The sequence below is a fragment of the Oryctolagus cuniculus genome, chromosome 12, assembly GCF_051225735.1.
Source record: "Oryctolagus cuniculus isolate XC-2025 breed Fujian yellow rabbit chromosome 12, ASM5122573v1, whole genome shotgun sequence".
Classification (NCBI taxonomy): domain Eukaryota; kingdom Metazoa; phylum Chordata; class Mammalia; order Lagomorpha; family Leporidae; genus Oryctolagus; species Oryctolagus cuniculus.
The window spans coordinates 40,801,804-41,063,000 of record NC_142878.1 but is presented as its reverse complement, the minus strand read 5'-3'; the positions used below and the strand labels follow the sequence as shown (position 1 = coordinate 41,063,000).

The 261,197-nt window shown below is 47.6% G+C and overlaps 4 protein-coding genes, 1 long non-coding RNA gene, 8 other non-coding genes and 1 pseudogene across 36 annotated transcripts; 4 read left to right on the top strand and 10 right to left on the bottom strand.

Moving 5' to 3' along the window:
• Nucleotides 1-55,684: 55,684 nt before the first annotated feature.
• EAPP (E2F associated phosphoprotein) lies at nt 55,685-82,780 on the bottom strand. Of its 2 annotated transcripts, XM_089309792.1 has the most exons (6): nt 82,616-82,780; nt 71,560-71,741; nt 69,749-69,844; nt 65,304-65,421; nt 62,808-62,921; nt 55,685-56,250 (listed from the first exon to the last, which is right to left on the bottom strand). In XM_089309792.1, exons 1-6 carry the CDS (start codon nt 82,687-82,689, stop codon nt 55,974-55,976), a joined length of 861 nt encoding a protein of 286 aa, XP_089165918.1. In that variant the 5' UTR covers nt 82,690-82,780; the 3' UTR covers nt 55,685-55,973. The 2 variants fall into 2 exon arrangements, with proteins under 2 accessions (XP_089165918.1, XP_089165919.1); XM_089309793.1 differs by lacking the exon at nt 65,304-65,421.
• Nucleotides 82,781-87,777: 4,997 nt separating this feature from the next.
• Nucleotides 87,778-87,941, top strand: LOC149123011 (U1 spliceosomal RNA). Its single transcript, XR_016218772.1, has one exon. It is a non-coding gene; the product is annotated as a U1 spliceosomal RNA (small nuclear RNA).
• An 8,890-nt stretch (nt 87,942-96,831) lies between these two features.
• On the top strand, nt 96,832-96,995 carry LOC138844633 (U1 spliceosomal RNA). Its single transcript, XR_016218767.1, has one exon. It is a non-coding gene; the product is annotated as a U1 spliceosomal RNA (small nuclear RNA).
• Nucleotides 96,996-99,589: 2,594 nt separating this feature from the next.
• Nucleotides 99,590-99,753, bottom strand: LOC149123010 (U1 spliceosomal RNA). The gene has a single exon (XR_016218766.1). It is a non-coding gene; the product is annotated as a U1 spliceosomal RNA (small nuclear RNA).
• Nucleotides 99,754-108,241: 8,488 nt separating this feature from the next.
• Nucleotides 108,242-108,348, bottom strand: LOC127483871 (U6 spliceosomal RNA). Its single transcript, XR_007910665.1, has one exon. It is a non-coding gene; the product is annotated as a U6 spliceosomal RNA (small nuclear RNA).
• Nucleotides 108,349-111,639: 3,291 nt separating this feature from the next.
• On the top strand, nt 111,640-111,803 carry LOC127483947 (U1 spliceosomal RNA). Its single transcript, XR_007910738.1, has one exon. It is a non-coding gene; the product is annotated as a U1 spliceosomal RNA (small nuclear RNA).
• Nucleotides 111,804-114,393: 2,590 nt separating this feature from the next.
• On the bottom strand, nt 114,394-114,557 carry LOC127483936 (U1 spliceosomal RNA). The gene has a single exon (XR_007910727.1). It is a non-coding gene; the product is annotated as a U1 spliceosomal RNA (small nuclear RNA).
• Nucleotides 114,558-123,441: 8,884 nt separating this feature from the next.
• Nucleotides 123,442-123,605, bottom strand: LOC127483980 (U1 spliceosomal RNA). The gene has a single exon (XR_007910769.1). It is a non-coding gene; the product is annotated as a U1 spliceosomal RNA (small nuclear RNA).
• A 6,706-nt stretch (nt 123,606-130,311) lies between these two features.
• SNX6 (sorting nexin 6) lies at nt 130,312-191,568 on the bottom strand. 18 transcript variants are annotated; one of them, XR_016217893.1, is made up of 16 exons: nt 191,531-191,568; nt 191,327-191,377; nt 183,246-183,350; nt 181,119-181,229; nt 176,914-177,035; nt 175,397-175,530; nt 174,628-174,751; nt 160,557-160,652; nt 157,306-157,411; nt 150,946-151,021; nt 147,889-147,928; nt 142,605-142,691; nt 139,850-140,009; nt 139,681-139,766; nt 131,841-132,069; nt 130,312-130,783 (listed from the first exon to the last, which is right to left on the bottom strand). XR_016217893.1 is itself a non-coding variant. In XM_089309787.1 (15 exons), exons 6-15 carry the CDS (start codon nt 175,450-175,452, stop codon nt 132,016-132,018), a joined length of 885 nt encoding a protein of 294 aa, XP_089165913.1. In that variant the 5' UTR covers nt 175,453-175,530; nt 176,914-177,035; nt 181,119-181,229; nt 183,246-183,350; nt 191,327-191,377; nt 191,531-191,568; the 3' UTR covers nt 130,312-132,015. The 18 variants fall into 18 exon arrangements, 11 of the variants coding, with proteins under 11 accessions (XP_089165913.1, XP_089165914.1, XP_089165912.1 ...); XR_016217894.1 differs by having other exon boundaries at nt 191,327-191,374; XR_016217889.1 differs by lacking the exon at nt 175,397-175,530 and having other exon boundaries at nt 181,119-181,244.
• Nucleotides 191,569-196,448: 4,880 nt separating this feature from the next.
• LOC138844632 (uncharacterized) lies at nt 196,449-217,264 on the bottom strand. 5 transcript variants are annotated; one of them, XR_011380763.2, is made up of 5 exons: nt 217,121-217,240; nt 216,772-216,843; nt 216,443-216,499; nt 214,248-214,298; nt 196,449-196,740 (listed from the first exon to the last, which is right to left on the bottom strand). It is a non-coding gene; the product is annotated as an uncharacterized LOC138844632 (long non-coding RNA). The 5 variants fall into 5 exon arrangements; XR_011380764.2 differs by lacking the exon at nt 216,772-216,843 and having other exon boundaries at nt 217,121-217,255; XR_016217888.1 differs by lacking the exon at nt 216,772-216,843 and having other exon boundaries at nt 196,552-196,740; nt 214,248-214,445; nt 217,121-217,255.
• On the bottom strand, nt 205,525-206,009 carry LOC108178358 (peptidyl-prolyl cis-trans isomerase FKBP1A-like; annotated as a pseudogene).
• LOC100354714 (large ribosomal subunit protein eL34) lies at nt 209,680-210,094 on the top strand. Its single transcript, XM_002718133.6, has one exon. The coding sequence runs from the start codon at nt 209,692-209,694 to the stop codon at nt 210,043-210,045; it is 354 nt and encodes a 117-aa protein (XP_002718179.3). The 5' UTR covers nt 209,680-209,691; the 3' UTR covers nt 210,046-210,094.
• A 7,899-nt stretch (nt 217,265-225,163) lies between the features above and the next one.
• On the bottom strand, nt 225,164-225,319 carry LOC127484035 (U1 spliceosomal RNA). Its single transcript, XR_007910816.1, has one exon. It is a non-coding gene; the product is annotated as a U1 spliceosomal RNA (small nuclear RNA).
• Nucleotides 225,320-245,901: 20,582 nt separating this feature from the next.
• Nucleotides 245,902-248,543, bottom strand: CFL2 (cofilin 2). Of its 2 annotated transcripts, none has more exons than XM_051822159.3 (4): nt 248,385-248,543; nt 247,173-247,480; nt 246,987-247,063; nt 245,902-246,896 (listed from the first exon to the last, which is right to left on the bottom strand). In XM_051822159.3, exons 2-4 carry the CDS (start codon nt 247,430-247,432, stop codon nt 246,784-246,786), a joined length of 450 nt encoding a protein of 149 aa, XP_051678119.1. In that variant the 5' UTR covers nt 247,433-247,480; nt 248,385-248,543; the 3' UTR covers nt 245,902-246,783. The 2 variants fall into 2 exon arrangements, with proteins under 2 accessions (XP_051678119.1, XP_051678118.1); XM_051822158.3 differs by having other exon boundaries at nt 248,488-248,543.
• Between the last annotated feature and the right edge of the window lie 12,654 nt (nt 248,544-261,197).

The window sequence follows — 261,197 nt, the reverse complement described above, 5'->3', positions numbered from 1 at the left end:
AGAAATGTTTGCGGAACACCTGCTGTGCCTCGAGAATTCCTCTGGGCAGGGGGGTTGCAGGATTGGAAGAGAACGCCTTGGGAACACCTGCTGTGCCTCGGGCATTCCTCTGGGCAGGGGAGTTGCAGGATTGGAAGAGAACGCCTTGGGTCCCTCCGGCCGGGGACGCGCGTCAGCTACATGAATGCATGTATAGCCGGGACTAGTGCACGGAGGAGATTAGGGGGCTGCAAGAGGGTGGGGAGGCGAACGCCACAAAGTCAAGTCTAGAACGGCCTCCTTCCTTTCCCTCCCCAAAAACACGTCCAAACACACCAACACACCCCGCGCACCCCTTAACCTAAAGACAAGACGGTTCACCGCAGCTGTCTATCTGCCCACCTCTTAACGGTTACGGGTACCTGTGGACCATCAGAGTCAAGGCCAGGAGAACCACAGTGAGCTGTGTTCTACAGATGACAGCTTGAGATGGGTAAACTGGCTGATGATGCCTCGTGGAGATGCACTCGTGAACGTCAGGATTTCTCTACTGGCAGATGGACCAGCAACACTGGGCTTTCCCATAAGGAACTCCGTGCAGGGTTTGCAGGTGAAATAACACAGTCAAATCGCCTTCTGTTTAAGGGTTAAAAGCTTTCTAGGTTAGGGCCAGCATTGTGGCGCAGAGTCGGGGGAGGGTTAATCATCTGCTTGCCACACCTGCATCCCATATGGGCACCCATGCGAGGCCCAGCTGCTCCACTTCCAATCCAGCTCCTTGCTAATGCACCTGGGAAAGCAGTGGAAGATGGCCCAAGTGGCCCCTGCCACCCATGTGGAGAGCTGGGTGAAGCTCCTGGCTTCCAGGCCCCCAGGGTCATGGCCATTTGGTAAGTGAACCGCTGGATGCAAGATCTCTGTAACTTAAATGAAAAGCTTTCTAGGTCAAATAGCAGCCTACTGCTTCAGCTTTAAATTTTTCATGGTTAAGAACTCTACTCATTTACAGACAATCAAATGTTGTTTATGAGCTGGTTATTAGGGACTTGACAGACTGAGAGCTACCTTCATAAAGAAGCCAATCTGTTCGGGAAGAGAGGCAAACCAACATTACTATGAAGTGCAGTGAAGGGCATTTTTACTGGATGTGCAAAACAGCCCAGAAGAAGAGTCAGATTTGGGGATTATGCAAAACCTCTGGAAGATGGTGCCTGAGCTGAGTGTTGAAGGACAAATGGAAACAGAAGTGAATGGAGGTGAGGGGGCATAGGAGCACAGCATGCCTCTCTGGAGTACTGACGCTTCTATCGGGCTAGACGAATTTCCATGTGGCTGAAGATGGTAGCAAGGGATGCGCCTACATAACAAACAGGGACCACGTCCTGAAAGACCTTGTCTGAAGAGCTAAGGAAGAAGCCATGACTTTTTGGCTTTTTGGACAAGATGTGGGTATGAGCAGGTTGGGAAGACAGTGCAGAGGAAGAATCTGTGAGTGGGACCTGAAGAACCCATGGTCACTTGGGGTCATCTTACCATTCAGAGATTCAAGTGCACTTGCCCTCTCACATCTTACCATGGTGCTTTCTTTCTCTCTGCCCCTGTTCCTCTCTGAGCTGTATCTTTTCAAATCTGTTGGGGCACAGGCAAATTTTGTTCCTTTTTCCTCCAGAATTCCAATTATCCTCAGCATTTGGTGGTACTCAGTAACCTTACCCAAGACTAAAAGCATCAACCCATAGCTACCCTTCCTGCACTGGGTCCCCTCCCGGGCACCATTCCTGCCATGTCTTCCTCCCCACTCTTCAATGCCCCATCACATCCTTCTGGGTGCTAGTGGAAAAAATCATCCCATCTTGCTAGAGCTCACAACTGACCAAAAATGGGAAACAGACTTGGGTCCTAGATGACACAATTCACAAAGAATCTAGGGGGAGGTAGCTGAAAAGATACCGATTTTGTTAGACTAAGGCTGAGTCTGAGGTGCCTGGGTGGGGCATTTAAGTGGAGATGTCCAGTGCACAATTGTGCATGTGGCTTAGGACTCAGAAGAGAGGCCTGAATAGAGCTAGAGGTGTGTGAATTTGTGAGATGCCTGTAGTTACTGACACCACAAGAGCTGTTGAGGTCACTCAGGGACGGCACCCCAAGCAGGAAGAGCAGAGCACACAATAAACCCAGGATCCTGGCATTGGGGGAAGCAGAGCCCAAAGGAAGCCAATAAGGGGAACTCAGAAGAGGTACCTGAGGTTTGATGGCAAAGAGGAGGAACGTAGGGAAGAAGCTGCAGGCGGAAGGGAGGCCCAGCAGGATCAAACGACTCATGGAGGAGGAAGGGCCAGTTTGTTTTGTCCACGTAAGGCTCAACTGACTCACCAGTTCCTTGTGGACAATCTGACAGCAGCCAGATTAAAGAGCATTGGGAGGTAGTGAAGAGAGTTAATTCAGGTTTATCTTTGTAGGAAGTTGAAGGAGATAGGGTAGTAACAAGGCTTTTTTGTTTGGTTCGATTTTCGTATGGGAAAGATGTAAGCAAGTTTTTGGGCTTACAGCCGCAGACATAGGGGGCTGGATCCCAAGCCTTAATAAACAAGAGCTAGGCGTTCTTTCCCTAAGAGCTTTTTAGGATGAGGATGGCAAGATGAGAGTGAGATGGACATGAACATGGAAGGTAAGTTAAGGAACTCCCTATCATACAGCCTCAGTTTTCTTAGTGAGCAAAGTTAGGCCTCTATTGGGAATGAGCAAGATGTTGAGGTGTAGAAAGTATGGGAAAGAAAGGGGGTAGGGGTGGGAAGTCTAGGGACTGTCAGAAAAACTAATTTTCATGAGCAAATCACAAGCACCAATTCATAGACCTAGAGAAGTGTATTAGGAGACAGGGTTTTGCTGGGTGAGTATAAGGGAGAAGCAAGGAAGCAAGAGGATTGATGGGAAGACAACAATTGAAATAAGAACCGTGAGAATTCAGCGAGAGATAATACAAAGAAAAGAGCATGAAGTATTCCAGAGCTGTGTGAGGCTAGAAACTGTAGGAGCAGGTGCAGAGGAGAGCATGCACACTGGGGGATGATTGCCACAGAGGCTTAGGAGTACAGAAATGAGCCATTTCTAGACCAGGACAGATTGTGGCATGAATGAGCAGCCTAAGTGCAGTGGAGGGGAGGGGAGAGGAGAGGAGGGGAGGGGAGGAGAAGGGAGGTAAAGACCATCAGTGCTGAGGCTGGTGTTCTGGTGCAACGAGTTCAGCTGCTGCCTTCAACATTGGCATCCCATATGATGGGGAGGAGTTCCAGGCTCCTGAGTTTGACCTGGCCCAGCCCCAACCATTGCAGCCATCTGGGGAGTGAACCAACAGATGGAAGATCTCTCTATTTCCCTCCCCTGACTCCACACCTGTAACTCTGCCTTTCAAGTAAATTTTATACAGTATCAGTGCTGATGGCATCAGCAGAGCTTACCACATGATTGTTCAAGTTGTCCAGGATGATGGCAGGACACATCAAGGTACCTGGATTATAGCCCTGGCTCGGGCTTCTGACTCCAGTTTCCTGTTAATTCAGACTCTGCAAGTCATTAGATGATGGCTCAAGTACTTACCACCCACATGCATCTTTACCACCCACATGGAGATCTGAATTGCATTCCCAGATCTCTCTCTCTCCCTCTTTTTTTTTTTTTTTTTTTTTTTTTTTTTTTTTTTTTTTTTTTTTTGGACAGGCAGAGTTAGAGAGAGGGAGAGAGACAGAGAGAAAGGTCTTCCTTCCACTATGGCCAGCACACTGTGCCAATCTGAAGCCAGGAGCCAGGTGCTTCCTCCTGGTCTCTCATGCGGGTGCAGGGCCCAAGCACTTGGGCCATCCTCCACTGCACTCCCGGGCCACAGCAGAGAGCTAGACTGGAAGAGGAGCAACCAGGACAGAATCCAGTGCCCTGACCAGGACTAGAACCTAGGGTGCCGGCACCGCAGGCGGAGGATTAGCCTACTGAGCTGCAGCGCCAGCCAACATTCCCAGATCTTGGCTGCACCTGAACCCAACCTGAGCTGTTGTAGGCATCTGGAGAGTAAACCAGCAGATAGGAGCTCCCTCTTGCCTCTCTACCTCAAAAAAAATTTTTTTAAGATTTATTTTGTTTATTTGAAAGAGTTGGAGAGAGAGATTTTCCATCCACTGATTCACTCCCCAACTGACCCTAACGGCTGGAGCTGCAACGATCCAAAGCCAGGAGCCAGGAGCTTCTTCCAGGTCTCCCAGGCAGGTTCAGGGGCCCAAGCACTTGAGCCATCTTCTACTGCTTTCCCAGGCTATACCAGAAAGCTGGATCAAAAGAGGTGAAGGCGGGACTAGAACTGGTGCCCATATGGGATGCCAGCACTTCAGGCCAGGGCTTTAACCCACTGCACCACAGCACTGGCCCCTCAAAATTTTCTTAAAAACAGGTCTTCAGTGAACATGAAGAAAGGTTCAAGAGGCAGTGGAATGAAGAGGGGGAAAGCCAGGTGGAATAAGCTTAGCTTAGATGTAGTAATGGGGAGTTAAGAAAGCCAATCCTGCCCCAGCCCCAAGCCCATGGTAGGAGGAGCTAGGTCATAGCCTTAGCAGAGGAGGAGGAGGTAGAGCTTTCATGAAAGGCTGACAGAGATTTGGGTGATGTAGAAAGGACCAGGAGGGAAGGTTCAATCACAGAGACATGCCTGGAAGAAGGGAACACCAGAGCAGAAGGGGGAGATAAGACATTGGTGTTCTAGCAAGGCAGTGCTGATGGCAAAGTGGGCCAGGCTGACCTCCAGGACTGGCTTATAGAAGCATCAGGCCAGCCACCAGCAGATCCCAAGTAATATCCAGGGCTAAGGTGCAACCACTGATTGCAATCCAATCAGCAAGTCAGGACCTTCATCCATTTTGAGCTCATCTTTCAACTACATGCTAGAAGTAATTTGTGCCTCAGCAAAGCTCAGTCCTGGGCTAATAGGTGATGCACATGTTAGAAGCAACCAGCAGTCTACGTAGACCCCCCAACCTGTCCTCCGCCGGAGAGGGAATCCTAGGAAAGCTTGCCCTGGGTGAAAGCTAGAGGCACAAGTAGGTCTAAGTGTAGAAAAACACAGAATGCAAAATGCAGCACCTATAAAAGACACACACAGCTGTATTCATAAATACATCTAATAAATATAACAATTCATCCAGCATTTATTAAGGATCTGGTTACTATTTTCAGGTTTGTCCAGAGTTCAGGAATTAGTACTTTGTAGTTGGGTATAACAGATGAACATTTGTATTGGTCAGTTTTGGAGTGCACCTCTGTTCAATATCTACATGGGTGATCCTGTACCTGGCTGGGACACTGCCCATGCAGGGGGTTCTGACTGCTGGCAGGTGGCAGGAGCCCCAGGCACATTTCCCCCACCCTACCAATCAGACAGACTGCTCCTGGGTGTGGCCCAGGCCCATCAGGAAGGCTGTGGTAGCCTACGTGACCTTCAGCTGATTGGAGAAGCATAGCGGTGCCAATGTCAGCTCTATCCTATAGAATTAGCGTTGCCCTGAATTAGCTACGCCTCTTCTGCCTGCCCTCTGCCCCCTCTGCCTGTCCTTTAAAAGGAGTGCTTGGTCGTTAATAAAGCTTCTGCTGGCTCAAATCCCTTCCCAAATAGGAATAGAAAAAAAAAAAAGGCCACCAAGCTATCTTCCTTTGGCTTTTAAGCTCTTAAAACTGGTGACACCTACAGCCCTGCCCTCTCTTCAGGTACCCTAACACCTAGTCCCCACCTCCCCTCCAAAATATGCAAAGTCTGGTTTCTGGCTCTATTTCCTACAGAAAGCATACACTCAACTTTACCCAAACTGTCCTTCAAGCCAGAATCAGTGAAGTGTAATCATGGCTCTTCCCACCCAATCTCTTTGTAGCATTTGACGCCACTAAACATTTCTGGCTTCTGAAAATTGTCAGCAGTCTAGGCTTCCACCCAGACTTGCACTACCCAGCCTTCCCTTGGAGCTGTCACTGTCCTTTGATAAAACCCACTTTTCATCCCTATCCCTAAAGACCAGGTGGTCCCTTGGCCCCTCTCCATTTATGCCTGCTCTGTCAGCTGGCTCAGCCCTCCCTTTGGATCCCAAATCTCACTGCAGATCTTCGTTCTAACTGCTGGCATGATGCAAGTGTATTTAAATGTAATTAAAATAATGAGAATGGTTATTACATTACAACTATCTAATCCTTCCCAGTTTACCAAGTGCTTGAATCATCTCATTTCCTCAGAAAGCAAGCACAGCTTGTAAGGCTACCACAAAACACACCAAACACTGGAGTTAAGGGAAAGAGTTTATTGAGGGAGAAGTCCAATAAGCTGGAGGGAAGTGGACAAGAAGAAAGAAAGAGGGAGGGCCGGCGCCGCGGCTCACTAGGCTAATCCTCCGCCTTGCAGCGCCGGCACACTGGGTTCTAGTCGCGGTCAGGGCGCCAGATTCTGTCCCGTTTGCCCCTCTTCCAGGCCAGCTCTCTGCTGTGGCCAGGGAGTGCAGTGGAGGATGGCCCAAGTACTTGGGCCCTGCACCCCATGGGAGACTAGGAGAAGTACCTGGCTCCTGCCATCGGATCAGCGCGGTGCGTGGCTGCGGTGGCCATTGGAGAGTGAACCAACGGCAAAAGGAAGACCTTTCTCTCTGTCTCTCTCTCTCACTGTCCACTCTGCCTGTCCAAAAAAAAAAAGAAAGAAAGAAAGAAAGAGGGGGGTTGAGAGAGAGAGAGAGTATGCATATATGCAGGAAGTAAGTCCTGTTATATCTTTGCAGGGGGTAGGACAATGGGAGCAACGAATCCCATGGGGTGGCAGTAGAACTGACCCCTGTGGTTGGGCCATTTGGTCACTTGACTTCTAGCACTGGCGGTGGGGGATGGAGCTGAGGACATGAGGATCATGTTCAGGGTGTAGATTGCATAAGATTGCACCATTTTACTAACACAGCTCATATTTAATAATGATAGACGGATGGACGTTGTGGCTTGCTGTAGGCTAAAGCACTTGGGGATGCCCATATCTCATAGTGGTGTGCCAGTTCAAGTCCTAGATGCTCCACTTCTGATCCAGCTTCCTGTTAATGCATCCTGGAAGGCAGCAGATGATGGCCCAAGTACTTAGATCCCTGAAACCAATGTGGGAGACCCAGATGGAGTTCATGGCTCCTGGCTTTGGCCTGGCCCAGCGCTGTCTGTTGCAAGCATTTGGGGAGTGAACCAGCAGAAGGAAGAGATTCTCTCTGTCACTCTGCCTTTCAAGTGGATGGCAATAAACTTTTTATTATTATTTTGAAAAGTGATTGTGATTGCTAAGTTCAGAGACAGTGAAGTCCACACTAATGCTACAAACTAAAATTTCTTTTCACTGTTTTTTCTGTGAATGGCAGAAAGTACTTTGATTTCCAGGCCAGAAACTTTATGCCAATTTTAATTTGCTTCTTTTCTCCCCACTCCTTTTCTTTTAAAGATTTATTTATTTATTTGAAAGTCAGAGAGAGAGAGAAATCTTCCACCTGCTGGTTCACTCCCCAAATGCCACAATAGCTGGTGTTGGACCAGTCTGAAGCCAGGAGCCAGGAACTTCTTCCAGGTCTCCCAGGTGGGTGTAGGGACCCAAGAACTTGGGCCATCCTCCACTGCTTTCCCAGGCACATTAGCAGGGAGCTGGATGGGACAGGCCCCAGCCCCACTCAAATATCAAAACATTTTTCCAAGTATTCAGGGTTTGCTTTCTTTGCAAGAATCTACCACTTTTATAAGTCTCATACGTACAGTCTATTTATTGTCAAGTTAATAAGTTGGCTATTATCACCAAATTTGGCTTCTCTGCTACCATTGGCTATTCATGAGTCATCTCAAACGTTCGCACTGAAAACACTTTCTGCCTAGGAGAAAAGGATGATGGGTTTTCAAGAAACTATCCGATGTTGTTTGTCTCCAAGAAGATTTCACTGAAGTTGTCCTTTTCAGTAGAATGACCCAGCAATCTCATCAACCTCTTCATCTCCATGCACCCACAATATGGCAGCTGTGACAGGTGCTGAGCTGCAGAAAGACCAATGTGCCATGACCTCCGCCCTCAGAAGTGTGTCTGTATGCTCTATGGAAAGGGTAGAATCATGAAACTTAAAACAGTCTCAAGTGTTTACATTTGCCAGGGGCTATGGGAGTGGCAAGGTTGGTCACACAGAGCCAGCCCTTAAGGAGCTCCTGGCCTAGTACAACAGACATGAACACGTATCAGAGCAACAAAACAAAACAGTATCAGCTCCAACAAAAAACCAGCCTGCTAGGTTTTCATGATATAGTGGCAGCCAGAGCCACCTCTGTGTTCTAGGCCTGCCCCCTTCTGCAGAAGAGGGAGCCCTGCCAGCTGACTGCTTCAGAAGCAGAGGGGACAGAAAGAAAAGGAGAAGGCAACAAGCAGAGGGGCCCTGGGACCTGCAATGGGACAGCAGGAAGTGGTTCCCAGGGCAGAAGACATGCTGACCTAGTGGCTCGGTATAGAGGAGAAGGTGATTAGGCAAACGAACATAAACTGAGTATAAACTAAGTAAAATTGAGAATAAAATACTGTACAAGTTCTCAAAATACAGTAAATGCTTGGGAAAATGTGCAAATTATAATGAATAACTGAAGGTACAAAAACAGAATAAATATTCATAATAGAATAACTATCAATATTTCTTCCACATACATTTTACTCAAATAGAATATGTGGAATAAGAACAGAGTACAGGAGCCAGTGCTGTGGCATAGCCAGTACAGCCTCCACCTGCAGTGCCGGCATCCTATATGGGTGCCGGTTCAAGAGCTGGGTGCTCCATTTCTGACCCTGCTCTCTGCTAAGGCCTGAGAAAGCAGTAGGAGATGGCCCCAAGTCCTTGGGTCTCTGCACCCATGTGGGAGACCTGGAAGAAGCTTCTGGCTTCAGATCAGGCCAGCCCCAGCAATTTTGGCCATTAGGGGAGTGAACCAGCAGATGGAAGACCTCTCTCTCTTTTTGCCTCTGCCTCTCTATAACTCTGCCTTTAAAATAAATAAATAGATCTTTTAAAAAAATAACAGTTAAACAAATAAATGAGGTACAAATTTGGAGATTCCCTCAACAATGTAAGATGTAAATATAAATATGCTGAACTGGGGCCAGGGCTGTGGTGTAGCAGGTAAAGCAGCTGCCTGCAGTGCTGGCATCCCATATGCGTGCCAGTTTTGAGACCTGGCTGCTCCACTTCCCATCCAGCTCTCTGCTATGGCCTGGGAAAGCAGTAGAAGATGGCCCAACTCGAATGTGGTGCTATTAAGAAATCACCTTTGTGATGTGATGAATTTATATTTTTTCAATTCAGTGGTGGGAGAGAACTGTGAAAGAGGTTGAAATTGTCTGATGATATGAGAAGTAGGTGGCAAAATGATTCACTTTATTGTTTAAACCAAGGTCTGTTTTGAGTTTTTATTATTTAAATAGACTAGAAAGCTAAGTTTGTACAGGGATTGTTTTGAAATAAATAAAAGAGAAATGCTGACCCACAGATGAGCTTTATTGATAGTACCCCTTTATTTTATATAAAGTCTAATATTTGAAAAGTAATCATTGTTATACTATCAGCTTCTATCTTCTATTCTAATATTATAAATTTCAGAATTTTTTTAAGATTTTATTTATTTGTCTGAGAGGTAGTGTTATAGACAGTGAGAGGGAGAGCCAGAGAGAAAGGTCTTCCATCCACTGGTTCATTCCTCAATTGGCCGCAACAGTTGGAGCTGGGCTGATCCAAAGCCAGGAGCCAGGAGCTTCCTCTGGGTCTTCCATGTAGGTACAGGGGCCCAAGGACTTGGGCCATCTTCTACTGCTTTCCCAGGCCATAGCAGAGAGCTGGATTGGAAGAGGAGCAGCCGGGACATGAACTGGCGCCCATGTGGGATGCTGGCACTGCAGGCAGAGGATTAACCTACACAGCACCGGCCCCTTGGGCTTCTATTTGAAAACAAGTATAGCCGGCGCCGCGGCTCACTAGGCTAATCCTCCGCCTAGCGGCGCCGGCACACCGGGTTCTAGTCCCGGTCGGGGCGCCGGATTCTGTCCCGGTTGCCCCTCTTCCAGGCCAGCTCTCTGCTATGGCCAGGGAGTGCAGTGGAGGATGGCCCAGCTGCTTGGGCCCTGCACCCCATGGGAGACCAGGAAAAGCACCTGGCTCCTGGCTCCTGCCATCGGATCAGCGCTGTGCGCTGGCCGCAGCGCACCGACCGCGGCGGCCATTGGAGGGTGAACCAACGGCAAAGGAAGACCTTTCTCTCTGTCTCTCTCTCTCACTGTCCACTCTGCCTGTCAAAAAAAAAAAAAAAAGTGAAAACAAGTATAAAAGATGATACTATAAGAGAATCCTATAGATACTGTTTTTGCTTGACCAACTTATATAATCACTGTATTTCATGATAACTGCTTTTGGAATAATACAAAGTTTTATGAAATGCTGGCCTTGTATATATCTTAAAACACCCATATCCCATAATGAGTACAGTTTTAAGTTCCAGTTGCTCCACTTCTGATCCAGCTCCCTGCTAACAGCCTGGGAAAGCAGCAGAAGGTAGCCCTTGGGACCCCTGCACTCACATAGGAGACCTCGATGGAGTTCCAGGCTCCTAGCTTCATCCTGGCCCAGCCCTGGCTGTTGCAGCCATTTGGGGAATGAACCAGCAGAGGGAATATCTCTCTCTCTCTCTCTCTCTCTCTCTCTCTCTCTCTCTGCAACACTGCCTTTCAAATAAAGAAATAAATATTTAAAAAGGCAAACAAACTGGTTCCCCTTGAAAAAGGCATGCTCCTCACATGCAGGTTCACAGACCTATAGAGCAAGAAGGGCAACAGAATCTCACCCTTCTCCCACCGGAAGTAAATGAACAAGATTTACATACTCCCACCAACCAAGGCAGGGAGTGGGGCAGGTACAGAGGCCACAGATCCAGGCTGGGACAGCCCATAAGAAGTGAGGAGGTTGTAGCTTGAGAAACCATAACCTGAGGATGCAGAGCTGCAAAGAGGCTGAGACGCTAAGGATGCCCAAATGGCTGCGGAGGCTGGGAGGACAGGGGCATGGAAAGGCAGGGGAGGCTGAGGGGGTCTGGGGGCCAAGGGTGCTGCAAGAAGAGGACGATGGTGGAGCCCTGTCTGTGGGAGGGTGGGGTCCTGCAGTTGGCAGGGAGGCAGATCCAAGAGCAAGGGCCCAATGCGCCCTTTCAGAAGCCATCAGCTTCAAATGACATGGATGTAAACAAAGAGCCCCACTGAAACAAGCTTCACATAACCATTCCTGCTTCCTCTGACTCATTCTCATTTCCAAGAACAAATACAGTAGCAATTCCATGTTTTGCTTCCTTTATGTTGCAAATAAATAGCAGGCCATACTTACTCTGTCATTCTTTGTAGCCTTTTTGACAATCTTGGTGTACAAACATAGAATATAGAATAATTCACCTTAAAACCTTAAAGTAAAAGTGAATCATTTGGCCAGGTGATTGACAGCTTTAGCATGGTGAGTTAAAGTGTAAAATAGATATGCAAAGGCAGGTATTGTGGGGTGGTGGGCTAAACCACAGCTTGGGATGCCTGTATCCTGTATCAGAGGACTCAAGTCCCACCTCTGCTTCTGACCCAGCTTCCTGCTCAAGTGCCTGGGTGGCAGCAGTACTTGGGATCCTGTCGTTCATGTGGGAGACCCAGGTGGAGTTCCTGGCTCCTGGCTTCAGCCCAGCCCAGCCCAGCGCAGCCCAGGCTGTTGTGGGTATTTAGGGAGTAAACCAGGGGATGGTGAAAGATTTCTTTCTCCCTCTCTCTTTCTCCTTCTCTCTCTCTCTCTCTCTCTCTCTCTCTCTCTCTCCTGACCCTTCAAGTAAGATGAAAATCAATAAACATTTAAAAAATACATAAATCATATGCAAGGGATTTAGCTATTTTAGGAAAACAATTAAACTGATAGGCAGTTCACCTACAAGACAGAATTCTTCAAAATAATCACTTGGTAAGGTAAAATAATTTCCCTTTGTGCTGTGTTTTGAGTAGGATATGGCTCCTGAACGTATGGTGAACTTTAAATTCCACAGTCAGGGCAGATATTTGGTGTAGCAGTTAATATACTACTTGGGATGTGTGCATCGCATACTGAAATACCCGCGTTTGAGTCCTGGCCTTATTTCCAATTCCAGCTTCCTGCTAATATGTACTCTCTCAGAAGCAACAGCTGATGGCTCAAGTACTTAGGTCCCTGCCACCCACGTGGGAGACCCAGATTGGGTTCCAGGCTCCCAGCTCTGACCTGGCCCAGTCCCAGCTGTTGCTGTTGCTGGCATTTGGGAACTGAACCAGCAGTGAATAGAAGTTTTCTCTCTCTCTCTCTCTCTTTCAAATAAATGAAAATTTATTAATTTTAAACCCCAAAGTCATAAGTTGATGGTACTAGCATGCAGAAACTTAAAGTATGGTGCTTACTAGGGGGGCTTTATGGGAGATCCTTAAGTCTTTGGAAGGTAGTTCTCACGAGAGGGTTGATCATGAGAGGCAAATTGCTTCCTGGTTCATCCTGCGTTCATTCCTCTACACTTGTTCCACCATTGTCAAGCTCCACCCTTACCATATGGCCGCACTCAGAGGCCTGCTGATCTTAGACTGTGAACTTCTAATACTGTGAGCCAAAACAAACCTCCTGCCTTCACAAGTATCTTCTCAAGGTATTTTGTTACAGGGATGAAAATCTGACTAACATACCTCCATGACGACAGAACTTATATCAAATAGTTTTGGGACTGTGATTTTTTTTTTTAATCTGGACATAATTAAATCAATTTAAGGTCCTAGAAGAGCCTATGCAAAATGTAAGGTGGGGCAGTTTCCAAATATTTGCTCAAATGCACATCTGCTCATTAAAGTACATTAGTATTTTCTGTCATTGACACTGGAATGCTGAGCATCCTACTGCTAAGTTTCAGTGCCATCTGGAATATATATTACACAGTCCAGGGACTTGGGAGCAGCTGTTCCATATCATTATATCACACTGTATATTATCTCATTATAATTTGATAAATTATGTGTACAATAAAAGCTAGATTACCAGTCATTGCCCCAACAAGTTCTAGGAACTGTTGCCTGACACTCCCAGAATAACTCTTTATGCTAGTTGGCAACTAATGTTGAAATTCAACCAGTGTCAACATAATTTTGAAGATGTCAGAGTCATTTCAGAGTCTTTATGTAAACAGAATAAACCAAGAAAAGAATAAATTCTTCTCCCCAAATTCAGAGACTCAGGACAAATCCTTTTAAAAATAAATTTGATTTAAGAAAGAGGATATTACATTTTATGCAGAGGATATGTTCCTAAAGACTTTATGTGATTTAAAATATTAATTCAAATCAGAATCTAACAAAGGCTTTATTTTTGCTTATATGTGAAAGACAAAATGGCATGTAGTAATATTCAAATGCAGTTTATAATTTGCTAAACCAACCATTTTCATAATATCTGACTCTGTTGAGGTAGCTAGGTAAATATTTAGTCTATGTGTATACAAGGGGCCAAAGAAAAGTGGGAATTTCTGTACCAGTAATAAGGAATAAATGTAGTAACAAAACAATGTTTACAAGTCAAAAGTTTTGCCATTGTTCAATAACCTGGCTGCAGGAGGGGTCCCAGCTCTCTCCCTAGGGGCAGCTTAGGGGAAATCTCATCTGCTCTTCACCAAGGGTACCCTTAGGAAGTTCTGGGAGGAATTCCACACCCAAAAAGCCCTCCACCCAGCAACATCCCAGAAAGGGTGTAGGGGAGGAGATACGGAGGGCATATACCCATATCCTTAAAATCTCCAGTCTGACTGCAGGCGACGCTCAGTTCTTTACCAAGATGTCTGCTTGGTCTGTCAGGTGCACTCTCTTCACTATTTCTTTTCATTAAACCTAGCTAGCATGTTTTTGCTCCTCTTTGTCTCAGTCTGAATATTTTTTAAAAGATTTATTTATTTATTTGAAAGTCAGAGTTACACAGAGAGGAGAGGCAGAGAGAGAGAGAGGTCTTCCATCCAATGGTTAACTTCCCAGTTGGCTGCAACCACTGGAGCTGCGCCAATCCGAAGCCAGGAGACAGGAGCTTCTTTCAGGTTTCCCACATGGGTGCAGGGGCCCAAGGACTTGGACCATCTTCTACTGCTTTCCCAGGCCATAGCAGAGAGCTGGATCGGAAGTGGAGTAGCCGGGACTCAAACCAGTGCCCAAATGGGATGTCAGCACTTTAGGCCAGGGCATTAACCCACTGCGCCACAGCGCCAGCCCAAGTCTGAAGATTTTTTTGAAGATTTTATTTATTTGAAAGACAGAGTTATGGGGATGGGAAGGAGAGAGAGAGGTCTTCCATCTACTGGTTCACTCCCCAAATGGCTGTAATGGCCAGAGCTGAGCCAATCTGAAGTCAGGAGCCAGGAGCTTCTTCCAGGTCTCCCACACAGGTGCAGGGACCCAAACACCACTGCCAGCACTGACCCCTCAAGTCTGAATTTTTTGCACAAAGACAAGAACCCCTGGGCAGCTGATCTCTGGTAACAATTCTTTTTTTTTTTTTTTTAATTATTTTATTTATTTGAAAGACAGAGTGACAGAGGGAGAAAGACAACAGAGAAGGAGAGAGAGATCTATCCACTGGCTCACTCCTCAGATGGTTGCAATGTCCAAGGCTGGGCCAGACAGAAGCCAGGAGCCAAGAACTCCAGCTGGGTCTCCTACACAGGTGCAGAGAGCCATGCACTTGAGCCATCTTCCACTGCCTTCCCAGGCACATTATCAGGAAACTGGACTGGATTGGAGCAGCTGGGACTCAAACCAGCACCCATATGGGATGCCGGCGTTGCAGGCAGTGGCTTAACCCACTGTACCTCAACACTGGCCCTGAAGTAGACAGGCATACAGGTTAAAATTGATCAGGTTTGTGAGCTGGAAAACCACACCTTTACCATGCCCCTGTGTGACCTCATGCCCCTACCTGGCCACACCTGAGCACACACTGGCCAATCAGGTTAATTAACCACTCCCCTTTGAAAGTGGATTAAAAGCCTGAGACACGGTGTGTCCGGCCTCTTCCCTTTTCCTTTCCCTGGCCTCTTTCCAGTACGGGGCTGGCTGCAACCCTGCACCTTCAGGGTGTGTGGCTTTCGGGCCAACTGCCCCATGCTTCCTGGCTTAGATGCTCCTCCTCGTGGCTGGTTCCTGGTACTCAGTATGAACCCAGATTTACCCCCTCTCCTTTAGACAGGGCCCTCACTCTCCTATGCATCTTTCACACTGAATAAAAGCTTAAAATGTACCATGCTGCCTCGTTCATTTATGCCGGTATTCAAAATTCTCTGAATAGTAGGCAAGAACCCACATGGGCTTATTAATATTGGGAACTTATTAATAAGCATATGGTGATATCACATGGCACCCCAGATGGGACTTTTGGGGAACTTTAAGGGGACCACATTTCATATCATATATTAGGGGGTCAATTCCGACATCAGCGCCTGTGGTAACAATTCTTTTTTTTTTTTTTTTTTTTTTGGTAGGAATTTCATTCTTTTAAATTTCTTGTATAGAAAGTATGACTTAAGGGACCAGCGTTGCAGAGGGTTAAGCCACTGCCTGTGATGCTGGCATCTCAGAAGTGGCTGTTCCACTTCTGATCAAGCTCCCTGATAATGTGCCTGGGAAAGCAGCAGAGAATGGCCCAAGTGCTTGAGCCCCTGCACCTGGTGGGAGACCTGGAAAAATCTCCTGGCTCCTGGCTTCAGCCTGGCCCAGCCCTGGCCATTGCAGTCATTTAGGGAAGTGAATCAGTGGATGGAAGATTCTCTCTCTCTCTCTCTCTCTCTCTCTCTCTCTGTCTTTCTCTCTCTCTCTCTCTTTCTCTCTCTCTCTCTCTGTTGTGGGTTTCTCCCTGTCATCTGCCTTTCAAATAAATATGATAAATCTCAAAAAGAGACAGAGAGAAACTGGGGGCCAGCACCTTGGTGCTGCTTACAATGCCACCATCCCATATTTGAGTGCTGATTCTGGTATTTTCTGCTCCAATTCCCATCCAGCTCCCTGCTAATGCTCCTGGAAAACAATGGAGGATGACTCCAAATACTTGGGCCCCTGCCACCCACATGGGAAACTCAGGCCTGACTCAGTCTTGTCCATTGCAAAGCCATTTAGGTGTGATCCAGCAGATGAAAGATCTCTGTCTCTCTCCCTCTTTCTCTCCCTCTCTCTCTCTCTCTCTCTCTCTGTCCCACTGCCTTTCAAATAAATAAAAATAAGGCCGGCACCACGGCTCACTAGGCTAATCCTCCGCCTTGCGGCGCCGGCACACCAGGTTCTAGTGCCGGTCGGGAAACCAGATTCTGTCCCGGTTGCTCCTCTTCCAGGCCAGCTCTCTGCTATGGCCCGGGAGTGCAGTGGAGGATGGCCCAAGTGCTTGGGCCCTGCACCCCATGGGAGACCAGGAGAAGCACCTGGCCCCTGCCTTGGGATCAGCGCAGTACGCCGGCCGCAGTGCACCAGCCAGGGCGGTCACTTGTGGGGTGAACCAACGGCAAAAGGAGGACCTTTCTGTCTCTCTCTCTCACACTGTCACTCTTCCTGTCAAAATAAATAAATCTTTAAAACAAGATAAACTATATTTTTAGGTAGACAAATATTTCACAAAAGAAATAACACCTATACAGGCCGGCACCGCGGCTCACTAGGCTAATCCTCCGCCTTGCGGCGCCGGCACACCGGGTTCTAGTCCTGGTCGGGGCGCCGGATTCTGTCCTGGTTGCCCCTCTTCCAGGCCAGCTCTCTGCTGTGGCCAGGGAGTGCAGTGGAGGATGGCCCAAGTGCTTGGGCCCTGCACCCCATGGGAGACCATGATAAATACCTGGCTCCTGCCATCAGATCAGCGCGGTGCGCCGGCCGCAGTGCACCGGCCGCGGCGGCCATTGGAGGGTGAACCAACGGCAAAGGAAGACCTTTCTCTCTGTCTCTCTCTCTCTCTCACTGTCCACTCTGCCTGTCAAAAAAAATAAATAAATAAATAAATAAAAAACACCTTTACAAAAGGAAGGATGGTTGACAACATAATTAAACAAACTCAAAGCACTGATGAGATGTCATTTCACCCTATCAGATTGGTGAAGGTAAAACAAAAAAGATAAATAATCATTATTAACACTGGTGAGGGAATCTTTAATCACTATAAATTATCACAAATCTCCAACAAAAGAGAATGACTTTGCAACTCACAGGAGAACCTGAAATGTCACTTCTGGGAATTTGCCCTAAGGGACTGAAGCGCAACAGCATCGTTTACAAGACCCAGCTCATAGCTGCGGGCTGACGAAAGTCTCACCCTGCACCAGCCTTGACCGTCAGTGGATTCTACCGAGAATCCAGTACAGCGAGGACACAGGGATTTTTCCTGGGGTGGGCAGGGATACAGACAAGATGTCCCATCAGCAGCATTTTCACTAGAAAATCCTCCAGAGATCTGCCTCTTCACTTGGGGCTCCAGCTCTCCTCTGACAACCTGAGGCTCCTCCTCACTCCCTTATTATTCAGGAAATCTGGTGATCAGTCTTGAAACGTGCCCCCCAAAGACTGCCATCACCCTACAGGCAGCAGTTGCCACACCATCGCTGCCTAGGATGCAAGAGTTCTCACAGGAACCACTAAGGTTAGGCCACTGTGTACAATGTAACAGTTAAGGGAAATCAGTTCTAGTGTTCCATCACAGTCAGCAACAGTGCACTGCATTTTTCAAAATAGCTAGAAGAGGGGTGGGGCTTTGGCGCTGCAGTTAAGTCGCCTCTTGGGGCACCCACATCCCACATCGGAGTGCCTAGTTCAGATCACTGCTCTGTGTCCAGTCCGGCTTCCCGCTATTGCACGCCATGGGGAGCAGCAGGTACCTGGCTCAAGTACTTGAGCCCCTGACAGCTCCATGGGAAACCCAGACTAGTTTCAGGCTCCTGGCTAAGGCCTGGCCCAGTCCTAGTTGCTGCAAACATTTGGTAAATGAACAAAGGGAGATTCATTCTCTCTCTCTCTCTCTCTCTCTCTCTCACACACACACACACACACACACGTGCTTTCAAATAAATTTCTAAACCAAATTTTTAAGTCTGAGGCTGGTATTATGGCACAGCAGGTTAGGCTACCACCTGGGATGATGGCATGTCATATGGGCACCAGTTCAAGCCTTGACTGCTCCACTTCTGATCCAGTTCCCTGCTAATGTGGCTGGAAAAGCAGCAGAAGATGGCCCAGCTGCTTGGGCCCTGCCACCCATATGGGAAACCTGGATGAAGTTCAGGCTTCTGGCTAGGTCTTGGAAGATCTCTATCTCTTCCTCTCTCTGTGTATGTAACTCTGCCTTTCAAATAAATAAAATAAAATAAATGTTTAAAAAAGATTTATTTGAAAGGCAGATTTACACAAAGAGAGAAAGAGAGAGAGGAAAAGAGATCTTTCATCTGCTGGTTCACTCCTCAAATGGTTACAACGGCTGGGGCTGGGTCAGGTCAAAGCCAGGAGTCAGGAGCTTCTTCCAGGACTGCCACTTGGGTACAGAGGTCCAAGCACTTGGGCCATCTTCTGCTACCCTTACAGGTACATTAGCAGGGAGCTGGATTGGAAGTGGAGCAGCTGGGACTCAAACCAGAGTCCATATGGAATGCCAACAATTCAGGCAGTGGCTGTACCTGCTACACCACAATGCTGGCCCCAAAATAATTTTTTTAATTTAAACTTTAATAAAAATAGCTAGAAGGGGCTGGCATCATGGCAAAAAAGTTGGATTGCTGCCTGCAGTGCTGGCATACAATATAGGTACCGGTTGGAATCCCAGCTGCTCTACTTCCAATCTAACTCCCTGCTAATGCGCCTGGGGAAGCAGTGAAAGACGGCTTAAGTGCTTGGGCCCCTGCCACCCAAGTGGGAGACCCGGAAGAAGCTCCTAGTTCCTGGCTTTAGCATGGCCCAGCCCTGGCTGTTGTGGCCACTTGGGGAGTGAACCAGCAGATGAAAGATATCTCTCTGTCTCTCTCCTTCTCTGTGTGTGCATCTGTCTTTCAAATAATTAAATAAATCCTAGTGCCAGCATCCCATTTGGGTGCCAGTTTGAGTCACAGCTGCTCTGCTTCCAACCAGCTCTCTGCAATGGCCTAGGAAAGCAGTGGAAGATGGCTCAAGTCCTTGAGCCCTTGCACCCACATGAGAGACCTGGAAGAAGCTCCTGGCTCCTGGCTTTGGATCAGCCCAGCTCCAACCATTGCAGCCATTTAGGGAGTGAACCAGCAGATGGAAGATTCCTTTCTCTCTGCCTCTCTCTGTAACTCTGCCTGTCAAATATACAAGCAAATCTTAAAAAAAAAAAAAAAAAAAAAAAGCTAAAAGACTTTGAAGAAATAAAAATAATACCTTGATTTGATCATTAAACAATGTGAATACATAGCAAAATATCACATTATATACCATAAATATGCACTATTATGTGCAAATCAATAATTTTTAAAAGGGAAAAATGTGCCCCTATCATTCTACTAACAAAAAAACACAGTCCACAAGAATAACTGCACAGTACAGGGAATTAAATACATTAATATACATTCATTTAATGGGCTAGCTACAAAAAATAACGAGTTGCATCCATCTTGGACTAAAATGGAATGATGTCTAAGGGGTTCTACTAACGGGGAAAGACTTGTAGAATATTATACATGTCATGGTCACATTATCAGTTTTTTTTTGTTCTTTTCCTTTTTTGACAGGCAGAGTGGACAGTAAGAGATAGAGACAGAGAGAAAGGTCTTCCTTTGCTGCTGGTTCACCCTCCAATGGCCGCTGCGGCCGGCGCGCTGCCTGTGCACAGTGCTGATCCGAAGGCAGGAGCCAGGTACTTCTCCTGGTCTCCCATGGGGTGCAGGGCCCAAGCACTTGGGCCATCCTCCACTGCACTCCCTGGCCACAGCAGAGAGCTGGCCTGGAAGAGGGGCAACCGGGACAGAATCCGGCACCCCGACCAGGACTAGAACCCGGTGTGCCGGCACCACAAGGCAGAGGATTAGCCTAGTGAGCCACGGCGCCAGCCAGTTGTTTGTTTCTAATGTGAAGCGAAACACCAGTGTCATCCTCCTTTTCATTTTATTTCAGAGGCAGAGAAACAGAGTTCCCGTCTTCTAGTTTTCTCTTTTTTAAAAATTTTTTTAACAGTTCCAATACCCAAATACACCAACACCCCAAAGATCAGGGCCACCTTCAGAACACAGGTGCAACCTGTTTCTTTAAAAAAAAAGTTTATTTATTTTATTTGAAAGAGAGATAGAGGGAGAGACAGAGCAAGTGAGAGAGAGAGAGATCTTCCATCTGCTGGTTCATTCTCCCAATGGCCACAACAGCTGGGGCTGGGCCAGGCTGAAGCCAGGAGTTTCTTCTGGTTCTCCTATGTGGGTGCAGGGGCCCAGGGACATAGGGTCATCTTCCACTGCTTTCCCAGGCACATTAGCAGAGAACTGGATCTGAAGTGGAGCAGCCCAACACAAACCAGTGCCCATACGGGATGCTGGAGTCACAGGTGGCAGCTTAACCCACTACAACCAGAATGTTGGCTCCTCCTACACACTGGTCCAATCACCAAATACCCGCAATGGCCAGAACTGGGTGAGGGCCAAAGCTGGAAGCTGGAAACTCAATCCTGGTCTCCCACAAAGGAGAATATACACAACTACTGGAGCCCCATTAGCAGGAAGCTGGAGTCAGGAACTGGAGCTAGCAACTGAACTCAGGCACTCCAATGTAGGACATGGGGGTCCTAACTCCCAGACTAAACTCCCAGCCCCACGATGTCAGTTCTGAGCACTGAGGTATCCCAACTAGAACAAAGGAAGTATTCAAGCATTTGTAAAGAGAAAGATCTAGGAGGCTACAACCTTGTCCACTATGTTCTCTAGAGTCTCCCAGCAGCTGGGAAATGATCTGGTAGCCTATAGTGTGTCCTTTTTTTGTTTTGTTTTTTTAAAGATTTATTTATTTATTTGAAAGTCAGAGTTACACAGAGAGAGAAGGAGAGGCAGAGAGAGAGAGAGGGAGAGAGAGAGCTTTCATCCAATGATTCACTCCCCAGTTGGCCACAACAGCCAGAACTGCACTGAACTGAAGCCAGGAGCCAGGAGCTTCTTCTGGGTCTCCCACGCAGGTGCAGGGGCCCAAGGACTTGGGCCATCTTCTACTGCTATCCCAGGCCATAGCAGAGAGCTGGACCAGAAGTGGAGCAACCAGGACTCAAACCAGCACCCACATGGGATGCCGGTGCTGCAGGCGGAGGTATTATCTGCTACAACACAGCACCAGCCCCACAGTGTGTCCTTTAAAAAACACATAATTAGAGACCAGCGTGATGGCCTAGTGGGTTAAGCTGCTGCCTGCAAAGGTGGCATCCCATCTGAGCTCCAATTCTAGTCCTGGCTGCTCCATTCCCATCTAGCTCCCTGCTAATGCACCTGGGAAAGCAGTGAAAGATGTCCAGAGTGCCTGGTCCTGCCACCAACTTGAGAGACCCAGAGGAGTTCCAGGCTCCTGGCTTCAGCCTGGCCCAGCCCCAGCCATTTTAACCATTTGGGAAGTAAATCAGAGGACAGAAGATCTCTGTCTGTCTGTCTGTCTGTCTCTCTCTCTCTCTCTGTCACTCTGCCTTTCAAACAAATAAATCTTTTTAAAAAGTTAAAAATGTATAATTATCAGTAAATAATCTCAAGGACACATTTTTACTTTACATAATTCTGTATTACTTCTCTTTTCTTATGAGCATATGAACTGCTACTAGCAAAAGGGAGCAGAAAGCTTGAAGATACTAGGAGAACATGAGTAAGCAAGCAAGGACATGTCACAGTCTGCTGTGCCTCAGTCGACTGGAACCACTTCACCCTCGCCACTTTGCTCTAAGCAATCCAAGAAAAACTTACAACTAGCACCTGACTGCTCCACTGGGCCTGTTTACATTAATAATCCTTTCATATCTATTTCTAGGTCCACAAGCATAAGTCTTAGGCAACAAGAATTTCTGATTACCCAAATAAACCTCCATTTTGCCAACACATAAAATAGCCAAAGCTTCTAATACAGCATAAATTAACCTGTAGGTATTGCTCTAGAGTCTGAAACATCGCTATGAGTCATATCCAAAGTTGAGGGTGTCCTGTTTTTCCTGTAAGCAGAGTGCTGACCCAATAGCTGTGAAAGTTGACACAAGATAGAAGAAGTCTGCCTGGCTCCTCTGCCCTAGTCAGTGCCAGCCCCTGACCTGCAGCTGCTATGGCAAGGCTTCTGACTCCCTAACATCCCCATCATCCCACGGAGGATGTCTCTAGGGTCCTCTCACCACTGCCACTGAGGTACTCCAAGACACAGAGGTGGGAGCCTTCCTTGAGGGTATAACAACAAGTTGCAACAAGTTCATGAAAAACGGAATTTTTTAAAAACTTTATTTCAGTGCAAATAATTATAGAAATCCATGCCTACAATGGGTCTTCAAAAGTTCATAGAAAATTCATCTTGTGGGGAAAAAAAACTATGCATGGATTCCAACATTTTTTTGAACCAAAATAAATTTCTCTCTTTAATTTTTTTATTTGAAAGGCAAAGAGACAGACAGAAACAGAGAGCTCGCATCACTCCTCAAATACTCACGACAGCTGGGCTGTGTAGGGCCAAAGCTGGGAGCTGGGAATTCAGTCCAGGTCTCCCATGCGGGTGGCTTCCCACCCACATCACTACTGCTTAGCAGATTGCACAGTAGCACGAAGTTGGAATCAGGACATGACTCAAAACTGAGTACTCTGATGTGGGACAAAGGCATCTTTTTTTTTTTTTAACTGCAAGTTTAGATTTTTAATTAGTTTATTTTCCTTTTTTTTTTCTTTTTTTAAAAAAATTTTTTTTTGACAGGCAGAGTGGACAGTGAGAGAGAGAGAGAGAGAGAAAGGTCTTCCTTTTACTGTTGGTTCACCCTCCAATGGCCACTGCGGCCAGCGCACCACGGCTGGTACACCATGCTGATCCAAAGCCAGGAGCCAGGTGCTTCTCCTGGTCTCCCATGTGGGTGCAGGGCCCAAGCACTTGGGCCATCCTCCACTGCACTCCCTGGCCACAGCAGAGAGCTGGCCTGGAAGAGGGGCAACCGGGACAGAATCCGGCGCCCCAACCGGGACTAGAACTCGGTGTGCCGGCGCCACAGGCGGAGATTTGCCTATTGAGCCATGGCGCCAGCCTCTTTAAAAAAAAAAAAAAAAAAAAAAAGACAGAATTACAGAGAGAGGTAGAGACAGAGAGAGGTCTTCCATCCACTGGTTCACTCCCCAGATGGACACAATGGCCGGAGCTGCGCCAATCAGGAGCCAGGAGCCAGGAGCTTCTTCTGGGTCTCCCACACAGGTGCAAGGGCCCAAGGACTTGGGCCATCTTCTACTGCTTTCCCAGGCCACAGCAGAGAGCTGGATCAGAAGTGGAGTAGCTGGGACTCAAACCAGTGCCCACATGGGATGCTGGCACTGCAGGCAATCGCTTCACCCACTACACCACATCTCCAGCCCCAACAAGGGCATCTTAACTGGCATCTTCACTAGGCCAATGTCCACCCCAAATTTACCTTTTAATTCAATTTTCCATGGATTTTCTGAAGTACTCTCATATAAATATATAGATAATTTTTTCATATATAAATATTTTCTTCCCAATTCTCCCAAGTGAATCTAACATTACAAGATGGAAATTATGCATCTGGTAAGTTCAAGTACCCCTAGCACACACACTGACCGAGGCTCCAGTCTGCAAAACTTTCCTACCTCAACTTCAGCTCAGACCAGGTGATCAAAGTCACTGCCTGTGGTGCCAGCATCCCATATGGGTGCTGGTTTGAGTCCCAGCTGCTCCACTTGCAATCCAGCTCTCTGCTATGGCCTTAGAAAGTAGTAGAAGATGGCCCAAGTACTTGAGCCCCTGCACCCACATGAGAGACCTGGAAGAAGCTCCTGACTCCTGGCTTCAGATCAGTCCAGTTCTGGCCAGTGCAGCCATATGGGGAGTGAACCAGCAGATGGAAGACCTCTCCCTCTCTGCCTCTGCCTCTCTGTAACTCTGCCTTTCAAATAAACAAATATATCTTAAAAAAAAAAAAAAAAAAAAGTATCCTGGCAATTCCAAGATCCAGGATCTGCAAGCTTCAGTCAACCATACACATCATCTCCATAAAGCATGGCTGTCCTTGTCATTCTTCTGCTCTAAGAGCAAGGGGCCCTGACTGCCTTGTGCATTTGGTGTGGACTCCTTTGTTATGCTTCTGAGGCTTTCTGCAGCCAGACTGTGCCCGCCTGGTTACTGCAGTCCCCACACCTGCTGGTGACCTCATGCTCACAAAATGTCGCTTCATCCATAAACATTACTTGCTTGCTCTGACCTTCATGTCTGGAATTCTTCCCTGTTTGCCTCTGAATGTTCCAATTGTGTTCTTTCAGACCCAGGATATGTTTTCCTTCTTCAATGTAAAGCATTTTTTAAAGACTTTATTTATCTATTTAGTTGAAAGGCAGAGCTACAGACAGAGAGAGGCAGAGACAGAGAAAGGTCTTCCATCTGCTGGTTCACTCCCCAAGTGGCTATGATGGCCAGAGCTAGGCTGATTGGAAGCCAGGAGCCAGGAGCTTCTTCTTGGCCTCCCACACAGGAGCAGGGCCCAAGCATTTGAGCCATCTTCTGCTGCTTTCCCAGGCCATAAGCAGAGAGCTGGATTGGAAGAAGAGCCCCAGTTTAATGGAATTTAATGATTGATTCCCTGCTTTCCCAAAATGTAGAGACTGCAGCCGTCTGCAGCAACAATTTGTTCATCACTTGATTTTTTTTTCCCTCACATTGTTAGGGGGTGGGAAGGAAATCTCTCTTGTCACTAAGCCCCTCTTCAAACACCTCATATACTTTTTCCTACCTCTACTCCCCCAACTCCATGACAATTCCCTTCCCTGGTCTAGATCTCCATCTACCTTGTCCCTCTAGGCTTTCCTGGACCCGAACTTCAACCCAATCTGCTTCTCTATTGCTGATGGAGAGAGGCTCTGCCCCTGGGATGGACACCTTTCAGCAGCCCCCTGATACTGAGCCCTGGATTCCAAACTTCTCAGGCCTATGGAATACTTGTTGCTACTATTTTGAACCCTCTACAACTCAGCCAAATGAATCAAACTTCTGCTGTATCCCAAAGGTGGGAATGATGGCAGCTCAAAGATGGGCATGTGGGGACTGCGTTAAAACAATGCACGATCTGCAGAGGAAACGGCCCAGAAGAAGCAGTGAGAGCATGGGAGAAGGCCTGACAGAAGAAGGGACATTTGCTTGGGACTTTTTTTTCTTAAAGCTTTTACTTAATGAATACAAATTTCATAGGTGTGGGGAGCAACTCGGACTAGACTAAGTTACTGGAATTAAGACTTATTCTATGCATCTGCTCTCCCACAATATGGCGCTGGGAGAGGAGGAAACAGCTTCTACACAGCTGCCTCCAGTTCAACCAATAAACTGTAGGACCTGCTCCTGATTGGAGGAGAGCAGCGTACTCAGCGTGTGGGTAGCAGAGTTGGGATTGGTGGAAGAGGACTATAAAGGAGGAGAGAGACAACATGCACCAGGAACATCTATCTGAAGGAACACCTGTGCAGCCCCCGAGATAGCCGGCCGGCTGTGTGCCGCTCCCCCGCGGAAGTGGGGAAAGTGGCAGGGGGAACCGCCCCTCCACAGAGGTGGAAGGGACGGTAGCCAACCCGGGAAAAACCAGCAGCAAACCCGGGGAGGGCCAAGCAGACAAAGGAACAGCGCAGGGTCCTGTGTCGTTCCTCCACAAAGACGGGGAGCGACATAATGGTGCCGTGATTCGGATAGGAAGCCTAGGCAGGGTTTAGTGTCATTCCTCCATGAAGAGGGGGAGCGACACATAGGTACAACTTTAAGAATATAGCGGTTTTTTCCTCCATACCCACCCTCCCACTCCCACTCTCACTCTCATCCCACCTCCTACTTCCTCTCCTATCCCATTCACTTTAAGATTCATTTTTAATATACAGAAGACCAACTCTATACTAAGTAAAGATTTCAATAGTTTGCACCCACACAGACACACAAAGTAAAAAGTACTGTTTGAGAACAAGTTTTGCAGTTAATTCTCATAGTACAATTCATTAAAGACAGAGGTCCTACATCGGGAGTAAGTGCACAGTGACTCCTGTTGTTGATTTAACAATTGGCATTCTTATTTATGACGTCAGTGATCACCTGAGGCTCTTTCCATGAGCTGCCAAGGCTATAGAAGCCTTTTGTGATCACAAACTCTGTCAGTATTTAGACAAGGCCATAAGCAAAGTGGAAGTTCTCTCCTCCCTTCAGAGAAAAGTGTATCCTTCTTTGATGGCCCCTTCTTTCCACTTGGGTCTCACTCACAGAGATCTTTCACATAGGATATTTTTTTGGCTTGCATCTTGAAAGGGGTGTATGACTCCCCAGTTGAAATCAGAAACGAGGAGGACGGGACCAGACAGATGCTTCCCCAGCAGAGGAAACGGCCTGAGCCAGAGGCACCAAGGGCTTGAAAGGTGTCATCCTCTTCGAATCAGCAAGCACACTGGCTCAGGCACACTGGACTTTCACTAAATTTTTCCATATTTGAAATGTTTTCCCAGGTCCATATTTAAAAAAATAATTTAAGGCCTAGGACGGGGCTTGCAAATCTTTGGAAGATAAATTCCTTTTTATGGGCCCCTTAGTGGACATCTGATGATTTCTATAGATGAGCAAACTAGTTGATGCTCTGTAGAATGAGTAAAAATGGTGACAAAGCAATGAAGCTGATATTTGGGGGCCAAAAAGGGATTCTGGCAATGTCAAAAGTTAGTGATCAAGCTGGAAATAAAGGAACTTTTCTAAATCCCTCCTGTGTCCATGACCTCACTTTAAATCATGGACCAAGATCTCTCATCATTTTCCTCACTACTGAATGACTCCATTGTCCCAGTCTGCATATGAGGTTCTCACCTGGATAAACTACAGATACAACGTGACTAACATATTTATTTTTATTATTATTACTTTTTTAATTTGAGAAAGACAGGGAAAGAAATAGAGAGATAAATGTAGAGAGAGATCCACTCACTGATTCACTCCCCAGATGCTTGCAGTGGCCAAGGCCAGGCCAAAGCCAGAAGCCAGGAACTCAATCCAGGTCTCCCACATGGGTGGTAGGGACCCAGGGCCATCACCACAGCCTCTCAGGGCCTGCATTAACTGGAAGCTGGAATCAGGAAGTGAAGAAGGATGTTGAACTCAGATACTCCACTGTAGGACACAGGTGTCTTTAAAAATATATATTTATTTATTTATTTATATATTTATTTGAAAGTCAGAGTTACACAGAGAGAGAAGGAGAGACAGAGACAGAAAGAGGTCTCCTTTCCACTGGTTTACTCCCCAGATGGCCGCAACAGCTGGAGCTGTCTCCCACATGGGTACAGGGGCCTAAGGACTTGGGCCATCTTCTACTGCTTTCCCAGGCCATAGCAGAGAGCTGGATCAGAAGTGGAGCAGCTGGAACTCGAACTGGTGCCCATATGGAATGCCAGCACTGCAGGCGGCGGCTTTACACACTATGCCACAGTGCCTGCCTTGACACAGGTGTCTTAACCAGCAGATTAAGCCCTAGCCCCAATGTCCACCCCTAATACGAGTTTTGATTGGGTGGAAGGTAGGGGACACTAAGTTGAGACTTTCAATCTTGATGAAAAACGTTGAATGGTTTTGCTCTGGCAGAGCACACAGAACCGTGGCTATGTTTCATCACATTTAGCTGATTCTATCATGTTTCTGAGAGTCATCAAACTTATTCAACTCCCTAGAGAGATGTAGAGGGTGGGAGTGGTCCTCTTCACTTTGGGCACCACTCATGTGCCTGCAACCCATGTTGTGTAAAAGAACTACATTAGCCTCCTGCCTCCTCTTCTTGTCTTTTCCCCTCACCCAATCCTTCCTCACTGGTGCCAGTGTGGATCTTACAGGACTTCTCCCATGATTTTTCATGATCTCAGCAGGACAGGCAAGGTTCTTCAGTCTTCTGCTCAGGCCTGTATTCCCCACACACACTAAACTATTACTGCTCTCTGCAGAATGCTCTCTCTCCCTGCCCTGTGCCATCATAAAAGAATTGTAATTTCTTCTTCCAGGAAGCCCTGGAGGCCCCACTCCTGCTCCTCCTGGGCAATTCCAGGGGACAGTTATGAGTCACAAATATAATGATGTCTTCAACATCATTAAAATGTCTATACTACCTAAAACAATTTACAGATTCAATGCAATCCCTATCAAAATACCATGACATTCCTTACAAAATTAGGGGGAAAAAAATCCTAAAATTTACATGGAATCACAAAAGACCCAGAACAGCCAAAGCAATCCTGAGGGGAAAAAAAATCAAGCTGGAGGCATCACAGTACCTTACTTCAAAGCATACTACAAGGCAATAGTAATTGGGGCTGGCGCCGTGGTGCAGTAAAATAATCCTCCGCCTGTGGCACCAGGATCCCATATGGGCACCGTTCTAGTCCTGGCTACTCCTCTTCCAATCCAGCTCCCTGCTGTGGCCTGGGAAAGCAGTAGAAGATGGCCCAAGTCCTTGGGCCCCTGCACCCATGTGGGAAACTGGGAAGAAGCTCCTGGCTCCTGACTTCAGATTGGCACAGCTCTGGCCATTGCGGCCATTTGAGGAGTGAACCAATGGATGGAAGACCTCTCTCTCTCTGTCTTTCCCTCTCACTGTCTGTAACTCTACCTCTCAAATATATTAATAAAATATTTTAAAAAACAATAGTAATTAACACATCAGGGTATTGGCATAAAAATCAACACATGGATCAATGGAATAGAATAGGAAGCCCAGAAATTAATCCACATGTGTATAGCCAACTGATTTTTGACGGAACTGTTCAGACCATACATTGGAGTAAAGATAGTCTCTTCAATAAATGGTGCTGGGGCCAGCATTGTGGCACAGCAGGTTAAGCCATGGCCTGCAATGCCAGCATCCCATATGGGCACCAATTTGAGACCCAGCTGCTTCACTTCCAATCTAGCTCCATGCTAAGGCACCTGAGAAGGCAGTGGAAGATGGCCCAAGTTCTTGTGCTCTGCCACCCATGTGGAAGACCCGGAAGAAGCTCCAGGATCCTGACTTCAATCTGGCCTAGCCCTGGCCATTGTGGACATCTGGCAGTGAACCAGCAGACGGAAGACCTCTTTCTCTGTCTCTCTCCCTCCCTCCCTCTCTCTCTCTCTCTCTCTGCAACTCTGCCTTTCAAAAAAAATAAACAAACAAATATTTTTTTAAAAAATGGTGCTGGCAAAACTGGATATATACATATATAGAGGAATGAAATTAGACCCATACCTCTCACCATATACAAAAATCAACTAAAGGTGGAGCAAAGACCTAAATTTAAGTTCTGAGACTATGAAGTTGCTGGAAGAAAATGTAGAGGAAACTTTCCAAGACATTGGTATAGGCGATGACTTCTTGGATAAGACCCCTAAAGCACAAGCAACAAAACAAAACTAAACAAATAGGACCATATCAAACTCAGAAGCTTCTGCACAGCACAGGAAATGATGAACAGAATGAAGAGACATCCAATAGAACGGGAAAAAAATATTTGCAAACTACCAAAGAATTACTATCTAGAATATATCAGCCACGCAAAAAACAACAGCAGGGGCCACCTGTCCTGAAGCGCCGGCATCCCATATGGATGCTGGTTCTAGTCCCAGCTGCTCCTCTTTTGACCCAGCTCTCTGCTATGGCCTGGGAAAGCAGTAGAAGATGGCCCAAGTCCTTGGGCCCCTGCACCCACATGGGAGACCCAGAAGAGGCTCCTGGTTCCTGGCTTCAAATTGGTGCAGCTCCAGCCATTACAGCCATCTGGGGAGTGAACCAGAGTCTGGAAGACCTCTCTCTCTGTCTCTACCTCTCTCTGTAACTCTGTCTTTCAAATAAATAAAATAAATCTTAAAAAAAAAAAAAAAAAAAAAGCTCAGCAACAAAGAAACAATCAATCAAGTTAAGACAGGGGCAAAGGAACCCTATAGACAGTTCTCAAAAGAAAAAAATCCCGGGGAGGTGCCGCAGCTCAATAAGCTAATCCTCCGCCTTGCGGCGCTGGCACACCGGGTTCTAGTCCTGGTCGGGGTGCCAGATTCTGTCCCGGTTGCCCCTCTTCCAGTCCAGCTCTCTGCTATGGCCCGGGAAGGCAGTGGAGGATGGCCCAAGTCCTTGGGCCCTGCACCCCATGGGAGACCAGGAGAAGCACCTGGCTCCTGCCTTCGGATCAGTGTGGTGCACCGGCCTCAGCGCGCCAGCCACAGCGGCCATTGGAGGGTGAACCAGCGGAAAAGGAAGACCTTTCTCTCTGTCTCTCTCTCACTGTCCACTCTGCCTGTAAAAGAAAAAGAAAAGCAAAAATCCCAATAACCAACAAATTTATGAAAAGATGCTCAACGTCACTAGCTGTGATGTTGAAATGTAAACCAAACCACAGTGAGATATCACCTCACCCCCATCAGAATGCCTATTATCCAAAAGACAGAGTAATGACTGCTGGTTAAGAGGATGTAGGGAAAGGGGAACACTCATACACTGTTGGTGGGAATGTAAATCAGTGCAGCCTGAGTGGAAAACAGTGTGGAAATGTCTTTAAAAATTAGAAACAGACTTGTCATAAAATTCAGTAATACCACCACTGGGCATATACCCAAAAGACATGAACACGTTATATCAAAGAGATACCTGCACCATCGTGTTTATAGCAGCACAGTTCACAAGAGCCAAAATATAGAATCAACCAAGGTGTCCATCACCACAAGAATGGATAAAGAAAACATGCACACATATACACACATATAATGGGATATTATTCAGCTATAAAAAAAGAATGAATTCATCATGTTGAGTGAAATAAGGTGGACACAAAAAGACAAACACCACATGTTCTCCCTTATATGTGGGAGCTAGAATTAAAAAAGAAAAATATGAAACAATGCCTACATGTGTCAGTGTTGTTGCAAATACATTTTTGTCAAATTTTGTTTTATGTTTTTTGTCAAACCAATGGTTAAAAATACTGTACTACTATAATTTCAATGACCTATGATTATTTTAAAACTTGCTGCTTATAGGTGAAATGGTCATCTTTTCATTGATTACTGTTTATACCCCTTGCCTATATTACCACTGAACTAGGGTTGTTTCTCTTTGTGCTTGTTGATCTCTTTATTTAGGGGAGCGTTAAGCCCTTGTCTGTAATGTTAACTGAAAATATGTTATCTCAAAACTAAAAAAAGAAACCAGGAAAGAAAGAAAGGAAGAGGGAGGGAGGGTCAGAGGGAGGAAAGGAATACCATTATATACTTAGAATTGTGTCTATGAACTACATTGAATCCTATTTGTATGAATATTATATTAACATGAAAAAAGTATCAGAAGAAATGAATTATGAAGTTGAAGAAAATAAATTTTAAAAATAAAATAAAAACAAATATATACATATATATAAAGATTTCAGCTATATCATCCACTGATTTTTTTAAAAGATTTATTTATTTATTTGAAAGGTTGTACTACAGAGAGGCAGAGGCAGAAATAGAGGTCGGTCTTCCATCTGCTGGTTCACTCCCCAGATGGCCACAATGGCCAGAGCTGAGCTGATGCAAAGCCAGGAGCCAGGAGCCAGGAGCTTCTTTCAGGTCTCCTACGAGGGTGCAGGGGCCCAAGAACGTGGGCCGTCTTCTACTGCTTTCAGAAGCCATAGCAGAGAGCTGGATTGGAAGTGGAGCAGCTGGGACTCAAACCAGCACCCATATGAGATGCCAGCACTGCCAGCAGTGGCTTTACCTGCTACACCACAGTACCAGCCCTCATCCACTGATTTTTAAAAGATTAAAATTGGGGGCTGGCACTATGGTGCAGTTGGTTAAGCTTCTGCCTGCAATACCAATATCCCACATGGGCACCAGTTCAAGTCCCAGCTACCCCACTTCTATTACAGCTCCCTGCTAATGTGCCTAGGAAAGTAGAAGAAAATGGTCCAAGTGCTTGGGCCCCTGCCACCCATATGGGAGATCCCAGTGGAGCTCCTGGCTCCATTTGTGGAATGAACCAGCGGATGAAAGATGTCTCTCCCTTTTTCTGTCTCTCTGTCTTTCTTTAACTCTGTCTTTCAGATAAATAAAAGACCTTTAAAAAATTAAAAATGAATCATACTTAGATAATAGTCATGATTAATTTAGCCAGAAATTATTTATCACCTTCATCTTCAACTTCTAGCCTAGGGTAAAGATAGAAATCAGAAGGTATGAAAATCAAACAAACAAATTAAAAAAATCAAACAACTAGCAAGGACTTGTCTTTTAAAAAAATAAGGAAATATGCCTGATTTACTGGTATCATTCTAAATATTTCATAGGATATCCAGGAAACCCACAAATCAAGATTCTAAACTTCCCTTATTTAGTGAACTGTGTTAATGTGCTGGGCAGGTTCTAGGCTGGGTAAGACTCATCCAGCCCTGAAGAGGCTCCATGTAGGAGATGCTTCCTGGAAATGAACAACTCCAAATAAGGGTCATTTTGGGGACCACGAAAGCACAGATGGAGGCAGGCAACCCAGAGACAATCACCACCCACTATTCCCCAAGGAGCTATTTTGTCACTTCATTTCTTCAATAGACTGCCCTTGACTTCCTTGCTTAGCACCTCCACCAAACTTTCACTCTTGCAATATGAACTAATGCCCCCAACAATCACTGACAGCAGAATGCAGCACTCTTCCCCGGCCCCATCAACTGTATGTCCTGGTCCACACTTTCCGTTCCCGTCAGGGAATCTTGCCATCTTCTAGTCACGATTTGCTCCTTGCCAATCCTGTGGCTCCACACATTCCATCCCCCAGAAATCTGCCTCGAGCAATCCAGTTGAGTCTCCTTCTTTAAATCCGAAGCTCTCATCCAGGGGTGAGTCTGCTACCCAGGAAACAATTGGCAACATCTAGAGGCACTATTGTTTGCCAGAACTGGCAGTTCTGCTGCTAGCATTTAGTTAATAGAGGCCAGGACTGTGCTAAACTGCCTGTAGCACACAAGAGCTCTCACACAAAGGATCTGGCCCCAAAATGTCAACAGTGCACAGGTTAGAAAACTCTGCCTTGAAATGAGCTTAGGTTTCTCTATTTGGATCAGGATATATTCCCAAAGAAACCATATACAACTCTGCTGAGCACGCCTTGGCTTTGCAGTATTTCAGAATGTACTCTAATTTGTAAGAGGAATTTTAAAAGTTTATGAAAAAATGGAAATAAAAGATAATGTGCCTAGAGCAGGTATTTAGCCTAGCAGTTAGGATGCTGGTTAATATACCCATGTTGGGGCTAGCACTGTGGCTTAGAGGGTTAATGCTTTACTAGCCACACAGGCAATGGCTCAAGACCCAGCTGCTCTACTTCCAATCCAGCTCCCTTCTCATGTGCCTGCAAAGGCAGCAGAAGATGGCCCAAGTGACTGGGTCCCTGCCACCCACAAGGGACATCTGGGTGAAGTTCTGAGCCCCCAACCCAGATCCAGATGTTGCAGCCCTTTGAGGAGTGAAAGAGCAGATGGAAGAAATTTCTCTCTCTCCCTCTCTCTCTCTCTCCATCCCTCCCTCTCTTTGTCTCTCCCTCTTACTCTTTTTTAAAAACTAATTTATTTGAAAAACAAAGATAACCACACCCCAAAAAGATACCCACATCCAATATCAGAGTGCTTGGATTCAATATCTGGCTCTGGCTCTGGCTCTGGCTCTTGACTCCAGCTTCCTGCTAATACAGACCCTGGGAGGGAGCAGATGATGGCTCAAGTACTTGGGTCCCTGCTACCCATATGGGAGACTTGGAGCGGGTTCCCAGCTCCTGGCTTTGGATCCATCTCAGCCCCAACTGATACATATATTTGGGGAGGAACCAGCAGATGGGTGCCCTCTCTCTTTCCCTCTCAAATAAAAAAAATTAAAGATAATGTACATTTGCTATGAATTTTTGAAGACCCCTTACATAGGAGTATAATATCACAGTGTCTCAGGATCAGACAGGACTTTAAAAGTCTAACCACTTCCATGTCAGCATTGCTTTGAAACAATGTTGCATGTGAAAACAACTGGCTTTCCTTGACTAGATTATAAGCGATACCATTAAATATTTTTTACATTCATGTATCCCACAAACATTTTGTTAAAAATGTTTTTATTTATTTATTTAAAAGGCAGAGTTACAGAGAGGAAGAGGCAGAGAGAGAGAGAGGGAGGGAGGGAAAGAGAGAGCGAGAGAGAGATCGATCTTCCAACTGCAGGTTCACTCCCCAAGTGACCAAAATGGCCAGGCTGGGCCAGACTGAAACTAGAAGGCAGGAGCTTCATCCAGGTCTCCCACACAGGTGCAGGGGCACAAGCACTTGGCCCATCCTCCACTGCTTTTCTAGGCCATTAGATGGAGCTGGATTGGAAATGAAGCAGCCAAGGCTCGAACCCACCCATATGGGATTCCAGTGTTGCAGGCAGTGGCTTAACTTGCTACACCTCGAGGCTGGCCCCTACAAGCATTTATTGAGTACCTACTTCATACTAAGGAAGCATTATCCCTGCTCCTGTGGATCTTAAGTCTGATAGGCTGCGCATATATTCAAAAACACCTCATTGCTGTTGTGATAAAGGTTCTAACAGGTTCTAACATTACCTGATAATGGGGTATCTAACCTAGTCTGAGACATGAGACAAGGCTTCCCTGAGGATAATACACACTGTTTAAGCTTTCAGTCCACAGTTGTTGATTAAATAAAGGGGAAGCCTAAGGCTAAACAGAAGCCATGCATGTGAAGTGTGCAGAAGCAGGGACAGTGGGAAGCTGGTGACTGCGGTGTCTAAGCCCCACAGACATGTCTGGAACCCAAAGAGGGAGCTTAGGACCAAACCGCAGGAACTCCAGGGCCAACATGTACATCATGAGGAGAGGGAATAGCCAATGAGAGACTAACCAGGAGAAGCCAGACAACCACAGAAAACCAGGGAAGGATGTGTGTGCCCCAAGAAAAAGGCTCTGCAAGAAGCCCGCCCTCTCCCCTCCCATCTCTCCGCCAATGGGAGTGGGAATGGGAAGCCCGCCCTCTCCCCTCCCGTCTCTCTGCTGAGTGGGGTGAGCAGCCCTGAGCTGGTGTAGTCATCCAATAGTGTGAACAAACTGCCATCTTTACATTTTGAGAGGACATAAAATCTTTATTCCTGATGAATGTTCTGCTTCAAAGTGAACCACAATGATGTATCAACCAGAGTTAGATTTTGCAGGTGTTTAAATTTAATGACACTCAAATGTCTCATGCTCATTTTAAAAGATAAATTTAGATTCCTTTCAGCCCTCAGTGTCACAATGTTCTACCAGTTCTGTGCATCAGTGAGAGAGTTTGGAGCTAGCATCTCGGTGGCTGAATTAACAAAAACTGCATCTGGCAGTGTGCAATTTGGTCTTGGTTATTTGTGCCAGTGAGAAGGCAGGAGTAGTATGAATCGAATCAGCAAAACCTGAAACCCCAAGCTCAACCTTTTTTCTAAGTACATCGCTCTTTTAAGTTATTAAATAGTGGGGCCAGCACCATGGCACAGTAGGTTAATCCTCCCCCTGCAGCGCCAGCATCCCTTATGGGTGCCAGTTCTAGTCCCAGTTGCTCCTCTTCCAATCCTGGCTACTCCTGTTCCAATCCAGCTCTCTGCTGTGGCCTAGGAAAGCAGTGGAGGATGCCCAAGTCCTTGGGCCCTGCACCCGCATGGGAGACCAGGAAGAAGCACCTGGCTCCTGGCTTCAGATCAGCGCAACGCGCCGGCCGTAGCAGCCATTTAGGGGGTGAACCAACAGAGAAAGGAAGACCTTTCTCTTTCTCTCTCTCTCCCTCACTGTCTGTAACTCTATCTCTCAAATAAATAAATAAATAAAATCTTAAAAAAATTTTTTAAAAATATAGGCCAGCGCCACGGCTCACTAGGCTAATCCTCAGCCTGCGGCGCCAGCACCCCAGGTTCTAGTCCTGGCTGGGGCATCGGATTCTGTCCCAGTTGCTCCTCTTCCAGTCCAGCTCTCTGCTATGGCCCGGGAAGGCAATGGAGGATGGCCCAAGTGCTTGGGCCCTGCACCCTCATGGGAGACCAGGAGAAGCACCTGGCTCCTGACTTCAGATCAGTGCAGCGTGCCAGCCACAACACACTGGCCGTAGTGGCCACTTGGGGGTGAGCCAATGGAAAAGGAAGACCTTTCTCTCTGTCTCTCTCTCTCTCTCTCACTGTCTAACTCTGCCTGTCAAAAATTTTTTTAAAAAATTACTAAATAGTAACAAAGCTTATGGTAACTCATCCTTGGCTTCTTTTCTCCCTGGTTGAAAGGAATGAAGCCACTGAAAACTATCTGAAGGTAGAAAAATAATAAGGCACCCACTCAATTGAGAAATGGCTAAATCAGCTCCTCAGTCATGTTACCCATAGCTATCTCTTACTATTTCAGATCAAAATCCAAAGAGAACTCTAATTTCTCACTCTTTTAGAAGGAACTTTTGTTGAGCATTTATCCACCTCAAGACACGAGCTAGAATTATGAGATGGGACAGACACTGTCTCATCCTCAGGGACTTAGCTAACAGGAGACAAAAAGTAAGGTTGAACGCCCTAAGTCTGAGTCACAAACAATGGTGGGAATGAGTCACTCCAACTTCTGTGGCAGCTGTGGAAGTGAATGGGGAAGACTTCATGGAGGATGAAGCCATGGCAAGGGCATTCTGGGTAAAGTAAGAGCAGGAGCAGGACCTTGCAGTTACATGCTGAGCTTCAGACAGGACTCTCATTAAGGAGGCCACACCATGCAGGTGCATGAGGCAAATGTTGGTGTGGGGAGCAACTCGGACTAGACTGTTACTGGAATTAAGACTTATTCTATGCATCTGCTCTCCCACAATATGGCGCTGAGAAGGGAGTAACAACTTCTACGCAGCTGCCTCTCGCCAACTTGAGTGATGACCTGCAGGAGCTGATCCTGCTCCTGATTGGAGGAGAGCAGCGTACTCGGCGTGTGGGTAGCGGAGTTGGGATTGGTGGAAGAGGACTATAAAGGAGGAGAGAGATGGCATGCACCAGGAATACCTGAGGAACATCTATCTGAAGGAACACCTGTGCAGCCCCCAAGAGAGCTGGCCGGCGGTGTGCCGCTCCCCCGCGGAAGTGGGGAAAGTGGCAGGGGGAACCGCCCTTCCACAGAGGTGGAAGGGTCGGTAGCCAACCCGGGAAGAACCAGCAGCAAACCCGGGAAGGGCCGAGCAGACAAAAGAACAGCACAGGGTCCTGTGTCGTTCCTCCGCGAAGAGGGGGAGCGACATAATGGTGCCGTGACTCGGATAGGAAACCTAGCCAGGGTTTAGTGTCGTTCCTCCGTGAAGAGGGGGAGCGACATGTTGGAAGAATGGGTAGGAAAATCTTTTGAGCTCAAAACATGCACAGTCTTTGAGACCCAGGATATGGGTTGTATTTTCCTTTTCCTTTTTTTTTTTTTTTAAGATTCATTTTATTTATTTGAAAGGCATAGTTACAGAGCGGGGGGGGAGGGGGAGACACAGGGAGAGGTTATTCATCTGCTGGTTCACTCCTCAAATGAGCACAACAGCTGAGGTTGGGCCAGACTGAAGCTAGGAGCCAGGAACCCATCTAGGTCTCCCATAAGGATATCAGAGGCCTAAGTACTTGGGTCATCTTCTGCTGTTCTTCCAGGCACATTAGCAGGGAGCTGGTTCACTCCCCAAATGGCCACAATGGCCAGAGCTGGACCAGACTGAGGCCAAGAGCCAGGAGCTTCTTCTGGGTCTTCCACCTGAGTACAGGGGCCCAGGCACTTGGGCCATCCTCCATTGCTTTCCCAGGCACATAAGCAGATAGCTAGATGGTAAACTGAGCAGCCTGGACTTGAACTGGTGCCCATATGGGATGCCAGCACTGCAGGTGGTGTCTTTACCCACTATGCCACAATGTCGGTCCCTGGATTGCATTTTTAATGCAAACGGGAAGCTTCATGAGAACTAAAGTACCAAGATAGGCTCTGTCAGAAATAAAAGCAATATAAATCATGGGATTGGAATAAGAGACTGAAACAGAAAAAAAAAAATTGGAAGTTATCAAAATGATCCACTTAGGAATGCCCAATGTTTGCCAAGGAGCACTGCAAATCCTCAAAAGAAAAGCAAATGGCCAGGAGGCTTCTTGGAGAGTTAAAATGCACTTTTGCAGGCTAGCTTGCTCTTGAAGCCCTACAGCAAAAATGTACCTTTGCGTGACCCCATGTGGCCTGAACTTTTTCTACCACAGCATCTTTGCTGCTGGTGCACAACACATAGAATAGCACCCACAACACTAAGATTAAATGGGGCATAAATTGTGCAATGAGATTCAGATAATAGATTGTGTGAATCTGAACTAGGACACAAGAAAACAGCAATCAAGCCTGTATTTGGTATTTAAAATACTAGGCTATTTCCAATTTAGTGATTCCCTCAGTTCAGTGACTTCTCTTTGTAGTCCATACACAGGAAAAGCCAGAGTGGAAATACTATTGCATGGATAAGGGAGTGAGAAGAAAGGAAGGCTGAGAACAAGAGGTCTCATTGAAAGGTTGTCTAAGAAAGCCATGGTGCACCAAAAAGTCAAGTAACTTTCCCTTTCCCCCAGCTCTGCAGGAAACAGTTCAATCTCTGGAGTTAGTGACCCAGAGAGAACCCAGGCTTGGGAAACTAGGCACAGCACAGAGTGGAATGTTGCTGAAAACAAAGGACTCAAAGAAACTTCTGACCATGAATAGAAGCCCTCAAGGCCCTCAACAATGGCCAAATTCACCAATTAACAAGCCCTCTCATGGGGCTGGCCACCGTCTGCAGAACCAGCATCCCATATGAGCACCATTTTGAATCTAAGTGCTGGTTTGAGTCAAGGCTGCCCAATTTTTGATCCAGCTTCCTGCTAATGCACCTGGGAAAGCAGTGGAAGACAGCCCAGATGCTTGGGCCCCTGCCACCTTTATCCACATGAGAAACCCAGATGGAGTTCCAGGCTCCTTGCCTTGGGGAGTAAGCCAGCAGATGGAAGACATCTCTCTCTCCCTCTCTCTCTCTCTCTCTCTCTCTCTCTCTCCTTCTCTCTCTCTCTCTCTCCCTGTGTATGTGTGTGTGTGTCTCCCTCTCTCTCTAACTCTGCCTTTCAAATAAATGAAAATTTAAAAAAAAGAAACACACAAGTCCTAAGACACATAGAACTTCCAATTCATTTATTACTCATGAGCAAAGATCAATAGACATACTATGCATAGATTTCAAAGGGGTTTTTTGCACCAAAATAACCTTATCTTTTCTAACTTTTAGTAATTGAGAAGCAAAGAGAAACCAGCAAAGAGGGTTCCCATTCACTGCTCATCCCCCAGATGCAACAGCCAGGACTGTGCTAGTCCAAAGCCAGGAACCATCAACTCAATCCTGCAGGGGTGGGACCCAAATATACGGGCCATCATTGCTGTCTCCCAAGGTCTACATTAGCAGGAGTTTGGAATTTGGAGGCAGAGCAGGTACTTTTGATGAGGGCCACAGGCATCACACGCAGCAGCTTAACAATAAGGCCAAACACCAACCCCCAACTCACCTTTTAATTCCATTTTCCACAAACTTTTTGAAGTGTCCTCATATGTGGAAAATGTCTTACATGAAACACAGGGTCACAGCAGACAAATAAAGAAGGAACTTAAAGCAGAGGAAGAGGGGCCAGTGCTGTGGAGCAGTGAGTTAAGCCTCCGTCCGCAGTGCTGACATCCCATATGGGATCAAGCTCCCTGCTAATGTGCCTGGGAAAGCAGCAGAGGATGGCTCAAGCACTTGGGCCCCTGAACACACATGGGAGACCCTGCTGAAGCTCCTGGCTCCTGGCTTCAGCCTAGCCTGGCCCAGCCCCGGTCACTGCAGCCATTTGGGGAGTGAACCAACAGATGGAAGATCTCTCTCTCTCTCTCTCTCTTTCTCTCTCTCCCTCTCTAACTCTGCCTTTCAAGTAAATTAAAAATAAATCTTTTTTAAAAAAAGAAAATGAACATTATTTTCTAAAGGGGCAGGTGTTTGGCACAGCAGTGAAGACACTGCTTGGAGCCCAGCTATCGCATATCTAAGTGGCTCAGTGTGAACTGTCATTCCTCTGCTTCCCAGTCAGCTTCCTGATAATTCACAACCCGGGAGACAGCAGATGATGATTCAAGTACTTGCACCCCTGCCACCCATGTGGGAGACCCACGACTGAGTTCCCAGCTCCTGGCTTCAGTCTGGCCCAGCCCGGGCTGTTGTGGGCATTAGGAGAATGAATCAGCAGGGGGACGAAAGCACCACCTTTCAAATAAATGAAAATAAATTTAAAAACTTATTAAATAAAGTTGATGGATCAACAATCTATAGTTTAGGGGCCAGTGCTATGGCACAGTAGGCTAAGTCTCCACCTGCAGCACCGGCATCCCATATGGCATCCGGTTCAAGTCCCAGCTGCTTCACTTCCAATCCAGTTCCCTGCTAATGTGCCTGGGAAAGCAGTAGAAGATGGCACACGTCCTTGGGCCCTGCACCCACACGGGAGACCCAGAAGAAGCTTCTGGCTCCTGGCTTCGGATCAACTCAGCTCTGGCCCTTGTGGCCATTTGGGGAGTGAACCAGCGGATGGAAGATCTCTCTCTCTCTTTCTCTCTCTCTCTCTCTCTCTCTCTCTCTCTCTCGTGTGTGTGTGTAATTCTACCTTGCAAATAAATAAATAAATCTTTTAAAAAATTACTTTATAAAGCAGCTTGACCACTCTGTGCGCGTGTGCAGGAATCCTGGGCCATGTGAAAACGCAGGAACAAGTAAGAGACCAAAGAAAAGTGACCCAGCCTATGACTTTTCCGTGACTCATGTAGGCCTCTCCAACATCCACACAAGCGGATTACTCACCCGTGAATGTAATCTAACTTCCTGAGAATTCATTCAAACAGGAGTCTGTTTCTTCTAGACTCTGTGAAGGACAAAGCTGAGCAATCCAGGCCTATCGCTTCCGTTTGCATTTTACTTGGGGATGCTCCAGGCCAGCATAGTCATTCTTTTCTGTGGCAGCTCGCACAGAGGGAGCGTTGGGGCCACGCCTTCACTGCTAGGGGCAGGCTTTGCTTTGAATGGCCGGGACCTGCAGCTCTGCAAGAAACTCGGAGTCCTGTTTAACGCTCCGCTGCAGGCAGTCATCTGTGCACCCGAACTTCCCCGCCGCTCTGAGCAGGTTAGGAGTCAAAAGCGCGTTCACAGCCCTGGTGATGGGGCGTGGGAGAGTTCTAAGCACGAAGCGCCAGGTGGCGCTCGTCACCCCCATCCCGAGTCTGTGGGTGCAAACTTCAGGGTGAGTTCTCTCGACCCCTTGTGCCAGGAACTGGCAGGACAGAGGCCCAGCTCTCCAGCAGCAGGGGACGCGGTGCCAGTCCATGGCCTCGCCCACTCTGGCGGCCCAGAGGCCCGCCAGATTGACTAAGCGACCCCGACACGGTCAGATAGCGCTGCCTTTTGTATGCAGAGCTTGCTGTATGGTAACGCGCACGTTGCTCCAAATAATGTGTAGCCCTGAGAAAGTTAAAGATCTGCTCAGCCATTGGCCAGGCCCGAGGAACCGACGGCAGCAAAGGCGGTGCAAAATCCACAAGAAAATGACGCTCGCAGGAACACCTGGCGGCTGTGACGTTTCAACACAATCCACTTCTCCGAGCGACCAGTGCTTTCCTACTGGCTGAAAACCTTGGTCCCCTGAAACTGCAGGTTTTCAGAAACTTTGCCGTCTGCGAGACAGTGAGAGACACACATCCATGCCCCTCTTGGCTGAGGAAGCCGGGTCATTTCAACACAGAGGAGCAGCCCGAATGCACAACCTAGACGCGAAGCTTCCCAACAGGACTTTGTGGGCCCAGCATTCCACATCCCAGCTTAGTAGTTCCCAAGGAAATGGCACCTGAGGCCACAGGACACTGGGCCCTTTCACACCAACCCGAATCTCCGCTCTTCCCCCAAATCCCGTGTAAATTCCTTCCTTTGCCCTGTCCTGTTATGCAAGCACCCTCGTCCTAATGGATTAACAAACATGAGTTTATCAGATTACAAATCTGTCCCTGGATAGGCTAGGAAGCACCCTTCCCCACCCCACCCCCAGAAACCTTTTATTTAAGGAATACAAACTTCACACATTTCATAATTACAACTTTAGAAACAGTGATTCTTCCCACCTTACCTGCCCTCTCACCCACACTCCCACCCCTCCTCCTCCTCCCTCTCCTATTCCCATTCTTATTTTTTACTAGGATCTATTTTCTTTTTTTTTCTTTTTCTTTTTTTTTATCTTTTATTTAATGAATATAAATTTCCAAAGTACGACTCATGGGTTACAATGGCTTCCCCCCCCATACTGTCCCTCCCACCCACAACCCTCCCCTTTCCCACTCCCTCTCCCCTTCCATTCACATCAAGATTCATTTTCGATTATCTTAATATACAGAAGATCAGCTTAGTATACCTTAAGTAAGGATTTCAACAGTTTGCTCCCACACAGAAACATAATGTGAAAAATAATAGATGATCTATTTTCAATTAACTTTATGCACAGAAGATTATACTAAGTAAAGAGTTCAACAAATAGTATTAAAAAAAAAAAAAAACAACTGTTCTCAACATCAAGACAAGGGCTTAGGACAACTTCACAATCTGTGAGAAGCCTATTGATTCCCAAAATGCTATTGCAACAGTCTTTCCTGCACTGGGGGTACAACTATGCCTCACTGGCAGGGGAAATCATTCAGCAAACTGATACGTGAGATTCTGAGGAAATGCAATCATTTGTTAGCTTGAAATGTGATTCCGTGCTTGAATTACAATGATTGAAGCGTGAAGGATGCATTTTAGGAGCCTTAAGTCTGCTATGAAAAAGAAGATACATGGAAAATTTGCATTTAGAGAAAATAAATCCTCAAAGCAGACTTTGGCAAAAGACAGTTTACGCCCTGCCCGATTCATATTAATCCTGGAAGCCTCAGCTCCAACACTGCCTCTGGTTCGGAGTTATCCCAAGTCCTTCCTCTTCTGTACTCCGGTGGCACCTGCTGTCTCACTTGTGCTATCGCAATACTGTGATTGCTGGTTTACCTGTTTCCCCACTCAGCTCACTCAGAGCAGAGCTCTACCGATCTGTAAAATCCTAGCACCTGACACATAGAAGGAGCTCAGTTAATATGGAAAAGATGAAAGAGTTGATAGAAAGGAGATTGGGAATAAGAAAACTCCCCGGCAAGCAACCATAATGGCCCACCAGGATAAAAATTACCTGGCTTATTTGAGATGAGGCGGCGAAGCGTTGCCGAGCAACACTCTGAACTGGCTGGAGGTGTTGCCGTGGAACCCCAAAACTGTGTCCACTGGCAGGAAAGCCGATCTCTGACAATAGGATGGGGGAAGAGAGTGTGTGTTTGTTGCAAAGCGCAGAGCAAGGAGCCAGGCAGCTATCGCTTAATTCCCAAGCTCCTCTAGGAGTTAGGTAGGGCTGAAGATTCTTACAGATTGAAACTGCAGCTGAGAGCGTGTGATCAGCTTGTGACCTTCCTTGATTGGTCGGAGATGCTGTGCTCTTTAGGGAATTTGATAGCCGCGTGTGCTCTAGTTGGTCTAGGGGTTCCATGAAGGTGGCAGTTACATTCTGCCCAGACCTGAATTCCCCCAGATGAACCCCTCCAGACAATATTGGCCCTCAAGGTTCTCACCTACTGGAAAAACAGATGCCTCCCTGAGCCCCGCGATTAGAATCCTGCAGGGTCAGATGCGCCTCTCCCTCAATTTGGTGAATTTCTTTTTAAAGAACTGACAAGTACACCTGGGGCTGAGGGAGCCAGACGTGAGGCTGGGCCGTGCTTTTACAGCAGGGAACTCAGTTTCTAAAAGTGGGTAAATACGAGACCTATGGAAGGAAGAACCTATAACTGGGTGGACGTAGGAAACAATATGGTGTCAAAGAAAAATTGTAAATTTTAAGCTGACATAACTGCAAAGTGGACAAAAAGGAATCCTGGAGTAGCCAGTTTGTTCAGTTTTAGATAAATTTTGAAAAGTCCCAGAAAAATCCAATACTCTTTTGGACATTAAGAATTAGACTGAAAGAGCCAAACAGATTTGGAAGTCACTGGCTTTGAGGCTGAACTTTAAAAAAAAAAAAAAAAGTTACAGCAGCAGAGGGAGAGGGAGAGGGAGCTTCTTTCGAGCCTCCCACGAATGTTAGCAAGGAGCTGGATCGGAAGTAGGGCAAATGGGGTCTCGACCTGGTGCCCTTATGGGCAACGCTGGCATTGCAACTGGTGGTTTACCCACTATGCCACAATGCCAGCCTCTCTTTTTTTATTTTTAAGATTTTCTTATTTATTTGAAAGGCAGAGTTACAGAGATGGAGGAACAGAAAGACAGATCTTCCATCCACCAATTCACTTCCCAGGTGGCTGCAATGGGCTGGGTCTAAGCCAGGAGCCAGGAGCTTCTTCCAGGTCTCCCACGTGGATGACAGGAGCCTACATGTTTGGTTCATCTGCTGCTGCTTTGCCAAGCAGGGAGCTGGATCAAAAGTGGAATTGGAATTGAAAGTGGAAGCTCAGGGCTTCAGACCTAAGCTTATATGGGATGCTGGTATTGCAGGCTGAGGCTAAACCTGCTGTGTCGCCACATTTTCTAACAGGTTTTAGTTGAAGAAAAGTCACTGTTGTCAATGATCCCAGTACTTTGTAACTCACCACCTCACTGGACTTTGAGCTCTACTCGTTTTTCGGGTGATTCTCGTGCTTTTGCATTGGTGTCTGGATGTGGTGTGGCCCTGTTTCTCCGTGAGCACAGCTGTCCCTGTGCCTTTTCTCTCCTTTTTCCCTCTGGACCTTTGCATTGCCCAGGTTCCAGTCCTTCAGTTTTGTGCTCAGCACAGATTTTTCCTCAGAGTTCATGCACTTTTAAAAAAAAAGTTTCAGCCTCCTGATCCAGCTCCCTGCTGTGGCCTGGGAAAGCAGTGGAAGATGGCTCAAATGCTTGGGCCCCTGCACCCACATGAGAGACTTGGAAGAAGCTCCTAGCTTTGGCCTGGCCCAGCCGTGGTCCAGCCCTGGCCACTGTGGCCATCTGGGGAGTGAACCCACAAATGGAAGATCTCTCTCTATCTCTATCTCTTCCTCTCTAACTCTGACTTAAGAAAGAAAGAAAGAAAGAAAGAAAGAAAGAAAGAAAGAAAGAAAGAAAGAAAGAAAGAAAGAAAGAAAGAAAGAAAGAAAGAAAGAAAGAAAGAAAGAAAGAAAGAAAGAAAGAAAGAAAGAAAGAAAGAAAGAAAGAAAGAAAGAAAGAAAGAAAGAAAGAAAGGAAGGAAGAAAGGAAGGAAGGAAGGAAGAAAGGAAGGAAGGAAGGAAGGAAGGAAGGAAGGAAGGAAGGAAGGAAGGAAGGAAGGAAGGAAGGAAGGAAGGAAAGAAAATGTAATGAAAAGAGTCCACTTGTAACAGCAAAAAAAGAAGATAAGCTTTTAAAATATATAATACTTTTGAAAATACAATTTAAAAATCCTATTTGCAATAGTAAAAAGAGAAAGAAAATATCAGGTATCTGGGAATAAACCTTGAAGAAATGTGTGCCACTTTTATGCAGTAACCACAAAAGCCCCGACATAGAAGAGATGAATAATAATAGTACATAGCAGATGGAAAACATGATATTATAAAGATGTTAGGGCTCTTCACACTTATACATTTAACACAACTTCAAATAAATTCCAAGTGGACCAAGGAAATAAAAGAACTATTAAAAAAAAGTAGAAGAGGCCGGCGCCGCGGCTCACTAGGCTAATCCTCCGCCTTGCGGCGCCGGCACACCATGTTCTAGTCCCGGTTGGGGTGCCGGATTCTGTCCCGGTTGCCCCTCTTCCAGGCCAGCTCTCTGCTGTGGCCAGGGAGTGCAGTGGAGGATGGCCCAAGTACTTGGGCCCTGCACCCCATGGGAGACCAGGAGAAGTACCTGGCTCCTGCCATCGGATCAGCGCGGTGCGCCAGCCGCAGCGCACCAGCCGCGGCAGCCATTGGAGGGTGAACCAATGGCAAAGGAAGACCTTTCTCTCTCTGTCTCTCTCTCTCACTGTCTACTCTGCCTGTCAAAAAAAAAAAAAAAAAAGTAGAAGATTTTCTGACATAATCCCAAAAGTAGGACCATAGAGAAAATGCTTGATGGATAAGATTCTGAAGAAATCTGATTCCTAGAGCCCAATCTTCCCAGTACAGATCTTTATAATGTCTTTTGGGAGTGGGCATTTAGCCTACAGTTATGATGCCTGCATTCCACGTTGTAGTACCTGGCCTCAGTACCCTGGCTCTGCCTCCTCACTCTTGCTTCCTGGGAGCAGAGCCTGGGAGGCAGCTGTAATGGGTCAAGTAATTGGGTTCCTGCCACTCTTGGGAGAGATCTAGTTTGTGTTCCCAGCTCCCAGCTCAACCCCAGCTGTTGTAGGCATTTGAGGAGTGAACCAGCAGATGGAAGCATTCTCTCTCTCTCTTTTTCTCTCTCTCTCTCATTAAATTTCTTCTTTAAAATAAAATGTCCTGGGGCCAGCATTGTGGTATAGCAGATAAAGCCACTGTCAGTTTTGCCAGCATCCCGTATGGGCACCGGTTTGGGTCCTAACAGCCACATTTCTAATCCAGCTCCTTGGTAATGGCCTGGGAAAAGCAGCAGAAGATACGCCAAGTCCTTCAGCCCCTGCATCCATGTAAGAGACCCAGACAAAGTTTCATACTCCTAGCTTTGACCTGGCCCAGCCCTGGCCTTTGCAGCCATTTGGAAAGTGAACCAGTAGGTGAAAAATCTGTGTGTGTGTGTGTGTCTAACTCTGCCTCTCAAATAAATAAACCTTTAAAAAATAAAACTAAATAAAAAGTCCTGGGGCCAGTGTTGTGGAGCAGTTTAAACTGCCACCTGTGATGCCAGCATCCCATATAGGCATGGGTTCACATCCCAGCAGCTCCACTTCTGATCCAGCTGCTTGCTAATGTGCCTGAGAAAGCAGAAGATGACCCCTACCACCTACATGGGAGACCAGGATGGAGTTCCCAGCTCCTGGCTTTAGCCTGGCCCAGCCCCAGCCATTGCAGCCATGGAGGGAGTAAAGCAGCAGATGAAAGAGATTCTCTCTCTCTCTCTCCTCTCTCTCTCTCTGTAACGCTGCCTTCCAAATAAATAAATAAATCTTTTTAAAAAAAAATGAATGTGGGAATGCTCTCTGGCTCTCTGGCTTTGTTTTTTCTTGGCGTGCTACTGCTTCTTTTTTTTTTTTTTTTTTTTTTTTAACAAAACACTTTTACGATGATTTTCCAAACTTCAGCATGCATGGGAATCACCTGAGTGGCTCGCAGGGTTTCTGAATCAATTGGATGGAAGGAGACCAGAAGTTCTGCCTTTCTAGTAAGTCCCAGGTGATGCTGAGGGTGCTAGCTTGGGGGCCACATTTTAAGAACCCCTGCTCTGCAGTGTTGTGAGATGAGGAATGAACCTCAGAAAAAGGTAAAATGAAAGTTTTGGACATCGATTCCTCTTGACAAAGGAGCAATTGGAGACAGACTATGCAGAGGGCCCGGCAGGGCTGTGCAAAAGAATCCCTTTCTTTAAATATCACACCCTAAATCTTAAGAAAGTCACTCAATTCAGAAAATGCTTAGGTTTTGTTTTGGGGTTTAGTTTTGGTATTTATTATTTGAAAGGCAGAGTTACAGAGAGGCAGAGACTGGTTCACTCCCCAAATGGCCGCAAAAGCCAGAGCTGCACCAATCTGAAACCAGGAGCTTCGTCTGGGTCTCCCACGCAGGTGCAGGAGCCCAAGGACTTGGGCCATCTTCTACTGCTTTCCCAGGCCATAGTGGAGAGCTAGATTGTTAGAGGAGCAACAGGGACACAAACTAGCACCGATATGTGATGCCGGCACCACAGGTAGAGGCTTAGCCACAGCACCGACCCCAGAAGTTAGACGTCTTGAAAGCAGAACCACCAGCCCGTCAAACCTTCAAATAGCTATAGCTTCAGCCGACACCTTAACAGCAACCTCCCGAGGGACCTCAAACTAGAACTGCCCAACCAAGCCGCTCCCCAAATTCATGATCCACAGAAACCACAAGATAGTATATAATCTTAGTCTCCTAAGTTCTGGGGAAATTTGTTATGTGGAAATATATGCAAAGAATCACACAAAGGCAAGGGTATGAAATGTTCATTAACAGTATGGTTTCGGGTTCTGCTTTGCACCAACCTGAAACCAACACTGTTAGAGGAATTTCAGAGTTGATGCTCTGCCTCAGTGATGAAGAATTATGACGCACACAGGGAGAAGAGGTGAGCAAAGCAAGTGAAAGTAGATTTTATTGAGAAACAGACTCCTGCTTGCTGGGAGGCGTCCCCAAGGGAGGGGTCTGCCAAGGTCTGGGTATTGGGAGCCTATATAAAGATTGCTTATCAATTGATCAGTTCTCTGTGGTTTTTGATACATCTGTTTTTTCGTATGTCTCTTGTATAGCGGTCATAGTTCCTGACCAGTTAACAAACGTTACCATATCGACCACCTGGGAGAGGTGTCAGTTGAGAAATATTGTTCATCTGACCAATAAAGGCAGGGCTCATCTACCTGATCAGTTGCTAAGCATCTGAGACCTGCTGCTCTGTGTGATGCCAGAGCCTAGTTTCTCATACGGTTTCCTGTGGATATAGGGCCCATTGGGTTCCCTATCAATCTTTTCATTTTCTTGGGGCAGTGTCTTTTGTCCAATCAATGGATGGCATGTTTCATACAAACACCCAGTTCCTTATCCACACAGAGGCCTTTCCTAACTGTCTATTAACCCATCTAACTCCTCACAATACTTGTCACACTGCCTAAAAAGCTATTAAAATATTCCTTTACAGGAATTGTGATACAGGAATATTAAAATATTCCTTTACAGAGCCAGCATTGTGATACAGCAGGTTAAGCCACCACCTGTGTAGCCAGCACCCATATAGATGCCAGTTCATGTCCTGGCTGCTCCATTTCAGATCCAGCTCCCTGCTAATAGCCTGAGAAAAGCAGCAGGCCATCTGCACAAGTGTTTGGGCCCCTGCCACTCACATGGGAAACCCTGATGAAGCTCCTGGCAGCTGGCTTCAGCCTGGCCTGGCACTGGCCATTGCAGCCATCTGGGGAGTAAACAAGAAGATGGAAAATCTGTGTGTGTGTGTGTGTGTGTGTGTGTGTCTTTCAAAACAAATAAATCTTTAAACAAATAAAATACTGTTTTACAGCGCTGTGCTGCAGTTAAAGCCCAGGCCTGCAGCACTGGCATCCTATGTGGGCACCGTTCGAGACCTGTCTGCTCCACTTCTGATCCAGCTCTCTGCCGTGGCCTGGGAAAGCAGTAGAAGATGGCCCAAGTCCTTGGGTCCCTGCACCCAACTGGGAGACCCAGAAGAAGCTCCTGGCTCCTGGCTTCAGTTAAGCCCAGCTCTGGCCATTGTTCCCATTTGGGGAATGAACCAGCAAATGGAAGACCTCTCTCTCTCTCTCTCTCTCTCTCTCTCTCTCTCTCATATAACTCTCTTATATAACTCTCTTTCAAATAAATAAAATAAATCTTTAAAAAGTACTGTTTTACAACTACAGATATTCCTTAACTTAGGGATAGGGTTGTTATCTAAACAAACTCATTGTGAATTGAAAATACTGTTAAAGTTGAAAATGCATTTTTAAATTTTATGTGCTTATTTTTTATTTGAAAAGCAGAAAAAGATTTGTCTGGTCCACTCCCCAAATATCTGCAATAGCCAGGGCTCAGCCAGGCTGAAGTCAGCAGCCCAGAACTCCAACTGGGTCTTCCACATAGGTGGCAGGGACTCAACTAGTAAGTCACCACCTTCAAGATTTATTTACTTATTTCAAAGGCAGAGTTACAGAGAGAGAGCTCTTCCATCCACTGGTTCACTCCCCAGATGCTACAATGGCCAGGGCTGGGCCAGGCCAAAGCCAGGAGCCAGGAGTTTCTTCCGGGTCTCCCATGTGGCTGGCAGGTGCCCAAGCACTTGGGCCATCCTCTGCTGCTTTTCCCAGGCCATCAGCAGGGAATGGATTGGAGGAGTAGTCCATCCGGGATGCTGGTGTTGCAGGCAGTGGTTTAACCCACTATGCCACAACACTGGCCCCTAAATAAATTAATCTTTTTTTAAAAAGCCACTAGGTTGCCTGCTACAAGTCCCAATTCCTCCACTTTTTATCTAGATCCTGCTAATGGGGACATCTGAGGAATGAAACAGCTGATGGAAGAGATATCTCTCTCTCTCTTTCTCTCTCTGCCTTTCAAATAACGTGGAGGTGGAGCCGGTGCTTTGACGCCCGCAGTGCTGGCATCCCATATGGGTGCCAGTTCAAGTCCCAGCTGCTCCACCTCTGATCTAGCTCCCTGCTATGGACTGGGAAAGTAGTAGAAGATGGCCAAGTGCTTGGGCCCCTGCACCCGCATGGGAGACCTGGAAGAAGCTCCTGGCTCCTAGCTTTGGATCAGCTCAGCTCCAGCCATTGTGGCCATCTGGGAGTAAACTAGTGGATGGAAGACCTCTCTCTCTCTTTTCCTCTGCCTCTCTGTGACTCTGCCTTGCAAATAAATAAATATTTTTTAAAGTGGGGAAATAAAATAATAAATATATACCAGCTATACAGCCTACTTATCAAGGAGAAATAAAGTTTTGTGCCCAAACATTAACTTGTATGTGAGTATTTAAGCACTTTTATTTGTAATAGCTAATAATTAGAAACAATTCAAATGCTCATCAACAATAAACAGACTGTAATATACCCATACAATGTTCATACAATAAATACTAATCAGCAATAAAATGCAACTATTTACCTGTGCAACAACATGGATAAATCTCAAAATAAACAGATTAAGTGAAAAAGTCACTTAATCACTTAATGATTCTATATCTAATCCTAAAGTGTCAGATCAGGGGTTGTCTGAGGTGAGAGGATGCAGAGATAGATGGAATACCAAGGAGCAGGAGGTAACTAATAGGACTGATGAGAGTAATGGATGTTCAATATCTTGATTGTGGTTTAATACAAAATTATAAGTTTGGGGGCCAGCAATGCCAGCATCCCTCATTGGAGCACAGGTTCGAGTCCCAGCTACTCCACTTACGATCCACATTCTTGCTAATGCACCTGGGAAAGTAGCAGAAGATGGCCCCAATGCATGGGCCCCTACCACTCATATAGGAGACCCAGATAGAGTTTCAGGTTCCTTGCTTCTACCTGTCCCAGAACCAGCTGTTGTGGCCATTTGGGGGATGAACCAGTGGATAGATCTCTGTGTCATTCTGCCATTCAAATAAATCTGCATTTTAAAAAAATTTTAAACTTTAATCTCACTTTATTGTACATCAAAAAGGATGCAAACCAAATCCAGTAATATATAGAAACCATAATCATGTAAGGGGTTCCCAAGATTCCCTCTAGTTTATTTTTTAAAAAAAGATTTACTTATTTATCTGAAAGGCAGAGTTACAGAGAGGCAGAGGCAGAGAGAGAGAGGTCTTCCATCTGCTTGTTCACTCCTCAAATGGCCACAATGGTTGGAGCTGAGCCAATCTGAAGCCAGAAGCCAAGAACTTCCTTCGGGTCTCCCACGTGGGTGCAAGGGCCCAAGGACTTGGGCCACCTTCTACTGCTCTCCCAGGTCACAGCAGGGAATTGGATCAGAGGTGGAGCAGCCAGGACTTGAACCAGTGCCCATATAGGATGCGAGACCGCAGGCAGTGGCTTTACCTGCTACACCACAGCACTGGTGCCCCCTCTATTTTCTGTAACTCAATAGTGTTATCCCCTTCAAGGAGAGCACCATTATGTGGGGAGGGACCCCAAAATTGGGTACATTGTCATTCAATATCACAAAGACAATAATGAAACTGAATCTGAGCGTCAAAAACCTAAGATTTACTCAGCAGCCAAAGAATGGAAAAGAACCTAACTCACCGAGACAGAATCCTGGGTTCAAGTTCAGACTACTCTACTTCCCATCCAACTCCCTGCTAATGTGCCTAGGAAAGCAGCAGAAGATGGCCCAAGTGCTTGAGCCCCTGCCACCCTTGTGGGAGACCTGGATGAGGCTCCTGACTCCTGGCTTTGGCATGGCCTCGCCCTGGCCTTTGCGGACATCTAGGGAGTAAATCAGCAGGTAAAGTACTTGTCTGTGTGTGTGTGTGTGTGTGTGTGTGTAAAACTATGATTTTCAAATAAATAAGTCTTTTTTAAAAAATCTAGGGGTCAGCACTGTGGTGTAGTGGGTAAAGCTGCTGCCTGCAGTGCTGGCATCCCATATGGGCACCAGTTCGAATCCTGGCTGCTGTACCTCTGATCCAGCTCCTTGCTGTGGCCTGGGAGAGCAGTAAAAGATGGCCCAAGTCCTTGGGCCCCCACACCCATGTGGGAGACTCGGAAGAAGCTCCTGGCTCCTGGCTTCGGAGCAGTGCAGCTCTGGCCATTGTGGCCAGTTGGGGAGTGAACCAGCGGATGGAAGACTTCTCTCTCTCTGCCTCTCCTTCTTTCTCTGTGTAACTCTTTCAAATAAAATAAATAAATCTTTCTTAAAAATCTAGCTCGCAAATCAACATCTCAATCAGCTGGGGGCTCATGAGTCATACAGAGCCAACAGGAATGAGGTGGACAAATATGCTAATAAGTGGGAAGAATATTCATAATTTTCTGAGAAAGGGTTATTGTAATTCTCAGAAGCCAGGAGCCAATTTCTTTTTGTCCTTTTTTGGTCAAGAACAATTAGGAATTGCGCTGGTACTCATGGGAGTGTCTTTTAGCACAGAAATGAGATTATTATGAGGCTTGAGGTCACACTGGCAGCCATCTTAGATCTCACCAATCTAAACCAGTTAGCCTGAGGAGGAGCTTCGCTTGGTAAAGCCATTCTGTCCTCAAAGAGAAACAATGTTAGGGTAGAGGTAGAAACCCAGGCACTGCCCTAGATAACAGGGGTTCACAGGAGTCAGCGCACAGTCACGCTCATGGTCATGATTTATTACAGCGAAAGGATGCAAAGATCAGCCAAGGAAAAACGCAAATGGAATGAAGTTCACAGGAAAACCAAGCATCAGTATCCAAGAGATTTCTCCCAGTGGAGTCACAATTCCCCAGGAAGAAGCTGGTCTTTTGTTTTTGTTGTTGTTGTTTTAAGGTTTATTCACTTATTTGAAAGACCATCCTCTGCTTCAGTCCCCAAATGGCTGCACCAGCTAGGACACCTGGAACACCACTCCATGGGTAGCAGGGGCCCCTTCTGCGGCTGTCTTCCCAAGAGTATTAGCAGGGAACTGGATTTAAAGTGGTGCAAGGCTGGCGCCGCGGCTCACTAGGCTAATCCTCCACCTTGCGGCGCCGGCACACCAGGTTCTAGTCCCGGTCGGGGCACCGGATTCTGTCCCGGTTGCCCCTCTTCCAGGCCAGCTCTCTGCTGTGGCCTGAGAGTGCAGTGGAGGATGGCCCAAGTGCTTGGGCCCTGCACCCCATGGGAGACCAGGAGAAGCACCTGGCTCTTGCCTTCGGATCAGCGTGGTGCGCCAGCCGCAGTGGCCATTGGAGGGTGAACTCACGGAAAAAGGAAGACCTTTCTCTCTGTCTCTCTCTCTCTGTCCACTCTGCCTGTCAAAAAAAAAGAAGAAGCAAAAAAAGAAAGTGGTGCAGCCAGCACAGCTCCAGCCGTTGCAACCAACTGGGGAGTGAACCAGCAGATAAAAGCTCTCTCTCTCTCTCTCTCTGCCTCTCCTTCTCTCTGTGTAACTCTTTCAAATAAATAAATATTAAAAAAAAAAAAAGACACTGGAGGTTCCTTTGAAACTAATTTTTATCATTATTTTCTGCTTCCACCCCATTCATACAAATACCACACCATCACTGTTTCCAGCTCTCTTTAAGTGCAGATTGTAGAAATCACAGAAGGTGGGCTGGGTGTTCGACACAGCAGTTAAAGACACTGTTTGGGACACCACATCCTATATTGGAAGTGCCTGGCTTCAAATCCCAGCTTCCTGCTAATGTATACCCTGGGAAGCAGCAAGTGATGGCTCAAGTACTTAGTTGGGTCCCTGACACTTATATGGGAGACATGGATTGAGTTCCAGCTTCTTAGTTTTGTTTTGGCCTAGCCCCAGACACATTTGGGGAATGAATCAGCAAGTGGAAGATCAATGTCTCTGTGCCTTTCAAATAAATAAAAATAAATTTTAAAAATTCAAGTTTCTTCTTTAGTGAGAAAAAAAGAGAGAAGCAAGCCCAGAAGGCAAGATGATAAGGTCATTTTCCCTTAAGAACATACAGAGGTTCCTCTCAAGTTTTGTTAAACCCTGACCTCCGCAAGCAATCACCACTCTAGTCCAGTAGTTTTACTGAACAGATAGAAAACTGGACATCAAAGAAACAGACTTGGAGCAGGCATTTGGCCTAGCAGTTAAGACACCCAGGTCCCATATCACCCAACCCCAGTTTGAGTCTTTTTCTGCCAATGCATACCCAGGGCGGTATTCAGGTGGTGGCTCAAGTAACTGGGTTTCTGCTACTCTCATGGGAGACCTGGATTGAGATCCCAGCCCCTGGCTTCAGCCCTGATCCAGTCCCAGACACTGCAGGCATTTGTGGAGTAAATCAGCATATGAGAGATCTTTCTGTCACTCTGCCTCTCAAATTTTTAAAAAGGGAGTTTTGGCCCGCGCCACGGCTCACGAGGCTAATCCTCTGCCTGTGGCGCCAGCACCCCGGGTTCTAGTCCCAGTCGGGGTGCCGGATTCTGTTCCGGTTTCCCCACTTCCAGGCCAGCTCTCTGCTGTGGCCAGGGAGTACAGTGGAGGATGGCCCAAGTGCTTGGGCCCTGCACCCCATGGGAGACCAGGAGGAGGCACCTGGCTCCTGGTTTCGGATTGGCACGGTGCACCGGCCACAGCATGCCACCAGGGCAGCCATTGGGGGGGGGGGGGTGAACCAACAGAAAAAGGAAGACCTTTCTCTCTCTCTCTCTCTCTTTGTCCACTCTGCCTGTAAAAAAAAAAAAAAAAAGGGGGGGGGAGTTTGGAGGTGGGCATTTGGCATGAGACACTTGTACCCCATATCAGAGTGTCTGGGTTCAATACCTGGCTCTTCTCCTGACTCCAACTTCCTGCTAATGAGAACCCTGGGAGGAAGCAGCAACAGCTCAAATAATTGAGATCCTGCCTCCCACATAGGAGACCTGGATTGCATTCCCAACTAGCCTTTGCAACCATGTGGAGAATGAACCATAGAACCATAGAGAGGGGGCTCTGTGTCTCTTCAAATTTAAAAATAATAACAAAACTCAAAAACAAAGATTACTCCAACTCCAGAACATTTTAATTCTAAAGAGCTTTAATAAGTAAAAAGCCCTGCAGTTTCCAAATGTTCATCAGAAAAGGAAAGAATAATCAGTCCCATCAGTACTGGGAGGAAATTAAAGGACAATAAAGGAAAGGGAAGAGAGATGAAGGTTGGTAACTACCCTCACCCAAAAAGATAAAAACACTGCTTCCTCTAGTAACAACTCAATGTTACCATTACAATAAGGAATAGGCCAGAGGAAAAGAACTGTCCCCATTTGCCTTACATACAGAATCAGGGAGTTAAATGCCAGTTGCACTATTTAGGAATGGCTTGCTAAAACGTTGAAAAAATGAAAGACTTCGTCCTTGTCGTAGACTGCCACCTCAGTGGAACATTCGGTGCACATGACTGGGTGATAGATTTCTTCCACTCCTGCCTCCGCTTGCTCTGCAGCATCTTCATGGGTAGACCTCATCTTCTTATGGCCCCGCCTTTTCTTCCTGTTCTCTGGAGCTTTGTATCTTAGAACCTCCTCTTTGTTGACTGAACAATTCATCACAAACATTGCTCTATATTGAGTTTTGTAAGATTCATGCCTAAGAATAAAATGGAGAAATTAGTATTCATGAATTAGAAATGGAGAATTAGTATTTATGTTCTATTTTAATAGTTATCCACTTAGATAAAACATTTGGAAACACCAAAACTTAATGAAATATCTACCAAAGACAAGACAGGAACAAAACAGCAACCTATCAAAAGTTACAGGATAAGCAAAAGCAGTGTTAAAAGGCAAGTTTACACAGGCCAGTGCTGTGGTGTAGCAGGTAAAGCCTCTGCCTGAAGTACCAACATCCCATATGGACTCTGGTTCATATCCCAGTTCCTCCGCTTCTGATCCAGCTCTCTACTATGGCCTTAGGAAAGCAATGGAAGATGGCCCAAGTTCTTGGGCCCATGCACCCATGTGGGAGACCCAGAAGCAGCTCCTGGCTCCTGGTTTCGGATCGATGCAGCTCTAGCCATTGCAGCCAATTGGGAAGTGAACCAGCATATGGAAGACCTCTCTCTCTCTCTCTCTCTCTCTCGCTCTCGCTCTCTCTGCCTCTCCTCTAACTCTGACTTTCAAATAAATAAATAAATCTTTAAAAAAAAGTTATTTACATCAATTGATATCTACATCAAGAAATTGGAAAAGCACCAAATAAATGAGCTATCGATATATCTCAAGGACCTAGAAAAACAACAGCAAACCAAACCCAAAACCAGTAGGAAAAAAGAAATAATTAAAATTAGAGAAGAGGGGCTGGCACTGTGGCATAGCGGGTAAAGCCACAGCCTGCAGTGCCAGAATCTTATATGGGCGCCAATTCAAGTCCCAGCTGCTCTACTTCCAATCCAGCTCTCTGATATGGCCTGGGAAAGCAGTGGAAGATGGCCCAAATCCTTGGGCCCCTGTACCCACATGGGAGACCTGGAAGAAGCTCTTGGCTCCTGGCTTCAGATCAGTGTAGCTCTGGACGTTGCGACCATTTGGGGAGTAAACCAACGGATAGAAGACCTCTCTCTCTCTCTCTCTGCCTCTCCCTCTCTCTGTGTAACTCTTTCAAATAAATAAATATATTTTTTAAAAAATTAGAAGAAATCAACAAAATTGAAACAAAAAAATACAAAAGATCAGCAAAATGAAGAGCTGGTTTTTTGAAAAAATAAACAAAACTGACCACACCAAAAAAAGTGAGAGAGAACAAGCCAAAAAAAAAAAAAAAGGAGGAGACCCAAGCCAATAAAATTAGAGATGAAAAAGGAAATATAGCAACAGACACCACAGAAATAAAAAGAATTATCAGAAATTACTATAAAGAGCTATATGCCAACAAACTGGGGAACCTAGACACATACAACCCACCTAAACAGAGCCATGAAGACATAGAAAACCAACAGACCCATAACCAAGATGGAAATTGAATCAGTAATAAAGACCCTCCCAACAAAGAAAAGCCCAGGAACAGATGGCTTCACTGCTAAATTCTAACAGCCATTTAAAGACCACTACTCCGACTCTTCTCAAGCTATTCAAAACAACTGAAAGGGAGGGAATCCTCCCAAACTCTATGAAGCCAGCATCACTTTAATTCCTAAACCAGAAAAAGATGCAGCTGAGAAAGAGAATTACAGACCAATTTCCCTGATGAACACAGATGCAAAAATCCTCAACTAAATTCTAGCCAATCAAATCCAACAACACATCAGAAAGATAATCCAACCCAGACCAAGTGGGATTTATCCCTGTTATGCAGGGATGGTTCAACATTTGCAAATCAATCAGTGTGATACATCACATTAACAAACAAAAGAACAAAAACCATATGATTATCTCAATAGATGCAGAGAAAGCATTTGATAAAATACAACTTTTTTCATAATGAAAACTCTAAGCAAACTGGGTATAGAAGGAACATTCCTCAACACAATCAAAGCAATCTATGACAAATCCATGGCAAGTGTCCTATTGAATGGGGAAAAGTTGGAAGCACGCCCACTGAGATCTGGAACCAGACAGGGATGCCCACTGTCACCATTGCTATCAGTGAGGTCCTGGAAAGTTTTGGCCAGAGCCATTAGGCAAGAAAAAGAAATCAAAGAGATGCAAATTGGGAAGGAGGAAGTCAAATGATCCCTATTTGCAGACGACATGATTTTATCTATATATAGGGGATCCAAAAGATTCCACTAAGAAACTATTGGAACTCACAGAAGAGTTTGGTAAAGTGGCAGGATATAAAATCAATACACAAAAATCAATAAACTTTGTATACACAGACAATGCCACAGCTGAGAAAGAACTTCTAAAACAAAGCCCATTCACAAAAGCTACCAAAAAAAAAAAAAAAATCAAATCCCTTGGAATAAATTTAACCAAGGATGTCAAAAACCTCCATGATGAGAATCACAAAACATTAAAAGAAATAGAAGATACAAAAAAAGGGGGGGGGGGGGAATCTTCCATGTTCATGGATTGGAAGAATTGATATAATAAAAATGTCAACACTTCCAAAAGCAATTTACAGATTCAGTGCAATACCAATCAAAATACCAAGAACATTCTTCTCAGATATAGAAAAAATGGGGGCCGGCGCTGTGGCACAGTGGGTTAACACCCTGGCCTGAAGCACCGGCATCCCATATGGGCGCCAGTTTGAATCCTGGCTGTTTCTCTTCCGATCCAGCTCTCTGCTATGGCCTGGGAAAGCAGTAGAAGATGGCCCAAGTGCTTGGGCCCCTGCACACCCGTGGGAGACCTGGAAGAAGCTCCTGTCTCCGGGCTTTGGATTGGCGCAGCTCCAGCCGTTGCGGCCATCTGGGGAGTGAACCATCGCATGGAAGACCTCTCTCTCTGTCTCTACCTCTCTCTGTAACGCTGTCTTTCAAATAAATAAAATAAAACTTTTAAAAAAAAAAGAAAAGAAAAAATGATGTTGAAATTCATATGGAAACACAGGAAACCTCGAATAGCAAAAGCAATCTTATACAACAAAAACAAAGCTGGTAGCATTGCAATACAATTGCAATACAGATTGCAAGACATACTACAGAGCAGTTATAATCAAACCAGCCTGGTACTGGTACAAAAACAGATGGACAGACCAATGGAACAGAATAGAAACGCCAGAAATCAATCCAAGTATCTACAGCTAACTTGTATTTGACAAAGGAGCTAAAACCAATCCCTGGAGCAAGGACAGTCTCTTCAACAAATGGTACTGGGAAAGCTGGAGTTCCAAACGCAGAAGGATGAAACAAGACCCCTACCTTTCACCTTACACAAAAATCCACTCAAAACGGATTAAAGGGGGCCAGCTCCGTGGCACAGTAGGTTAATCCTCCGCCTACGGCACCAGCATCCCATATGGGCACCGGTACTAGTCCTGGCTGCCCCTCTTCCAATCCAGCTCTCTGCTATGACCTGGGAAAGCAGTAGAGAATGGCCCAAGTGCTTGGGTCCCTGCACCTACATGGGAGACTGGGAGGAAACACCTGGCTCCTTGCTTCAGATCGGTGCAGCTCCAGCCGTTGCGGCCATCTGGGGAGTGAACCAACGGAAGGAATACCTTTCTCTCTGTCTTTAGCTCTGTCTGTAACTCTACCTCTCAAATAAATAAATAAAATCTTTAAAAAAATGGATTAAAGACCTAAATCTATGACTGACACCATCAAATTATTAGAGAATGTTGAGGAAACCATGCAAGACATTGGCACAGGCAAAGAGTTCTTGGAAAAGACCCCAGAAGCACAAGCCATTCAAAGCCAAAATTGACAAATGAGATTACATCAAATTGAGAAGCTTTTGTACTGCAAAAGAAACACTCAGGAAAGTGAAGGGGCAATCAACAGAATGGGAGGAATTATTTGCAAACTATTCAACTTATAAAGGATTAATAACCAGAATCTACAAAGAGATCAAGAAACTCTACATCAACAAAACAAACAGCCCAGTGAAGAAATGGGCAAAGGACTTAAGCAGACATTTTTCAAAAAAGGAAATCCAAATGGCCAGCAGACTCATGAAAAAATGCTCAGGATCCCTAGCAGTCAGGGATCAGGAGTTTCACCTCACCCTGGTTAGACTAGTTTTCATACAGAAATCAACAAACAACAAATGCTGGCGAGGATGTGGGGAGAAAGGTACATTAATCCACAGTTGGTAGGAATGTAAACTGCTAAAGCCACTAAGGAAGACAATATGGAGATACTTCATAAATCTGAACACAGACCTGCCATATGACCCAGCCATCCCACTCCTGGGAATATACCCAAGAGAAATGAAATCAGTATATGAAAGAGTTCATCTGCACCCCCATGTTTACTGCACCCCAATTCATAATAGCTAAGACATGTAATCAACTCAAATGTCCGTCAACTGAAGACTCGACAAAGAAATTATGGGATATGTACACTATGGAATACTACAAAGTGGTAAAAAAAAATAATGAAATCTGGTTATTTACAACAAAATGGATGAATCCAGAAAACATCATATTTAGTGAAATAAGCCAGTCCAAAAGGGACAAATACCACGTTTTCCCTGACCTGTGATAACTAACAGAGCACCTAAAAGGCAATCTGTAGACATAAAATTGACACTTTGAGAAGCATTGACTTGAACAGCCTTTGTCTTGACTGTTGAGGAACATTTTTTTAATACTATTTTTTGAACTCTACTTAACATAGAGTTAAAATTTGTATAAAGTCAATTGAAAATAGATCTCAGTAAAAAATAAGAGTGGGAATAAGAGAAGGAAAAGGAAGAGGGGTTGGGAGTAGGTGTAGGAAGGTGGGCATGGTGGGGAAGAATCACCATGTTCCTAAAGTTGTAATTATGAAGTGAATGAAGTTTATAACTGTAAAGCTGTATAGTTCTGCATACATTCCTACAGACCTACTTCTAACGGTACAGTTTAAAAACTTGCCATGGAATCCCAAATCCCCTTAAACTGGGTGGTAAAAATACCATCTTAGGCCGGCGCCGCGGCTCACTAGGCTAATCCTCCGCCTAGCAGCGCCGGCACACCGGGTTCTAGTCCCGGTTGGGGTACCGGATTCTGTCCCGGTTGCCCCTCTTCCAGGCCAGCTCTCTGCTGTGGCCAGGGAGTGCAGTGGAGGATGGCCCAGCTGCTTGGGCCCTGCACCCCATGGGAGACCAGGAAAAGCACCTGGCTCCTGGCTCCTGCCATCGGATCAGCATGGTGCGCCGGCCGCAGCGTGCCGGCCGCGGCAGCCATTGGAGGGTGATCCAATGGAAAAGGAAGACCTTTCTCTCTGTCTCTCTCTCTCACTGTCCACTCTGCCTGTCAAAAAAAAAAAAAAAAAAAAAAAAATACCATCTTAAGTGTTAAATGATTATATGGATAGGATTAAGTATTTGGTAATAATAACAGATAGAATTAAAAAAGAGTGAATGCTCCAACATAGGAAGCAGTCCTCTCTCTGCCTCTCCTTTCTGTGTAACTCTTTCAAGTAAATAAATAATTCTTTAAAAAAAAAAAAACAAAAAAAAAAATACTTTTGGGTCCATTGCTGTGGCATAGTAGGAAAGTTTCTGCCTGTGATGCCAGCATCCCACATGGCCACCAGTTCAAGCCTCAGCTGCTCCACTTCTGATCCAGCTCCCTGTTAATGTGCCTGGGAAAGCAGCAGAAGACAGCCAAGGTCTGTGGGTCCCCACATCTACATGGGAACATGCAAGAAGCCCCTGGTTCCTGGCTTCAGTCTGCCCCAACCCTGACCATTGTGGCCATTTGAGGAGTGAACCAGTGGACAGAAGACCTCTTTCTCTGGGGATGGCGCTGTGGCATAATAGGCAAAGCCGCTGCCTGTGGTGCCCGCATCCTATATGAGCACCAGTTCGACCACTCAGGGAGTGAACCAGAGGATGGAAGACCTCTCTCTCTGCCTCTCCTTCTCTCTGTGTAACTCTGACTTTCAAATAAATAACTAAATCTTTAAAAAAAAAAAAAAAAAAAAAAGAACTCTTTCTCTCTGTCTCTCCCTTTCAAATAAATAAAATAAACCTTAAAACAAAAAAGTTTTTAATACAACTATATATCAAAAATTCTTTGTATAGATATTGATCATGTAGCACCAAGGATATGAGTACAGAACCTTATTAGAGGCTGGCGCCGTGGCTCACTAGGCTAATCCTCCGCCTTGCGGCGCCGGCACACCGGGTTCTAGTCCCAGTCGGGGCGCCGGATTCTGTCCCAGTTGCTCCTCTTCCAGGCCAGCTCTCTGCTATGGCCAGGGAGTGCAGTGGAGGATGGCCCAAGTGCTTGGGCCCTGCACCCCATGGGAGACCAGGAGAGGAGAAGCACCTGGCTCCTGGCTGCGGATCAGCGCGATGCGCCGGCCGCAGCATGCCGGCGCGGCGGCCATTGGAGGGTGAACCAACGGCAAAAGGAAGACCTTTCTCTCCTGTCTCTCTCTCTCTCTCACTGTCCACTCTGCCTGTCAAAAATAAAAAATTAAAATTAAAATTAAAAAAATTAAAAAAAAAGAACCTTATTAGAATTCCTGAGCACCTTAAAAGTCTACTTCTGACTTACAGGATCACCAAGCTACTTTTTAACCTGTTTTTGTGTACCCTTCACATTACCTCTGGCAATCAAGGCACAGGGTGGTCATGCAGGCAGGGCAATTCAAAACAGCATCACTATTTGGAACTGGCTGTTGTTGCTGGCGTGGTCTCTGTAGTCCAAAACCGTGATAACTAGAACAAAAAAAGAAAATGTACAAGGAGAAGGACATACTAAAACCAGATCTTGATTTGTAGTGCCACCCTCCAAAAAGCGGAACCAGTACTCCTTGGAGAAATGGTTGAGTCAAGGAAAGGTTATGTCTCCCTGCTAATGTGCCTGGGAAAGCAGTGGAGGACAGCCCAAGTGCTAGGGCCCATGCACCCACATGGGACACCCTGGAAGAAGCTCTTGGCTCCTGGTTTGGACTGGCCCAGCTCACCTGTTGCAGCCATATAGGGAGTGAACCATCAGATAGAGGACCTCTGTCTCTCCCTGTTACTCTGCCTCTCAAATAAATTAATTAAGCTTAAAAAAAAAAAAATGCAGAGTTACAGAGAGAGAAGGAGGGAGAAAGAGAGAGAACGACAAAGAGAGAGACAGAGAGAGAGACCACCCACCCAATGGCTGTCAAGGTTTCAGTTGGCACCTGTTCCCCTCTGACACAGTCTTATTGTCGTATTTGAGTTTCCAGCACTTCCTTACTCTCTGGCACTATAAGAACTCTATGAGTCTCCCATGTGGGTAGCAGGAATTCCAGTACTTGAGCCACCATCTGCTGCCTCCCAGGAGATTGGATCAGAAGCTGAGCCAGGACTTAGACTTAGCCACTTTGACATGGGATGTAGTTAATCCCAAGTGCATCTTAATCTCCTACACCACAATACTCTCCCTTGTACTACATCACAGCCCTGACCCTGTAACTCAGAATTTCAAATAAATAAATAAATCTTTTTTAAAAAATGCAAAGTAACTTCAAACAGTTATTGAAGGGGCCAGCGCTGCCTGCAGTGTCACATCCCATATGGGCGCCAGTTCAATTCCTGGCTGCTTTGATTCCAATCCAGCTCCCTGCTAATGTGCCTAGAAAAGCAGCAGAGGATGGCCCAAGTGCTTGAGCCTCTGTACCCTTGTGGGAGAAGAAGAAGAGGCTACTGGAATCTGGCTTCAGTATGGCCCAGCACCAGCCATTGTGGCCATTTGAGGAATAAATCAGTGGATGAAAGATCTCTCTGTCTCTCTCCCTCTCTCTCTCTACCTTTGAGAAATTAAATAAATAAGATTAAAAAAAAAGTTTGTGGAAAATGTAATTAAAAAAATTAAGGGGCAGACAAAGGACACAGGCTTTCCATGTTGGAGTGCCTGGGATTAAGTCCCATTTTTGCTTCCAATCCAGCTTCCTGCCAAGGTGCCTACTGGGTAGCAAAGATGGTCCAATTACTAGGGTTCCTGTCACCAATGCGGGAGCTCCAGATAGTTTCTGGCTGTTGTGGGCATTTGGGCAGTGAGCCAGAGGATAGGATATCTCTCCCTTTGACTGTCTGTCTTTCCCTCTTTGTCACTCCACCTTTCAAATAAGCACATAAAACTATTTTTAAAAAAAGATTCATAGGGGCCGGCGCTATGGCGCAGCAGGTTAAAGCCCCTGCCTGAAGCGCCAGCATCCCATATGGGTGCCAGTTCTAGTCTCAGCTGCTCATCTTCTGATCCAGCTCTCTGCTATGGCCTGGGAAAGCAGTAGAAGATGGCCCAAGTCCTTGGGTCCCTGCACCATGTGGGATACCCCAGAAAAAGCTCCTGGCTCCTGGCTTCAGATCAGCGCAGCTCCAGCAATTGCAGCCTTCAGGGGAGTGAACCAGCAGATGGAAGACCTCTCTCTCTGTCTCTACCTCTCCCTGTAACTCTTTCAAATAAATAAAATAAATCTTAACAAAAAAGATTCACACAAAAAGCAAAAAACAAAAACAAAAAAAGATTCATGTTTGGGGCTAGCATTTGGTACAGTGGTTAAAACACTGACATCCCACATCAGAGTGCCAGTAATGACTCCACCTCCAACTCTAGCCTACTGTTAACGTACATCCTGGGAGGCAGCAGGTAATGGCTCAACTATTTGGGTCTCTGCCATCCAACGTGGGCAGGAGACCTAGACTGAGTTCTGGGCTTTGGCCAAAAGATGAAATATCTATCTGCCTTTCAAATATATAAAAATTTTTTAAGATTTACATTTGTGGCTGTGGCGCAGGTTAAGCATCCACCTGAGGTACCAGCATCCCATACGAGAATGCAAAAGCAGAACACTGGGAGGCTCAGGTGGTGATGGCTCTGCCACCTAAGAGACCTGAACTGAGTTCCTAACTGTCTCAGCTCCAGCCCAGCCCCAGGCCTTGTGGGCATCTGGAGAGTGAACCACTCTCTCTCACTCTCTCAATTAAATACACAATTTTTTTAAATACATGCAGCTTTTTCCTAGTACAAATTTTCCATGAACTTTCTGAAGACCCCCGATACATTAAAATATAAATGTAGTAAAGTTATTTTTCTAAAGATTCTAAATATTAAGTTTAAACTCTTACCCCCTTCTTTGTGCATCAACCCAGGCCTGGTCTCTGTTATCTTTTTCAGGATCATACAGTAATTCATCATTTGTTGGAATCCTGTGTTGTTTCTTCTTTTTCTTCTTGGTCACCTGTGCTAATTTAGAAAAAGTTAAGGGTTCACACTTCTTATGCAGAAATGAAGAATTCCATCTCCCAAGCTACACTTTATTCTATTTTTCTAAAAAAAAAAAAAAAAAAGTTTAAAAGCTATTCCTTTAAATAAAGTTCTTGTCCAATTAGCAAGCCATTAAAATAAAGATGACAGAGAAAGCAAACTATTTCTTCATCAAAACCTAGTATCTCAAGGACCAAGTATAAATAATGAGAATTCAGAGTCTCAAACAGATGACTGAGGGCAGTGCTGTGGCACAGTGGGTTAAGGCCCCAGCCTGTAGCACCGGCATCCCATATGGGTGCTGGTTCAAGTCCCGGCTGCTCCACTTCTGATCCAGCTCCCTGCTAATGTGCCTGGGAAAGCAGTAGAAGATGGCCCAAGTCCTTGAGCTCCTGTACCTATGTGGAAGACCTGGAAGAAGCTCCTGGCTCCTGGCTTCTGATCAGCTCAGCTCTGGCCCTTGTGGCCATTTGGGGAGTGAACCAACAGATGGAAGACCTCTCCCTCTCTACCTTACTCTACCTCTCTCTGTAACTCTTTCGAGTAAATAAAATAAATCTTAAAAAAAAAAAAAAAGTCACTGAATGGGGCCAGTGCTGTGGCGCAGTGGGTTAACGCCCTGGCCTGAAGTGCTGGCATCCCATATGGATGCCGGTTCAAGTCCCAGCTGCTCCACTTCCCATCCACTTCCCATCCAGCTCTTTGCTATGGCCTGGGAAAGCAGTAGAAGATGGCCCAAGTCCTTGGGTCCCTGCACTCGTGTGGGAGACCCGGAAGAAGTTCCTGGCTCCTGGCTTCGGATCGGCGCAGCTCTAGCCATTGCAGCCAACTGGGGAGTGAACCATTGGAAGAAAGACCTCTCTCTCTCTCTCTCTCTCTCTCTCTCTCTAACTCTAACTCTAACTCTGCCTCTCCTCTCTCTGTGTAACTCTGACCTTAAAATAAATGAATACATCTTTAAAAAAACATAGTTGATCAGGGAATATAAACTGGGACTGTTAGCATTAAAAAAAAAATCACTGAAAACAAACCAAGAACAGAAACTATTTTTGATGTATAAATTCTCCACAAGTTCCCATATAAAAAGTGCAACTGAGGAGCAGGCATTGAGCCTCGCCTGAAGATACCCAGGCTCAATTCCCAGCTCCAGTTTCCTGTTAATATGCACCCTAGCAGGCAGTGATGACAGTTCAAGTAATTGGCTTCTGCCATCTAGCTTGGAGACCAAGACTGAGTTACTGGCTCCCAGATTTGACCCCAGACCTGCCCCAGCCATCGCAGGTATTTGAGGAGTTGATGAGCAGAGGGGAGCACTTTCTCTCTGTTATATGTACCTCTGCTTCTCTAAAATAAAATAAATCTGATGCTACTAAAATCAGAATAAAAATATTTCAAAATGAGTCAGGAGAACTCATAGCTATCCAGATATACTACACTTTTAAAATGTACTCTAGCAAATCAATAGTTAAGTACTAATATTTTTTTTTTTTTTTTTTTTTTTTTTTTTTTTTTTTTGACAGGCAGAGTGGACAGTGAGAGAGAGAGACAGAGAGAGAAAGGTCTTCCTTTGCCGTTGGTTCACCCTCCAATGGCCGCCGCTGCAGCCGGCGCACCGCGCTGATCCTGGCAGGAGCCAGGAGCCAGGTGCTTTTCCTGGTCTCCCATGGGGTGCAGGGCCCAAGCACCTGGGCCATCCTCCACTGCACTCCCTGGCCATAGCAGAGAGCTGGCCTGGAAGAGGGGCAACCGGGACAGAATCCGGCGCCCCAACCGGGACTAGAACCCGGTGTGCCGGCGCCGCAAGGTGGAGGATTAGCCTATTGAGCCACGGCGCCGGCTAAATATTTAAAAATATAAAATTGGGGCCAGAATTGTGGCACAGTGGACTAAGTCGCTGTTTATAACACTGGCACCCCCTGCGGGAGTGTTAGTTGAAGCCCTGGCTACTCTGCTTCTGACAGTTCCCAGGTTATACACCTAGGAAAGATGGCCCAAGTATTTGGGCCCCTGCAACCCAGTGGGAGACCTACATGAAGTTCCTAGCTCCTGGCTTCCGTCTGGCCCAGACCAGCCCACTCCTGTCTGTTGAGGCCATATGGGGAATGAACCAGCAGACTGAAGATTCTCTTCCCCATGGGGCTGGCACTGTGGCGTAACACGTATAGCCGCTACCTGCAGTGCCAGTATCCTATATGGGCACTGACTTGAGTCCCAGCTGCTCCACTTCTAATCCAGCTCTCTGCTATGGCCTGGGAAAGCAGTAGAAGATGGCCCACGTCCTTGGGTCCCTACACCAGCGTGGGAGACCTGGAAGAAGCTCCAGGCTCCTGGCTTTGGATCAGAACAGCTCCGGCTGTTGCGGCCATCTGAGAAATGAGCCAGTAGATGGAAGACCCTTCTCTGTCTTGTCTTGTCTTCTCTCTCTCTCTCTCTCTCTCTCTCTGCCTCTGCCTTTCAAATAAATAAATAAACCTTAAAAAAAAAAAAAAAAGATAAACTCTCTTCCCCCAACTTCAACCCTTAACTCTGCCTTTCAAATAAATAAATCTTAAAATTACATATATAGGAGCTGGTATTGGAACCCAGAAGGTGAACCACTGCTTGCAAAGCCAGAATCCCATGTCAGAGTACCAAGTTTGTGTCCCAGCTGTTCTGTTTCTGATCTAGTTCCCTGCTAATGCACCCTAGAAAGCAGCAGAGGGTCCAAGTACTTGGGCTCTTGCCACACACCTGGGAGAACCAGAGTTCTAGGTTCTTGTCTTCACCCTGGCCCAGCCCTATTTCCTGCAAGTATTTAAGGAGTGAACCAGTGGATAGAAGATGTCTCTCTATTCATCTCTGTGTCTCTAGCTTTATTTCTTTTATATAAATTTTTTTAAGATTTTTTTTTTTACTTGAAAGTCAGAGTTACACAGAGAGAGAAGGAGAGGCAGAAAGAGAGAGGTCTTCCATCCGCTGATTCACTCCTCAATTGGCCGCAATGGCTGGAGCTGTGCCGATCCCAAGCCAGGAGCTTCTTCCGGGTCTTCCAGGCGGGTACAGGGACCCAAGGACTTAGGCTGTCTTCTACTGCTTTCCCAGGCCACAGCAGAGAGCTGGATCAGAAGTGGAGCAGCCAGGTTTCAAACCAGTGTCCATATGGGATGCCGGAACTGCAGGTAGCAGCCTTACCTGCTATGCCACAGCGTCGGCCCCTCTAGCTTTATTTCAAATAAATTTTTAAAAATACAAATAAATGGGGCTGACGCTGTGGCGTAGCAGGTAAAGCTGCCACCTGCAGTGCAGGTATCCCATATGAGTGCTGGATCGCGTCCCAGCTGCTCCACTTCCAATCCAGCTCTCTGCTATGGCTTGGGAAGGCAGTAGAAGATGGCCCAAGTCCTTGGGCCCCTGTAACTGCATGGAAGACCCAGAAGAAGCCCCTGGTTCCTGATTTGGATCAGTGCTGCTCTGGCCGTTGCGGCAATTGGGGAATGAACCAGTGGATGGAAGACCTCTCTCTCTCTCTGCCTCTCCTTCTCTCTGTGTAACTCTGACTTTCAAATAAATAAATAAATATTAAAAATAAAGTAAAATAAAAATAGAAAAGTAAAAGGGCTGGCGCTGTGGCACAGTGGGTTAAGCAGCTGCCTGTGACATCAACATTCTATATTCTATATGAGAGACGGTTGAAGTCCCAGCTGCTCCACTTCCAATCTGCCTTCCTGCTAATGCACCTGAGAAAGCAGTGGAAGATGGCCCAAATGCTTGGGCCCTTGAGCCCCTGCCACCCTCACGGGAGACCTGGATGGAGTTCTGGATTTCTGTTTTTGACATGGCCCAGCTCTAGCCACTGCAGCCATATGGGGAGTGAACCAATAAATGGAAGCCCTTGCTCTTGCTCTCTCTCTCTCTCTCTCTCTCTCTCTGTCTTGCCTCCCTCTCTGTAACTCTTTCATATAAATAAATAAATCTTTTAAAAATAAAAATAAATAAGCAAATAAATAATAAGGAAAATCATTTGGAGATGTGAAAACAAATGCTGCTACTCCAAGGAAACTAAAGAGTTAGGGGAGTCAAGAGCCCTGAACAGAAGAGGTAGTGAATCAGGACAACTCTACCCTTGCAGCACCACTGCTGGTGCTGTGTCCTCACATGTCTCTATCCTCAACTTTTCTTAATTCTGCTTTTGCCTTCATATCAATGGCCCGCAGTTTCTTAAAAGATAAAACTCAGAGGAAAGTCTTAATATGAAATAATTTGTCAGGTAAACCTTTTTTCCTAAAATATAACTGCTAAACCCAGTAAATACCAGTGTAAAACTTACCTGCTTTGTCTTCATCCTCAGAATCAGAATCAAAATATATGTCATCATAATACTTTGTCAGAACCGTTCCAACTTTCCCATTTTCCGAGGAAGACCCTATTCAAACCAGAAATGAAATTTAGAGTAAACTATATGTAATTCACAAGAGAAAAACTCCATATATTCTTCCATTACCTTAAGGGACTACCAACTCATTCACAATCCCATTTGGAGGTGGAAATATTTTCACATCAATGATTTACTCAATTTCTTTGGCCTCTGCCTTTACAAATTAAGAGTTCCAAATCATGAGAAAAGTATTCTCCCTCCTTTCCCACACTATCCTTAAATGAAAAAGCCACTTCAGGTTGCCAGCAAATCTCTACCTTTCAGTCATGCAGTATATTGTGCAGAACAGGATATTAATGTCTTAGCTGACTTTAGGGGAAAGAGGGTAAGAACCCTACAGGAAGGCAGAGGAATGAGTCAAGGACATCCTCTTCTTCTCTTGGTTGTACCCAGTACCATGACATTTCCTCTATTTATCTCATAATTCTTCCTCTTAATATCTGCTTTAGCTTTTACCTTTATCATCATTGCTATTATATGCTTTCACTTCTTAACTGTTTAATAATGAGTCCTACTTTCCTTTCACACACCAGATTCTAGGTCAGGAATATTATACATAAAGACCAAGCACAATAATGAGGCATATTTCATTATTTATTACAATGAAACAAGAATTCGGGGCTGGCGCTGTGGCACAGGTTAATCCTCCGCCTGCAGCACCTGCATCCCATATGGGCACCGGTTCTAGTCCCAGCTGCTCCTCTTCCCATTCAGCTCTCTGCTGTGGCCTGGGAAAGCAGTAGAGGATGGCCCGAGTCCTTGGGCCCCCGCACCCGTGTGGGAGACCAGGAGGAGGCTCCTGGCTCCTGGCTTCGGATCGGCACAGCTCCTGCCGTTGCAGCCACTGGGGAGTGAACCCACGGAAGGAAGATCTTTCTCTCTGTCTCACCTCTCTCTGTTTGTAACTCTACCTCTCAAATAAATAAAATCTTTAAAAAAAAAAAAGAAAAGAAACAAGAATTCGTAATGACACCTATTTAAAGTGCTAGATCAGCACCATCTAACCCTAAAAATACTTCCACAGGCTTATATCTTTCTTTTTTGATCCTGAAGTAATACTATAAAAGGAAATGCAGGCCAGTGCCGTGGCTCAATAGGCTAATCCTCCGCCTGCAGCGCTGGCACACCAGGTTCTAGTCCCAGTCAGGGTGCCGGACTCTGTCCCGGTTGCCCCTCTTCCAGGAGGCCAACCCTCTGCTATGGCCCAGGAGTGCAGTGGAGGATGGCCCAAGTGCTTGGGCCCTGCACCCACATGGGAGACCAGGAGAAGCACCTGGCTCCTGGCTTCAGATCAGCACGGTGCGCCGGCCGCAGCACGCCAGCCATGGCAGCCATTGGAGGGTGAACCAATGGCAAAGGAAGCTCTTTCTCTCTGTCTCTCTCTCTCTCACTGTCCACTCTGCCTGTCAAAAAATAAAAAAAAATTTCAAAAAAAAATCAATGCTTCCTAGTGCAATATCTTCTTAACACCCACTGAGAGCTCTTATTTAAAAAAAAAAAAAGGAAATGCAAATAAACAGCACTAAAGTCTCTTTTTTAACAACACAGAACATTTCTCCACAGTCATCAAAGAAAACTCTGGCTCAACCAACTGAACACATTTATTCCCTTACTCAGTAAATATTGTCTGAGCACCTACTGAAAGTGCAAGCCTTTATGGAGCTCATGAAACTATACCTATGAAAACTGAACCCAAAGTTCACCTGTTCCCAGAGAGGACAACTTGTCCTCCATTGTTTGTATGGTAGAATTTAATTCAGCTTCCATTTCTTTTTCAAATTCATCTTCACTAGATGATTCACTTTCACCAGTAAGACATTCTCTGATGAGTTTTCGTTTTTGGTCTGGAGTTCCATGTAAAAGCACATCCACTTCATCTTCAGAACTAGTAAACGTTCATTCAAATGAGAAGAAAATACAAAAATATTTAACAAGTGAAAAACAAGTCTTCCATCATCACACTATCTACCATGTTTTAGATTTTTGTTTTTGTTTTTGTTTTTTGAGGCAGAGAGAGCACTCTCACCCACTGGTTCTCTCCCCAAATGTTCACATGGCTTGGGCTGGGCCAGGCTGAAGCCAAGAGCCTACAACACAATGCAGGTGTCCTGCTTGGGTGGCAGGAACCCACCACTTGAATCATCATATACAGCCTCCCAGAGTCTGTACTAACAGGAAGAAAGAGGACACAGAGCTGGGACTTGAAGACAGGCACATGATCTGGGACTTCAACTGGGGACTCAGGTGTTTTAAATCAGCCAAACACCTACTTTCTAAAAATAATTATAAGTTTTACAAGATCACATTTGATACATCTATCACATATTATATACAGCTAGTCTCACTTAATAGATTAACCAGTTTTGTGTATTTCTTTTTAATGAGTACATAACAGGGCCAGCATTATGGTGTAGTGGGTTAAGTCTCTTGCCTGTGACATTAGCATCCCATATGGCCACCAGTTCAAGTTCCAGCTGCTCCATTTACAATCCAGTTCCCTACTAATGCACCTGGGAAAGCAGTGAAAGATGGCCCCAACTCCTTGGGACCCTGCACCCATGTGGGAGAACCAAAAGAAGCTCCTGGCTTTGGCCTCACCCAGACTCAGCTGTTGCAGCCATTTGAGAAGTCAACCAACCAGCAGATAGAAGACCTCGCTGTCTCTCCAACTCTGCCTTTCAAAATAAATAAATTTTTTTTTTTTTTTTTTTTTTGCACAGGCAGAGTGGACAGTGAGAGAGAGACAGAGACAGAGAGAAAGGTCTTCCTTTGCCGTTGGTTCACCCTCCAATGGCCGCCGTAGCTGGCGCGCTGCGGCCGGCGCACCGCTCTGATCCGATGGCAGGAGCCAGGTACTTCTCCTGGTCTCCCATGGGGTGCAGGGCCCATGCACTTGGGCCATCCTCCACTGCACTCCCTGGCCACAGCAGAGAGCTGGCCTGGAAGAGGGGCAACCGGGACAGAATCCGGCGCCCCGACCAGAACTAGAACACGGTGTGCCGGCGCCACAAGGCGGAGGATTAGCCTAGTGAGCCGCGGCACCGGCCAATAAATCTTTAAAAAACAAAATGTATACATAACATTTCCTCAGGGCCAGCACTGTGGAACAGTGGGTAAAGCTGCTGTCTGCAGCACCAGCATTCCATATGGGTGCTGGTTCGAGTTTCAGATACTCCACTTCCCATCCAGCTCCCAGCTGGTGGTCTGGGAAAAACAGCAGAAGATGGTCCAAGTGCTTGGGGCTCTGCTACCCATATGGGAGACTCACATAAAGTTCTTAAATCCTGGCTTCAGCCTGGCCCAGCCCAGCTGTTGTGGACATCTAGGGAGTGACCCAGCGGATTGGAAGATCTCTGTCTCTCCCTCTCTCTCTGTAACTCTTTCAAAAAATAAATAAATCTTAACAACAAAAACACTACAATGGACATCTTTGTATATGTACTTTGTATATATCTTTCTGACCTCTTATACTATTATACTGCTTTCCAAGAACACCAATTCGTAATTCTATCCACAATGAAAAGTTTACTTCGCCAGACTGAAAATACATGATTAATACATAGCTAACATATCCACATATATAGCTAATATATACACAAAACATTAACAGATAGTCATTAAACATTACAAATCAAAAGGCACAGTGGTACAAAGAGCTGTAAAAGAAGACAAGCAGCTGTGGCTCTGCTACACACACGGGTGGTGTTCTCGGGTAGGAACATCTAGGAAGTAAATCAGCGGATCGGAGAATGCTTGTGCTTGTGTATGCTTTCTCTGCATCTCAAATGTTTAAAAATTTAAAGAGAAAGATATTCCAAATTCTGAGCAACTTTTTTAAAGATTTATTTTTATTTTATTTGAAAGGTAGAGTTAGAGAGAGGAAGAGACATAGAGAGAAATCTTCCATCCACTGTTTCACTCCCCAAGTGGCTGCAATAGTCAGGGCGGGGCCAGACTGAAGCCAGGAATCAGAAGCTTCTTCTGGGTCTCCCACATGAGTGGCGGGGCCCAAGCACTTGGGCCATCCTCCGCTGCTTTTCCAGGCATATTAGCAGAGAGCTGGACTGGAAGTGAAGCATCCAGGACATGAACTGGTGCTCATATGAGATGCTGGCACTGCAGACAGTGGCTTAACCCTGTGCCATAACACCAGCCCCTGCTGAGCAATTTCTGCAAATTCACTTTATCATCTGTGCCTGGGTTTCCTCATCCATTGAGAAGTAAACTAGGGAGGCCGGCACCATGACACAGTAGGTTAATCCTCCATCTGCAGTACTAGAATTCCATATGGGTTCCGGTTCTAGACCTGGTTGCTCCTATTCCAATCCAGCTTTCTGCTGTGGCCTGGGAAAGCAGCAGCAGATGGCTCAAGCGCTTGGGCCCCTGCACCTGCCTGAGAGACCAGCAGGAAGAAGCACCTGGCTTCTGGCTTCTGGCTTCTGGCTTCAGATCAGCACAGCTCCAGCCATTTCGGCCATTTGGGGAGTGAACCAAAAGAAGGAAGACTTTTCTCTCTGTTTCTCCCTCTCACTGTCTGTAAACTCTACCTCTCAAATAAATAAATAAAATCTTAAAAAAAAAAGTAAACTAGGCATCAGGAAGAATGTAATACAATCACAATAAGGAAAACTTCTTAAACATCTCTAATAGAATCAGTTGAACATAAAATATGTTCAATTATTCATGGACTGATGAAAACAGATTATTCTCACTGCTCTATTTTCGTTTTTTTAAATAACTTATTTTTTTAAGATTTATTTACTCTATTTGAAAGTCCAAATCACAAAGAGAAAGAGGGCCGGCGCCGCGGCTCACTTGGCTAATCCTCCGCCTTGCGGCGCCGGCATACCGAGTTCTAGTCCCGGTCGGGGCACCGGATTCTGTCCCGGTTGCCCCCCTTCCAGGCCAGCTCTCTGCTGTGGCCAGGGAGTGCAGTGGAGGATGGCCCAAGTGCTTGGGCCCTGCACCAGCATGGGAGACCAGGAGAAGCACCTGGCTCCTGGCTTCGGATCAGCGCGGTGTGCCGGCTGCGGCGGCCATTGGAGGGTGATCCAACGGAAAAGGAAGACCTTTCTCTCTGTCTCTCTCTCTCACTGTCCACTCTGCCTGTCAAAAAAAAAAAAAAAAAAAAAAAAGAGAGAGAGAGAGAAAGAGGCAAAGGCAGAAAGAGAGAAGTCTTCCATCCACTGGTTCACTCCCCAAACAGCTGCAATGGCCTGGGCTGGGTCAGGCTAAAGCCAGGAACCAGGAGCTTCATTGGGTCTCCCATGTGGGTACAAGGGCCCAAGCACCTGGGCCATCCTCTGCTGCATTTCCAGGCACATTAGCAGGGAGAAGGATGGAAAGTGGAGCAGCCGCAACTCAAACTGTTCCCCATATGGGATGCTGGCACTGTAGGTGGCAGCTTTACCCATTATGTCACAGCACCAGCCCCCTCTATTTTCTCTTATAGAACAATGCTATTGAGGCTCCAGCAGCAAGTAAATCAGAAAAATGTAATTCACAATCATCAGCTTTGTTAGTAACAGAGGCCTTAGCCAAACTTTACTACTGAGAGAATCTCCCATCTGACATTTCTCATTCTGACCACCACACTCCCTTTCTCCAATACCTCCACTTTCACTCAGATCCTCCTAACTGCGTCACTATAGCCTAAGAAGCTCCAGGCCTCCAACCTCTATTCTGTTTCACTCCATCCTAATCTTCCTTCCCAAACGTGATTCCTGGAGCTGGGGTGGCACAGAGTTTTAAGCCTCCACTTTCCAGACAGGCATCCCGTATCAGCTGATTCAAGTCCTGTGACTTCACTTCTTTTTTTTTTTTTTTTTAATTTTCAATTATCTTTATATACAGAAGATCAATTTAGCGTATGTTAAGTAGACTTCACTTCTGATCCAGCTTTCTGCTAACATGAGTCACAGGAACTCAAACACCTGCGCCACAATCTGCAGCCTCCCAGGCACATTAACCTGGATTGGAAGCACCCAGGACTTGAACCAGGCACTCAGATATGTAAAGCAGGCATCCCAAGTGGCAAAGCTTATCCTTCTGTGCCACACTGCCTATTCTTAACTTTTTAAAACAGCCTTCACGATCTGGCTCCGTGTATTTTTCCAAACTTAACTCCCACTATCACCCTCCATCTACCCAGTGGTCCCTAATTAAGGGCAGTTTTGTCCCCACAGAACATTTGGCATGCCTAGAGACATTTTCATTTGTCACAATTCAGGGAAGGGGCAAGAGCTAGTGCAGTTAGCAGGTAGACACTAGGAGTGTTGTCAAACATCCTAAAATGCACAACCCTTTTTTTTTTTTTTAAGATTTTATTTATTTTAGAGGTAGACTTACAGAGACAGGGAAAGACAGAAAGAAAGGTCTTCCATCCACTGGTTCACTCTCCAAATGGCTGCAATGGCCAGAGCTGGGCCGATCAAAAGCCAGGTGCCAGAAGTTTCTTCTGAGTCCCCCTTCGTGGGTGCAGGAATCCAAGCACTTGGGCCATCTTGCACTACTTTCCCAGGCCATAAGCAGAGAGCTGGATCAGAAGAACAGCCACGACACAAACAGGTGCCCATATGGGATGCCAGAGCCGCAGGTAGACGCTTAGCCTACTACACTACAGCATGGGCCCCACAAGCCAGTTCTCTGAACAAAGAATTCTGATCCAAAATGCTAGTGCTGCCAAGATCGAAAAACTCTTCCCTATCCTATATTCCAGTGTTTCCAAAGTGTGAGGATTATTTATGCAGTAGCAGGACAGATTACCCCCTAAGTAACACTGAATCCGTTGCTGGTAGGAAAATAGTTTGGCAGTTCCTTGTAAAACTAAATATACAACTACCACACAACCAATCAACTGTACTCCTGGGCATTACCCAGAGAAATGAAAACTTAAGTTCACACAAAAACCTTATAGTAGCTTTATTCACAAGAGTCAAAACTGAAAACTACCCAGATGTCCTTCAATGAGTGAATGGCTAAACTACGAACTATTCAGCAATTTAAAAAAAAAAAAAAAAAAAAAAAAGCAATGCATCTAACAATCCAGATGAATTCTTGCTGGGTCAGAAAATTCCCAAAGGTTATATGCTTCATGATTCCCTTTTAATATTGCTGGAATTACAAAATTAGAGAAATGGATACCAGATTAACCAGATTAGTGGTAGCTGAGTTCAGTAGGGTGTGGGAAGGATGTGAGCATGTTCATGACAGAGCGACAGAAGGCGTGGGATGTTCTCTATCTTGACTGCATTAACGTCAATATTCTGGATGTGATACTCCACTATAGTTTTGTGAATATGTTAATACTGTGGGAAGCTGGGTGAAGGGTTCAAAGAATCCCTTTTTTTTTTTTTTTTTTTTTTTTGACAGGCAGAGTGGACAGTGAGAGAGAGACAGAGACAGAGAGAAAGGTCTTCCTTTTCCGTTGGATCACCCTCCAATGGCCGCTGCGGCCGGCACACCGCGCTGATCCGAAGCCAGGAGCCAGGTGCTTCTCCTGGTCTCCCATGCTGGTGCAGAGCCCAAGCACTTGGGCCATCCTCCACTGCACTCCCTGGCCACAGCAGAGAGCTGGCCTGGAAGGGGGGCAACCGGGACAGAATCCGGTGCCCCGACCGGGACTAGAACTCGGTATGCCGGCGCCGCAAGGCAGAGGATTAGCCTATTGAGCCACAGAGCCGGCCAAGAATCCATTATTTTTTACAACTGTATATGAATCTATAAATTCAAAATAAAAAGTCTAATTTAAAAAACTGAATCACAAGGCAAGAAAATTGTTCGTTTTACAAATTTTCTTCAATCTCTCTAACAATTTCAAGTCTCAGTCTTTAGGACTGCCAGGAGAGGCAAACATGAGCCACAACTGGCATAATGGCAAAGAGTTAGTCCCACCTGCAACACTGGCATCCCATATCAGAGTGGGATATGGGATAGAGTCTCCACTACTCTGCTTCTCATCTAGTTCCCTGCTAATGCACCTGGGAAGACAATGGAGGATGCACCAAGTGCTTGGACCCCTGCCACCCATGTGAGCAACCTGGATGGAGTTCCTGACTCCTGGTTTCAGCCTGGCCCAGCCCGGGCTAATGTGGCCATTTTGGGAATGAACCAGCAGATAAAAATTCTCTCTTTCTACCACCTCTATCACTCTGCCTTTCAAATAAATATACCTTTTATTTTTTTAAATCTATTTTTAAAGATTTACTTATTTATTTGAAAGGCAGAGTGAGAGAAATAGAGAGACAGAGAAATCTTCCATTCACTGGTTCACTAGTCAAATGGCCACAATGGCCGAGATGGGCCAGGCAGAAGCCAGGACCCAGGAGCTGCATCCAGGTCTCCCAAGTGGGTGCAGGGGCCCAAGGACTTGGGTCCTCTTCCACTGCTTTTCCCAGGTGCCATTAGCAGGGAGCTGGATCAGAAGTGGAGCAGCCGGAACTCAAACCAGTGCCCATAGGAGATGCTGGCATTGCAGGTGGTGGTTTAACCCTTTATGCCACAATGCCAGCCCCAGTCCTCACAATCTTGATGAGTATGCCAAGTTACAAAGTTCTGAGCACTCTCCACTTAGGCCATGTCTAAGGGTTATATTTGCAGCAAGCAACCTTGAAGAATGAGATAATGCCGCCTCCTAGGACTTATTTATTTACTTATTGGCTATTAAAGAGGTGGATTCCAATCTCAAGTGTTCTTCAGCTTCAATGCCAATCCACTAAATGTGCAGCACACAACTAGGCCCCTCAGTGTTGAGAAGCAAGAAAAACCACACAAACACCACACTCAAGCTGCTTACTCTGCAATATACAGCCTTTTATCTCTATGAAAAAGTAGCAGGCTCCAATGAATTAGCTTATGAGTAGTATAAAATCAAACCTTTTTTCTTAAAGTTTTTATTTAATAAATATAAATTTCATAGGTACAACTTTTGGAATACAGCAGTTCTTCCCCCCCCCCATACCCCCTCCCACCCCTAAACCATCCTGGAACTTCCTACTTGCTTTCCCATCTCATTCTTCATTAAGATTCATTTTTAATTATCTTTATATACAGAAGATTAACTCTATACTAAGTAAAGATTTCAACAGTTTGCACCCACACACACACAAAGTATAAAGTACCGTTTGAAGACAAGTTAAAATCAAACCTTAGGGGCCAGCGCCACGGCTCACTTGGCTAATCCACCTGCAGCACCGGCACCCCAGGTTCTAGTCCCAGTTGGGGAGCCAGATTCTGTCCGGTTGCTCCTCTTCCAGTCCAGCTCTCTGCTGTGGCCCAGGAGTGCAGTGGAGGATGGCCCAAGTGCTTGGGCCCTGCACCCACATGGGAGACCAGGAGAAGCACCTGGCTCCTGGCTTTGGATCGGCACAGCGCGCTGGCCACAGCGGCCATTTAGGGGGTGAACCAACAGAAAAGGAAGACCTTTCTCTCTGTCTCTCTATAACTCTGCCTGTCAAAAAATAAAAAATAAATAAATAAAATAAAATAAAACCTTAGGGCCGGCACTGTGGCGCAGCGGGTTAATGCCCTGGCCTGAAGCACTGGCATCCCACGTGGGTACTGGTTCTGTCCCAGCTGCTCCTCTTCTGATCCAGCTCTCTGCTATGGCCTGGGAAAGCAGTAGAAGATGGCCCAAGTCCTTGGACCCCTGCACTCATGTGGGAGACCCGAAAGAAGCTCCTGGCTCCTGGCTTCGGATTGGCACAGCTCTGGCCATTGTGGCCAATGGGGAGTAAACCATCGGATGGAAGACCTCTTTCTCTGCCTCTCCTCTATGTGTAACTCTGACTTTCAAATAAATAATCTTTTTTTTTTTTTTTTTTGACAGGCAGAGTGGACAGTGAGATCGAGAGAGACAGAGAGAAAGGTCTTCCTTTTGCCGTTGGTTCACCCTCCAACGGCTGCCGCAGCCGGCGCGCTGCGGCCGGCGCACCGCGCTGATCCGATGGTAGGAGCCAGGAGCCAGGTGCTTTTCCTGGTCTCCCATGGGGTGCAGGGCCCAAGCACCTGGGCCATCCTCCACTGCACTCCCTGGCCACAGCAGAGAGCTGGCCTGGAAGAGGGGCAACCGGGACAGAATCCGGCGCTCCGACAGGGACTAGAACCCGGTGTGCCGGCGCCGCAAGGCGGAGGATTAGCCTAGTGAGCCGCGGCACCGGCCCAAATAAATAAGTAAATCTTTTAAAATAAATAAATAAAATCAAACATTAATAAGACACTTCTCAAACACCTAGTGCTGGGGCCAGCACTGTGGCACAGCAGGTTAAGCCACATCCTGCAGCACTAGCATCCCATATTGATGCCAGTTCAAGTCCCAGCCACTCCACTTCCAATCCAGTTCCCTGCTAATGCGCCTGGGAGATAGTGAAAGATGACTCAAGTGCTTGGGCCCCTGTACCCACATGGGAGACCCAGATGCACCTCCTGGCTCCTGGATTCAGCCTGGCCCAGCCCCGGCCATTGCAGCAATTCGGGAAGTGAACCAGTGGATAAAGATCTCTCTCGGGACCAGCACCATGGCTCACTTGGCTTAATCCTCCGCCTGCAGCGCTGGCATCCCATATGGGCGCCAGGTTCTAGTCCCGGCTGCTCCTCTTCCAGTCCAGCTCTCTGCTGTGGCCCGGGAGTGCAGTGGAGGATGGCCCAAGTGTTTGGGCCCTGCACCCCCATGGGAGACCAGAGAGGGGCACCTGGCTCTTGGCTTCGGATCGGCGTAGCTCTGGCCGTAGTGGCCATTTTGGGGGTGAACCAATGGAAGGAAGACCTTTCTCTCTGTCTCTCTCACTGTCTAACTCTATCTGTCAAATAAATTTTAAAAAATTTTAAAAAAGACCTCTAACTGCCTTTCAAATAAATAAAATAAATCTTAAATAATAATAATACCCACTGGGCATAGTTTTCAGCAAACAATATCTAATAATACTGCTGAGGCTTCACAGTATCTATTTACTTATTTATTTTTAATTGAGAGGAAGAGAGATACCACACTCCCATCAGCTGGTTCACTCCCCACATTCCCACAATGGCCTGGCCAGGACTGGAACTCCATTCAGGTCTCCCATGTAGGTTACAAGAAGCTAATTACTGGAGCCATTACCACTGCTTCTGAGAGTCCACATGAGCAGGAAGCCGGAATCAGCAGCTGGAAAAGAACCCAGGTGTTCCCATGCGGAATGTGAGCACAGGACGCAAGCATTTTAACCATTCAGTAGGCTAAACGTTTGCTCCCTGAAACTCCCCTTCACAGGGAATCCTGGTGCCCATCCTCACTCCCCACAACAGAAATTGTCCTGATTGAAGAAAGTACAACTCCACCAGAAACTTCCTCAGAAACAACTAATGTTTTAAGGTTTATGAATGGAGAGCAGGTGTTGTGGTACACTGGCTTCCCCTATCTGGAGTCCTGGTTCTAGCCCCAGCCACTCCGTACTTCCAACCCAGCGTCCTTCCAATGTGCCTGAGACGCAGCAAATGATGGCCCAAGTACTTGGGCTCCTGCCACACACAAGGGACCTGGATGCAGTTCCTGTCTCCTTGTATCAGCCTGGCCTCCGCTCTGCTGTTGCAGGCATTTGGAGAGTAAACCAGCAGATGGAATCTCAATCTTTCTCTGTCTCTCCCCACTTCTGTCACTCTGCCTTTCAAATAAGTAAATTTTTTAAAATAAAAGGGGGGGGGTATCAATAGGAGAGCTCTCTCCTCCCACCCCTGTAACTCTTCCATAAATAAATAAATCTTAAAAAAAAAAAAAAAAAAAGGAAAGAAAAAGCTAAATTGGCCTGGAAAACTCTTAACAACGTAACTCCAATTTCCCCCGGGGGAGGATAAATCCCATGCTTCCAGAAATCTCCACAGAATTTCATCTGTGTCCATCTCAGTCATCACTTCCTACAACGCTCTTCCAACATGTATACTTTATCTTCTTTTGCTATTTCACTGTGAGCCTGTGGAAGACAAGAATCTTATGTAGTGGTGCCGGGCTGGGTGCTGCGGCATAGCAGGTCAGGTGGCCGCCTGCAGTGTCCGCATCCCATATGGGCGCCAGATCAAGTCCCGGCTACTCCACTTCTGATCCAGCTCTCTGCTATGGCCTGGGAAAGCAGTGGAAGATGGCCCAAGTCCTTGGGACCCTGCACTCACGTGGGAGACTCGAAAGAAGCTCCTGGCTCCGGATCAGTGCAGCTGCGGCCGTTGCAGCCAATTGGGGAGTGAACCAGTGGATGGAAGACCTCCCCCCTCCCCCCGTAACTCTGACTTTCAAATAAATAAATAAATCTTAAAAAAAAAAGTCTTATGTAGCCTCTGAATTCCACAGCAAACATATATGCATTTTCAAGTCTGTTCAGGACTCCCTTATTTCCGTTAATGGCAGTTTAGTTTTCAAGAAGGGCACGGAACGTGTCCGTCTCACAAGCAACTTCTAAGAGTTACTGTAGTCCCTTCTTGCAGAGGAGACACCGAGGGTAAGTGAGGTGCCTTCCTTCACACTGCTAGTGAGCCGAGAAATGGGATTCGATTCACCGCTTCCCAAGATTAACACTGGGACTGCGGAATCTCCCTCTTCCCCGCGGCGGCGACGGCCACGACTCCCCGCAAGTGCGTGACCCCATCAGGAACCCCCGACACCACAGTGGGGCGCGGACAGGTACCCGAACCGCGGGGCCGAGGGTCCTCCCAGCTCGGCAGGCGCAGCCGCCGAAGGCCGCCAAGACCCAGTCTCGGCCTGAAGGCCCGGTGACCGGGGTAAGACATGGGGCCCACCTGCTCAGAGCTGGGTCCTCGTCGCTAGGCTCCTCAACCGCATAAGGGTCGTAGTCATCCGACAGCCGGTTCATGGCGGCCGGGGGAAGGGGCCACACAGGCCACACACACCACACTAAGCACCCTCTCTGTTTACTCCGCCGCTGCCTTCCGGGTGACGTCTGCACGCCACTTCCGGGCCGCACTTCCGAGTCCTCGTTGCGCGCTTGCGCAGATCGCGCGCCCCGGGGCGGGGCCGGAAGCGGGGAGCAAGGGGCGAGGGGCGGGGAGCGGGGTACAGGGGGTAGGTGTCAATTTCACCATTGCATTGTGCGGCCGCTCCTTAAGGGAAAACAGCAGCTACCTTGCAGCGCTTTTGGTAATAATCAGCACTCTCGAAAATGGGGCTCTCCGAGATGAATACTTCGTGGACACTATCTGAAGTCACCTGAGTTACTAACACTCAGTTCCTGAGGGATACAGCAGTCAGAAATCCAAAAGGGAGCTTTCACAGAATCGCTCTGTTCCACTCTTTGCTCCACCTCCTACAGTTCCTTGAGCAGAGGAGGCGGGTGAACCCCCCCAAAGTGAGACGGTTTCCCCCCGGGTTGCCCCAGCCTTGTGACAGGGTGGCTTGAAGTTTAACATCTTCTCACAGGAAGACACAGCATGCCCGGGTGTTTATAGGTTATCTGGCTTGGTTGCTTCAGCGCAGGGACTGTTCCTCAGAGAAACAAGTTATAGACACCCATAGGTCTGCTCATCTGGCTATGACCAGCGTATTTCTGGCTTGTGTATTTCTGCTTGCTTGATAATGGCCAAGGCCACAAAAATGTGGTTTCTACCTTTAAAAAAACGCCCCACAACTGCAATAAGGGGCTATCTTCTCCAGACTTGTTTGGTAGTAGGCTGGCTAATAGAGACTCCTAATTTAACTTCATCACTCTGGTGGTCTTTTGCTCGATGCGCCCCACAACAGCCTGAACCCCACCATATGGGTGCCGGTTTGTGTCCCAGCTGCCCCTTTTCCCATCCAGCTCTCTGCTATGGCCTGGGAAAGCAGTGGAAGATGGCCCAAGTGTTTGGGCCCCTGCCCCCACGTGGGAGACCCGGAAGAAGCTCCTGGCTTCTGGCTCCTGGCTTTGGCTCAGCGCAGCTCTGGGCCATTGCAGCCATTTGGGGGAGTGAACCAGCCGATGGAAGACCTTTCTCCCTCTGTGACTGCCTCTCATAAATCTTTTAAACACACACACACACACACACACACATATATATATATATATATTTAAGCAAATACTCAGGCCATCTCCTGCCTTCCTGGCGCATTAGCAAGGAGCTGAATTGCAAGCAGAGCAGCCAGGACTCCCAACAAGCGCTCCAGTACAGGATGCTGGCATTGCAACAGCCGGGGCTGAGCCAGGCCGAAGCTGGGATTCATGCGCCTTTCACGTAGCTGGCAGGAGCAACTGCATGAACCATCAACGTTGCCTGCCACAGCCTCAGCCTGGGTGAAAGCAGCAGCTACCTCGTGCCAAATGTAATAACAGTACTCCCGCCCCCCATCAGTGAGACACGGGCAGTGTCTCAGATTAGCTACAAAACAGAGCTCTGGTTGCTAAGGGAGACAGTGGTCGGAACTCCACAAGGGGCCTTTTCTCCGTGTCGCCCCTGTCCCAGCCCTTGCTCCGGCCTCCTGCAGCTGCAGGGGATGCGCGAGCAGAGGAGACGGATGGCCCCGTCGGGCGTGAGACTGTTTCCTCCCGTTGTGCTCAGCCTGAACCCCACTCGGGAGCCATCCGACGCCCGCCCGCCCGCCCGCCCGCGTCAGCCTCTGCCCTGCACGCCGCCCGTGACACTGCCCATCACCCGCCGGAGCCCTCCAGCTGCCGTACCACCGGCAACCCAAACTCGGTGCGGCCCAAACCCAACCCAAGATCGCGGCTGCACCTCAGCCACGACCTGCTTGGACTCCTGGTTTCTGCTCCTGCCATCGCCTCCATCCTTGGGCCTGCAGGAGGCTGGACGTCGGGGAACCGCGACTCCTCTCTCTGTCCCCGCAGGAGCGCTCGGCTCCGGGTCCCGCAGGAGGCCTCCGCCGCCGCCCGCCTTCCCGCCTCTCGGCTTGGACCGCCGGCGACAGGCTCCTGAAAGTCTTGCTGTTTTTCCTCTCCTGCAGAAAGCGCTTTAGCCGCGGGCTGTCTCACCGGAGCTCTGAAGCTTTGTGAGATGGCCCCTAGACCGGGAACGCGGCTCCGCCCTTAGACCGCTTCCGGTGTGCTGTGCCATCGCGTGCCTCCTGCGTCTCTGGTTTTCAACTAGGGTTGCACCCAGCCGCCTGGCGAGGTGTCAGGGGGTCTTCAGAAACGGGCGCAGGAGCAGCAGGGATCACGGAGCAGGCAGAGCCGGCGCCTGGGACGCCCCCTCCCGGATCGCGGCGCCTGGACCCGGCGGGGCCGCTCCACAGTTCGTGCAGCCAGGCAGCGGGTGGGTGAGGGGTTCCTGCCAAGCGTAGGGGAGGCCCAGATGGAATTCCGGGCTCCTGGCTGCAGCAGGCGCTCGAGGAGCGAAGCAGCCCACGCAACAGAGGTCTCAGGGGTCTCAGAGCGTAGGCGTCTCCAGTTCCCCCACTGCCACCTCTCTGGCACTCCGCCTTTCAAATAAGTGTTTTAAAGGGGCGTTTATGTATTTGAAAGGCAGAGTTACCTAAGGAAAGAGAGGGATCTTGCAACCGGTGGTTCAACTCCCCCAGAAGGCCACGAAGGTTGGGGCCGAGCGAAGCCGAAGCCGGGACCCCGGGACCCCAGCCGAGTCTCCCCGAGGGTGGCAGGGGCCCAAGCTCTCGGGCGTCTTCCGCTGCTCTCGGGCCCAGCAGCAGGGAGCTGGATCTGAAGCGGAGCAGCCGGGGCGCCAGCCCGTGCCCCATGCGGGATGCTGGCGTCTCAGGCGGGGGCTGAACCCGCCGTGCCACCGTGCCGGCCCCTCAGATCAGATTGTTTTCCTGCTCCGTAGAAGCAGCGTATTACGGAAGAAACGAAGCACAGATTTCACGACTTTTCCCCAAAATAGAAGCCTCTGAGCAAAGCTGCTCTGACCACCCCACCCCCCACCCCCGTCCCCGTGTCTCCCGTTCCCCTCGCCCCACCGCTCGCTCGCGGCAAGACACAGAAACTGGGATTTCTCTCCCCAGGGGGCATCCTAGCACCTTTTCCCCAAAGCAAGACGCAAAGCCTAAAAGTGTAGCCCCAGTCTCCCCAGGCCTCTCGGTCTGCGAGCCGGCCAGGACGCCTGGGACCCGGGCGCAGGAAGAGGTCCGGCCGCACCGCACCGCCGCGCGGAGGGGCAGGGAGGAGCCCTGGCAGGCCTGGCTGGGTTTCCCCGCGCGGTTACCAGCCTCGGCTCGGCCCGGCCCCTGCGGGTGCAACCCTGCCTCCCCGTGCCCGCGCACGCGTTCCTGAAGCTGTCGGCTCAGCGTCGTCAGCCTCCGGTTCTCAGCCTGTGGGCCTGGCGCCGTGTAAAGGCGGGATCAGATGGGTGCGGCTTTTCTCGTGTCAACCGGGATTCTGGCACGCGGGTCTCAGCCGAGCCCTTACGGCGGGTAGGAAGGGGTCGCCCCTCTCCCACGGTCCACAGTGACGCGAAGGAGAGGGCTTTTGGGGCACTGAAGGAGGCAGGCATACAGGTTAAAATCTTCCCCGGGGAAGCGTGATCCCGCTCATGGATAGGCGACTACGTTCCTTTATTTACAAAACCGTATTTATAAGAAAGGCAGAGTGATGGAAAGAGAGAGAGGAGAGAGAGAGAGAGAGAACCAACTGCCAGTTCACTCCCTAAATGGCAACGACAGTGAGGGCCGGGCCAGGCCCAAGCCAGGAGCCGGCCGGGAACGCCGCAGCGCAGGCAGGTGTCCCCCGTTGAGTGGCAGGGACCCGCGCGTACTTGGGCTACCTTCACCTCCCAGGGACACCGGTAGGATCGGAAGTGGAGCGGCTGGGACGCAAACCGGCCGCTCAGAGCCAACCACACCCTCCGTTCCGAACGCGGATGGACAATGAAGAGGTAGACGGAGGCCGGCCCGCGACCCCGGCGTCCCGGCGCGGTCCCGGCTCCCTGCTAACCGGCTGGGAGAAGCAGCGGAAGACGGCCCAGGCGCTCGGGCCCGGCCACCCACGCGGGACGGCCGGGTGGAGCTCCTGGCTTCGGCCTTGCCCCAGCCCTGGCCGCTGCGGCTGCCTGGGAAGGGAAGCAGTGGCTGGGGGACCTCTGCCCGTCCCCCCTCTCTCTCTGGAACTCCTGCGTTTCCGAGATGGCCGCGGGCCTCCCCGCAGCGGGGCCGGCCTGGGAAGCCCCGGGCGCCCACGCACGCCCCCCGGGTGCTGCAAACGCGCTGTTGGCCGCTCGTGGACACGCAGCCACCCGCGCGCGCTCACAGGAAACCAGGCCGTCCCTCTCCCGCCTCCCTGTCTTCCGGGTCGGAGTGCGGAGGAGGAGGGGGATTTTACCCCAGTTTACGGGTTGCTGGGCGTGGGCGCTGTGCTTGCTGAAACGACACGGGCGGCCTGGCGTGGAGGTGCCGGGCACCACCGACTTCCCAGTGAGCGGGACGGAGAAGGCGCCTCGGTTGACTGAGGGCCGGAGGCGAGCTCCTGTGCGAACGGCGCCCCGCGAGGACGAGTTCTGTCGGGCAGCTCACAACCACACGGGCTGTGGTGTTCCTTTGTTTTCCAGGAGAGGAGGGGTCAGAGCGAAGCCGCGTCGTGACCTGTCCGTGGGGAGGGAGGGCCCGCCCAACACTGGGCGGCGAGGACCTCGCGGAGGTCCCCTCCAGGCGCCCCCAGGCGCGGCTGCGCGCGGTCCCGGGCCAGCCCCGCGCGCGCCAGAGCCGCCAGTCCCGAGCTCGGCTCCAGAGGACGGGCGCGGGCCCAGGGCAGGGACGCGAGCGGTGGGGACGTCACCGCCCGGGGCGTGGCGCATGCAGATGAGCAGGGCGCGCAGAGGCTGCCGGGCGCGTGGGATTCGGGCCTCCGAGTCCCGCGTGGGCACCAGGCCGGGGCCGATCGCTGGGTTTCGGAGCGGCGAGATGCCGGGAAGGGCCCGGGAGAGCGTGGATTCCGCGTGCGTGAAGTGACCGTGCGCTGAGAGTGGGGCGGTTGGCAGGGTGTGGGCTGGGCCGGGCCGAGCAACTCATACTTACCTGGCAGGGGAGATACCATGATCACGAAGGTGGTTTTCCCAGGGCGAGGCTTATCCATTGCACTCCGGATGTGCTGACCTCTGCGATTTCCCCAAATGCGGGAAACTCGACTGCATAATTTGTGGTAGTGGGGGACTGCGTTCGCGCTCTCCCCTGATTTCTTCGGTTCCAAAGTCAGACTCTCATGCTCTTTTCTTACTGCGTTTACGTTCTCTAGTTGTGGTTGCAGTAACATCGCATCTCAAGATAACTGAGGGCTGTTGGTTTTTTTTAGTTCTCACGTTGTTCTGCGGGGGGAGTTTTTCCGATGTGGGTGCTGCGCTGGCTGCCTCTCGAGCCACGTGACTCTCGAGCAGAAAGCTATATTGATTGCCGTTCTTGCTAGCACGCGGAAGCGGGATTAGAGCTGCGTTCCGGGGTGATTCCTTGCCGCTGGTCACTGATAGATCGGCCTTCCAAATAGGGGCTACTTGAACTCGGACCCTTGGGCCCCACCCTTGCGAGATTTCCTGGGACGGAGTGTCGACAGCCCCAGGGAGCGCCGTGACCCTTGAACCCACAGCGCCGGCCTCTCTACCTGTTTTCCAACGTCTCCCAGGGATTCTTGTTCGTTTCGTTGAGGGTCCCGCCCATAGTTATAACGTTGGCTAAAATGACACCTGGCTGTCCTAGGCGACCAAATGTGCATTACCGGACAAGGTTCCCAGCTGTGTAGCTCTGAGCCCACGCAAGAATCCCACTGTCTCACAGAGAAATTGCAGTTAGAAATACTCTTGTGAGGGCCTAGTAGGTTGGCGCCTCCGCCTGCCACACCGGCCTCCGGAGCATAGGGGCGTCGGGGAGGAGTCTCGGCTGCTAAACTTCAGTGCAGCTCCGCGCTGCAGTGGAAGTCATGGCCCGAGTGTCTGGGCCCCTGACCCGCGTGGGAGACCCAGAGGGAGCTCCTGGCTCCTGGCTTCGGGCCGGCCCAGCTCTGGCCATTTGGGGAGTGTGACCCAGGGGGATGGACAAAGGTCTTTCTCTCTGTGTCTCCCTCTCTCCATAGCTCTGCCGCTCAAATAAATAAAATAACCCTTGGAAAAGGAAGGGAGGGAGGAAACACACTGTCTGTGTGGGAGGGGACAGCAAGGACACCCCTGCGGCAGGGAGAGAGAGCTGCTGCAGTGACAGGCAGGGACCGAGCCTCCGACCCGTGGTCTGCTCGTCAGCGAGCCTGGAAGGCGATGGAGTTCCCCATGGCAGCCGCCGCGGCCTGGGAAGCACGGATGAGAAACTGAGGCAGACCTCTTCGCCGAGGTCGTCGGCCACCACTAGCAAGCAGATGCGTTTCCCGGGTCCCCTCAGCCAGCCGCCGCAGTGAGAACAAATGTTGCACCCGAAATGTCCGATTCCCACCAATTAACACCACCAGGAGCCGAGGCTGATGCAAGCTCAAGTTTTATTTCAAACTCGAGTTTGGTCCGATGTCCACACCAGGTGCAGCTGGGCTGGATCGGCAGCCCTACAGTAAGGTCGTTAGGGTTTTTATACAGTTGAACAAGCAAGTTTGGCTATACAGCACCTGGGTGGGGGCAAGAGGCGCGGAGGCACCACACAGACCCCAGGAGTTGGGTGAAAGCGGGCCAGAAGGGAGCAGCCGGCAGAGTCGCTTATTTCCCTTGGTACAGCAGCTTCAATAGCCAAGGCAGCCAATCCGGTCAAGGGGCGGTGTATGTCTAACCAATCACAGCCTGTTGCCGGGCAGGCTCCGTTGCCAGGTGGGTTTCGAAGCCATCCCCGAGTAACTGGCACTGGCTTGCCAGCGGCCATCTTGGCATGGCCTTCGCATTCCACCACATTTCCCCCTTTTCGTTTATTTTTGAGCAACGGGAGGCGTGATTCTTGGCCACACCATTGTTGACCCGTTTCCATGTGGTCTCTGTACGCGGCTGTGCCTGTCTTAGGTTGTCCCCCAGGGGTCTTACCTGTCGTTGACTAACCAGTGCTCAAAACGGGAGACCACAGGAGTGCTTGCTCAGATAGGGGTAGGAATGAGGAACAATGGTAATCAGGAACGGCATGACCGCACACAGGCTGTGGGCCGTTTGAGTAGCTGACCAGAGCTGGTGGGGTATAAGACTGTAGCGGATGTGGCTATGGGCAGTTCCTCAGGGTAGGATGATAGGGCAGGTGCGTCCCCTAACAATGCGGACTCCCAGTCTTGTTCAGCTGGTTCTGGTTGGCTGTCAGTTGCAGGCTTGATGTTTCTGGCTGGTACCCAAATGGGCTGTCCCGCATTCTCTGGAAAGACACAAGCATATCCTCGACCCTTGGTTAGCAGAGGGTGTGGTCCCTTCCACTCTCCTGTCAGGGGGTCTTTCCACCTAACCATAGGGGCAGGGGTCTGGGATGGAAAGGATCCCCAGTGTTTATAAGCTGGGCTGATCCCTTGGGAATCAAAAGTAAGAAAATTGATAGTGAAAAGGACCTCAGTCAAAGCAAGCTGTGGGTCTGGGGGCATAAGATTGTTTTTCTGTCTTTGTAAGAGATCTTTAATTGTCCCATGAGTTCTTTCAATGATTGCCTGTCCCTGTGGGTTGTGTGGGATACCTGTGGGTGGCAGACTGTATGTTCCAGGATTTCAGGAAGGAATTCAATTCCTGTGACGTGTGTGCCGGCCCGTTATCCGTCTTTATGGTCCAGGGGACACCAAGGACCAGCATGGCTGATTTAACCGCCTTTATCGCATTACTAGCCTTTTCTGGTAATTGGATAGGGCTGCTGCAAATACAGCCTTTGAGTAGCGTCTACCACCACGTGGACAAACTTAAGTTTACCAAAGGAGTTCATGTGGGTGACGTCCACGTGCCAGAGCTTATTAGAAGCAAGGCCTCGTGGGTTCCCTCCTGCTTGTTGCAGTGGGCCCAACGGGGCGAGGGGTGCACAATTCTTGCAAGAGTGCACTAGGTGTTTGCATTGGCTCATTGTTAGCTCCGGGAAAAGCAATTTTATGTTGCTTGCTAACATATGAAATTGTTGGTGTAGAATACGGGCTTGTTCTAGGTGTCCGTTGGAAGCCGTATCGCAGGAGATAAGACGACCAACCTTTCTGTCGCCTTGGAAAATAAAGCCAGGTAACCCAGTAGGTGATCTTACGTGTGAGATATACCATGGGTGTTTTCTATTCTCAGTTATCTCTTTAAGTGTTGAGAACATCTGGTCAGCTGGCTTATTGGTCAGGTTAAAGACTGCAAAAGGGATCGTCTTTGCTACCTGTACTGAGTATTTGCTGTCCGAAAAAATATATTTACCGGCCCATCCTGGCGAAGTAGTAGAACCTTGACTATTGCCCTTATTTCTCCCAACTGTACTGATCCCCCCGTGGGGCTCTACATGGATCTTATTTTTTTTCTGTTGACAATTTGATCACTATTCCAAACAGTGACTTGTTGGCGTCCATAAATGCACAACGTGCCATGGGTACAGGTCGATTAGCAGGGAAAGCATGTTTTGGATAGTCTATGTCTAAGGTTTGTAACGTCTGGAGTAGCCTGTCCGCTGGCAGGTGATCGTCAACCTGTCCTGGGAAATTTATCATTAACGTTTGAAAGAGCGTGCTATTCTGCATCGATGTGTGGACAGTTCTAATTGTGATAGGGGTAGGGCCACTATGGCTCCGTGCTAAATTTCTTATTGGCATAATATCTTAATTTAAGTCCCATCATAAGGATGGCATCTACTTTGGTATCTATTTTACGACACTCGCTCCAGGCTATGCTCGCCCAAAAAAGTGGTCCGTGTTGTTGCCAAATAACTCCTAAGGGGGCCTTGAGGGTAGATATGGCTATGGCAAACAGAGGCACCTGAGAGTCACATCTAAAGGTTTTCAATGACACCTGGGTGTCGATCTTTTCTATAGTGAATTTGGCTGCTGGTGTCAATGTGATTTTTGAAGAAGGGCTGTTCCCCTTAGCCAGTAAATCGAACAGCAGTCTAAGCTCTGCAGGTGTTAAGGGAAGGAAGGGCTTCAGTCAATCGATTTGGCCGCACAGCTGCTGAAGTTGATTGAGTATTTATGCTTGACTTTTAGGTTCGGGCCCACTGGAGCTATATGGGAGGAGATCTGATAACCCAAGAATTGAAAGGGAGGAAAATGTTGTACCTTTTCTGTGGCAATAGACAAATCCAGGAATTGTAAATTTCTTACTGTCTCACTTAGTAGCCTATATGTTCCCTGTTTCTTTGGTATCACAAGCAATGGGCGTGTTGTGAGGGCTAGTGGAGGGCTCTATGTGTCCCTTTTCCGATTGTTCCTGTACCAGTTCTCTAAGGACGCCAAGTTTGGGTTGTACTGTTGGCCACTGCTCTACCCAGATGTGTCCTGTTTTTTCCCATTCGATGGGGATTGGCAAATTGGCTTTTGTATGAGGTGAGCAGTGGCCCCTAGAATCGGGGGTGAATCTTACTTGTAGGCACTCCATTAAAGCTGCTGGCTCGTGGAGACTTGTGATCCGTAGTAAGGACCGCTTGCGTTTGTGAGAGCACATCTCTCCCCCATAAGGCCATGGAAACCTCAGCAATCAGCGGAAAGATAGTTCCCATATCTCCACTGTCCTCTCGCCACGTTACAGGCGTGATGACCTGATCAGCCAATTTTAATCCTCCAACACCAATGTTGCATTTTTCTTGCGTCCCTAGCTTTCAAAACAGTGGCATCTGCCCCCGTATCAATTAAACCCACAAAGGCAATGTCATCTAAGTATAGGGTCAATTTTGGCCTCAGATTGAAGATAGGCATCGGCCAGTTAATGGTGGTGGGACTCCCTCTTACTTGCTGGGCTGAGGGCCGCCCCGCTGGGAGGTTAAAGGCTCGGTCTTGTAATCTTTGGCCCAATGAAAACCTTTTTTACATCTGGGACACAGCGTTTTGGGCTGGCCTCGTCTGTCAGCGTTTGGGCAGTTTCGCCGTAGGTGCCCTATTTCCTGACATCCCCAGCAAACTGGAGGGTCATTGGACTTCCTTGTGTTCAGTTTGTCAATGGCTGCAGTTAGGGCCTGTGTGGGTGTATCGGCAGGGTTTCCCTCCTGTGTGGCTACCACCTATTTAGAAATGTCTTCATTACGGACTGGGGCGATTGCAGCTTTTGCCTCTTTGGTAGCACCTTCCCAAGCTAATTGTTCGACCAGATTGTCTTGATCGGGGCCAAGCGGTCATCTTTTCTCTACTGCCTCCGAGACTCTGGCAAGGAGATCGGGGAACCATTCGCCTGGGCCTTGAACTAGGTTTCTAAAGAGCTGGCTATAATTAGGAGGATTTATATTTTTTAAGGCTCTAAGTGCCTCTGACCTGATCAAAATAGACAGCTACCCCAATGCGGGCCTGTTCATGAGGATCTACGTAGGTGCCGCGGCCTGTAAGCATAGCAAAGGTGACTGCAATTCCATAGGCAGCATTAGTCCTCGCCACGGTTTCAGCCTCCTCCTCATCGGAGGCTCTCCACTGTAAACATTGCTTTGAGCAGTGTAACCCAGTCAAAATGAGTTTGAAGGTTCGCTGCCCGTTGTGTGAGCACCTGTTCAAAGTAGGGAGAGCCGGGGCCTGACTCTTGAGAAGCCTTTTTTAGCATAGCAGGGTCATTTACGGGCGTTGGAGTCCAGGGCCTGAATTCTGCCTCCGCTCCTACATTAACGGGAAACGTGCGGGTGGGACGGGGTCTAGCGGCTGCCCTGAGAGCCTGCGGTGCCCGGGGACTGCCACCAATGTGGGGATCCTCACTGGGTGTGGATGGGATGACCTCGCGTGGGTTACTGCCTCCAGGTCGGCTGACCAGGCATTGCTACATTGTTTGCTACATTGTCATTTTCACTGTCGGAGCTCTCTCTCCCTAAGTCATCAACTGTTGCCTGTGAAGCAGAGGCCTGGAGTGACAGGCTCTCATCACTCACAGGTTCACTATGTCTGGTAATCTGTGTGCGCTTCTGAGAGGGGGGGTATGTTTCCCATGTTTGAGCGCTTAAGAGCGGCGCGCCACGCCAACTCTAGCCAAAGGAAAGACACGCACAGCACTGCTGCCCTGACAAAGCAAATTCCTAGCACCTCAGCGGCTGATGGCTTCCTGCAGGGGGTTCCCTACGTTAGACTACAGCGGTGTATCAGATCGTACGTATGCCCTGTGCGTAGCGGGGGACTTCCTTGATTCGTTAGGCAAGGCCGTATGCCCACACGGTGTCTCCGGAGCATCACCTCTCTCGAGTGAGGGAAGGTGACTTGGTTCTGAATTCTGGGATGATCAGTCCCTTATGTGAATTCGCCGGGCGAACCGAAAGTAAAAGGAGGAGCCGAGAAGCGAGAGAAGCGACAAACACCGAGGGGCCCACTTACCTCGCCGACTCGACTCTCTCTCTCAGTCACGTTGGGGCGCCAGATGTTGCTGGAGGAGAGGAGGAGTGTGGTGAGGGCAAGAGGCGCGGAGTCACCACACAGACCCCGGGACTCGGGTGACAGTGGGCCCGAGGGGAGCAGCCCACAGACTCCTTTCTTTCAGTTGGTACAGCGGCTTAAATAGCCAAGGCAGCCAGTCCGGTCAAGGGGTGGCCTATGCCCTAGCCAATCACAGCCTGTTGCCAGGGGGGTTTCGAAGCCATTCCTGAGTAACTGAGCTTGCTTGCCAGCGGCCATCTTGGCATGGCCTTCTCATTTCACCACAGCCGCAATGGCCAGAGCTGCGCTGATCCGAAGCCGGGAGCCAGGAGCTCTTTCTGGGTCTCCCACGCGGGTGCAGGGGCCCAAGGACCTGAGCCATCTTCTGCCGCTTTCCCAGGCCATAGCGGAGAGCTGGATCAGAAGAGGAGCAGCCGGGACTGGAACCGGCGCCCATATGGGATGCCGGCCCCTGATAGGCTTATGCTTTAAATTTATATTTGCCCTTCTATGATTGGTTAAAGTATAGGGTCCGAGCCGCTAGGGTGTAGGAGCCACACTGCAGGGTTTCAGGATGTTATCAGTCACCTTCACTGCCTGATAAGACACCTGGAACTAACTTTGGGTATTGCCCTACTACCTGCTCATTGGCCGTTGCTAGCGGACTTTATCGCAAGGGGAGCTTATTATGTTGTTGGGGTTTTTGTTTGTTTGTTTGAACAGGCAGAGTGGACAGTGAGAGAGAGAAACGTCTTCCTTTGCCGTTGGTTCACCCTCCAATGGCCGCCAGGTACTTCTCCTGGTCTCCCATGGGGTGCAGGGCCCAAGCACTTGGGCCATCCTCCACTGCACTTCCCCGGCCACAGCAGAGAGCTGGCCTGGAAGAGGGGCAACCGGGACAGAATCCGGCGCCCCGACCGGGACTAGAACCCGGTGTGCCGGCGCCGCAAGGTGGAGGATTAGCCTAGTGAGCCGCAGCGCCGGCAAGCTTATTGTTCTTTTAGGCGCTTTTGGCTTAGGGTCCCGGGCCCGGTCAGGCCCAAGTTACGAGATGGAGGCCTGGTCTAAAACAGCGGCGCCTTGATGCAGGCTCAGGTCTCTCACAGAGAGGCAGGAATCCCCGAGAAGCTCCTTGAGCGTCCTTGAGCCTGTCCGAGCCAGCGCGTGAGTTGTCGAGGCGCTGGCCGAGGAGAGCGTGTCCCACCCACCTCCCGCCCCGCGCGCCCACGCCGGGACGGCCGAGCTGGGCCCCTACACACCGCCGCGTCCGCGTCCGCGGCGATTACTCTGAACACCATGGGCCTGAAGCCCCGCGTGCGCGCTCCCGCCGCAGTCCCCCACCCTCCGCCCTGGCCTCCCGCCCGGCTCCTGCTCTCCCCGTAGAGGAACCCGACCGTTTACAGGCGCCAGGAGAAGGCGAGACGAGGCGAGGACCCTGCTTTTCTCAGCCCGGCTCCTCTGCCTATTTCCGTCCTCAGCCTAGCTTCAACCCGCATCATGCTGCCCGGAAGCTGCAAGCCCCCTGACTGGCCTCCCTGCTTTCACCCTTGCAGCCAGGTGATGACGGGGGTGGCGGTGCGTGCTGGCGTGCTGGCGTCAAAACCCGGCTGACTCGGGTTTAGGGCCGTGCGATGGTCTACAAGACCCTGGGGATCGTCCCCCAACCCCACCGCCTCGCGGACTTGAGTTTCGTGCACCTGTCCTGGATGTCGAGGCCGGGGCAGGGTGGGGCTGTCTCACCTGGGCCTCCGCTGCAGCAGGCTTTGCTCTGAGCCGGGGGCGGGATGCCCCACGCAGGACCAAGCCCCTGGCCGCTGCAGGTCTCTCCCCACACGATTTTCTCACGGCGGCCCCCCGATGTAGCACCTCGGCCGGCCTTTTCGGGGACTCCCCAGCCCTCTCTCCCGCGCCCCGCCCCACTAGGAAGTGACCCCAAGAGGCCTTTTCGCCCCCAGACGCCCCAGCGCTGGGCACGGGGGACGTCGGCGCCCCCGAGCTCGGAACCGGCCGAAAGGGCGCGGGGCTCACCCCGGCGCGGCGCGGGCTGCGGTGTCCGGGGCTCTCCCTCTCCCCTTTCCAACTCGGGGTCCGCGCGCCTTCGGGCGTTCGTAGCGGCCGAGGAGGCCCCCGGTCCTGCGCCGCGGTGTCCCCGTCCCCGGCTCTCGCGGACGCGGCCCGGCCTGAACGTCCCCCGGGACCAGGCTTTCTCGGAGGGTTCGGGTCCTGGGAGCCGAGCCGGCACCGGCGAGCACAGAGCGCGGGCGCAGGTTTCCTTTCTGCCCCCTGCGTCCCCGTGCCCGCCCGGCGGCGGGGTCCCCGTCTTCGCGGGTCTGCGCTTCAGGCCCCAGATGCCGGGCCCAAGGGCTCCCCGCTAGCGCCTTAGCAGGTGGCCAGGCGGGTGGGCGGGGACGTCACCACACGGGGCGTGGCGCATGCAGATGAGAGGCGCGCGCAGAGGCTGCCGGTCGTGCGGGGTCCGGGCCTCCGAGCCCCGCGTGGGCAGCACGGCGGGGGCGTTCGTGGGGTTCCCGAGGGGCAGGGGGGCGGGCGGGGCCGGGAGGGGCCGAGGGCCGCGTGCGGAAAGTGACCGTGCGCTGAGAGTGGGGCGGGCGCGAGGGTGTGTGGCGGGTGGGGGGGCGGCAACTCATACTTACCTGGCAGGGGAGATACCATGATCACGAAGGTGGTTTTCCCAGGGCGAGGCTTATCCATTGCACTCCGGATGTGCTGACCCCTGCGATTTCCCCAAATGTGGGAAACTCGACTGCATAATTTGTGGTAGTGGGGGACTGCGTTCGCGCTCTCCCCTGGCAATTGTTGTTCCAAAAACAGGTTCTTTTCTTGGCTTCGCCGCGGTGTTTCAGTACGTCTGTGGACCTGGGCTGTGCGTGTACTGTTCGGCGGCCGTGTCTGCGTTCAAGGTGTCACGGCGTGGGGGTGGGTGTGGCGCGTGGGATTCCGCGTTCAGGGACATCTCCTTTGCAAACAGCGGTTCCGGAGAAGCCTCACTCACGTCGCAGGCGCAGTAGCACGGAACCTGCACAGGCGCTTTACCCGGCTGTCTCCGCGTTTGAAAGGCCACGCCTCCCGCGCTGTGTGAACTGTCCAGTGCACTGGACGCGCACAGTGGGACTGCTACACGGAGTCACCCGCGTAACAAGGTAGAGGGCAGGACAGCTCTGGATCGCTCTAAGGGGCGCCGGGGGTGTGCTGGTGTGGCACAGCGGGTTACACCTGTTGCCTGGGCTTCTGAAGTCAGCTGAACTGCGCCCTGAGACGGCACAAGTGGTCATAGGACACGCGGGAGGCCTGGATGGAGTCCCTGGATCCTGGCTCTGGCCTGGCACAACCCTGGCAGTTGCAGGTGTCTGGTCTAACGGGCCTCTCCCTCTCAGCCCACAGACCCCCCCCCTCCCCCCCCCCCCACACTGGTTTCACATGAGAGGCATAAATCCAACTTTTTTTTTTTTTCTTCCCCTTTCCTTTTTGTTGCCGTGATAACAAAATAAATCGGGGGAGAAGTTTAAGCCTTTGAAGGACCCAGGTACTTGTCGGGGCCCACGGCACCCATAACTGAGAAATATGCTATTTGGTCTGCAGCCTAATAGCAATTTTATCTATTTTAGTGACGGAGAGAGGTCTTCTATCCACTGGTTCGCTGCACATGTCCACAATGGCGGTGGGCCAAGCCAGGCCGAAGCCAGGAGCTTCTTCCCGGTCTCCCACGTGGGCTGCAGGAGCCCAAGAACTTGGGCCATCCTCCACTGCCTTTCCCAGGTGCGCCGGCAGGGGGCCGCATGGGAAGGGGAGCTGCCGGGACTTGAACTGTCGCCCATATGGGACGCAGGCTCTCCCCTCAACGCCACAACACCGGGCCCCTGATCGCAGCTTTCGAGGTAGACTTCCACTAGTGGCTCATTTAATTTTTATGATACTGATACAACAAGCAGAAAGATTTTTCCAATTTTGGAATCCCCACGGTGGAGGAAATGACGATAGCTGAGTGACTTGAAAAACTTACTCTTTAAGAGCTGGGGACCCAACCAGAGGATCTGCCCAGCCATCACCGTGCAGACTGTCTCCTCTCTGCAAAAGCTGGATCCCACTATCCAACACTACCCTCCCCCAAACCGTCGACCCTGATTTTGGATTTCCTCATTTCGGTTTTCTCGTTCTGTGCGGTAGGTAGACAAGTTCATCTGCAAAATCAAGGTGATGCCCACACTGTGCGCTTTGTAACACTTTTCCTGCAGCTGACACAGCAAGCCCTCCCTCAGCAGTTCACTCCAGTTTGGCAGTATTGCAGTTATGTCCCGGGAAGCCTTGAATCCCTGTGAAACCAGGCGGCGGCACATCGTGCTCTGGAGTTCAGAGGCTAGCAGCTAATCCTCTGTGTTTTGCATGATGATGGGCCCCTCTGGTTGGACTGAGTTCTCTTAACTTTTCCGCTACACGATAAGAAAACAGGAGAGTTCCCACACCCTTGGCCCCAAGTATGGAATTTTGCCACAAACGCTGGACATGAAGTGGAAACAAGAAGGAATTTGGATGCAGCCGCTAGAGGGACAGAAGAGCAAGCAGAACCGGAGAGCAGAGCTTTGCGAATTCAGTCGGGAACGTTTATGTACTTCCCTGTCATCCTCGTTATAAGTCTGTTTAGTGGTCAACTGTGTCTCGGATTCACATGGCTCCCAGAATGAGTACCCTTCTGAAAAACCACCTCCCGGGGTCGGCACTATGGTGTAGTGGGTTTAAGCTCTGCCTGCAGCGCCGGCATCCCATATGGGCGCCAGCTCGAGTCCCGGCTGCTCCACTTCCGAGCCTGGGAAAGTAGTAGAAGATGGCCCAAGTCCTCGGGCCCCCGCAGCGCACGGTGGGAGACCCGGAAGAAGCTCCTGGCTCCGGATCAGCCTAGCTCCGGCCCTGCGGCCATTTGGGGAGTGGACCGGTGGATGGAAGACCTCTAGCCCCCCTCGCCCCTCCTCGCTTCACTCTGCACTTAAAATAAGAAATTTAAAATACACACATCCTCCCTTATATTTATTTCAAAAAATTAGTAGCGGAAAATTTTCCTCGCTTCTGTAAGCATTTTTCCCGGGGGTGGTGAGCTCCGGGGAAGCAGGCCTGCGCACAAAAAAGATTTTAGTTAAGCATCGCTGGAGGGAAGCTGTGTCGTGAGATCGACCTCACACAATCCGTAGGCTGCGCCTCTTTCCTAGGAACACCATAAAAACTGCAGTCATGAACGACGTTGTTCCCACGAGAGTGCTGGTGCCACAACTCAGTTAATACCTACAACCGCAGCACTCGTCTTGACCCTCCGCGCATCCTGTAGAAGCAGGATGCTTTGGCGTCAACCCAATCATTTCCCAGCGCAGCACTATTTTTAGCAACCGCAGAAAACCAGGGGAGAGCGCGAACGCAGTCCCCCACTACCACAAATTATGCAGTCGAGTTTCCCACATTTGGGGAAATCGCAGGGGTCAGCACATCCGGAGTGCAATGGATAAGCCTCGCCCTGGGAAAACCACCTTCGTGATCATGGTATCTCCCCTGCCAGGTAAGTATGAGTTGCTCGGCCCGGCCCAGCCCACACCCTCGCGCCCGCCCCACTCTCAGCGCACGGTCACTTCACGCACGCGGCCCTCGGCCCCTCCCGGCCCCGCCCGCCCCCCTGCCCCTCGGGAACCCCACGAACGCCCCCGCCGTGCTGCCCACGCGGGGCTCGGAGGCCCGGACCCCGCACGACCGGCAGCCTCTGCGCGCGCCTCTCATCTGCATACGCCCCGCCTTCTCTCCGCGGCCCCGCCCCGCTCTCCCCAGCCGGAGGGGCGCGGGGCGGGCTGGAGCCCGCCGAGCGCGTCCCCTCTCGTCCCTCTCGTCCCTCTCGTCCCTCTCGTCCCTCTCGTCCCCCTCCTCCCCTCTCCTCCCCTCTCGGAGCCCGAGGCTCGAAAGTAGAAGCGGCTGGATTTCCTCGCCGGCTCCGTCCGACTTCGCCCCCGGGGAAGGAGCCGCAGCCCCGCGCGGCGGCCCTCCCGACGCTGCCCCGGGTGGCCTCTCCCTCGGCTGCCCTCTGGCCGGCGGAGCGCGGTCTGTCCGCGGAAACGAGGGTCGGACCGAGAGACCCGCGAGGCCGGGCGGGAGCAGGGTGCCGCGCCAGTGCCGGGCACCCACGGCTTCTCTGAGAAGCCGTGGGAGAAAGCAGATCCCAGCTAGCAGCGCTCGGTGTGTGCTCCTGTGTCTCTCTTGTCTGGTCTGCGTATGTTTTGGAGAGGCGGGGTGAAGGTGTCTTGTCTCCCTTAGGACAAGGCCCTTGCCTTCCATAATTCAGCCAAAAGTTTGCCATGTTCTGTACTTGCTGTTCCGAATATAACACCATGTGCCCTAGCAGCAAGCTGCATGGTAAGCATTGCAGCAGGGACTCGAACTGGCATCCGGATTTGGGATGCTGCGGTAACCCACTGCACCACAGGGGCCACCCACCTGCCAAACCCCTCCCCCCACTTCACAGTCTGGGCTCACCCTTTTGTTTTTAAATTTTTCATTTATTTGAAAGGCAGAGCATCAGAGTGACACACACACACAGATCTGCCATCTGCTGTTCACTGCCCAGTGGCTACCAACGGTAGGATGTGCCATGTCGAAGCCAGGCTCCTGAAACTCCATCTGGATCTCCTTTGTGGGAGCAGGAGCCCAAACACTACATCGTTTGCCGATGCCTCCCATGTGCGTTAGCCGACGTTTGATGGGCAGTGGAGCAGCCGGACTTTAACCAGCACTCAGGTGGGATGTGGGCATCTCAGGCAGCCACTTAAACCTGTTGTGCCACAATGCCAACCCCTAAATATTGCTTTTCTAATTCCCTCACTCATACATTTTGATTAGCCCTCTACTGTGTTACCAAAACCTTGGTCCCTTGGGGCCAGTGCTGTGGCAGCAGCAGGTTAACGCCCTGGCCTGAAGCGCCGGCATCCCATATGGGCGCAGGTTCGAGACCCGGCTGCTCTACTTCCGATCCAGCTCTCTGCTATAGCCTAGGAAAGCAGTGGAAGATGGCCCAAGTCCTTGGGCCCCTGCACCCGGGTGGGAGACCTGGAAGAAGTTCCTGGATCCTGGCCTCAGATCGGCACAAGGATCGGCACAAACCGAGTCTTCCAACTTTGAGGCTTCCAGGATCCCTGGAACTCTCAAAGGATGAGACTCTGAACTTGTTAAAATAACAGCTGTTTGAGTCAATTCAAATTATGTAAAGTGCATTACAATGTTGTAAATGATGTCAGACCTATGTTGTATTCATGTTTTTGCTTTCCAGCTAAAGTGGTCTTATAAAAATGAGAGTAAATTCTGTGTATACAAGCCTTTATGTTCTTAACTAAAGTAAGTCAATACAGATTGGTTCAGAAAATTGGGTTAATCCAAACGCCCTTCAGTTTGTTTGGGTCCCTTGCTCAGTTTTACGTGTCTTTTATATGCATTAAACTTGTTTCTTTTAAAGATGAAGATTTTTTCAAAGTTGTGAACATGCACTAGTGCACACGTTTGCTGTTCAGGAGGTGTCATCCTTATTAGTTACTTAAAAGCGTGGAAATGTAATTTTGATTTTTAATTCAGATAACAGTGTGCTATTTATTCATTAATATCTCAGTGTTTTAAGTCATCTAGACATTGGTGCTAAGTAAAACATGGGAAAATGAGACTGAGCTTGTTAGCATGCGTTCTCATAGGCTGTCCATACATGACAATTCAAGACTATGTAAAAGGAACTACGGGTGTAAGTTTCAGAAGGTGTGAGCAAATCACAAAAAGTTTTAAAAAGTTTACGATTTTAAAATATTGTTTACAGGGTTTTCTATAAGTTCAGTGTTAATACCAAAATTACACTGACCTAAAGTTGAAGTCTGATCTTCTGTTACAACAATGTTTTGTTTTGTTTTTAAGTGTACTAATGTTAGTAAATATCTGGAAATGGTCTCAATCGCAAATCTTAAAATCTGTTTTTGCAAAAACTGCAACGTCTCTTTTTGACAGTGTCTGCCCAATTGGTTACTCTGCCATTTCTAGAGTTAGGTCCTGTAAGCTCTTTTCGACTCTGTTAAATAGTTCTGAGTTATGTGATGATTTCGTGTGCTAATTCATATGTTCAAGGTTTTTATTTCTGGTTTATTCGAAAACAAGAGACATAGAATTCATGTTCTGCCAAAGTAATCTATTGTGTACTGTTTCTGTTAAGTTCAGATTGATGAAAAGCATTAAGTCTTAAAAAGTTGCGTTAAATATCGTTATGACTAGATCTGGTCTAAAAGTGTCAGCCGGTGCTGCGGCTCACTTGGCTAATCCTCCGCCTGCAGTGCCGGCACCCCAGGTTCTAGTCCCGGTTGGGACTCTGGATTCTGTCCCGGTTGCTCCTCTTCCAGGCCAGCTCTCTGCTGTGGCCAGGGAAGTGCAGTGGAGGATGGCCCAAGTGCTTGGGCCCTCACCCCATGGGAGACCAGGAGAGGCACCTGGCTCCTGGCTTCAGATCGGCACAGTGCACTGGCTGCAGCAGCCATTTGGGGGGTGAACCAACAGAAAAAGGAAGACCTTTCTCTCTGTCTGTCTCTCTCTCACCGTCTAACTCTGCCTGGTGAAAAAAAAAAAAAGAATAAAGGAAAAAGAAAGAAAGAAAAAAGAAAAAAATAGAAAGCCCCAGACCAAAAACAAAAAAGCAGACCTGCCTCAGTGAAAGGGACACTAGTCTTGAGATTCAGATGTCTGCTGCCTCCTCGTGTATTGATATATTAATAACTTTATTCTGTCCTTTTACCATCAAACTTTTTTATTTTTGACAGGCAGAGTGGACAGTGAGAGAGAGACAGAGAGAAGGGTCTTCCTTTGCCGTTGGATCACCCTCCAATGGCTGCCGCGGCTGGCGCACCGCGCTGATCAGATGGCAGGAGCAAGGTGCTTCTCCTGGTCTCCCATGGGGTGCAGGGCCCAAGCACTTGGCCATCCTCCACTGCACTCCCTGGCCACAGCAGAGAGTTGGCCTGGAAGAGGAGCAACCGGGACAAAAATCTGGCACCCCAACCAGGACTAGAACCCGGTGTGCCGGCGCCACATGTGGAGGATTAGCCTATTGAGCAGCAGCGCTGGCCACTATCAAACTTTGTTCTTTGATTTGGTACCAGGTGTAGGGACCAAGGTTTTGTTTTTGGTTTTGGTTTTTTTTGTTTGTTTTTTGTTTGTTTTTTTGTTTTTTAATATTTATTTATTTATTTGTAAGTCAGAGTTACACAGAGAGAGGAGAGGCAGAGAGAGAGAAAGAGAGAGGTCTTCCATCTGATGGTTCACTCCCCTGTTGACCACAACGCCGGAGCCGTGCTGATTGGAAGCCAAGAGCCAGGAGCTTCTTCCAGGTTTCCCACGTGGGTTCAGGGGCCCAAGTGTTACTGGAGAACTGCAGAGTTCTTGTCTTTGCACAAGAAAGAATTCAGGGCTGGCGCCACGGCTAACTAGGCTAATCCTCCGTCTTGCGGCACCGGTACACCGGGTTCTAGTCCCGGTCAGGGTGCCGGATTCTGTCCCAGTTGCCCCTCTTCCAGGCCAGCTCTCTGCTATGGCCAGGGAGTGCAGTGGAGGATGGCCCAAGTGCTTGGGCCCTGCACCCCATGGGATACCAGGATAAGTACCTGGCTCCTGCCATTGGATCAGCGCGGTGTGCCGGCCGCAGCGCACCAGCCGTGGCAGCCATTGGAGGGTGAACCAACAGCAAAGGAAGACCTTTCTCTCTCTCTCTCTCTCTCTCTCTCTCACTGTCCACTCTGCCTGTCAAAAAATAAAAATAAAAAAATAAAAAAATTTTTAAAAATTTAAAAAAAAAAAGAAAGAAAGAATTCAGGCATGAGACAGAGAGTAAGTGGAAAGGAAATAGCAAAGTTTATTAGGGCAGGAACATCCATAAGAACAGGTGGGCACCTCTCCAGACAGAACGTGAGAGAGAGTGCCCAGTCACTCAGACTGGGGGTGAGAGGGGTTACATGGTTGAGTGGAGAGAATACACCTGGGCAGGCCAGGCGGGCAGCTCAGCAGAAAGCAGAGGGCTGAGCACGCAGTCTGGTTGAGGCTGGGGTTTTTTAAGGGGATGGGTCTTGTCTTCCCACATCTTCTTCTCCTGGAACAAAGGACTTTTTGGATGTAAGTACTAAAAATTCCTTTCTGAGTTTTCCCCCTGAAGTTATCAGACAGGAGGAAGCCTGGCTGGCGTCTCCCTGGGTTAGGGGAAGGATGAGCAGGACCCCCTGGAAGATCAGGATCTGGGGCAGGATGTTTGAAGTGCAGATCCTGGGCTGCACCTGGAAGGTTATCAGGATAATTCTGAGATGCATATGCTGGACCTAGATGTCTCCTTATGCCTTTGTCACACACACATAAGCTCATATCTGACTTCCTACCTAACATTCCCCCCTCAAGAGGAATACCCAAAATTATTTTTGGGGTAATGGGTGGAGTTCTGTCTTCTGTAGCTTCTTCAAAGCTGACACGTGGGTGTTGAGAAGGAAATGGGTATTTCCTCTCGCTGTCTGTCCTATGGTTGCAACAGTGGCCTTGGAATGACTGTCCTGCTTGGTCCAGAGGGCTGCTCAGGTCATCCAATGGAATGGGCTAGAAGCCTTGTCTGACAACCATTTGGAGTTCAGCAGCTTTTATTCTGTTGGAGATAAAATGAACAAGGGCATTGAAAACACACAGTCCAAAGAGAAGCATCAAGATTACAGAAGTTAGAGGGCCAAGGAGAGGAAATAGCCAGGATTTCCATGACCAGATGTCAGGCCAGAAATCCCAGCCCTGCTTGGCCTGCTCCTGGAGCTCTTTGGCTTTGTCCAGGAAAGTACGAATTTGGGTTTGTACCTGTCCAGTCTGATTTACCCAGAAACAACATCTTCCTGGAACATGGCACAGATATCTCCCTGAGTGGCAGTTAGCATATCCAATATTTTTTATTTCATAACCTTTTGTGAGTTCCATACACCCTCTTCAACTTACCTGAAACATTCCATCATTTCCATTCCAGTCTAGAGTAAACTAGACGTCAGGATGAAGTCATTCCTACAAGCCATGTCCTTTCTTTATTCAAAAGAACTCTTTCCTTCTTAACCTTCCTTACCAAGAACACTCTTTCCTTCTTAACCTTTCTTACCAAGTGCACATTTCTGTACTTGTGTTGTTTTCCATAGAGTCTGGTTGGCTCTTTCTACCTTACCGGAAGACAGAGGTCTCCATGCAGAGTGAAGGTGCCCAGTTATTCCTAGGGCCTTACAAATCCCTTGTGTAATCTGAGAGATGAAGGAAGGCCCACTGTCACTTTGTAAAGATTTTGGGAGACCAAAGCGTGGAATAACTTCCTTCAGAAGTTCAGGAGAATTTTGGTCACTTCCTGAGCTCTTTCAGTTCGGTTGGGTGGCTTCTACCCATCCAGTAAAGGTGTCTATAAGTACAAACAGGTACCTATCTATTTGCCAGCCTTCCCCAGGTAAGATCCCTTTCACTGCATAGGGTTAATTAAAAGTGGAGGTTGAGACCCCTGGGAGTTATTTTCTCTTGTCCTTACCTAGTTCTAGAGCTCTAGTTAAGGCAATCAGTTCTGCTAACTGAGCAGAAATTCCTGGGGGCAGAGCAGAGCTTCAGTAGCGTGCCATGCTGTAACTATTGCATACCCTGAGAAGCCGGTCCCATCTGACAACGCTGCTTCCATCTGTGAACCAAACTCCATCTGCGTTAGTCAGGGGGCTGTCTTTTGGGTCCTTCTGCTGACATAGATCAAGTCTATAGCCTCAGTACAGGAGTGGAGGGGACTACTTTCCCCTGGAACTGGCATCAAGGTAGCTGGATTTAAAGTGGAGCAATGCATTATTTTTACCTGAGGGTTTTCTAGAAGGAGGACCTGATATTTTAATATTCTACTATCTGTGAGCCAGTGAGAGCCCTTTTTCTCTAATAGAGAATTTATTTGATGTGAGGTATAAAGGACGATATCTTGTCCCAATGTAATTTTACATGCCTCCTCTGTCAGCAAGGCAGCTGCTGCTATTATCCTTAGGCAGTAAGGCCATCCTTGTGCAACCATGTCTAAGGTTTTAGAAAAGTAGGCCATGGGTTGCTTAACAGGTCCCAGATCCTGAGTTAGCACTCCTAAGGTGACTCCCTGATTCCCAGTGATATACAGCTGGTAGGGTTTCTCTGGGTTTGGCAGTCCTGGGGGCTTTAGTCATAGCATCCGTTAGCTGAGCAGAGGCTGTGGTTTGCTCTTTCTTCCAAAGGAGGGGGCTCTGCTTTGGCTCCCTGTCGAGAACCTGGTTTAGGAACTGTGCTATCTGTTACATGTTAGGGAAAAGCTGGGACTGCCTGAAGTTTGCAGAAGTAGGAGTTTGCTGCATGGCCCATATCCTCTCTGGGGCAGGTTTTTTCTCCCCAGGGATGAGGATAAGGGTTAAATAATCAACACTCTAATGGACTGGCTATGCTCTTTTTTTTCCTTTGGATATCTAGTAGCTAGTTTTGCTAGGAAGTTAAGCCAATGTACAAGACTAGAGTCTCAGGCTGGGGAAGAAAACAGACTAGCAAATCATTTACATTTAATCATCTACATTTTAGATTATTGTGCACCCCCCTCAAGAGATAGGCCCATTAAGTGAGGAGCTGTCCAAATAGGTGCAGGACTATAAGTTAGCTGTTTTTTTTTGTTTGTTTTTGTTTTTGTTTTGTTTGTTTTTTTGTTTTTTAGTAACTGGCAGGAAGGGCTTTCTAAGCTTAATACTATTTGGATAGACTTTTAAGGCCTGGCTGGGTATGTGAGTCCCAGACCTATCCATCGGGTGCTGGAGGAGAATTTCAAGAGATGTGAATCTCCTTAAGGGAGGCACCCTGTTGACTTGCATTACATGGCTGGACTAGGAGGAGAGCTGAATAGGAGGCTGGTACAAATAGGCAACTTACGTTTCACTGACCCTCAGCCATCCCCTCAATAGCAGTGGCTAGAGTTGGAAGCTGGGCAGAGGCTGGGCAGAGCCAAAAGCTTTTTAGCTCAGGGCCACAGCGTCTGCGGTTCCGAACCAGGAGTTCTTCGACCCCCAGGGCAGTTCCGTGTCCAGTGGCCTTGCTCTTGGCAGAGCTGACAGAAGGCGGTTTCTGTCACGACAGCTGCTTGCCCAATGCCCCGGCTCCTCATATCAGCAACAGGTGCCGTTTGGGGTGCACTGGCCTTGAGGGTCTCCTTGATGGCAGATCACCGTGCAGAACAGCCATTGATTGGCCTGTTGCCTATCCCTACATCACTCCTGCTGCTAGCTTGCTCCATGTTCTGGTCTCTAATGAAGTAGACCATGGAGGCAGCCTCTATGAAGTCAGTCAAGGGGGTGCTGAACCCAACCTTGATTTTTTTTTTTTTTTGACAGGCAAAGTGGACAGTGAGAGAGAGAGAGAGATAGAGAGAAAGGTCTTCCTTTTTCTGTGAGTTCACACCCCAATGGCCGCTGTGGCCAGTGCAGTGCGCTGGTGTGGCCCCAACCTTGATTTTTGAAAATTTCTTTAATATCATCAGAGTGGCATAGAAAACTATGGTCATGGGGCCGGTGCCATGGCTCACTTGGCTAATCCTCCGCCTGCAGTGCCGGCACCCCAGGTTCTAGTCCCGGTTGGGACTCTGGATTCTGTCCCGGTTGCTCCTCTTCCAGGCCAGCTCTCTGCTGTGGCCAGGGAAGTGCAGTGGAGGATGGCCCAAGTGCTTGGGCCCTGCACCCCATGGGAGACCAGGATAAGTACCTGGCTCCTGCCATCAGATCAGCGCGGTGCCCCGGCTGAGTGCGCCAGCCACGGCGGCCATTGGAGGGTGAACCAACGGTAAAGGAAGACTTTTCTCTCTGTCTACTCTCTCTCACTGTCCACTCTGCCTGTCAAAAAAAAAAAAAAAAAGAAGAAGAAGAAGAAGAAGAAGAAGAAGAAGAAGAAAGAAAAGAAAAGAAAAGAAAACTATGGTCATGGGCAAATTCTGACACTTAGTAAAAGTTAAAAAAAATTTTTTTTTAATATGGAATGCTTCACGAATTTGCATGTCATCCTTGCGCAGGGGCCATGCTAATCTTCTCTGTATCGTTCCAATTTTAGTATATGTGCTGCCGAAGCGAGCACAAAGTTAAAAGTTAAAAAACCATGTTAAGACCATGTCGATGAGGAGAAAAATGACCTTTTAGGTAAGATCAACTGTGGTGACCTGTTTCCATACTTCGAGGTCATCAGTACAACTTCCTATCTTCCCCCGCAATTTGGTTTAAAAGGGGAGTTCTGCCCATTTACCATGTACACAGAAAAAATCAATCTAGCTGTAACACTATCTTATAGTTTTTTTGTTTGTTTTGTTTTTTGGACAGGCAGAGTTAGACGGTGAGAGAGAGACAGACAGAGAGAAAGGTCTTCCTTTTTCTGTTGGTTCACCCCCCAAATGGCTGCTGCAGCCAGTGCACTGTGCCGATCTGAAGCCAGGAGCCAGGTGCCTCTCCTGGTCTCCCATGGGGTGAGGGCCCAAGCACTTGGGCCATCCTCCACTGCACTTCCCTGGCCACAGCAGAGAGCTGGCCTGGAAGAGGAGCAACCGGGACAGAATCCAGAGTCCCAACCGGGACTAGAACCTGGGGTGCCGGCACTGCAGGCGGAGGATTAGCCAAGTGAGCCGCAGCACCGGCTGACACTTTTAGACCAGATCTAGTCATAACGATATTTAACGCAACTTTTTAAGACTTAATGCTTTTCATCAATCTGAACTTAACAGAAACAGTACACAATAGATTACTTTGGCAGAACATGAATTCTATGTCTCTTGTTTTCGAATAAACCAGAAATAAAAACCTTGAACATATGAATTAGCACACGAAATCATCACATAACTCAGAACTATTTAACAGAGTCGAAAAGAGCTTACAGGACCTAACTCTAGAAATGGCAGAGTAACCAATTGGGCAGACACTGTCAAAAAGAGACGTTGCAGTTTTTGCAAAAACAGATTTTAAGATTTGCGATTGAGACCATTTCCAGATATTTACTAACATTAGTACACTTAAAAACAAAACAAAACATTGTTGTAACAGAAGATCAGACTTCAACTTTAGGTCAGTGTAATTTTGGTATTAACACTGAACTTATAGAAAACCCTGTAAACAATATTTTAAAATCGTAAACTTTTTAAAACTTTTTGTGATTTGCTCACACCTTCTGAAACTTACACCCGTAGTTCCTTTTACATAGTCTTGAATTGTCATGTATGGACAGCCTATGAGAACGCATGCTAACAAGCTCAGTCTCATTTTCCCATGTTTTACTTAGCACCAATGTCTAGATGACTTAAAACACTGAGATATTAATGAATAAATAGCACACTGTTATCTGAATTAAAAATCAAAATTACATTTCCACGCTTTTAAGTAACTAATAAGGATGACACCTCCTGAACAGCAAACGTGTGCACTAGTGCATGTTCACAACTTTGAAAAAATCTTCATCTTTAAAAGAAACAAGTTTAATGCATATAAAAGACACGTAAAACTGAGCAAGGGACCCAAACAAACTGAAGGGCGTTTGGATTAACCCAATTTTCTGAACCAATCTGTATTGACTTACTTTAGTTAAGAACATAAAGGCTTGTATACACAGAATTTACTCTCATTTTTATAAGACCACTTTAGCTGGAAAGCAAAAACATGAATACAACATAGGTCTGACATCATTTACAACATTGTAATGCACTTTACATAATTTGAATTGACTCAAACAGCTGTTATTTTAACAAGTTCAGAGTCTCATCCTTTGAGAGTTCCAGGGATCCTGGAAGCCTCAAAGTTGGAAGACTCGGTTTGTGCCGATCCTTGTGCCGATCTGAGGCCAGGATCCAGGAACTTCTTCCAGGTCTCCCACCCGGGTGCAGGGGCCCAAGGACTTGGGCCATCTTCCACTGCTTTCCTAGGCTATAGCAGAGAGCTGGATCGGAAGTAGAGCAGCCGGGTCTCGAACCTGCGCCCATATGGGATGCCGGCGCTTCAGGCCAGGGCGTTAACCTGCTGCTGCCACAGCACTGGCCCCAAGGGACCAAGGTTTTGGTAACACAGTAGAGGGCTAATCAAAATGTATGAGTGAGGGAATTAGAAAAGCAATATTTAGGGGTTGGCATTGTGGCACAACAGGTTTAAGTGGCTGCCTGAGATGCCCACATCCCACCTGAGTGCTGGTTAAAGTCCGGCTGCTCCACTGCCCATCAAACGTCGGCTAACGCACATGGGAGGCATCGGCAAACGATGTAGTGTTTGGGCTCCTGCTCCCACAAAGGAGATCCAGATGGAGTTTCAGGAGCCTGGCTTCGACATGGCACATCCTACCGTTGGTAGCCACTGGGCAGTGAACAGCAGATGGCAGATCTGTGTGTGTGTGTCACTCTGATGCTCTGCCTTTCAAATAAATGAAAAATTTAAAAACAAAAGGGTGAGCCCAGACTGTGAAGTGGGGGGAGGGGTTTGGCAGGTGGGTGGCCCCTGTGGTGCAGTGGGTTACCGCAGCATCCCAAATCCGGATGCCAGTTCGAGTCCCTGCTGCAATGCTTACCATGCAGCTTGCTGCTAGGGCACATGGTGTTATATTCGGAACAGCAAGTACAGAACATGGCAAACTTTTGGCTGAATTATGGAAGGCAAGGGCCTTGTCCTAAGGGAGACAAGACACCTTCACCCCGCCTCTCCAAAACATACGCAGACCAGACAAGAGAGACACAGGAGCACACACCGAGCGCTGCTAGCTGGGATCTGCTTTCTCCCACGGCTTCTCAGAGAAGCCGTGGGTGCCCGGCACTGGCGCGGCACCCTGCTCCCGCCCGGCCTCGCGGGTCTCTCGGTCCGACCCTCGTTTCCGCGGACAGACCGCGCTCCGCCGGCCAGAGGGCAGCCGAGGGAGAGGCCACCCGGGGCAGCGTCGGGAGGGCCGCCGCGCGGGGCTGCGGCTCCTTCCCCGGGGGCGAAGTCGGACGGAGCCGGCGAGGAAATCCAGCCGCTTCTACTTTCGAGCCTCGGGCTCCGAGAGGGGAGGAGAGGGGAGGAGGGGGACGAGAGGGACGAGAGGGACGAGAGGGACGAGAGGGACGAGAGGGGACGCGCTCGGCGGGCTCCAGCCCGCCCCGCGCCCCTCCGGCTGGGGAGAGCGGGGCGGGGCCGCGGAGAGAAGGCGGGGCGTATGCAGATGAGAGGCGCGCGCAGAGGCTGCCGGTCGTGCGGGGTCCGGGCCTCCGAGCCCCGCGTGGGCAGCACGGCGGGGGCGTTCGTGGGGTTCCCGAGGGGCAGGGGGGCGGGCGGGGCCGGGAGGGGCCGAGGGCCGCGTGCGTGAAGTGACCGTGCGCTGAGAGTGGGGCGGGCGCGAGGGTGTGGGCTGGGCCGGGCCGAGCAACTCATACTTACCTGGCAGGGGAGATACCATGATCACGAAGGTGGTTTTCCCAGGGCGAGGCTTATCCATTGCACTCCGGATGTGCTGACCCCTGCGATTTCCCCAAATGTGGGAAACTCGACTGCATAATTTGTGGTAGTGGGGGACTGCGTTCGCGCTCTCCCCTGGTTTTCTGCGGTTGCTAAAAATAGTGCTGCGCTGGGAAATGATTGGGTTGACGCCAAAGCATCCTGCTTCTACAGGATGCGCGGAGGGTCAAGACGAGTGCTGCGGTTGTAGGTATTAACTGAGTTGTGGCACCAGCACTCTCGTGGGAACAACGTCGTTCATGACTGCAGTTTTTATGGTGTTCCTAGGAAAGAGGCGCAGCCTACGGATTGTGTGAGGTCGATCTCACGACACAGCTTCCCTCCAGCGATGCTTAACTAAAATCTTTTTTGTGCGCAGGCCTGCTTCCCCGGAGCTCACCACCCCCGGGAAAAATGCTTACAGAAGCGAGGAAAATTTTCCGCTACTAATTTTTTGAAATAAATATAAGGGAGGATGTGTGTATTTTAAATTTCTTATTTTAAGTGCAGAGTGAAGCGAGGAGGGGCGAGGGGGGCTAGAGGTCTTCCATCCACCGGTCCACTCCCCAAATGGCCGCAGGGCCGGAGCTAGGCTGATCCGGAGCCAGGAGCTTCTTCCGGGTCTCCCACCGTGCGCTGCGGGGGCCCGAGGACTTGGGCCATCTTCTACTACTTTCCCAGGCTCGGAAGTGGAGCAGCCGGGACTCGAGCTGGCGCCCATATGGGATGCCGGCGCTGCAGGCAGAGCTTAAACCCACTACACCATAGTGCCGACCCCGGGAGGTGGTTTTTCAGAAGGGTACTCATTCTGGGAGCCATGTGAATCCGAGACACAGTTGACCACTAAACAGACTTATAACGAGGATGACAGGGAAGTACATAAACGTTCCCGACTGAATTCGCAAAGCTCTGCTCTCCGGTTCTGCTTGCTCTTCTGTCCCTCTAGCGGCTGCATCCAAATTCCTTCTTGTTTCCACTTCATGTCCAGCGTTTGTGGCAAAATTCCATACTTGGGGCCAAGGGTGTGGGAACTCTCCTGTTTTCTTATCGTGTACCGGAAAAGTTAAGAGAACTCAGTCCAACCAGAGGGGCCCATCATCATGCAAAACACAGAGGATTAGTTGCTAGCCTCTGAACTCCAGAGCACGATGTGCCGCCGCCTGGTTTCACAGGGATTCAAGGCTTCCCGGGACATAACTGCAATACTGCCAAACTGGAGTGAACTGCTGAGGGAGGGCTTGCTGTGTCAGCTGCAGGAAAAGTGTTACAAAGCGCACAGTGTGGGCATCACCTTGATTTTGCAGATGAACTTGTCTACCTACCGCACAGAACGAGAAAACCGAAATGAGGAAATCCAAAATCAGGGTCGACGGTTTGGGGGAGGGTAGTGTTGGATAGTGGGATCCAGCTTTTGCAGAGAGGAGACAGTCTGCACGGTGATGGCTGGGCAGATCCTCTGGTTGGGTCCCCAGCTCTTAAAGAGTAAGTTTTTCAAGTCACTCAGCTATCGTCATTTCCTCCACCGTGGGGATTCCAAAATTGGAAAAATCTTTCTGCTTGTTGTATCAGTATCATAAAAATTAAATGAGCCACTAGTGGAAGTCTACCTCGAAAGCTGCGATCAGGGGCCCGGTGTTGTGGCGTTGAGGGGAGAGCCTGCGTCCCATATGGGCGACAGTTCAAGTCCCGGCAGCTCCCCTTCCCATGCGGCCCCCTGCCGGCGCACCTGGGAAAGGCAGTGGAGGATGACCCAAGTACTTGGGCTCCTGCAGCCCACGTGGGAGACCGGGAAGAAGCTCCTGGCTTCGGCCTGGCTTGGCCCACCGCCATTGTGGACATGTGCAGCGAACCAGTGGATAGAAGACCTCTCTCCGTCACTAAAATAGATAAAATTGCTATTAGGCTGCAGACCAAATAGCATATTTCTCAGTTATGGGTGCCGTGGGCCCCGACAAGTACCTGGGTCCTTCAAAGGCTTAAACTTCTCCCCCGATTTATTTTGTTATCACGGCAACAAAAAGGAAAGGGGAAGAAAGAAAAAAAAAAGTTGGATTTATGCCTCTCATGTGAAACCAGTGTGTGTGTGGGGGGGGGGGGGTCTGTGGGCTGAGAGGGAGAGGCCCGTTAGACCAGACACCTGCAACTGCCAGGGTTGTGCCAGGCCAGAGCCAGGATCCAGGGACTCCATCCAGGCCTCCCGCGTGTCCTATGACCACTTGTGCCGTCTCAGGGCGCAGTTCAGCTGACAGAAGCCCAGGCAACAGGTGTAACCCGCTGTGCCACACCAGCACACCCCCGGCGCCCCTTAGAGCGATCCAGAGCTGTCCTGCCCTCTACCTTGTTACGCGGGTGACTCCGTGTAGCAGTCCCACTGTGCGCGTCCAGTGCACTGGACAGTTCACACAGCGCGGGAGGCGTGGCCTTTCAAACGCGGAGACAGCCGGGTAAAGCGCCTGTGCAGGTTCCGTGCTACCGCGCCTGCGACGTGAGTGAGGCTTCTCCGGAACCGCTGTTTTTGCAAAGCAGATGTCCCTGAACGCGGAATTCCACGCGCCACACCCACCCCACGCCGCGACACGTTGAACGCAGACACGGCCGCCGAACAGTACACGCACAGCCCAGGTCCACAGAGGTGCTGAAACACCCCGGCGAAACCAAGAAAAGAACCTGTTTCTGGAACAACAATTGCCAGGGGAGAGCGCGAACGCAGTCCCCCACTACCACAAATTATGCAGTCGAGTTTCCCACATTTGGGGAAATCGCAGGGGTCAGCACATCCGGAGTGCAATGGATAAGCCTCGCCCTGGGAAAACCACCTTCGTGATCATGGTATCTCCCCTGCCAGGTAAGTATGAGTTGCCGCCCCCCCACCCGCCACACACCCTCGCGCCCGCCCCACTCTCAGCGCACGGTCACTTTCCGCACGCGGCCCTCGGCCCCTCCCGGCCCCGCCCGCCCCCCTGCCCCTCGGGAACCCCACGAACGCCCCCGCCGTGCTGCCCACGCGGGGCTCGGAGGCCCGGACCCCGCACGACCGGCAGCCTCTGCGCGCGCCTCTCATCTGCATGCGCCACGCCCCGTGTGGTGACGTCCCCGCCCACCCGCCTGGCCACCTGCTAAGGCGCTAGCGGGGAGCCCTTGGGCCCGGCATCTGGGGCCTGAAGCGCAGACCCGCGAAGACGGGGACCCCGCCGCCGGGCGGGCACGGGGACGCAGGGGGTAGAAAGGAAACCTGCGCCCGCGCTCTGTGCTCGCCGGTGCCGGCTCGGCTCCCAGGACCCGAACCCTCCGAGAAAGCCTGGTCCCGGGGGACGTTCAGGCCGGGCCGCGTCCGCGAGAGCCGGGGACGGGGACACCGCGGCGCAGGACCGGGGGCCTCCTCGGCCGCTACGAACGCCCGAAGGCGCGCGGACCCCGAGTTGGAAAGGGGAGAGGGAGAGCCCCGGACACCGCAGCCCGCGCCGCGCCGGGGTGAGCCCCGCGCCCTTTCGGCCGGTTCCGAGCTCGGGGGCGCCGACGTCCCCCGTGCCCAGCGCTGGGGCGTCTGGGGGCGAAAAGGCCTCTTGGGGTCACTTCCTAGTGGGGCGGGGCGCGGGAGAGGGGGCTGGGGAGTCCCCGAAAAGGCCGGCCGAGGTGCTACATCGGGGGGCCGCCGTGAGAAAATCGTGTGGGGAGAGACCTGCAGCGGCCAGGGGCTTGGTCCTGCGTGGGGCATCCCGCCCCCGGCTCAGAGCAAAGCCTGCTGCAGCGGAGGCCCAGGTGAGACAGCCCCACCCTGCCCCGGCCTCGACATCCAGGACAGGTGCACGAAACTCAAGTCCGCGAGGCGGTGGGGTTGGGGGACGATCCCCAGGGTCTTGTAGACCATCGCACGGCCCTAAACCCGAGTCAGCCGGGTTTTGACGACAGCACGCCAGCACGCACCGCCACCCCCGTCATCACCTGGCTGCAAGGGTGAAAGCAGGGAGGCCAGTCAGGGGGCTTGCAGCTTCCGGGCAGCATGATGCGGGTTGAAGCTAGGCTGAGGACGGAAATAGGCAGAGGAGCCGGGCTGAGAAAAGCAGGGTCCTCGCCTCGTCTCGCCTTCTCCTGGCGCCTGTAAACGGTCGGGTTCCTCTACGGGGAGAGCAGGAGCCGGGCGGGAGGCCAGGGCGGAGGGTGGGGGACTGCGGCGGGAGCGCGCACGCGGGGCTTCAGGCCCATGGTGTTCAGAGTAATCGCCGCGGACGCGGACGCGGCGGTGTGTAGGAGCCCAGCTCGGCCGTCCCGGCGTGGGCGCGCGGGGCGGGAGGTGGGTGGGACACGCTCTCCTCCGCCAGCGCCTCGACAACTCACGCGCTGGCTCGGACAGGCTCAAGGACGCTCAAGGAGCTTCTCGGGGATTCCTGCCTCTCTGTGAGAGACCTGAGCCTGCATCAAGGCGCCGCTGTTTTAGACCAGGCCTCCATCTCGTAACTTGGGCCTGACCGGGCCCGGAACCCTAAGCCAAAAGCGCCTAAAAGAACAATAAGCTTGCCGGCGCCGCGGCTCACTAGGCTAATCCTCCACCTTGCGGCGCCGGCACACCGGGTTCTAGTCCCGGTCGGGGCGCCGGATTCTGTCCCGGTTGCCCCTCTTCCAGGCCAGCTCTCTGCTGTGGCCGGGGAAGTGCAGTGGAGGATGGCCCAAGTGCTTGGGCCCTGCACCCCATGGGAGACCAGGAGAAGTACCTGGCGGCCATTGGAGGGTGAACCAACGGCAAAGGAAGACGTTTCTCTCTCTCACTGTCCACTCTGCCTGTTCAAACAAACAAACAAACAAAAACCCCAACAACATAATAAGCTCCCCTTGCGATAAAGTCCGCTAGCAACGGCCAATGAGCAGGTAGTAGGGCAATACCCAAAGTTAGTTCCAGGTGTCTTATCAGGCAGTGAAGGTGACTGATAACATCCTGAAACCCTGCAGTGTGGCTCCTACACCCTAGCGGCTCGGACCCTATACTTTAACCAATCATAGAAGGGCAAATATAAATTTAAAGCATAAGCCTATCAGGGGCCGGCATCCCATATGGGCGCCGGTTCCAGTCCCGGCTGCTCCTCTTCTGATCCAGCTCTCCGCTATGGCCTGGGAAAGCGGCAGAAGATGGCTCAGGTCCTTGGGCCCCTGCACCCGCGTGGGAGACCCAGAAAGAGCTCCTGGCTCCCGGCTTCGGATCAGCGCAGCTCTGGCCATTGCGGCTGTGGTGAAATGAGAAGGCCATGCCAAGATGGCCGCTGGCAAGCAAGCTCAGTTACTCAGGAATGGCTTCGAAACCCCCCTGGCAACAGGCTGTGATTGGCTAGGGCATAGGCCACCCCTTGACCGGACTGGCTGCCTTGGCTATTTAAGCCGCTGTACCAACTGAAAGAAAGGAGTCTGTGGGCTGCTCCCCTCGGGCCCACTGTCACCCGAGTCCCGGGGTCTGTGTGGTGACGCCGCGCCTCTTGCCCTCACCACACTCCTCCTCTCCTCCAGCAACATCTGGCGCCCCAACGTGACTGAGAGAGAGAGTCGAGTCGGCGAGGTAAGTGGGCCCCTCGGTGTTTGTCGCTTCTCTCGCTTCTCGGCTCCTCCTTTTACTTTCGGTTCGCCCGGCGAATTCACATAAGGGACTGATCATCCCAGAATTCGGAACCAAGTCACCTTCCCTCACTCGAGAGAGGTGACGCTCCGGAGACACCGTGTGGGCATACGGCCTTGCCTAACGAATCAAGGAAGTCCCCCGCTACGCACAGGGCATACGTACGATCTGATACACCGCTGTCAGTCTAACGTAGGGAACCCCCTGCAGGAAGCCATCAGCCGCTGAGGTGCTAGGAATTTGCTTTGTTAGGGCAGCAGTGCTGTGCGTGTCTTTCCTTTGGCTAGAGTTGGCGTGGCGCGCCGCTCTTAAGCGCTCAAACATGGGAAACATACCCCCCTCTCAGAAGCGCACACAGATTACCAGACATAGTGAACCTGTGAGTGATGAGAGCCTGTCACTCCAGGCCTCTGCTTCACAGGCAACAGTTGATGACTTAGGGAGAGAGAGCGCCCACAGTGAAAATGACAATGTAGCAAACAATGTAGCAATGCCTGGTCAGCCGACCTGGAGGCAGTAACCCACGCGAGGTCATCCCATCCACACCCAGTGAGGATCCCCACATTGGTGGCAGTCCCCGGGCACCGCAGGCTCTCAGGGCAGCCGCTAGACCCCGTCCCACCCGCACGTTTCCCGTTAATGTAGGAGCGGAGGCAGAATTCAGGCCCTGGACTCCAACGCCCGTAAATGACCCTGCTATGCTAAAAAAGGCTTCTCAAGAGTCAGGCCCTGGCTCTCCCTACTTTGAACAGGTGCTCACACAACGGGCAGCGAACCTTCAAACTCATCTTGACTGGGTTACACTGCTCAAAGCAATGTTTACAGTGGAGAGCCTCCGATGAGGAGGAGGCTGAAACCGTGGCAAGGACTAATGCTGCCTATGGAATTGCAGTCACCTTTGCTATGCTTACAGGCCGCGGCACCTACGTAGATCCTCATGAACAGGCCCGCATTGGGGTAGCTGTCTATTTTGATCAGGTCAGAGGCACTTAGAGCCTTAAAAAATATAAATCCTCCTAATTATAGCCAGCTCTGTAGAAACCTAGTTCAAGGCCCAGGCGAATGGTTCCCCGATCTCCTTGCCAGAGTCTCGGAGGCAGTAGAGAAAAGATGACCGCTTGGCCCCGATCAAGACAATCTGGTCGAACAATTAGCTTGGGAAGGTGCTACCAAAGAGGCAAAAGCTGCAATCGCCCCAGTCCGTAATGAAGACATTTCTAAATAGGTGGTAGCCACACAGGAGGGAAACCCTGCCGATACACCCACACAGGCCCTAACTGCAGCCATTGACAAACTGAACACAAGGAAGTCCAATGACCCTCCAGTTTGCTGGGGATGTCAGGAAATAGGGCACCTACGGCGAAACTGCCCAAACGCTGACAGACGAGGCCAGCCCAAAACGCTGTGTCCCAGATGTAAAAAAGGTTTTCATTGGGCCAAAGATTACAAGACCGAGCCTTTAACCTCCCAGCGGGGCGGCCCTCAGCCCAGCAAGTAAGAGGGAGTCCCACCACCATTAACTGGCCGATGCCTATCTTCAATCTGAGGCCAAAATTGACCCTATACTTAGATGACATTGCCTTTGTGGGTTTAATTGATACGGGGGCAGATGCCACTGTCTTGAAAGCTAGGGACGCAAGAAAAATGCAACATTGGTGTTGGAGGATTAAAATTGGCTGATCAGGTCATCACGCCTGTAACGTGGCGAGAGGACAGTGGAGATATGGGAACTATCTTTCCGCTGATTGCTGAGGTTTCCATGGCCTTATGGGGGAGAGACGTGCTCTCACAAATGCAAGCGGTCCTTACTACGGATCACAAGTCTCCACGAGCCAGCAGCTTTAATGGAGTGCCTACAAGTAAGATTCACCCCCGATTCTAGGGGCCACTGCTCACCTCATACAAAAGCCAATTTGCCAATCCCCATCGAATGGGAAAAAACAGGACACATCTGGGTAGAGCAGTGGCCAATAGTACAACCCAAACTTGGCGTCCTTAGAGAACTGGTACAGGAACAATCGGAAAAGGGACACATAGAGCCCTCCACTAGCCCTCACAACACGCCCATTGCTTGTGATACCAAAGAAACAGGGAACATATAGGCTACTAAGTGAGACAGTAAGAAATTTACAATTCCTGGATTTGTCTATTGCCACAGAAAAGGTACAACATTTTCCTCCCTTTCAATTCTTGGGTTATCAGATCTCCTCCCATATATCTCCAGTGGGCCCGAACCTAAAAGTCAAGCATAAATACTCAATCAACTTCAGCAGCTGTGCGGCCAAATCGATTGACTGAAGCCCTTCCTTCCCTTAACACCTGCAGAGCTTAGACTGCTGTTCGATTTACTGGCTAAGGGGAACAGCCCTTCTTCAAAAATCACATTGACACCAGCAGCCAAATTCACTATAGAAAAGATCGACACCCAGGTGTCATTGAAAACCTTTAGATGTGACTCTCAGGTGCCTCTGTTTGCCATAGCCATATCTACCCTCAAGGCCCCCTTAGGAGTTATTTGGCAACAACACGGACCACTTTTTTGGGCGAGCATAGCCTGGAGCGAGTGTCGTAAAATAGATACCAAAGTAGATGCCATCCTTATGATGGGACTTAAATTAAGATATTATGCCAATAAGAAATTTAGCACGGAGCCATAGTGGCCCTACCCCTATCACAATTAGAACTGTCCACACATCGATGCAGAATAGCACGCTCTTTCAAACGTTAATGATAAATTTCCCAGGACAGGTTGACGATCACCTGCCAGCGGACAGGCTACTCCAGACGTTACAAACCTTAGACATAGACTATCCAAAACATGCTTTCCCTGCTAATCGACCTGTACCCATGGCACGTTGTGCATTTATGGACGCCAACAAGTCACTGTTTGGAATAGTGATCAAATTGTCAACAGAAAAAAAATAAGATCCATGTAGAGCCCCACGGGGGGATCAGTACAGTTGGGAGAAATAAGGGCAATAGTCAAGGTTCTACTACTTCGCCAGGATGGGCCGGTAAATATATTTTTTCGGACAGCAAATGCTCAGTACAGGTAGCAAAGACGATCCCTTTTGCAGTCTTTAACCTGACCAATAAGCCAGCTGACCAGATGTTCACAACACTTAAAGAGATAACTGAGAATAGAAAACACCCATGGTATATCTCACACGTAAGATCACCTACTGGGTTACCTGGCTTTATTTTCCAAGGCGACAGAAAGGTTGGTCGTCTTATCTCCTGCGATACGGCTTCCAACGGACACCTAGAACAAGCCCGTATTCTACACCAACAATTTCATATGTTAGCAAGCAACATAAAATTGCTTTTCCCGGAGCTAACAATGAGCCAATGCAAACACCTAGTGCACTCTTGCAAGAATTGTGCACCCCTCGCCCCGTTGGGCCCACTGCAACAAGCAGGAGGGAACCCACGAGGCCTTGCTTCTAATAAGCTCTGGCACGTGGACGTCACCCACATGAACTCCTTTGGTAAACTTAAGTTTGTCCACGTGGTGGTAGACGCTACTCAAAGGCTGTATTTGCAGCAGCCCTATCCAATTACCAGAAAAGGCTAGTAATGCGATAAAGGCGGTTAAATCAGCCATGCTGGTCCTTGGTGTCCCCTGGACCATAAAGACGGATAACGGGCCGGCACACACGTCACAGGAATTGAATTCCTTCCTGAAATCCTGGAACATACAGTCTGCCACCCACAGGTATCCCACACAACCCACAGGGACAGGCAATCATTGAAAGAACTCATGGGACAATTAAAGATCTCTTACAAAGACAGAAAAACAATCTTATGCCCCCAGACCCACAGCTTGCTTTGACTGAGGTCCTTTTCACTATCAATTTTCTTACTTTTGATTCCCAAGGGATCAGCCCAGCTTATAAACACTGGGGATCCTTTCCATCCCAGACCCCTGCCCCTATGGTTAGGTGGAAAGACCCCCTGACAGGAGAGTGGAAGGGACCACACCCTCTGCTAACCAAGGGTCGAGGATATGCTTGTGTCTTTCCAGAGAATGCGGGACAGCCCATTTGGGTACCAGCCAGAAACATCAAGCCTGCAACTGACAGCCAACCAGAACCAGCTGAACAAGACTGGGAGTCCGCATTGTTAGAGGACGCACCTGCCCTATCATCCTACCCTGAGGAACTGCCCATAGCCACATCCGCTACTGTCTTATACCCCAACAGCTCTGGTCAGCTACTCAAACGGCCCACAGCCTGTGTGCGGTCATGCCGTTCCTGATTACCATTGTTCCTCATTCCTACCCCTATCTGAGCAAGCACTCCTGTGGTCTCCCGTTTTGAGCACTGGTTAGTCAACGACAGGTAAGACCCCTGGGGGACAACCTAAGACAGGCACAGCCGCGTACAGAGACCACACGGAAACGGGTCAACAATGGTGTGGCCAAGAATCACGCCTCCCGTTGCTCAAAAATAAACGAAAAGGGGGAAATGTGGTGGAATGCGAAGGCCATGCCAAGATGGCCGCTGGCAAGCCAGTGCCAGTTACTCGGGGATGGCTTCGAAACCCACCTGGCAACGGAGCCTGCCCGGCAACAGGCTGTGATTGGTTAGACATACACCGCCCCTTGACCGGATTGGCTGCCTTGGCTATTGAAGCTGCTGTACCAAGGGAAATAAGCGACTCTGCCGGCTGCTCCCTTCTGGCCCGCTTTCACCCAACTCCTGGGGTCTGTGTGGTGCCTCCGCGCCTCTTGCCCCCACCCAGGTGCTGTATAGCCAAACTTGCTTGTTCAACTGTATAAAAACCCTAACGACCTTACTGTAGGGCTGCCGATCCAGCCCAGCTGCACCTGGTGTGGACATCGGACCAAACTCGAGTTTGAAATAAAACTTGAGCTTGCATCAGCCTCGGCTCCTGGTGGTGTTAATTGGTGGGAATCGGACATTTCGGGTGCAACATTTGTTCTCACTGCGGCGGCTGGCTGAGGGGACCCGGGAAACGCATCTGCTTGCTAGTGGTGGCCGACGACCTCGGCGAAGAGGTCTGCCTCAGTTTCTCATCCGTGCTTCCCAGGCCGCGGCGGCTGCCATGGGGAACTCCATCGCCTTCCAGGCTCGCTGACGAGCAGACCACGGGTCGGAGGCTCGGTCCCTGCCTGTCACTGCAGCAGCTCTCTCCCCCTGCCGCAGGGGTGTCCTTGCTGTCCCCTCCCACACAGACAGTGTGTTTCCTCCCTCCCTCCCTTTTCCAAGGGTTATTTTATTTATTTGAGCGGCAGAGCTATGGAGAGAGGGAGACACAGAGAGAAAGACGTCCATCCCCCTGGGTCACACTCCCCAAATGGCCAGAGCTGGGCCGGCCCGAAGCCAGGAGCCAGGAGCTCCCTCTGGGTCTCCCACGCGGGTCAGGGGCCCAGACACTCGGGCCATGACTTCCACTGCAGCGCGGAGCTGCACTGAAGTTTAGCAGCCGAGACTCCTCCCCGACGCCCCTATGCTCCGGAGGCCGGTGTGGCAGGCGGAGGCGCCAACCTACTAGGCCCTCACAAGAGTATTTCTAACTGCAATTTCTCTGTGAGACAGTGGGATTCTTGCGTGGGCTCAGAGCTACACAGCTGGGAACCTTGTCCGGTAATGCACATTTGGTCGCCTAGGACAGCCAGGTGTCATTTTAGCCAACGTTATAACTATGGGCGGGACCCTCAACGAAACGAACAAGAATCCCTGGGAGACGTTGGAAAACAGGTAGAGAGGCCGGCGCTGTGGGTTCAAGGGTCACGGCGCTCCCTGGGGCCGTCGACACTCCGTCCCAGGAAATCTCGCAAGGGTGGGGCCCAAGGGTCCGAGCTCAAGTAGCCCCTATTTGGAAGGCCGACCTATCAGTGATCAGCGGCAAGGAATCACCCCGGAACGCAGCTCTAATCCCGCTTCCGCGTGCTAACAAGAACGGCAATACAGCTTTCTGCTCGAGAGTCACGTGGCTCGAGAGGCAGCCAGCGCAGCACCCACATCGGAAAAACTCCTCCCGCAGAACAACGTGAGAAGTAAAAAACCAACAGCCCTCAGTTATCTTGAGATGCGATGTTACTGCAACCACAACTAGAGAACGCAAACGCAGTAAGAAGAGAGCATAAGAGTCTGACTTTGGAACCGAAGAAATCAGGGGAGAGCGCGAACGCAGTCCCCCACTACCACAAATTATGCAGTCGAGTTTCCCGCATTTGGGGAAATCGCAGAGGTCAGCACATCCGGAGTGCAATGGATAAGCCTCGCCCTGGGAAAACCACCTTCGTGATCATGGTATCTCCCCTGCCAGGTAAGTATGAGTTGCTCGGCCCGGCCCAGCCCACACCCTGCCACCCGCCCCACTCTCAGCGCACGGTCACTTCACGCACGCGGAATCCACGCTCTCCCGGGCCCTTCCCGGCATCTCGCCGCTCCGAAACCCAGCGATCGGCCCCGGCCTGGTGCCCACGCGGGACTCGGAGGCCCGAATCCCACGCGCCCGGCAGCCTCTGCGCGCCCTGCTCATCTGCATGCGCCACGCCCCGGGCGGTGACGTCCCCACCGCTCGCGTCCCTGCCCTGGGCCCGCGCCCGTCCTCTGGAGCCGAGCTCGGGACTGGCGGCTCTGGCGCGCGCGGGGCTGGCCCGGGACCGCGCGCAGCCGCGCCTGGGGGCGCCTGGAGGGGACCTCCGCGAGGTCCTCGCCGCCCAGTGTTGGGCGGGCCCTCCCTCCCCACGGACAGGTCACGACGCGGCTTCGCTCTGACCCCTCCTCTCCTGGAAAACAAAGGAACACCACAGCCCGTGTGGTTGTGAGCTGCCCGACAGAACTCGTCCTCGCGGGGCGCCGTTCGCACAGGAGCTCGCCTCCGGCCCTCAGTCAACCGAGGCGCCTTCTCCGTCCCGCTCACTGGGAAGTCGGTGGTGCCCGGCACCTCCACGCCAGGCCGCCCGTGTCGTTTCAGCAAGCACAGCGCCCACGCCCAGCAACCCGTAAACTGGGGTAAAATCCCCCTCCTCCTCCGCACTCCGACCCGGAAGACAGGGAGGCGGGAGAGGGACGGCCTGGTTTCCTGTGAGCGCGCGCGGGTGGCTGCGTGTCCACGAGCGGCCAACAGCGCGTTTGCAGCACCCGGGGGGCGTGCGTGGGCGCCCGGGGCTTCCCAGGCCGGCCCCGCTGCGGGGAGGCCCGCGGCCATCTCGGAAACGCAGGAGTTCCAGAGAGAGAGGGGGGACGGGCAGAGGTCCCCCAGCCACTGCTTCCCTTCCCAGGCAGCCGCAGCGGCCAGGGCTGGGGCAAGGCCGAAGCCAGGAGCTCCACCCGGCCGTCCCGCGTGGGTGGCCGGGCCCGAGCGCCTGGGCCGTCTTCCGCTGCTTCTCCCAGCCGGTTAGCAGGGAGCCGGGACCGCGCCGGGACGCCGGGGTCGCGGGCCGGCCTCCGTCTACCTCTTCATTGTCCATCCGCGTTCGGAACGGAGGGTGTGGTTGGCTCTGAGCGGCCGGTTTGCGTCCCAGCCGCTCCACTTCCGATCCTACCGGTGTCCCTGGGAGGTGAAGGTAGCCCAAGTACGCGCGGGTCCCTGCCACTCAACGGGGGACACCTGCCTGCGCTGCGGCGTTCCCGGCCGGCTCCTGGCTTGGGCCTGGCCCGGCCCTCACTGTCGTTGCCATTTAGGGAGTGAACTGGCAGTTGGTTCTCTCTCTCTCTCTCTCCTCTCTCTCTTTCCATCACTCTGCCTTTCTTATAAATACGGTTTTGTAAATAAAGGAACGTAGTCGCCTATCCATGAGCGGGATCACGCTTCCCCGGGGAAGATTTTAACCTGTATGCCTGCCTCCTTCAGTGCCCCAAAAGGCCTCTCCTTCGCGTCACTGTGGACCGTGGGAGAGGGGCGACCCCTTCCTACCCGCCGTAAGGGCTCGGCTGAGACCCGCGTGCCAGAATCCCGGTTGACACGAGAAAAGCCGCACCCATCTGATCCCGCCTTTACACGGCGCCAGGCCCACAGGCTGAGAACCGGAGGCTGACGACGCTGAGCCGACAGCTTCAGGAACGCGTGCGCGGGCACGGGGAGGCAGGGTTGCACCCGCAGGGGCCGGGCCGAGCCGAGGCTGGTAACCGCGCGGGGAAACCCAGCCAGGCCTGCCAGGGCTCCTCCCTGCCCCTCCGCGCCGCGGTGCGGTGCGGCCGGACCTCTTCCTGCGCCCGGGTCCCAGGCGTCCTGGCCGGCTCGCAGACCGAGAGGCCTGGGGAGACTGGGGCTACACTTTTAGGCTTTGCGTCTTGCTTTGGGGAAAAGGTGCTAGGATGCCCCCTGGGGAGAGAAATCCCAGTTTCTGTGTCTTGCCGCGAGCGAGCGGTGGGGCGAGGGGAACGGGAGACACGGGGACGGGGGTGGGGGGTGGGGTGGTCAGAGCAGCTTTGCTCAGAGGCTTCTATTTTGGGGAAAAGTCGTGAAATCTGTGCTTCGTTTCTTCCGTAATACGCTGCTTCTACGGAGCAGGAAAACAATCTGATCTGAGGGGCCGGCACGGTGGCACGGCGGGTTCAGCCCCCGCCTGAGACGCCAGCATCCCGCATGGGGCACGGGCTGGCGCCCCGGCTGCTCCGCTTCAGATCCAGCTCCCTGCTGCTGGGCCCGAGAGCAGCGGAAGACGCCCTGCCACCCTCGGGGAGACTCGGCTGGGGTCCCGGGGTCCCGGCTTCGGCTTCGCTCGGCCCCAACCTTCGTGGCCTTCTGGGGGAGTTGAACCACCGGTTGCAAGATCCCTCTCTTTCCTTAGGTAACTCTGCCTTTCAAATACATAAACGCCCCTTTAAAACACTTATTTGAAAGGCGGAGTGCCAGAGAGGTGGCAGTGGGGGAACTGGAGACGCCTACGCTCTGAGACCCCTGAGACCTCTGTTGCGTGGGCTGCTTCGCTCCTCGAGCGCCTGCTGCAGCCAGGAGCCCGGAATTCCATCTGGGCCTCCCCTACGCTTGGCAGGAACCCCTCACCCACCCGCTGCCTGGCTGGCGCCTTAGCGGGACGCTGCACGAACTGTGGAGCGGCCCCGCCGGGTCCAGGCGCCGCGATCCGGGAGGGGGCGTCCCAGGCGCCGGCTCTGCCTGCTCCGTGATCCCTGCTGCTCCTGCGCCCGTTTCTGAAGACCCCCTGACACCTCGCCAGGCGGCTGGGTGCAACCCTAGTTGAAAACCAGAGACGCAGGAGGCACGCGATGGCACAGCACACCGGAAGCGGTCTAAGGGCGGAGCCGCGTTCCCGGTCTAGGGGCCATCTCACAAAGCTTCAGAGCTCCGGTGAGACAGCCCGCGGCTAAAGCGCTTTCTGCAGGAGAGGAAAAACAGCAAGACTTTCAGGAGCCTGTCGCCGGCGGTCCAAGCCGAGAGGCGGGAAGGCGGGCGGCGGCGGAGGCCTCCTGCGGGACCCGGAGCCGAGCGCTCCTGCGGGGACAGAGAGAGGAGTCGCGGTTCCCCGACGTCCAGCCTCCTGCAGGCCCAAGGACGGAGGCGATGGCAGGAGCAGAAACCAGGAGTCCAAGCAGGTCGTGGCTGAGGTGCAGCCGCGATCTTGGGTTGGGTTTGGGCCGCACCGAGTCTGGGTTGCCGGTGGTACGGCAGCTGGAGGGCTCCGGCGGGTGATGGGCAGTGTCACGGGCGGCGTGCAGGGCAGAGGCTGACGCGGGCGGGCGTCGGATGGCTCCCGAGTGGGGTTCAGGCTGAGCACAACGGGAGGAAACAGTCTCACGCCCGACGGGGCCATCCGTCTCCTCTGCTCGCGCATCCCCTGCAGCTGCAGGAGGCCGGAGCAAGGGCCGGGACAGGGGCGACACGGAGAAAAGGCCCCTTGTGGAGTTCCGACCACTGTCTCCCTTAGCAACCAGAGCTCTGTTTTGTAGCTAATCTGAGACACTGCCCGTGTCTCACTGATGGGGGGCGGGAGTACTGTTATTACATTTGGCACGAGGTAGCTGCTGCTTTCACCCAGGCTGAGGCTGTGGCAGGCAACGTTGATGGTTCATGCAGTTGCTCCTGCCAGCTACGTGAAAGGCGCATGAATCCCAGCTTCGGCCTGGCTCAGCCCCGGCTGTTGCAATGCCAGCATCCTGTACTGGAGCGCTTGTTGGGAGTCCTGGCTGCTCTGCTTGCAATTCAGCTCCTTGCTAATGCGCCAGGAAGGCAGGAGATGGCCTGAGTATTTGCTTAAATATATATATATATATATGTGTGTGTGTGTGTTTTTAAAAGATTTATGAGAGGCAGTCACAGAGGGAGAAAGGTCTTCCATCGGCTGGTTCACTCCCCCAAATGGCTGCAATGGCCCAGAGCTGCGCTGAGCCAAAGCCAGGAGCCAGAAGCCAGGAGCTTCTTCCGGGTCTCCCACGTGGGGGCAGGGGCCCAAACACTTGGGCCATCTTCCACTGCTTTCCCAGGCCATAGCAGAGAGCTGGATGGGAAAAGGGGCAGCTGGGACACAAACCGGCACCCATATGGGATGCTGGCATCACAGGTGGTGGCTCAGCCTATGCCACAGCGCCGGCCCTGGCCCGTCACCCACATGGGAGATGGAGTTTTGGGCACCTGGCTTTGGCCTTGACCAGCCTTGGCCATTGTAGCTAAGGTGGAGTGAAACAGTGGATGGAAGACCTTTCTCTTTCCCTATCACAGTAAATAAATAAAAATATTTTCCCTCTGTTTTGCTACCTGGAAGTGACTGAGGCCTGGAGCTGTAGCAGCCAAGACATACTCTGAAGCAACAGGCAGGCCAGGGAGAGTTTACACCTGGGTAGGAAGAGCAGAGGAGCCGCAAGGTAAAGAACTGGTAACAGCTGCACCACCCAAACTGCTTCTGCGGCATCCTGGATGAGCAGTCAGCCCTGTCCAAGCTCCTTGTTCAGCCACCTGTATGAGCTACAGATGGGGAATGGTGGTGGTACATATGTTCTAAATTGTTTTAAATCACTGAAATGTTCCCTCTTCGCTTTTTTTCTTTCTAAGCCAACTTCCCATGCTCCCTCCTCCTTACTCATGCTATTTGTTGTACTGTACCCCATTTCAAAAATATCAATTTGAGCTCAAGAGCTTTACTATAAGATTTTTTTTTTTTTGGACAGGCAGAGTGGACAGTGAGAGAGACAGAGAGAAAGGTCTTCCTTTGCCGTTGGTTCACCCTCCAATGGCCGCCGCGGCCGGCGCACTGCGGCCAGTGCACCGCGCTGATCCAAAGCCAGGAGCCAGGAACTTCTCCTGGTCTCCCATGGGGTGCAGGGCCCAAGCACTTGGGCCATCCTCCACTGCACTCCCGGGCCACAGCAGAGAGCTGGGCTGGAAGAGGGGCAACCGGGACAGAATCCGGCGCCCCGACCGGGACTAGAACCCGGTGTGCCGGCAACGCAAGGTGGAGGATTAGCCTAGTGAGCCGCGGCGCCGGCCTTCTATAATATTTTAATAAGTATTAATAATAAGTATTTAATAAGATTTGGGGCTGGCTCCATGGCATAGCAGGTAAAGCCATTGTCTGCAGTGCTGGCATCCCACATGGGTGCTGGTTTGAGACCCAGCTGCTCCACTTCCGGTCCAGTTCTCTGCTGTGGCCTGGGAAATAAGTGGAAGATGGCCCAAGTCCTTGGGACCCTGCACCCATGTGGGAAAGCAGGGAAAAGCAGCTCCTGACCCCTAGCTCCAGTTCAGCTTGCTCTGGCTGTTGCAGCCATTTGGGGAGTGAACCAGCGGATGGAAACTCTGTTTCTACCTCTGTAATTCTGCCTTTCAAATAAATAAAATATTTAAAAAAAATAAACTGAAGATTTTCCAAACTAAGTACACCTCACATGTCTACAGAGTACTTTCCCGTGCAATTTCATCTCCACCCCTTCACCTTCCCTGCATAAACTCCTCTCCCTGAATTGTTTCTACCCATAGCTGACTCTCCAGGCTACTCCCACTGCCTGGACCACTCATCCTCTCATCCCACAGGGCATGGGCATCACCTCCCACAAAGTCAACTCTGCTTCTGGTCTCCAAGGACTCTCTTGGACTGAAGGCAGAGAAACCCTTCATGCAGAGCTTTTTCTGTACCACTAGGTGTCTTCTCGTTTCAATTTTGTGCCTCCCAGGGTCCAGATGGTCAAATATTAAGCAAATGCTTCAGCAATGAATCTAGGGCTGGCTGTTTTTATCAGGGACTAACAGTGAGCTACTGATGGTACAAGGACAAAAAGCCTTAGATCCTACTGACTCCTCACATACGTAACAGCAAGAAGGCCCCCCATTCTCTGCCCTAGATACAGCCCCAGCCTGTATTGACCAGCCCTGCGCTACCACTATCTGAAGAGTTCAGCTATCAGCTTGAGTAGTCTCCTCCCAACTCAGCCCGAGTTCAGCCACAGCCTCAGCCAAACCCCTCCCCGTTCACACTGGATCTCGTAGGACCTCTAGAATGAGCCCAAGCTCTCCCTCTATCCTGGCAGCCCAGCTTTAGCTCACACCCCCCAGCCCCTTTGTACCATATAAACCACTTGTCTATAAGGGAAGGTGCTCGCTCTCCGCTGTGTGTTCGCTGATAACTCTCTGCCATGCATTCACTGGGACTGACCCCCACCCCCCAAGCTTTATTCTTCAGAATAAAGGTCTGGCTTTGACTTCATGCTCTGCCTCTTCTTTCCTGACAGCTATGTTATGAGTATTTCAGTTGTTTAATATTTCCTTAGTTTGCCCTTCAGGGAGTCATATACATTCTTTACCTTATTTGTAAGTTTTGTTAGAAGGCCTTCCTTAGTGCAACTGTCAACTCAGTGTGTATATGAAGCACCCCCTCCAACACACACACACACACACACACACACACACACGCTGCTTCCAGCACACTCCCAACCTCACAACAAGCACTTAAAAAATGCAAACCATAGGCATCTTCCATTCAACCGCCTCCACAAAAGACCACTTGCCAATGGGCAAGTGAACACCAGGGAACCTGTCGCCCTGCACTTGCTATTTGTTTGCATTTACACAGCGTCTCTTCACTTTTCCAAAGCATGGTTACCAACATTTATTAATCCTCACAACATCCCTGTGAGGTAGGTCAACATGTCCTTTGTAGTAGCGAACTGAGGCAGAAGTCAAGCGAACCTGCTCAAATCTGGCTTGAGGCCACAAGGGCAGTAGGCAAAGGGGCTGGGTCTGAATCCTGAAGTCAGGCCTCAGTCCTGGGTCACCCACTGCTGGACTTCGCAGGAGCGTATTTTTACCAGTGAAGATTACATGAAGGACAAAACACACAGATCTCTCAGCCAAGAGAAAAACCAACAGTTCAAACAGCACTGGGGAACATGTCAGTTAGAGACCAGCACACGAGAGGACATGAAGAGCACATGCTGCTGAGAAAGGCTGGGATCACCACGACTGGCGATGAGACCGAGACCAGGCCTTCTTCAGAACGGCTTGGGACAATGTAAACGAATTAGGAACCCATCCAAGGGGTGACCAGCCCACATGCCTGTGGTTTCCAAACGGGAGAAAAGTTAGAAAAGAGTGAAAAAACCCAAGCACTCAATCTAACTTAAAACTAGGAATGACAATAATGTTCATTCACATTAGAAAGGCCAATAACATTTTTAATATAACTACTGGCAAATGGTATCCTATCATATACCAAATTTTATCCAAAATATTCTACTTTTTCCCTTACAGGTAAGTGTATTCATTAGACCTCTTTCCCTCTACGTACCAATTTACACACCGACATGGTAACTACCAAGTGGACTGACGGCCTATGTCTCATATCTAACTGACCGAGCCAGGGACGGAATCCAGGAAACCCAAATAGACTGTTGTCTGCTCCTTGTTTCAGAAACAGCCACCTCTCACCTGCACCTGCCCAGTTCCTACTTCTGTGGAGTGCACACAGAGGAGCAGTTCCTTCTTTTGTGGAGCGAATGGTGAACTTGGTTCAATATGCCATTTTAAAAGAGGTAAGAAAAAGAAAAACTAAAACCTGCACTGTAAAGCATAATACAGGAGTAGATTTATTACAGCTACTCCAGATTTCAGAGTGATACCGTGACCACAGAGTTAAAAATATCACTGTTATCGCTGGTTATTTTACATTATAATTGGTTTAGTCTACAAGTTTAAGGCAAACATACTAATGCATTTGCTTTTCTTCAGAAATCATACTTATAAGGATACGTAAAGTTTGTCTCAAAACTTCTAAGAAACGTTAATTAAAAATAAGTATGATTACAATGCTTTGCCAGGATACATGAACGAACCAAGGTGGTATACAATGTGTTTTAAAACAAAATTTAAAAAAAACTCAAGAAAGGCAATCTCTGTCTTGTTTGGACAATGTATTTTGGAAGGGTTAAACTTCAGAAATCACTTAAAGGTAAATAAGATTGGCAGCCATAAGGAATACTATTTATAAAATAAACACAGTTATAGAAACTACTTTAAAAAGACTGAACTTTGGACTTCTGAGTAGGACAAGCGCACAAAGATGGATGACTGTCCCTGGGAAGACAGTGCAGGGACACACCACAGACTGACATCACCTGTGCACGGTGGTGTCGCTCCCTTATGGACTTTTTCAGAGAAAGAAGAGTATATGCACTTTCAGCTGCTTTTTTGTTGTTGTTTCCAGTGAGCATAAATGGCTAACATCATTAAGAAAACAAAAGTAAAATTGGAAGGAAGGCAGCCCTTTTTAGCAGGAAGGTGGAAAAAGCCTTATGTATCTCCATTTAACACTGCCAGGCAGTTCTGCAGCAACTGTAGGTTACCCTAAAAAAAAAAGGGGGGGGGAATATGAAATTAAAAATTTTACAAAAAATTTATTTACTTTCATTTAAAAGACAGTCACAGGGAGGGAGGGAGAGGGAGGGAGAGAGAGACAGACAGACACACCAATCTTCCATCCACTGATTCAATCTCCAAATCCCCCTACATGGCTGCAATGGCTGGGGCTGGCCAAGCTAATGCGAGGAGCCAGGAGCTTCTTCTGGGTCTCCCACATGGGTACCAGGGACCCACGCACTTGGGCCATTACGTACTGCTTTCCCAGGCACATTGGCATGGAGCTGGATTAGAAGTAGAGCAGCTGGGACTTGGACTGGAGCCCAAATGGGATGCTGGCATTGCAGGTGGCAGCTTAACTATCTACAACACCAGCCGTAAAATAAAAATTTCTTTTTTTTTGTTTGTTTTTAAAATTTATTTGACAGGTAGAGTTTTAGACAGTGAGAGAGAGAGACAGAGAGAAAGGTCTTCCCTCTGCTGGTTCACTCCCCAAATGGCCGCCATGGCCGGCACTGCCCCAATCCGAAGCCAGGAGCCAAGCGCTTCCTCCTGGTCTCCCACGTGGGTGCAGAGGCCCAAGCACTTGGGCCATCCTCCACTGCCCTCCCAGGCCACAGCAGAGAGCTGGACTGGAAGAGGAGCAACCAGGACTAGAACCCGGTGCCCATATGGGATGCCGGTGCCACAGGCAGAGGATTAACCAAGTGAGCCACGGCTCTGGCCCCAAAAATAAAAATTTCTACGTTCATTTACAAAACCACTAAAAAACATCAGGCTCTGGGTTTCTCAACTACAGCACTACTGACACTTCTTTTTTTTTTTTTTTTTTTTTTTTAAATTCTTTTACCAGGTACTCTTTAAGAATTTATTTATTTATTTATTTGAAAGGTAGAGTTACAGACAGTGAGAGGGAGAGACAAGAGAGATCTTCCATCTGCTGGTTCACTCCCCAAATGGCCACAACGGCCAGAGCTGGGCCGATCTGAAGCCAGAAGCTTCTTCTGGGTCTCCCACCTGGGTGCACAGCCACACCCAAGTGGTCAGGCCATCTTCTACTGCTTTCCCAGGCCATCAGTAGAGTGCTGGATCAGAAGAGGAGCAGCCGGGACTAGAACCAGTACCCATATGGGATGTCTGTGCCACAGGTGGAGGATTAACCTACTGTGCCACAGCGCCAACCCCGGCACTACTGACATTTTCTGCTGAATAGCCCTTGGTTGCTGAGGACTATCCTGAGAATTAGAATATTTAGTGGCATCCTTGGCCTATCTAGCCCTCATATACCAGTATAAACACCCTCTCCCTAAAGGTCTCAAGACATTGTAAACTGTTCATCAGGAGGCAAAATAACCTCTATTGTGGACCATTGGAACAGAGCTAACAGAACCCTGATACAGAGAACTCATTTCAGAAAGGATTTGAGGGGCCCGCACTGTGGTACAGCAGGTTAATGCCCTGGCCTGGAGTGGCGGCATCCCCATATGGGTGACGGTTCAAGACCCGGCTGCTCCACTTCCAATCCAGCTCTCTGCTATGGCCTGGGAAAGCAGTAGAAGATGGCTTAAGTGCTTCAGCCCCTACACTTGTGTGGGAGACCCGGAAGAAGCTCCTGACTCCTGGCTTCAGATTGGCATAGCTCTGGCCGAGGACAACTGGGGAGTGAATCATCAGATGGAAGACCTCTCTCTCTCTCTGCCTCTGCTCTCTGTGTAACTCTGACTTTCAAATAAATAAATGTTAAAAAAAAAAAAAAAGAGAGAAAGGATTTGAAAAAGTATAGAATTTGGAACTCAGAGGATGACATCAATTTATCACAGAAATCAGCAAACTTTTTCTGTAAAACGTTAAAACAAATATTTTGGACTTTGAGAGACATATGGCACCTGTTTCAACTATTGTATTTGGTTGGGGTGGTATGAAACAGCTAAAGGCAAAGCATCAATGAACAAGCTTGGCTGCATTCCAGTAAAATCTTACAGATACTTAAATTTAAATTTTATGTGGTTAATACATCTCATGAAATATCCTTCTACTGCCTTTAAGCCATTTTACCATATGGGCACCAGTTAAGAGTCCCAGATGCTCCACTTCTGATCTAGCTCCCTGCTAATGCTCCTGGGAAACCAGCAGAAGACCCAAGTCCATGGGCCCCTGCACCCACATGGGAGACCTGGAAGACACTTCTGGCTCTGGCCTGGCCCAGTCCCGGCTCTTGCAGCCATTTGGGGAGTGAACCAGCAGATGGAAGATGTTTCTTTCCTCTCTATCTATACCTCTGCCTTTCAAATAAATAAATCTTAAAAAAAAAAAAAAAAGGGTATAGTTTGCCGACTCCTAAATTATAGCAAAATTCTTGGTTAGTTTATGACTTCTTCAAAAAGAAAACAATGAACATTAGAAACCCACACAGGCTAGGTAACAGAAAACATGCCAAGCAGTCATGCCAAGCTTATTAAGACATTTTCTGTGGACACAATTACCAGACCAGATAACATATCTTAATTATATCATTCATGCATAAAACAGAAATAATGGTTGATTATAGGTCAATTTATAACTGAATAACTAGAGCCAATGAATTTTTGTTTGTTTGTTTGTTTGTTTGTTTTTTGGACAGGCAGAGTGGACAGCGAGAGAGAGAGAGACAGAGAGAAAGGTCTTCCTTTTGCCATTGGTTCACCCTCCAATGGCTGCTGCGGCCGGCGCACCACGCTGATCCGATGGCAGGAGCCAGGTGCTTATCCTGGTCTTCCAAGGGGTGAAGGGCCCAAGGACTTGGGCCATCCTCCACTGCACTCCCAGGCCACAGCAGAGAGCTGGCCTGGAAGAGGGGCAACCAGGACGGAATCCGGTGCCCCGACCAGGACTAGAATCTGGTGTGCCGGCACCGCTAGGCAGAGGATTATCCTATTGAGCCGCGGCGCCGGCCCGAGCCAATGAATATTAATAATTCAATACAAGGGGCTGGCGCCGCGGCTCACTTGGTTAATCCTCTGCCTGCAGCGCCGGCATCCCATATGGGTACTAGATTCTAGTCCCGATTGTTCCTCTTCCAGTCCAGCTCTCTGCTGTGGCCTGGGAGGGCAGTGGAGGATGGCCCAAGTGCTTGGGTGCCGGCACCCACATGGGAGACTGGGAAGAAGCACCTGACTCCTGGCTTCGGACTGGCACAGTGCCGGCCGTAGCGGCCATTTGGGGAGTGAACCAACAGAAGGAAGACCTTTCTCTCTGTCTCTCTCTCTCACTGTCTATAACTCTACCTGTCAAAAAAAAAAAATAATTCAATACAAATCAGTATAGAAAAAAAGGAACTAAACTTCAGCCTTTTTTGGAGCCAGGTACTTCTACATATTTACAATTAGATTAATGAATGTTGGTTCTTGTGGTCCTTCTTTTAATCATTTTTTTTAAATCAAAACTTTGAAGAAGGCAAAAGGGAAGTTCACACGAATCACAAATGTCCATCACCTGGGAGGAATAAATATTATGATAATTAAGTCCTATATGACCAAATCCAACTTTCAAAGATCTTGGATGAACTTGGAACCAGCACTGTGGCGCAGTGCGTTAAGCTGCCACCTACAATGCCAGCATTCTATATAAGTGCAAGTTACTCCTGACTGCTCCACTTCCAATCTGGCTCCCAGATGACCTGGGAAGGCAACAGAAGATGGTCCCAGTCTTGGGCCCCTGCCACCCATGTGGGAGAGCTGGCTGGAATTCTGGGCTCCTAGCTTCAGCCTAGCCCCAGCCTGAGCAAGTATAGACATCTGTGGAGTGACCCATCATACTGAAGACCTCTTTCTCTTGTCTTTCTGTAACTCAGTCTTTCAAAAAAAAAAAAAAAAAAAAAAAAAAAAAATCATGCTGAGCTTACCAAAAATTAGCAAGCTAAAATTTTACAGACATGCAAACTGTGCCAATACTTTTTTTTTTTTTTTTGGACAGGCAGAGTTAGACAGTGAGAGAGTGAGAGAGAGAGAGAGAGAGAGAGAGAAAGGTCTTCCTTCCATTGATTCACCCCCCATATGGCTGCTATGGCCAGCGCTGCGCCGATCTGAAGCCAGGAGCCAGGTGCTTCCTCCTGGTCTCCCATGCAGGTGCAGGGCTCAACCACCTGGCCATCCTCCACTGCCTTCCCGGGCCACAGCAGAGAGCTGGACTGGAAGAGGAGCAACCGGAGTAGTACCCGGCGCCCCAACTGGGACTAGAACTCGGGGTGCTGGTACCGCAGGCGGAGGATTAGCCTAGTGAGCTGCAGCGCCGGCTGTGCCACTACATTTTAAGAATTAAATGAATGAATAATAAAAGTTCTAGAGATCTGTTGCATTACAATGTGAATATACTTAACACTATTGAGCTGTATAAGATGGTGGGTCAGGCACTGTGGCAGACAGGTTAAGCCATGGTTTGGGGTGTGCTGCTTGGGATGCCCACATCCGTACTGGAGTGCCAGGGATCAAGTTCTGTCTCTGTTCCTGATTCCAGCTTCCTCCTTATGCACAACCTGGGTTATAGCATTTTGGACCCTGCTACCCACATGGGAGATTCGAACAGAGTTCCCGGCCTCTGGCTTTGGCTTGGCCCAGTTCTAGCTCTTGTGGGAATATGGGGAGTGAACCAATGGATGGAAACTCTCTCTCTGCCTTTCAAACAAAAAAACAAAAACAAAAACAAAAAAGAAAAAAGAATTCAAATATCTTACGGGCTAAATTATAATGTATTCAAATAACATGGGAAAGCTTAATTTCTTTTATTTAATTTGGAGAAATTTGAATACATTTTTAATTGTTCATGCTCTATGACTGAAGATAAAAAACATTAAAATAAGTTTTTCAAATTTTTAATTTATTTGAAAGGTAGAGACAGAGAAAGAATAATTTTTCAAGTTTTTAAATTTATTTGAAAGGCAGAGAGACAGAGAGAGCGAGAGAGACATCTCAAGAGAGATGGCTCATTTGTCCATCTACTCCCCAAATGCCTGCAAAGGAAGAGCTGGGCCAGGACAAAGTCAGGAACCGGGAACTCGATTTGGGTCTCCCATGCAAGCAGCAGTGACCCAACTACTGCAGCCATCACCTACTGCCTCCCAATGTGTGCACCAACAGGAAGCTGAAACTGGGAGCAGAGGTGGGACTCAAACCCAGGACTCTAACACAGGATGCCAAGGGTCCAAAGTAGGGTCTTAACTGCTAAGTTAAACACCTGACTATTTAAACAAATTTTTAAATGCTGTTTTCATGAAGGAAGACACTTTTCCCACCCAGCAACTAGTCAAAAAATGATATTAGTGATTAGCGCAGAAGTGTTGAACATAAAGCCCTGGACTGAAGGCCGAGGGTCCTGCTTATCCATGCTATGTCTGGCCTCTCTGCTCCAGAGACCGTTGTTCCCAGGAGGTGCTGCACACAGGTCAAGAAACATCCAGGGACCGGTGCTGTGGTGCAGCGGGTTAACGCCCTGGCCTGGAGCACTGGCATCCCATATGGGCGCCAGTTCCAGTCCCGGCTGCTCCACTTCCGATCCAGCTCTCCGCTGTGGCCTGGGAAAGCAGTGGAAGATGGCCCAAGTCCTTGGGCCCCTGCACCAGTGTGGGAGACCCGGAAGAAGCTCCTGGCTCCTGGCTTTGGATAGGCATAGCTCTAGCCGTTGCAGCCATCTGGGGAGTGAACCGTCGGATGGAAGACTTCTCTCTCTCTCTTTCTCTCTCTGCCTCTCCTCTCTGTGTGTAACTCTGACTTTCTAATAAATAAATCCTTAAAACAAACAAACAAACACCCAAAGGCCTAGAGCTTTGCAAACAGTTTTACCATTTGGGCTGAATCATCAGGACCGGAAGAGAAATGAGCTTGAAGCATGGTAATGAAATACATTACTCCTTTAGGAGTGCAAAAGAAACAAATTCAGCCTGAAGACATGTTTGTTAAAAGTGGACAAGAGGCACTGGTTCCAGTCCCGGCTGCTCCACTTCCAATCCAGCTCTCTGCTATGGCCTGGGAAAGCAGTAGAAGATGGCCCAAGTCCTTGGGCCCCTGCACCCCTGTGGGAGACCAGAGGAAGCTCCTGGCTCCTGGCTTCGCATCACCCCAGCTCCAGCCATTGCAGTCATCTGGGGACTGAACTAGCAGATGGAAGACCTCTCTCTCTCTCTGCCTCTACCTCTCTGTAACTCTGCCTTTCAAATAAATAAATAAATCTTAAAAAAAAGTGACAAAGCAATTGAACAATTTTATACTAAAAAAAATACTAACTCTCATATTAAGTACTAGATTCTTTCAGAGCTGACCAACAGAGACACTACAGATATTATTACTCTTTGAATCACAATTGCTAAAATTCCTCAATTCTAAGATTCTGTTTGTAAGGTTTGGACCAAGGCTTCCTTTCTCTTAATTTTTATATATTTGATGAGAAGGAGGGGGAGAGATAGAGGGGTGTGACTGCAGGAAGAAAACGAGCTCCAATCTACTGGTTCACTCCCAAAATGGTTGCCAACAGCTAGGGCTGGGCCAGGAGCTAGGAATTCAATTCTGGCTTCCCACATGGGTAGCAGGATCCCAGTCATAAGCCACCAGGAAACTGGAATTAGGAGCTGGAGCTGGGGCCTGAGCAAGGCATCAAACTCAGGGATCTGATAGAGGACATGGGGCATCTCAATTGGCACCTTAACTGCTAGGTCAAATGCCTGCTTCCACCAGGCTTTTCATTTTATTTACTTTTAAAATATTTCTTTATGGGGCCAGCGCTGTGGTGCAGTGGGTTAAAGCCCCAGCCTATAGTGCCAGCACCCCAAGTGGGCGCTGGTTCAAGCCTTGGCTGTTCCACTTCCAATCCGGCTCTCTTCTATAGCCTGGGAAAGCAGAAGAAGATGGCCGAAGTCCTTGGGTCCCTGCACCTGTGTGGGAGACTCAGAAGAAGCACCTGGCTCCTGGCTCTGGATCAGCTCAGCTCTGGCTGTTGTGGCCATTTGGGGAGTGAACCAGCAGATGGAAGACCTCTCTGTGTCTCTACCTCTCTGTAACTCTTTCAAATAAATAAAACAATCTTTATAAAAAAATCTATCTTATTTGAAAGGCAGACTGACAGCAGGAGAGAGCCCTTCCATCTATTGGTTCACTCCCCAGATGCTTCCAACAGCCAGCACTAGGCCAGGCTAAAGCCAAGAGCCCAGAACTCCATTCGGGTCTCCCATGTGGGTGGCAGGGTCCCAAGCACTTGAAGGATCACTTGTTGCCTCCCAGGATGCATTAGCAGAAAGCTGGATCAGCAGCAGAGCTTCTGGGACTTGAACCAGCACCCAAAAATAAGATGCAGGCCTTCGGATAAGTGGCTGCACCACAATGGCCACTCAAGCCTTGTCTTTATATTAAATAAGGAAGCAAAGAAATACTGTTAAAAAAAGAATACAGAGATGACATCTACTGTAATTTTTTTTTTGAAGCAGTGAAATAAAAGAAAATTGAATTCCAGCTCAGGAATAGTCCTTAAGTTCACTGGTAGGAGGCAACTGTCAATAAAGGATCATTACCAATTATATAACTACTCAATTATAAACTATACATCACTTAAATCATTAAATCTTTAATATGACTCTACCTTTGCATGCTTCAGTTCCAATTCTGCCAGTTCCACTAAATTTTTCCTGAATGCAGCAACTCTTCTTGTCTTAAAATCTATAAGTTCTGGGAACAAATCAGGATTAACTATTTAGTTTACATAATGCTCATAAAGTATGACTTGTGATTAAAGATTAATATAAGAGTACCTTGTTTTGCAGATTCAGATATTTTTTCAAATTTCTGACAACATAATTGTTGGGAAGTTTCAGCTTGAAGAACATCTTTATTTTTCGCCCTTGCTTTATCCAGTGCTTTATTAGCATTTTCATAATCCACTAGTGACCGTGATCTTCGATAGAGGAGATCCTGTAAAACAGAATGCCTCACAATAATGTATGATTAAGCTGCACATTCCTGGTAGTCACAATTAACCATCATCACCACATCCTCTACCACCACTATCAGAGCCAACACATGGGGAATACCAGATGCCAGGCATAATTCTACTTTTTTTCTTAAGTAATAGCTTTACTGATAGAAATCTACATATAAAACTCATACATTTAAAATATATACCTCAACAGTTTTTTTTTTTAAAGATTTATCTATTGCTATTTAAAGGTCAGAGTTACACAGAGAGGAGAGGCAGAGAGAGAAAATCTTCCATCCACTGGTTTACTCCCCAGTTGGCCGCAACAGCCAGAACCAAGCCGATCTGAAGCCAGGAACCATGAGCTGCTTCTGGGTCTCCAACGAGGGTGCAGGGTCCCAAGGACTTGGGCCATCTTCTACTGCTTTCCCAGGCCATAGCAGAGAGTTGGATCAGAAGTGGAACAGCCAGGACTCGAACCAGCGCCCATATGGGATGCTAGTACTGCAGGTGGCGGCTTTACCTGCGATGCCACAACACCAGCTCCAATCTCAACAGTTTTTACTGTGATCAGACACTTGTGTAACCAGCACCACAATCAGTTTTAGAACATTACGAACTTAAAAAGTTCACAGGAAATAGAATTAAGGGGCCAGTGTGTGGTATGGTGGGTAAAGCTGCCATCTGTGAACACTGGCATCCCATATGGGCACCAGTTTGTGTCCCAGCTGCTCCACTTCTGACCCAGCTCCCTGCTAGCAGCCTATGAAAAGCAGAAGACGACCACCAAAGCGTTTGGGCCCTTACACACACATGGGAGATCTGGATGAAGTTCCTGGTTCCTGGTTGTAGCCTGGCTCAGTCCTGGCCATTGCAGCCATCTGGAGAGTGAACCAGTGGAAGGAAGATCTCTCTCTGCAACTCCGCCTTTCAATAAATAAATAGCTCTTAAAATAGAATTAAAATATATATTCACTTTGCTGCAAAAACTTTGAAATCCCATATATGAAGGAGTCTTCAAAAGTTTATGAGCCGGCGCCGCGGCTCAATAGGCTAATCCTCCGCCTAGTGGCGCCGGCACACCGGGTTCTAGTCCCGGTCGGGGCGCCGGATTCTGTCCCGGTTGCCCCTCTTCCAGGCCAGCCCTCTGCTGTGGCCAGGGAGTGCAGTGGAGGATGGCCCAGGTGCTTGGGCCCTGCACCCCATGGGAGACCAGGAAAAGCACCTGGCTCCTGGCTCCTGCCATCGGATCAGCACGGTGCGCCGGCCGCAGCGCGCCGGCCGCGGCGGCCATTGGAGGGTGAACCAACGGCAAAGGAAGACCTTTCTCTGTCTCTCTCACTGTCCACTCTGCCTGTCAAAAAAAAAAAAAAAAAAAAAAAAAAGTTTATGGAGGGGCCAGCATTGTGGTATAGCAGGTAAAGCCGATGTCTGTGATGCCATATGGGTGCCATTTCCAGACCTGGATGCTCTACTTCTGATCCGGCTCCCTGCTAATGTGCCTGGGAAAGCAGTGGAGGACGGCCCAAGTACTTGGGCCCCTGCACCTACGTAGGAGACCCAGAAGAAGCTCTGGACTCCTGGCTTTGGCCCGGCACAGCTCTGGCTGTTGTGGCTACTTAGGGAGTGAACCAGTGGATGGAAGATCTCTCTCTCCTTCTAACTCTGCCTTTCAAATAAATAAAAAACTAAATCTAAAAAAAAAGTTCTAGACTGTATCAAATCACAACCTTTGTAGGGGAAATTTTTTGTGGGCTTTCTTGATCTACCTAAAAGGAGGGAAAAAACCCTCATAGTGAAAATAAAATACAGGAGCAGGCATTTTGTGCAGTGGTTAAGGCACTGCTTGGGAGTGCCTCCATCCCCCCGGCCCTCACCAGAGTGCCTGAGTTTATATTCCGACTCCATTGCCAATTCCAGTTTCCTGCTAACACACATTCTGGGAGGTGGCAGGTAATGGCCTACGTACTTGAGTCCCTGCCATTCATGTAGGAGAAACAGACTGAGTTCCTAGCTCCTTGCTTTGATGAGCATCTGTGGAGTCAATTAGTAGATGGAAGATCTTTCTCTACCTTTCAAAGAAATAAAAAATAAGTAAAAATTTAAAAGAAAATAATATGCAAAATCAGGAAGTATACTGTCTTTTTTTTTAATTAATTTATTTGATTGCTTCTCAGCCTTTTGGCTAAGATCAAGTGTAAAATTAATTTATTTGAAAGGCAGAGAAAGAGAGAGAGAGGTCTTCCATTTGCTGGTTCATGCCCCAGATGGCTGCAATGGCCAGAGCTGTGCTGATCAGAAGCCAGGAGCCTGGAGCTTCCTCCCGGTCTCCCACCTGGGTGCAGGGGTCCAAAGATTTGGGCCATCTTCTATTGCTTTCCCAGGCCTTAGTAGAGAGCTGGATTGGAAGTGTAGTAGCCGGGACTCAAACCAGTGCCCATATGGGATGCTGGCAGTGTAAGCAGTGGCTTTACCTGCTATACCACAGCATGGGCCCTAGTATATTGTCTTTAACAATGTTAAAGTCCAAGGACCTCTGAAGAAATGAATTTTTGTAAAGTAGCTCATTTTTAAAAAACAATGAAAATTACCTTAGCTGCTTGAGATTCTCTCAAGTAATATTTTAAAAGGTCAGAAAGTTTGAGATCCTCATCAGCAGATACTCGTGCTTCTATTTTCTGTAAAAGAAAGAAACATCAAGTATTAAAAACTGGGGCAAAGGTCCAGCGCTGGAGCATAGTGGGCTAAGCCTCCACCCGTGGCACTGGCATCCCACATGGGTGCCAGTTCGTGTTCCAGTTGCTCCTTTTCTGATCTAGCTTTCTTTTTTTTTTTTTTTTTTTTTTTTGACAGGCAGAGTGGACAGTGAGAGAGAGAGACAGAGAGAGAAAGGTCTTCCTTTGCCGTTGGATCACCCTCCAATGGCCGCCGCTGCAGTCGGCGCACCGCGCTGATCCGATGGCAGGAGCCAGGATCCAGGTGCTTTTCCTGGTCTCCCATGGGGTGCAGGGCCCAAGCACCTGGGCCATCCTCCACTGCACTCCCTGGCCATAGCAGAGAGCTGGCCTGGAAGAGGGGCAACCGGGACAGAATCCGGCGCCCCAACCGGGACTAGAACCCGGTGTGCCGGCGCCGCAAGGTGGAGGATTAGCCTATTGAGCCACGGCGCCGGCCTGATCTAGCTTTCTGCTATAGCCTGGTATATGAGTAGAAAATGGCCCATGTACTTGGGCTCCTGCAGTTGTGTGGCTCCTAGCTTCAGATCAGCCTATCTCCAGCCGTTGCAGCCATCTGGCGAGTAAACCAGAGGATGGAAGACCTTTCTTTCTGTCTTTTCCTCTCTGTCTGTAATCCTACCTCTCAAATAAATAAATACAATCTTTTTTTTTTTTAAAAGATTTATTTATTTATTTGAAAGTCAGAGTTACACATAGAGAGAGAAGGAGAGGCAGAAGAGGTCTTCTATCCGCTGGTTCACTCCCCAGAAGGCCGCAACAGCCGGAGCTGAGCCAAGAGCTTCTTCTGGGTCTCCCACGTGGGTGCAGGGGCCCCAAGACTTGGGCCATCTTCTACTGCTTTCCCAGGCCATAGCAGAGAGCTGGATGGGAAGTGGAGCAGCTGGGTCTTGAACTGGCACCCATATGGGATGCTGGCACTTCAGGCCAGGGCTTTAACCCACTGCGCCACAGTGCCGGCCCCATAAGTACAAATTAAAAACAAACAAATAAACAAACAAAAAAACTCAGCCAAAGCATTAGCAGATTGCATCTGACAATACCAAAGTGCAATTAACAGATGTGGTAAACCTGAGCTAGAATAGAAAGTGAAATTGATATATCAGAGGAGAAATCTTCAGCATAGAGACAAAGGACAAAGAGGTACCTTGTCACCAATGCAAAATGAGAACTTGTCTGGAGCGTAACTCAGACTACACAATAAAAAGCCATTTATGAGATAACTGGGGAAATGGGTACATTAGATACTTGATGACATTAACATAATCGCTCATAACAATACTGGCTATATTAAAAATTAATTCTTAACCTTAAAAAAAGATAAGCCAGCAATGTGGTATAGCAAGTGAAGCCACCACCTACAGTGAGTGCTGGTTTGAGTCCCAGCAACTACACTTCCAGCTCCCTGCTAACCCACCTGGGAAAGCAGTGGAAGATGGTTCAAGTACTTGGGTGACTGCACCCACTTGAGACCCAAATGAAGCTCCTGGCTCCTAGGTTCCCCCTATTCCAGCCCTGGTCATTGCAGCCACCTTGGGAGTGAATCAGTGGGTGGAAGACCGCTTTCCCTGTCTTCCCGCCTCCCTCTATAACTCTGTCTTTCAAGTAATAAATACATGATCTCAAAAAAAAATTCTTAAAGACAGAGGGGATGGCATTGTGATGCGTGGTTAAGCCATTGCCTACAATGCCAAGATCCTATGCTGGAGCTCCAGTTCAAGTCTCAGCTGCTCAGCTTCTGATCCAGCTCTTTGCTATAATGCACCTGGGAAAAGCAGCACAGCCACCTAGATCGAGTTGTCTTCCGGCTTTAGCCTGGCCCAGCTCCAGCCATTATGGCCATCCGGAGAGTGAACCAGCAGATAGAAAGTCTCTTTCTGTGCCACTCTACTTTCTCTCTCTCTTTTTAAAGATTTCTTTATTTATTTGTTTGAAAGTCAAGAGTTAGAGAAGGACAGGCAGAGACAGAGGTCTTCCATCCTCTGGTTCACTCCCCAATTGGCCACAATGGCTGGAGCTGCGCCAATCTGAAGCTAGGAGCTTCTTCTGGGTCTCCCACATGGGTGCCGGGGCCCAAGGACTTGGGCCATCTTCTACTGTTTTCCCAGGCCATAGCAGAGAGCTGGATGGGAAGTGGAGCAGCCAGGACTTGAACTGGTGCCCATATGGGATGCCAGCACTGCAGGCAGCCGCTTTACCTGCTATGCCACGGCGCTGGCCCCACTCTACTTTTCAAATAAATAAAATAAATCTTTTAAAAACAGAGATGAACAAAGGCTGCAAAACAGATGAATATAGACTTTATGGAATAACTATACAACGTGGAAAATCTGGGTGATGTACATATATTAATTCTTTTTCGCTACTCTTTCATCTTTTTTTAAAGATTTATTTATTTGAAAGGCAAAGTGACAGAGACCTTTCATCTGCTGGTTCACTCCCTACATGGCTGTAACAGCTGCAGTTAGTCCAAGACAAAGCCAGGAGCTCCATCCAGGTCTGCCACATGGGTGGCAGAGGCTCAGGCAGGGAGGTAGATAAGCAGAGCACCTGGGACTTGAACTCGTGCTCCTCTATGGAATGCCAGCATTGCAGGTGGCAGTTTAGCTCACTGCACCAAAACGTCTGCCCCTCATCTTTTTTTAAAGCCTGAAATTACTGTCAAGATAAAAGTTAAAACAATAACAATACACCCATCAGAATAGCAAAAATGGGAAAACCAAGTATTAGCAAGCTAGTACAGGAACCTGAATGCTCATATTCATTTTAGCGGGAATCTTAATTGGTACAATAACTCAATTAATAGCCAGCATGACAACCCTCCCACCCCCTCCACCCCCAACTCTCAGACACAGGAGTAAAAGAGCCTTCAGATAATTCTAGACCCAGCCTTCCTATCTTCCCTTTAGAGGCCCCAAACAAGGAACAGAGGAAAGCCATCTCTGGTCTTTGTGAATTCCTGACCCAGAGAATTCATTAACATAACAAAATAAGTGATTTTTCCGCTACTAGTTTCTGGATGGTCTGTTAAAGAGTAAAATAACCAAAAAACAAAAGAGCACCTTCAGGACTGTAGCAGCCATGGAAAAATTTTACCAAAATCTCCTTCAAGAGAAACTGCTTGCTGAAAGGAGCACAGCTGATCCACTGACCCCACTGCAACCCCTACAGATGCAGAACCATGTTCATCCCTAGGCTAGGCTCCAGCACACTCACCTCACCTGCCCTGGCAGTACACGATCAAAAGAACTCAGGAACTAGGAGGGCCTGCCCATTCTTGGCTGATGTGGTACTCCTCAAACAGGCTACTCTGGCTTGGGGATGCCCCTTTGACCTACCTGAATGCACCCTAGAATTGCATTACAGTCTGAGCCTCTTCCTCCATCTTTTGTGGTGTCAAGCCTGCACTGCAGTCTGAAGGTTCTTCCTTCCTCTTTGTTCATCACAAAAAATCCTTTGTACAACCAACCCTATGTTTTGTTCTTTTTTTTTAAACCCTATCTTAATATATCTTTCTCAGGGGACCTGAATAGATATAAGGCTATTTTATGATGGGTCTCTATTCTTGTGATGTGTATGAACAGAGAAACTCTATCTTCCCAGAAAATGTCACTGATACAAGCAAGTGCTAAAGGTAGACTAACAGGCCATCTGGATTCCACAGTGTTGACATTTATATGATTTTTTTTGTGAGACAATGTCTCCCTTTTATTGTCTCCACTACACATCACTCAATTGCCAAAGGTCATGCAGAAGTCCAATTTCTATACTAGACTGACAGCTTTCAGTTGACTACCATTAAATATCTAATAAATATTTCCTCTGTTTTATCAACTGATAAAAATGTTATATATTAATACATCTATGGCTGATGCTCCCAAGTGAACACTGATAATATGAAACTATTACTATCATGAGTGCAACCTTCTTATAGGTGTACACTTGACTCATACTGACATTATCCACTTTTTTTTTTTTGACAGAGTGGACAGTGAGAGAGAGAGACAGAGAGAAAGGTCTTCCTTTGCCTTTGGTTCACCCTCCAATGGCCGCCGTGGCCAGCGCACTGTGCTGATCTGATGGCAGGAGCCAGGTGCTTCTCCTGGTCTCCCATGGGGTACAGGGCCCAAGCACTTGGGCCATCCTCCACTGCACTCCCTGGCCACAGCAGAGAGCTGGCCTGGAAGAGGGGCAACCGGGACAGAATCCGGTGCCCCGACCGGGACTAGAACTTGGTGTGCCGGCGCCGCTAGGCAGAGGATTAGCCTATTGAGCCGCGGCGCCGGCCAACATTATCTACTTTTAAACCAGTCTGTCGGGGCCAGAGCTGTGGCACAGTGGTTAAAACTACCGCCTACAGTACCAGTATCCCATAAGGGCATTGGCTTGAGTCCCAGATGCTCTATTTCCCATCCAGCTCTCTGATATGGCCTGGGAAAGAAGTAGAATATGGCCCAAGTCCTTGGAGCCCTGTACCTACATGGGAGACCTGGAAGAAACTCCTGGTTCCTGGCTTTGGATCAGCTCAGATCCGGCTACTGAGGCCATTTGGGGACTGAACCAGCAGATGGAAGACCTCTCTCTCTCTCTCTCTCTGCTTCTCTGTAACTCTGCCTTTTAAATAAATCTTTTTTTGTTTTAAAGATTTATTTATTTATTTGAAAGTCAAAGTTACACACAGAAGGAGAGGCAGAGGCAGAGAGAGAGGGGTCTTCCATCCTCTGGTTCACTCCCCAGTTGGCCACAATGGCTGCAGCTGTACCAATCTGAAGCCAGGAGCTTCTTCTAGGTCTCCCACATGGGTGCCGGGTCCCAAGGACTTGGGCCATCTTCTACTGTTTTCCCAGGCCATAGCAGAGAGCTGGATTGCAAGTGGGGCAGCCAGAACTCAAACTGGTGCCCACCACTGCAGGTGGTGGCTTTACCTGTTATGCCACAGTGCTGGCCCCACAAATAAATTTTTAAAAAAGGAAGAAAGGAAAAAAGGAAGAATGGAAAGAAGGAAGGAAGGAAGGAAGGAAGGAATAAATTTATCAGGGTAAGGACACTTAACATGAAATCCATCCTTTTAATAGATTTTTAAACATACAACATAATAGGCACAATGCTATATGGCAGATCTCTAGGATTTAGTACTTACTCTTGTTTTATCAAACAGTTCTGAAACTTTGAGGAAAAATCTGAAAGGTAAGAATATTTTCATGAGGAGCTAAACTTGAAACAATTTTCCATTCCACTGTTCACAGAATATGCACACAAATCATATTAATAACAAATATTCTTGTCTCATTACAGTAATATTTAATGGTCTTGATAACTGAAGACTTCTTTTAGTTCAACAAAATTCTCCTTGTGCTTCCACTAATAAAACAGATTACTTGGAATCTGTTATAGAGAATCTGTATATAGGAAATACACAAAATTGTATACCTTAAACAAAAAAAATCTGTTATAGAAAAATCCACCCATTTCATTTCCAGAGGACAGTCTAAACTACACTTTAAACATTAATGTTGACATTCTGTAGTAATACACTGTGTAATACTAAACAAATCCTACACCTTCAAAGTTACAGAAAAATTAGAAAGTAATCACAATGAAAGAGAAGGCTAATTTAACAGGAATACACTGAAGTTGGAATAGTTCTTACAAGTTTTCTAAGGGGGCTGGCTGCTGTCTGCAATGCCGGCATTCCATATAGACCCCGGTTCAAGTCCTGACTGCTCCATGTCTGATCCAGCTCCCTGCTAATGGCCTGGGAAAAACAGCAGAATGGCCCCAGTGCTTGGGTTCCTGCATCCACATGGGAGACCCAGATGAAGCTCTTGGCTCCTAGCTTTGGCCTGGCCCAGTTCTGGCTGTTGTGGCCATTTGTGGAATGAACCAGCAGATGAAGATCTCTCTCTCTCTGCCTCTGTAACTCTGCCTTTCAAATAAATAAATCTTTAAAAAAAAATACAGCTGCATTATAACAGAATAACCTTGCAGGGCTGGTGTAGTACACCAGGTTAAGCTATCACTGGTGATTCCAGTATCCCAATATCAGAGTAATGGATTGGGTCCTAGGTGCTCTACTTCCCATTCAGCTACCAACTAATGCACCCAGGAAGGCAGCAAAACATGACCCAAGTATTTGGGTCCTGCCATTCATGGGGAAAACCAGGATGGAATTCCTTGCTCCTGGCTTCAAACTGGCCCAGAAGTGGATATTGTAGCCATTTGGAGAATGAACTAGTACATGAAAGATCTCTGTCTCTCCCTTTCAAATAAATAAAAATTTTTTTTTTTAAATAATTAACCTTGTTTCACTGAAAGTTTGGCTCTTTAATGTCTACTGAGATAGGATATACTAGAGAAAAGTTCAAAGATGTTGTTTGGAGAAAGACAAAAACTTTGAAAATAGCTTTCCCAAATAAAATATGCTTGAATATTTTTCAATAAAAAGTTTAAATAAGATTACAGCAACAACTAAAATTAACTACTCTTAGATTAAAGTGAAACATCAGCATAAAGTGAAGAATAGCTGGGGGGTGGACATTTGGTCTAGTGGTTAAGGGGTTGGTGTCCCAAATTTTAGAGTGCATGCCTCCAGCTCTTGACTCTAGCTACCTACTAATGCAGACCTTGGGAGGCAGCAGCTGAATGGTTGGATCCTTGTCATCTATACAAGAGACCTGGATTGTTTCTGGCTCCTGAATTCAGCTCTGGCCCTAGCTGTCATGGGCATTTGGAAGTGAGCTGGCAAATGAAGCTCTGTCTCTCAAATTAATTAATTATTCTTCAAAAGAAAAAAAAAAGAACAGTCATACAAGTAACTCTCTCAAGAGCTTTTTTTTATGCTAACACACACAACACCTTCACTGGGTCACTCTCAGATTACCCTCAGATTCACTCTAAAAACCAGAACACGGGGAAGGTGTTGTGGTCCAGTGCAGTGGTTTAGGCAGCCACTTGGGATACCACATCCCACAGAGGAGGCATATGGGGAATGAACCAATGGATGAAGGATCAATAGTGTGTTCTCTCTCTCTCTGCCTTTCAAATAAATAAAAATAGGGGCCGGCACTGTGGCATAACTGGTAAAGCCGCTGCCTGCAGTGCCGGCAGCCCATATGAGAGCTGGTTCAAGACCTGGCTGCTCCACTTCCAATCCAGCTCTCTGCTATGGCCTGGGAAAGCAGTAGAATATGGCCCAAGTCCTTGGACTCCTGCACCCATGTGGGAGACCCGAAGAAGCTCCTGGCTCCTGGCTTTGAATCAGTGCAGCTCTGACCGTTGCAGCCAATTGGGGAGTGAACCAGCGGATGGAAGACCTCTCTCTCTCTGCCTCTCCTTCTCTGTGTAACTCTTTCAAATAAATAAATAAATCTTTAAAAAAATAAACAAATAAACAAACAAACAAAACAAAAAAGCCTTCCAAGACCTAAAAAAATTCTAAAACAGCTAGTCTCTTTAAAAAGTAAAAACTGATAGCATCAAATTTTACTTTAAACTTTAATTTGGCCTCCAATGAAATACATGCATACTCATACACACACACGGATATGTAATTTAAAACAGCATTTATGATAAATATCAACAGTCATAAATTCTTCTCCACTCACAGTCTATTTTCATCAAATAAAACATTGCAAATAATTAAAAATTACACATCAAAGTCCATTTTTATTTTCCAAAGTTTAAAAATATGAGGGAAGCCGGCGCTGCGGCTCACTAGGCTAATCCTCTGCCTTGCGGCGCCAGCACACCGGGTTCTAATCCCGGTCGGGGCGCCGGATTCTGTCCCGGTTGCCCCTCTTCCAGGCCAGCTCTCTGCTGTGGCCAGGGAGTGCAGTGGAGGACGGCCCAAGTGCTTGGGCCCTGCACCCCATGGGAGACCAGGAGAAGTACCTGGCTCCTGCCATCGGATCAGCGCGGTGCGCCGGCCGCAGCGCGCCGGCCGCGGCGGCCATTGGAGGGTGAACCAACGGCAAAGGAAGACCTTTCTCTCTGTCTCTCTCTCTCACTGTCCACTCTGCCTGTCAAGAAAAAAAAAAAAAAAGGTATTGACCCAAGTTTACAACAATGCTCCTTATCGATTGTTTTGACAAAAATAATCCAAAACATCTGCCTGCATTAGAAGTACTGTGTCATCTAGGCTACTAACAGAAATTTTTCTGTTTTACTTTTATTTAATGTTTTTAATTAGAATCCTTACTTGCATATATCTGTAGAATCCTGAGTTCCTAAAGCATACAATGAAGAACCAATTCTATTGTAATCATCTGCAGCACCTAAAGAAAAAGTTAAGAATATATTTATTCACTGATTTAAAAATATTAAGTACCTATCTGCCAGCACTGTAAAACATTCAGATACCCAAAGTCTAGTAAAGGAAACAAGACAAACAACCATAATATAATATGATGAATATCATATTAGACACATGCAAGCCATCTTGGGAACAAGAGAAACAGATGATTCCACCTGAGTAATTTGGGGAAGGATTTATAGGAACTACAGAATGAGATGGAACTTGTAGGATGAACAGATCTTTATTTACTAGATAAAGAAGGAGCATTTTCAAAGACTTATTTTTATTTATTTGAAAGGCTGAGTTATGGGGAGGAGGGGAGATAGAGAGATCTTCCATCTGCTGGTTCACTCCCCAAATGGCCACAATGACCAAGGGCTAGGCCAGGCCAATGCCAGGAGGCAGGAGCTTTCTCCAGGTCTCTCACGTGGGTACAGGGGCTCAATGACCTGAAACATCTTCCACTGCTTTCCCAGGTGCATTAGGAGGGAGTGGATCAGAAGTGAAGCAGCCAGGGTTCAAACTGGTGCTCATACAGGATGCCAGCACTGCAGGCAGCAGCTTAACCTATTATGCCACAATGCTGGCCTCAGGGAAAAAGCAGGGAAAAGATAAACAAAGTGACATGGGTAAAGGCCAGAGACATAATAGATAAAAGAGCACTATATGTTCAAAGAGCTTTCTGGGCTACATAGTGCAGGGTTCACAGAGGGAGTGGATGGGCTGAAGACAGAAAAGTTCAAAGCATCTTGGGGAAATAGCTCTTGTAAGCCATGACAATTTGGATTTGATCTTATGTGAATGGATGTCAGTAAACATGTTTAAGCCACAGTAGTGGTTAAATTCTGCCAGGGCAGGCATTTGGCACAGCAGTTAAATGGCTGCTCGGGATGCCTATATCAGACAGCCAACAGAGTCCCAGATACTCTGCTTCCCACCCAGCTTTCTTCAAATGTGTACCTTGGGAAGAAGCAGATGATGGCTCAAGTACTTGGGTCTCTGCCACCCACATGAGTGACCCAGACTGAGTCCCAGGCTTCTGATTTCATCTGGGCCCTGACTTGGCTGTTTTAGGCATTTGGGGAGTGAACCAGTGGACAGAAGATATCTTTCCATCTGTTGGTCTGTCTCTCTCTACCATTCAAATAGAACAAAAATAAAGAACTGTATAAGAAATGTAAACCTTATCCTTTAAAACTTTTTGCTGTATAGATGTAAGTAAAACAAAGAAAGTAGGGTGATCAACCAAGAAACTGCTGCGATAACCTGGTAATGGAACTGAGGGGCAAGAGGGGATAATGGGAAGAGAGGAGACAGAGAGAAGCTGATAAAACTGAAAGATATTTGGAAAGTCTAACAGTTTGGATTTAGAAACAGTAGACCTGGCCGGCACCGCGGCTGAATAGGCTAATCCTCCGCCTGCGGTGCCGGCACACTGGGTTCTAGTCCCCGTCGGGGTGCCAGATTCTGTCCCGGTTGCTCCTCTTCCAGTCCAGCTCTCTGCTATGGCCTTGGAAAACAGTGGAAGATGGCCCAAGTCCTTGGGCCCCTGCACCTGTGTGGGAGACCTGTAAGAAGTTCCAGGCTCCTAGCTTCCGATCAGCTCAGCTCTAGCCATTGTGGTCATTTTGGGAGTGAACCAGCAAATGGAAGACCTCTCTTCTTTCTCTCTGGCTCTACCTCTCTCTGTTATTCTGTGTTTCAAATAAATATAATAAATCTTTAAATAAAAATACACACAGGAAAAGTTTTTAAAAATAGTAATCCTTAGTTGTAAAAAATTACATTTAATTAAAAAGGCTGAAATTTGGTGACTATTATGGCTACTTAGAGTAGACCTATTCTGGTATAATTTATGAAGAAACTTTGAATACAAACTTCAGACTGAACCATCATTTCTGTGGGATTCTTCACAATTATCTTAAAGTTTAATTTGATTTTTTTTTTTTTTTTTTTGACAGGCAGAGTGGACAGTGAGAGAGAGACAGAGAGAAAGGTCTTCCTTTGCCGTTGGTTCACCCTCCAATGGCCGCCGCGGCTGGCGCGCTGCGGCCGGCGCACCGCGCTGATCCGATGGCAGGAGCCAGGAGCCAGGTGCTTTTCCTGGTCTCCCATGGGGTGCAGGGCTCAAGCACCTGGGCCATCCTCCACTGCACTCCCTGGCCACAGCAGAGGGCTGGCCTGGAAGAGGGGCAACCGGGACAGAATCCGGCGCCCCGACCAGGACTAGAACCCGGTGTGCCGGCGCCGCTAGGCGGAGGATTAGCCTAGTGAGCCGCGGCGCCGGCCCTAATTTGATTTTTTAAAAATATTTATTTTATTTATTTAAAAGGCAGAGTTAGAGAGAGGGAGGGAGGGAGGGAGGGAGGGAGGAAGAGGGAGGGAGAGAGAGAAAGGGAGAAGGAGAGAGGGGGAGAGAGATATCTTCTATCTATTGGTTCACTCCCCAAATGGCCACAACTATATGGGCTGGGCCAGGCCAAAGCCAGAAGCTTCACCCAGGTCTCCTATATGCATTCAGGGGCCCGAGCACTTGGGCCATCTTACACTGCTTTCCCAGGTGCATTAACACGGAGCTGGATCAGAAGTGGATCAGCTAGGACTTGAACCAGCACCTATATGAGATGCTGGCATTGCAAGTGGTGGCTTAATCTGTCATGCCACAATTCCAGACCCTAAAAGTTTAATTTTAAAAAACACTTAGAGACCAGTGTTGTGGCATAGCAGGTAAAGCTACTGCCTGCAATGCTGGCATCCATTATAGATACCAGTTCATGTCCCAGCTGCTCCACTTCTGATCCAGCTCTGTGCTAATGACCTGAGAAAAGTGGCAGAAGATGGCCCAAGTGCTTGGGCCCCTGCACCCACATGGGAGACCTGGATGAAGCTCCTGGCTCATGCAGCCATCTGGGGAGTGAACCAGTGGATGGAAGGTCGATATCTACATGTATCTCCCTCATTCTCTCTGTAATTTTGACTTTCTTTCCTATTTTTTTTTTAAGATTTATTTTTATTTAGTTACAAAGAGAGCTAGAGACAGAGAGACAGGTCTTCTATCTGCTGGTTTACACTGATCCAAAGCCAGGAGCCAGAAACTTCTTCCGGGTCTCCGACATGGGCGCAGGGGCCCAAAGACTTGGGCCATCTGCTGCTGCTTTCCCAGGCCATAATGGAGCAGCCAGGACTAGAACCGGTGCCCATATGGGATGCCGGCACTTCAGGCCAGGGCTTTAACCCGCTGCACCACAGCACCAGCCCCTTGACTTTCAAAATAAATAAATCTCTTTAAAAAAATAATACTTAGGGGCCAGCGCTGTGGCATAGCTGGTAAAACCGCCGCCTGCAGTGCTGGCAGCCCCTATGGGTATTGGTTCAAGTCCCGGCTGCTCCATTTCTGATCCAGTTCTCTGCTATGGCCTGGGAAAGCAGTAGAAAATGGCCAAGTCCTCGGGACTCTGCACCTGCATGGGAGACCCAGAAGAACCTCCCGGCTCCTGGCTTCGGACTGGCACAGCTCTTACCATTGCGGCCAACTGGGGAGTGAAACAGCAGGAGGAAGACCTCTTTCCCTCTCTGCCTCTCCTCTGTGAAACTCTGCCTTTCAAATAAATAAATAAATGTTAAAAAAAAAAAAAAAAAAAACTTAAAATCACATAAAGATTGGTTACCAAGAGGTAGAAATCAAGAACAATTTTTATAGAGCATGTATTTAACAGAGCAGTTAGGATAATGGTTGAGGGGCCAGCATTGTGGTTCAGTAAGTGCCACTTGTGACACTCACATGCCATTATCAGAGCAACAGTTTTGAGTCCTGGCTGCTCTGCTCCCAATCCAGTTAGGAAATGTGACTGGGAAGATGGAAGATGGCCCAAATACTTGGGCCCTGCCACCCATATGGAAGACCAGGATCGAGTTCCTAGCTCCTGGCTTCAGCTGGTCCAGACTTGGCTGTCGTGGTCATTTAGGTAGTGAACCAGCAGATGACGAACTCTCTCTATCACTCTGACATTCAAATGAAAAAATAAATCTTGAGAGAGACAGCGAGCAAGCAAGAAAGAGATAAAGGATAAAAAAAAAAAAAAAAAAAAAACTAGTGGGTCTGGCACTATGGCATACTGGGCTAGGCCTCCACCTGCAGCACTGGAATCCCACATGGGCACCAGTTCAAGTCCTGGCTGCTCCTCTTCTGATCCAACTCTCTGCTAAGGCCTGGGAAAGCAGCTGAGATGGCTCAAGTGCTTGGGTCCCTGTACCTGCGTGAGAGACCTAGAGGGGGCTCCTGGCTCCTGGCTTCAGATCTTGGATCGGCTCCGCTCCAGCCGTTGTAGCCATCTGGGGAGTAAACCAGCAGATGGAAAACCTTCCTCTCTCTCTCCCTCTCTCTGTAACTCTACCTCTCAAATAAATAAACAAAACTAAAAAAAAAAAAAAAAAAAAAAAAAAGCCAACTAGTTTACTCATAACTCAATCACTACACTTTCTCAAGAGAATCCTCATACTTCAGTATATAACCAAAGTGCTTTATGTGTTTCTTGAACTTTTTTTTTTTTAAAAAAAGATTTAATCATTTATTTGAAAGGCAGAGCTACAGAGAGAGAGAAAGGAGAGACAGAGAGATCTTCCATCTGCCGGTCCACTCCTAAAATGGCTGCATCATCCAGGGTTGGACCAGGCAAAAGACAAAAGCCAGGAGCTTCTTCTGGGTCTCCCACATGAGTACATGGGCCCAGGCTCTTAAGACTATCCTCTGCTGCTTTCCTAGACCATTAGCAGGGAGCTGGATCAGAAGCAGAGCAGCCAGGACTCCAACAGGCGACCATATGGGATGCTGATGCTACAGGCCATGGCTTAACCAGCTATGCCACAGTGCAAACCCCCCAACCCCTTAAAAAAAAAAGAATGTGTATCATTTGTCCAGCACTATGGCACAGTGCTTCCACCTGCAGCACCGGCATCCCACATGGGCACTGTTGTGTTTCAGGTGCTCTTCTTTCGATCCAGCTCCCCGTGAATGGCTTAGGAAAGCAGTGGAAGATGGCCCAAGTGCTTGGGCTCCTGAACCCACGTGGGAGACCTGGAAGAAGCTCCTGGCTCCTGGCTTCAGATTGGCACTGCTCCAGCCATTGCAGCCATTTTGGGAGTGAAGATCTTTCTCTCTGTCTTTCCCTGTCTGTAACTCTACTTCTCAAAAAAATAAATACATAAAATATTTAAGGAAAAAAAAAAGAATGCATATCTTTCACTTTGTCACTCAGGATATAAAACAATGTGGTCTTGGGGCCAGTATTGTAGTGTAGCAGGTAAAGCCACCACCTATGACAAAGGCATTCTCATATGGACACCAGTACAAGTTCTAGCTGCTCTACTTCTGATCCAGTTCCTGTTAATGGTCTGGGAAAGTAGCAGAGGATGCCTAAGTGCTTGGGCTTTGCATCCATGTGGGAGACCTGGAAGAAGCTCCTGGCTCCTAGCTTCCATCTGGCTCAGCCTAGGCTGTTGCCATTATTTGGGGAGTAAGCCAGTAGATGGAAAATCTCTCTCTCTCTCTCTGTAACTCTGCCTTTTAAATAAAAACAAAACAAAACAAAAAACCAATGTGGTCTTAACATTGGAGATTTATTATATTTATTTGTATTGCTTCATCAAGGACATTCTTAAGTGAAAGTCCCATTTTTTTATAATTTTTATCCACCTTTTCTTTTGCATTATCAGTGTAAATATCAACAGGGTAAAAAAGATAAAATATATCATAGTATTTTTATGAAAATATTTTTTTAACTCACAAACTTTTTTTTTTTTCTTTGACAGGTAGAGTTATAGACAGTGAGAGAGAGAGAGACAAAGAGAAAGGTATTCCTTCCATTGGTTCACTCTCCAAATGGCCACCACGGCTGATGCCGTGCCAATCCGAAGCTAGAAGCCAGAAGCCTCTTCCCGGTCTCCCACATGGGTGCAGGAGCCCAAACACCTGGGCCATCCTCCACTGCCCTCCAGGGCCACAGCAGAGAGCTGGACCAGAAGAGGAGCAACCAGGACTAGAACCTGGCGCCCATATCGGATGCCAGCACTGCAGGCGAAGGATTAACCCAGTGAGCCACGTCGCCTGCCCCACAAACTCACTTTCTAAAAGGGTCTTGAGATCAGTTTCATAAATCAGTTCAAGAATCACTTTCCTGTATCAAGACTTTAACAAACTGTAAACAATATGTCAACTTTATACTTTAAACATTAAAAATGTAAGCATTAGCCACAGAAAAATCTTACTTTTGTGGGATCTTGTCATCTTATCAGATTTAGCAGATGCATCCTTAACCCGGTTATGATACTCCAAAAGGAATGTTCGTTCATGCTCAAAGAAATCATCTACATCCTATAGATCAAGAGAAAATGTGAATTTTTTCATTTGTTTTAGTATAATATATAAATCATTTTGTGTTATTACAAAAGATCACCAGTAAAACAGCATAGCTATCCTCTAACAATTAGATGTTATGCTGATTTTACTAATAAGGTAAGACTTTAACAGACATACATCTCTGTCTATCAAATCTATGGTTTTGGAGCTACAGACTTTGAGCTCCTAAGGTTCAGGTTCACACATTGTATTCTGAAACATGTTACTGATTGTGTTATGCCTCTCCAGTAAACTCCTATCTTCATAATGCATGTGCTGTGGCTTCTTGCCAGAAAGGACTCAACTTCCTTCTATTTTGATGCTTCTTATGCATTAATATTAACATTTTTTATTTTTTTTAAAGATTTACTTTATTTATTTGAAGTTACAGAGAGAGTGAGAGACAAGAAGAGAGAGGTCTTCCGTCCAATGGTTAACTCCCCAAATGGGTAATGGCTGGGGCTGGACCAGACCAAAGCTAGGAGCCAGGAGCTTCTTCTGCATCTCTCACATGGGTGGCAGAAGCCCAAACACTTGAGCCATCTTCTGCTGCTTTCAGAAGACGGATCAGAAGTGGAGCACCTGGTACTCTAACTAGTGCCCATTCAGGATGCCGGCACTGAAAGCAGAGGCTTAACCTGAAACACCACAGCACCAGTCCCAAGATTTTTCTTAGCTATTAAATGTAAATCACTATGTTGACCTTGATTTGATTACTTAATTAGTAAAGTAATAACTAATGTTTGAATGTGATTAATATGTTGATCGGCAGCCTACATTTTCTTAATCTTCGACATAAGGCTGTGGTGAGAATGGTCAATTGCTTTTGAAAAAAAAGAAAAACTAGGTTACATAGAAGTAAAAATCTATGCTTTTTGATTTAGTGTGTATTCTTTGGGCCATTCCTGAGGTTGTCTGGTCTTACTCATTCAGGCCCTCTCCAATAGCTTTGGGGAACATGGCCATGTCAGTTATCTATCTGGGATCAATGATCAAGTCAAACACTATTTTCTTTTTTTGAAATAAATCTATAGTAAAAATAAAAATTAACAGCAATTTTCCCCCTTCTAAACTAGCAACAATTCATTGGAAAAGCACCAGTTTACATGATCTAATTTGAGAACCACATCAACAGAACACAAAGAGTAAAAGTTGCTACAAAATGCCATTTAAGACCTGTATCATGGCACAGCTGGTCAAGCAGCTGTTTGCAATGTCAGCATCCCATATCAGAGTATTGGTTCAAGTCCTGGCTGCTTTCCTCTCAATCATGCTTCCTGCTAATGCCTGGGAAAGCAGATGATGGCCAGAATACCTGGGCCACCCACATGTGAGACTGGATATAGTTCTTGGCTCTTGTCTTTGGCTTGACCCAGTCCTGGCCATTTTAGCTATCTGGGGAGTAAAGCAGCAGATGGGAGAAGACCTCTGTCTCTCCTCTATCACTCTGTTCTTCAAATAAATAAATAAATATTTTTTTTAGAAACTGGCAACTCATGGAGTCATCACTGTGGTGTAGTAGGCAAAGCCTCTGCCTGCAGGGCTGGCATCCCATATGGGAGCCAGTTCACGTACCAGCTTCTCCTCTTCTGATCCAGCTCTCTGCTGTCGGCCTGGGAAAGCAGTGGAAGATGGCCCAAGTGCCTGGGCCCCTGCACCCATGTAGGAGACCCATAAGAAATTCCTGGCTCCTGGCTTTCAATCAGCCCAGCTCCAGCTATTTGTGGCCATTTGGGGAGTGAACCAGCTGAAGAAAGACCTTTCTCTCTGTCTTTCCCTCTCTCTGTCTGTAACTCTGCCTTTCAAATAAATAAATATGTAATTTAAAAAAAAAAAAAAGGAAATTGGCAACTCATATGGACTAATTTTCTTAAATGTAAAAAGAGGGATAAAACTATCTAAGTTTCAGAATTACAGTGAAGGGGGCTGCCAACCAAAATATTATTCATGTTCAAACATTGTTATTTCACTGATAAAGTCATCAAATTATAATATAGTGATTTACATTTAACAGCTAAGAAAAATGTTTGATATTAATCCATAAAAAGCATTAAAACAGAAGGAAGTTAAATTTTTAATGGGAAGAAGTCATAACATACACATTACCAATATTCTAACTGACCTGTCTCTGAAAAATCAGAGTATAAATCAACTAAACAGCACTGTATACCCAAGCTTTACTGTAGATTTATCTGTAAAAACAGGCAATGGCACCAGCAACATTATTTCTTGGTACTTGCCTGATAATATAATATAAACTCTTTTTTCATTTTAATGATAACTGTCACTAGATTAAAACTTGTACCACTTTTAGAACATTATTAAGAAAATTTAGGTCAATATCTTTCTAAGTATTTTCATACATTATTTCATTCCAACAGTCTTGTGAGCTGGGGAAGTATTATTAACCCCATCCTGAAAATGGAAGAACTAAGGATTCAGAGAAAGAAAATGACTTTTCCATGTAGTTACGTTTTTCCACATAGCTACCCTCAGGTGCACTAACACCTCAACTGAGCTTTTCTAACTCCAAACCTGAACCTAGGAGAACCCTGAATAGCTTCAAGGCTAAGTAAGATGAAAGCAAACAGAGCAGAGGCAGGCAGGTGCTCTTCTTGCCCCACCCTCTAGCTCTGTCTGTCCCACACCAGGGGACCTCATGTGCATGTGGGTAGATGTTCCATCCTGATTTATCTTCTCTACTGTCCATCTTCTCTAACCAGCTGCTCCACAATTACTCCTTGAGCACCCATGGAAAACACTTAAGTGGCACAGTCTACCCTCAGAAGGACAAATTCAGGGAAGATAGCCACCCAAGACCTGAAGAAGGCTTGGGATTGGAGCAGGGAAATAATGGGGGTCTAGGTATACAGAACACAATCTGGTTTGGAGGAAGAAACATGGGTTCCAGGTGGGTAAATCCCCTTTGACTACAAACTTCTCACCCTTGAAGAAAGGAGATCCCTAGGAGAGGAACCCAGAGCAGAAGCACACTTTCCCAGATCCAAGGATTCTACTGTTCAAAGTTCTCTTTTGCTCTAATTCTGCGGATCTGATATCTCAATGTATTTCCCTCTTAAGAATTCTCAACCAATACCTTGTTAATCAAACAAAATCTTACCTTTACTCCAGAAACAATCACTCCATCTGCCGACTTAACCATGTTTTTAAAGAAGTCTTCAAGTTTCTCTTTTTTATTTTTTCCTCGAACACTCAACTAAAAGAAAGGTAATTTAAGTTAGCATTAGGCTACAAATGGATAGTGGTGCCTCCTTTATTCTTTGACATTTAAATGACAATATCAAAAGGACCTCTGTTTTTAAATTTAACAAAGTGGGAATCTCATCATATATATTAGTAACTTTCAAACTTCTGGACATAAAAGAAGAGTCTGGAAATAATAGATATTCTTTTTTTTTTTTTTTTTTTTTTGACAGGCAGAGTGGACAGTGAGAGAGAGAGACAGAGAGAAAGGTCTTCCTTTGCCGTTGGTTCACCCTCCAATGGCCGCCGCGGCCAGCGCGCTGCAGCCGGCGCAGCGCGCTGATCCGATGGCAGGAGCCAGGAGCCAGGTGCTTTTCCTGGTCTCCCATGGGGTGCAGGGCCCAAGCACCTGGGCCATCCTCCACTGCACTCCCTGGCCACAGCAGAGAGCTGGCCTGGAAGAGGGGCAACCGGGACAGAATCCAGCGCCCCGACCGGGACTAGAACCCGGTGTGCCAGCGCTGCAAGGCGGAGGATTAGCCTAGTGAGCCGTGGCGCCGGCCCTTACAAGCATTTCTGACAATTCTGTTCCAAGTAGCTCTTTTATCATATTTTATCAAATACTGTGATAAAATGTAAAGACAACTGGGCCGGCGCCGTGGCCCAGTAAAGAAACATTTAATTCAGGAGTTCCTTTAAACATGTTAAAATTTATCCATTCAATTAATATTTAAAGCTGTTGTCTATATTCTCACTAAACTAGAGCCTTTTGCTTTTTATCTGTTAAATTTCTTACTTGGTGAAGTATTAGCCTTTTTATTTTAATTTTAAAATATACTACCTCAAAAACTAAAAAAAAAAAAAAAGGGAAAAAGGGTTGAAGGGAGAAGAGAGAGGGAGATAGGGAGGAAAGGGATACCATTATGTTCTTAGAGTTCTATCTACAAATCACACTAAATCTGCTAAAAATTAAAATTAAATAATGTAAAATTTACTGGGATACATTATAGTATCACATGACTTTGAAATAATTTTGAAAATATATTCTGCAAATTCCTTACTCTGAACTCATCCAAATATTCTCTTGTCCTGTTTTGGGAGTCAACAACTTATGGCACAAGAGACACAGAAGTAGACTCTGAATGGCATGGTTATCCAAGGGCAAAACTAACTAAGCAGCTAACTCTTTGACGCTTAGCACCTGTTGTATGAAGGTGCCCTATCTAATTTCCTCACATATTACTATGGCTCATTTTTATGCATCATGACTCACAAATCCCTACCACTATCTGTTAGCGCTCCCCCTGCCCCAGCTGGCCAGCACCCAAGACACACTATTAAAAGGTGGGTTCCTGGGGAAGTAATTAGATCATGAGAGCAGAGCCTTCATGAATGGGATTAATGTCCTTAGAAAAGAGGACAGAGGAAGCTAGTTAGCCCTGTGCCCCTTCTTTTTGCCAAAAAGATGCACCAAGAAGGCATCATTCATGGTGAGCCTTTACCAAATCTGCTGGCACTCAGGTCTCTCACAAACCCCAAACTCCAAAATTTTCAGCAATAAATTCTGTTGTTTATAAGTTACCCAGTTTAAGGTATTTGTTACAGCAGCCCAGACTAAGACACTATCCCTGAGCTCTTTCCCAAATTTCACATCAAATCCTTACATTGGAAGGCTGCTAACCTTTTATTAGATAAGCCTAAAACAGTGCTCTTCATAATCTCATCTCCACATTTTTTCAATTCCCAGTCTCTCTGATTCATAGCCCCTTCATACAACCAGTCTCTCAGGCTCCCAAGTTCCCTAAAATTCGTGTTTTTCATTAAAATCTTGAAATAATCTAAAATCCTTCATTTCTCTTACAGCTCAAATTCTACCAGCAAATGTCTGAAAACCATCCCTTTCCACTAAAAGTCTGTATCATCTGTAACCTAGACTACTACATATGATTGCTAGTTAATAACCTTCATTGGGGCCAGCACTATGGCGTGGCAGATAAAGATGCTGCCTGCTGTGCTGGCATCCCATATGAGTGTCACTTTGAGTCCTGGCTGTTCCACTTTTGATCCAGCTCTCTGCTACGGCCTGGGAAAGCAGAAGACTGACCCAAATCCTTGGGCCCCTGCACCCGGTGGGAGACCCAGAAGAAGCTCTTGGCGCTTGGCTTTGGATCGGCCCAGTTCTGACTGTTGTGGCCATTTGGGGAGTGAACCAGAAGATGGAAGACATCTCTCTCTCTCTCTGCCTCTCTGTAACTCTGCCTTCCAAATAAATAAATAACTCTTTAAATGAGTAAATAAATCTTCATATAATTTTATTTTTTATTTTTTGGACAGGCAGAGTGGACAGTGAGAGAGAGAGAGAGAGAGAGACGGAGAGAAAGGTCTTCCTTTTCCGTTGGCTCATCCCCCAACGGCCACTGCAGCTGGCACACAGCGCTGATCTGCAGCCAGGAGCCAGGTGCTTCTCCTGCTCTCCCATGCGAGTGCAGGACCCAAGGACTTGGGCCATCCTCCACTGCACTCCCGGGTCATAGCAGAGAGCTGGCCTGGAAGAGGGGCAACTGGGACAGAATACGGTGCCCCAACCGGGACAAGAACCTGGTGTGCTAGCACTGCAGGCGGAGGATTAGCCAAGTGAGCCGCGGCTCCGGCCAATCTTCATCTTTGCTGCCTGGCAGTTTTCTAAAATCATATTTTGAGCATTTCATCTGTACTCAAAATTTTATTAAGTTTCATAATGTTCAGAGAAAGAAAGCCAAACTTCTCCTTAGCGTGGTATGTAAGATTTTCAACAATCTGGTTCAACCCATCTTTCCACCCACCATCCTATCCCCGCAGAACCTAATGCTCCAAACAGTCTTCAAAAGAGCTTCCAGTTTTCTCTTTCTGTGAAATAGTCTCTATCCTCTCACCAAAAAGTCTACTTAGACTTAAATATCTAACTTAAAAGGCGTGAGGGGTCTGTCCTATGGCACAGCAGGTTCACCCGCCACCTGCAGCACTGGCATTCCCATATAAACACTGGTTTGAATCTCTTCTGCTTCATTTCCAATACAGAACCCTGCTAATGCGCCTGGGAAAGCAGTCGAAGACCCAGAAGAGGCTCCAGGCTCCTGGCTTCGGCCTGGCCCAGCTCCTGCCACTTGGGGAATGAAATAGCAGACAGAAGAACTGTCTTTCCTCACTAACTCTGCCTTTCAAATAAATAAATAAATCCTGTAAAAATAAATAAATGAAAAGCATACAAAACCCTCCCATTGGTACAGAGCAGGCATTTGGCACAGCAGTAAAGATGCTGCCTGGGGGGCTGGTGCCGTGGCACAGTAGGTTAATCCTCTGCCTGCAGCACCCGCATCCCATATGGGCACTGGTTCTAGTCCCAGCTGCCCCTCTTCTAGTCCAGCTCTCTGCTATTGCCTGAGAAACCAGTAGAAGATGGTCTAGGTTCTTGGGCCCCGGCACCCACATGGGAGACCAGGAAGAAATGCCTGGCTCCTGGCTTCAGATCAGCACAGCTCTGGCCATTATGGCCATTTGGAGAGTAAACCAACAGAAGGAAGGCCTTTCTCTCTGTCTCTCCCTCTCACTGTCTGTAACTCTAACTTTTAAATAAAATAAATAAAATCTTTAAAAGAAAAAAAAAAAAAAAAGACGCTGCTTGGACACCTGCATCCCATGCTGGGGTGCCTGGGTTCAAGACTAGCTCTGCCTCCAATTCTAACTTCCTAAGAGGCAGCAGGAAATGGCTTAACTACCTGGATCCCTGAATCCATGTGGGAAATCTGTTTTGAATTCTGACTCTTGGCTTCAGCTTGGCCCAGTCTCAGCTGCTCCAGGTATCTGGGAAGTGAACCAGCAGATGGAAGATTTCTGTCTCTTTCAAACAAAATAAATAAAAATTTTCAGAATATTTATTTATTTGAAAAGAATGACAGAGAGACTAGGAAAGGGAGACAGAGGAAATGGGAGAGGGAGATCTCCCACCTGCTGGTTCACTCCCCAGACAGGTACTACCAGATCTGGGCCAAGTGGAACCCAGGAGCTCCATCCAGCTATCCTATACAGGTGGCAGGGGCCCAAGCACTTGGGCCATTAACAGCTGCTTTCTCAAGCACATTAGCAGGAAGCTGGATTGGAAGCAGAGTAGCTGGGACTTAAATCTGCACTCAGAAATGGAACGTTGATGTGCAAAAATGGTAGCTTAACCCACTGTGTCACAATGCCATCCCCAAAATAAAAATAGTTTTCAATGTTCTAATATCTTTAGGCCTCCCAAAACATTCTGGTTGTTTTTCATCTTATTTTTTACTGCACTCTTGATATGAATTCACTCATTCAACTAATCATTAATGAATGTCTGCTACAGTTATGTGCTACATTGGGTGCCGGGGATATAAAGATCAATACAAAGGAGGATATAGAGAAACAAGTGTATGATCAAATACAGTGTGACCAGGATAACCTTAGAGGAATGTACAGGGATTAGGAGAGCTGCCAAAGAACTCAGAATAGACAACAGGGAAGAGGAACATAAGACTAGGGGTTGAATGACCAGCTACCACAATAACCCAGATGAGAATTACAAAAGCTGGAACTCATGTTTAGATCTGGTGATAGAAGGAAAGGAGTTAAACAGAGATGATTTAGTAATATGGAAAAGGAATAAGAAGTAGTCAATAATTCTCAGGTGTTAAGGAACTGGGTAGGTAGTGATACATCTCCTTTGAGATAGAGAAAATGGTTGCACAAATGTATTTTATTTTCAAAAGAAAAGAAAGATACCTCCTGACTCTTGGTTTACTCCAAAAATGCCTACAATAGCTAGGGCTGGGCCAAGCTGAAGCCAGAAACCAGAAAACTCCATCCGGGTCTCCCACATGGGGGACTGGGACCCAACTACTTGAGTCATCAATTTTTGCCTCTAGGAAGCTATAATCCATAGTGGAACCAGGACTCAAACCAGGCACTCCAATACGGGATTTATGTATCCCAAGCACAGCTTAACTGCTGAACCAAGTGTCCACCCCCAAAGCACAGGTTTAAAAAATTTATCTGGGGGGGTCAGCATTGTGGCATAGCAGGTAAAGCTGCCACCTATAGTGCCAGCATCCCATATGGGTAACAGTTCAAGTTCCAGCTGTTCCACTTCCAATCCAGTTCTCTGATATGGCCTGGGAAAGCAGTAGAATATGGTCCAAGTCCTTGGGTCCCCACACCTCTTTAGGAGAGCTGGAATAAACTCTTGGCTCCTGGCTTCAGATCAGTGCAGCTCCACCTTTTGTGGCCATCTGGGGAGTGAATCAGCAGATGGAAGACCTCTCTCTCTCTGCCTCTCTGTAACTCTGCCTTCCAAATAAATAAATAAATCTTATAAAATTTATCTGGGCCAACATTGTGGCATAGGGGGTTAACAGACTGCCTGCAACACCAGCATTCCATATGAGTGCCAGTTCAAGTCCGCTGTTGCACTTCCAATCCAGCTCCCTGCTAATGTACTTGGGAAAGCATCAGAAGATGCCCCAAGTACTTAAGTGCCTGCACCCATGAGAGACCTGGATGAAGCTCCTGGTAGCCATTTAGAGTGAATCAGCAGACAGAAGATCTCTCTTCTCTGCTCCCTCTGTTAACTCTTTCAATTAAATAAATAAATTTTAAAAAAACAATTCATGGGTCCGGCACTGTGGCACAGCAGGTTAAAGCCCCAGCCTGAAGTGCCTGCATCCCATACGGGTGCCGGTTCTAGTCCAGGCTGCTCCTCTTCTAATCCAGCTCTCTGCTATGGCTTGGGAAAGCAGAAGATGGCCCAAGTACTTGGGCCCCTGCACCCACATGGGAGACCCGGAAGAAGCTCCTGGCTTCTGACTTCGGATCAGCACAGCTCCGGCCATTGCAGCCAACTGGGGAGTGAACCAGTGGATGGAAGACCTCTCTCTCTATCTCTACCTCTCTCTGTAACTCTTTCAAATAAATAAAAAATTTTTAAAAAGTCTTTAAAAAAATTCATCTGAGAGTAAAATGCTAAGGAGATATTTAAACAAAGCTTTTTCAGTAAGGCTGTTTAATATACAGGGCTAGAACTTAGCAGCGATATTTACTAGTAAGTTAAAAACATTAGAAAGTGTGAAGCCACTGTAGATGAGCATTCTGCAAAGTCTAGAGGAATTTCTAATCCCCTAGAAAACTCTATGAAGACCCCTGGAAGAATAAAATATAAACGAATGAACACATGAAGGAAAAAGTTCATAGAGGAACTGGGAAATATAGATAGAATTACAAGGAAAAAAACAGAAGATATCCTGCGGCAGGCATTTGGTGCAACATTCAAGACACCACCTGGGATACCTATATTCCACAGTAAGAGTGCCTGGGTTCAATTTACGGGCTCTGCTCACAACCCGAGCTTCTTGCTAATGTGCACCCTTGGAAGCACCAACTTATGGCTCACTAAAGTGGTTGGGGTCCTGTCACCCGCCTGGGAGACCTGGATTATATTTGTGGCTCCCGGGCACTTCAAGCAAATGACAAACCCCTCTATCTCCCAAAGTAAAAAATAAAACAAGACAAGATCTGAAAATATTTGGATAAAAGATATCCTAAAGATCAGGAAGTACATGGGAAAGAATTTAGCTAGAAAGTTATCTCAGTCAAAATAGAAAGGCACAACGTAATCACCACACTTTGTATTCAATGACCAAAAAAAAAAAAATCCCCTCATATGATCATTAAAAAAGAATGTACTTTTCCTTTCTCTCTCTGCCTCTGTAACTCCACCTTTCAAATAAATAAATAACTTAAGAAAATGTAATATGTGCACTCAACAAACTAGGAACAGAAAGCAGAGATGGATCAGAAGTGGAGCAGCCGGGACTCGAACCAGCGCCCATATGGGATGCTGGCACTGCAGGTGGCAGCTTTACTTGCTATACCACAGCACCGGCCCCAGGATTCAATTTCTGATTGGCTACCATTTCCCTGTGAAGAAGGTCATCATCTATTCAAGAGGAACTGTGTGTGTGTGAAACTAGCTTTTACAGAAAGACTATCTAGAGACGTGTTTGTTATAAATGATAGAGAAGGTACTCAAAACTACAGGAAAAGCAGTGAAAACAGGAGGGCTGCTATCAGAATCAAAATGGCAGTCTGGGGCTAACATGAATCAATGAGTCAAGGAACAGGTAAAACAAGAAAAGATGGGGCCAGTGCTATGGCGCAGCAGGTTAAACTGAGCCTAAGACGCCAGCATCTCCTATGGGCAAGTTTGAGTCCTGGCTGTTCCACCTCTGATCCAGCTCCTTGCTAATGCACCTGGCCCAAAAGCATTAGATGGCTACCCAGGTAGGAGACCAGGATGGAGTTACAGGATCCTGGCTTCAGCCAGGCCCAGCCCTGGCCGTTGTGATCATTTGGGTGGTAAACCAGCAGATGGAAGATTTTTCTCTCTTTAACTATGCCTTTCAGATAAATGAATCTTTAAAACATATATTTTTATATGTATATATAGTAAGCATATATATGTGTATATATTTATATTTGCAAAATATTGTCTAGACTATCTTTTTTAGGCTTTCTCCAAAACATTATTTATTATATTAAAAGGGTTATTTCAGGGGCCAGCACTGGGGCGTAGCTGGTAAAGCTGTTGCCTGCAGTGTCAGCATCCCATATGGGTGCTGTCTCGAGTCCCGGCCATTCCACTTCTGATCCAGCTCTCTGCAATGGCATGGGAAAGCAGTAGAAGATGGCCCAAGTGCTTGGGCCCCTGCACCCACATGGGAGACCTGGAAGAAGCTTCAGGTCAGTGCAGCTCCAGCTGTTGCAGCCTTATGGGGAATGAACCAGAAGATGGAAGACCTCTCTCTCTCTGCCTATGTCTCTGCCTCTCTGTAACTCTGCCTTTCAATTAAATAAATAAATCTTTTTTTTTTTGACAGAATGGACAGTGAGTGAGTGAGAGAGAGAGACAGGGAGAAAGGTCTTCCTTTACTGTTGGTTCACCCTCCAACGGCCGCTGCGGCCGGCGCACCGCGCTGATCCGAAGCCAGGAGCCAGGAGCTTCACCTGGTCTCCCATGCGGGTGCAGGACCCAAGGACTTGGGCCATCCTCCACTGCCCTCCTGGGCCACAGCAGAGAGCTGGACTGGAAAAGGAGCAACCGGGACAGAATCTGGCGCCCCAACTGGGACAAGAACCTGGTGTGCTGGCACTGCAGACAGAGGATTAGCCTAGTGAGCTGCAGCGCCAGCCAAAAAATCTTTTTTAAAAAATTTTTATTATTTTTTTGACAGTCAGAGTTAGACAGTGAGAGAGAGAGAGACAGAGAGAAAGGTCTTCCTTTTTCCGTTGGTTCACCCCCCAAATGGCCGCCATAGCTGGCGCGCTGCGCCGATCCGAAGCCAGGAGCCAGGTGCTTCCTCCTGGTCTCCCATGCGGGTGCAGGGCCCAAGCACTTGGGCCATCCTCCACTGCCGTCCCAGGCCACGGCAGAGAGCTGGAATGGAAGAGGAGCAGCCGGGACAGAATCCGGTGTCCCAACTGGGACTAGAACCCGGGGTGCCAGCACCACAGGTGGAGGATTAGCCAAGTGAGCTGTGGCGCCAGCCTCTTTTTTTTTTTTTTTAAAGGGTTATTATAGTTCATCATCTTTATCTCAATTAAGCATATGTTTTGTGAGGGGAAAAAAAAAAGTAAATCTACTTTGATGACGGAAAATGTATGAAATCCTGATTTCTAAAAGTTACTTATAAAGCTGATCTAAACATTCAGTAATCTTTCACTTACTAATTCAACAAATATTTATTTTACATCTCAACTGCTAGGCGCTTCTCTAAAACAGTGAGCATAAATGGTGAAAAATTAGTGTTACCCTCACAGAGCTTACATTGTAGTGGGAGAGGAAACAGGTAATGCATACACACAAAAAATTTATTTTTTATTGGTTTATTTTTAAAGATCTATTTCTTTGAAAGGCAGACTTACAGAAACAGAGAGAGAGGGGAGCAGATACTTTCCATCTACCTGTTTACTCCCCAAATGGCCGCCAGCAGCATGGGCTGGGCCAGGCCAAATGCAGGAGCTAGGAATCCCATCCAAGTCTCTCACATGGGTTATAGGAGCCCAAGCACTCGGGCCATCTTCTGCTGCCTTCTGATACATGAGCAGGGAGCTGGATAAGAAATGGAGCAGCCAGGATGTGAACTGGTACTCATATGGGATGCAGTCGTCACAAGTGGCAGCTTAACCCACTGTGTCACAACACTGGCCCCTCAACAAATTTCTAAAAAGAGATATATGGGGACTGGCACTATAGTGCAGCATGTAAGGCTGCCTCCTGCAGTGCCGGCATCCCATGTGGACACCAGTTTGAGTCCTGGCTGCTCCACTTCCAAACCAGCTCTCTGCTATGGCCTGGAAAAGCAATAGAAGATGACCCAAGTCCTTTGGCCCCTGCATCCGAGTGGGAGAACCTGAAGTTGTTCTTGGCTCCTGGCTTCAGATCACTGCAGCTCTAGCTGTTGCAGCCCTCTGGGGAGTGAACCAGAGAATGGAAACCCCACCACCACCACCACTCTCTGCCTCTCCTCTCTCTGTGTAATTCTGACTTTCAAATAAATAAATCTTTTTTAAAAAAATACAGATACATGTGTAATTTCAAATAGTGTAAGAGCTGTGGCAATGGGACAGAGTACTTGGAGAGTGAGGCCAACTTGAGCTCAAGTGGTCTTGCAATGATTACCATGCTTCACTTCATACTTATCCTGTTCCACCAAAATTAACTAAAGTTTTAGCTCAGGTTCTAGGTAAAGCCCAGCAAAAATCAAACTTAAAGATAACTGTGGCTGGCGCTGTAGCACAGTAGGTTAATCCTCCGCCTGTGGTGCCGGCATCCCTTTTGGGCACTGGTTCTAGTCCAGGCTGCTCCTATTCTGATCCAGCTCTCTGATATGGCCTGGGAAAGCAGTGGAAGATGGGCCCCTGAACCCGCGTGGGAGACCCAGAGGAAGCTCCTGGCTCCTGGCTTTGGATCAGCATAACTCCGGCCGTTGAGGCCAACTGAGGAGTGAACCAGCGGATGGAAGACATCCCTCTCTGCCTCTCCTCTATGTAACTCTGACTTTCGAATAAATAATATTTAACAAAAAAATAAGTAGTGACAGCAGACTTTCTTGCCTTCTTTCCACGTATACTTTCTATGCTATAATTTAGCAACTCTATCATGAATCATTTTTCAGCTTCTTATAATTCACAATAAAGCCACAGCTGCTAGTTATACACTATCGCATGCAGCACCACATACTACATTCACATTAGGGAAGTATCTATGCCTAAAGTGTTCTATTTTGTGGCACTGAGTTATTTCACAGTACTTTTTAAAAATCTGTGTCCTTTACTGACCTTAGACTTAGGACATTTCACTGCTAACTCTACTAAAATAAAATCAAAAAAGTATATTTATATAGAAACACACAAAATTCTTTGATTTTGATGTTAACTTGCAAGCAAATAAGCATTATGCTGTATTTGTTTTCTGCTGAAATTATTGATCTTTTTTTAGTTTTACTTTTATTTATTTGAAAGGCAGAGTTACAGAGAGAGAGAGAGGGAGAGATGGGGGTGGGGGGGTACGAGAGCGAGCGCGCATCAATTTTCCATCTACTTGTTCACTCCCCAAATGGCCACAAGGGCCAGGGCTGGGTCGGTCTGAAGCCAGGAGTCTGGAGCTTCTTCCAGGTTTCCCATGTGGGTGCATGGGTCCAAGGATTTAGGTCATCTTCTGCTGCTCCCCCAGGCACATTAACAAGGATTTGGATCCGAAGCAGAGCACCTGGGTTTTGAACAGCACCCACATGGGAAGCTGGCATTGCAGGCGGTGACTTAACCTGTCACACCACAACACCAGCATCTATGCTGTGGCGTAGGGGGTAAAGCCGCTGCCTACAGTGCTAGCATCCCATATGGGTGCTGGTTCGAGACCCGGCTGCTCCAATTCCAAACCAGCTCTCTGCTATGGCCTGGGAAAGCAGCAGAAGATGGCTCAAGTTCTTGGGCCCCTGCACCCACATAGGAAGACCTGGAGGAGGCTCCCGGCTCCTGGCTTTGGATTGGCACAGCTCCAGCCGTTCCAGCCAATTGGAGAGTAAACCAGCAGAAGGAAGACCTCTCTCTCTCTCTCTCTCTGCCACTCTTTCTCTGTCTAACTCTGACTTTCAAATAAATAAATAAATAAATAAATCTTTTAAAAAATATTGCTTTTTCCAGCACTATGAATGAAGAAATAATTAAAGCTTAATCTTTTCTTTTGCGTGATAACAGTTTTTAGGTAGTGAGGATAATTAGGAACAATGTGGAGGTCAGTTAAACAGAACAATAGTAAATGATTTGTGGGCCAGCGCTATGGCTCACTTGGCTAATCCTCCCCCTGCAGTACCAGCACCCCAGGTTCTAGTCCCAGTTGGGGTGCCGGGTACTACTCCCGGTTGCTCCTCTTCCAGTCCAGCTCTCTGCTGTGGCCCGGGAGGGCAGTGGAGGTTGGCCCAGGTGCTTGGGTCCCTGCATCTGCATGGGAGACTGGGAGGAAGCACCCGGCTCCTGGCTTCGGATGCGCGCAGCACCGGCCATGGCAGCCATTGGGGGAGTGAACCAACGGAAGGAAGACCTTTCTCTCTGTCTCTCTCTCCCTCACTAACTCTGCCTGTCAAAAAAAAAAAAAAAAAAAAAAAAAGAGTAAATGATTTGGGGCCAGCGCTGTGTAGTAGGCTAAGCCTCCACCTGCAGCGCTGGTAATCCCATTTGGACGCTGGTTCAAGTCCCAGCTGCTCCTCTTTCAATCCAGCTCTCTGTTATGGCCTGGGAAAGAAGCAGAAGATGGCCCAAGTCCTTGGGCCCCTGCACCCACGTGGGAGACCCTGAAGAAGCTCCTGGTTCTGGATTGGCTCAGCTCCAGCCATTGCGCGGCCATCTGGGGAGTGAACCTGTGGATGGAAGACCTTTCTATTTCTCCCTCTCTCTGACTGTAACTCTACCTCTCAAATAAACAAAATAAAATCTTAAAAAAAAAAAAAAAATCAATGATTTGGGGCTGGCTTTGTAGTGTATCAAGCAGTGATGTCGGCATCCTATATGGGCACCAGTTCCTGTCCCAGCTTCTCCACTTCTGATACAGCTGCCTGCTAATGGTCTGAGAAGAGCAGCAGAGGATGGCCTGAGTGTTTGGGTCCCTGCCACCCACATGGGAGACCTGAATGAGGCTCCTTGCTCTGGCTTCAGCCTAGTACAACACTGGTCACTGTGGCCATATGGGGAGTAAACCAGCAGGTGGAAGGAGATCTCGAAGTCTTTCAATATAAATATTTTTTTTGAAAACTCTATGATTTAAACCAAAGAAGTCCTGAATTCTTTTTTTTCTTTTAAGATTTACTTTATTTATTTGAAAGTCAGAGTTACAGAGACAGAGGGAGGAAAATCTTTAATCCACTGATTTACTCCCCAAATGGCCACAAAGGCCAGGACTGGGGCAGGAGCAGGAGCTTCAATGAGGTGTCCCATGTGAGTGCAGGGCCCCAAGTCTTAGGCCATATTCTGCTGCTTTCCTAGGCACATTGCAGGGAGCTGGATCAGAAGCAGAGTGGCCAGGACTCCAACTGGCACTCATATGAGATGCAGGCATTTGTAGTTGGTAGTTTAACACTGGACCTCAATATTTGAATTCTTTACTTAAAGCACATTTTTGGAATTCTCCATAAGGCTTTAGAAGTCTTCACAATAAAATTTAAGAAACATTGGGCCGGTGCCGCAGCTCACTAGGCTAATCCTCTGCCTGTGGCGCCGGCACCCCAGGTTCTAGTCCCGGTTGGGGAGCCAGATTCTGTCCCGGTTGCTCCTCTTCCAGTCCATCTCTGCTGTGGCCCAGGAGTGCAGTGGAGGATGGCCCAGGTCCTTGGGCCCTGCACCCGCATGGGAGACCAGGAGGAAGCACCTGGCTCCTGGCTTCGGATCGGTGCAGTGCACCGGCCGCAACGCGCCGGCCATAGCGGCTACTTGGGGGGGTGAACCAACGTAAAAAGGAAGACCTTTCTCTCTGTCTCTCTCTCTCACAATGTCTAACTCTGCCTGTCAAAAAACAAAAAAATTTTAAGAAACATTAACGGGGGCTGGTGCTGTGGCACAGCAGATAAAGCCGTTGTCTGCGGTGCCGGCATCCCATATGGGCACCGGCTTGAGTTCCAGCCTCTCTACTTCCGATCCAGCCTCTTCTATGGCCTGGAAAAGCAGTGGAAGATGGCCCAAGTCCTTGGGCCCCTGCACCTGCATGGGAAGACCTGGAGGAAGCTCTCGGCTCCTGGCTTCATATTAGCACAGCTCTGGGCATTGTGGCCATCTGAGGAGTGAACCAGCGAGCAGATGGAAGACCTCTCTTTCTCTCTGCCTCCTTCTCTAACTCTGACTTTCAAATAAATAAATAAATGAATTTTTAAAAAATAGAATAAATAAATAAATCTTTAAAACAAAAAAAGGAAAGAAACATTATTGAATTTGATAACCCTCCTTCTAAAGAAGCTCACAGTTCCGGATGAAAAAAAAATCAATATCCCACACAGTAAAAATTGAGTATTTTTTATTTAAAATGTGTGAGATCAGAAATGTTTTCAGATCCTGGAAGTTTTTGGATACAGAAATATTTGTCTTTCCTAAGTATCCCTAATCTGAAATGCTACCAAGTCTGAAACTTCTTAAGCATTATGTTGGTACTAAAAAGGTTTTGGATTTTGATTCTTGGATTAGGAATGCTCAATCTCTAACATGATTTCCCTCAACCCTCCAATTAATTCACTTAAATTCTACCAAAATACTACTGAAAATGAGTCACTTTAAAGTGTCTTGACAACGAAAAATGTTCTTAAAAAAGCCTTAATTCCTTTCTAAGTACTCTTTGCCTTTTGCAATGATTATAAGAAAACCTTGATCACTGCTTTCGCCAATCTGATACTCACATCTTGATTATATTCCAAGAAGACATGGAAATTTAAATCTTTTCTCAAAATAGGATGTGCTGCCACCCGACATAGGAACACTTCATGCATTGCAACTGTCTTCTTAAATATTGCCAAATATTCACTAGAAACAATATACAAAATTAAAGGTAAAAAAAACCTGCATCAATTAAAAAGTCATCTATAAAACATTTTTTGGCAAATATTCTTTGGATTATTCTAAATGTAACTTAAGAGATACAAAAATATGAACTATGTCAACAAAGGTTTCAGTTGAACTGTTAATGATATATAAAATCCAGCTCTGAAAAAGACCCCATGCTAGTTAACAGTACTTATTATATTCAAATGTTAGTACTTGTAAGTTTTATCAACTTTCCTTACTACACAAGTTAATATAGGTCATTACAGGAGTGTTTGTTTTTACAGCTCCAGAGAAAAGGTATTACAAATAATTTGATACCACTTTAACGATTCAATTTCTACTTTTAAGCACCTTAATACAAAAAATGCCATATCCAAACCTCAGTAAATATATTTTTATGTTATTTTCATCTAGTGACCTAAACACGCAAGAAACAAACACACCACGGAAACTGATTTTTGCCATTACCCTGAAAAAACTTGTTTAAAATATTTTAACAACACATCAGTGAATCCCAGTGATCATACAGTAATACCTGTGAGTTTGGAAAAAAAAAAAAACACTCAAGGAAAAGGCCCAATATTCTTGCTTCAACTATGTGCAAGAAGGATAAATTTTACATACCAGCAAACCAGCAGGACCAGTGTTGGGAGAAGTTTGATCTCTGTGAGGGTATTCATTCAGTGAAGACAAAAAAGAAGGATGCAGAGGATGGAGGTAGCAGTAGCATAAACCCAACGTTCTCTGTTATCCAACCCCTAACCAGACCACAAAAGAATCATGATCAGGGCCACTAGAAAATCATAGATTCTTCAATAATAATGTGCTCTGTTAATTTCCAGTTTTCAGTCGTATAAACTTTAAGTACGTACCTATCTGCTATCAGACTAGTCCTGTATCCAACACTGACAGAATTCTTAAAATACCTGTCACCGTATCATACTTCAACAAAGAACTACTTTGCTATTACTTTTCAAAAGGTTAGCATTCTGAAGAGGAGTCTGGTGGCAGTGTGAACACATGCTTGAAAACTGAAACTATGTGGAAGAAGAGAAAAGGAAATGCATGAAGGAGAGAAGTGACTAGAAAAGAGCAGTGGAAGTAATGATAATGAAAGGAAAATTTATTTCCTTATACAACTCTCAAAATTAAGAGAAGCAATATATAGAGGGGAAAGAGTCTGCCTTTATGCTGAACTTGAAATTAAGTTCCAATTTTTTCAAAGGCTGAATACACTTCTAGTAAATATGAAACTAATGGTCATTTAATGAAAATTTTTAATATTCTTTAGTTACTCTGCTCCTATTCTTTTTTTCTTTGGCTAGAAGCCACAGGCAGAGAATACAGTTATAGGGTATGGGGGGGCTATATATACAGATTAAATTTTTTTAAATTACCATTAAAAATTTTATTTATTTTCATTTCATTTAAAAGGTAGAGAGAGAGAGAGAGAGACAGAGAGAGACAGAGATCTTCCATCTGTTGGATCATTCTCTAAATGCCTGCAACAGCCAGGACTAGGTGAGGCTAAAGGCAAGAGCCAAGAACTCCATCCAGGTATCCCACACAGGCAGTAGGGATCCAAGTAATTAAGCCATTATTGCTGCCTCCCAGGGTGCCCATGAGCATGAAGCTGGATCAAAAACAGAGTAGCCGGGACATGTCAGTGTCCCAAGCAGCAACTTAACTGCTGCATCAATGCTTGCCCCTATATTGTTTTTTTAAAAGATTAACAATATATGTAAATAGTTGCTCAGCACATTCTATGAGAAACAGAACTTTTAAAAATATTTTTTAAAAAAGAAAACTAGGGTAAAAAGTCACTAAGTTCTTACAAAAAAATCTACATTCTGTTTTAAAAAGTTATGTTCCCTTTCAATTTTGTATAAGCTTCTGGAGCCCATTTTCAATTTTCAGAGTCTATTTAAAATATTAAAGAATTTAACAATGGAGACAATCATTCTATAATTTTCCTGTAGGCTCTGATCATGATCGTTAACACTGGCTGTGTGACTTAAACCTGCATTTTGCATAAAGGGTCACTACAGTAAAATGATTAAAAGAATGGGATATCAGACAGCATACAAAAAGGCATTAAAACAAGCACAATTAACAAAAGCAACAAGAACAAAATCACATACGCTTCCAGTTCCTGTTTCATCTTTGTGAATTCTTCCTTTGTCATTGAACCTTCTCCTTCTCCAAGTTTTTGTAGTTTTTCCCGTGAAGCATCAAAATCAGGTCTTGGTGGCGCTGGTGGGATCTACAATAGAACCAAAGCACTAATTTTAAGGGACATTCATGTCTTGCAACATTGTGCTACTGCCACCATCAAAGAATGGGAAAGTTAAATGTATCCTCAATGTACTGGGCACCAGGAAACCAACTTCATATGAGAGAAATGAACCAATTCCAGGCATTAAGACTGAGGTAGAAATACCGCATAGGAAGAAATACAGCATAGCACTACTTTCTGGTACTAGAACAGTAGTTCTTGAAATTCAGTCTGTAGACTCCTACATAGCAACCTAGAGTCCTTAAATTCGTATGTGCACCAAGCTCTATGAATATGTATAACAAACATGTATACCACTTTTAAAAAGTATGTAAAGGATAGGATTAAATACAAATTAAAAAAAATTTTTTTTTTAAATTTTTTTGACAGGCAGAGTGGACAGTGAGAGAGAGAGACAGAGAGAAAGGTCTTCCTTTTGCCGTTGGTTCACCCTCCAATGGCCGCCGCGGCTGGCGTGCTGCGGCCGGCGCACCGCGCTGATCCGATGGCAGGAGCCAGGTACTTCTCCTGGTCTCCCATGGGGTGCAGGGCCCAAGCACTTGGGCCATCCTCCACTGCACTCCCTGGCCACAGCAGAGAGCTGGCCTCAAAGAGGGGCAACCAGGACAGAATCCGGCGCCCCAACCGGGACTAGAACCTGGTGTGCCGGCGCTGCAAGGCGGAGAATTAGCCTATTGAGCCACGGCGCTGGCCTTAAAATTTTTTTTAATTATAAAAATTATAATAGCTTTTTAAGTTTGAGAGGCAGAAACACGGCATACTACCATAGGCTGGTTCACTCCCCAGATGACCATAACATCTGGTACTGGGCTATGGCAGGTGCTCGGAATGCAAGCTAGGTCTCCCACATGGGTGGCAGGAACCAAATTACCTGAGTCATCAATGCTTCCTCCCAGAGTCTGCACTGACAGGACGCTGAAGCCAGGAATTGAACTCAGGTACTTGATATAGGATGCAGGCTTAACTGCCAGCTAAATCCAAGTTTCCTCATAGCGGAGTTACGCTAGTGTACTTTTTTAAAATTAATAAATACTAACAATAGAATGCAGTTGAAAAGGGTCCTGGATTACAGGAATGTATCAGAAGCAAAAGGAACTTCTTTAAAAACAGGAAAATAGCACCAGCATTGTGGCTTAGCAGATTAAACAGCTGCTCGTGATACTGTGTTGGCATCCTATATTGGAGCAACAGCTTCAATCCCAGCTATTCTGCTTCTGATCCAGTTTCCTGCTAATATGCCAAGGAAGGCAGTGGACAATAACCCAAGTACTTGGGTCCCTGCCACCCATGTGGGTGACCAGGATGGAGTTTCTGGCTCCTGGTTTTGGCATGGGCAGGCCCTGGCTGTGGCATCCATTTAGGTAGTGAGCCAGCAGATGGAAGATACCTCTCTCTCTCTCTCTCTCTCTCTGTCTCTGTCTCTCTTTCTCTCCCTGTCACTCTGCCTCTCAAATAAATAAATCATTTAAAACAAAAAGAGAAAATGGGACAGGTGTTTGGCCTAGTGGATGAGACACCTGCATCCCACGTCAGAGTGCCTGGGTTCCAGTCCCACACCACTTCTGATACCGGCTTCCTGCTAATGTGCACCATTAGCAGGGGGTAATGGTTCAAATGATGGGTCACTATCACACACATGAGGCACCTGGGTTGACTTCCAGGCTCCCAGCTGCAGCCTTGCCTTCCAATCCTGGCTGTTGCAGGCATCTGGGAAGTGAGTCAGCAGATGGGAGCTCTGTCTGTCTCCCAAATTAAAAAGAGTTAAATTTTCAAAGAAAACACTAAAGACAAGACACAAATTAATGACTAACTTTATTTTCTTCATTTATAGTCAGGGAGTAAATAATCACTTACCATACGTAAAAATGTAAGATCTAGAAAAGATACTTCAAGGGAAGGATATTTAAAAAAATTATTCAAGAAGGAAAGGCCTGCAAGCAAAAATTGTTAAGGGGGAAATGATGGAAAGTTAAAGAGGGCAGTACAGTAACAGGGAAAAAGTTAAAATAATAACTACAAGAAATGGGTTACACTAAGGAAATAAACAGAGTCAGAGATGATCAAATACCATTCAGCATACATTCACTGAGCATCTGCTAAGCACCAGGCACAACCCAAAACACTGGGCAGATAAAGATACTTAAGACCAATCTTAGGCCGGCACCGCAGCTCACCAGGCTAATTCTCTGCCTTGCAGCGCCGGCACACCGGGTTCTAGTCCCGGTCGGGGCACCAGATTCTGTCCTGGTTGCCCCTCTTCCAGGCCAGCTCTCTGCTGTGGCCTGGGAGTGCAGTGGAGGATGGCCCAAGTGCTTGGGCCCTGCACCCCATGGGAGACCAGGAGAAGTACCTGGCTCCTGCCATCGGATCAGCGCGGTGCGCCGGCCACAGCACGCCAGCCACGGCGGCCATTGGAGGGTGAACCAACAGCAAAGGAAGACCTTTCTCTTTGTCTCTCTCTCTCTCTCTCTCACTGTCCACTCTGTCAAAAAAAAAAAAAAAGACCAATCTTAGTCACTGAAGTCTTTAACCTATGAGAAAATAAAGCAGTAAAAAAGTATCATCAGACAAAATCGGGGTGGAGGGAGTATAAACAGAACGGGAAAAGAACACACTACTGATTATACACCAAAATCTGAGCTGTAGAAAGAAAAGGGGGGAGGTGGGCTGGCGCTGTGGGTGAGCCAGTAAAGCTGCTGCCTGCAGTGCTAGCATCCTATATGATCGCAGGTTCATGTCCTGGCTGCTCCACTTCTGATCCAGATCTTTGGCATGGCCTGGTAAAGTTGTAGAAGATGGCCAAAGTCTTTGGCCCTCTGCACCCACATGGGAGACCTGGAAGAGACTCCTGGCTCCTGGCTTCACAATGGCCCAGCTTTGGCCGTTGTGGCCATTTGGGGAGTGAGTCAGTGGAGGGAAAACCTCTCTCTCTCTCTCAGAAAAGGAAGGGCAAGTGTTGTGCCACAGCAGGTTAAATCACCTGCGATGCCAGCATCCCATCTGAGTGTTGGTTTGAGGGAGAGGTGCTCCACTTCTGATCCAGTTCTCTGCCAGTGCACCTGGGAAGGCAACAGAAGATTGCCCAAATGCTTGGGCCCCTGCCACCCACGTGGGAAACTTGTTAGAAGCTCCTGGGTCCTGGCTTCGGTCTGGCCCAGCCTTGGCAGTTGCGGCCATCTGAAGTGTGAGCCAGCAGATGGAAAATCTGTCTTTCCCTCTCTCCCTGTAACTTTGCTTGTCAAGTAAGTAAATTAATCCAAGAAAGGAGAGGACAGGAGAGCAGAACAGAGAGGAAAGAAAGGAAAGGAAACAAATAACTGAAAAAAGGAGTAGGCAGCCACAAGAATGGAAACAGAATGAGGTCACAGTGATTTCAAGGAAACCAAACACAATTAAATTTTAGAAATCTGAACATAGAGGTCAGCGGTGTGGTGCAGTAGGCCCATATGGATGCTGATTCATGTCCTGGCTGCTCCTCTTCTAATCCAGGTCTCTGTTATGGCCTGGGAAAGCAGTGGAAGATGGCCCAAGTCCTTGGGACCCTGCACCCACATGGGAGATCCAGAAGAAGCTTCTGGCTCTTGGCTTTGGATCAGCCTAGCTCTGGCCATTGTGGCCATTTGTGGAGTGAACCAGCAGATAGAAGACCTCTCTCTCTGTCTCTCCCTTTCTCCATCTGTAATTCTATCTCTCAAATAAATGAACACAATCTTTAAAAAAGAAATCAGCATGGTCAACAGCTGATGTAGGATAATCATCTATTCTTAATTACAGTATCTGAAGCATATTTATATTAGATAACCTCTTAAGGTCCTTAATTCCTTAAAACAAGCCTGTTTTAATTCTAACAGTAAGAATTTCAGTTTATATAAGGGAGCACAACATATCCACAGACTCAAACATGACAAATTAAGATAAAAAGTGATAGTCAAATATATTGGCATTTTGAATCATCTTACCAGCTCATTAAAAACACTCAAAGATTTCAACACATTAGAGTATGTAAAACATTACCAGAAAATGAGTTTAAAACGAAACCTCAAAACTTACTATGTAACCTGCGTAGTCTTCATTTTCAACGAAGGAATCATGAAGCCAAATAAATTCCTCATGTTGTCGAACAACAGAAAACTCATTCTGCTTAAAATTTGGCAACGAGCTCTGCAAAGATATGCTCTTAAGTAAAAGTCAAAATTACACTAAGAAGCTTTTAATAACCAATTTATATCTCAGCATTTTTGTAAAATAGTCTTACACAAAAGACTATCATTGCCTTTAAACTCTAATATAAAAACCCTAAGATACCCAAGCAAAATTATCCTCAGATCTCTATAAAAACTGATTGAGAGGCATTTATTAGATAGTACTGCCAGTACTTAAAAGTTATCCTATTAATAATATACATCAGCATTGTGGTACAACTGCAGTGCTGACATTCCACATGGACACTAGCTCAAGTTCTGGCTGCTCCTCTTTCCAACCAGCTCCCTGCTAACTCGCCTAGGAAAGCAACAGACGACAGCTCAAGTACTTGGGCTCCTGCCAACCACGTGGCAGACCTGGATGGAGTTCCTGGCTCCTGGCTTCAGCCTGGCCCAGCTCCAGCCATTGCAGTCATCTGAGGAGTAACTGAGAGGATGGGAGATCTCTGTTTCTAACTTTGCCTTTCAAATAAATATTTAAAAAAAATTTTTTTGAAAAGCATAGTTACAGAGAGGCAGAGAGAGAGAGAGAGATAAGCCTCCTATCTGCTGGTTCACTCCCCAAATGGCCGCAATGGCTAGAGCAGGGCCAATCCGAAGTCAAAGGCCAAGGCTTCTTTCAGGTCTCCCACCCAGGTGCAGGGGCCCAAGGACTTGAGCCATCATCTACTGCTTTCCCAGGAACACAGCAGAGAGCTGGATCAGAAGTGGAGCAGCCAGGACGAACTGGCACCCATATGGGATGCCAGCACTGTAGGCAGCAGCTTTACCAGCCATACCACAACACTGGCCCCATAAATAAATCTTAAAAAAGAAAAAAAAAATCAAACTCAACCATTCAAACCCAGGAAAATTTATTTGCAATCCAAAAATGTACCCAAGAGCTGAAATCTAATAAGGTAATTTGTAAATCAATAATTTGACTAATTGGGGCTGAGTTCTAGACTCCTGCCTTTGGCCTGGCCCAGCCTTGGCTGTAACAGCCATTTGGGAGAGAACAAGCAGATGGAAAATCTCTTTACCTGTATCTCCCTCTCTCTCACTCTGCTTTTCAAAAATTTGAGGGAGAAGTGGGCAAAGCCGCCACCTGTGTGCCCACTTCCCATATGGACACCGGTTCAAGTCCCAGCTGCTCCACTTCCAATCCAGCTTCCTGATGGTGCACCTGAGATAGCCCAAACCCTGGGCTCCTGCCACACCTATGTAGGAGACCCAGAGGAAGCTCCTGACTTCTGGCTTCGAATTGGCCCAGCTCTAGCCATTGCGACCATTTGGGTAATGGACCAACAGATGGAAGATCTGTCTCTGCCATTCTCTCTCTCTTTCAAATAAATAAACCTTTAAAAAATAATAATAATTGACTAACTGAAAGAATGTAACAAAACTGAATGTTACAGTAGAACATATTAACAAAAATCTAGAGAACATTAAATTTACATTATGTCTAGGTTCCATGAATTATTAAAAGGTTAATCTTAAAGTACATTTTCCTAAAATATTTTGTTAAAATAGCAACGAACTATAAACTAGAGTACTGTTTTTTTCCTATTATGTTCAAAACTCAAGTTCCCAGGCTGGTGTTGTGGTGTAATAGGTTAAGCTGCTACCTACAACACCAGCATCCCACATGGGCACTGATTTGAGTCCCAGCCGCTCCACTTCATATCCAGCTCCCTGCTCATGAACCTGGGAAAGCAGCGGAAAATGGCCCAAGTCCTTGGGCCCCTTCTCCCATGTGGCAGACCCAGACGAAGCTTCTAGCTCCTGGCTTCAGCCTGGCTGTTGCACCCATTTGGGGAGTGAACCAGCAGACGGAAAATCTCTCTCTGCACTTCCCTCTCTCAATCTGTAACTCTGCCTTTCAAATAAATAAAATAAATCTTCAAAAAAGGTCAAGTTCCAGTCAACATAATTCTATACTTAATATTAGCACAATAAATACTTAAATAATACAAACTGCAAAAACCACATTTACCTTTGTATGCACAGTGAATTTGACTTTATCTCTCTCACTAAGGGCATCGGAAATGTCCACCTGCAGGGCAGCATCACTTTGAAGATCTACATTTATTGCTTTAAGCTAGAAAAAGAAAATAATATTCCAGTTAAAGTTCTGTATACTTTTACATAACTTCATTCTTCTCCCAGACAAAAATAAAATGCAAAAATAACAAAAGGAATCTTTTTAAAAAGATTTTATTATTATTTATTTATTTGAGAGGGAAAGTCTTCCATCTGCTGGTTCACACTCCAAATGGCCACAATGGCTGGAGCTTGGGCAATTCCAAGCCAGCTTTTTCCAGGTCTCTCACACAAGTGCAGGGACCTAGCACTTGGGCCATCTTCCACTGCTTTTCCAAGCCATAAGCAGAGATCTGGATAGTAGGAGGAGCAGCCAGGACACAACTGGCACCCTTATGGGATGCTGGCACCGCAGGCAGAAGCTTAGCCTACTATGCTACAGCACTGGCCCCGAAAAATACTATCATAAAATAGTCAATGAATGACTGTAGGTGCCAGCGTTGTGGTATTGCAGGTTAAACCACCACTTGTGCAATGCTGGCATACCATAACATGGTGCTATTTTGAGTCCCACTACTCTGCTTCCAATCCAGTGTCTTGCTAATGCTCCTGGGAAGGCAGATGGCCCAAATACTTGGGTTCCTGGCTTCAAGGAGTGTACTAGTAGATGGAAGGTCGATGTCTCTCTTTCTGACACTCTGCCTTTCAAATGAATAAATACATAAATCCTTAAAAAAAAAAAAAAAAGGCACCACCAGCAATGCCAGCATCCCATATCAGAGCACCAGTCTGAACCCCGGGTACTTTGCTTCCTATCTAACTTCCTGTTAACATGTCTGAGAAGGCAGAGGAGGATGCTCCAAGTGCTTGGATCCCTGCCTTCCATGTGGGAAATGAGGATGCGGCTCCTGGCTCTTGGCTTTGGGCTGGCCCAACCCTAGCTGTGTAGCCATTTGAAGAGCGATAACCCAGCAGATGGAGAATCTCTATCTTTCAAATAAATAAATCTTTTTGAAAGATAATAAATAAAACCAACCATCTTACTATCTACCATCTACTCTTGCTCTTTCCCTTATGGTCTGCATTTTCTCTTCATTCTATGTCCAGCCCACGTACTCAATCACTAGACCTTGTTAATTCTCTCTCTTAAATATCCCTTTATTAACTTTCCTTCCTCTTCCACTACCTTAGTTCTACCTTCATTTCTCATCTGGACTGTTAATATAGCCTGTTAACTGGCTTGTTTTCTGAAATGCAACATCAACCAACCCACTCTCCAAATCAGAGTAATCTATGATGTTATCTCCATTGGTCCTGTCTTTCCCAGCTTAAAAATCCCCTAGTATTTCCCACTGCATGGAACTGTTGTCATTATGCACTCTGCATTCTATTTGTACTAGCCATTATCTTTGTAACTCCTGGTCTGGCAAAAACAGGCTCTAGAAGGAATCACATTACCTACATAAGCTATCCTCTCTGCTCCCTCTCCCCTGACAGCCTACAAAATTCCAAATCAACATTTAAGGCTTAGCTCATTTTGGTGATAGCATGCTGTTAACAGCCCACACCCTAGAGTCTGACTGCTCTGTTAGACAGCAGTTCCTACTAGCTGTATGACCTTGGGAAAGTTACTTAATCTCTTTAAACCTTAGTTTTTTTTTCAAAAGTAGGGACAGCAGCAGCTACTTTCTCGGGATTTCAGAATTGAGTTAATACATGGAAACAAGCAATTGCTGTGATAAGTGTGTTCACCATTACGTCTTCACTACTGCCCTTTACCTCAAGGTTGAACACACTCTCATACTCTCATGGGACTTTATCACAGGGGATTATAACTCCTTCACTACAATGTGATGATCCAGGCTATCCTCAGCCAACACAACACATTTTTATTCGAAATAACCATCAACAGAAGTGAAATGTGTTTAAGATAAATGCTGAATAGGCACAAAAGAAAATGTAATCATCTAGGTTAAGTCTTAAAAGTTCAATTTCAAGTGAAAGAAGAGGCAAAGAGGAAAAAAGCACTCCACAACACTGCAAACATTATAGTGCAGAAGTGGGGGTAGACATCTGGCCTAGCTGTTGGGACGCCCAAGTCTCCCAGCTCCAACTCCTGATTCCAGCTTCCTGCTAACGTGAACCCTGAGAGGCATGGTGATGGCCTGAGTGGGTCCTGTCACCCAGTTTTCTGGCTCCCAACTTTGGCTACTAGGCCATTGCAGGCATTTTGGAAATAAACCAGTAAATGACAGCTCTCTCTCAATAATTTAAAAAAGTACAAAGATGCTTAGGCAATTACAAGTAGAATAGGGTATGGGTGGGGTGAGCACATTGAGAAATGAAATCAGCCAGAAAGAGTTATAAACAGTGTAAAATGCTAGTCTGAAGAGTTTGGATCTTATTCTAAAAGAATGGGTCCAATTAAGTCCTTTTGACTGGTGGTGCCATATGATTTTGTCATTTCAGTTATATAAGTAATGTGAAAGTTGGGTTAAAAAGTTGAAGATTGAAGACAGTGATTAATGACAGACGAGGAAAAGGGAAATGTTGGTTAAAGGGTACAAATTCTGTTATGAATAAGTTCTGAAGAACTAATATATAGCAATGGTGGCTACATTTAATAATAAAATTTGCTGAGAATACATCTCAAGTGTTTTCATACATATACAACCTAGGTAGAAATAAATAGCAAGGACTTATAACTGGGTAAACATTTCCCAGGTAAAATTAACTAACCTCAGTTGCTACACTGAGGATAAAGGATATGATTTAGAAGTTTCTTGTACAATTAAAAAAATGATGCCACTAATGAAGAAAAGGAATACAGAGGGAGGAGTGAGGTTAGGAGTCTAGGAAAAGGTGTAGTTACTCCATCTAAAGTAATTTTTTAAATAAATGTATTTAGATTGAAATCAAATGATAAAATTATGCCATCACTCTGGCATGCACTGCTCTTATTTAAAAAACACACTGGAGCAAAATGTGTCCAATTCAAAGGGTTCATTTGAGGGCAGAAATTACAGTGCACTAGATTAAACCACTGCTTGGAACGCCCACATCCCAAACTGGAGGGCCAGTTTGAGCACTAGCCCCTCTGTTTCCAACCCAGCTTCTTGCTACTGTATCCTTGGAGGCAGCAGATGATGGCTCAGGTGGTTGGCTCCTGTCTCCTGCAGATGAGTACTGGATGGGGTTCCAGGACCCAGGCTCAGCCTGGCCCACACCTAACTGTTGTAGGCACTTGGGGAGTGAACAAAAGAATGGGAGATCTCTCTCTTAAGTAGATCAAAATAAACAATTTTTAAAAGGGTCCATTTACTAAATAATATGCTACTTTCATTTGTGGGCGAACCTATTATGTAGAGGTGGGGCTTAAGAGATCAAAAGATGGCCAATATCAACACTGTATAGTCTTTTTTTTTTTTTTTTTTTTTTTTGACAGGCAGAGTGGACAGTGAGAGAGAGAGACAGAGAGAAAGGTCTTCCTTTGCCCTTGGTTCACCCTCCAATGGCTGCCGCGGCTGGCGCGCTGAGGCCAGCGCACCGTTCTGATCCGATGGCAGGAGCCAGGTACTTCTCCTGGTCTCCCATGGGGTGCAGGGCCCAAGCACTTGGGCCATCCTCCACTGCACTCCCAGGCCACAGCAGAGAGCTGGCCTGGAAGAGGGGCAACCGGGACAGAATCTGGTGCCCCGACCGGGACTAGAACCTGGTGTGCCGGCGCCGCAAGGCGGAGGATTAGCCTAGTGAGCCACGGCGCCGGCCAACACTGTATATTCTTAAAAGTCTGCCTTTTTAGTTTCTCACCAAACAGTATTTTCTTAGGGCTTGAGGATTCTGTTATGATTCAAACATCACAATGAAAATTTAACACTGGTAAAATATTTATTTAAAACTACTGACTTTAATTTTGCTTAATTGCTGCTTTATGTGAAATGTTTATTGCTTCTGATCGTATGATGTCCCCTTTGCAATTTCTATCAAATATGCACTTTATGCTTTTCTCTATCATGAATTCCTTTCTTTAAAAAAAAAAAAAAAAAGATTTTATTTATTTATTTGAGAGGTAGAGTTATAGACAGTGAGAGGGAGAAACAAATGGCTGCAACGGCCAGAGCTGTGTCATTCTGAAGCCAGGAGCCAGGAGCCTTTTCCTGGTCTCCCATGTGCGTGCAAGGGCCCAAGGACTTGGAAGACACATCTCTCTCTATCTCTCTCTGCCTCTGCCTCTCTGTAACTGCTGTTCAAATAAATAAATAAATATTAAAAAAAAAAAAAACTAAGAGTGCAACGCTTAAAAGTTCTAATTATGGCCATCTATTTCTATGACAACATATCCATCATAGCTAAGTTATATCCATATAAGTTAAACTTAAAACAGACCAGAGAGCTCTGTTCCTGAAATGAAGAAATAGCAGAATGGCCGGCACCACGGCTCACTAGGTTAATCCTCCGCCTTGCGGCGCCGGCACACCGGGTTCTACTCCTGGTCGGGGTGCCGGATTCTGTCCTAGTTGCCCCTCTTCCAGGCCTGCCCTCTGCTGTGGCCAGGGAGTGCAGTGGAGGATGGCCCAAGTGCTTGGGCCCTGCACCCCATGGGAGACCAGGAGAAGTACCTGGCTCCTGCCATCAAATCAGCGCAGTGCACCGGCTGCAGCGCACCGGCCACGGCGGCCATTGGAGGGTGAACCAAGGGCAAAGGAAGACCTTTCTCTCTGTCTCTCTCTCTCACTTCCGCTCTGCCTGTCAAAAAAAAAAAAAAAAAAAATTGCAGAATAACTCCTTAAAGCAATAATCAAACCTCACTGTACAACAGTGGTTATTAAAGTAGCATGATGGAAGATCGATCACTCCTCTCTGTAACTCTGTCTTTCAAACAAATAAATAAATTTTTTAAAAGTATAATTAAAAGAAAAGTGATGCTTGTTAAAAATGCAGTTATCTGCAATTCTCTCCATCCCAAGAGACTATGATTTAGTAGCAAGGGTGTGGGCCCCAGAAACTTTTCTTTCCTCCAACACCCCAGGTAATTCTGATGCAAGTATTTCAAGGCCACTTTGGGAAACACATACACACACTTGCTCTGATGTCAGAAAAATACTTCAGGGGTCAGCACTGTGGCGTAGCAGTTTAAGCAGCTGACTGCAACGCCAGCATCCTCTGTGGGCGCCAGTTCGAGTCCTGCCTGCTCTACTTCCAATCCAGCCCCCTGCTAATGTGCCTGGAAAAGCAACAGAAGATGGCACAATCCTGCCCCGTATATGGGAGACCCAGATGAAGCTCCTGGCTTCAGGCTTCAGCCTGGCCTAGCCCTAGCCATTGTAGCCATTTGGGGAGTGAACCAACAGGCAGCAGGTAGATTTCTCATTCTCTGGCTCTCCCTCTCTAACTCTGCCTTCCAAATAAATCTTTAAAAAAAAAAAAAGAATAGAAAGAAAAAGAAAAGCAGTTTAAAGTCCACCTTTCCCACTCATTGCTATGTGGCCTCTAAGGTTTGGATTTCTCATATGCATAAGGAGGACTTTGATGGGTCAGAAGATAAGAGAGAATAATGAAACATTGCTTACACAGTGCCTAAAACAATGCCCAAAACAGTGTGCAGGTAAAATTATTATTGTGACTCATCCAACTCCACAAGACAAAAATAAGGATGAACTAGATATGTGTATGTATTTATGATGACCTTTTTTTTTTTTAAAATTATTTGACAGAGTTAGACATGAGAGAGAGAGACAGAGAGAAAGATCTTCCCTCCGTTGGTTCACCCCCTAAATGGCTGCCACGGCCAGAACTACGCCAATCCAAAGCCAGGAGCCAGGTGCTTCCTCCTGGTCTCCCATACGGGTTCAGGGGCCCAAGCACCTGGGCCATCCTCCATTGCCTTCCCGGGCCATAGCAGAGAGCCAGACCGGAACAAGAACAACCAGGACTAGAACCCGGTGCCCATATGGGACACAGGCAGAGGATTTACCAAGTGAGCTATGGCACCGGCTCCCACGATGACCTTATAAAAGCCTTCAAATTCATTATTATTTTCCATTTTCACATTAAAATTTTCATATACACAGTTCTACCAGAATTTATGGTCAGGCATATTCTTTATCTGCCTTTCCATTTAATTTTGTAATACACAAAAATGTTTCTAGACACATAAGTGCCTCCCTCTCCATAAGCAAGTCTTACCAAAGGCATAAAACCATGAATACAAATATTCACCAGAACATACCCTACTTTTCACATCACCAGTGTAAATATTCAACAACTTAATACTTTAACTGAACACTAGTTAGATTTAATACAAAGCAAATACTGTTTGCTTTTCCTGGTAGATCAGAAAAATAAAACACAAAGTCATTATCTTAAAAAAAAAGCCAAATTCGGCAGGTGCCATGGGTCTCTTGGCTAATCCTCCACCTGCAGCGCCAGTACCCCGGGTTCTAGTCCTGGTTGCTCATCTTCCAGTCCAGCTCTCCACTATGGCCCAGGAGGGCAGCGGAGGATGGTCCCTGCACCCGCATAGGAGACCGGGAGGAAGTACCCGGCTCCTGGCTTCAGATCCACGCAGCGCCAGCTTTAGGGGCCATTAGGGAAGTGAATCAATGGAATGAAGACCTCTCTCTCTCACTGTCTATAACTCTCTCTATATATCTCTCTCACTGTCTAACTCTGCCTGGCAAAAAAAAAAAAAAAAAAAAAACAACTGATTTATGCAGCATCTCTGCTCTTTAAACTTTGATAGAGCTCATCTCTTACTACAAACAGCACCATTATCCCACAATATTTTATCACCTACCAAAAATCCACTAGAAGATGCACCTCTCACATTATCTAAGACAGATAAGTAAAAGCAAAACAGAAAGCTAAAGTATAGCCGCTAAATGTGAAGCAATCAGGAGACTGTGGGGTAGCACTTATCGTATATCAATATTTTCAAGTGCTCACTTGTACAAGGCACCAGACTTCAGACAAGGCAAGTGGGGGGGGGGGGCTGAGAGAGAAGAGGAAGGAGAGGGAACACAGCAGGAATGCCCTTTCTCACGTGGAGTACAACCTACCTCCAAAAGGCCAAGGGTAGAATGGTGATTACTAAGGCCTAGGAGGTGAGGGAAAAGGAGAATGTTGGTCAAAGGGGACAATCTCTCAGTTATAAGCTAAGTTCTGAAGAGCTACCATACAGCATGGCAACTACGCTGGCTAACTATGTACTGTATATATGAAATTTGCTGACAGTAGGTCTCAAGGGTTTCCCTACACAAAACTAGGAACTAGGTAAGGTGATGGATATGTTAGCTTGATTGTGGTAGTCAGTTCACAACGTACGCATAGTACCAGTTACATACCTTAAAAACATACATTATTACTTGTCAGTTACATCCCAATAAAGCTAGGAGGGGGAAATACAAAACTAACAGACCCTACACTACAAAACATGTGTTTTGTTTTTCTTTCTTTTTCTTTCTTTTCTTTTTTTTCTTTTTTTTTTTTTTTTTTTATCTTGGGAAAAGTAAAGGTACTGTAGCCTACAAGCTCTTTTGCAAAATCTGGTAGGACACTGGAGAAGAGTTCGGATTCGGCGACTGCAGAAAATCATTGCAAAGGGGGTAATTTAGAATAAGCTCCTACTCTGTTATGCGAGAGAGGTAAGAGAGGGTAGGAGAGGGTTTGAGAGGTCTACACTGGCAGAAAACCGAGGATACCGCCAGGAAGGTGTGAGAAGTGGTTTTCGTGGTCCCAAGTGGCCAGGGTGGGGGCGTTCCAGCTCCGGTCGCCACCCGCACGTCCCCTGCTCCCTGCCCTGGGCGGGGAAGAAGGGCCACAGGAGGGTTCGAGCCCGGTTAGGGGACAAGAAAGAGGCCGCGGCCCCCCGGGAGGAAGGGCTGCAGGAGGGCGGGGCGCGGTGCGGCGAGGAACCCGAGAGGAGGACTCTGGGCAGGGGGTGCAGCGCGGCCGGGGACCCCTCCCCACACCACACCCGGGGGGCCTAGACAGAGGAGGAAAGGTTCCGCGAAGAGAGGAGGAGGCAAAACTTACTCCGCGGTCTTCCTCAGAGAGGAAGTCGGGGCCGTCGTCCAGGCCTTCCTGCTGGGTCGGCAGGTCCGGCGCGCCGGGGGAGAGGGTGGGATGGGGGAGACACAAAGGGAGACATTAGTGCCAGTCCGGCGCGGTCCCCGCGCCCGCCCCGCGCCCGCCGCCCCCACCGCGCGCCCGGGGCTCCGCGCCGCGGAGAACACCCACCATCATGGCTGCTCCGAGGCGAGGGCCAGCGCAGGCGCGCACTGCACCGCCAGCCGAAGGCAGCCGGCGGCAGCGGCGGGGCGGGGCCGGCGGGGCGGGGCCCCGGAGCAGCCCCGCCCCCGCCCCGCCGCCAGAGGCCGGGGTCCCGGAGCGGAGGAGGGGCGTGAGCGCCGGTGTACAAGGTCGACCGGCTCCGGCCCGGGAGAGTCCTGACCTAGGTGGCTGAGGTTAGCTCATAGCTGGCCGGCCCTGGCCGTTCGGCCACCTGGGGAGCTGTCCAGTTCCCTTGCCTTGAGGGCTCCAGCAAGAAACCATGCCCTCGCCCTCCGGAAGCCACAATAAATCATCTAGTCTTTGTGTTGAGCCACACGATAATTAATCACAATTAATACCGTTTTACCTATGGAAGTTGCGGGAACCAAGGACCTTTACACAGTGAGCAGTCAGGGGCTGTAATCAAGCTTTTACTGCGGGCGAGGTAATAAGTACCTCAGGGTTTGGGGCGCTAATGAGTGAGCACTATAAAAACGAGCTGTTCTCCTTACAAGAGCGTTCCTTTCCTTTTTACCAAGAAATTTCCCCAGGCCTTCTCTGTCGGATGGCTCCACACAGGCATCTGCAGGCACTTCAGACAAGATGAAATCATTCCGAATCCCTGCCCCGCCTCGCCTGCTACACACACAATCCCCGTGCTTCCAGTCAGTTCATGACATCAGCTTCTTCCAGTGTGCAAGCCGGAAACCTCAGTGCTGTTCAGACCTCTCCTCTTCCTCGTTCCCCACACTCCTACGATGGATTCTCTTCTTAACCTTTTGCATTGATCCCATTTTCCCTGCTTTCCACATTAATTACTGTTGGCATTCTTGTCTGGAGCTTTGCAATACTCTCCTAACTTCTTATTTCCCAAATCTTTCTCCTCCATCCTACACGCTGCTGCCAATATTCCATTTCACAGGCAATGATTATGCTACTACTTGTTCAATGATCTTTCCAAGTCTCCATTTCACAAGGGGGCCTACTCAGCCAGCAATGTTTTTAAGATTTCTTTTTATTTAATCAAAAGGCAGAGTGACAGAAAGAGAGAGGGAGAGCTAGATCTCCCATCTGCTGGTTCACTACCCAAATGGCCTCATGGCCAGGGCTGGGCCAGGTCAAACCAAGGAGCCAGGAGCTTCATCCTGATCTCCCACATGGATGGAAAGGGCCCAAGCATTTGGGCCATCTGCTGCTGCTTTTCCCAGGCATTAACAGGGAGTTGGATTGGAAATGGAGCAGTCAGGACACAAACCAGTGCCCATATGGGATACCAGCATCACAGGTGGTGTCTTTACCCACTGGGCCACAATGCCAGCCCCTAAGCCAAGAATTTGAGGCCCTCTGCATTTGAATCTCTCCTTTTGCCAGGCGCTCCAGCCTGTCTTATTGAATTGAAGTCCTCAAAACTACCACATAAGTATTAAATTTACTAATATTTCCATGAGACAGGCTTGTGGCTTTCATTTTGTATGTAAGGAAAACTGACGCATGGAGAGATTAAGAAACTGTCCCAACAAAGGTTACGGTCTAATATGATAGGGAGGGGGAACTTTAGTTTTTGTCTTTTGTCTCTTGTTTTCCAGGGCATTGTAATGATTACAAAAGTAGTCTTTCTCACTAGGAGTCATGAGGCCTCATGTGGTGCTTGTGCAGAATGAAATGTCAGGAGGAATGTTCTAATAATTCATTACTAATAAAAAAAAAAGTGCCAATATGGGACTGACATTGTAGTGCAGCTGGTTAAGCTGCCACTCACAATGCTGGCATCCCATGGGGAGTGCTGGTTTGTGTCACCTCCCCCTGTCCCCCAGCACTAATGGGCCTGGGTAGGAAGCAGAAAATGGCCCAGCAGTACTTGAACCCCTATCACCCACAAGGGAAACCCAGATGGAGTTCCTGGCTCCTGGCTTCAGCCTGGCCCAGCCCAAAACAAACAAACAAACGAAGATCCAGTCCTGTTCAGATATATGTTCTCTCATTTTTTATCATATACCATTATTTAACTGGAAGATCTAGGCCCTACAGAAGAAGGACTAATAAGAGTGTAAATCTTGGGCAGGTGTTTGGAGTGGCAAAGTAAGCTACTTCTTGAGACACCCACATCTCGTATCAGAGTGCCTGGGGTGGAGTCTGCATCTTCTGTTCCAGCTTTCTGCCAATGCACCTGGGAGGCAGCAGGTGATGGTCCAAGTACTTGGGTTCCTCCATCCATATGGGAGACACAGATGGAGTTTCTGGCTTCTAGCTTTGGTGTGGCCTAGCCCCGGCTGTTGTGGGCATTTGGAGAATGAACCAGCCAATAGAAGATCTCAATGTCTCTATCGTTCCCATTTTCTCTGTCATTTCATCTTTTAAATAAATAACCAAATATCTAGGGTCGACATTGTGTATGGCGGTTAAAACCATCGCCTGTGATGGCAGCATCCCATATGGGCACCAGTTCCTGTCCTGGCTGCACCACTTCCAATCCAGCTCCCTGTTAATGGTCTGGAAAGCAGCAGAGGATGGTCCAAGTCCTTGGTCCCCTAACACTCATGGGAGACCTTGATGAAGTGCCTGGCTCCTGGCTTCATTCAGCCTGGCCCAGCCTGGGCCGTTGCACCCATCTAGGGAGTGAAGCAATGGATAGGATATCTCTCTGTCTCTCCCCCTCTCTCTGTAACTTTGCCTTTCAAATAAAATAAAAAATAAATCGTTTAAAAGATTATTCAGCAGAACTTGAAATATCATTTTCCTCTCTTTAAATTTTTAAACATTTGAGATGCAGAGAGAGAGCACACACAAGTATAAGAGCTCTCCCATCTGCTGATTTACTTCCTAAATGCTCCTGACCACAGTCCTGAGCCGAGAACACCATCCAGGTCTCTCCTGTGGGTGGCAGGGCCACAGCTACAAGTCTTTCTTTACAGCTCTTTGTAGCACTGTGCCTTTTGAACTGTAACATTTAATGTTAGTGTTATCTGTTAATGTTTTGTGTGGATGTTAGCTATATATCAATCATGTATTTTCAGTCTTATTTAAATATCCACAGGTTTAAAAATGTTTCATTGTGGATAGAATAGTGAATCGGTGCTCTTGGAAAGCAGTATAATACTATGCAGTCAGAAAGATATTTGTGTCTAATTCTAGGTATTTACCCCAAAGAAGCAAGGGAAACAAAAGTACATATACAAAGATGTCCATTGTGGTATGTGAATTGTATTTTAAGATTTATTTGTTTATTTGAAAGAGTTAGAGCCAGAGCGAGAGCAAGAGAGAGGCAGAGAGAAAGAGAGCTCTTGACTGACTACCAGATAACTGACCTTATATCTGATGGGTACATTTCCTATGTCGACAAATACAGCTTTTGTAATTTGTCATCACCAGACAAGCTCTGGATGCAATTTCAATTCAGTCTTAGAACTGAGCACTCTACGTGCCATGCTGAGCGAGGCCCTGCTGCTTTCAAAAACACCAAGTCATGTGGGACTGCTAACTGGTTTGTCAACATGCTCTCCAAGGCATGTGTTACACAGTGCTCTGCCAGATAGTAATTGATGTGTTGTTGTTTTTTCAAGGGAGAGGTCAGAAGTAAATTGAAAATGGTCTCCTCACACCCAAACACCACTAAAAGCAAGTAGTGATTGCCAGTGGCTGGGAGTGAGGGAAGTGCAGCAACTGCGAAAGGGCACGTGTTTTGGGGTGATCAAAGTGTTCCGGAATTAAATAGTGGTGATGGTTGCACAGCTTTTGAAGAAACTAAAAAACACTGAAATGTACACTTTAAAAGGGCGATGATGATGAATTGAATCTCACTTTAAAGACAAAAGACGGAAGTGACCTTGGGAATTTCTCTCTTAGGAATTTATGCCTAGAGTTTTTAGGATAGGTATTCCAAAAGGTCAGTGCATTCTTTTCTGCAAAGTTACCTGCATGTTTACATAAAGGAGAATAAGTCACATATTCAAAATCCAGGCCTTGTTTGTAAAACCTGCTACTTTATCCCACAGCTTTTATCTTTCTAGGAGCAGCTTGTCCCTTTGCTTAAGATCTAAATTTATTAAGAGGAAGAACAAATTTCCAGCAATGACTAATGGGGTTAAGCCCCAGGGAGGCTGTGAAGTAGCTTTAGTCTCTGCCAAAGGAATTCCAAGAAAGAAAACATTGAGGGGTCAGGGAGGCCTTCTAGCCCCTGAAATCCCCCCAAGAGGCTCAGCCACGGCCCTGGACACTGCTGGTGCTCCAACACTCAGCCCCAGCCAGACCTGAGAGTGCAGACACAGGAGTGCTCCAACTCAGGAGAGGGCTGGAAGGAGTATTTGGACATTGCATTCAGTAGGGAATAAAATGGCAGACTGAGGAAACTCTTTGATTTGTGGTGCTAAACTTTTGCTCTCATTATGCTGGAAAGAATCTAAATATGGTCTTCCTCAAAAGGGCGAGCTGCCCAGATTTGGGGGTATGTAGGTAGCGCAAGGCCTTCCTCTGTTCTTGCTACCTGAACTGACTTCTTCTCTTTACAACTTCTATTTTTGGTAAAGCTTTTAGTTACTTAAAAGAAAAAAAAAAAAAAAGAGGCTGGCACTGCTGCACAGTGGGTTGTTACTGCACCATAGAACTGGCATCCCAAATGGGTGCCAGTTCAAGTTCCCACTGCAGCACTTCCAATCCCACTTCTCACTCATGGCCTGGGAAAAGCAGCAGAAGATGGCCCAAGTCCTTGGGCTGCTGCCACCCACGTGGGAGACCCAGAAGAAGCTCCTGGCTCCTGGCCTTGGCCTAACCCAGCCCTGGTCATTGTGGCCATTTAGGGAGTGAACCAGCAGATGGAAGCCCTTTCTCTCTCTGTGTCTTTCCCTGTCTCTCTAACTCTTAAAATAACGCTTAAATAAATAAGTAAATCTTAATAAGAAAGAAGTATTTAATTAATACACTTATCTTTTATATCATCAGATATCACATGTGTATATGTGAGTATATATATAACTGAGTGGTTAAAAGTCATATTAGTTAAGGTATTGTTAGCTGATTTAATAGCTGATTTAAATATGACATTTCTCATTTATGTACAATGGGGGATTCTTCAGAAGTAGTGTCCTTGCTGTATACAGATGTACAGGAAGTCAGCTTCTTCCCATCTTGTGGTTTTGCCATCCCTTTTAGGACAATCATGGAGGCCACGGAAGTCAAGGAATCTGAATTTGGGTGAGAAAAACAATTATACCTTTATTTTCTTTAGCCTTTACTGTAGTCCAAAACCAAAGTAATGTTGGAAGTACCCATGATTTTGTCACCAAGAGAAATCAGACTTTTTCATATTATAATACCGTTGTTGTAGAATCTTTTTATTATTATTATTCCTTTTGTGAGAATATTCTTTTTACATTTATTTGAGAGACAAAGAGACAGAGATAGCTCCCACCTACTGGTCATTTTCTAAAGGCCTGCAGTAACCAGAACTCTGAATTAAACCTGGAGCCAGGAACTCAATCCAGGTCTCCCACGTGGGTGACAGGGATGCAATTATTTTGTTGTTAAGTCTTAAAACCAGATCAGCGCGGTGCGCTGACCGCAGCGCACCGGCCGTGGCGGCCATTGGAGGGTGAACCAACGGCAAAGGAAGACCTTTCTCTCTGTCTCTCTCACTGTCCACTCTGCCTGTCAAAAAAAAAAAAAAAAAAAAGAAAGAAAAGAAAAAGAAAAAAGAAGAAAACAACATTTATGCTCACCACTATTTATTTTGAAATTAAGGTACTTATTATATATCCATTGCAAGGTCTGATTATTTAATGTGTTAATAATACATTACATATTGATATTTTGTTTTTCCTCTCTTCTGTTTTTTTTTTTTTTTTTTTTTTTTTTAAGATTTATTTATTGCCGTCGCCACGGCTCAATAGGCTAATCCTCGCCTTACAGCGCCGGCACACCAGGTTCTAGTCCCGGTCGGGGTGCCGGATTCTGTCCTGGTTGCCCTTCTTCCAGGCCAGCTCTCTGCTGTGGCCTGGGAAGGCAGTGGAGGATGGCCCAAGTCCTTGGGCCCTGCACCCCATGGGAGACCAGGAGAAGCACCTGGCTCCTGCCTTCGGATCAGCGCGGTGTGCTGGCCGCAGCGCACAGGCCACAGTGGCCACTGGGGGGTGAACCAACAGAAAAGGAAGACCTTTTTCTCTCTCTCTCACTGTCCACTCTGCCTGTCCAAAACACACACACACACACACACACACACACACACAAAGAAAGAGTTACACAGAGAGAGGAGAGGCAGAGAGAGAGGTCTTCCATCCGATGGTTCACTCCCCAATTGGCCACAATGGCTGGAGTTGTGCCGATCCTAAGCCAAGAGCCAGGAGCTTCTTCCAGGTTTCCCATGTGGGTGCAGGGGCCCAAGGACTTGCGCCATCTTCTATTGTTTTCCCAGTCTATAGCAGAGAGCTGGATGCAAAGTGGAGCAGCTGGGACTAGAACCAGCATCAATATGGGGTGCTGGTGCGTCAGGCCAGGGTGTTAACCCGCTGCACCACAGCACCGGCCCCTTTGTTTTTGTTTTTAATTCTACAAAATACCTGACTAGTACTCCTCAAGATGGTCAAAGTCATGACAAAATGGAAAAATGGAGGCATTGCCACAGACCAGAGGAGACTGGGGAGACAGCTAAACACAATGTGGTATCTTGGATTCACCCTGGAACAGAAAAAGTACATTAAGGGAAAGACTAGTGAAATCTGACTGTAGATTAGAGTTTAGTTAAGGATCGTGCATGAATACTGGTCTCTTAGTTTTGGCAGATGTACCACAGTAATGAAGGGTGAAAACGTTAGGAGAAACTAAAACTGAGTGAGGAGTATGTGGAAACTCCCCTTGTACTACTTTTGCAATTTCTCTCTCTTTTTTTAAGATTTTTTTATTTATTCGAAAGTCAGAGTTACACAGAGAAAGGAGAGGCAGAGAGAGAGACAGAGAGGTCTTCCATCCGATGGTTCACTCTCCAATTGGCCACAACAGCCAGAGCTGTGCCGATCCAAAGCCAGGAGCCAGGAGCTTCTTTCCAGGTCTCCTACACGGGTGCAGGGGCCCAAGGACTTGGGCCATCTTCTACTACTTTCCCAGGCCACAGCAGAGAGCTGGATTGGAAGTGGAGCAGCCGGGTCTCAAACTGGCGCCCATAGGGGATGCCGGCACTGTAGGCGGTGGCTTTACCTGCTATGCCACAGTGCTGGCCCTCTGCAATTTCTCTTTAAATGTAAAATTATTCCAAAATAAAGGTTCTAGTTGAAAAAAATAAAAAGCATTATTCTGAGAAGGAATTAAGTCCTTCATGGCACAAAATGAATCAGAATGTCTGCCTAGAGCCTAGGATGCTATCGAACAAGGCTGGAGAGAGCATCAGGACCACGTGGGAAGCTTTCTGGGCCACGCCTGGCAGCAGGAACATGACTGCTGTCCACAGTCGCTCATCCAGAGGCGAAGGGGCCCGGGAAAAGCAACCCCTCAGCTGGGCAGCAATAACTGCACTCTGGAAGGGGCTCCTGACTGAGCCAGCAGCCGTCTGTCAAGAGAATTCAAGCAGTAGAGTCACGAGTTCCTGTCTATCAGCCGGGGTTCTAAGAGGGAGCAGGTAACGCTCCAATCGAGATGATTCCAGGCGGGTTCATTTTCAAAGAGGGAAGGCTGAAGGTGGGGTGATTGCAGGAACCCAGGACGAGCAGAAGTCTCAAAGGATTTCAATCTTCTGCAGCATGGGAGTAAGTCAGCCACAGCAGTAGCATAGGAAGGCATCCCTGGGGGCCCTCAACAAGCAGTTTTAATTGAAATGTTTTAAAACGGAGTCAGTGGGGCAGGCATTTGGCACAACAGTTAAGAAGCTGCTTGGGATGCCTACAGCCCATATTGGAGTGCCTGGTCTAAATCCTGGCTCCACTTCTGATCCAGCTCCCTACCAGTGTGCACCCTTGGAGGTGGTAAGTAATGGCTCAAGCAGTTGAATCCCTGCCGCCTAGCTGGGAGATTTGGGTTGAGTGCCTGGTTCCTGGCTTTGGAGGAGTGAGCTAAAGATGGGAGAGCTTTCTCTCTATTTCTGCCTTTCAAGTAAATAAATAACTTTGTTTTTTGACAGGCAGAGTGGACAGTGAGAGAGAGAGAGAGAGAGAGAGAGAGAGAGAAAGGTCTTCCTTTTTGCCGTTGGTTCACCCTCCAATGGCCACCACGGCCGGCACACCACGCTGATCCGATGGCAGGAGCCAGGTACTTCTCCTGGTCTCCCATGGGGTGCAGGGCCCAAGCACTTGGGCCATCCTCCACTGCACTCCCGGGCCACAGCAGAGAGCTGGCCTGGAAGAGGGGCAACCAGAACAGAATCCGGCGCCCCGACCGGGACTAGAACCCGGTGTGCTGGTGCTGCAAGGCGAGGATTAGCCTAGTGAGCCGCAGCGCCGGCTAATAAATAACTTTTTAAAAGTAGAGTTAAAGAGCTAGGAAATGTAAAACAAGGCTGACTTTGAACAGAAAAGTTAAAGAATGACTTAAAGTATGAAGACCTGAGTCAGACAGGACAGCATCAGAGTCCTGGATTTGCCACTTATTAGCGAACTGCACTTATTGTGTAAAATGTACACCCCTGCAATGAAAAGCTCCCCTAACTGTTGTCCCTTAGCCTTCCATCTCCCAGCTGAGGGCTGAGAGGTTCACCACCTCAGAATAGGAGAGAGACATCACTTCCCAGTTCTGCAAGACACTTGGCTAGTTAGAGCATGGAGCTTCCTGATAATGTACATGCTGTGATTTGGATACAGTTAGAGTGTCACACATTGCAGTTTCTGCCTTGTTGTTAGGTAGTAAGAAAGTGGGACGTTAATGCAACAATGGTGTTTAGCAGTAGGGCCCTGGGGAACATTAAAGTAGATTAGAGGTTGGCCGGCGCCACAGCTCACTAGGCTAATCCTCCGCCTGCAGCGCTGGCACACCGGGTTCTAGTCCCGGTCAGGGCGCCGGATTCTGTCCTGGTTGCTCCTCTTCCAGTCCAGCTCTCTGCTGTGGCCCAGAAAGGCAGTGGAGGATGGCCCAAGTCCTTGGGCCCTGCACCCGCATGGGAGACCAGAAGCACCTGGCTCCTGCCATCGGATCAGCGCAGTGTGCTGGCCGCAGCGGCCATTGGAGGGTGAACCAACAGTAAAGGAAGACCTTTCTCTCTGTCTCTCTCTCTCTCACTGTCCACTCTGCCTGTCAAAAATTAAAAAAAAAAAAAAAAAGTAGATTAGAGGCTCCATGATCGAATTCTGGGGGTTACATACATGCTTCTTGCTGTCTCTCTCTTTTAAAAAAAAGATTTATTTATTAATTTGAAAGTCAGAGTTACACACAGAGAGGCAAGGCAGAGAAAGAGAGAGAGGTCTTCCATCTGCTGGTTCAGACCCAATTGGCCACAAGGGCCAGAACTGCACTGATCCTAATCCAGTAGCTGGGAGCCAGGAGCTTCTTCCGGGTCTCCCACATGGGTGCAGGGGCCAAAGACTTGGGCCACCTTCTACTGCTTTCCCAGGCCATAGCAGAGAGCTGGATCAGAAGTGGAGCAGCTGGGACTTGAATCGGTGCCCATATGGGATGCCGGCACCACAGGCGGCGGCTTTACCCAAGCCCGCTATGCCACAGTGTCGGCCCCATCCTCACTGTCTCTTGTCATGTGATGCTCTCTGCCACACGAGGACTTTGCCAACAAAACGCCATTTACCAGATGTGGCCCCTAGACCTTGCACCTCCAGAACTCTGGACCAAAATATACCTCTTTCCTCTGTAAAGTAGTTTGCCTCTGGTATTTCATTGTAAGAATGAAAACCACAAGTGTACTAAGAACACCTGTGTACTATATTAAGTACGGCCTGCCCTAGAGACCTTGTCACGAGTGGAGGAGACAGTTAAGCACCAGCCCCTGCCAGCCTATTGGGTTAGGAAGTGAAAGGGGCAAGTGAGCCAGGAGGTGGCCTTGAACAGACATAAAAGCCTTGGTTTCCTCCCTCTTTTCAGACCTCAGGCCTGGGGGGATGGGGCATCAAACACGCTGAGGGAAGTGCTGGGGCTGATGAGTCTCTTGCTCCACTTCCCATCTCAAGACTCAGAGATGAGTTATCGGGAGGGCTGCCCTTGGCCAGTGCGGCCATTCAGCCCAGGCCGGCAGAGGAAGGCCTTGAGGTTTAGCTTTCTCTGGAGTGTGATTAGGGCCAGAAATTCCCCCAGTCTTCATCCTTTCCTCAAGGGCAGGGGACAGTTGAGTTGGGTACCAGGAGGCCCTCCTTATGTAAAACTCTGGGCAAATACTAATATTGACTATTTTAGTGATGGAGAGACTCAGACAAAACTTTTTTTTTTTTTAAGATTTATTTATTTATTTGGAAGGCAGTTTACAGAGAAGCAGAGGCAGAGAGAGAAAGTCTTTTATCAGCTGGTTCACTCCCCAAGTAGCCGCAATGGCTGGAGCTGAGCTGATCCAAAGCCAGAAGCCAGGAGCTTCTTCTGGGTCTCCCACACAAGTGCAGGGGCCCAAGGACTTGGGCCATCTTCTACTGCTTTCTCAGGGCATAGCAGAGAGCTAGATTGGAAGTGGAGCAGCTGGGACTCGAACCAGCACCTATATGGGATACCGGCACTGCAGGCGGCCGCTTACCTGCTACACCACAGCGCTGGACCTGACAAAAAAAAAAAAAAAAAAAACTTTGAAAAAGGAGCCAGTGTTGTTGGTGTAGCAAGTAAAGTCTTCACCTGAGATGCTGGTGTCCCATAAGGGCATCAATTCGAGTCCCAGCTGCTCTACTTCCAGTTCAGCTCCCTGCTAATGCGCCTTGGAAAAAGCAGTGGAAGATGGCAACAAGTGCTTAGGGGCAGCCCGGGAAGAAGCTCCTGGCTCCTGGTTTGGCCTGGCTCAGCCCTGGCCATTGAGGCCATCTGGGAAATGAACCAGCAGATGGAAGATCTCTTTCTCTCTCTCTAATTCTGCCTTTCAAATAAATAAATAAATCTTTAAAAAAAATCACAAACCTCTGTAAAGATCTATTGTATTCTCTGCATGCCTAGAGATCTTGGAACAGCTCATACTTCCTTTCCTTCTTCCGGCCACCACCCTTCCCCACACGCCTCTCACTCTCACCCTCCCCTCCCCCAACCTGGGAGCTTTCAGAAGCAGAGATTTGAGCCAAGTGACCTCTTGAGGTTTCTTTCTGCTTTGTGATTCAGAAAACGCATTGAATTATTTACTCTTTCACGTTCTAAAGCCGCAATCTTCAGTCATTTCCCTGACTCTGCTATTTACCCAATTTCCTTAGCCTTGCAATTTTCTAAAAAGGAAAGTCAAACATGTGTATCCTCATTTTTAAAGCATTTTGGCACCATACACGAAATCCTAAATTATCAAAAATGATTCTTATCCCCTCGTGTTTAACTGAACAGAGACCTTGTATAAACTTGGCATTAGAGGCCTTTGAGATTCCAAAGAATCTCATTGTCCCCTGTCACACTGCAAGGCTGAGACAGCAACCATTACAAAATACAGCTATGGGGGCTGGTGCTGTGGCGTAAAGGGTAAAGCCACCGCCTGCAGTGCCAGCATCCCATATGGGCGCTGGTTTGAGTCCCGGCTGCTCCACTTCTGATCCATCTCTGCATTGCCTGGGAGAGCAGAAGATGGCCCAATGTCCATGGGCCCCTGCACCCAGCAGCCATTTGGGGGGTGAACCAGCAGATGGAAGACATTTCTCTCTCTGCCTCTGCCTCTTTGTAACTCTGCCTTGCTTCTTATTCTCTCTCTCTCTCTTTTTTTTTTTTTTTTTTTTTTTTTTTTTTTTTTTGACAGGCAGAGTGGACAGTGAGAGAGAGAGAGAGAGAAAGGTCTTCCTTTGCCTTTGGTTCACCTCCAATGGCCGCCATGGCCGGCGCGCTGCGGCCAGCGCACTGCGCTGATCTGAAGGCAGGAGCCAGGTGCTTATCCTGATCTCCCATGGGGTTCAGGGCCCAAGCACTTGGGCCATCCTCCACTGCACTCCCTGGCCACAGAAGAGAGCTGGCCTGGAAAAGGGGCAACTGGGACAGAATCCAGCATCCCGACCGGGACTAGAACCCGGTGTACTGGCGCCTCAGGCAGAGGATTAGCTCATTGAGCCGCGGCGCCGGCCATAACTCTGCCTTTCAAATAAATAAAAATAAATATTAAAAAAAGCCAGATGTGGGGCAAGAGCATAGTGATATCCTTTTAAAAATTAGTCTATTTTTTATTTTTATTTACTTAATCTGTTTGAGAGGCAGAAAGAGTGAAATCTTCCATCTGCTGCTTCACTCCCCAAAGCTTGAGGGCCAGGGACCAGGGCCTTACTCTGGGTCTCCCAACATGGGTGTCAGGGACCCAACTGCATAGCCATCGCCTGCTGCTTCCCAGGGTGCACATTAGCAGGAAGCTGAATTGGAAGCAGAGGAGCTGAGACTCAAGTTCAGCACTCCAGTACAGGATGCGGGTGTCCCAAGCAGCAGTTCCAGGGGTGTGGTACACTTGAGGAGCTAAAGGCCTTAAGTCAGGCTGGTGGGACCCGTGGTCTGGAGGCCTCCATGGAGAGCTGTGGAGGAGACCATCTCAGTGTTCTCCAAAGCTCACTCTTTGTTTCCTCCATATTCCCCAGTCCCCACACACATGGGAGCGGCTGTGTGACTCAATTCAGTGAAACATGACTGCAGATGATGTGTGCACCCACTGTGTGATTACAGTAGTTTATTGCCTCTGTAACAAATGATCAAAACCTTAGTCAAAACCACGCAGATTTATTCTTAACTCTTGGAGGCCGGAAGTTTGAAATCAGTTGCACTGGGCTAAAGCCAGGCTTTTGGCAGGGCTGATTCCGTCAAGGTGCTCTAGGAGGGAGTCTCTCCTTCCCCCACCTTTTCTGCCTTCCAGAGGCTGCCTGCATTCCTTGGCCCAAGACTCCTTCTTTGTATCACAGAGAGAGAGAGGCAGAGAAAGAGAGAGAGAGAGAGAGAGAGAGAGAAAGAGAGAGAGAGAGAGAGAGAGAAGTCTTCCATCCTCTGGTTCACTCCCCAAATGGCTGCAACGGCTGAAGCTGGGTCAATCTGAAACCAGGAACCAGGAGCTTCTTCCAGGTCTCCCACATGGGTACAGGGGCCCAAGGACTTGGGCCATCTTCTACTGCTTTCCCAGGCCATAGCAGGGAGATGGATCAGAAGTGTAGCAGCTGGGACTCAAACCAGCACCCATGTGGGATGCCAGCACTGCAGGTGGCGGCTTTACCTGCTACACCACAGCGGCAGCCCCAACCAGCATCACTTTCAAGAGAACACTCAAGGATGTGCCATGACGGCCAGGTTTTCCCTGCATGATAGTCTACAAACACCTTCAGTTTTAACTTTAGATTAAAGTTTCCTAAAATTTAGGAAGTGTTGCAGTCTGGATTGTTAGGAGACTATAAAAGTTCTGAAAATCCACTAGAAAAACCATAGGATGGAAATAAAAAATAATCCAGGTCACAAAGAAGGCTTCAGTGGTCCCTGGGGCCCAGGGACAGGTACCTATAGTGTCCAGCATCACAGGGAAGTGAGCTGGTATCAGAGGCGGGGGGTTCCGGGGAGGCTGGACTGGGGCCATGGAAGCAAAGGCTCTCTGGTCCCCCGCTTCAGTCTGAGCAGGGCTGTTAACCCACCCCAAGGACACCTCTCACGCTGGAGAGTCATTCAGCCCTCAGCAGCGTCTCACTTCTGCCGTGGCATTGCAGTGCTGCAGCAAGACTGTTTAATACATAATAGATACAAATCTTATCCAAAAAAGAAAAATAAAGTGAAAATTCTTGCAAACCCCGCCCAGCAGCACCAATTCCTGTTCTAAAGTGAACTCATCACTCATGCTGCTAAAACCTCACCACATCTTCACTGGAAACTGAGACCCAAGATGGAAACTGAATTTTTACCCCAAAAGGAGAACAGAATAAATCGAGTCACTTGAGGTTTATGGCGGGGATGGTTTCGGTGATCATGAGTACAGGGGGAGGGGAAGAGGAAGCAGGGGTGTAAGAAGTGAAGCTGAGTGACAGAACACATTCGGTCTGGCAGATGTTTGTACAGAGGGCATAGTGGAACTGCAGGGAAAGCTCCAGGTGGATTCCAGTGTGCACATCTGGAGCACCAGACCCCCTCCGTGGCAGATCCAAGAGCAGGAAGCTAAGGGAGGAGGCCATTCCTGACATTCCAGTTTTAGAAGCTCCGCGTCAAAGATGAGAGTGGCATGTGGCGAGATGGTGCCCAGGTGTCCAGGGGCACCATAAGCATAGTCTAGGGAGATGGTCAGTGTGGCTCCCTGACCCACACTCATCTGGGCAACCCCTTCTTCTCAGTATCAGATCACTTCCTGCCTGCCCAGCATAAACTTAAAGGGCTTGTTTCTGTTCCGGGGGGAATTGAATTTCTTTCCCTCTTCAAGCATCCCAATGTAGTGTACCATGCAAATCTGGCTGCACTTTGCGGGAGACGATCTCCACCTGCACTCCCATGGCGGCTGCGGATGCTGGGCAGGTGGAGAGGTGGACTGAGAAGGGACCTGGCGGTGGCTCCATGGCTCTGCTAATCCTCGGTCTTTTTTTTTTTTTTTTTTAGATTTTATTTATTTATTTGAGAGTTAGTTACAGCCAGAGAGAGGGAGAAACACAGAGATAGGTCCTCCATATGCAGGTTCACTCCCCAAGTGGCTGCAAATAGCCAGAGCCGAGCTGATTCAAGCCAGGAACTTCTTCTGGGTCTCCCACATGGGTGCAGGGGCCCAAGGACTTGGGCCATCTTCTGCTGGTTTCCCAGGTCATAAACAGAGAGCTGGATTGAAATAGGAGCAGCCAGGACACAAACTGGTACCCACAAGGGATGCCAGCGCCGCAGGCAGAGGATTAACCTACTGCTCCTCAGTGATAGCCCCAGTCTTTACATCTCCTACTTCTTCCTCTTCTTACCTCCTCTAAGGGGCCTAGTGATTACACTTAGAGCCTACTCAAATAACCCAGTATAAGACCCACCTCAAGATCTTTCATTTGTCAAAAAATTATTTATTTATGTATTTGAGAGTCAGAGAGACATACGGAGAGAGACAGATAGACAGACAGACTGCCCATCTGCTGCTCCACTCCATGCCCACAACAGCCAGGCCAAAGCTGGGAGCTGAGAACTCCATCTGGGCCTGCCGGATGGATGGCAGGGACCTGACTACTTGAACCATCATCTGTTGCCTCCCAAGGTGGGCATGAGCAGGAGGTTGGAATCAGGTGTAGACCTGACACTCAAACCTAGGCACTCCAAATGGGACTCATGTGTCCAGAGCCGGTTCCTAACTGCTAGGCTAAATACCTGCCCCAAGATCCTATGGTTAATCACCCTGCAAAATTCCTTTCCCAACCTAAGCAATAGTCACAGATTCTCGAGATTAGGATGCGGACCTCCTTGGGGACTACCATGTGGCCTACCGCACTGATCCATGCTTGCCAGCTGAATGAAGAAAATGATGAAACCAAAAGAAGCAAGAGACATACACAGCAGAAGCAGCCTGGGTCCTGAATAACTGGCTAGACCAGAGGTCCTTGGCAGACAATACTGGGGAAAAAATACATTCACTGTGTCAAGCCACTATGGTAGATTGAATTATTGGCCCCAATTCTTCAACCCTCCCTACATCCATACCCTTGCCATGGCCTCACTGTGGGCATGGTGCACTTTCTGGCCTCTGTTCTTGGGGTCTGACCCAGTGGCTTGCTTTGGCCAACACATGCAGGGAAGTGACACTGTCCCCTGGCCCGCAGATATGGCCGTGCTTCTACTTGTATTCACTGGTCTCTGCCACTGCCTTGAGCCCAGTCTAGATCCTCCTAATCCTGCCAACCCACAACTCTATGCTTCATAAACAAGAACTGATGTTTTAAACCAATATATATTAGGGTAGCTTACTAGATAGCAGTAATTGGGTAATGCAAACACTGAGATTTTCATTTATTACAACAGACAGACTAAAACAAGCCCTGGAAGAGTGACAGAGGGTCTGGAAGAACAGATTGCTGAGCCAGAGAGTGGGTGGGGAGCTGGAATCTATTATTCCAGTGGAGTAGCAAGATCCAAGGTCTGACAGCAGAAGGGAGAGGCCGAGGTCACTGGAGGTAAGCAGATTAAAGATAAAGACAGAGGGCCAGCCCTGTGGTGTATCTGGTTAAGGCCCTGGCCTGCAGTGCCAGCATCCCAAATGGGCACCAGTTTGAGTCTCGGCTGCTCCACTTTTGACCCAGCTCCCTGCTAATGGGCCTGGGAAAGCAGCTGGAAGAGTACCCGGGAAAGAGATGGCTCCAGTGCTTGGGCACCTGCACCTATGTGGGAGACCCAGAAGAAGCTCCTGGCTTTGGGGAGTGAACCAGCAGGTGGAAGACTTCTCTCTGTCTCTACCTTTCTCTGTAACTCAACTTTTCAAATAGAGAAAATAAATCTTAAAAAAAAAAAAGCACCAAAAAGATAAAGACAGAACTTGAGGTGCAGTGGGAAACTTGTCACAGGCCCACTGGATGAGGGCTGGTCTTGAGACTGCGAAGTGTGACTTTGAAAAGAAAAAGCTTTAGAATTGCTAGGATAACCCTGTGCAGAGTAGCTTGTCTTCATCCAAGAAAGCAATTTCACAGGTGATACAGAGAGCGGCAGTCAGCACACTAGCCAAGCTTGATGAAAATACACCTGACAGACCAGGTGAGCATCTCAAGATAGAAATGATAGCCCGGCCGGCGCCGCGGCTCTCTAGGCTAATCCTCCGCCTTGCAGCGCCGGCACACCGGGTTCTAGTCCCGGTCGGGGCAACAGATTCTGTCCCGGTTGCCCCTCTTCCAGGCCAGCTCTCTGCTGTGGACAGGGAGTGCAGTAGAGGATGGCCCAAGTGCTTGGGCCCTGCACCCCATGGGAGACCAGGAGAAGCACCTGGCTCTTGCCTTTGGATCAGCACATTACGCCGGCCACAGCGGCCACTGGAGGGTGAACCAACGGCAAAGGAAGACCTTTCTCTCTCTCTCTCTCTCTCACTGTCCACTCTGCCTGTTAAAAAAAAAGAAATGATAGCCCAGGCTGCTTTAGACTGCCTGGTTCTAGCCAATTCTAGTCCCGGCTGCCCCTCTTCCAGTCCAGCTCTCTGTCATGGCCTGGAAAAGCAGTAAAGATGGAGTTTTATAGAAATGCCTATAGGCCCATCATTTCTTCTCCCCACTCTCTCTTCTGGGATATTGCGGGATTTCTGAGTGTGTAATTTGTAGCATTCTTCCCAGGGCTTTATCAGCGCAGTTATTAGATCTAATAGCCCTTGGTGTAGGGCAGGGAAGATTCCCCTAAGCACCCCTGGGAAAGGGCTGGGACCTATCTAACCAGGTTGTTGGTTGTGGGCACGTCTTTTGATGTGCAAATGCTAGTCTGCTTCCAAAGTGTGCTTCTGCACTTCTTCCTCATTGGACGGCACAAAAATTCACAGTTTTCTCTATAGCTCCTCTCACACATAGGCTGATGTCTGCCTGTTACTAATGTAAGTAGGAGGGGAGGATTTCCCCCTAACTCCTGTTCTGTGAAGGGTTAGGTAGCAATGGAGAAGTGAGGTCTTTACTTGGAAAGAAAAGCTGCACTTACCTCCATTGTCTAAGCCAGGCTTTCACAACAAAAAGAAAGGCAAGAGGACGGTGCAGGCTCCAGTAAGCCACAGATACAGGGCAGACATCTGGGGAGGTTATTAAGCTGATGCTAGGGATGCATGCACCCCAGTGACTCTGCTTCTGATACAGCTTCCTGCGGTTCGGTGGGAAGTTAGACATTAGCCTGTGTGTGAGAGGAGCTGAAGAACAAAAATGAGAATTCTGGGCTCTAAAGCAGACCAGCCCTTTTTAAGATGGGTCCCAGACCTACCCCAGGGGCAGCTGGGGGAAATCTTGGGGAGCTGTTGCAATAACACAACACTGATAAAATCCCGGGCAAAGAATTCCACAAACCAAATGCTCAGAAAGCCCTCCATCCAGCAGTATCCCAGAAGAAGGAGGAAGAGAGAAGAGAAACACTGGTCCATACATATAACAACTCCAATGTCTCTTCCGGGACGGTGCTTAGAGGCAGCCACAATGGTCCAGCGTTTGACATACCGCCGGAGGCTCTCCTACAATACAGCCTCCAACAAAACCAGACTGTCCCGAACTCCTGGTAACAGAATTGTTTACCTTTATACTAAGAAGGTTGGGAAGGCACCAAAATCTGCATGTGGTGTGTGCCCAGGCAGACTTCGTGGGGTTCGTGCTGTGAGACCTAAAGTCCTGATGAGATTGTCTAAAACCAAAAAACACGTCAGCAGGGCTTATGGTGGTTCCATGTGTGCTAAATGTGTCCGTGACAGGATCAAGCGTGCTTTCCTTATCGAGGAGCAGAAAATTGTTGTGAAAGTGTTGAAGGCACAAGCACAGAGTCAGAAAGCTAAATAAAAACATGAAACTTTCAAGTAATTAAAAATCAAAAAAAAAAAAAAAAAAACTCCAATGTGTGGGCACTGTGGCATAGAAGGTAAAGCTACTGCCTGTGATGCTGGCATCCCATGTGGGCACTGATTTGAGACCCAGCTGCTCCACTTGTGATCCAGCTCCCTTCTAATGGCCCGGGGAAGTATCTGAAGACAGCCCAAGTTCTTGGGCCCCTGCACCCATGTGGGAGATGTTGATGGAGCTCCTGGCTCTTGGTTTTGACTTGGACCAGCCCCAGCCTTTGCAATCATTTGGAAAGAGAACAAGCGGATAGTAGAGCTCTCTTTCTCTTTCTTTTTCTCTTCCTCTCTCTTTGTAACTCTGACTTTCAAATAAATAAATCAGTCTTAAAAAATAAAAAACCTCCAATGTGAATGCAGACTGGGTTCTCAGTTCTTTATTGAGTTGCTTGCCTCTTCATTAAACTTTGCTACCTTGCTTACTGACACTCTGTCCCATGTCTGAAATTCTTTTCTTGCATGAAGACAAGGACCTCTGTTCCAGCCATCTCTAGTAACACTGTTAATGCACACCCTAGGAGGAAGCAGTTGACAGTTCAAGTGACTGGGTCTCTGCCATTCATGTGGGAGACCCAGACGGAGTTCCTGGCTCCCAGTTTCAGCTTGGCCCAGCCTAGACTCTTGCAGGCACTTGGGGATGAACAGGTGGTTAGAACATCTATGTCTGTTTCTCTGCCTTTCAAATAAATTTAAATAGAGAGAAGGAGACAAAGAGAGAAGAGCAGACAGTCGGTAGCATGAGGAAGGCTTGGCCTGACATTGCTGGTTTTGAGATGAGACCAGCAGGTCATGAGCCAAGGAATGCAGCCAGTCTCTAAAAGCTGGGAAAGGCAAGGAAATAAATTCTCCCTTAGGGCCTCCAGAAGGAATGCAGCTCTGCCCACACCATGATTTTAGTGAAAACTCTTCCTTACACATGACCTCCAAAACTATGAGCTAATGTAGTTGCATTTTCAGCCTCTGAGTTTGTGGCAATTGGGTACAGCAGCGATAAGGCACTAATACACACAGCATTCCTCAATTTTGTGAGCTATTCCAGGATCTGTCCAATAAATCCTCCTTTTCACTGGATGGAATTGGGTTTTGGTCCCCTGTAACCCAGTTCCCAAGATCCCTGATTATACAACAGTACTGATCTCTAGGGACAGAAATGTTTGCCATAAATTAAACCTTAAAGATGCCATGCACTATTTCTTCAGTATAATGACTGGACAAGAGAAATAAAAGGTACTTTGCAAAGTTTTTCACTTATCTTAAAGACAAGTGGAAAGAGAAAGAGAAATAGAGAAGGGGAGAGAGATCTTCGGCTTACTTGTTCACTGCCCAAATGCTCACAACAATCAGGCCTGGGCCAGGCCAAAGGCAGGAGCCTAGAATTCCATGTGGGTGGCAGAACCCAAGTCAGAGAGCTATCATCTGTTGCTTCCCAGGCACACGAGCAGGAAACTGGATCAGAAGCAGAGCTAGGACCGGATCCCAAGTACTCCAAAATGGGATAAGGGCATCCCAAGAGACAGCTCAAGCCACTGTGACACAATGCTTGACCTTTAAATTTTTTTTAAATTTATTTTCATTTTATTTGAAAGGCAAAAGGACAGACAGAATACTATCTCCCATCTGCTAGTTCACCCCCTAAATGCCTGTCAGAGCCAGGAGCCTGGAGCTCTATCAGGGTCCCCAACATGGGTGGCAGAGACCCACTGACACTGAGTTATCCCGTTACCTCCCAGGGTGCACATTAGCAGGAATGCTGGGATTAGAAGCAGACCAGAGCCAGGACTCAACCCCAGGCTCTGTAGGAGACATGGGCATCTCAAACACAGCACCAAACCCCCACCCCAGAGCAGCCTTTAATTTGAGGCTCATTTGAACGCAGTTCTGGGGCAACAGGTTTCTGAGGACTGGAGCTGATGCCCTGATTGTGAGGTTTCTCCTCCCCGGCACTGGAGGAGGGAAGTGCTGCCAGTCTCACGGGTCAGCCCTGGCAGTCACTCCACCTTTCCTTGGCCTTGGTACATGCTGATCAGGACTGAGTAGAAGACTCGGGGAAAACGCACTTCAGATCTCCAGAATTCTCTCTCTCCATGACTCTCCTCGGTAAATTCTGCCACCGTCATTTGCTCAAATTACGAGCTCTGTCTCCTCGACTCAGTGCATCTCAGGGTTCCTCCTCTCTTCCCCTCTTTGTGCTGCTGTCTGCAAACTCTCCGTGGCAACAGTGAGACTCAGCTCTTCTGTTTCTTCGCAGGAAGCACTGTCCTGTGCTGCCTTTTGTCTGTCCAGTGTCTGAAACTGTTGTTGCAAATTTTTTGTTTGTTTGTTTTAAAATTTTAAAGGCAGGAGAGCAAATTTAGTTCCTGTTACTCTGTTAGCAGTAGAAAGCAGAAGTCCCGGGGGCCATATTCCAATCACAGATGTGCTATTTTTTCCTCTGAGCAAGTTAGTTAACTTTTTTTAAAATTTCTTTTAAAGATTTTATTTATTTTATCTGAGAGAGTTACAGACAGTGAGAGGTAGAAAGAGAGAAAGGTTTTTTTTTGTTTGTTTGTTTTTGACAGGCAGTTAGACAATGAGAGAGAGAGAGAGAGAGAGAGAGAGAGAAAGGTCTTCCTTTTTCCGTTGGTTCACCCCCCAAATGGCCACTACGGTTGGTACATTGCGGCCGGTGCTCTGTGCTGATCTGAAGCCAGGAGCCAGGTGCTTCCTCCTGGTATCCCATGCGGGTGCAGGGCCCAAGCACTTGGGCCATCCTCCACTGCACTCCCGCGCCACAGCAGAGAGCTGGACTGGAAGAAGAGCAACTGGGACAGAATCTGGTGCCCCAACCGGGGCTAGAACCCGCGGTACCGGTGCTGCAGGTGGAGGATTAGCCTAGTGAGCCGCGGCACCAGCCGAGAAAGGTCTACCTTCCATTGGTTCACCCCCCAATGGCTGCAACGGCCAGAGCTGCGCCAATCTGAAGCCAGTAGCCAGGGGCTTCTTCCCAGTCTCCCACATGGGTGTGGGGGCCCAAGGACTTGGGCCATCCTCCACTGCTCTCCCAGGCCATAGCAGAGAGCTGGATTGGAAGAGGAGCAACCGGGGCTAGAACCCTTGCCCATATGAGATGCCGGCGGCGCCACAAGCAGAGGATTAACCTACTGCACCATGGCACCGGTCGCAAGTTAGCTAACTTCTCAGACTTTACTTCCTCTAATTTTTTTTTTTTTTTTTAGGATATGTTTGTTATTTATTTGAAAGGCAGAGGGACAGAGAGAGAACGAGATCTTCCACCTGCTGGTTCGCTCCCCAAATGCCTGCACATCTAAGGCTGGGCCAGGCCAAAGCTAGGAGCCAGAAGCTCATCTAGGTCTCCCCTATGGGTTGCAAAGATCCAAGTACTTGAACTTGCTGCCTCATGGAGTGTGCATTAATAGGAAGCTGAAACCAGAAACAGTGCCAGGATTCGAATCCAGGCACGCCAACGTGTGATGCAAATGTCCCAAGTGGCAGCTGGGCCACTGTGCCAGATGCCAGCCCTAGATTTTAACATTTCTGAATTTTACAAATCCAGTCCATTCCTTCTAATGGAGAGGTCATCCTGTAACTCATTCACACTGCAGCCTCTAGGCATCGTGCTGCAGGCCATCAGAGTGCCCAAAGGCATGGGAGCAGGCACCCCACCCTCAGGGGACCTTGCAACTCACAGCGTCCCAGCAGGAAGTGGGTCAGTGTCCCCTCTCCTTGCTAACTTGTCTTCAGGCCCTCAAATTCTCATTCGTTTCTTACATAGCAATTTCGTTCTTTTTTTTTTTTAATCGGTTCCAGGCCATCCAACTTATTCCCAAAGGGCCTCATCTCTATAATTAATTTTAAAACGTGCACCTAAACTTCATTAGCTTTAACTAACTCTAGGATGAGTTTTATTAGCCACTCCTCTCCCTGCCACTACACACACACACCATGTCCATGGTGGTGTCAAGACAAAGGCAGGTGTCCTTCAGTAAATACGTTTGAATTATATGAAGACAAAAACAGCTTTCTTCAGGAAAGTAAATGGTCTTCCGTGGATATGTGAGAGATCATATGTCATATCCTGTTCATTACAAAACAGAAGTAGTGCGTCTAAAGTAGTTTGCTAAAGTACTTAAAATTAAAAATGCTTACCCATCAGATGCATTTACAGATGCATACACATGGCAGAAAGCCAGCACGCTCCTGCAAGAAAACAGGATGTTCGCCCAGCTCAGTAAAGCACGTGTATTGTCCGAGTCATCACATTTTCAAACAGACCAGGGGAAGCAAGAGACATGAGCCCCATCTTCCACATCACGTATTTCTGCAATTCCAAGATGCACTGACAGCCTTTAGGGGAAACCGAAAAGGCTGTGAATGTAATGTTCACACCCACTGTGAAGCTACATTCTGGTTTCAAAAGTTTGAAAGGCAAGCGATAAAAAGGTATCCGAGGCCGGCGCCGCGGCTCACTAGGCTAATCCTCCGCCTAGCGGCGCCGGCACACCGGGTTCTAGTCCCGGTCGGGGCGCCGGATTCTGTCCCGGTTGCCCCTCTTCCAGGCCAGCCCTCTGCTGTGGCCAGGGAGTGCAGTGGAGGATGGCCCAGGTGCTTGGGCCCTGCACCCCATGGGAGACCAGGATAAGCACCTGGCTCCTGGCTCCTGCCATCGGATCAGCGCGGTGCGCCGGCCGCAGCGCGCCGGCCGCGGCGGCCATTGGAGGGTGAACCAACGGCAAAGGAAGACCTTTCTCTCTGTCTCTCTCTCTCTCACTGTCCACTCTGCCTGTAAAAAAAAAAAAAAAAAAAAAAAAAAAAAAAAGGTATCCGAGAAGCACTTGGAAGTGGCTCAGTCCTCTACTGCCCAGCTATCGATATACTGAAGAAAAAGCCATTTGATCATACTGCTGCTAAATAAATGCAGTAGTCTTTCAGATAGAACCAGAGTTTCAATATATTCATATCTAGATGGAAGCTTAATTAAATAGTCTCAGTCTAGATTCTGTAGAATGTGGTATATGAAGACTTTGGAGGGGATTAGAATAGTAGAGCCCAACCTCTCTAAGCCTCAGTTATGTTATCCATATAATGGGTAAAATAACCTGACATCCCCATGAGGTTGGTAAAAAAGATTAAATGAGACAATACACACATAAGGTGCTTAGTGAAATGCCTGAAGCATAATACTGTCTACTGTTGCAGAAATTGAGAATTCAACCACAAAGAGAAGTTTAAGGGATTATTTTTTTTTAAGATTTATTTATTTTTATTTGAAAGAGTTACACAGAGAGAGGAGAGGCAGAGAGGCAGAGAGAGAGAGAGAGAGAGAGAGAGAGGTCCTCCATCCAATGGTTTACTCCCCAATTGGCTGCAATGGCTGGAGCTGCACCAATCTGAAGCCAGGAGCCAGGAGCTTCTTCTGGGTCTCCCACATGGGTGCGGGGGCCCAAGGACTTGGGCCATCCTCTACTGCTTTCCCAGGCCATAGCAGAGAGCTGGATAGGAAGTGGAGCAGCCGGGTCTTGAATCGGCGCCCATATGGGATGGCGGCGCTTCAGGCCAGGGTGTTAACCCACTGCGCCACAGTGCTGGCCCCTAAGGGATTATTTATTCCTCATATTATTCACTCCAATTCAACAAATGTTTAACAATCATCTACTTCACACTAACAAATTAAGTGAGGGCTAACATAGAAGGAAATACAGAAGAATGCTGTGGTTGTTTTCAGAAAAAAGAGCAGATGAGACATATTGGCTCTATTTAATTTTACTAACTTAATCTTGAGTTGAAATATGGAGAAGGGTGAGCACTATGGCACAGAGGGTTAAGCTGCTGCTTGGGATGTCTGCATCCTATGTCAGAGCACTGGTCTGAGTCCCAGCTACTCTGCTTTCCATCCAGCTTCCTGCTAACACACCCTAGGAAGCAGCAGATGATGGCTCAAGTACTTGGGCCCCTGACACCCATGTGGGAGACCTGGAAGAAACTCCTGGCTCCTGACTTTAGATCTGTCCAGCTCTGGCCATTGCAGCAGCCATCTGGGGAGTGAACCAGTGGATGGACAACCTCTCTCTCTGTCTCTCCCTTTCTCTGTCTGTAACTCTACCTCTCAAATAAATAAAAGGTCGGTAGATGGGAGCTGTGTCAAGGCAACAGAGAACAGAGGCCACTCTCAGAGGGACAGGCTGTATGGTGTGAGCAGGGGTGCTTGGGGAAGTTCCCTTCCAAAGATGACTTTCCCCCCTGTTTTCCCACAGAATCAGAGACCCCAGCAGTCCATGACTTCAGGAGTCCCTCACTAAGAACACAACCTTGTGTAGCTTCCATTTGCCCCCAGATCCACTGACCTCTGCCGCCAAACTCAATGCCTTTAACTTCCAGCCAGGTTCAGCCAGTGGAGATTCCTAACAGAGACAAGAGAGAGAGAGAGGTAATGCGCGTGAGTGTTATTGCCCAGCTCTCTTCCTGATAAGTCAGCCTGGGCTGGCTGGGTCCCTGGTCAAAGGTCACTGCTTCTCTCAACACAGGTCTCTCTCCCTGGCTCTTAAGAACCTACTTTAAAAAAAAAATCTACTCCCTCCCTTCATCCTTCCAGGGCTACAGACGGCAAAGGCTCTGACACTGCTCTCCCTGAAACTGCACACACCTGTGGATCTAGTACCTTCATTAAACTCACCTGGAATTATCCTAACTGGCGTGCGCCATCTGTTTCCTCCTTGGACTTTGGCAGTTACAACTTGATTATCGGCTGTAAACATCCAATTAGCATTAGTGTATGAAACTAGGAGGGAATGGCAGGCAGGACAAATACCTCTTCTTGGAAGTAAAAGAGAAACAGCACCACACAACAGACAGAGCAAGTGGTTTGGGCCTGGATCTGTTTGAGTTCCGGATCGGCAGTCTGCAAGCCCTCTGGGCCTCGCTGTTCTCTGCAGACTGAGGGTTTTTAAGTATGTCTGTAACTTTCAATTTGTGTTCTACAAAACCCCACACAGTCCCACAGAGGTGCGCCAGGGTGCACTCACCTGAGCGGGGAGAGAGCAGAGAGAGGCAGACAGCTTCCTTTCCCAACTTCAGCAAGGCTGCTGCTGTCTGCTCATGTCCTGTATGGAAGGAGATGGCACGAGATCTGACCCACAGCACACCTGCAGAAATCCGCCAAGGACAGACTAATAACAGACAAGATATTGCACCTGCAAATTAAAAGTGGGCTGCACGCATGCTTGTGTGTGTGTGTGTGTGTGTGTGTGTGTGTTTAAAAAGCAGTTTGGGGCTGGTTATTGTGGCACAGCAAGTAAAGCCCCAGCTTGGGACACCCATGTCCCATATAGGACTGCCTGGGATCTAGTCCCGCCTCCGCATCCAATACAGCTTTCTGCTCATGCACCTGGAAGGTAGCAGGTTATGGCCCAAGCAATTAGATACCTGCCTTCCACATGGAAGAACCAGATGGAACTCCTGGCTGCAGCTTGACCTATACCAGGCTGTTGTGAGAATTCAGAGAGTAAACTAGTAGATGGAAGACTCTCTCTCTCTCTCAGTTGTTCTGCTTTTCAAATAAATCTAAAAAATTAAAAAAAAAAAATAGTTTGGCTTTCTGCCCTCCGTGTGTCTGAGGCCGGGGGGCGGGGGGAGGGACATGCGCCCTCTCTCTTCAAGGACCCACTGCAGGCAGGCGTCTTGGGTGGAGGGGGCGGCAATCCAAGGCAATGCCTGGGGCAGTGGGAACCAGCCCAAGTTCCTGCACACCCAGCAGAGGCAAGTGGGCAAGCTAAGTGCAGGAACAGATCTCAGGGTCAGCTCTGGAGCTCACAGACTTAGCACAGTGGGGAAGCACGTGCTCCTGGGTGGGGGCTAAGCCTTGTCTCATTTTAATGTTAAAAGGAACGGGCAGTGGATAGACCGTGATGGATGTGGAATAAATGGATGCCTGAATACACAAATAGATGCTGGGTAGCATCAAATCAGAAGATAAGGCTTCTGCTGGTGATGCACGTATGAAAAGCAGAGAGGGCCGGCACCGTGGTTCACTTGGCTAATCCTCCGCCTGCGGCGCCGGCACACCAGGTTCTAGTCCCGGTTGCTCCTCTTCCAGTCCAGCTCTCTGCTGTGTCCAGGAGTGCAGTGGAGGATGGCCCAAGTGCTTGGGCCCTGCATCCCATGGGAGACCAGGAGGAAGCACCTGGCTCCTGGCTTTGGATCAGCGCAGCGCTGGCTGTGGCGGCCATTTGGGGAGTGAACCAACGGAAGGAAGCCCTTTCTCTCTCTCTCTCACTGTCTAAAACTACCTGTCCAAAAAAAAAAAAAAAAAAAAAAAAAAGGCAGAGAGATTCCCCACTGGCTCCGACTGCCGAGGAAAGTGGGCACGCCTGTGCTTCCTAGGGTCTTGGCGCTTCCTTGGAGGACTTTCAGGAAAGGCTGTTAGCCATAAGCAAGAGGAGAAGCAAGGAAAGAAACAGAAAACACCAATCTCAAGCGATGCATATGATGTGCTTCAGAAAGTGTAGAAATGCATATTATTTTAAAAATGCATGGATTTGAAATTTTTTGCACCAAAACACATTTTTAGTTTCATTTTTCCATGAACTTTTTGAAGTCCCTTTGCGTTTTTTTCTTTGGCATTTTTTACCCTTTATGGTTGAACAAGCTCAAAGCAAGACTTAAATAAAATTACAAGGTAAGCTCAATGGATTTTTTAAAAAACTTTTCATTTTGAAATAATTATAGATTCACAGAAAGTTGAGAATCTAGCTACAGAAAGGTACTGTGTACCCTTCAACAAAATGATTTTTTAAATTATTGTTATATTTTATTTATTTGAGAGAGAGAAACTTCCCATCCACTGGTTCACTCCCCACAACAGCCAGGGCTGGGCCAGGCCAAAGCCAGGAGACAAAAACTCAAGCTGGGCCTCCCACATGGGAGTCAAAGACTCAAGTACTTGAGCCACCATCTGCTGCCTCCAGAGGTGCTAGGAGGCTGGACTAAGAAACAAAACAGAAACTAGAACCCAGGAACTCTTATGTGGAATGTGGGCATCCCGAGTGGTGTCTTAATTGCTATGCTAAATGCCTGTCCAAACAATATATTGCTAAAATGTAAAATTTAGGGGCCAGCATTGTGGTATAGTGAGTAAAGCTGTCACCTGCAATGCCAGCATCCCATATGGACGCCGGTTCAAGTCTTGGTTGCTCCACTTCCAATCCAGCTCCCTGCTAATGGCCTGTGAAAGCAGTGGAGGATGGCCCAAGTGCTTGGGCCCCTGTCATTCACCTGGAAGACCCAGGGGAAACTCCTGGCTTCAGCCTGGCCCATCCCTGGCTATTGTAGCCACTTGGGGAGTGAACTAGTGGATGGAAGACCCCTTTCTCTGTCTTCCTCTCTGTGTAACTCTGACTTTCAAATAAATAAGTAAATATTTAATAAATAAATAAATAAATGTAAAATTCAGTTAAATCATTTTGGACCACAATTCCATTTCCCGACTCTTCTGAAATGCTGGATCCAATAGACATCATTGATCACATTTAGGATGGCATCTCAGGCTGGCGCTGCGGCTCACTAGGCTAATCCTCCGCCTGCGGCGCCGGCACACCAGGTTCTAGTCCCGGTTGGGGTGCCGGATTCTGTCCTGGTTGCTCCTCTTCCAGGCCAGCTCTCTGCTGTGGCCAGGGAAGTGCAGTGGAGGATGGCCCAGGTGCTTGGGCCCTGCACCACATGGGAGACCAGGAGAAGCACCTGGCTCCTGGCTTCAGATCAGCGCGGTGCGCCGGCCGCAGCGCACTGGCCGTGGTGGCCATTGGAGGGTGAACCAATGGCAAAAAGGAAGACCTTTCTCTCTGTCTCTGTCTCTGTCTCTCTCTCACTGTCCAGTCTGCCTGTCAAAATAAATAAATTAATTAAATAAATAAAATAAAGAATGGCATCTCAGACATGAAGAATCAAGGTAAGACTTTAAAAAAGTCTTTGCTCTCCTTCAGATAAGCCTTCAGAAGAAGGTTGTAGGGAAATTTCAGGAGATAAAGTATTACATTTAAGGTGTTTGAACAATTTGAGTCCTCTGAAACCATTAGCTGCCTGACTTTCTAGAAGATAACCAGTAGAGGGCACTCTAGGATTTACAGACTGCAGAAAATGCAGATATTTCCCCCTCAGGAATCAGCAGTGCCTACCTTCACCTTTTATCTTCAGCAAGATATTTTCATCTTATTAGGAGCTTGCCCACCGAATTATTGTTGAATGACTTTCTTGGTGATAAAAACTAAAGTTTAATATGCAATATTAATGAATATTACATAAATAATTTAAAAATAACTTTAAGAGGGATGAAGGTTTAGCATTATGGTTTAAGATGTCTGCATCCTTTATTGAAATACATGGATTCAAGGGGCCAGCACAGTGGCGCAGTGGGTTAATGCCCTGGTCTGGGGCGCCAGCATCCCATATGGGCACCGGTTCGAGACCTGGCTGCTCCAATTCCTGTCCAGCTCTCTGCTATGACCTGGGAAAGCAGTAGAGGATGGCCCAAGTCCTTGGGCCCCTGCACCCGCGTGGGAGACCCAGAAGAAGCTCCTGGCTCCTGGCTTCTGATCAGCACAGCTCTGGCCATTGCGGCCATCTGGGGAGTGAACCATTGGATGGAGGACCTCTCTCTCTCTCTCTCTCTGCCTCTCCTTTCTCTGTGTAACTCTGACTTTCAAATAAATAAATCTTTAAAAAAAAATACATGGATTCAAGTCCTGGTTCTGCTTTCCATTCCATCTTCCTATTAACACCCATTCTAGGAAGTAGCTGATGAAGGCCGAAGTGCTTGTGTCCCTACTACCCAAGTGGGAGGCCTGAACTGAGTGCAGTAGGTAAATGGAATAAACTGTGGTACTTTAATATTATCCACTGCTAAAAATAAATGACTTATAAAGCCATAAAAGGACATGGAGACACCTTAAACACATATTACCAAGCAAAAAAAATCCAAGAGGCAACATAGTGAATGATTCCAACTATGCCATTCTGGAAAACACAGAACCACACAGAGACAGTAAAAGGATAGGTGGTGGCCCGAGGTTAGGAAAGAAGGGGGGAAGAAAGGGTGGAACACAGAGGATTTTTAGGGCAGTGAGTCTGTTCTGTATGATACTTTAATGATAAATGCAAGTCATTATTTGTTTGTTCCAACCTGTAGAATACACAAAACTAAGAGTAAACGCTAATGTAACCTGTGGAGTTTGAGTGGTGATTTGCCAATATAGGTTCCTTGACTGTGACAATATGGACTACTCTGGTGCAGGATGTCGACAGTGGGGGGAGGCAATGCAGGGTGGTATATGGATCTCTCTAGACCTTCAGCTCAAAACTGCTGTGAACTTAAAAAATAAAGGTGATTTAAAAAGAATTCTGGGTGCTTGTATCAGCATTCCCCAATTACTCAACATGTTCTCTGAATCAACCACTTAATTCTGTAGGGCTCCAGGTGATAATATACCCATGATTACTAAAATGTCGGTGGGGCAGGTGTTTTACATAGCAATTAAGGTGCCACTTGGGATGCCTGCATCCCATATTGCAGTGCCTATGTTTGAGTCCCATCTCCACGTCTGACTCCAGCTTCTTGCTAATAAGCACCTTAGGAAGCAGAAGGTGCTGGCTCTGGTGGTCTCTTCTACCCCTTTGGGAGACCTGGATCGAGATCTAGGCTCCACTTTGCTCAGCCTGGCCCAGCTGTGACTTTTGCGAGAATTGGAGTGCAAATTTTGGAGAGGGAAGATCTGACTATGGCGGGTTGTCTCTGTTTCTGTCTCTCTGCCTTTCAGATCCATTTTTAGAAATTAAAATTGAAAAAGGAACACCAAGATTTCTGGGGGCAGGCATTGTGCCACAGTGGGTAAGCTGCTGCTTGTGACATCTGTATGTCTTATCTGAGCATCTGGTAGGAGCCATGGATCCTTCCCTTCTGATCCTGCTCCCAGCTAATGCACCCGTGGAGACAGAAGGGGCTAATCCAAGTACATGGGCCCCTGACACCTGCATGAGAGACCCAGATGGAGTTCCAGTCTCCTGGCTTCAGCCTGACTCAGCCATGGCCATGGTAGCCATTTGGAGAATGAAGCAGCAGATGGAAGATCTCTCTCTCTCTGTCTCTCTCTCTCTGTCTCTCTACCTCTCTGTAGCTCTGCCTTTCAAATAAATAAAAATAAATCTTAAAAAAGGGCTTATTTTTTCAAAGATTTATTCTGTTTATTTGGAAGGCAGAGCTACAGAGAGAGGGGGAAAGACACAGAAAGAGGTCTTCCATCCACTGGTTCACTCTCCAAATGGTTGCAATGGCTGGGGCTGGGCCAGGTTGAAGCCAGGAACTTTATTCGGGTCTTCCATGTGGGTACAGGGTCCCAAACACTTGGGCCATCTTTTGTTGCTTTCCCAGGTGCATTAGCAGAGAACTGGATCAGAAGTGGAGCAGCCGGGTCACTGGCCAGCACCCATATGGGATGCCAGCGCAGCAGGCGACTGTTTAACCGGCTATGCCACAGCATCAGCCCCAAAATAAAGGTTTCTTACTCTTGTACACGCTTGCCTGAATACACATTCATTGCCTGGACCCAAATGCAATGTGCATGTCCTGCCACAGAGGCCTTTAATTAACCCTTTAAAACACCCACATGCTCTGAGAAGCCTGGCAGGAGAGCAAAGCTTGCTGTGTTCCACCGTTCAGAAATCGCGGACCAAAGGATTAGCATGTTCCCTGCGAATACCCAGAAGCTACCAGAACTTCACCAGGAATGAATCTCCACGTGCTACAGATGCAGTCAAGTTCTTCTGCAGGAGGGAGGCAAGCTAACATCGGCTAAAGAGTTAGACTGAGTCAGCCACTTGCTGGGCACTTTGCACACACGAGCTCATGGCCTGTCTCTGGTATGGTGCTTACCTTGTTGCAGGCTGTGGACATGGCAGTGGCTCGAGGACCCACAGTGAGCTAGCGACAGGGCAAACCCAGATGTTTCTGGCTCCGTGTGCCTTTCTTCAGGGGAGCTAAACGGCTCTGTCTTCAGACACTCTGCTGCGGTTTTCCTGGCATTGGCTGTAGCTGCTCTCCCTGGTGGCGTTCATTTTCAGTGATGGTTAATTCTCTATATTTTAGAATTTGCTTTCTTCCTGCACTATGCCTGTGTTCTTATGAAAACTCTCCAAAGCCAAGGTAATAGAAGCTTTTCTTTTTTATAGAAATAACTTTTATTGGGGACAGCTCTGTGGCATAGTGGGTTAAAGCGCTGGCATCCCATGTGGGTGCCAGTTTGAGTCCTGGGTGCTCCACTTTCTATCCAGCTCCCTGCTAATGCTCCTGGGAAAGCAGAGGAGGATGGCCCAAGTCCTTGGGCCCCTGCACCCACGTCGGGGACCCAGAGGAAGCTCCTGGCTTCAGATCAGATCAGCTCCGGCCATTGCAGCCATCTGGGGAGTGAACCAGCAGATAGAAGACCTCTCTCTGTCTCTGTGTCTCTGTAACTCTTTCAAATAAATAAAATAAATCTTTAAAAAAAGAAAAGAACTTTTATCCAGGGGTTGGGTGGAGCTAGAGGGAGCTGGTGAGGACAGCGAAGGGGGCCTGGTTTGTTTGTTTTTGTTTTGTTTTGTTTTTGTTTTTTTTTTTACTCTGTATAGTTCTGTGATAAATGCTTGACTATTTTATGATTAGAATGCACTCACACATTAGTTTTTTTCTTAGAACAGAAGGAAAAAAGGATCTTTCTAGGCAAATATGTGAAAACACTAGAAAGAACCACGGCGCCATGAATATTCTGTTTTTATGATATATTCCTAGTAATTAGAAGATAAAGAGCTCTATTGAGAAGAAGAGAGAGGACCAAGTTCTCAGTATACAGATGTGTGATCCTCTCTGTCCCGCACACCCTACACACAGAGACACAAACAAAGGCTCGTCATTGTTTCCTCTCGTGGCACAGCGATGACTAAGTGGCTGAATAAATCATCTGGGGTGACCAAAACTTCATCCCGGTCATTTGACACCGTTGAGGGGAGACTATGCTGGAAATGTGCAGCTGTTCAGATCCCTGCCACCCCCACTTTCGGAGGAGTAGGAGAGCAGTGGAGTCCACAGTCTCTAAGTGAAATAGCACGTTGATTTTAAACAGTTATCCCATCGGTGTGACAGCAAAAATATGTTTTCCCCTTCCTTCTCCAAAACTCCGGCACGGTTTTCATAACAAACCAAAGGCAAAAGTTGCAAATTTTTTTCGGGGTTCAATTTGCAATCCAGAGCCTGTCGAATTCTTTCAAGGTAGCAGAAACGGCTCTACAGTGATGTTTGCAGCAGTGAATGCAAGTGCTGGGGGTTACCTTCGTAGCCATGGATAAGGATTTAATCATCTCACCCTGTGATTCAGGATGTGCTGAAGAGTGGGCACAGCAGAGTAAGGGGCAACAGAGCAGCACACGCTGGGCCCCCTCTTCTGTGGCTCACTCTGCCTGAAAGTGGGTTAGAATTCTGTGCCGTGAGAGCTCTGTTTATTCTAGCGATTCTGGGGAAACGTCCCTGTGATGTGGCAGGTGCACATCAAATCTGTTTTCAACCTGCAACAGGTGGGACGTCATTTTTCTCTTGCTCACACTACCAGCTGAATAATCAGGGATGCCTCCTGTAGAGAGCAAATTTGGTACATACATGCACACACACACATATATGCACACACATAAATGCACACACATATCTGCATACATTGATATCTGTATCGTACTCCTGTGTGTATGTGTGTACATATGTGTGTGTGTATACACATACACTTTGGGGTGGAGAGTCATATGCCTTAAGAAACAGGGCCAGGAAAGCAATGGAGGATGACCCAAATGCTTGGGCCCTTACACCCAAATGGGACACCTGGATGAAGTTCCTGGCTCCTGATGTCAGCCTGGTCCAGCCCTGGCTACTGTGGCCATTTGGGGAGTGAACCAGTAAATAGAAGATCTCTCTCTCTCTCTCTCTCTCTCTCTCTCTCTCTCATCTCTGCCTATATATAACACTACCTTTCAAATAAATAAAATAAACCTTTTTTTTTCAGGGGAGAGTGGGAACACAGTCCCCCACTACCACAAATTATGTTTCCCGCATTTGGGGAAATCGCAGAGGTCAGCACATCCGGAGTGCAATGGATAAGCCTCGCCCTGGGAAAACCACCTTCGTGATCATGGTGTCTCCCCTACCAGGTAATTATAATAAAATAAATCTGAAAAAAAAAAAAAAAGAAAGAAAGAAACTGAGGGCCTACACAGCACATTTTCCTTCTGCCTGCCTTTCTGATTTTCCTCTCTGACCGTTTTCAGATCCTCGCGCTCCTGGCCACTAAGCTTGTTCGCCATAAACTTCAACATCCTTGTGTGACCGGTACTCACACACACTCTGTTTAACCAGCTGAGCAGATTTGCTGCCGTCATGATGACTCCGTTGTGTTCACCCACTTGCTATTTTTATTTCATTCTCTTGGCTCTGCACACTTTCTGGTCACTTGGCTTGAGGGAGGGTCTTAACCCATCGAGGACGGTTGCCTCCTCTTCGATCCATAATACAGAAACGGGTTATTTTACATAGCACGTGGGCGAGCGCTGGGGCCGGTGTGGAGCTGGTCCTGAATGCTGTCAAGGACACAGATTCTTTCCGCTGGCTTCCTGGCCTTCCCCACCCAATTGGCTTTTGTTCCCCTGCTTGTCCCTCACGGTCTCCGGGGCAACTTCTCTTCCTGAGGATTATTCCTGGACTTTCCCCCGCAGCCCCAGGGCCTGCTCCGGTTTCCTTACCTTAGGCAGTCTGGCCTCAGGAGATCTCCGTCTGGGGCTTTGCACCTCTAGCCTGGCCTCACCCTGCCCCTCCCGAAAGGTTATCTGATCTGACGCCAGCTGGCATCCCTGCGGGGGCCCCAAGCTTTTGGGAATTGAGTCAATCAAAAAGCTCAAGGGTGGGGCTCCTTGCCCTTTTCCTAATCTGTGCAGCCCTTTCCTTGGGGCCTCCAGGGAGGACCCCCACCCGGGCGCCCTGGGTCTTCTGCGTCTCCAGCAAGCCCTGCTACTTCGCTGGCCTAGAGGTCTCCCAAGGTTCAGACTGGCCTTTCTCAGAAACTCTAAGCTCCCTGGGAAAGGCCTCTGGCCTGTGGCTGCCGGTCTCCTCTCTCTGCTCGGTTCCGCTCCCCAACCACTCGTCACCTGGACATTCTATCTTGACTTTGGGGTGGAGGCCCCCTCAGCTGAATTCCCCCCCTCCTCCCCTGTCCGCACCTGTCACCGCGTATGTGCCATGAGCATTTATTATTCTGCTCGAATGCCGTTTAAAGCCAAGAACTCAAAGCAAATGGGATTATATTTAGTACGATCCATCTTTCTTTTCTTTCCCTCAGAAGGACTTGTATCAAAAACAAAGATGCAAAATCGCTGGGGTCTGCATTGAGTTAGAAGACCCAGTGAAGCCGTAAAAACGGACAGGAAACCAGCAGCTCTAGAGGCAAAGGCGGGAGAGCTTACTCTCAGGATGGCCAGATGACACAGGGCACGGCCATGTGGTGTGTGATGCCTTTTTTTTTCCTTTTGGCTCCTGGCCTCAAAAAAGGACAACCATAAAGGATGTTACTGGGGAAATTTGAATATGGGTTGGATTTTTGGTAACATTATGGTCCTAATGTTAAAATTCCAGAATGAGATACTTATTTTATGATTAGGTGGGAGGAATGTCCTTGCTCCTAGGAGATACACGCTGAAGTATTTTGGGATGAAGTGTCACAGCATCTATTATTAACTCTTAATAGTTCAGAACAAAATTTGTAAAAAGCTAGGGGGAGAGCAAGTGCAGTGAAATGTAATCGATAAACTGGAGTGCACAGCAACATGCAGTACTGGTTATGCTACTTGCAGCTCTTCGATGTCTGCAATTTTTTCAAAATCAAAAGTTGGAGTGAAACTGTGACAGTTGGAGAAACCCTCTGATTTAAGTGTGTGTGTGTGTGCATGTGTGTGTGTGCATTTGTGTAAGGGGTAGGTCTCACGGTTAATTTTATATTTAGAAACTCTGGAGGTATAATCATTCAAGAAAGCGATGAGATCACTATCTATTTAAAATCTCCATTAACAGTCTACCCGGTGGAAGGGCTGGTTGGTAACGCCACTTCTGAAGCCAGGCCCGGGCAGTTCCCCCTCTGAAGCTTCCACTTTTCTCACAGAGCCCTGTCTGCTGTGTATGCCCCGTGGAGGAAGTGGCCCGTGTTTTTCACTGCGGTTACTGTGCTCTAAAATAGACACGGCGCGCTTGGTTCTGTCACTCAGGTTGGGATGTCGTGCAGGTGGGAGGTGATGCATTGAGTTGCCGGATGGCAGGCTCTGTTCTAGACTTTCATGCATGCAAGCGTTATGGTGCAGATGGGTAAGCCACCACTCGGCAGGCCCAGATACAGCCCCAGCTACTCGACTTCTGATCCAGCTCCCTGTTACTGTATCTGGTAGGCAGCAGACGATGGCCCATGTGCTTGTGTTTCTGACAACCATGTGGGAGGCCCGGGAGAAGCTCCTGGCTTGTTGTGGCCATTTGGGGAGTCAATGAGTGGATGGAAGATCTCTCTCTTCACTGTCTCTACCTCTTTTTCTGTCAAGAATGTTATAAAGAAATAAATATTTTTTAAAACAAAAGTTGCTCTGACACTCCTTAGGATCTCATGTTAGGATTGAATCTTCGCTGGTGCCGTGGCTCACTAGGCTAATCCTCCGCCTTGCAGCGCTGGCACAAAGTCCTGGTTGGGGCGCCGGATTCTGTCCTGGTTGCCCCTCTTCCAGGCCAGCTCTCTGCTATGGCCCGGGAGTGCAGTGGAGGGTGGCCCAAGTCCTTGGGCCCTGCACCCCATGGGAGACAAGGAGAAGCACCTGGCTCCTGCCTTCGGATCAGCGCGGTGTGCCGGCCGCAGCGCGCTGGCCGCGGCGGCCATTGGAGGGTGAACCAACGGCAAAGGAAGACCTTTCTCTCTGTCTCTCACTGTCCACTCTGCCTGTCAAAAAAAAAAAAAAAAAAAAAGGATTGAATCTTCTAAATAAATCAACAAATAAGTAGAATCATGGGTCATCCTCCAATTCACCTGTTCACTGTCACCATCCAAGAGGAAACGGGCATTTTGGTAAAACTTCAACATCGGTCGGTCAGTTCCCTTTCACACACTTCTTTCCTCATGTACGGGCACCAAGTGTCAGGATGTGAAAAGGCCTGCCTTCATAAATGAGAGTCCTTATTTTGCTTCAGAATAAGCTTGTATGCATACTGTATTAGCTGAAGTCTCTGTTATCTATTTTTAAATATTTATTTATTTGAAAGGCAGAGTTACAGAGAGAGGGGATGGGAGAGAGAGAGAGAGAGAGAGAGAGAGATTGTCCATCCACTGGTTCACTCCCCAAATGGCTGCAACAGCCAGGGTTGGGCCAGGCTGAAGCCAGGAGCCAAGAAATTCATCTGGGTCTCCTACGTGGTTGCAGGGCCCAAGTACTTGGGCCACCTCGTCTGCTTTCCCAGGCGCATTAGCAGGGAGATGAATCAGAAGTAGAGCAGCCAAGACTCAAATTGGTGCCCCTATGGGATGCCAGTGTTGCAGGCAGCAGCTTTACCTGCTGTGCCACAATGATTGTTTGGGTTTTCTTTGCTTTTCCATTAACTATTTATAGAATACATTTTTCTCTTCCTAATGATCATTTTAGTAGACTCAACCAGAAATTCAGTGCCTGGATCATCATTTTGGAAGGGCATTCATCTGGGTTCCTGGTCCAGGAACACTGCACAAACTATGGTCCAAGAATTTTTTTAGCTTTCACTTCTTTTTTAAACTTTAATTTGTTTTATATTTTGTTGGAAAGGTGGGAAGACATAGAGGGATTTTTCATTTGCTGGTTCACTCCCCAAATGCCCACACCAGCTGGGGCTTTGCTAGGTTGAAGTCAAAAGCCAGGAACTCAATCCAGGGCTCCCACATGGGTGGCAGGACCCAAGCACTTGTGTCGTTACCTGCTGCTGCCTAGGGTGTGCATTAGCAGGAAGCTGGATCAGAAGCAGAGTCAGGACTTGAAGCAGGCACACTGACAGGAGGTGCACCAAACACTGCCCCCAGCTTTCACTTCTCTTGCCTTCACATAGAGCCTGCAGCCCCAGATTTTACAGAACATTTCTAAGTAAAGAGAAGAAGGAATTTATATTACTAAAAGCTACTGTTGCCCAGGAATTATTCTATTTTGCCAGTGTTTACTCATTTAATTGGGGATGAATATAGTTTAGTAGTTACTAATTCTGGGCCACTTTGAGGAGTGAACTAGCAGGCGGAAGATCTCTCTTTTTTCTCTCTTCTCTGTCTCTCCCTCTCTGTAACTCTGCCCTTCAAATAAATAAAAAATAAATCTTATTTATTTAAAAGAAGGGTCAGCATTGTGGTATAGCTGGTAAAGCCACCGTGAATCTGGCAAAATATTTACAATTATTGAATCTATGTGGAGGGCATACATGTCCTCTGCACTTTCAATTTTTCACATTTTTCACAATAAAAGAGACTGTCCTCAGGTAAATATAATTATCATATTACCTAGCATATAACTGCTAGCTGCCTCCCCAGGAGAAATGAAAACACACATCCACACATAAAAGCTAGGAAGCTAATGTCCAAAACAGTATTATCTATAATAGTCAAAAAAGAGAAACAACCTAAAAGCCCATCAAGTAATGAATAACATTAACACTTTATTATAATGAAATAACATACTGTGGAATATTATTTAGTGATAAAAAATGAGAAATTTTTAAATATTTATTTATTTATTTATTTGAGGAGCAGAGTTACAGACAGAGAGAGGGAGAGACAGAGAGAGAGGTCCTCCATCCACTGGTTCACTTGCCAAATGGCTGCAGCAGTTGGAGCTGGGTTGATCCGAAGCCGGGAGCCAGGAGCCTCCTCCAATGTCTCCCACGTGGGTGCAGGGGCCCAAGCATTTGGGCCATCTTCTACTGCTTTCCCATGCCATTTACAGGCAGTTGGATCAGAAGTGGAGCAGTCAGGACTTGAACCAGCGCCCATATGGGATGCTGGCGCCACAGGCAGAGGTCTCATCCTCTATGCCACAGCTCCTGCCCTCAAAGAATGAAATCCTGATGCAGACTACACGTAGATGGACTTTGAAAACGTGATGAAAAAGCAAGTCATGGGCCAGCTCTGTGGTGTAATGGGTAAAAACGCTGCCTACAATGCTGGCATCCCATAAGGGCTCTGGTTCGAGTCCCAGCTGCTCCACTTCTGATCCAGCTCTCTGCTATGGTCTGGGAAAGCAGTGGAGGATGGCCCAGGTCCTTGGGCCCCTGCACCCATGTGGGAGACCAGAAGAAGCACCTAGCTCCTGGCTTCGGGTTGCTGTTGTGGCCATCTGGGGAATGAACCAGCAGATGGAAGACCTCTCTCTCTGCCTCTGCCTCTCTTTCAAATAAAATAAATCAATCATAAAAAAGAAAGAAAAAAAAGCAAATCATAAAAATGCCATGTATTTTATGACCCCATTTATATAAAAATCCATAAAAGGCAAATCCATATAAATAAAAATTAGTGTCTGCCCAGGGCTGGATGTAGGGGAGGACGAAGTGATTGTAAATGGACGTGGGATTTCTTTTAGCCAGAGATAACATTTTCTCTTTTTTTTTTTTTTTTTTTTTTTTTGACAGGCAGAGTGGACAGTGAGAGAGAGAGACACAGAGAGAAAGGTCTTCCTTTGCCGTTGGTTCACCCTCCAATGGCCACCGAGGCCGGCACGCTCAGGCCGGCGCACCGCGCTGATCTGATGGCAGGAGCCAGGAGCTTCTCCTGGTCTCCCATGGGGTGCAGGGCCCAAGCACTTGGGCCATCCTCCACTGCACTCCTGGGCCACAGCAGAGAGCTGGCCTGGAAGAGGGGCAACCAGGACAGAATCCGGTACCCTGACCGGGACTAGAACCCGGTGTGCCGGCGCCACAAGGCGGAGGATTAGCCTATTGAGTCGCGGCGCCGGCGGGGCACTAGATTTTTCTATAGATCATGTTCTTTATGCCAGAGACCTGATGGAGAGCAAGACACACACGGCACTAAAGAGTTAAGGTCCTCCTTATGCTTGAATTAGGCAAAAGACCCTAATAACCACTACTGATGGAGCTATAAATTCAACTACTACTTATTTCCAACAAGTACTGAAAGTTCCCATTTAATCACCTCTGCCACAACCCTTTCCCCAAAACCACACACACATATACAGCTGCTATTTTCCTGCTTTTTCTTTATACCTGTTAAGCAATGTCTGATTATGGTTAACAATCCAGTGTGGGCTGTGCGCTGGCTGTGTACATGGTATGCACTGTGAAAAGTCTTCCAGCTGCCCAGGGGACAGCGATGTGCTGAGCACTTACACACAGACGCCTGGCTGGCCACACCCGGCTGGACTGGAGTTTGACAAGTCCTGGGGGGGGGGGGGAGGACCTCCACGCCTGGACTCATTGCTATGTCTGGCATGTACTGAACATTCAGTGAATGTTTGCTGAATGACAGAAATTGTTCGCTTTGCTTTGGCTCCTGCTCATGGATCCCTCATTTTATATGAGCGCTCTCATTTTTTCCAGGGACACATTTGAATTCCACTGTGTAGGGCTTTGCTTTACATGAGAAAAGAGGGGATGTTTGAAAAACCATTCCAGTTACAGAAAGAAAAAATGTCACGAGATGTATTAACCACCAGAGTTCTTCCAAGCTCAAATATTGCCTTAAGGTTCGATCTCTCCTGCACTTCTGTGGCCAAGGCGTGGTCCCAAAGCCGCCTAGCCCTTGAGGAGGGAGGGGAAGGCAAGGCAAGAGGCCGGTCCATCCCCAGTCACGGAGAGGAAAGAGCCCGCAGCACAGGTCCTGTTGAGTGGAGGATACTTGGGTCATCTGAGAAGACAGGAGGCAACACTTCCATGCACTCAACGACTGAAAAGCTGATGGACTTCTTGGAAAGTCCCTGACAAGAGGCAAAATAAATATCCAGAGACTCAGTGAAGCAGAACGTTCTATGGCAAAATGTAGTTCTGCGTGCTCCACAGGTAGAGGCAAGCTCATTCATTTGTCCAGGTGGATGCCTTCCATGCACCAGGAACTCTTTTAGGTGTGAGAAATCCAAATTAGGGGCTAAAGATGGTGTGTCAGGAGATTTCAGAGGAGAAAATTGCAAGGAATAGGACCTGGAAACCTCTCAACCTTCCAAGGCCCCATGGAGTGCTGGCTGCTCTCCTCCTGGACAGATAGGCCTCTTAGGAGAAGACAGCTGCTACAGGATAGAGCCGAGAATAAGCACTTTTTTGCAGCCATTTGACACGGCCATGACATCCAAGCACAGAACCCATGCCCTTGGCTGATTGAACAGAGTAGACCCGTTTGGGTGTGAGTGCGTTGCACCTGGTACAAGCTGTGTCCTGCTTCTGCAGAGTCGGCCTCTGGTGTCAGTCCATGACAGACTGGAAATTAAAGGTACCGCACTGCACCGCGGACATTTGGAAAGTTCTGCGCTATACAGCAGTTACCACTTCATCTCTTTTTCAATCTTCAAGCCACTTCCATTTCCCTCTGTCTTCCCCACTCTGCAGGAAATGCCGCGGGCGAGGTTGCTGACCTCCTGAGTTCAGTGCGTTCTTCTCTGAAGCTGCCATAGGTGACATCTCTGCCGCCTAGGGAACCCTTTGCTTCATTAACATCCCAGGAGGCGAGTCTGCCTCTCCCCTCCTTGACAACTCTGTCTTCTTTCCAGGCTTCTCTTCCAAGGCCCACTCCTGGCCTGTTTCTCTACTCCTGCTACCCCATGTTTACAAGACATTTTATGGATGTTTTGTGGTCTCAACTATATATCAATGGCTTCCAAATCACCTATTTCCAGGATTATAAAGCTGATGGTACATTAATGTGCTGAGATAATTTACAAAATAAATTAGTTTAAAGTTTAGAAAGTAAGGGGCCAGTGTTCTGGTGCTGTGTGTCAAGCCGTCTCCTGCCACACCGGCTTCCCTTATTGAAGTGCCAGTTTGAGTCCCAGCTGCCCCACTTCTGTTCCCGCTTCTTGCTAATGCTTCTGGGAAAGCAGCAGGTAATTACTGAAGTACTTGGGGCCCCTGAGACCCATCTGGGAGACCAGGATGGAGTTCCTGGCTCCTGGCTTTGGTCTATTAAAGCCTTTTGGAAGTAAATCAGCAGATAGAAGATTCTCTCTCTTTCCTCCCTCTCTCTCTGCTTTACAAATAAATAAATAAATAAGTAAATCTCTAAAAATTAATGAAGTTTGAGAAATAAGATAACTGAAGAATCAATTTTTTTTTCATTTAAAACAGGTCAGATTTATATGTTATTCATCCCCAGAAATCCTTTTTATTACAGACAAAATCTTAAATGAAATTCCAATGTATTTTAAAAAGCAAATTTCTTTTGCTGAAATGTTTGTAAGAGGTTCTGAACTGTATCCATTCAGTCTTTTACTTCTTGGGTTTCTCAGGTAATTGCTAAGTCACAATGTCTCTTAGCTTAGGGGGTCTCCAGACCATCATGAAAATAATTCAGAGAATTCATCTAAAAGATGAGAGATATCCCATCTGCTGGTTCACTCCCCAGATGCCGGCAACTCCCCTGGCTGGTACCATAGTCAGGAACTGGGAACTGAACCCGGGTCTCCCATACAGGCGACAGGACCCAGTGACTTGCAGCATTCCTGCTACCCCTCAGGGGCTGCACTAGCAGGAAACTGGAGTCAGGAATGGAGCTGGGTATTAAAGCCAGGTGCTCCAATATAGGAGGTGATCATCTTAACCAGAATCTCACTGGTGTCATCTTAGAAGAGAGAGGGAGAGCTGGTGATGTGCTGTCATGGGTTCAGCCTTCGCCTGCACTGCCGGCATCCCATACGGGCACTGGTTTGAGTTCCCATCCAGCTTCCTGTTAACGTGCCTGGGAAAGCAGTGGAAGATGGCCCAGGTCCTTGGGCCCCTGTACCCATGTGGGAGACCTGGAAGAAGCTCCTGGATCCTGGCTTTAGATCGCTCACCTCTCACCATTGTAGCCATTTGGAGAGTGAACCAGCGGATGGAAGACTTCTCTCTCTGTCTGTAACTCTGCCTCCCAAATAAATAAATGTCTTAAAAAACGAAGACCACTATGCTGAGAGGGAGTTCATAGACTTCAGCAGACTACCAACAAGATTTCTGGAACAGGTGAGGAAAGCTACCTATAGAGACTGAGACTCCATGACAGTTACCCACAAGGAACGTAAAGCTCCCCAACACTTTCTATTTTGACCCTTATCGTTCTCCAAAAGAATTTAATGAAGTGGTGATAAATCGTTCTTGATATTAAGGAGATTTTCTCCATGAGGAAAGAGTTCACTGGATCCTCATTTCAGAGAACAATTTTGTATTGGGAGGGAGATATCCTTTTTAAAAAGACACTTTCTTTTTCTAAGTGCTGTTTAAAATTCACTTCTAGGAAATCTTTTCTCTTTTGGAGCCTTCTTTTTATTTTTATTTATTTATTTTTTGACAGGCAGAGTTAGACAGTGAGAGAGAGAAAGACAGAGAGAAAGGTCTCCCTTTTCCGTTGGTTCACCCCCCAAGTGGCCGCCATGGCTGGCGCACTGCGCTGATCCGAAGCCAGGAGCTAGGTACTTATCCTGGTCTCCCATGGGGTGCAGAGCCCAAGCACTTGGGCCATCCTCCACTGCCTTCCCGGGCCACAGCAGAGAGCTGGCCTGGAAGAGGGGCAACCGGGACAGAATCCGGCACCCCAACAGGGACTAGAACCTGGAGTGGCGCAGGCGCTGCAGGCAGAGGATTAGCCTATTGAGCTGCAGCGCCGGCCCTGGAGCCTTCTTTTTTCCTACATTCTCTCGATGCTTATGCAAATGATTATCAGTGAATACCGATTAGTCCACAGGTCCATTTTGTCTCCAAGTGGATGATGATAGCTCCTTTGAATTTATTTCTCTGAATAGCCAGAATAGTGTTCTACAAATAGACAATAAATGCTTCCTGACAAGCTTAAGGTCTTTCAGAAAGATGAATTTATTTACCACTGAAGAATAAAAACCAGTATCATTATGCAGCTTTATTATGAGGTTAAAAAAAAAAGGAAAATTTAACTCCAGAATTATATTGTTTATAAATAGCTTCATTCTTACAAGAACTAAAAAGCTTCTTTAACAAGGATTTTTTTTAAGATTTATTTATTTATTTGAAAGAGTTACACAGAGAGAGAAAGAGAGGCAGAGAGAGAGAAGTCTTCATCCACTGGTTCACTCCCCAATTTTCTGCAATGGCCCGAGCTGGGCCAATCCGAAGCCAGGAGCCAGGAGCTTTTTCCGGGTCTCCCACGTGGGTGCAGGGGCCCAAGGACCTGGGCCATCCTCCACTGCTTCCCCAGGCTATAGCAGAGAGCTGGACTGGAAGTGGAGCAGCCGGGATTTGAACCGGCGACCATGTGGGATGCCAGCACTGCAGGCAGCGGCGCTACCCATCACGCCACAGCGCCAGCCCCTAAAAATATGCTTTTTCTTTCCACAAACATTTGTGAATTTTCTGTTAAGTCTTTTCTAAGTCAATCTGATTCTTTTTTAAAAATTAATTAATTTATTTTGAAAGAGTTAGAGAGGGAGAGACAGAAAGATCTTTCATCCCCTGGTTCACTCCTCAGATGGCCACAATAGCCAGCTCTGGGCCAAACTGAAGCCAAGAGTCAGGAACTTCATGTGGGTCTCCCACATGGGTGGCAAGGGCCAAGCACTTAGGCTATCTTCTGCTGCTTTTCCAAGGCACATTGGCAGGGAACTGGATAGGAACTGGAGCTCGGGACTCGAAGCAGCACTCATATGGGATGCTGCATCACAGATGGCAGCTTTACTTGCTACGGCGCAACGCCAGCCCCCAACCTGATTCTTAAGTGTCTACAAGTGCAAAATTTCCAAATGTAGAAAGCCTTGCATTCTTCGATTATGAAATTAATGAACTGCTGCCAAACCTCCTAAATATTTCTCAAATATACCCACATCAAATATACTTGCTACTGCTTTGATTCAATTTCTTTCTCCTTCCAGGCATTCTCATCATAGTTACAAAACAATCAGATCTGTGTTTTGGAAACACCATGCCTGCCTATCCTCTGCCTAAAGCCCTGCACCAGCTCAGCAGGCACGGGTTTTCTGATTCACTCCCTAAATGGCCACAAAGCCAATTCTGGATCAGTTCAAAGCTAGGAGACAGGAACTCCACCTGGGTCTCCTACATAGGTGGCAGGGAATTCAAGTACTTGGGCCATTTCCCACTGTGTTCCTAGATGCATTAGTACAATCCAGATTGTAAGCAGAGTAGCCCAGTCTTGAACCTGCACTCCAACACTGGACACCATGTTTGCCAGCAGAGACTTAATCCTGATTGCACCAGCTTTTCTTTCTCTAGAACAATCATTTTGTACTGATTTCTGATGAGCTCTATCATCCTTCAAAGGTGCTTCACATTTATTGAGTCAAATTATATTTAATGATGTGAAGAATTGGGCGACAGAGACGGCATATTTCTAGAATGATCCCTAGTGGCCAGGTTGGTCATGTTTCGCCACAGTCAACATTCATCTTAGGTTTCTTTAATCATGAGAATTGCTGGATCCTCTTGAATAGCACACAAAACACAAGCTCGCTCTTAAATTAGGCTAAATGAAAGCTGAACATGTAAGAGGCAAATTAGTCAATGTTCATTCTGCATAATTTGAGCCAAATTGAATATATTTTTTTCATCAAATATAGATTGAATACTGCTGCCTTAGTGCAAAATATATACTCTATGTTTTATCTTCAATATTCTGTAAAGGATAAAGTTGATCAGAGGGTGGTTTATTTGCACTGTAGACCAGAAATTAAGGTCTATTGAACTTGATCATACAAATACCAGAAGAAAAGCAGAGTCCTGATATATTGGAAATTATTTATTTTATAAAACAATTCCTCAGGGAACAATGGAAATCATGCCAAGGATGCCTACTATCAATTCTCTTTTTTTAAATATTTATTTATTTATTTATTTATTTATTTTGACAGGCAGAGTGGACAGTGAGAGAGAGAGACAGAGAGAAAGATCTTCCTTTTGCCGTTGGTTCACCCTCCAATGGCTGCCGTGGCCGGTGCACCACGCTGATCCGAAGGCAGGAGCCAGGTGCTTCTCCTGGTCTCCCATGGGGTGCAGGGCCCAAGCACTTGGGCCATCCTCCACTGCACTCCCTGGCCACAGCAGAGAGCTGGCCTGGAAGAGGGGCAACTGGGACAGAATCCGGCGCCCCGACCGGGACTAGAACCCGGTGTGCCGGTGCCACAAGGCGGAGGATTAGCCTAGTGAGCCGTGGCGCCGGCACTATCAATTCTCAATATAACAAAAGTAAGTGGGGGAGTCGATGGGTAAAGCGATGCCTGCATTGCTGGCATCCCATATGGGTGCCGGTTCTAGTCCCAGCTGCTTCACTTCCAATCCAGCTCTCTGCTATGACCTGGGAAAGCAGTAGAGGATGGCCCAAGTCCTTGGGCCCCTGCACCCGCATGGGAGACCCGGAAGAAGCTCCTGGCTCCTGGTTTTGGATCGGCCTAGTTTTGGCCATTGCGGCCATTTAGGGAGTGAACCAGCAGATGGAAGCTCTCTCTCTCTCTCTCTCTCTCTGACTCTGCCTCTCTGTAATTCTGCCTTTCAAATAAATAAATAAACCTTTAAAAATGATAAAAGTAGGGAGGTCAAGAAATCCAGGAAAATCTGTGGCTTCAAATATTTATAGAGTGGAAGGCACTAAGCCCAGCAGCGGGTGCTCAGCCAGCTGCAATGAAGCATTTTCAGGGTCCCAGTCAGCTCCTCCGTGACTTCAGCCACAAGAGTTCTTTCCAGGATGAAAGTTACTGATTGTTCCACACTGAACACACGATTTTTGGAATAAAAACAATACAATTTTAGAAAGATTTATTTATTTATTTAGAAGCAGAGTAGAGAGAGAGAAGACACAGGCAAAGGAAGATCTTCCATCCACTGGTTCTTTCCCCAGATGGCTGCAATGGCCGGAGCTGGGCCTATCAGAAGCCAGGAGCCAGGAGCTTCTTCCGGTCTCCCATGTGGGTGCAGGGGCCCAAGGACATGGGCCATCTTCTACAGCTTTCCCAGGCCATGGCAGAGAGCTGGATCGGAAGTGGAGCAGCCGAGACTTCAACCAGTGCCTACGTGGGATATTAGCACTGCAGGTGGAGGCTTAGCCTGTTATGCCAAAGCTCCCGCCCCACATTTAAAATGACAACTAGTGTAAGCATTCGGGATAGCCATTAAGATGCTACTTGGGAAGCCCACATTCCATACTGGAGTCTGTGTTCAAGCCCTAGTTCTGCTCCCTACTGCAGCTTCCTGTTAATGAACACCCTGGGCAGTAGCAGGCGATGACCGAAGTCATTGAGTCCCTGCCACTCAGCGGGATACCTGGATGAAGTTGCTGACTCTTGGCTTTGTCTGGAGCTCCAGCTATTACAGGAATCCGAAAAGTAAGCCAGCAGATGGGAGTTCCCTCACTAATTAAAAATAATAATAATTTAAAAAGGCAATTATGGTATATTCATATAACTCAAGATCACTTTAACCTTTAACATTATAAAATATAAAATTTCTTCTTTTATATAATTTATTTTCATCTTAATTGAATGGCAGAGAAACAAAGCTCTTCTCTGTTTCTAGCTAGCTCATTCTCCAAATGCCTGTAACAGCCAGGGCTGGACGAGGACAAAGTTGAGAGACAGGAACTCAATCCGAGTCTCCTTTGTGGGTGGCATCACCTGCCGCCTCCCTGGGTGCCCATTAGCAGGAAGTTAGGCCCGAAGCAGAGCAGCCAGGACTCAAAGCAGGCACTCCGGTGTGGTATGCAGCTGCTGCTGGGCCACACATGTGCCTCTAAGTCTCCTCATTCTTAACCGTCTAAGTAAGTTATTTTATAGCACAGCTGTCAATCAGCAGTCATGAGTAAAAGTAGGCCTTTTCCTCTCAATCTTTCATGTTATTTTATACCCACAAGGTTTACATTAATCTAATCTTCTCACAGAATTCTATTCCACTTCAAGAAGTTGACAGCTGTTCGACATAATCTTATTTCTTGTGAGATACAGTAAAGCTTTTTACTTTTATTTGAAAGGTGGAGTTAGAAAGGGAGAGAGAGATCTCTTCCATTTGCTGGTTCACTCCCCGAGCTTCATACAAGTCTCCCACATGGATGCAGGGGCCCAAGGTCTTGGGCCATCTTCCACTGCTTTCCCAGGCCATAGCAGAGAGCTGGATCTGAAGCAGAGCTCCCGGGACTCGAAACAGCACCCATACGGGATGCTGACATCGCAGGTGGCAGCTTACCCTGCTACACAATGCTGGTCTTGGTATGGCAGTTTTATTATTCCTAGAACAAAATACACTGTTGCCCTCTCTACCTTTTATAGAACTGTGTCTATGTCAACTTGGGATCTGCCTTTCTTTAAATCTGGAGATTTAGTTTGCAGTCAGTAGAAAAGAAAAAATCTCCATCAGTTCACAGGAACACATATTAGGAAGGTTTGGGCCATGTGCCCAGGAATTTTGAAACTTACTCAGTAACTATCAACTTCCCTAGGGAAATACTTGGAATTCCATTATTAAGAACACATAAAATGATGGAAAATGTGTCAACATCCTATACTATCATCACAACTTTTTCATTTCTGTGGGAAAATGACTTCATTTGAACAAACTCTGTTCCACATTTTTGTTATACCAAATAAACTACTTAACTGTTGTATATGTGCTATGAAATTAGCTGTCATAAATAGAGAGCAAATAAAAAGTAGTCCAAGCTACTTCGTAATGAGTATGCCTGGGGCACAACTAATAAACTAAAAGAAACATCCAATAAAATAAACTGAAACAAGTCAACTGGCATTTTAAAGATTATTTTGCTTATCAAATACTAGTTCTCATATCTTATTATTTCAATAATCTTTAAGAAAAGGATTAAGAATAAATCTTTCCTTCATTATGGGGACAAATTCCTTTGTATGCCTATAATGATACAGATACAGCCAAAGGTAAATATGAGGGACCAGTGCTGTGGCGCAGGTTAATCCTCCGCCTATGGTGCTGGCATCCTTTATGGGCGCCGGTCCTAGTCCCGGCTGCTCCACTTCCGATCCAGCTCTCTGCTATGGCCTGGGAAAGCAGTAGAGGATGGCCCAAGTCCTTGGGCCCCTGTACACATGTGGGAGGCCCAGAGGAAGCTCCTGGCTCCTGGCTTTGGATTGGCCCATTTCGGCCGTTGCAGCCATTTGGGTAGTAAACCAGTGGACAGAAGACCTCTTTCTGACTGTCTCATTGTCTATAACTCTACCTGTCAAATAAATAAATATTTTTTAAAAAAGGTAAATATGAGTTCTTCAAATATTAATATGTAGATCCTTTACTGGAATACAATAACAGCCCTCTATTTATAGCTCAGCTATTTCACATACTTTACTTACCAAAAAAAAGGAAAAGGAAAAGGAAAAAAAAAAGACCAAACCCCGGGATACTTAGGTTCCTGCCATCCATGTGGGAGACCTGGATTGACTTCCAAGCTCCTGGCTTTGGCCTGACCCAGCCCCAGCTTTGCAGGTATTTGGGGAGTGAACTAGTAGATGGAAAACTTGTCTGTCCCTCTGCCTTTCAAATAAAATGAAACTAATTTTTAAAATTTTAAAAATATTTATTTGAAAGGCAGAGTTACAGACAAAGGGTTGGAGGGGTGGGGAAAGTAGGGGGAGAGACAAATTTGCTGGTTCACATCCCAAATGGCCACACAAATCTGGGCTGGACCAGGCCAAAACCAGGAGACTGGAATTCCATCTGGGTCTCCCATGTGGATGACAAGTTTTTGTTTGTTTGTTTTTTTGACAGGCAGAGTGGTTAGTGAGACAGACAGAAAGGTCTTCCTTTACTGTTGGTTCACCCTGTAATGGCTGCCGCAGCTGGTGCGCTTGCGACTAGCACGCCGCGCTGATCCGAAGCCAGGAGCTAGGTGCTTCCTCCTGGTCTCCATGTGGGTGCGGAGCCCAAGGACTTGGGCCATCCTCCACCGCCTTCCCGAGCCACAGCAGAGAGCTAGACTGGAAGAGGAGCAACCGGGACAGAATCCGGCGCCCCGACCGGGACTAGAACCCTGTGTGCCGGCGCTGCAGGTGGAGGATTAGCTTACTGAGCCGCGGTGCCAGCCGTGACAGGGTCTTAAGCACTCTTCTGCTGCTTTTCCATGTTCATTAGCCATGATCTGGATGGGAAGCAGAACAGCGGGTATCTGAACCAGTGCTCATGGGACGCTAGCGTCTTACATGACAGCTTAACCCACTGTACCACAACGCCAGCCCCAGAAATCCTTAACAATTAGTAATCTGCTCAAAATATCAAATTATTTGTTTTTAAAAAAGAAATACAGTAACTGTTACAATGTAAAATGCATAGTGAAAATTATATGTGACTGTTATAGCTTTTTAAAAAAAGACTTGAGAGGCATAGTTAGAATCTCTCATCTGCTGATTCAAACACCAAATGGCCGCATCAGTCAGGGCCGAAGCCAGGAGCCGGGAGCTTTTTCTGGGTCTCCCACATGTATGCAGGGGCTGAAGCCCTTGGGCCATCCTCTGCTGCTTTCCCAGGGAGCTGGATCGGAAGTGGAGCAGCAGGGACTTGCATAAGGGATGCTGATGCTACATGCCAGGGATTTAACCTGCTGAGTCACATCAGTGGCCCCCACTTTTTTTCTTTTAATGTTTATTTTTCTGTAATCGAAATGTAAACTAACAAACAGAGAAATCTTCCATCAACTTGCTTACCCCTCTACATGCCCACAACAGCCAAGGCTGAGCCAGGAGCCAGGAATTCCAGCTGAGTCTCTCAGGTGGACAGCAGGGACACAAGCACTTGAGCCACCATCTGCCCCTCTCAGTATGCACTAGCAGCAACCTGGACTGGCAGCATAGTAGCCAGGACTCAAACCAGCACTCCAAAATGGGATACAGGCATCCCAAGTGGTAGTTTAATCTGCCACACCATAATACCCACCCCTGCGTATTTTGCTACTCCATAGTTTAGGCTGTTCTTTAATCCCCCAATCTCCAGTTTCCTTACATGTAATGAAGAAATACGGTTAGCTAGTAACAGGACCTAAAGAGATCAAATAAAGTGACTTGAAAACTATGATGGATTACACAAAATTAGATACTAATAATAGATGCTCACCCTGACCAACAATTTATGCCAAGTATCCCAAAGCATATAGCTATCTTTTTTTTTTTTTTTTTTTTTTTTTATTTCAGAAGTATCTGGGGGTAGAGAGGAACTAGTATCCAATCAGACATGAAAAAGAAAATGACATTAAAAAGCCTAAAGGTAGTCAGGAGCATCAACTCGGAAGCTACATTAATTATAAACTTCATATTTCATTCTGAAAAAGATGCCATATATTAGCAAAATAGTCCTTGAACTGAGATTAAATGTAGTAGCTACAAAAAGAGAGGTTCAGTCTGGCCCATCTATGGTTGTTGGAGTCGTCTGTGGAGTGAAGCAGTGACTAGGAGATCTGTGTCACTCTGCCATTCAAGTAAATACATTTTTTAAAAGAGCAAATGGTTTAAATAAATTATTACATTTCCCTGGCATGTTCCTGTTTTCGGAAAGCACTGTTGCCTTTGGTGCTCAGCAACCAGGTACAGTAGACAGATATTGTTCCCACACTACCAATTAAGAAACTGAGAGATAGGGCTGGTGTTGTGGCATAGAGGGTAAAGCTGCCGCCTGCAGTGCTGGCATCCATATGGGCGCCAGTTTGAGTCCTGGCTGCTCCACTTCTGATCCAGCTCTCTGCTATGGCCTGGGAAGGCAGCAGAAGATGGTCCAAGTCCTTGGGCCCCTGCACTCCCATGGGAGACTGAAGAAGCTCGTGGCTCCTGATCAGCACAGCTCCAGCCATTGTGGCCATCTGGGGAGTGAACCAGGGGATGGAAGACACCCCCCCACCCGCCGCCTCTGCATCTCTACATGTAACTCTGCTTTTCAAATAAATAAATGAATAATCTTTAAAGGAAAAAAAAAAAAAAACCTGAGACAAATTTGTCCAACTGCATTATGAGAGGAAACTGAACTGGAACTGAAGGGCTGAGTCTCCATGCTTCAAGGAAAGAAAACAATTGGTGTTCCACAGCAAAGGAAAAGCCTCAGACTCCACTGGCCAAGATGCGACAGAACATCTATAAACTCGTGCTGTCTTGAAAACATTATCTGGGCATTGAGGCACAATGAGGTAAGCCACGGCCTGCAGTGCCAGCATCCCATACGGATATCAAGTTCTACCTGCTCTACTTCCCGTCTTGCTCCCTGCTAATGCACCTAGCAGCAGAAAATGACCCAAGTACTTGGGCTCCTTCACCCACGTAGGAGACTCAGATGAAGCTCCTGGCTCCGGGCTCCAGCCTGGCCCAGCCCTGGCCATTGTGACCATTTGGGGAGTGAACCAGCAGATGGAAGAGCTCTCTGTCTCTCCTTCTCTAACTCTGCCCTTCAAATAATCTTTTGTTTAAAAGCAATATTCCTTGGAGTCTGCCTACACATCTCTAATAGCTTTAATATTCATATGAAAATGAATATTTATGTTGTTTTACATTTAATCCTAAATTCAGAAGCAAAAACAGACCTGTGAAGAGAGCAAGGTTACCTTTTCAGCAACAAACCTAATGAAAAATGTTCCAACCTGCTGTGATTTACCATTGCTGTTGATTAGTCCTCAACAAGACACTTCAAGTTGTCTCGCAGAGCTCAGCTGCTCGGTTCTAAAGATTGGCTGCTACGAAGGAAAAGCATCAGAGAAACTCAAACCCAGTAGGAGGATTTCTTCCAATCTACTAAAAAGATGCATTAAATACACAATGCTGGCTATCCTATTTTAGATAATGATGGAAGACAACAGCTGATAGCCAGTTTGGGAAAAATGCCAACTGTTCCCATTTGTCTGAAAATGCTAAAATTAATTGCTACAACATTCAATTTCTAAAGAAAATTGGTCTTCTTAAATGAGAATGCACATCAAACAAAATCATGAAAAAAGAGACTAAAAGATAATGGTGCCTCTCTTATCTGCAGTATCATTTTTAAACTTTTAATCTTTTCTAGGATAAGTAAACACATCTCAACAGCTTTAAATATTTTCATATATTTTATTTTTTAAACACTTGTCATTTTGCAAGCTAGCAATAAAATATCGCCCTCAATATTTTACTAAGTAGCACCATAGACCTCTTAAAGCTAACTGGAACATTGTTTCATTGTAAAAACCATTGGAAGATAGTGGTCATTTCAAATGTCAAGTAAGTCTCAAGCAACACATGATCCATTATTAATTTTATCATTATTTTTGGCTCATGCCCAAAAATCTATCTCAAAGATGAACCTAACCATATTATCAGTTTTTGCCAATCTGACAAATCAAAGTATCATAGTTTAAAGTAATACTTAGTCTCTGAAAGTATTACATAATTAAAGGGGCATATAAGAAAGGTAAGGACTCAGCTTTCAAAACAAAAGATACTACATAACTGATTTATAGTCCCTTATTTTTCAGAAGAATGAAGAAATAATGAAAAATTCCATGGTACAAGTATCAGTTGTACATAAGGTTTAGCATCCATCAATAGTCTCATGTTTTGCTTATTAGTTTGGCCTTACCAAAAAGCCATAAAAATGTCCAGGATAACTCACAGGGACAGCTGGAAGCCTGAAATAAAACTGCTCAGTACAAAAAGATCCTAAGCCATTCATATAATTTAAAATGGAAGCCTAGATATGTACCCCTATTTTTAATGTTCTCATCTGAAAAATATTTCAGAAACACAGAAGAAATCTAATATTCAAATTACTTCCCTATCTTTAAAAAATTTTTTTCATTTTCTGTTTTCTGATAAAAGAGCTAACGGGTTAAGTTCTGAGCCACAATTGACTATTACTAGCATGCTTGTTTTGCATACCAGTAGAATCAAGTCCAGTTTTGCCATTTGTGGATAACTATGACAAGATACAAAAGCATGTGTTTGCCATAAATAGCTCTGGCTAACAGCAAACCGCTCACACTGAGCAGATCAAATTCTCTATAAGGAGAGCGGTCTGGACTACAGTCAAATCCCATTGCTAATGTTTAAGACTGCTATATCAATTCTTTTTGCCAATTAAATTCGCAAAATATATTAAGTAATAGTAGCTGAAATACATTTTCTTAAATGTAAGAAGTATTTTTAAAGTTTTGAGGGACAATATTTCATTATGACCAAATAAGCAGTAAGAGCTTCTTGCTTCTACCACTCGATTGCTCATAAAGTAAATGTGAATAAAAAAAAAAACTACCCTAATTTATTCAGAGAACAAAACCAGACATTGAAGAGTACTTGTCCAAGTGCAAAAAATAATTTCTAATCTCCATACTAACACATAAGGAAATAAATAAACATGTTTATAAAAGTACTGTTCTTTAACAATGGTATTTTATATTAGTTGGCTAGGATGGAAAATTTTTAAATCAAATAAATCCAACAAACCTGGAAAATACCACACACGAATGCTGCACACACACAAAAATCCTCAAATGACCAGTGCAGAAATTAATGATGGTTGTTTACCCTAATTGTTTCACATGACATTTACAAAACTTCCAAGGAAAACAAGGCAACGTTCTGTAATATGCCACAATTTTTATTGCAACGTGGCCATTTTTGTGAGGGTGGGGATTCTGATCTCAAAACAATGTTCCATTTAAGGCTCTTTTATACAGAAATTGCCATCATGACTGATACTCAAAATATCTTTAGTGTTGCAAGACTCACATGGTAAACATAAAACTCCTACACTTATTCAGTAGTGTACACTCAATGGAAAACAAAAAGGCACTAATAATAGCTATTTCGTTTAAGAAGGTATGCAGGTAACAGGAATGAACACTGAGGTACTAGGCTAAATTGATGACACAGTTAACAAAACTTAATTGGCATTCCTTTGGGGGGATTAAACTCATTACAAAAAAAAGTGCTTTTAATGCATAGTGTTATATCCGTGCTGCCATGTCACACAAATAGGTTGGCCAAGGCAGGTGAGGTGTATGAATGCTCAAGCCTCAGATTTGCAATCAAGTGCAACTATAAATAATACTGAAACAAGTTGACCATCTCACCAGTGGATAATACTTTCAAGGCATTCAGTTAGCTTACCCTTTGCAGTATTCTAAGCTATTCACATTGACAATCACATTCATTGTAGTGCTTGCTACAAGGGAGGCATCTAACAGTTCTTTTGGCTGAAGTAAGACGGGAAGGCATTCCATGGGTTCTACATAAAGTAACTGCATTCAACAGTCTAATGGCAATCACTGATAGGCTGCTTAAATGAATGTTGCCTCCTTCATTCATTGTGTTAGAAGGGCCCAGTAGAAAGGGGAAAAAAGGAAAAAAAAAAAAAAAGAAAAAAAAAACCCAAAAAACAAAAAAACCCTAATACTATTCCAATGGACTGAGCTGGAGAAATGGAAGCTCCTTAAGATCCAGATGGCACTTGACTGTCATTTTATAGTGGTTTTCCTTCAAGTGAAACTACTACATTGCCTCCCAGCTTCTCTCCAAGTGTTGAACGGTCCTTAATGTCATCCAAGCCATTCACTTGCCATTCGTGTTTAATCCCTACAAAGATAAAGAAAAAAAATTATCCCATTATCTTAATACAACTAAGAAAGAGCAACTTCCTTGCACAAAATATTTAAATGTTTGTACCTGTAAATTTCTTTTTAATGGCATCTTTAGAGCTAGCATAAATCATCTTGCTTTTTAAAGGTGCACTTTCAGGAGCCCTACAGAGGGAAAAAAAATTGTTGAATCACATTTACAAGACAAGCAAAGGCAAAACTGACTAACAATCCTTGCATTTTAAAAGTACTTTTTTCTTTTGTTTTTACACACCAGAATATAAATACTAGGTCTTCTTTCTTAGACTCTTTTGTTTCGTATGTGGCATCGTACAAAGCATATCGGCAATCATTCAGAGGTAGCAACTTCACAAAAGATGTGTAGGGGTCCTCTACAGTATCACCAATGTCACCCACCAAGATCTGCTTTGCTTCCTCTACAATTATTTGTCTTTTGTCATCGCTTAAACAGAAGAGAACTGCTTTCTTTCTTTTTTTGATCTCCTCTTGTGTAGAAGATTTCCTTACTTTCATATCATTAAAAACTTTGATGACTTCATCATTCACTGTAACTCCAGAAGCCTGAAAACAAAAAGCAACAGTAATTCAGATCAAGAATTCTGGTTTTAGCCAAAATTACTGTTTGCCCAGCGAGGAGTTAGGAGTGGTGTAGGGACATAAAAAATTGCAGGGAATCATGCAAACCGTCCAGCCCAATGTGTCAGATTTTATGCATCGGTCACGATCCTTCCAAAGCATTCTAACTCATCCTGCCCATTCATCCTCAAGGGCTTTGGAGGTGGAAGCCAACAGAAGGAAGAGCGAAAGGGACAAACCCAAGTTGCCCCATCCCTGAAATGTTTCCTATTTCACTGGGTGATGTCAGAGCCGCAGGAGCAGCAGCAAAAATACCTTCTGTATTGTGTCAACTCTGCAGGCCTTAAAAAAACGCTTTGGGATTTCAGTTAATGCTTCTACTATTTTTTTTTTCTTTAAAGTCATCCCAGCCGCTGCTGTTTCCTCATAAGGAAAGAGAAGCAAGTGTAAACTCCAAACCGCCCACGGCTACAACATAATTGCCTCACAGCTCAAACGCAGACACCTCGCCTAACGGGACGAGTGGAAAAGCTTTTTACCGCGAAAAGGCATTTTTAAAGAGTTGCCCCACCTCCTCAACCTCCCCGCCCGCCCTCTAACCACAGGCCAGCCAGACCCCGACCCAGAGCCCTCGAAGCCCGGGCTCATTCTGACAGCGCGCAGGTTAAGGAAAAATCCACAGCGAAGGGCAAACAAGGCGCGCGCGCCGGGCTGCCCCCCGCGGACCCCTCAGTGGCCCCGGCTGCCCGCCCCGGCCCCGGCCCCGGCCCCCGGCCCGCGCCCTCCCCGCCCCCAGGAATCCGAAGAGCGCCAGGGCCCGGCCTGACAGCGGGGAGGGCAGGCCGGCCGGCTGGAGAGAGCAGCGGGGCCGCAACGCAGGAGCGCCCACCTCCGCGGCCCGAATCAGGTTAAAATGGCGGCCTCCCTGCCAGGGCCGCGCGGGGGTCTCCGCTCGCCGCGCTCCGGCCTCTCCGCCGGCGCGCCCGCCTTACCATAGTGCCCGCGGCTGTGGCTGCGGCGGCGGCGGCTCAGACTCGGGCGCTGTGGCACTGGGAGGAGGAGAAGGAGGGGCGGGCACGGGGGCGGCCGCGAGTGCGGGGCACGCTGGGAGCTGCAGCCCGAGGGAGGCGGCGAGGCGCGGCGGCCGCAGGCGCGGGCGGGGCCGTCACGTGGGCGGGGCCGTCACGTGGGCACGCCCCCGCCCCGGCCGGCGCCGCCCCGCTCCCGGGCCCGGCCTCCTCGCGCGCGGTCCCGGCGCCCGGCCCGCCTGCGTCCTCCGGGCGACCCCGGAGCGCCGGCACCGCAGGCCCGAGGGCGGGCGCGGGGCCCGGCGGCGCCGACTCAGGCCTCCCTGCGGGTCCCTCTCTTGTGGCGGCGAGGGAAAGCACCAGGCTGGGCTCCCCGAGGGGCGTTCTCTCACCGCCTCCGCGGGGTTGGGGAGGGGCCCCGCGAAGGAGTCTCACCTTCATTCGCCGATTTCGACGTTTTTGGAATACCCCCCAAATTTGCGTGAATTATTTATATCTCTTTTCTCCTATTAAATGGGTAAAACACTTTAAGGGGTTACCCCGGTTGGCTGAAGTAGTCAGCCGAAACAAAATTATCGGCAGAGGGGAAGAATCACTTCAAGAATCAGTGATTGCAATAATAATGATGCTAGGAAAAAACTAGGTGACCCTTTCTCTTGATAATATCCTTACATTTTGGTGAGGGGAGTTTAAAAACATTTTACTGGGCCCGGCGCTGTGGTGTAGTAGGTTAAGCCTCTGCCTGCAGTGCCGGCATCCCATTTGGACGCAGGTTCGAGTCCCGTCTATTCCGCTGGATCAGAAGATCCAGCTCCCAGCTAATGAGAAAGCAGTGGAAGATGGCCCAAGTCCTTGGGCCCCTGTACTCACGTGGGAGACACAGACGAAGCTCCTGACTGCTGGCTTCGGATCGGACCAGCTCCCACGGTTGCAGCCATCTGGGGAGTGAACCAGCGGGTAGAAGACCTCTCTCTCTCTCTCTCTCTCTCTCTCTCTCTCTCGCTAACCCTGCCTCTCAAATAAATATTTAAAAAAACACATTTTATTGGAAAGGCAGAGATAGAGAGAGGACTCTCTTTTGCTGGTTCACGCCCCAGAACGGCTGGGGTTTAGCCAGGGCGCTCAATCCGGGTCTCCCATGTGGGTGTCAGGAAACTTAAACCATCAGCTGCTACTTCCCAGGGTTCACATTAGCAGGAAGCTGGAGTCAGGAGCAGAAGGCATTTATTTTAACCAGGCCAAAAGTCTGATATGAATGTGTGTGTGTGTGTGTGTGTGTGTGTGTACGTATGTATGTATGTATCTATCTATATATTTTTTTAGTTTGAGAGATTGAACCCTCAACTACTGGTTCACTTCCTAAATGCTCCTAACAGCTGGGACTAGACCAGGGCCAAAACCAGGAGCTGGGCCTTCAATCCAGGACTCCCATGTGGGTTGTCGAAACCCAACCACAGAGCCATCCTGCCACCTCTTGCCTGCTGGGGTGCACAGTAGCCAGGAGCTGAAGTTAGGAGTCAGGGGCCCTGTAATATCCTTTTCTATTTTCGACTTCGTAGGAAATGATTGTACACTTTGTTAGTAGTCCTTTCATGCAGCACAGCTGTGACAGCAGACACCAAATAAGCAGACCCAAGAGTAGAGATTCCTCCGTCGTGTTGGCAATCACAACCCCTTCTAGCAGAGCCTGGGTAGCCTAGCCAAGGCAGCTTCTGAATTTTGGATAAAAAAGTATCTCATTCATCAGTGAAAAAAAAAATCATCACTTTACGCTTTGAGGAAAATTCTCATAAAGATTTAACACTTTTTGAATTTGTAATGAAGGTGTTACAAGCGAAACGTTTTGTATGCTTGGCTGCTTATCATGAAAGCAAGATGTTGCCTTTTCTCCTCAAGGGTTCCCATTTTAGCCTCTCTTTCTTTATTCTCCAGATGGGTAGAATGAATTTAACACTCTGATAAGTAAGCCTGTTTTGTGAAAAAGATTTGCACTAAAAAGGTAGAATTGTTATTGCCTCAAACTGTTGGGAACAAAAGAAATAAGTGCAGGAAAACCTTCCAGTGTGAGGTGTGCAAAGGAGCCCCGCCTTGTGCTTGTGCTTCTGGTGTGTTCAACACCCATCGACCTTATCCTTCCCGTTCACCTTGTTGGGGAGTGTCTGTACTGGCCCCTGCTGGTCAGGGGCCAGCCTTGGGCTTGAGACCCCGACAGAGAAGTAGCTTCAATTTTAAAAAAATTAGTTATTTGAGATGCAGGGATGTGGAAAGACAGCACACTCCTATCCACTGATTCGTTACCCAAATGCTCACAATAGCTGGGGCTGGGGCAGGGGCAGGTCAGAACCAGGAACTGGAAACTCAGTTCAGGTCTCTTCCGTAGGTGGCAGGAACCCTATTATTTGAGCCATCACTGTCTTCTTCCAGGGTGCATAATTAGCAGAAGTTGACTTCAGGAAGAGAGCTAGGACTTGAATGCTGCTACTCCAGTATGAAATGCAGAAGTCTTAACTGGGCCGTTGCTGTGGTGCAGCAGGTTAACGCCCTGGCCTGAAGCGCCGGCCTCCCATAGGGGCTCCAGTTCTAGTCCCGGCAGCTCCTCTTCTGATCCAGCTTTCTGCTGTGGCCTGGGAAAGCAGTGGAAGATGGCCCAAGTCCTTGGGCTCCTGCACCTGCATGGGAGACCCAGAAGAAGCTCCTGGCTCCTGGCTTTGGATCAGTGCAGCTCCGGCCATTGCAGCCAATTGGGGAGTAAACCAGCAGATGGAAGACCTCTTTCTCTCTCTCTTTTTTTCTCTCTCTCTCTGCCTCTCCTCTCTCTGTGTAACTCTGACTTTCAAATAAATAAATAAATCTTAAAAAAAAAGTCTTAACTGTTAAGCCAAACACCTGCCCCCTCTTGAGCAATTTCAAACTCAAGCAAACAACAGGTTGTACAGAAAGACCAGTACTAGAACATACATCTAAGTTATAATTATCGATTTCCTAGAACACACATGGATATCAGCAACAAACAACTCTCAGGAACTGCAAGTAACCTCTGAATGGAATCTCAGCTCCGACATTCGTGGTGAAATCTCTCAATGACTTAGCTGTCCTAAGGCTCAATTTCCTCACGTGTAAAATGGGGATTGTATTACATCCTCCGTCTCAGAATTATGGGGCAGATCAGGTGAGCTAATGTTCGCAAAGCTCTTGTCCAGCAGAGAATTAGAAATCCTGCAACCACTGTCACCACCAGTGCAGAGTGAAAATACTCATTTTATGTATCTGCACACGTCCACATATATATATATTTTTTTACAGGCAGAGTGGACAGTGAGAGAGAGACAGAGAGAAAGGTCTTCCTTTGCTGTGGGTTCACCCTCCAATGGCCGCCGTGGCCAGCACGCTGTGGCCGGCGCACCGCGCTGATCTGAAGCCAGGAGCCAGGTGCTTCCTCCTGGTCTCCCATGGGGTGCAGGGCCCAAGCACTTGGGCCATCCTCCACTGCACTCCCGGGCCACAGCAGAGAGCTGGCCTGGAAGAGGGGCAACTGGGACAGAATCCGGCGCCCCAAACGGGACTAGAACCCGGCGTGCCGGCGCCGCAAGGCGGAGGATTAGCCTAGTGAGCCGCGGCGCCGGCCGGTCCACATATATTTTTAAAATGATTTTTTTTGACAGGCAGAGTGGACAGTGAGAGAGACAGAGAGAAAGGTCTTCCTTTTCTGTTGGTTTACTCCACAATGGCCGCTGTGGCCAGTACTGTACCGATCTGAAGCCAGGAGCCAGGTGCCTTTCCTGGTCTCCCATGCGAGTGCAGGGCCCAAGCACTTAGGCCATCCTCTAATGCCCTCCTGGGCCACAGCAGAGGGCTGGACTGGAAGAGGAGCAACTGGGACAGAATCCAGTGTGCTGGCACCACAGGCAGAGGATTAGCCTATTGAGCCACGGCGCCGGCCAAAATGATTTATTTTTTATTTATGTGAAAGGTAGAGTTACAGAGAGACAGACAGATAGACACACAGTTGCTGGTTCACTCCCCAAATGGCCCTAGCAGCCAGGGCTGGGCTAGGCTTAAGCCAGGAGCCCACAACTTCATCTGGGTCTCCCACAAGCACTTGGGCCGTCCTCTGCTGCCTTCCCAGGCGCATTAACAGAGATCTGGATCAGAAGTGGAGTAGCTGGGATGCATCGCAGGCAGCAGCTTTACCTGCTGTGCCACAGTGCCAGCCCCTGAAAATAATTTTTTAAAGAACTGTCCTGATAACCTTGGAAGATTATAGAACAAACTGTCTGAGCCCCACCCCCTTGTCAAGAACCATCACACTGTAGGCTCCCACAGCCACCCCCTGACAAAGAGAAGGCTCCAGGCAGGCTGCTGGTCATGTCAGAAGTTACCTCTCCACCCCATGTCTTCTGAGCTCTGATGCGGCCTCCCTGAGCTACCACTGCTGGGGAGACAAGTCACGCATTTTTTAAATCCAAGTATGAACTTCGAGCTAGAAATCAGGCCCCGTGGGAGGTGTGTGGCAGTCTGATCTCTCTGACTTACTCTCTGATCCGCGAAGTCCCCTTTGGGGCTCACTGTCTCATTTCTAGTTCTTATTTATTAATTTAAGATTTATTTTATTTGAAAGTCAAAGTTACAGAGAAAGAGAGACAGAGAGAGAGAGAGAGAGGTTGGTCTTCCATCCATTGGTTCACTCCCCAAGTGGCCGTTGTGGCTGATGCAAAGCCAGGAGCCAGGAGCTTCTTCCAGATTTCCCACGTGGGTGCAGGGACCCAACAGTAATTGAATCATGACAGCAATTTGTTACCCAGATTATACAAATCAGGTAAAAACAGCAGCTGGGAGTGGACCTTTGGCCTGGTGGTTAAGATACCTGCATCCCACACCAGAGAGCCAAGGTTCAGTTCTGGCTCCTGCTAATGTTGACTCTGGGAGGTAGCAGGTGAGACCTGGATTGAGTTCCCAACTCTTAGCTTCAGCCTGGCTCAGCGCAGTCTGTTGCAAACATCTGGGACGTAAACCAGCAGATTAGAATGTTTCTCAAGTCAGCAGATGCCTCTTAAATAAAACTTATAAAAAAGAGAAAAAAAGAACCCCACTCAGTATCTGAGACAATAAACTTGTTAGTAATCTATTGAAGATGGCAACCTCCCCCCCTTTTAAAGCTCATTTCAGAAGCCGTAGACTGAAGTGTCATACAAAATAATAACATGAGAAATGTAACATGTTAACAGACATGAAATAAGAGTTGGAGAGAGAGGAAAAAGCACATTCAAGAATGAAATGAGTTTATTCACTCCATTCATTCCTTTGCTTCATTTATTGAGCACTTTGCCTGGAGACTGGGAATGCAAAGATAAAAATAACACAGTCCCCTGCCTTGAGGAAGTCAGCCCTGTGGCAAGACAGCAAGGAGGCTGGCGTTCACGGCAGGACACGGCGCACGCCAAGGCAAGCCGCCGGCTCCCTCTGGAGTGAGGGGATCGTCAGGGACACAGGAGTTTATTAGAGATGGGGAAGGGCATTCAGAGCCGAGAGCTGAGTGTGCAGAGCTTCAGGGAACGAGTGAAGCATGTGTACTTAATTCTTTGAAAGGCAGAGTGACAGGGATAGGAAAAGAGAGAGAGGGAGAGAGAGAGCTTCCATCTGCTGGTTTGCTCCCTCAGCGCCTGTAACACTGTGACTCTTCTGCAGTTGATGGGATGCTTTGGCTGCTGACAGTGCAGCCCAGGGTGGTGTTTAGCAGCCCCTGGGACTCCCATGCTCTGTATCAAGGTCGTAGCTCCTCAGCTTCTGATTCAGCTTCTCGCACATGAGCAGGCAATGGCTCCAGTACTGTGTCTCTGCCACCCACCTGAGCCGGAGTCCTGATTGAGGTCCAGCCTCCTCCAGTGGATGAAAGACTCTGTCTCTCCCTCTCTATAACTCTGCCTTTCAAATAAATACGTAAATCTTTAAAAAAAATTTACTGCTGTGCTTCTTTTCTAGCAGTTTTGTAGTTTTAGTCCTTACATTTAGGTTTGTGGCTAATTTTTAATATAGTGAGATGCGTGTGTGTGGAGGGGTCTAACTTTGTTCCTTTATATGTGGACATCCCGTTGTCCCAGCACTATTTGTTTAAAAGACTATTCTTTCCTTCAAACTTATTTTCAAAATGCCATTATAAGTATGCTAGCAATCACATTCTCAAATGCTTTCAATTTTTAGATTTATAATTGCTTACTGATAAAGTACTGTTTACTGATAAACTGCTACCAAGGAATTTCACACTGGCTTTCTGTGAATCTGAAGAGTAATTCCTTTTTTTAAAAAAAGTTGTATTTATTTTTTGAAAGGCAGAGGTACAGAGGGAGAGAGAGGGAGAACCTCCTACCCACTGGCTGCAACAGTCGGGACTGGGCCAGGCTGAAGCCAGCAGCCAGGAACTTCATCCAGGTCTCCCACATGGGTGCAAGGGCCCAAGCACTTGATCCATCTTCTGCTACTTTCCCAGGCACATTAGCAGGGAGCTGGATTGGAAGAGGAGCAGGAAGGACTTGAACAAGTGCTGTTTTGGGATACTGGGGTTGCAGGCAGCAGCTTAACCTTCTGTACCATAACACTGGCCCCTGAAGATTAATTTCTTAATAAACGTGTCAATAGAGACCTTTAAAAATGAATTCATTATTATTTTAAAGGCAAAGTGTGAGAGAGAAGATGAGAGAGCTTCCATCTGCTGGTTCACCCTGAAGAGCCAGGAACCCATCTGTTTCCCACAAGGGTAGCAAGGACCTGAGTACTTGGGCCATCTGCTGCCTTCCCAGGTGCATTAGCACAGACCTGGATTGGAAGTGGAGCAGCTGGGACTTGAACTGGCACTGATATGGGATGCTGGCATTGCAAATGATGCCTTAATGCTATAACACAACTTCTAGCCCTTAAAAATTTTTTTAAAAATGTATCGAGCTCTGACTATGTGTCAGGAATTGTGCCAGACACTGAGTGTAAGATGGTGAACAATATTCGTGTGATCTGTGCCTTCATGGAGCTTGAAGTCTTGCAGGAGAAGAACAATGGGTGCCTGATACAGACTCCAGGGTCCCCCAAAGGCGACAGCATGGAAAAAAGTCTGAACTGGGGAGAAACTAGGTTCTTTGGGGAAGATGAAAAGGCCAGCGGACAAGAAGGAGAGCAGGACAAAATTAGCCTGAAGAAGTGACGAAGGGAAAGTAAATGCAAAGCCTTAGAAGCCTTATCTCAATCTCTGCTTTGGCCCCAGCGAATTCGCCCAGCGCCTCCGATATTCCTAAATTTAAGGGAAGCACAGCGCCATCTGTTGGCTATTTGGGGAACCAGATCTCGAGCCGCTTTTCACTTTAAATTTAGGATTCCACTGTGTTCTTTTCCAGGGCTTTCTCAGCTCAAGCTGTGATAAAACCAAGTCCCAAGGGAAGATCGGTGTGGCGCAGGGAATGAGGAAGGGCCTGTCCAATCTAGTTACAGTTCCTGAGAAGTTACGCAGTGCTCAGAGGCGCGAAGTTGTCAGGACAAGAACAGTTATGGTGTTGCTTGGCTGTAACTACCTACTCTACAGAACTGTTAGGCATTTCTTTTGGCCTTCGACACGAAGGACACCTAAAACTGAGAACATTTGAGAGCCTGCACTGTTAAGGATTCTGAGGTTTTGTTTTGTTTCAATTGTTACAGAAAGCATTGAAAAAGCTTTAAATAGGGAGAGTAGCATGAAAGCTTTAATATTTTCCAGTAAAATTGTATTAAAAAATCTACACAATTTACCTGAAGCGATTTCTACTTTCACTTACTTGTTCAATTATTCCAATGTATTGGATTTGAATTTCAAAACTCTAATTAAGAGCTCTGATGTTTCCCTTCCTAACATAATTATGCCCCAAGGTCAATTAGAGACCCATCAAAAACCAAAGTAGAAGTTGGCTTAAGTGCTTAAGCGGCTTTCAAATTGTTCTTCCTTCTGCAAACTCTGCCTGCAAAAGGATTGAGGGCCCATTACTTCTCTGATGGCTCTGGGCTCGCTTATGTTTGGGAAGAATGGATCAGGATTCCTAGGTGGACAAGGTCCCCAAAGCTGACTCCTTTTCAAGTCCAAATTTCTCTCCTCGCAACAGGCTTGGCCCTTCTGGCAGAGCTCGCTGGTGCCACCACCGTTCAAGCTCCCTCCCGAATGCAGTAGGAAGTCAGTCTCTAGTTCGTCCAGAGATTACGTCTCCATCTAAACAACCGACTTTTCCAGCCTCTCCGACAAGCGATGTGGCCACGTGACTAACGCCACCAGTTCTAAGTAGAGATTTTACTTATTTTAGGCAGAGGGCTGCTTTACAGGAGGGGCACCACTAGCAGGTGTGTTCTGTGGCTTTTCAGTGCCACCAGCCTTCTTGGGCTGTGGAGTGACCTTGAGAATGAAAGGCAGAGACTGGGAGGGTGCAGCAGAAAGACAGGAAGAGCTTGAATCTGGTGACTGACCTGGATGGCCAGCCCACGGACTTCGTTGTGACAAGGAAATGTCTGTCTTATTCAAGCCACTGTTACTAGGCTTTGACTCTTTTTTTTTTTTTTTTTTTGACTTACTTATTTGAAAGGTAGAGTTAGAGAGGAAGGGAGGGAGAGAGGGAGAGAGGAAGGGAAGGAGGGAGGGAGAGAGGGAGGGAGGTAATCTTCCATCCACAGGTTTGCTTCCCAAATAGCCACGGTGGCAAGAACTGGGCAAGGCTGAAGCCAGGAACCTAGAACCCCATCTAGGTCTCCCACTGAAGTGGCACCAAGACAGTAGGGACTCCATTTTGGAGCACTTGAGACTCCATTCTGGGAAAGCACCCCCCACCGTGAGACTCTGGTCTGAAACTATGATCTCAAATAGTCGGACAATAGCAGTACACTACATCACCCTTGTCAGAGCACAGAAACCCCCTAGCATGATTGCTCAAGCTTGAAAGTAGAAAGGTTGCACCTGGGTTAATGATAAAGATGTGATTTGTCTATGTCTTACCTATAATTTGGATTAATGTCAAGATCATAATTGATAATTGTAAGATTGTAACTGGTATTGTCAAGATTATAATGGATATTAATTTCACTTAGGACTTGGGTTACGTTGACCCCAGTAACTATGTACTCTCTTTTGATTTTAGCAACCGTGTATCCTCCTCCCAGTTTTGCGGTTTTTGCCTTTATAAACCCTATACTTTAGTTCCTCAGGGCTCCTCTGTTCTTGCATGTTCAGAGAGCCCCAGCATGCTGGATCAATAAACCCTTAACCCTTTGCTGATTGCATGAGAGAGTCTCTTGGAGTCGTTCTTGGGGGCGGCGGATTTTTTTTTTTCTTTTTAACTCTAACACCACATAGGTGGCAGGAGCCCAAGCACTCAGGCATCCTCTTCTGCTTTCCCAGGCCATTAGCAGAGAGCTGGATCAGAAATGGAGCAGCTGGAACTTGAACTGGTGCTCACACAGGATGCTGTTGTCACAGACAGCAGCTTGATCCACTGTGCCACAACACCAGCCCCTCTTTTTTAGTTTGTTTGTTTTATGCAACTATATTTGTGCTAATAGGGTCTCTGATGACCTGAAATAATGGCCCAGCCATTGAGTCCTTTTGTTCAGGGTAGAAACTGATTTAAACAAGTGGTTTCATTGTTGAAGGATACTTTTTTCTGTGGGCATGTTTCAGCCCCAAATTCATTCTTACCATGTTTAGCCAGCACCCTTCTTTGTCACTATTTCGTCAGCTTTGGGCTAGCACTGGTACAACAGCAGGTTAAGCCTCTACTTGCAGTGCTGGCATTCCATATCAGAGCGTCAGCTTGAGTCCAAGCGGCTCTGCTTCCTGATTCTGCTCCCTGCTAATGCCCCCGGGAAGGCAGCAAAAAATGGCCCGAGTACTTGGGCCTTCCAGGCCCCTGGCTTCTGTCTGGCCCAGCTCTGGCCGTTGTGGCCGTTTGAGGAGTGAACTCTCTGTCTTTTCCCATTTCTGTCACTCAGCTTTTCAAATGAATAAATCTCAAACAAAAAAAAGTGTTTCCCCCCTATCTATACCTACATATGTGAGTGGGATCTTTAAAAAATTCATGGGAAGTATATATTATGGAAAAATTATGCATGGATTTAAAAACTTTCGGCAACAAAATACACATCTTTTAATTCCATTTCCCACAAACCTTAAAATTTGAGAGGCAGAGAGACAAAGCTCTTCTATCCACTGGTCAACTCCTCAATGCCCACAATAGCAGGAGCTGGGAACTCAATCCCAGCCTCCCTCCTGGCCTCCAATGTGGACGGCAGGGATCCAACTACTTGGTATAACTAATGCCTCTCAGATTCTGCATCAGCAGGAAGCCAGAGTCAGGAGCCAGAGCTGTGGGGTGTGGCCATCTTGACTTCCAGGCTACCAGCCTTCTTACCCACTAGATTGTCTTGATAACTGTTGCTTTATAATTTTTTTAAAAGATTTATTTATTTGAAAGTCAGAATTACACAGAGAGAGAAGGAGAGGCAGAGAGAGAGGTCTTCCATCTGCTGGTTCACTCCCCAGTTGGCCACAGTGGCTGGAACTGCGCCAATCCAAAGTTGGCAGCCAAGAGCTTCTCATGCAGGTGCAGGGGCCCAAGGACTTGGGCCATCTTGTACTGTTTTCTCAGGCCATAGCAGAGCACTGGATTGGAAGTGCAGCAGCTGGGACTCGAACCAGTGCCCTTATAGGATGCTGGCACTGCAGGCAGAGGATTAACCTACTGCACTACAGTGCCAGCCCCAGTTATCTTTGATTTTTGCTGGGCCCAGAACTCAATTCAGATCTCCCATGTGATGGCAAGGCCTTAACTACTTGAGCATCACCTGCTGCTTCCCAGGGTGCTCATTAGTGGGAAGCAGGAATTGTAAGCAGAGCTGACACCTGAACCTTGGCACTCCAATGTGGGATGTGGGCATCCCAAGTGGGGTCATAACCAGTATGCCACAACCTGTCCTGACAAGTGCCATCTATTCATTTTATAACTAGAAGTAAAATTTCCATCTTACTGGTGAAGACAGTAATACACCCCAAATAATGGCCAGATCAAAGGCCGAAATCACAATCTTAGAGGGATTTGTTCATCCATGCTCTGAATATATTCTCAAAAATTTTCTGATAGAAAGGGTTGCTGGCTCTCAAGACAAAACTTTTAGTAAGAAGAGTGAAAGGATAAAGTTGTTGCTCATTTACAGACCAGTAAATTACTTGTATACTGATTTTTTTTTCCCTAAGAGATTTGCTTTCATGTTTTTACTTGTCACCACAAGCTCTCATGAACGGTGAGTGTAAGGGGCAAATGTGGAATATAGCTTAAGCACAGTCTTCATGTGTTAGTGAAATCAACCTAAGCATTCCGTCAAAGTTGTGAAGTCAGCAAACTCACGTGTGTGCTACTTGCCCTATTTCCTTCTCTAGAAAAAGTCAAAAAACACTAACACACTGACAATAGACAAATGCTACTTTCAAAGCTTGGCACATATATTAATTTCTCATGTTTCTGGACTTGCTTAAATATTTATAAGGGTCCTGTAGCCAGATACATGTGGAAATCAAAAGCTTGAAAGACACCACTCTTCTAGTACCTGTATATAATCTGAGCTTATTGGTAAAAATATCACAGATCTGGGCCCTCAGAAACTATCAATAAAAAAGGAAAATAGTAGAAGAATATAACAACTGTTCATTTATAACAAGTGTCTCTCCAAAAAGGGTTAAGCTCATGGACCTGAACATATAGATTCTCTATTTTCCCCTGGGCTCACCCTTTATAGACTATTCACAAAGATAAACCTGCCTGTTTCCCATCTCCATGGAGGTACTCTAGTGTAATGCAAAGATGGAATGTTGACAGAACTGTCATTTACTCTGTGATCTTGGATAAGTATTTAAAAAATCCATGTCAGTTATTCTGAATTACCTGAAAAATGGAGAAAATACCAAAAATATTACATAATTTTTTTTTGACAGGCAGAGTGGACAGTGAGAGAGAGAGACAGAAAGGTCTTCCTTTGCCATTGGTTCACCCCGCAATGGCCGCAGCGCGCTGATCCAAAGCCAGGAGCCAGGTGCTAATCCTGGTCTCCCATGCAGGTGCAGGGCCCAAGCACTTGGGCCATCCTCCACTGCATTCCCAGGCCACAGCAGAGAGCTGGACTGGAAGAGGGGCAACTGGGACAGAACCTGGGGTGCCGGTGCTGCAGACAGAGGATTAGCCTAGTGAGCCACGGTGCCGGTAACATTACACAAATTTTAATAATTTAATACAAAGAGCATTTCACATTATAGGTACAAATACTATAAACTTTCGTATTAAAGGCTTGGCACCTAAGAGGATGTATTAATTTCTCGCCTTTCTGCCACTTTCTTTTGCAATTACAAGTCAAATGGTTTTAGGAATATAATTTATCTGGGCTTAAAGACTAAACTCAGTAAGAGGTACCCAGATGACTCGCATGTCTGTCAACATCCTGGGCTTGTTTTCTCAATCGCATTTTTGTTCTACCTATTCCATTTCTCCTCGAGCAAAAGCATGAAGGCAAAGTAGGAGTTAAATAATGCTGGCTGTTTTCTTGGCCATGTTAATGTTACATTCTCAGCCACTACCATCTACTCCTTGTCTATTAACATTGTTTGATATAATTTCATCATTACTGTGGATATG

What these genes read in the sequence shown, in the direction of transcription:
- EAPP (XM_089309792.1), bottom strand. Translation starts at nt 82,689, where the DNA reads ATGAACCGGCTGTCGGATGACTACGACCCTTATGCGGTTGAGGAGCCT. An exon ending in GTTGTCCTCTCTGGGAACAG is followed by an intron (nt 69,845 to 71,559) that starts GTGAACTTTGGG and finishes TGGTTTGAATAG; the next exon opens with GGTCTTCCTCGGAAAATGGG. An exon ending in TGAGGATGAAGACAAAGCAG is followed by an intron (nt 65,422 to 69,748) that starts GTAAGTTTTACA and finishes TTTCTAAATTAG; the next exon opens with CACAGGTGACCAAGAAGAAA.
- SNX6 (XM_008269489.5), bottom strand. An exon ending in ATGAAACAGGAACTGGAAGC is followed by an intron (nt 174,752 to 176,913) that starts GTATGTGATTTT and finishes TATTGTTTCTAG; the next exon opens with TGAATATTTGGCAATATTTA. An exon ending in GATTCTACAGATATATGCAA is followed by an intron (nt 147,929 to 150,945) that starts GTAAGGATTCTA and finishes CTTACCTTTCAG; the next exon opens with ATTTTTCCTCAAAGTTTCAG.
- LOC100354714 (XM_002718133.6), top strand. Translation starts at nt 209,692, where the DNA reads ATGGTCCAGCGTTTGACATACCGCCGGAGGCTCTCCTACAATACAGCC.
- CFL2 (XM_051822158.3), bottom strand. An exon ending in GACCTAGTATTTATATTCTG is followed by an intron (nt 247,064 to 247,172) that starts GTGTGTAAAAAC and finishes TTCCCTCTGTAG; the next exon opens with GGCTCCTGAAAGTGCACCTT. An exon ending in CATTAAAAAGAAATTTACAG is followed by an intron (nt 246,897 to 246,986) that starts GTACAAACATTT and finishes TTATCTTTGTAG; the next exon opens with GGATTAAACACGAATGGCAA.